The sequence below is a fragment of the Dermochelys coriacea genome, chromosome 15 (assembly GCF_009764565.3).
Source record: "Dermochelys coriacea isolate rDerCor1 chromosome 15, rDerCor1.pri.v4, whole genome shotgun sequence".
Lineage (NCBI taxonomy): Eukaryota > Metazoa > Chordata > Testudines > Dermochelyidae > Dermochelys > Dermochelys coriacea.
The window spans coordinates 9,720,349-9,947,994 of NC_050082.1; the positions used below are offsets into that span (position 1 = coordinate 9,720,349).

At 42.7% G+C, this 227,646-nt stretch overlaps 3 protein-coding genes and 1 long non-coding RNA gene across 24 annotated transcripts; 2 read left to right on the plus strand and 2 right to left on the minus strand.

The window, feature by feature from the left end:
- Window positions 1-34,986: 34,986 nt before the first annotated feature.
- TMEM233 (transmembrane protein 233) lies at window positions 34,987-63,386 on the plus strand. Its single transcript, XM_038373971.2, has 3 exons — window positions 34,987-35,364; window positions 49,904-50,038; window positions 61,270-63,386. Exons 1-3 carry the CDS (start codon window positions 35,191-35,193, stop codon window positions 61,279-61,281), a joined length of 321 nt encoding a protein of 106 aa, XP_038229899.1. The 5' UTR covers window positions 34,987-35,190; the 3' UTR covers window positions 61,282-63,386.
- Window positions 63,387-66,014: 2,628 nt separating this feature from the next.
- Window positions 66,015-76,647, minus strand: LOC122456790. Its single transcript, XR_006275860.1, has 2 exons — window positions 76,517-76,647; window positions 66,015-67,704 (listed from the first exon to the last, which is right to left on the minus strand). It is a non-coding gene; the product is annotated as an uncharacterized LOC122456790 (long non-coding RNA).
- Window positions 76,605-97,438, plus strand: PRKAB1 (protein kinase AMP-activated non-catalytic subunit beta 1). Of its 7 annotated transcripts, none has more exons than XR_006275859.1 (11): window positions 76,613-76,741; window positions 77,928-78,048; window positions 81,620-81,796; window positions 82,798-82,964; window positions 84,659-84,752; window positions 85,081-85,195; window positions 86,478-86,611; window positions 87,001-87,069; window positions 87,150-87,250; window positions 95,277-95,326; window positions 96,303-97,438. XR_006275859.1 is itself a non-coding variant. In XM_043497979.1 (10 exons), exons 2-9 carry the CDS (start codon window positions 77,998-78,000, stop codon window positions 87,225-87,227), a joined length of 885 nt encoding a protein of 294 aa, XP_043353914.1. In that variant the 5' UTR covers window positions 76,613-76,741; window positions 77,928-77,997; the 3' UTR covers window positions 87,228-87,250; window positions 89,142-95,542. The 7 variants fall into 7 exon arrangements, 4 of the variants coding, with proteins under 4 accessions (XP_043353916.1, XP_043353914.1, XP_043353915.1 ...); XR_005289105.2 differs by having other exon boundaries at window positions 97,271-97,438; XR_006275858.1 differs by lacking the exon at window positions 96,303-97,438 and adding an exon at window positions 89,142-89,220 and having other exon boundaries at window positions 95,277-95,542.
- CIT (citron rho-interacting serine/threonine kinase) lies at window positions 89,611-188,648 on the minus strand. Of its 15 annotated transcripts, none has more exons than XM_038374050.2 (48): window positions 188,506-188,648; window positions 185,550-185,674; window positions 184,249-184,390; window positions 182,773-182,948; window positions 181,144-181,245; window positions 180,344-180,486; window positions 179,233-179,326; window positions 174,324-174,527; window positions 173,712-173,865; window positions 164,446-164,626; window positions 156,606-156,711; window positions 155,579-155,722; window positions 153,947-154,066; window positions 150,278-150,448; window positions 149,951-150,004; window positions 149,369-149,422; window positions 147,736-147,876; window positions 147,226-147,351; window positions 142,761-142,856; window positions 138,786-138,902; window positions 138,190-138,299; window positions 134,161-134,335; window positions 132,061-132,258; window positions 129,687-129,740; window positions 118,843-119,040; window positions 118,183-118,376; window positions 117,527-117,662; window positions 116,985-117,089; window positions 115,940-116,080; window positions 115,616-115,723; window positions 114,657-114,774; window positions 114,249-114,413; window positions 112,285-112,422; window positions 111,488-111,668; window positions 111,178-111,269; window positions 110,746-110,850; window positions 109,521-109,690; window positions 108,338-108,418; window positions 107,983-108,118; window positions 106,016-106,155; window positions 104,877-104,969; window positions 103,784-103,892; window positions 103,511-103,639; window positions 101,230-101,310; window positions 100,510-100,588; window positions 100,203-100,382; window positions 97,948-98,251; window positions 89,611-97,328 (listed from the first exon to the last, which is right to left on the minus strand). In XM_038374050.2, the coding sequence occupies exons 2-48, from the start codon at window positions 185,643-185,645 to the stop codon at window positions 97,305-97,307; spliced, it is 6,165 nt and encodes a 2,054-aa protein (XP_038229978.1). In that variant the 5' UTR covers window positions 185,646-185,674; window positions 188,506-188,648; the 3' UTR covers window positions 89,611-97,304. The 15 variants fall into 15 exon arrangements, with proteins under 15 accessions (XP_038229978.1, XP_038229975.1, XP_038229974.1 ...); XM_038374047.2 differs by having other exon boundaries at window positions 97,948-98,281; XM_038374046.2 differs by having other exon boundaries at window positions 114,657-114,819.
- Between the last annotated feature and the right edge of the window lie 38,998 nt (window positions 188,649-227,646).

The following is a 227,646-nucleotide window of genomic DNA, read 5'->3' on the forward strand; positions in this document are numbered from 1 at the left end:
CACAGGGCAGGGGCCCAATGAAAAGGTCCGGAGGGCCTGGTGTTAAGGGTGGGCGGGGCACACCCTCCCTTAGGACCCGGTCGAGGTAAACCCGAGCAGCGGGCAGCAAAGTGGCCTTCACCTCCTGAAGTACGCACAGGGGAGTGCGAGGTCTGGAGAACCCCATGCACTGAGCGAGCGTCAGGGGATCCAGCCAGTCTCCCCGGTCGTAGTCCAGGAGGTCTCCGACTCTGGTGACTTCTGCCAGGACCAACCTCTGGCGCACCGCGGGGGACTCCGCCATCTGCAAACGGAGCTGGGGGGTTGTGTAGCAGGGGCTCCGCGTGGAGATCTTCCCCCACAGAGGCCGCCACAGACCTGGTCGCTGTGAATAGTTTCCAGGTCTGGAGGCGGTCCTGGTAGAAGACCGGTCCAGAGAGGTCTCGTGGAAGACCTCTTGGATGGAGATAAAGGAGCTGCCGATCATATCAGAGTCCCTGGAGGCGGTGCCGGAAGGCGTGCGCCAGTATGCTCCATTCTGGACTATCTGTACCATAAAGGAGCCTCTGCAGGGTCTGGAGGTGGAAGACACGGCGTGCGAAGACACTTCAGGCCCTGCCCTCCCTCCTCCAGGGGTAGATGGAGAACCCCTGCAGAGACCCAGTGCAGTCCTGACCAGAACTCCTCCAGAATCAACATCTGGCGGTTGGCCAGGAAATCTGGGGAAGGGACCAGGGTGTTGAGCCGGTACCAGAGCATGGACAGGACTAGTTGATTAAGCACCAGGGCTCTCCCTCGAAGGGAGAGACACCGGAGTAGTCCTGTCCATCTCCAGAGCCGCTCTACCACCCTGCCCTCTAAACTGTGCCAGTTCTCCGGCAGAGACGGCTGCGTGGCAGAAAGATAGACGCCGAGATAGAGCAGCAGACCCGCGCTCCACCAGATGGCCTGAAGCGCGGGTGGGAGGGAGCTCGTCTGCTGCCAGTCCCCTACTCACCAAGCCAGAGCTCTTGACCCAGTTGACCCGGGCGGAGGAGGCTGCCGAGTAGATGGCCTGGCAAGCCTCCACCCACGCCAAGTCACCCGGGTCCTGCATAGGACACAGAGGAAGGGCTCGAACGCCAGAGCATACAGCTGGCCTGAGAGGGAGTACCCCTGCCGTACTTCTCACCCGAAGCTGACCAGTTCAGTCAGGGTCCAGTTGAGCCTGACCAGACACTCTGTGGAGGCATACAGCACCTGGAGAAAACCCACAAACTGGGGTCCGAAGCCAAACGCTCACAGAGTGCTCAGGAGAGACCCGTGATCCACCCTGTCAAATGCCTTTTCCTGATCCAGGGACAGGAGGGCAAATGATAGACCATCCCTACACCCGAGTTCCAAGAGGTCCCGGACCAGATAAAGGTTGTTGAAGATGGTGCGGCCTTGGACAGTATAGGTCTGATCTGGGTGGATCACATCCACCAGCACGGACCCTAGCCACAGCGAGATGGCTTTTAGTCCGTGCTGAGGAGAGAGACGGGATGCCAATTCCGTAAATCGCGGAGGTCCCCCTTCTTCGGCAATAAGGCGAGCACGGCTTACCTGCACGAAAGAGGCAAGACCCTGCTCTGCAAAGACTCGGCCTAGACGGTGACTAGGTCTGGGCTGAGGACATCCCAGAACACACGGTAGAACTCCACAGTCAGCCCGGCCATGCCCAGAGATTTATTAGTGGGCATGCGGTGGAGGGCTTCCGAGAACTTGGTCAGAGCGAGAGGCAGCTCTTGCCGGTCTCGGTCGCCCACGCTGACAGTTGGGAGTTCGTCCCAGAGCACTCTGCAAGCGTTAGGATTGGTCAGATCTGGGGAGAAAAGGTGTACGTAGAAGGCTCTGGCCCTCCCGCACATCTCCGCCAGATCCATGAGGAGGGTGCCATCCTCCGCGAGGAGGCATGCTTCTTAGCCCCCCCTCTTTTTCTCCAGGGCATAGAAGAAGCGGGAGCCGCAATCCATCTCTTGAAGGAGGCGGATGCGAGATCGAACAAAGGCACCCCAGGCCCGATGGTCCTTGAGGGCTTGGAGCTCCTCCCGTTTCTCCAGGCATGCCCCACAGAGGGATGGATCCTCGGGGCTGGCGGCCAGACGCCTCTCCAGCTCTAAGCCTCCCGTTCCAACTGCCCTATCGCCGCATCCCTCTGTTGGCTGGTGCCCCGGGCGTAGTCACGGCAGAAGAGCCGAGCGCGCACCTTCCCCAGGACCCACCGCCGCCATGCCGAGCGAAAGGCACGCCGCTACCCTCGCCAGGCCAGCCAGAACTCCCGGAAGGACGCCACGAAGCCCACATCCTCCAACAAGCTGTTGTTAAAATGCCAATAGGCCGGCCCCGGTCTCTCTGCGCAGAGAGAGACTGTCACAGTGGCTAAATGGTGATCAGAGAACAGGGCCGGCTGGATGCTGGAGGAGTGGGCCCGTGAAAGGTGGAAACGTGATAAGTAGATGCGGTCCAACTGGGAGTGGCGCGACCGATGGGCCTCCACCCGGACAAAGGTGAACGTCAAGACATCCGGGTGGTGGTTGCGCCAGACGTCCACCAAGGAGTGATGGTCGACCATCTCCTGGAGGACATCCGTGGCAGCCAGGCACAGCTCGGTCCCCGAGCGGTCCCACTTCTCAAGGGTAGTATTAAAGTCCCCGCCCAGGACCAGGCACTCGCAAGGATCCAAGGTGCCGAGGAAGAGAAAGAAATGCAGCCGCTCCGGGCCCAATGAAAGAAATGCAGAGGCTCCGGGCCCGATGTCGGGGCATAGACATTGACAAGATTGATCACGAGCCCCTCCATACGGATCCGGAGGTGCAGCAGGCAGCCAGGCACACCCTCGGTGATCCCCAGCACCTCGAGCCGTAGGTCGGGGGAGTACAGGGTCGCCACTCCAGCCGTACAAACTGTGAGATGGCTAAAGTAGATTCTGTCCCCCCATTCCAGCCGCCAGCTCTCTTTGGCAGCCGGATCCGTATGGGTCTCCTGCAGGAAAACCAAAGAGTACCCCCGCTCCCGAAGGAAGGAGAGCACCTGGCACCTGCAGAGACCCATCCTACAGCACCGGGTGTTCAACGTTGTGATGGTGAGAGGTGCCATGAGGAGGGCTGCGGGGGGATCCTCGCGGCTCCCAATGGGCCACGCAATAATCCATGATCTACCCCATAGGCAAGCAAGGAGACACGGAAGAGGCGGACCCGCTGGTAGGCCGTGGCGGCCTGCTTCCCCGTCCTTTTAGCCTCCCCCATGAAGGCCCTCGCGGCCCGGAGGATTTGATGGAAGTCCCCACTTCGCTGGAGAGCGAGCTGCACCTTGTTACAGGAGCCACGGACGTCCTCAAGGAACTCCCGCAGCTCCTTTCGCAGCATACGGGGGGCCAGGGTCACTAGCCCCCGGCTTTCCTCTGGAGGGACCACTGACACAGCCCCATGACCCACTAAAACAGGCAGGCAAGGGGCAGACCCCCGACGTGGCGCCCAATGGGCTGGCACTACGTGGCCCCCCTCAAACCCTGGTTCAATTGGGGGCAGCGGAAGGAAGATCCCAGTCCCAACTCACCAGGGGCTGCTAAATACTCCCTCGGAGCTATCCTCTGGGAGCGAGGAGATGACGGTCCCAGGGGCGACAATGATATCACGGGAGGTGGAGGGGACAGGGACAGGGTTGACATCAAGGGCAGGGCAGGGATCCAGAGTAGGAGCAGGGCAGGGGTCAGAAGCAGAGTCAGGGAGAGGGGCAAAGGCAGTATCCTGGGCCCCAGTAGCCAGGCAGCTGGAAAACGGCCCCCCTCGATTGAGCTCAAGGGACTGGGGGGTGGGAAGGGGGCCCTCCATGATGCTGGGCTCTAGCACCACGGCCCGTGTAGTAGCCATGGCATCTTCCGTAGGGTCCCCGCCTGGGAAGGAGGTTGGTTGCCCCACGCCCACAACAGACAGCCCGTGGGGCTCGGGTCCCAGCCTTATGGCACCGGCCATCACATCAATGGGCTCAGCAGCTGACAGCAGGGTGCCACACACAGCCAGGCAGATGGAGGAGCCCAGGCAACCCTCAGAGGTGGGAGCAGAAGCAGCGGTTAGGGGGAGGGAGCATGAAGAAGGGGGGGGCCAGGGTGAGGTCGCTCAGATCGAGGCCCGCTGGCAGAGGGTCGTCCTCCCCCTGGGTGACCGGGGTCAGACCCAGGGCCTCGATCTCCTCTTAGATGGAGGGGAGCTCCCCTTCCACCACCCCGGAGGTCTCCCTGCCAATGCCCGAAGCGATGCTCGCCTCGGGGCTCACAGAGGCTCCGGATGGTAACGGGGCAGGAGAGGCTCCAGCGGGGGCCTTGGAGGGAAGGGGCTCCAATGGAGGGACAGTACTGCCCTCCCGTGCTGCTAGTCTTCCCCAGCCAGTACCAGGGGATGGAACGTGCCCACGGGCAAGGCAGAGGGCTCAGCATCGGTGCCCCCTTTTCTGGTCTTCCAGGGGGGGACTTCTGCATCGGTGGAAGGGAGCAGAGCTTGAGCCTCCTGCTTGCCCTGCTTCCCCTGGACTAGGGCCCAGCCCTCCATGGCATCATCAGGGGGCCGGCTAATAGGGGTCGGGTTGGGGGGCAGGGCCGATGGCTCAGGGACTGTGGGAGGCAGCGGTGGGGCAGCATGAGGGAGGGAAGATTCCCCCTGGGGGGGGCCCTCTCCCACGCTCGGTGGTATCCCTGCCACACCCTCCTCTAGGCGCCCTGTCGGATTGCAGGCAGCAAAGGTGGGGCTCTCCCGCTCGCCCGGGCGTGCTGGGGGGAGCGCCCCTTGGGCCCGGGCAGGAGCAGTGGTGGACTGAGGAGGAGTGGTGCTGATGGGGCCGGGGGTCCCAGATGCCCCTCCTTGCTGGACCATGGGGCAGTCCCTCCGGATGTGCCCCATCGCCCGGCAGAGGTAGCACTGGACCTCCCCTGAGAAATAGTGCACCCGATAATGGGCCCCCTGGTAGGGGACCAAAAAGGACCCCTCCAGCGCCTCTCCGTCACGCGCCGCCGGCAGTTGAAGCTGCACTTGCCGGTGGAACGAGAGGACGTGATGGGGGGGGTCCTTGCAGCCCAGTGAGAGAAGGCTCAGGACAGAAATGGGCTTCCCCAGGGTCGAAAGGGCAGGTAATAGGGCGGCGTTGGGAAGGAAGGGAAGGACTGAGGTCAGGACGAGGCGGATGCCCAGCGGCTCCAGGGGGACGAACACACCCCCCCCCGCCGGGCGACGGCCTCCGATGCTAAAAAGAAGACGACCTTCCCATACATTTTGGAGGCCGCCACAATGGCCGTGGGCCCCACCACCCTCGCCAATGCCCACACGTACATCTCCACGTGGGGCAAGGTAAGCACCAGGAGGCAATGGATGCCGTGCTTCCTGGTCATGGTGGGAAAGGGGCCCCGGCTGCTATGGCTGGTAGCGGAGGCGGTGAGCAGGAGAGATGATGTAGCAGTAAGCGGGGGGGGGGGGGGGGCTGGGGGAGGGACACCCGCAGAGCTGGCGGAGGGAACAGCGGGGAGGGACGCCATGGCTGGTAGCAGGGCCGCGGCAGTGGGGGCAGTCCCTGCCATGGAGGGCCTGGTCTTTTTGGTGGGACCCTTCCCCTTCTTCTTACCCTGGCCCTTCCTGCCAGCTGGGGGGCCTCCCCCAGAATCTGAGGGGGCGAGGGACGTGGCAGCAGCGGAGGTCACCCCGGTGCCCGCCGCTCCTGGTGCCCCAGCAGGGGTAGGCGGTTTGGCAGCAGTAGTTGAGGTAGAGGCTTGGGGGGGGTGACGGAGGGGAAGGCGGGGGAGGGGGTACCTGGGGTTGCTGGAGGGGCCCCACCCGTCGTGTCCCCCCCATAATAAGCGGGGAGGGAGGGGAAAGGGGAGGCAGGTCGACCGCTCCTCCCCGCTAGGCTCAGGCAGGGGAGGCGGGTGCCAAAAGGGGTGGGCTGGACAGGGGGGCTATCAAGGGCTCGTAGGGGACAGTCACTACTCAGGATAGGAATCCGGCTCCTCGAGCTGCACTGGGGGGGAGGTCACAACAACGTTAGGGGGGTGCAGGGAGATAGGGGCAAACTCAAACAGGGGAAGGGCACAAGCGCATAGGCGGGGGCATGGGTGCATTGAGTAAGGGGCCAATCAGGGAGGGGGTACCCCATGGGGAGGGGGGAGAACCAGGCCGGAGGCAGGACAGGGAACCGAGGTGCTAGCTTCAGAGGCCGGGGCTGGGCAAACAAACAAAAGCTGCAGAGGGAAAAGGGTGGGGCAGGCAAACAAACTGAAGCCAGCAAGGTGCTGGGGTAAAGGGGAGGGCAAAAAGGCTGCAAGGGGCAAATGGGGCAGGTAGCAAGGGACAAAGCTGGGGGCTCGCTAAAGGGGTCCAGTCTAAGGGGGGGCATGCGCGCTTGCAAAGAGTCAGATTGGGCTGGCTGCTGCTTCAGGCCCAAAAGGTGGGGAAAGGGCGCGGCCGGCCCAGCAAGCAGCCGAGTCCCGGAGGCAGATGGGAAGTGTCCGCTGGGGGTGGTGGAGGGGGCAGCGACGACGGTGGTGGGGTGGGGGGGGATACGCAGATGGACTGCGGGGCAGGCTCCCCACCACACCCCTGGTGTCCCCACAAACACAGTCAAAACCCCCACCACAAGAGCACAGTTCAAAAGTTACTCAGCCTTAAGGCCCCCTCCACAGTGGTCTGCAGAGTCCCCATGTGCTCCCCCAGCAGCAGATGGCCTCATCCCCCCTCCTTCGGGTCCAGCAGCTCCAGGCAGCAGCCCGGTGGCCAGGCAGGCAGAAAGGACCCTCACAGGTAGTGGTGATGGTGGTGTCCACAGCAGCAGTAGCGACAGCTGGAGTAGGGGTCCCTCACTCCCTCCTCCGGGGAGAGGGCCAGTAGCCCCCCCCTACCAAGGGACTGCAGTAGCAGCAGCAGCACCCCCCGAGAGTGAGGGGTCCAGCAGCTAGTCAGCAACCAGGTAGCAGAGAAAGGGGGTGGGTGGTGTCCAGCCCAGCCAGGGGAGCAGCAGCAGGAGCCGTCTCTCTCCAAGCCAGTTGGGCTCAGCAGAGGCAGCTCTCCGGGCCGCTGGCTGAACAGGTTTCTGTTCCCTGCCTGACCAGGGCAGGGTAGGGACTGCTCCAGGCTAGGGTAGACACATGACTCCAATTAGCCTGCAAAGAGTAAGTTGAAGCCCTTAGGCAAATGAGAACACCTGACTCTTTGCAGGCTAATTGGAGTCAGAGGAGACTGTTAAGCTAATATGAACACCTGACTCTAATTAAGGCCCCTCTGATAGTATAAAAGGGCTCACTCCAGTCAGGCTGAAGGGGAGCCAGGGAGAGGAAGGGTGGCTGAAGGGCTGGGTAATGAAGATACACTCAAGCCCCCGGAAAGGGAGCCCCAAGGTAAGGGTGAAGAAGGTGTTAAGAGAGAGAAACAGCCCAGGGAAATGTACCAACTCTGGTAGTGAAAGGTTGGCTGCCAACAGCTACTGCCATTAGGGTCCCTGGGCCAGAACTTGGAAGAGGCGGTGGGCCTGGGTTCCCCCCAACCTCCCACTACAGAAACACCCCCTGGAAGGGGAAGACAGGGCCCTGTCAAGACAGGAGGCTAAACTGTTCTGGAACAAGCCTGTAGGGCCACAGACTGTGGGAGTTCCCTCCCCAACCTCCTTGCTGGCTTATGACTGTAACCCAGGCCCTGGGGAGAGAAGGGCTACGTGGAGGGTTGCAGTGAGCCCCTGAGGCTACTATAAACCACCTGGAAGTGCCTGACATATGGAGACAGGGTTAGAGCTCTGCCACACTACCCACATGTCAGATGAGTTACTGCTACCTGGTGTGATTTGATGATGTCTCTACAGTGCTTTGAATGTATAATTTCAGCACTGAATATTATGGTTCTTAAATGCAATTTTTGTGGAGAAAATGGGCCTTTTTTTAAGCACGGTTCTGCTTGGCAATGGCTCCTCCATCTCTCTGTCACTTCTTCTGTCAAGGGCTGCCCCAGCGAGAACTGGAGCTCTCCTGTCTTCCTTCTGTCCGGGGGTCCACAAGTAGGATCTGCAACTTCTCTCCCTCTCATCCAGAGAACTTCTATGGGCAGGTACAGCAGCTTTTCTCTTCCTCACTGCTGTCAGCCAGGGCCGGTGCAACCACTAAGTGAACTAGGCAGTTGCCTAGGGTGCCAAGTGGTTGGGGGTGGCCAAAAGCGTGCTCTGGGGAGGTGGTGGAGCAGGGCTGAGGTGGGGCAGGGGGGTGCAGGGTGGGCTGCCTGCAGCAAGTAACGGGGGGGTGGCACACAGGAGAACTGCTCCCTGCCCCCAGTTCACCTCTGCTCTGCCTCCTCCCCTGAGCACTCTGCCGCTCTCCCTCCCAGGCTTGCCGCTGAACAGCTGATTGGCGCCGCAAGCCGAGGTGGGAGAAGGGGCAGCCTGCTCGGGGAGGAGGTGGAGCAGAGGTGAGCTGGGGCGGAGAGTTGCTGCACACAACTCCCAGGGCCGAGGGAGGGGGCGGTGGGGAGTTGCTGCATGTGGCTCCCTGGACCAAGGGGGGGGGGGCGGAGCTGCTGCAGGGGGGTGCCTCAGGGTGGGGGGGCAGGCCCAAGGTGGAAGTTTCACCGAGGGTGCAAAACATCCTTGCACTGGCCCTGCTGACAGCTTCCCTCTCTATTAATTGATGGAGATTCTCACCCCTTCCCCAGCCCTTTTATGTCGGGTAAAAGGGTAGGGATGATATGAAGGGAGACCCTAAAAGCTTTGGATCCAGTTGGAGGACAATTCTTCTGGTGCAGGAACTGAGGAAGACAGCCATAAGACTGCCTACTAAGGACCCCCTCACAACCACTGGCATAGGGAGCACAGGGGCAGGATGGGTGTGTTGGGGTGGGCAACAACATGCAGTACTGTGGAGATTCTGGACAGTGCTCCAGACCCCAGGGAACCCTGGGTAACAACATTGCGTGAATTACGCTGGGAACTACAGAGCAGTGTATGATCGGGAGGGTGGTAAAGATGGCTTTTTTTTTTCCCACCCTTCTTGTGGGCCATGAGTTCTGTGCTGCACAGCTGAGGCACGGCACAGAATCTCACCCAGCATCTCTGTGCATGACTGGTTTGTTAGTGCACATGCATGCACACACTGCTAGATTTAGGGATGAATTATGTCAAATATCTGCCTATCATAGATTTTTATTAAGTGCCTGTCACCAGGGTGCCTAACCATGCTCATGAAGATGAGCAGCTGAGAGCAGTCTCTCCCCCATGCAGACCTAGCTAGCAGGGTCAACACCTGCGGTGCACTCTTCACAGCTGTGGTGTGTTCTGACATTTTAATGTTGGGAAAACTCCATTTTATCATTGTAATCGAAGAGAGCCTCGCTTGATCAATAAACAGAGGCTTTTATCTTAATCATTGATCCCTGATTCATAAATATGCAGCCTTTTAGCCTGTCAGTAACATGGCTTATGCTTTTTCATGTATGGTTAAAGGGGGGTAGTCCAAAAAAAACAATACCCTGTCCATACTGGGACATGGAAACTGTTACAACCATGCCAGCAACAACCATGTTTGCAAACTGCCAGAACCATGTGATGACTGCTTTTAAATTCATTTGTTGCTAGCATAGTTCCAGCTGCTGTGTGGGCAGAATAAATCTGTGCTAGCTTGATCCATTTCAGTATTACCTAGTCATTGTGGCTGTGTCTATGCTACCAAAGTTTATAGCTGTAATTTACTGTGTCTGGTAGTAATAGTGGGAGTTAGGATATAGACAGAGCCTTTAAGTACAATTCAAATACCTGAACTTTGTCTGCATTAAGTAAATGTTATGTCTCATAAAATAGTCAGTGCTTTTTCATTTAATATAATTATACTCAGGAAACAGTTTGTTCCTTAGTGCTTTACAAAGATTATTGCCTTTCATGGGAAAAGCTTCTGTGTAATCCTGTTGTGTCAAAAAAGCCACAAGCTATACTAGCTCCTGTTTAAATAAGCCTCAAATACCTGTTGTAACCAAGAGTCTTGGGTGCTGTGATTTACCCCAGTTCTTGGTTCTTTACTTTGAAAAGATAAACAATATTTCCAGCAGGTTGCAGTGACTTTGGGGGATGGTTAAGCACACTTCATCCAGATCTGGATGATAAGAGATGAGGTTGGGATGACACTTGTGGGATAGGCATTGCTAAGTTGTGGTGAAGCTGACAAAATGTTTGGAGGAAAATGAACGAGTGACAATAATCCCCTCTGATATGCTTTATGAGAACAGTTTTTTAAAATAAACTTTTGCAGTTTGTGCAACACTTCCAAATGTTAGAACGTATCAGCCAGATGAGGACTTTGCTGCAAGAAGAAAAATGGGATCAGCTAGAAGTATCTATTTTTCAACATTCAGTTCTTAGTTGTATTGATGATCTATGGTATTTTTATGCCCCTCATTGCCATAGTGTCTGAACACCTCTCAGTCTTTAAGGCATTTATCCTCACAGCACCCCAGTGGGGTAGGATGGTATTACCCCCATTTTATAGCTGGGGAATCGAGGCACATTGAGGCTAAGTAACTTGTTCAAGGTCACACAGGAAGTCTGTGACAGAGCAGGGACCTTCCAGCTCTTCCAAATCCTAGGCTAGTGCTCTAAGCACTGAATGTCCTTACCCTCTGTTTGGGGATTATGTTTTGGGATTAATGAGCACTTTACAATCTCGGCTAGTGGGGCAGTTGCTTTTAAATTCAATTAATATCACTCTGTCAGCTAAAAGGAAGAACGCAGACTCTGTGACTGCCTGTTGCATATAGAGGAAAGATCATCTTGTAAGACATTGGACTAGCAAACAGGAAAATGGGGTTCTACTCCCAGTTGTGTTAGACTTCCAGTGTGACCTAAATCACTGTGCCTCAGTTTCCCCATCTGTAAAACTGAAACATTTTGCTGACTTGTAAATTGAGGCTAAATTAATTCATGCTTATGAGTTGTTCAAATATTAAGTTAGTGAGTAGCATAGAAAATCTAATAAACTGATCCCCCAGCCTCCCCTTCTGCTTGTTAGCAATTTTGAAACAATCTCCATTCTGTTCTTGTAGGAAGTACTTGACTATACCAGAAAGGATGCTAACCATTCTATTGTATCAATGACCATACTCCTCCTGTGTTTTATTTTAGACATAAAGAACAGCAGCTTATAAATACAGATTGTAAAATAAACACCTCTATCCTTCTTGAATATATGCTACTTTATGGTAAATAAATGCCACTATTATTCTTGGGTGCTCTGAAATAGGGACACATCTTTTTAATTGGAATTTCAGCCATATGTATCACCAGTGTATTCTGCTGTATTGTCAAATAATGGCACTGTTCTGGCATCTTAAAGAGATGTTGCTATATTTGGCTTTAGACATAAATAACAGCAATTCTTTTCTGCTAATACTTGTTAATAAATATCACAGATCTAGCATTCTAGAAGATAAAACCACAGGGCAACAAATTCCAGGGCATTTGGGACCTGATCCAATTCCTGTTAAAATTACTGAAAAGACTCCCCCCAGTAACTCTAGTGCATGTTGGATCAGGCCTCGGTCATTGCAAGATCAAAAGAGGTGTAAAAAGGCCAAGCTGGTCTTCTCTCCAGCAAATCAACTCTAATCTTAGATTCAGTGCAACAATGGAGGAATCGATAAAGCCATGCTCATAGCTAGGTAACAAGCCTACACAAAGCAAGCTGAAAATAAATTTGCCCGGCAGTTAATTTAGCCAACCGACAAAAGAAACTGAACAACAGAGAAAAGAAAAGGCAGAGAAGAGACTGAATTAACAAGGATTCAGCTTGTCAGAGTTCTCAGCTGCCAAGTCTTAGCTTCCTGTCTCTAATGAGGCATCTTCTCATGGCCCTAAAAGCAACCTACAAGGAAAAGCCAGCAGTTCAGAATGAAAGGCAAGAGCAATTAGGGTTGTAGTTACTGTGATTTTTTTGGGGGGGGGGTCGTCTAAGTCTAGTTACTGCAGTATTCTCTTTGAGATGTTTGATGGCAAAATATGATGTCATTTTAGCTGAGTTACTTATTTGGGGTGGGAGGAATGAAAATAGACTCCTTTTGCATTTTGTGCTTGTGAAAGCATGGAAGGTCCCTCAGTTAGTGATTTCTCTGTATTTGAGTTACTATGTCTCCCTTATTTGATTGAGTTTGCCAGAAGGTCTTCCCTCTCCTTCAAGTGACGGAACTGTCCCTAACTGCTTCATGTGGTTTAGCTCCACATATTCGACCATCTGACCCCCACTCACTGAGGCAAATGGCAAGACCGAGAGGCTCCACACTGGCAGAGGAAGGTTTTTGTAGCAGCTAGAACATTGAAACAATCTTCTGAGCAAAGGATTGAGGGCTGGGTTATGGTGGTTGGAGCTAGAGCTGGGTGAACAGAGGAGGCACGGTGCCTGTTTAATGTGGATGCCTCCAACTTTGTGCTCCTCTGCAGCAGGGTGGCTGTCTAGCAAGAGGAGGCTTAACCAGTGGTGCCAGTAGAAATCATTTCTTGCTGGTACGCTGCACTCATGAGAGGGACACAAGGGGGGGAGGGGATGTGACCTCTCCATGTGACTCCTCCCAGCCTGGGGCTCCTGTGCTCTCCCCATCCTCTTCCCATGATCCACATCCATCCCATGTTACCTGGTGGGGGGGGGGGAGGGGTTCTGTCCTCCTTCTGCTGTGCCAGAGACTTCAGCTGTACAGCCCCCAGGCAGGACTCGGGAGAGGCAGCTGTGTGGAAGGGCTGGGGATGGGCTCTTCCTGTAACTTTCCAGTATGATGTACTGGCTATAAATATCTCACTGATGCAGAAAATCATGCTGGGAAATCGGTAAGTAGGCTTGCCAACTACCAAGATGTGACCCCTCCTGGGGTACCCAGGGCTGAGAGGCACCTCACTAGCACCTGCCTTTAGCGTGAGGAAGCCATGGCTGTGCCAGCCATGGTTGCAGCTCCCCAACTCTACCAGCCACGGGCAACACAAGCATTGCCCTCTAGGCCTTGCAGGCCCCATTGTTACTCTACAGGTTACCCCTAGGCACGCTCCCAACCCAAGCATCTCCTTGAGTGCCCAGCCCCAGTTACTGGACAATCAGTGTTCACATATTCAGTGCTCCCAAAGAAATGGCACATCCTAGCTCAGAACACCCCTCCACTTAACCCACAGCACTTCAATTGGATCATAGTGACACCAAGTATAAGCTTATTAAAAAAAGCAAAGAGTCAAGTAATAGCCGTTAGAAGTATAGGAAACAAAATGGTCACATATCAAATAAAACCATAACACATTCTAATGCGGTCTTGGGATGCATCAGGCAAAGTATTTCCAGTAGAGATAAGGAGGTGTTAATAGCGTTATACAAGGCACTGGTGAAACCTCATCTGGAATATTGTGTGCAGTTCTGGTCTCCCATCTTAAGAAAGATGAATTCAAACTGGAGCAGGTACAGAGAAGGGCTACTAGGATGATCTGAGGAATGGAAGACCTGTCTTATGAAAGGAGACTCAAGGAGCTTGGCTTGTTTAGCCTAACTAAAAGAAGGTTGAGGGGAGATCTGATTGCTCCCTATAAATATATCAGAGGGATAAATACCATGGAGGGAGAAGAACTATTTAAGCTCAGTACCACTGTGGACACAAGAACAAATGGATATAAACTGGCCATCAGGAAGTTTAGACTTGAAATTAGACAAAGATTTCTAACCATCAGAGGAGTGAAGTTCTGGAACTGCCTTCCAAGGGAAGCAGTGGGGGCAAAAGACATATTTGGTTCAAGACTAAGCTTAATAAATTTATGAAAGGGATGATAGGATGGGATAGCCTAATTTTAGCAATTAATCTTTAACTATTAGCGGTAGATATGACCAATGGTCTGTGAGGGGATGTTAGATGGGGTAGGATCCGAGTTACTACAGAGAATCCTTTCCTGGGTGTCTGGCGGGTGAGTCTTGCCCACATGCTCAGGGTCTAGCTGATCGCCATATTTGGGGTCAAGAAGGAATTTTCTTCCAGGGTAGACTGGCAGAGGCTCTGGGGGGTTTTCACCTTCCTCTGCAGTGTGGGGCATGGGTCACTTGTTATAAGATTCTGTGCACCTCAGTCTCTTTAAACTATGATTTGAGGACTTCAATAGCTCAGACATAGGTGAGCGGTTTATTGCAGGAGTGGGTGGGTGGGTGAGATTCTGTGGCCTGTGTTGTGCAGGAGGTCAGACTAGATGATCATAATGGTCCCTTCTGACCTTAAAGTCTATGATTCTAGAGCCTAGACTTAATTAACAAGATTCTTATGTCTAATAAATGACTGCTCATCCAATACTCCTGTAGGGCTTCACAGCCAACCTGGCTGTGACCCTCCTTTCATGAGATGAGCATGCTGTCCGTTTGCCTCCTAGGTGAAGTATTTAGTGTCTCTCTTTGTACTCCAAGGTACACTTGACCAATCCTTTATGAATAAAATAAACAGGACATGCCCCTGCTGTTTGTCTCTTCCTTTGGATTTTCTCTCTCGTAAATTTCACAATCTCAAAATGTGCACCTGGCTCAGTATAGGAACAGGCATACAATATACAAATGGCCAGACAAGAAGCTAGGTGTCAGCTACCTCCCACCTGAAAGGAACATCTCCAAGGTATGTCACCTCCTGGTGGCCTGCCTTAATGCCAAGACCTAAAGAGCATAATTTTTAGATTAGGTACCTAACTCCTTAAATATATGATGACCAATGAGAACTGGCTTTTGGTAGAGACCTCACATGCCACCCTTGTGTGAAATATTTTTCAGGAACTGCCTAAAAACTGGAGAAAACTTAACTTTTCAATTGCTCAGTAAATTTTGAAATCTTTCAAATATTCCTACACCCAGATGAGAAAACATACCTAAATTTATTTATAGGTATCTAAACCTCCCCATCTACCCCACCGTGTAGCATGGTGAAACTTGGCTCTTCAGTCTGATTATTTCAGAAGGGGTGTGCAATTAGGATAATGCCCCACCCACTAGGTTATGGTTTCATTTGGAGTTTCACACATTATCACAACAGTGTCCTGACCCCCAACTTTTTGTGCAAGCCCAAAATCTTCCCCTACCCTGGAGACCCTAGTCTGAAAAGTCAGATGCTGTGCCAGAATAGGTGTTAGTGAATAAAGACGACCCACCTCTCAAGCAGGTGAACACGCTGGCTGAGTACGCACTGCAGGGAGTAGGCTGGCAGCGCGCACACACACAGAGTAGTCAAGAATCAACTAAAACAGAGGAAAAAGGGGGGGGGGGAATCTCCTCTGAGCTCTGGATTGCCTACTGTGAGGATGGGGACACCTTTGTCCAGGATTATGCACAGCTCACGCAAGTCTTAGCCTCAGGACTGACCAGAAAAGCCTCTGTAGAACCAGCTGAAGTTAGCCAGCAGGACTCGCTGGACTCGAACTTCCCCAGGCTGTGGCTCCCAGCATGGCTGGGAGCAGTACTGGGCCTAAATCCTGTACTGACAACTTGAGTTAACTGAGGGCTAAGTAGGTTTTATAAACAATCTTTTCTTCCTGTTCCTGCAGTGAAGTTGTTTGGTTTTGTTTTTTGTGATTTATACAGTGCTTTACTTTAGCACAGTCTATTGTAAATTACACCCAACTATAGACGATAGATTTCATTATGGTGCTATAAATTGTAGTGGATTTTTAAATTTTCTCTTAAAAGAATACAATGGCTGCCAGCTGGGGTATTTAATTTATTTCCCATGCCAGACCTTTATAACAGTAATCAAAACAACACCTGCATACATCATTTATTAGAGGCCTTCCTGGAATATTCTAACCTGGCTCTTTAAGAGATTTGTTTTCTGTCTGTACTTTCTCCAGACCCATCACTGCAGACTGGGGTGGGTCAGAATTGGTAGCAGGCAGAAAATGTAGTTTTTTAAAAAAAAAAAAAGTAGAGCGTTTGAGGGGAAGAATCTGATGCTTCTCTGTTCTTATTTACTTACTAGAGAAAAGGGACAGAACACAATCCTTATGACCCAAATAATCTAAGCAACTGAGATAAGCAATCCAGAAAGCAGCCCAGTGCTTCAGAATAGACTTTATTACAGCAGACTTGCTAGGATGCACTGTTGATGTGTCCTGATTAAAAGAATCCTAGTTCTAGGCAAGAAAACTTTTGATAGCTTTTCTTAAAAGTCCTCTCTAAGCTCCACGGGAGAATCTCCAAATGTTTTATACATGAACCTTAATAAGAAAATGTTTATTATCAAACAAAGCAGTCAGATAATTTAAAACTAGTGCACAGATGAGACTCAGGCTATGGCTACACTACAGTAAACAACTGGGGGCTGGGCTGGGTCAGCTGACTTGTGCTCAGGGGCCTCCAGTTGCAGGGCTCTAAAACTGCAGTGCAGACATTGAGACCCTTGTGTGTCATCCCATAGGAACTGCATCTCCCACATACGCTTTTTTGCCCATTAAAGGATCTCCCAATGTAGTCATTAGAATAGTCCTCCTATAAGGAGAATTCTGGGCCTGGCTCCCTAGTGTGTTACTCCAATTTTAGCCTAGTGTCATTCCATTGAAGTTAAACTGGTGTAATGCACCACGCTCCAAGCAAGACCAATCCCCAACTAAATCATCAATTTATGATGCCCACAAACAATTAGACACCGGTTAGACTGCTGGCGTGCGGAGACCACAGCCTACTATGGTTCCCAATATTGTCCCATTGTTTATTTGTATTCCCCCTGGCTGTCTATATCCAGCTCTTGTCTGGTACTTAGACTATAAGTTCCTTGGGCCAGGGACCAGTTTTTCGTTTTGTATTTGTACAGCACCTTGCATAATGAAATCCTGGTCAATGACCAGGGTTCCTAGATGTTACTGTCACACATAACAAACAACAAAAAGAACAGGAGTACTTGTGGCACCTTAGAGACTAACAAATTTATTTGAGCGTAAGCTTTCGTGGGCTACAGCCCACTTCATCGGATACATAGAATGGAATTAATTAGCCTCTTAGAGCTGGTATGGCAACTTCCAACTTATCTGTATGTGTATATCTCTCTTTCTCTCCTTACTATATGTTCCATTCTATGCATCCGATGAAGTGGGCTGTAACCCACGAAAGCTTATGCTTTAATAAATTGGTTAGTCTCTAAGGTGTCACAAGTACTCCTGTTCTTTTTGAGGATGCAGACTAACGCGGCTGCTACTCTACAACCTAGAAAGCATCTCTATTGTTTTGGAATACAAAGGAAGTCAGCATGCTTATTTGATTTTTATTTTCCACTAGGGAGTTAAATTGTCCTAGTATCTTTGAAAAGTTTGTTTGGAGCCATTTGTGTAGGTCTTTATGGGAAGGCTTGCTATTCTGGGTTTAGGATTCTTTAAATAGTATCTTTCTAGATATCAAAGTTTTCAAATAGACAATGGGTCATATTTTGCTCTCATTTACCCCAGTGCAAGTCTGGAAGATCTCCACTGGCTTCATTGGACCAACTCCAAATTTCTTTTGGTGCAACTGAGAGCAGAGTTTGTTCCAGTGAATCTAATTGTTGTATTTGGTTCTGTATCTATTTTCCATGGCTGGGCTTTGTATGTTTGGACCAGTTGTGTTAGTTATACATGGAGAAGGGCCTGAACCAAAAACCAGAATCCTAGCATTCCAGGCATTGGGGGGAAAATCTGATCTGGATTCTGATCAGAGTATTGTGGGTTAGGCCCAACCCTAATTTTGTAAATAATTAATAACCTTAACACTTTTCTATTGCGAATCATCCTGCAAGAACTACATCTCTCACACACCCACCACTTTGCTCATTAAAAGTTTTCCACCTGCAGTAATAAGAACAGTTGTCAAATTTGGGTTTGATGCACCACTGCATTACACCAAAAAGAAAAGGAGTACTTGTGGCACCTTAGAGACTAACAAATTTATTAGAGCATAAACTTTCGTGAGCTACAGCTCACTTCATCGGATGCATTTGGAGCATGGGGGTTGGATTAGATGACCGCCTGAGGTCCCTTCCAACCCTGATATTCTATGATGGCAAAGGAGAGGTTCGAGGAGGTATTTGAATTAGGCTAATGAGGTAGCTTAGCAGCTGTTTCTTGGGAGCTCCTCCAAAGCTTCTTACTATAGAAAATTCTTTCCTGGGTATCTGGCTGGTGAATCTTGCCCATATGCTCAGGGTTTAGCTGATTGCCATATTTGGGGTTGGGAAGGAATTTTCCTCCAGGGCAGATTGGAGAGGCCCTGGAGGTTTTTCGCCTTCCTCTGTAGCATGGGGCATGGTTGACTTGAGGGAGGCTTCTCTGCTCCTTGAAGTCTTTGAACCATGATTTAAGGACTTCAATAGCTCAGACATGGGTGAGGTTTTTCATAGGAGTGGGTGGGTGAGATTCTGTGGCCTGCGCTGTGCAGGAGGTCGGACTAGATGATCGGAATGGTCCCTTCTGACCTTAGTATCTATGAATCTAAAGCGCAAGAGGTGGCACTGGAGAAAGCAGAAAGGGGCTTGTTCGCAAATGTAACCAGCGGGCAGTGGAGGCTGGCTTCACGGACTAATCAAAGATTAACATCGACAGCTAGATGATGAATGGGAGATGAGAGGTGGAGTGGGGTTTGACTGTGAGGGGCCCTGAAAGTGAATACAGCCAGCTTGTGTCTGATGCAATTGAAAGGGAGAAGCAAGCAGAGGGATGCGAAAGAAGGTGATGTGGTCAAAACAGCAGGCTTGGAAAATCATCTTTGCAGCAGCATTCGGAATGGAGGTGAGATGTGAGCTAGGGCTGGGCAAGGTCCCACTGAAGTCAAAGGCATTATTTGTTAGAACTATTTGTGTAATAAGGAGGAGAGGATCAGGCCTTCGGTCAGCAGTTTGTTTACCTGTCTCTTTACTCCCCAGCCCCCCCTACAACCTGCATGTGGCCTTAGCCAGAATGGGAAATTCCAACTACTCAGAAACATTCCAAAATACTGGCTCCAAGGCATTGGTTCAGCCCATTGTAAAATAGGGGCCTTTTGCAAAACTGAAATCCAAATATTTGGATTTAGTGCAGCCATGAAGTTTGAGTATTTCTGTATCCAGGGGTCTGGCTAGAGTTCAGTATGATCCAAATCAGTCTCTGACCCAAGCTGAAGAAACATGGAGTGATTTTTTGACCCTAAAATGTCTAAAGCCTTGAGAAGGGACCGATCAAGCAGAAAGAAGAGAGAGAAACTTGAGTCCCCCAAAGGCAGGACTTCAAATCTGCCAGTGACCAAGAAGAACAAAGAGAGCCATATTCCTCCAACAGCTGATTGAGGGATACAGATTGTGTGATATCCAAAATAACAAGCTATCATCTGCCAACAGCACAATTTTAATACATATGTATGTTAAAGCTTGTCTAGCCCTATGATAATTGGGCTATATAAGTATCCTTAGTATCGGAGACTGGTATCTGCATTTAAGGTGTTACAAAAAAGTTTAATGGGGGGGGGATCCAAAATTTAATTTCTCGAGCAAACAAATAAAAAAATTGCCCAAAACTTCTCACATCAAATACAAGGCAAAAACCTCCAGGCACTAAACTCTTGGCAACACTGGTTATCTAATGCTACTGTTTGCTGATTTTCCTAAAACAAAGCCTGTGAATAATCCACAGTATACAGGAATTAAGTAGCATGCAAATATTTTAACTCTAATCTTGTTATCTAGGCTTACTAATGAAATTGGATTACATGATTTGCAGTCTTCGAGGTCTGTCTTTTTGGGGGTGTGGGTTTATTTTTCTCTCAAATGGTGGGAATGTCTCCAGTTGTTACAGAAAGAATCCCTAAGGGCAAACTCTAAGTGAACATTGGAAGTGGTCTGAGGGAGTATGTATCTTTCAGAGACTTATAGAAGACAACCCAACTCCATCAGGGCAGGAGTCTGACCAGACCGACTGATCATCTGTGAGAGACCTCCTCCACTCATGACTCTTCTTCTAGACTAGGTGGTTCCAGGGAAGGTCAGGGTATTCAGAAAGGCTCACTCCATGCATCTGAAGTGGGTTTTTTACCCACAAAAGCTTATACTCAAATAAATCTGTTAATCTTTAAGGTGCCACTGGACTCCTTGTTTTTGTGGATACAGACTAACACGGCTACCCCCTGATACTCAAAGGTTTGTGTCTTTGTCTTTGATCTGTCCACAAAATAAAAATCTTTGACACCAGAAAAATGTTATTCCTATATCTCATGTATTTGATCTTTTCCCTTCTTTCTATGTGGCAGGGCCAGCAGTGATCTAGAAAGGAAGCAGAAGGCAGGGAGTGGTAGCTGTCAGGAGATGAAGAAGAAATTAGTTACTCAGGGACCATTAAGATGTCTCCATTTGTGATACTGTCAATCTAATATTCCTTCTGCCATGTGCCCAGTCTCAAAAAAAACTTTTGGCCATTCTCCTTTTTTCTGGATCCAGGCCTACTTTCCCTATTGAGGGCATAGTAAGCAATCTTACCTGGACTATAGTCACCGGGTCAGCTTCTGCTGAGTAAGGTGTGGTATGGGGTCACACTGCCCCAGGGAGAGCTCTGACAGGAATTGTCTCGAGGCACCATCGGTCCTTCCCCAGTTCACCAGGCCAACTCCATGAGCCAAGGCAGGGTGGGGAAGCGTTGGCCCTGCCTCTTCCTTGGCCCCTTTGGGGTGATTTACATCCCTGAATGCACTAGAAGAGCACAGTCCCCATACTCCAGGATTGATTGATTTGCCATTGTATCTGGCCCCATGTGGGGTGAGAAAGGGAGGGGTGGGGAAAGTGCCTTGCATCTTTTCCCTGCTCTTCTCATGCATCCACACTAGCCCTAGACATCATTGAACCAAGAGCAGACATACCATCACACCCAAATGGGCCAAATTCTGCACACACACAGCTCCCCTTGAAATCACTAGGAGCCACACGTGGGTCACTGAAGGCAGAATTTGTACCAATATGGGTCATAACATAGTAAGTGGCATTAGAGAGACCTGAGTTTCACAGTTAATCCTGCCCTCAGGCTGTGATTGGAATGCCCATTGAAATCAATTGGCATATTGCACACGGATTGACCTGCCAGTTGCCCTAAGAAACACTGAAGGAGGGCATTTCTTAAAGGCTGAACCATGGCATTCACTGCCTGTTTCACCCAGGTACCGCTGTTCAAATGTAGCCTATGTTATCAGGAAAATTGCTGCTTCTTCCAGAAGTGGTCAGATATCAAACATCCTGTCTAAGTTCTTTTGCAGGAATTTAGTAATAATAGTGAGATTGGCTGTACTTAAACATATGGTTACTCTGACCTATGTTCTTGGATAGCCTAGCTGGGTTTAGGGATACAATTGCTGGTGAACTCTGCCATCCATGCAAGGAGTTTTTTGTCCAGACTTCCCATTCCAATAGGCGTCCAGACCAGGAGATTTCCCAGACTGTCAGGAGTAAACTGACTGCATCCCCTGAATCTAAGGGATTAATTGTGTTTCTCCCTCGCTCTTTCTCTCTGTTTGCCTTGGTAAGTGGAGACAATTTACTGGTATTTAAAAATTAATCAATTTCCTCCTAACAGGCTGCCCTGCTTGCTTTTTAAAGTGCCTTGTGGTGGGAGAGGGGGAACCATGCTAAATTTAGATACAGTTGCTGCTATTTGATAGAACTTTTGTTTCACAAAACTCTGAGTGATCTCACTCATGATTACAAGTGGAGACATTGCCCCAGATAATCTGAAATTTCTTCAATATCCCCATATAGTTGCCACATTGTCTGCCTTTCCAGCCCATTAATATCCTCTAACAAACTCCTGTGCTCCACAAGACTTTAATACTTTTTAGAAGCAAAAGAGAGGCATCCAAGCTCCTCTTTCAGGGCTATATTTCTGAAACCCCAGTCTCTAACTGTACCTGTTCACAACCCACCCCACTCCTTCGCCTGCCTCTGTGCATGTAAACTTGGTGCGTGCTTTTTTGTAGATTCACTTTTTCTGTGTATACACTGAGGTGTTGGGGTTCAAACTGTATTTGTGTGACCTAATTGGGTAGGTAGGTGGCTAGATACCTCACTTGCACGTGCAAAAATAAGGCCCAATCCTGTAAGGTGATCAGGCTCTGATTCAGCAACGTACGTAAGTATGTCTTCCTAGGGCTACCAGATAGCAACTGTGGGGGAAAAAATGGGACAGTGGGTAATAGGCGCCTATATAAGAAAGTCCCAAAAAACGGGACTGTCCCTTTAAAAACAGGACATCTGGTCACCCTATGTCTCACTCTAAAGTGTGTTTTACTCTTGTGCTTAAAGGCAGGTGAATGCCTAGATACCTTGTTGAACTGGGGTCTAAGTGTCTCCAGTGAACATTCCAACCCCCCAGTAGACATCCCATCCCATGCAAAACTTGTTTATTCTTTCCTCCTTCAGATGGGATTTTAAAAACCAAGGTACTTCCTGCTTTGCCTGGACATTAAAGATCCCATGAGGCTTGTGCAAGAAGGGCGTTTGCCCTCGTGTCCTCCTCAGCCAGAGTTTCCCCTGCTCCAGCTATGGTGGAATATAGTTGCTACTGTCCTCTCACATTAGAAATGTTTAAGAAGGGGAGGTGGAGTTACCTCAGGCCCGATCCTTCAAACCTAACTCAGCCAAAATTCCTAAAGATAGCTTTGCCTGAGTTAAGAGTGCAGGATCAGGCCCTTCATCACAGAAAGTCCCAGGAAGTGTGCTCAAGGATTAAAGGCCTAATGGATCTTGGAAGATGCTTCCAGAGATGCTGAGCGCCCTTAACTCCCATTGAAGTCAATGGTGAGCTGTGTTTTAAAAATCAATGGCGCAGTGTGACCCACTGTGTTTTCAGAGAGTGTTAGGCTATTGCAGTACTATGGCATCCAAGTGGTTGTGTTTAATTGAGGGCTTGGAGGGAAAACTATGTCAATATGATTGAGACCATCAGCATTAAGTACCTAACTACTGACAACTAGAATACAATTGTATTTTTATTTTAATTCACATTTAGCAGTTGCATGCTGACTGCATGGCACTGTATCTGAAAAAGGAAAGTCTGTCTAACCATTCCTGCAGTTCTACTTTTTGATTTTTTTTCTTCTTCTCCCCTTTGGAATGAACTAACCAGAATGCATTCAGTTCAGAAGGTAAATGGTGTACTAATAATATTATCCAAAAAGCTATTGTTCTTCATTAGCAATCCCTTGAGGCCAAATCAGTCGTTTTGCAGCTACAGAAAGTCGGTGCTTGAATACTAATGGGAAAATTGGCATGTAAATGAACTGGAGTAATTCTTACCATTTCCTAATGATCTGGAATCATTCGTTCTGACCATTTTGATAGATCAGCAGGTTTTCCTTCTACGTGTGTTTTATTCCAGGATCTTAGGATAGAGCTTGAAAGATGCTTATTCTCTATATAGGTAAATATTGCATGTATATTACTCTGATGTCCACACATATATCTTCCCATACATGGAAATGGTGAACTCCTGGCCCCGTTCAAGTCAAGCGCAAAAATCCTATTGACTTGAATGGGGCTAGGATGTCGGGCAAAGTATTTTGAACCTCATTTAAACATACAAGAATGACTCTTTTGGAAATGAGAAACCCGATGCTGCGTGGTTTTAGATTCTGTACTTCAAAATGGAACTGGGGGGAGTGGTGGTAACGGATTTCACCCAGTACTCCCAAAAATATGAAAGTGGCCATTCACTTTTTTTTTAATTTTCTGAAATTCTAGCTGTATATTTATTATCCCTTAGAAGAGGAAGGTCCTTAATCACAGATTCTGGAGGAGGCATGGAGAATTCTAGGACTTTCCTCCCTTTCTTCTGCAACTTGGAGGTCAGTATTACAGCACTTTCCCTTCCACTGAGTGGGCCTGAGATGTGCAGCTGTGTCTCGTCAAGACAGTACTGCTCCGCTAAGCATCCAGCAGGAGGTGCTCAAGAGCAGCATGCTCACCCATTCTCTTGGGAGATCAAGCATACTGGGGAAATTCCCCACAATGCACAAGGCCTTGTTAAGGGCTTCAGTGGGGTGCAGGAAGTCGCGCAGGCTCTCTGCCCTGGCATACATGTCACACCCTTCATGCATTAGATGAGCCAACAAGGGCAGCTGATATTTTCATCAAGTGCTGGTAGCAACCTGGGTCTTGCCAAGGGAGATGAAACTATTTTAAGGATAATTCTGCTGTCCAGTCAAATGCTGGGGTGAGTGACCCAGAAAGGGAGTATTAAGGGGTTAAAACAGCACCAGGGGCCAATCCTGTAATCTTTATTTACCTCAGTAACTCCTTACTTACCCAAGTAGACCTATTGAAGTCAATATGACCAGTCCCATAAATCAGAGTTGCATGGTCAGGCTTTTTTAGTTCCAATGCACTGTGAGTTAAGTGTCAAATATACCCCTTTCATCCTTGCTGCACCTGCACCAGCAGGTCGTCACTTGGAGTATGTTGTGCCAATATTGTAAAAGTCAGTGAGATGACCGAGGTAATCGTAGGCCTTTCCGGTTGACCTTGATCCTGGGCAAGATAATGGAGCTCCTGATATGGGACTTGATTAATGAAGAATTACAGGAGGGTAATATTACAAATTTAGTTGATAAAGGTTATAGTGTTGATGTAATATACTTTGCCTTTTGTAAGGCATTTGACTTGCTACCGCATGACATTTTGATTAAAAAAAAAAATAGAGATTTAAAATTAACATGGCACACCCTAAATGGATTAAAAACTGGCTAACTGACAGGTCTCAAAATGAATTGTAAATGGGGAATTATCAGACTGGGATGTTTCTAGTGGGGTCCTGCTATTTAACATTTTTATCCATGGCCTGGAAGAAAACATACAATCATCATTAATAGAGTTTGCAGATGACCCAAAAGCTGATGGAGTGGTAAATAATGAAGAGGACAGGTCACTGATGCAGAGTGATCTGAATCGCTTGGTAAGCTAGGTTCAAGCAAACAATATGTGGTTTAATACAGCTATATAGAAACATGTACATCTAGGAACAAAGAATGTAGGCTATACTTACTTGATGGGGAACTTGATCCGGGGAAGCAGTACCTCTGAAAAATATTTGAGGGGCATGGTGGATAGTTAGCTGAATGTGAGCTCCCAGTGCGACGCTGTGAACAAAAGGACTAATGAAATCTTTAGATGCATAAACAGAGAAATCTTAAGTAGGAGCAGAGAGGTTATTTTACCTCTGTATTTGGCACTGTGGAGACTGCTGCTGGAACACTGTATTCAGTTCTTGACTCCACAATTGAAGGATGAGGATGATGATAAAGTGGAGAGGATTCAGAGAAGAGCCACGAGAATGATTAAAGGATTGGAAAACCTGCCTTGTAGTGACAGACTCAAGGAGCTCCATCTATTTATCTTGTCAAAGAGAAGGTTAACTGGTGACTTGATTTCAGATTGTTCACCCTACTCAGAGAACAAATATTTAATAATGGGCTCTAGCAGAGAAAGGTACAACACAATGCAATGGCTGAGAGCTGAAGCTCAACAAATTCAGACTGGAAATAAGGTGTACATGTTTACCAGTCATTAATCACTGGAACAACTTACCAGGGTCATGGTGGATTCTCCATCACTGACAATTTTGAAATCATTTGATTGTGTTTTTCTAAGTTATTCTCTAGGAATTATTTTGGGGAAGTTCTATTGCTGGTGTTAGGCGGTCAGACTAGATCACAATGGTCCCTTCTGGCCTATGAATCTATGAATGCACTAACTGTAACAGGAATTTTAGATGCACAAACGAATGCCGGGGGAGGCCTTTTGTACAACCCTTTTTCTAAACAGGCTATTATAGCAGACCTGGCCTGTGGTAGTAAAATTTGCATGGCTTCTCATCTCCAAATCAACCCAAGTTTCTCAACTAGGAAAATTATTTCTCAGACTTTCTTTCCACAATTCACATGGGGGACACTGGAGGTTGAGCAGAGGGCTGAAAGTTAGGGTTGTTGGTTCTGTTCATGATGCTCTGACACTGGCTCACTGAAGGATCTTGTGACGGGGTATATGCTTCACACTAAAGGGTTAACAGGAGTCTGAGGGCCTAATTAGCCCACTGGGTTACCCCTGGTGGGGGGGTGTCAGGCCCAAATTACTGTAAGGCCCAACTGAGAAGGCAGGGGTGGGGGGGCAGGCCTGCCACAAAAACCGGCTTGAGGCAATGCAGGGGAAGACTCTGGAGTCAGGAGGCTGCCGGAGAGCCTTGAGGAAGTGCCTCAGTGGCAGACTGAAAAGAAGCCGCCCCAGGAGACGGAACGCCCAGGGTGGGAGTGGTAGAATCTGCAGCCCTATGAGAGACCCTGGCAAACAGGGGAAGGTAGGAACAGCCCCTGGATGCCATGGCAGATTGTGTAGCCCATAGGGCTAGCCTGCTTGCTTGTGTATTACACCCTTTCTTTTGGTTTGGTGGTTTTTTATTATAATTTATGGATTTGTACTAGAGTATTTTGGCAGTAACACAAGGAACCTACAGGCCACATCTGTAAGATGAGCTAAAGCAAGTTAGCCTACTTATATTTGTGACCTTTGGCACAGATAAATGGCCAACTGATTGCCCTCCATAAACTTAACAGGTACACCACAAAGAACATGGCAATAATCACCACCAAACCAGTTCAGGCTAGGAATAACAGATGTGAGGATGAGCTAATTGCCATTAATGCTTATGAACATGCCAGCCTATAAAATAAGTGTACCCTGATATTATGGGGGTGAGGACATTAAGTTTGGATATAGAGGGTGGGCATAGAGTGTTCAGGCTCTCTAAGAGGAGCAAACCCCCATGTTTAGTTTAGGGTTTTTTTAGTCAGGTTTTTAATTAGCTTCTCTTGGGTCTTTCTATAGCTTTCTAGCTCCCTCGCTGCTCCTAAATTCTTCATCTCCCACTCAAGCTTTGATGAACCTGGACCATCAGACTCTTTGCCATGCCAGAGGTGAGACTGGTCCTTTGTCTCTCCACCACCAGGTTACCAAGGAAGGAAGGGTGTGAGTATGTTAATCTTGGAAGCTTTATAGTAAACAATACCACATGTACCTCTAACAGTATTATTTCCTTTGCCATTCTGATTGGTTACTTTTTCCATTTGATTACTAGTCCATTTATCTCAATAACAGTCTTAAAGGCTGTATTTTGACTCTCTGCATGAGTGGCCTGGTCACACAATCCAAGGGTCCTTGCAAAACTCTGTGTAGCCTGATTCTGGGACAAGAAACTTATCTTCTGATCAGATTAATTGAGAGCCTATTGTATAAACAGTCATATTTATGCCCCTAAAATCGGGCAACAAGTGTAAGGGGCAATCCTTAATGCCTAACACAGGGTCCCCATCCCTTCCCCCAGCAAGAGGAGTAACAAAAGCCATAATATAAAAGAAGCAAAGACTGATGAAGGAGGATGAAGGCTGAGCATAAAGGCCATTAAACTTCAGGGGGTTCGTCTGTTTGGACTTTTGTTATTCCAAAAGGGGACTGAACTTGAAAGCTGACCTGGCTGGAGGGTAGGGCCACATAAGCTGTGGTCTGCTCTAGACCCAGAACAGTAGGGGGCATTACACTGAAAGAACCCTGCAACATTGTATCCTAGCAAGTGGGGGTGGTCTGCCAGTGAGTTGCCCCTGTTACAACCTGATTTTCAGAGGTGTTGAACCCAAATTCCAACTGAAGTAAATGGGAGCTGCAGATGCTCAAATCTAGCCCAAAGGACAGATTTTTTTAAAAAGTATTTAGGTGGCTAAAGATCCAGACAGACACCTAGTGAGTGCCTAGGCACTTCTGAAAATCCCACTGCGTGCCTATCTGTACCTTTAGGCCCTTAAATACTTTTAAAAATCTGGCCCGAGGTGTCTGAGGCTGTGTATGCAAAAACCAAGGCACCCGAAATCAAAGCCCCAGTTGAAAACTTTGGCTTTTTGTCTCTCTGTGCCTCAGTTTCCCAGTCATTTTAAATGGAGATTGTAACGAACTTTAAACTGCTTTGAGATCTACTAAAGAAAAGGTGAAAACCATTCTTACCATAAATGTTTTGAGAAGCTTCAGAAGGAAATCATATTTCCTTATCTTCCTGGACCAAGGGTAACTCTGGATGATGGCTACCCTCCCTTTCCTCATTCTCTGGTCCAAGGGTTGTAATTTCTGACAGGTGAGACCTGTTGGAACCCTGGATCCTACAAATTGTTCTACATGGACTCGGGGTCCAATCAGATGGAACAACTTGCAGGATCAGGACCTAAGATAACCCAGTGTTGTGTACTGTAGAAAATCTAAAGACAGATTGATAGAATCAGGTTTCATTTGGTACATTTCTTGTATGCTCTCTGAGAACTCTCCAGTTGTCTATAGAGCCGCCTATGTAGTTGAGGCCCTGATTATCCAGCACCAGCTGAGGTGGAGCGGGCACTGTGTGCCCATGCCTGACTATACGCTTACCAAAACAACTGCTACATGCCCAACTCACCAAAGGAGAAAGGAAATGGGGAAGCCAAAAGAAATGCTTTAAAGACACCCGCAAGATAAACATCAGGAGATGTGGAATTGACACCAGACACTGGGAGACAGCTGCCCAGGACAGGGATAACTGGCGAAGACTTTTGAGGAAAATCGCCTTGTCCTGGTCACAGAAAAACACCAGAAAAGAGAGGACAGACAACTGTCTCGCAGCAATCATGGCCCAACCCTGTCTTCCAACACCACCTGCAACATCTGCCAATGAGCTTGTGGCTCAAGAATTGGACTCCTTGGTGACCAAAGGACCCATGAAAAATAAAACCTGTGAAAGAGATAGTCCTCAACCTCGAGGGATCACTGATGAGAGGCTCCTAGGAAGAATCCGGTACATAAATGGATTTTTTTTTAAACCAAAAATAGGTAGATAAAATACCTGTCATGTCATCTTCATACCTCAGAGAGAAGCCAAAAGGAGTGTACTCCTCTTCTTTTTTGTTGGTTGGCAGGGTACAGTGCACTAGGGGCTTGCACTGAAGGCTCACAAGGACTGACCAAATACATGTGGTTTATAAAGCTCTAATCACACCTCTAGTAGTATTTCCTGTCATTTTTAATGAGGAAATTAAGCACTAACACTCAGGCCTTGTTTCTGCACCTAATTGGGGAGGCCTGTTGACTTTGGGGCTCCATGTGGGCACAGGGGCCTGAGAGAGGAAGGACTGTCTGGTGACTAGGGCAATAGCCTGAAACTTGGGAGCCGTGGGTTCAAGTCTCCGCTCTGCCACGGGCATCCTGTGAGAGTCTCAGTGCCTACATTCCCCATTTGTAATATGGGAATAACACTTTTCTGCCTCCCTGGGCTGTTGTGAGGCAAAGCACAGTACAAGACTGAGGTGCTCTGATACTGTATACTCCTGATTGCCCCAATAGCAGGCAGGATGTGGATTTTCTTTGGATAAGCAGGAGTTCAGATAATTGAGATAGCAGGAGTCATTCAGCAGCAGGATAGCCTGACCCACGGCTCCTCCTCACACTCCTGGCTGGGAGTCTCTGCTCCACTCACTCACTTCTGAGACAACGTGGCTGCAGCAGGCTCCCTCCCTGCTGGGGGAGGTGGTGTATCTATGACGGGTTTGGTCACAGATACCCCCTTGGGATTGTCATCAATGGGCTCAGAGGTAAATTCAGCACATTTTCCCTGCCAGCTTGGGACTCTAGAACCCTGCCTTGTTGAGCCAGACATGCTAGCCTGCTGCAAACACAGACCCCAGTCTGATCCATGCCCCTAAAGCTGCAGACTTTAATCAAAAATTGCTCAGCAGGTCACCTATCTCCAGCACCTAACCACCCAGCTCCCAATGGGATCCAAACCCCAAATAAATCTGTTTTACCCTATATAAGCGTTATATAGAGTAAACTCATAAATTGTTTGCCCTCTATAACACTGATAGAGATATGCACAGCTGTTTGCTCCCCCAGCTATTAATCACTTACTCTGGGTTAATTAATAAACAAAAGTGATTTTATTTAGTATAAAAAGTAGGATTTTAGTGGTTCCAAGTCGTAACAGACAGAAGAAAGTGAATTACCAAGCAAAATAAAATAGAAGAGGGAAGTCTGTCTAATACAGTAAGAAAACTGAATACAGATAATTCTATCCATCCTAGCCGGGGCCCAACCCTTTCCCTGGTACAGTCCTCCTTAGTTCCAGCAGGCATCTTCGGCGAAAAGCAGGGGCTTTCTCATTACTAGCAGCCCCCCTTGTACTGTTCTACCCCCTTTTATATCTTTGGCACAAGGAATGTGGGGAACTTTTGTCTCTCTGGGTTCCCACCCCTCCTTCTAAATGGAAAAGCACCAGGGTTAAGATGGATTCTAGTATCAGGTGATATGTCCTGTGAGAGCCCCTCCACTCTTCCAGGGCTGGCTCGCACATCCACAGGAAGGTTTGCAAGTAAACGGAGCTATTTACAACCCATAGTCCTAGTCAGTGGGAGCCATCAAGATTCTAAACCACCCTTAATGGCCTATGCTTTGCATAATTACAATAGGACCTCAGAGTTATACTTCATATTCCTAGCTTTAGATACAAGAATGATACATGCATACAAATAGGAGGAATATATTCAGTAGCTCACAAAAGCGTATTCTCAAATTTGTTAGGCTCTAAGGTGCCACAAGTACTCCTTTTCTTTTTGCGAATACAGACTAACACGGCTGCTACTCTGAAACCATTCAGTAGGTTATAACTTTTGTTATGATATCTTACAAGAGACCTTTTGCATAAAGCATATTACAGTTGCATCATATTCACACTTATAAACATTTTTCCATAAAACGTATGGAGTGCAACATCATAGTATCTGCTCTACTCTTTGAATCCCTTCCTTGTCCCCCAGTATGAGACACATGCGGGATGAGGGAAGGATTCGGAGAACGCAGGGGTTTGGAGCAATGGGCGTATCTGTGCTATCGCAATGCAGGCTCTATCAACACCACATTGTAGCGCTGGCACCTGGCTTTGGAAATGAAGCATGGATGAAATTTGTCATGTCTCTGCTCATCAGCCTGAAAATCATCATGGCTTTATGGGAGTGTTTGAAACAGACTTTTATTCATTAAAAATAAATGACCTTTCTGAAAGTAATAAAATATTCTGCCCCAAAAGCAAAATATTATGGATCCCACGTGCAGAGGTGGCTACAGCAATCAGCAGGAATAGTCAGTTTGCTGAGATCAACCCAAACATTGGGGGCCTGCAAAAAGAAAAGGAGTACTTGTGGCACCTTAGAGACTAACAAATTTATTTGTCTCTAAGGTGCCACAAGTACTTCTTTTCTTTTTGCGGATACAGGTGATGGCTTATCTTAAGTGATCGCTCTTCTTACAGTGTGTATGATAAACCCATTGTTTCATGCTCTCTGTGTGCGTATATCAATCTCCCCTCTGTATTTTCCACCAAATGCATCCGATGAAGTGAGCTGTAGCTCACAAAAGCTTATGCTCAAATAAATTTGTTAGTCTCTAAGGTGCCACAAGTCCTCCTTTTTTTTTTTTTGCGAATACAGACTAACACGACTGCTACTCTGAAAACTAACAGGACTACTACTCTGAAACCTGTAACTGGGGGCCTGGTAGGTTCAAGGGGTTTTATTGGCTCATCTGAACCGTTACTATTTTGGCTCTTCTGAACCATTCATTTCCATTCAAAGGGGATAAAAGGAAATACTTTTCCCACTCAAGACATTTGACTGTGGGATTCAGCCCCACCCGAAGGCAGAGAGGCAAAGATTCACAAAGGGGATAACGAGGATATGCAAAATTGTTACAATTATTGGGGATAAAGTGGTGGTAGGGAAATTAAACCTTCAGGGTTTAAGAAACCCACTTCTCAGGCTTAGAGCTCAGCCTAAGCCAGGGGTCTCAAACACGTGGCCCGGGGGGTTATTTTCTGCAGCCCGCCGGCTCCCCCGCATCCCCTCCAGCATTTACTAGAGTGGCTCCGGCCTGTGCGCACAGGGGGCGGGGCGGGCTCCCTCCCTGCCCCCCCTGCCCTGCCCCCGTGCCGCTCCGGGAAGCGGCCGGGACCAAGGGGGCACAGGGGTCTGTATGTTGCCCTGGCTGCTCCTCTAGGTACTTCCCCCGAAGCTCCCATGGGCCACGGTTCCCCATTCCCGGCCCATGGGAGCTTCGGGGAAGGTACCTGGAGGCACGGCCAGGGCAACACACAGACCCCTGTGCCCCACCCCTCTCCCCCAGGTCCCAGCCGCTTCCCGGAGCAGCAGGGCAGGCAGCCTGCCCCACCCCCGGTGCACGCTGGGCCGGACCCGCCCCCCGAACCTCTTCTGCAGCCAAACTCCCTGCCCTGAGCCCCCTGCTGCACCCCAACCCCCTACCACAACCTGCACCCTGCCCCTCTTCCCTGAGCCCCCTGCTGCACCCTGACCCCCTGCCCTGAGCCCCCTGCTGCACCCCAACCCCCTGCCACAACCTGCACCCTGCCCCTCTTCCCTGAGCCCCCTGCTGCACCCCACATCCCTCCTGCACCCTGACCCCCTGCCGCACCCCAACCCCCTGCCACACCCTGCACCCTGCCCCTCTTCCCTGAGCCCCCTGCTGCACCCCACATCCCTCCTGCACCCTGACCCCCTGCTGCACCCCAGCCCCCTGCCGCACTCTGCACCCTGCCCCTCTTCCCTGAGCCCCCTGCTGCACCCCACATCCCTCCTGCACCCTGACCCCCTGCCCTGAGCCCCCTGCTGCACCCCAACCCCCTGCCACACCCTGCACCCTGCCCCTCTTCCCTGAGCCCCCTGCTGCACCCCACATCCCTCCTGCACCCTGACCCCCTGCTGCACCCCAACCCCCTGCCACACCCTGCACCCTGCCCCTCTTCCCTGAGCCCCCTGCTGCACCCCACATCCCTCCTGAACCCTGACCCCCTGCCCTGAGCCCCCTGCTGCACCCCAACCCCCTGCCACACCCTGCCCCTCTTCCCTGAGCCCCCTGCTGCACCCCACATCCCTCCTGCACCCTGACCCCCTGCCGCACCCCAACCCCCTGCCACACCCTGCACCCTGCCCCTCTTCCCTGAGCCCCCTGCTGCACCCCACATCCCTCCTGCACCCTGACCCCCTGCCCTGAGCCCCCTGCTGCACCCCAACCCCTGCCACACCCTGCCCCTCTTCCCTGAGCCCCCTGCTGCACCCCACATCTCTCCTGCACCCTGACCCCCTGCCCTGAGCCCCGTGCTGCACCCCAACCCCCTGCCACAACCTGCACGCTGCCCCTCTTCCCTGAGCCCCCTGCTGCACCCCACATCCCTCCTGCACCCTGACCCCCTGCCGCACCCCAACCCCCTGCCACACCCTGCACCCTGCCCCTCTTCCCTGAGCCCCCTGCTGCACCCCACATCCCTCCTGCACCCTGACCCCCTGCCCTGAGCCCCCTGCTGCACCCCAACCCCCTGCCACACTCTGCCCCTCTTCCCTGAGCCCCCTGCTGCACCCCACATCCCTTCTGCACCCTGACCCCCTGCCCTGAGCCCCCTGCTGCACCCTGCCCCTCTTCCCTGAGCCCCCTGCTGCACCCCACATCCCTCCTGCACCCTGACCCCCTGCTGCACCCCAACCCCCTGCCACACCCTGCACCCTGCCCCTCTTCCCTGAGCCCCCTGCTGCACCCCACATCCCTCCTGCACCCTGACCCCCTGCTGCACCCCAACCCCCTGCCACACCCTGCACCCTGCCCCTCTTCCCTGAGCCCCCTGCTGCACCCCACATCCCTCCTGCACCCTGACCCCCTGCTGCACCCCAACCCCCTGCCACACCCTGCACCTCTTCCCTGAGCCCCCTGCTGCACCCCACATCCCTCCTGCACCCTGACCCCCTGCTGCACCCCAACCCCCTGCCACACCCTGCACCCTGCCCCTCTTCCCTGAGCCCCCTGCTGCACCCCACATCCCTCCTGCACCCTGACCCCCTGCTGCACCCCAACCCCCTGCCACACCCTGCACCCTGCCCCTCTTCCCTGAGCCCCTGCTGCACCCCACATCCCTCCTGCACCCTGACCCCCTGCCGCACCCCAACCCCCTGCCACACCCTGCACCCTGCCCCTCTTCCCTGAGCCCCCTGCTGCACCCCACATCCCTCCTGCACCCTGACCCCCTGCCCTGAGCCCCCTGCTGCACCCCAACCCCCTGCCACACTCTGCCCCTCTTCCCTGAGCCCCCTGCTGCACCCCACATCCCTTCTGCACCCTGACCCCCTGCCCTGAGCCCCCTGCTGCACCCCAACCCCCTGCCACACCCTGCACCCTGCCCCTCTTCCCTGAGCCCCCTGCTGCACCCCACATCTCTCCTGCACCCTGACCCCCTGCTGCACCCTGTGGGGCAGGGAGGGGATGGAGTTGGGGTGCAGATTTTCGGGGAAGGGGTTGGAATGGGGGCGGGGCGGGGCCTCATGGAAGGGGTGGTGTGGGGGCAGGGGCAGGGCCAGGGCAGCAGGTTGGGGGCGGGGGTCAGTGGTGCGGCCCTGGGGCCAATGTATTAGTCCTCATGCGGCCCTCGCGGTCATTTGAGTTTGAGGACCCCCCCCCACCCCGGCCTAAGCTTTAGTGTGGGGCAGATCCGCCCCCCCCCGGGCTCTGACACCTGTCTCCGGAGCGGCTGCTGCCGGCCAGGGCGCGAGACGGGGGCCCTGACTAGAGAGCCCCGCCCCCGCCCCCGCCCCCGGCTTCTCGCCGCCTGTACGCGCGGGAGCCGGGGCGGGGGCGCGGAGGTTCCCCCCCTTCGCCCGGCTGCTCCTGCCACGTGCCGCCTCCCCCCTGCAGGCGGCTGGGTCCGGCCGACGTCCCGGGCTCCCCGGGAGCGGCGGCTACCGGCCGGGAAGGCGCCGCCTCAGACCGGGCGGGGGGGGGGCTTGTACCGCTTCTCTGGCGAGCGCTCAGCGCCCCCCCCTTCCCCACAAGATTCCCCGCCCCCTCCTCCTTTGTGCCCTGTCCGGCCCCTGCGTTTACTCCCCGGTGGCCCCGGGCAGGGCCACCAGCGGGAGCCGCCCGCCGCCTGGGGCGGCGCCGCGCGTGTCTCGGGCGGGCTCTCTTGGCTCCCTTCGCCGGGGCCGGGGGAGGAGCGCGGCGGGGGAGGTCCCGGCTCCCCGGAGCCTTGCGCTGGGATTTCAGACCCTCCCGCCGAGCTGCCAGCCCAGAGAGCGGAGCCTTCCGCCGAGTCGCCCCCGCCCCGCCCCGCCGCCTCCAGCCCATGTCGGAGCCCGCCGCCAGCTCGGACCTCAAGCGGCCTTTGCGCGGCAGCCCCGAGACCAGCGCCCAGCATGAGCCCGAGCCCGAGCCCAGGAGCTACCTGGCCCTCAGCATCTTCTCCTGCTTCTGCCCCGCGTACCCCATCAACATCGTGGCCTTCGTCTTCTCCATCATGGTGAGTGGCCGGGGACAGCCCCTGCCCTGGCCGGAGGCAGCTTGCAAATGTCTCCGGGGGGGGGGATGAGGCCGCCGCCGCCGCCCCCCCCGGTGGGGTAACCCCGCCCGGAGAGAGCCGGCCCTGGGCAGCCCCGGGCTGAGATCCGCCCCTGCCGGGCTCGGTTTGCTCAGGTCCTCCCTTGTCCCTCTGCTCTGCGAAGCCTTGGCCTGGCTCGGCCCATCTGGGCATCAGGTGGGGGAACTGCTGGGCTGCGGCAGAGACTTGCCTCGGCCCGGCCTCTGGCCTTTCCCCCTTCAGTGCCTGGAGGGGTGACTATTTCTGTGTCCATTGCCACCACCCCCATCGCACAGGATCCACCCCTCTCCCGGATGCACAGTCCCCCCCCCCCCACCCCCAAAAGGGTGCAAACTCTGCCGCTGGCCCCATAGCTGTAAAACTCTGGGGAGCTCAGATTTGGCTCAACCTTTTGTTGCTCAAACCCCTCTCTCATACAGAGGCAATTCCAACCACAGCGGCATGCCGCCTCCTGGCAGTTCACCTGGACGCTCGGCAAAGGATTTGGGTTGGTTGGTTTTTGTTTCTTTTTAATTTATTCTGCCCTCCCCCGGCCCCACGCTGGAAAAACACAATAATGTTCTGGGACAAAGAACCTCCCCTCACGCTTTACCTCTTTACAACGGCTGAAAGAAAAGGAGGACTTGTGGCACCTTAGAGACGAACAAATTTATTAGAGCATAAGCTTTCGTGAGCTACAGCTCACTTCATCGGATGCATGAGCTGTAGCTCACGAAAGCTTATGCTCTAATAAACTTGTTAGTCTCTAAGGTGCCACAAGTACTCCTTTTCTTTTTGCGAATACAGACTAACACGGCTGCTACTCTGAAACCTTACAACTGCTGAGTAACTGAAGAGGGGTAAAGTAGGGGAGCACGCACCTGCAGGCCTCTCTTTGACCTAGTAGATAAGCGACCTTCTTGTAGTATAGAGTACCGTCTTTATGCTCCTGAACTGTAGAACCAAAGGATCGGAGCCAGTCTTTCCTTTCCATTAAAGTATTCTTAAATACCCAGTCTGTGATCTTGACTAGGGTGACCAGACAGCAAGTGTGAAAAATCGGGACAGAGGGTGGGGGTAATAGGAACCGATATAAGAAAAAGCCCCAAATATCGGGACTGTCCCTATAAAATTGGGACATCTGGTCACCTTAATCTTGACTGGCATCGCTATGAGGAGCATGCACGATAAAATACAAAAAAGGTTTCTTTCCCTGCCTCCCTCCATACTCCTCTCTAGCTTACTTTCTTCCTCTTGCCAATCTTTGTCTCTTGCACTGAGGAGCTTTCTCCTGTGGGTTGACGGTTCTGTTGTTTTGGAGGAATGGTACCTGCTGTGGAGGGCCTAGATGGGAAAGGAAAAAGCAATCTCTCTGGTGGCTAGGGCCAATCCCGTGGAGGACTCTGGATGTCAGGACAGAGACCCTGAATTGCACTCTAGATTCAGTGGGGAGCTAAGGAGACAGAGCACAAAGCAATGTGTTCGTGGGCACCTATGTTAATAAGCAGAAGGGCTCTTGTGTTTTGTGGTACTTGGAGCATTTGGGGGTATGTGGTTTCATTCCTAGATAGGAGTCACAGTGTACAAGCTTGGGGGTCAAAATGCATGAATCTCTGCAGTCTGAACTGCATCGGATGGGATGGAGTGCATCTTCGGGCCAGTCAGAGGGGGAAGTGGGTGATTTTTTTGCCACCATGTCTTTATGCAGTAAAGACGCCAAAAGGACTCCAGGGCTGCAGCCTGACTTGACAATTTGAGGGCAGGTGCCCTTGATGGTGGGGGGTTATGCTGGACAGACAGGTTCTTCCAAGTGCTCCCCTTGTCCACCAGCATCATTGCAGTCCTGCCTGGGGTCAGTTTTTACTCAGCTGGTTTGTTTCCAGACAATATTAACAAGGCCACGAGGAAGCTGGTTCATGGTGCTGCTCACATTTGGTATAAAGGAGATGGAGATTTGCCGTTCTGAGTTCTGAAGCTTTTTCTTCCTTCAGTTTTGTTGGCAATCCTACTAAGAATACAGGTCCAGATTCAGTAAGGTACTTGAGCATGTTTACCTTGGAGCACTAGTCCCATTGGAGTCAATGGCACTGTTTTCAATGTTAGGCATGTGTTTAAGTACCTTATTGAGCCAAAACCATTAAGGAGATAATAGTGTCAGTGGCATAAATCAGTATCACAACCTCATGTTCTCCTGTCAGATAAATGAAAGCTGAAACATTTATCAGACCTAAAACATGGAGGCAAAGATGATTCAAATAAAGTCTTCAATGTTCTGTTATCTTGGTCACAAAGTTTTATTCCAATTAACTTTGTCTGTTAAACCAACATTGCAGACGTTTATTCTAACACGTCTTTGTGTGTGACAATGGTCACAGCAAAGCAGCATTCTGATTGGCAAAGGAACTGCTGTGTTTTTCCTTCAGCCAGTCAACTTTTATAGGTGTGTGATTTTTAGCAGTAAATATGGGCTTTTCTGATTGCCTGACACTCATTTTATGTGCTACAGTAATAAGCAAAACAGTAATAGTTTGAATATTTTGGCAATAACTGATGAAAATTAATGCACTGAGTACACTGAGACACAAAGGGCCGATCTTGCAAACCCTTACTCACACAAGTAGTCGTCCCTTAGTAATGCAAGAAGCCCCATTAACTTGGGGCTGCGTGGATAAAAATTACTTGACTGATTAATATCTCTAAAAAGATATATGATCCATGTGATCAGTAATCTTCATTTATTTAATGGAACTGAGAGGACAAACATATTTGTATATTGCATCTATTTTCGTCAATGAGGCTGCAAAGCTCAGTAAAAATGTAAACCTTTTCATATATATGTACTCAAATGATTACATGTGTACAATGTGTATCAAAACACACTAATCTAAAACAAATCAGAAATCACATTTTGATTCTTAAATTTGATAATTAGTTAAAGTAGATTTTAAGTCTTGACTACCAAGCCTTTCAGAGATGAAAGGCATTGGCTATAGTCATATTTCACCAGGTAGATATTTTCTTTGTTTTTGACAATCTATACCACATAATTTCTTTCTTGATTTGAGAAGACTTATCTTTGATGGTATGTGACATCCTTTTTGTCTGTGGATGTTCTGGGTACTATATAAATATAAAAGAACAATAATTCACTGTCCTGGTTCGTGAACATCAGTTTGCTATAAACTCAAATTGTGCGTTCACTAAAGTCAATGTGTAACAGCTAAGAGCCAAATGTGGTCTAAGGTAGTCTTCATAGCACCCTACACCCTGTATGGAGATGCCTGTGCTCACATCCCAGTTTAAGATCAAGCAGGCTTTTGTAGGCAGACTCAAATAAATTTCTCCATGGGATGTGTAGAAACAGTTGTGGGAAGGGCACTTCCTGAATGCTGGACGGTCCCTGCAACTTTTAACCACCCACTCCCTTTGTCTTCATGTCACCACCAGCCAGAACCTCTCCTGTTTTACAAAGACAACCTGTCATGTCCAAGCTTCTTTTGACAGAGCCCCATAGAGCTTCAGCTCCCAGAACCACTCCACCCAACCAGACACCAAGTTCTGGATTGGAACCTGTTACGCTTGCACTGTCACCTCTCCTGGCATTGATATCCTTTATCTCACAAACGTTTTTCAGAATCTCTGAGCATTTACATTCATATCCATGTGGTGTGTTTTATTTTTCACAGAAGATGCCTAACTATACACACTGCAGAGATAACCAAATAGCCTGCTACCTCAGAAAAGACTTCAGAGCATATGTAAAATGTAGGAGATATATAAAATGTATGCTCACTTTCAGAACCCATAATGGGCCTGATCCTGATCCCATCAAAACCAATAGCAAAACTCCCACTAACTTCAAGAGGAGAAGGACTGCGCCCAGTATCTGTTTGTCATGTCCTTCCAACATGCTTGTGATATGCTGACAACCAAAATACTGTTCACACCAAAGGTATCATCTAACCCACCGGCAGGATTAAATGACAGGTTTATTTTCTATCTTCTGCTGTCTCACATGTTATCCTCTACACAATTCATGTACTGTAATGGGTTCCTGTTCCTACCTTCCCACCCTTCCCACCATTGGGGGCTCCAGTCTTATCCATTTTACATCTTATTTTCTTGAGTATTTCTGAATGGACCTTTCCACCCATCCTAATTATTTTTCTCTCCTCCTTATTCCTTGCCTCCTTTGTAGAACTCATGGCTACACGAGATCAGTGAATCCAAGAGGATGAGGTTGTGGCATTATAATGCTGGAGGTGCTGTCTTTTGGATAAGCTGTAAAACTGAGGTCCTGGTCGCTCGAGGTCATTAAAGATTGCTTGGCTTTTTTTTTTTTTTTTTTTTTTGCAAGAGAAGTGTTTACCCAATGTTCAGGCCAAACTTCATACTTGGGCGATTACATTCTGCCCAACTGTATTCACTGGCAATTCCGATTGGATATTGTATTCTTCTTTCCCTTGTGCTTTAAGCTACTGTGTCGTGTTGCTGTGCAGTGTTAAACCATTGATGTGTTCCACCCCACATTCAGCTGTTTTATAATGCTGGATGAAGTGATTTCTATGTATCCCTGACCAGCCTCATAGCGGTGTTGGATTTTAAATTAATTGGTGTGTGAGAGCTCCTTGGATGAAAGATTCCGCAGAAGTGGAAAGTACGATTATAATTATTTTCCAGTGTCTTCCTCAGCTTCCTACCTCGTTCTTCTCTTTACGCCATATTCTGAGCCCATTGATTTCATTGAGCTGGGATCAGATTCTGTGCCTCCTCCTTAGAGATCTATCCTGAAGAAGATCACCTGATCCAGGTGCCATTGCTAATTTTGTGTCTGGTTCTGCTTCCACTGCAGTCAATGGTGAGCCGCCTATTGGCTTCAGCTGGACCAAGATTGGGCCCTTTATGTTAACCCTCGTTGTCCATTGCTAGCAACTCGGCTTCAGCGCTTTTGTTTTAGTGGAGCAGCGAGGCAACGTGGCAACCTCCTGTGTGGTTTTATATTTGCTGTGGCATCTCAAGAGCTACTTCTCATCAACTTGTGGACTTTAAGGTCAGAAGGGACCATCATCTAGTCTGACTTCCTGTAGATGGCAGGCCTCAGACCCTCACCCACTCATTCCTATAATAGACCTGTGAAGGTTCTTTCCCCACTCTGAACTCTAGGGTACAAATGTGGGGACCTGCATGAAAACCTCCTAAGCTTACTTTTATCAACTTAGGTTAAAACTTCCCCAAGGTACAAACTATTTTACCTTTTGCCCTTGGACTTTATCGCTGCCATCACCAAACGTCTAACAGGTATATAACTGGGAAAGAGCCTGTTTGGAAAAGTCTTTCCCCCCCAGAATCCTCCCAAACCTTACACCCCCTTTCCTGGGGAAGGTTTGATTTAAAAAAAAAAATCCTCACCAATTTGCATAGGTGAACACAGACCCAAATCCTTTGATCTTAAGAACAATGAAAAAGCATTCAGATTCTTAAAAGAAGAATTTTAATAGAAGAAAAAGTAAAAAGAATCACCTCTGTAAAATCAGGATGGTAAATACCTTACCGGGTAATCGGATTCAAAACATGGAGAATCCCTCTAGGCTAAACCTTAAGTTACAAAAAGACCCAAAAACAGGAATATACATTCCATTCAGCACAGTTTATTTTCTCAGCCATTTAAAGGAATCGGAATCTAACGCATATCTAGCTAGATTACTTACTGAGTTCTAAGACTCCATTCCTCTTCTGTCCCCAGCAAAAGCATCACACAGACAGACAGAGCCTTTGTTTCTCCCCTCCTCCAGCTTTTGAAAGTATCTTGTCTCCTTGTTGGTCATTTTGGTCAGATGTCGGCAAGGTTATCCTAGCTTCTTAACCCTTTACAGGTGAAAGAGTTTTTCCTCTGGTCAGGAGGGATTTTAAAGGTGTTTGCCCTTCCCTTTATATTTATGACACGCCCCCCCAAATCACAGATAGGGTGAAACGCTGGCTGGGATTTCTTCCTGGAGCTCTAGGAAAAAACAGAGTTAATAAGACACATGCACCTCTAAATATACTACCAAGTATATAAAGACTAACAATATTTTCCACATCTCAAGGACGATTTTAACCAGTTGATTCTGGGAAACTTTCATGAGAGAGTGCATCAGCCACTTTGTTAAAAGCTCCTGAGATGTGTTGGATGTCAAAATCAAAATCTTGGAGAGCTAAACTCCACCGAATAAGTTTTTTGTTATTTCCCGTGGCGGTATGAAGCCACTGTAGCGCAGCATGGTCGGTTTGCAGGTGGAAATGCTGTCCCCAAACATATGGGCGTAGCTTTTCCAGAGCGTAGACAATGGCGTAATATTCTTTTTCACTGACTGACCAGTTGCTTTCTCTCTGACAGCTTCTTGCTGAGAAACACTACAGGATGGAATTCTTGATCTGATCCTTCCTGCATTAAAACTGCTCCTACACCACGATCGGACGCATCTGTGGTTACTAGGAACGGTTTGTCAAAGTCTGGGGCCCTTAGTACAGGGTCAGACATGAGTGTCGGTTTAAGCTGGTTAAAGGCCTTCTGACACTCTTCGGTTCACTGAATGGCTCGTGGCTGTTTCTTTTTGGTTAGGTCTGTCAGTGGGGCAGCGATTTGGCTGTATTGCAGTACAAATCGCCTGTAATAACCGGCCAAGCCTAAGAAGGATTGAACCTGTTTCTTTGGCTTTGGGACAGGCCACTATTGGATAGCATCCACTTTGGGCTGTAGGGGGTTGATAGTTCCTTGACCCACCTGGTGTCCAAGGTAAGTCACTCTATTTAGGCCTATTGGACACTTCTTAGCCTTAACAGTTAGTCCTGCCTCCCTTATGCTCTTGAAGACTTTTTGTAGATGTTCCAGGTGTTCTGCCCAGGAATCAAAAAATATGGCCACATCATCAAGATAGGCGACTGCATATTCTCCTAATCCCACTAGGAGACCATTTACAAGTCTTTGGAAGGTGGCGGGTGCATTCCACAGCCCGAAAGGGAGTACATTAAATTCATACAGTCCGACACGTGTGGTGAAGGCTGACCTTTCCTTGGTGGATTCATCTAGCGGTACCTGCCAGTACCCTAACTGCTAGCTGAGTTATTGGAGTCCTCAAGTCATGATTTAAAGACTTCAAGTTGCCATGGCTTTCTGTGGGGGGTGGGTATTATTGATGGGACAGGATGAATCCTTCACACAGGGTGGGCAGCTGATCTACAGACTCTAGAACTCAAGGTATGAGGCTCATAATGTCAACTTATTGGACTCCAAGTCCAGCATTGTTGCAGCTGGCTGGCTCTTGTCTGCTTGTACGTTACTTTTCTTGAGCAGAGGCATTGCACGGGGTCCGTAGCACGAGGTCCATAGAAGAGGTGGTGGGAGTGTGGAAGCAAAATGATGGAATTTGCTCTCTGAAGCAGGTCCTTCCCCACTCCGTGGTTTTAAAGCGCTGTTAGAAGCGTTTGTTCTGGTCAGCGGCGTGAGGCATGTTCACTAGCATTTCCTTGCATGTGACGTTATTCCTTTTAGAACGTTTATTTGGGAACATCAAAAAGACATGTTTAAAAAGTAGTTAATAGCTAATTATGTGCTAGGGCACCTAGAGCTTTGTATAGGCAGGCATGGGAGGGGTTATTACTTTAATTTAAATAAGTAACTAACAATGTTTGGCAGCTGTATTGAAGCACATCTGCCCGTGCTGTTAGCTTTACCCACCAGAGATGTTTTTCTTAAACAATGTAGTCAGTCCATCCTTGTAAACACCGAAGTGAAAGGGTGGTGGGGAGCTGTACCAGCTCCCTGGGGTGTAGAGTGGCTTACTCATCCCTATGTGCCCAGCCTGCTAATGTGGGACAGGATCGAAGGAAGATGAAGCCAGCTCTCCTCTCACTCCCTGGCCCTCTCTGCTCCCTCCCTGCCCATTTTTTGATGGTTTGGTAGCACTGGGCAAGTATGTCTTGCTCACCTCCCCTCAGCCAGAGTCAGTCTGAACAGGAGAGCACAGAGATCCTCACTCCCCTGCAAAGGCGGGGAAGAGCTCTGCCAATCTGGCCTACAGAGAGCACAGACTGCCTTCAAGTAAGTCAGCTAAGAGGCTGTTAAGATTTGTAAGTGTAGCAGGAAGGCTGACTTCTAGGGTATTTGCCATCTGTAAAACGCCGAGGGTTCTCTAGTCCGTTTTACTTTGCAATGAACAGTCAGGTTTCAGTTTAAGGAACTATGAGCAAGCACTGTACAGTGGAAATGCTTAACAGAAAAAGCAACTTAAAATGAATAAAAACCTTAGGGCCCAATCCTGTTACCTTCTGTCTCCATGAGTGCAGGACGGCCAGTTAGGGAACAGAGGAACTCTTGTATAAATAAATGAGTGAGTAGTCCTGACTCACATGAATAGAGCTGCTGACACCAGTGAGGCTGCTGAAATATACAAGAATTTGCAGGACCAGGCCTCTAATTCATTTATGACTTAAAAATGACCAAGAGAGGAGGAATTTGAGAGATTTCATAAGGAATTAGACTGAAAGTGGCTGTGATTTGCTATTGAAACTAGATAAAGACTAAGAGGTTAAACACAGATTGACATATTACCCTAGACCTTAGTGGTTAGCCCTAGCAATAAGATTGGGGTTGGGTTGGTTTAGTTCTATAACAGCTGAATGTGTCCTAGAGGTGGAGAACCAAGGGCCTGATCTAAAGCTCTTTGAAGTCAGTGGAAAGACTCGCATTGATTTCTGTGGGCTTTAAATTTGTCCCTGCCACATATCCATTTTATCCTTGAATAATATCTACTTAATGCTGTTTAATATAAGCCTCCTGACAAAGGAGCCTCTTTCCTACTGGTCTCTCTTAAATCTGGTGCTCGCCCCTTCATGCTAATTGCCTCCTCCTCACCCATGGATTTTTAATAAAATAACACTATTCCAATAGCATTACTTATTGAAGTATGCAGTATGAATTATTTATCCATCCAGTGCCCACGCAGGTTACTTTGAAAGCACTCCTTCATGCTTCCAAAATACATTAGAATAGTTCTACAGAGCCACAACTTATATCTCCCTGCCTTGCCAAAAGCTTCACTTCAGCCTGCATCATGTGTTCAACAGGGAATAATTATGCTAGAAGTAACAAACCGCTCTAAGAGTAGGATGAAGTTTTTATTTTTCCCTTAGGAATTGGGGCCTTTTTTGCAAGCAGCAGACAAAATCCAACCTGACAACTTTAAAAATAATAACGGTTATGTTTTGTACTTCTGTCACATCTTCCAGCTGAGGATCTCAAAGCACTTTTAAAACACTAAGATATTAAGCCTCACCCTTGTGAGGTAAGTAAGTAAACATTATTAGACTCATGTTGCAGGTGGATACAAGACATTAAGTGACTTACCCAAGGGCATTCTCAGTCATTGGCAGAGAAATAGAACCAAAATAGAACCCAGCACCCCTGACTCCCAGTCCTTTGTTCCAACCCTAGGATCTGCCCTTCCATATAAACTGCTTTTAATTTAGCCTCAAGAGTGTAATTTGAGAAAAACTGAGATTTCTTTTGATAACATAAAAAAGTGACAGTTAGTTCCTTGTTTTACTTTACCATGCCCTTGTCTCCCCTGCCGTCCATCTAAATAGCATAGCATAGCAAGCCAAACTCTGCTTGCTCTGCTCATGCAGATAGTCCTGGTAAAGTCATTGGAATGACTGCTTGAGTAGATAAGCAAGATTTTGACCAACATGACATAATAATAGAGGGACCTCTCAGTCAAGCACCAAACAGGATACACCACTGCTAATTTAAAGACAAATAGAGTGGCCATTTCCCCACTTCGGCACAATAGCCGAGTCTCATGACATATCGCTTCTTTTCTGCCAGAATGATCAGTTGGGCTGGTTTCTGTTAGTTGAAGGCAAGTAACCGGAGTAAAGTCACTACTACACCCCTCGAGAGGACTACGTGCGACTTTTCCCACTGCTGGGTAGTGCAAAGGACTTAGGGTCAGCACCCCATTTGGTCTTTATGGGCTTAGTTCTGCCACCCATGGGAATCAGAGGGACTACTCAGTGAGTAATGAAAGTACTATTTGATGTGAGTAAGGGTGACTGGCTCCGGCACAAAGGGAGCACAAGGAGCTGAATGGTGTCTGCCCCTTGCACCTAGATACAAGGAGGGAGGCTCCTTAGAAGAGCTGTTTGGAAATTTTACGATTGCATGTTTTTCTGCTTGAAAATGTCAATTAATCGAAGTGAAATGTTTCCTGGGAGCATGGTGATTTAGCTGAAGTTTCATTTTTAAAAAACCCAACACAAAATTCAGCTAATGTTGCCAGGATCCAGTTTGACATTTCTGGAGAGGAATGCTTTGACTTTTTGTCTAGAAATGACATTTTGTTTCAAAATACATTGTATGTTGTTGTGTTTGTTGGTTTTGTTTTTTTTAATGTCCAGTCAGGACGAAATATTTTGATTGACCCAACATGAGAAAAAAATTTATAATTTTGTTTTGCAGACAGTGTAATGAAAAAGAGAGAATGAGCTTGCAGAATAAACAGTCCACCCAGCTATTTTCCTTACACTCTCACTAATCCTGGCACACCTACACAAGGCCAAGCATAATCTGGTCCATAAAGTCAAATTCCTCCTCCCCTCTAGTTGAATTCCTCTGAGTTCAGAGACGTTACATCATCGATGAATTTGGCCCATAAAGCTTGGCCCGTTCATTAATAAACAGAGCATATATGGTGTCTGGCAGATGATAGCCCCTAATTATGTTGCTCTGTTTCTAATGCTGACTGCTGACTGCTGCTAAATCGATCCAAGATTAAACATCAGGTCCTTGGGGAACAAAGGCTATGCAGTAACATCTGGTATCCCCCCCAGTTCTAATTGCACTTGAGTAGCCTGAGAGCCTTTGTATGGAACAGTAGACAAGCTACCCAGTAAAGGTGTTCCGGTTTAGTCACAGAAATGTTTTCTGACAGTCACATTGACACCCAAGTTCAATCTGAATTAAGATTGAGAGTGCATCGAAAGTAAAAATTATTTAAAAATAAAAAGAATAGGAGGAACAAGAAATTAAAAGAAATGCAGACTTTTGAATGCCCAGTAAGTCACTCAACCTTAACTGGTGCCACCAGCACTGTTGTAAGAGGAAGAAAACAAACACTGCAATACCTGATCCTCAAACCATCATAGGTCCATCTCATCACTGACCACAAAGACTGATGTGTACTGTGGTTACCCCAGCTCTAGCCTTCTTTGCAGTTATGCGCAATCCATAGCAAAAGATATACTGTATAAATTCCCTGTAAGACAAATAGCATGCTGAAGGCCATCATTCTCCATGTTTCACTGAGGGCCTTATCCAAAGCCCATTGAAGACTCTTTCCATTGCCTGTATAGGGCTCTGGAAAAGATCCTCAGATGCCATGGGTCATAATTGTGACCCAAGTATCGTTAGGCACAAAATAGTGCTTCTTAGGCCCAGATCATGACATTACATTTTTTTTACATAAAACAACAAATGTCAGTACGGAGCTTAATTGTCAGATTTAGTATCAGAGATGAGTTTATGAAACTTTACTGTGGTGGGAATGTGTGTTGGTGGGTGATTTAAGGCACTGTAGCTGAGCCAGGCAAACACATCCTCCTGGATGTGACAATCTTTAGGAAAATGGCTGAATTCTGGAGTTCCTAATTCGCTCGTGAATGACTTCTTTTATATGCTGTCCAGTGTCTCAAATTTGATCCTGTGCACTACATCTCACTGAGTTCTCTCAAGTAAACCCCCATCAGAAGTCTCCCAGGCGAACCATTTTGAACTAGGACGGCAAAAAGCATTAGAAGAATTTTCAAACTGTGAAGGACACTTATTTTTCCCCTCAGTCCTACTGCTTTAAATCCACGTGTCGGCATGATCTCAAATTAGGTTAAAAACTACTGGCTGTTGGCCACAAAACACACATACAAGGAAAAGCATTTTTACTGGGAATTTTACAGTGTGTGTGTCGGGGAGTGGACACTGGGCTTTCCATGGAAAAATGGGCATAATTGGGATTTCCGCCTTATCTACAGAACAGCTGCTATAATTAAATAAGTGGCTACAAAATCATGGCGCTGTGTGTGTGTGTATATAAAAATACACGTGTGTGTATAAAATATAAACAGACTATTATTATGGCATAATTTTCAGAGTACTATGGATTTGTATTATGTTAATCATTAATAATATGCAGCGCTTTTCAAAAAGTTAAACGCGCAAAGTCCCTGTGCAATAAGCTTCCTCTCGAATTCCTATTATCGTGCTACATTAGCTCTCTTTGCTTTGCCTATCCCATTAACACCACAATTAATACTTCAGAATTTGGCTTTGAAAAATCAACACTGGAAAAAAAGTCAGAAATTGGCAAGGTTAATTTAAGGCATTTCAGACAGGTTCACCTCTTGTTCATGCTGCTGGCTATAAATAACAGTCCATTTCTCTCACTATTCATGCTCTCTTTGCATTTCAGTTATTGTCACAAACAAGATAAGTGTCACAATAACCTGTAACAGTCAATGTTGATGAGAAAAGGTGAAAATAGGAGACAGAAAGACCTACTGATATAACTCAAGCACTGCTAAAATCATGGCTGATAAACAAAAGATGTGTGGGACTGGAAATTAGTGAACCAAAATGGGTGTGTCGGAAATTAGGCCTTTGGTGGACACAGTAATGAGGGGATGGGCTATTTCACCAATCACTCCCTTTTGGGGTATGTAAAAATAAAATAAGAGACTTTGAGGGGAAAATATGGACGGACGGATGGAAAAACTAGCTGACTGAAAGAAGGGGAAGGAGCAAGTTTCACCACCATGGCTGCCACCCCCACCATCTCCCGGGGAACCTGGAGGACCTTTGTCATCCTGATCCTGAAAGATGGCCTGACGAGACAGAGCCAAGAGAGAGGCACCCAGATGGCATTTCCACCTCCACCAGCCCCGACTAAATCCTGACTAGCGCCCGGGATGTAAGACTTTGTCATATACCCCTCCACAAACCCCATGTGTCCTTTTCCTTCCCCCACCTTATTTCTCTCTTTCCTGTCCCTCTCCTTTTTCCTTCAGTCTAATAAGAGTCTGGCTTAGCCAGCCAAATCTGTGTATTTCGCAACCCTGCTGCAAGCCTGTGACCAATGAGGAAACTTAGAAAGCAGTGCCCTGAGCAGCCCGATGCTGGCCCAAGTTTGCGCAAGTTCAGAGTGGCTAATGAGACAATGTGCTGGGCTTGTGTTTTTCCAGCAGCGAGGTGGCAAGTGAGAATCAACACCAGAGAGAGAAGCTGCATTTTCTACTTGTGCTGTTCGTTTCTTTCCCCTGTTGTGTGCGATTGCCTTGTCGGTTAGGAAACGGGATTGAATTCTAACAGCAGCTCCAGTCCATTTCAGTTCACTTCTTCTCTTTTCCCCAAGAGGACTGTTATTGCCAGCTTTAGTACCATCTAAGAGTCTGTGAAATGGCAGGGGGGGTTCATTCTTAAACCTCTCTCTAGCTAAAGGAAAAGGGAACAAGGGATGTTGTTAAAATCAGAGCCTTCCTTAATACTTTACATTTCAAATGCTTGAATTGTTTCCCCTTCTTTTTTCTGTATCTTTAAAAAAGGGTGACAAAAATTTTTACTGGTGTGTTTGCCATGGTACTAAGCAGGCTGAGGTCTCTGTGTAACCAAACCTTGTTTAAAACTGTGCAAGTCTGGACAGTGACAGGGTCATGTTAACACCTTTGACTCTTTGGGCCCATTTGTTCCATCTAACGTAATAAAACCGGCATAAATTGCTTGATTTTTCTTTTAGCTTTTGGGGTTTTTTCACTGCTAATGAAACAGCCAATTTCTGCTCACATGTAAATCACAATTCAAATAAAGCTGAAAAAAAGGTTTTTCTAGGATTGTGCAAGTCAGTAACGCCTGGGAATGAGTGTGAGGAGAGTTGATTCAGCAATCCTTATGTTGATGACTTCAGTGGGGCTACTTTTTGAAGTAAAGGCTTGTCTGCCTGGGGAGTTATTCTGGACTAGATGTTCCTGCTTAACTATTCCTGATTAACTCCATGTGATGTTCTAGAATAAGAATGCCTTATTCAAAATTTAATTTAATCCATTTTGGCATCCACACATGGAGTTAATCAGGAATAATTAATCCACTTTGAATTCACATGCTAATTTATTCCAGATTATTTTTTATATGTAGACAAGACCTTAGAGTTGCATAATTGAAACCTAAAGTAGCCAAGAATAAGCCCTGAAATTTTGTGACAATAGAAACTAGAAACCAGAATCCCTTGTTACAATGAACCTCACATAGTACAGATATGTGTTCTAAAAATAATGCTCAGTATTCTCAAGTCTTGTATATTGTCCCAAAATGCAGGGCACTAAACTTTTAGTGAAGTCCATTGAACTGAGGGGTGGATTGAGTTGTTTAACAATAATCACAAACTCTGTTTCTGTTCTGCAGGCTTTAAATAGTTATAGTCGAGGAGACATAGAAGGATCAAGAAGACTGGGTCGCAATGCACTCTGGGTTGCTGTTGCATCAATCATGATTGGCCTTCTGATTATTGGGATCTATTGTGTAGTTCACTTCACAACGGTAAGCAAAGTTTGGTCATTTCCAATACAAGTAGTTCTTCCTTGAAGAGGAGCTTCATTATAAGAGATTGACAACTATGACAGACTGATACTATTCATAGTGTTGTGTTATAATTCAGGGGTTCACTCTCATTAACTAAAAGAGCAATTTTTGCATTATTTCTTATTTAGAAGTAAAGGGAGGTAGTGTTGTCTGATGCTTAGAGCAGAGGACTGACTGACTAGGCATATTGGGATCTCCTCCAACCTTTGCAACTCACTCACTGTGTACCTTGGGAAAGTCACTTATAGCTCTATGCCTCAGTTTCCCTACCTGTAAAATGAAGTGCATGGAGCTCCTCAGATGCAAAATTCTAGTGTGTATAATTACCAAATTTCAGGATCAGAAAAGAGACACTGATCTATTGTAATATTGCCAAACAGGAGAAGAGATGTGGTTACCGATTCATTTTTTTGGTATTAACTAGCAATTATCATGCCAAAAAGCAACCACCTGTTTCTCATTGCCTTGCTATTCATGAAAGTTGTCCACACACAGTGCTATGTACATATGATCAGCTTTTATCTTTTTTGTAGCCCTGGAGGAGAAACAAGTCCTTTTTTGTTTCTCTAAAATGATTTATCCAGGCAGAGGACACATTTATAATGAAAACAGGACAAAAATAATTAGGACAACAATATATTCTCTTCAGGCTGTGCAATATGTTCTTTTCTCTTTAGCAGTGTGCATTCCACACAGTTTAAATCCATTTATTAGCATTTAACCTCTACAGAACCCCTTCCTTCCCTATAGCATCCAAAATGCTTTACAACCTAATGTACAACCTGTAAAGAGAGAGCACCTCAGTCACCATTGAAATGCAGACATCTCTGGGGAGTGGAATGCCATGGCCGTTTAACAGTGCACAACCGCTTCAGACAGAACAATGACTTCAGGGACAAGTTAAGGAAATAGGCTGTAATTACATAGGAGGCTGGACACAACACACCTATGTTTATGAAAAGTGCCAGGAGGTCAGGGACTTAGCTGTCTAGCTCACTGGAAGTAGAGAACCTCCAGTAGCTCAGTGCCCTTTAGCAGCACACCAAGATATTGATTCCTGTACTGACTCAAAGCCAAGAGTTTCCTTAGAGGTCTCCTGTCCAAATAGTAGCCCAATCTTGCCTTGCTTTGCTTGAAACCTGATAGGATCACAGACTAAGGCGGTAGGATTCACTGGGCTCCCTCTCTCTCTAACTGCCCAGCCTCTCCATTTCTTTTCCTTCTCTCGTTCATCTCTGAGGAATCCTTTGACTGGGGCAGTAGCTCTCCCTCTTCTTGTGTAATGAGACTGTGCAAACAAGCACACCCAACTGACCTTTTCCGATATATGCGTGATATGCCACTTTTTCTTCATAGGCTTCATGGGATAAGAGGGAAGGTCCTCTCATGGATTGGTAACTGGTTAAAAGATAGGAAACAAAGGGTAGGTAAATAAATGGTCAGTTTTCTGAATGGAGAGAGGTAAATAGTGGTGTCACACAGGGGTCTGTACTGGGCCCGGTCCTATTCAACATATTCATAAGAGATCTGGAAAAAGGGGTGTCAAGGTTCCTTCCACACTCTGAACTCTAGGGCACAGATGTGGGGACCTGCATGAAAGACCCCATAAGCTTATTCTTACCAGCTTAGGTTAAAAACTTCCCCAAGGTACAAACTTTGCCTTGGCCTTGAACCGTATGCTGCCACCACCAAGTCTTTTAAACAAAGAACAGGGAAAGAGCCCACTTGGAGATGTCTTCCCCCAAAATATGCCCCCAAGCCCTACACCCCTTTCCTGGGGAAGGCTTGATAATAATCCTCACCAATTGGTACAGGTGAACACAGACCCAAACTCTTGGATCTTAAGAACAATGAAAAATCAATCAGGTTCTTAAAAGAAGAATTTTAATTAAAGAAAAGATAAAAGAACCACCTCTGTAAAATCAGGATGGTAAATACCTTACAGGGTAATCAGATTCAAAACATAGAGAATCCCTCTAGGCAAAACCTTAAGTTACAAAAAGACTCAAAAACAGGAATATACATTCTCTCCAGCACAGCTTATTTTACAAGCCATTAAACAAAAGACAATCTAACGCATTTTCTAGCTAGATTACTTATTCACTTTACAGGAGTTGTAAGGCTGCATTCCTGATCTGTTCCCAGCAAAAGCATCACACAGACAGAACAAACCCTTTGTCCCCTGTCCCCCCCCCCAGATTTGAAAGTATCTTGTCCCCTCATTGGTCATTTTGTGTCAGGTGCCAGCGAGGTTACCTTAGCTTCTTAACCCTTTACAGGTGAAAGGGTTTTGCCTCTGACCAGGAGGGATTTTATAGCACTGTATACAGAACGGTGGTTACCCTTCCCTTTATATTTATGACAAGGGGTAAACTGTGAGGTGGCAAAATTTGCAGATGATACAAAACTACTCAAGATAGTTAAGTCCCAGGTAGACTGCGTAGAGCTACAAAAGGATCTCTCAGAACTGGGTGATTGGGCAACAAAATGGCAGATGAAATTTAATGTTGATAAATGCAAAGTAATGCACATTGGAAAACATTATCGCAATTATACATATAAAATGATGGGGTCTAAATTAGCTGTTACCACTCAAGAAAGAGATTTTTGGAGTCATTGAGGATAGTTCTCTGAAGACATCCCCTTAATGTGCAGTGGCAGTTTTTTTATTTAAAAAAGAAAAAGCAAACAGAATGTTGGGAATCATTAAGAAAGGGATAGATATCATGTTGCTTCTATATAAATCCATGGTACACCCACATCTTGAATGCTGCATGCAGATGTGGTTGCCCCATCTCAAAAAAGATGTATTGGACTGGGAAAAGCGCAGAAAAGTCAACAAAAATGATGAGGGGTATGGAACAGCTGCCGTATGAGGAGAGACTTTTCAGCTTGGAAAAGAGACGACTAAGGGGAGATATGATAGAGGTCTATTAAGTCATGACTGGTATGGAGAAAGTAAATAAAGAAGTGTTATTTACTCCTTCTCAGAACACAAGAACTTGGGGCTGCCAAATGGAATTAATAGGCAGCAAGTTTAAAACAAACAAAAGTATTTTTTCACAATGCACAATCAACCTGTGGAACTCCTTGCCAGAAGATGTTGTGAAGGCCAAGACTATAACAGGGTTCAAAAAAGAATTAGATAAATTCACAGAGGATAGGTCCATCAATGGCTATTAGCCAGAATGGGCAGGGATGGTGTCCCTAGCCTCTTGTTTGTTTGCCAGCAGCTGGGAATGGGTGACAAGATGGATCACTTGATGATTACCTGTTCTTTTCATTCCCTCTGGGGCATCTGGCACTGGCTACTGTTGGAAGACGGGATACTGGGCTAAATGGACCTTTGGTCTGACCCAGTATGGCCTTTTCTTATGTTCTTCACTTCCCAGTCTTCATTTCCTAATGTGAAAACCTCTAATCTCTCTCCAGTAGAAGTCTTCCCGTGCGTCTACTAATTCTTGTTGCCTTTCTTTGGACCATTTCTATTTAATACTAAATGCTTTTCAAGATGAGGGTGCCCACAGTGTTTCAGTGGAGAGTGTAACATTGATATAAATAATGGCATTATAATATTCTCCATATTATCTGTCTCACTCTTAATCCATCCAAACACCTGGGGCCTGATTATCATTTACACCAGGGCCACTTTACATTGGTAGTGAAAAAGGACCTTTATTGGGAAAACTGCTTTTATACTGACTTTAAGGCCCCTTTACATTGGTGCAAAGTAGCCTGGTGTTTGCTTTATTTGATGACTGCTGCTGTGTGTGGAGTAGATGTATTCACTGTGCTGTGTACTATGATGTGTACTGTTTTTTTCTGATAGGATATAGTAAATAGAAAAACCTGGACCAGCAGCATGTACAAGCAGCATTAACTTGTGTTTATCAACACTGAATTCCACCTGCTGTCATATTATCCCATCATCAGTCATTGCTAGCTCCCTCTTAAGTTTCTCAGTCTTGTCAAGACTTGACTAGCCTAAATGATTTTGGTCACTGGTAAATTTTGCCCCCTTATGGTTCATCTCCTTTCCAGGTAACTAATAAAGATATTTAGTAACAAGTCTCATTATGGATCCTTTGGGCCATCCCACAATTAACCTCCTGGAAAATTCCTCCTTTTTGTTTATTGTTTGTAGCCAGTTTCCAACCCATGGCAGAATTTTACCTCTCCTCTTATGACTACTTGGTTTCCTGAAGAGCTTGCAGATGACTTCACTTGGGCATTCATAAAGCTTCAAATTATACCTGCCTCTTCTCCTTATCTACTGTTGTGCTGATTCCTTCAAAGAATTTGAACAGATTAAAGAGGCATGATTTTTCTTTACAAAAGCCATGCTGATTTGTATGTTCGGCTCAGTATTTTATAATTCTTTCATTATTGCTTCATCCAATTTACTTGTTATTGACGTAATGGCTTAACTGACCTGTAATGCCCAGGATCATCCCTAACATCTTTTTTAGGATACATACAATATTTGCTACTCTCTGATCTAGTCGCTGATTTAATGAGTCCCTATTTTTGGTAGCAGCTCAGCCCCGTCATACTTAAGTTCTTTCAGAATGCTTTGGATTAAGACCATTTGGTGACTTGCACTTTACAACTGAGATTTTCAAAGGACCCAAACTCCTTTTGAATTACACCTGTTTCCGTTAGGTCCCTTTCATAATCCCAGTCACTGTTATCAGTTTGTTCCAGCATCTCCTCTTTTGGCCCCTCCGTCCCTAAATATAAACATGTGCTCAGTCCTTCAGGAGAGGAAGCAAGCCCTCTGGCCAGTGGTTGGATCAGAGTTGTAGGAAGGCTCCAGCGGTACCCACACCAAGCCATCCTCAGCTGGCTGGAAACTCCTAGTAATGCAGGGCTTGGGGATAGTGATGGTAGCAGTGGCAGAGGGGGAAATGAGGGATGTTCCACCATGACACAAAACAATGACGAGAATTGTACTTTCTGTTAACTGCAGGGCCCGCCTTAACTTCAACAGGGAAACAGGATTTGGTAGGTGTTCTTGGGATTCCCCTTGAATTTTCTAGCCAAGTCTGGCATTTCTGAACTGTGGAGTGAACAGGAATGGATTCGGAGTGACCACTGCTAGGGTTTGTCATTCTCTGTGACAGATTGAGGGCCTGCTAAGGCAATGTGCCTGCAGAATCAGGCTGCCACTGGGCCCTAGAATTCTGTTCTCTCTGACAAGGGCTTTGTCTCTCCTGCAAATGAGCTCAAAGATCAGACACAGCTGGGAAGAACTAGAGCATGTGGCGAGGTCCGCTAGCAGCTTGCATATCACAGGAACTGCCAAAGATTGTTCTGCGACAGACTGAAAATAGATCAGGGGGACTGGTGGATTCAGAAGGGAGAAGAGCTCTTTATATTTCAGTGAGCTCCTACCCTTGGAGGAATCCTGTCCGTCTCTGCATAGCCGGAATAGTTTTATTCAACACTTCTGGCAAGTCCTGAGGAACCAATTGGAGAGTTAGAACAGTTGGGAGGCTGGCCCGTGTATGGTAGGAAATGTCTAGTCTGCTTTCATGGTAAAGATTTACCAGGAGGCAGATACTGAGCCATGTTCTGGGCTTGTGAAGGTGACACTCAGAGCAGAAGTTGTTCACCTGTCTGTAATGATAGCACTTTCTCTCTAGGGGGCTAAAATGGGGCTCACTACTCACTGCTGGGGTGCCTCCTTTTGTGGCTTGTCTGGGAACTAGCTCTCAACTGATCTGAGGTCTCCTCCTTCAGTTGCTGGCCCCACGGTATCTCTCTCTCTCTCTCTCTCTCTGGACTCAGGTTATTCCCTCTTCATCATTCGGTCCACCAGCCAGATCACATAGTCCTCCTATTCTGAGGTGTCAAAGGCCACTGGCCCAACTGGCCCAGGCAATAGGGGAACCTGGGCCCACCCACCACTCTGGACTGCAGCGCAGGGACCCTTCACCCAGTCACCACTATCTGCTCAAGGTCTAGTCTTGTTGCTGTTTCTCTGGTCTCTTCCCGACCTTTCTGCCCTATCATCTGGCCCACCTCTGGGTTACCACTGGAGCCTCCTCTGCTTCCCCCTCTCAGCTGCTTATCAGAGTCTGTAGTTCACAGGGCTCACTCTCCACCTAGACCACCTCCTTGTACTGAGCCAACTCCCCACGCCTCTAGGGAGTGACAGCACAGCTCCACCCTGCAGCCCTCCTCCAACCACCAACTTCCTCTCTTTATAAGCCTGTCCCAGCTCCTCCCCCAGCTGGGCTTCATCAGCCATTCGGCTTTACTAGTCACTAGCACCCCTCCAGGTGCAGCCTGTAGATTAATGGGCCTATTTTAGCTGTTCAGGCCATGTGCAGGGTGGACACCTCATCACAAGGACATGTGGGAAACATCCATTTTAAGCTGGGAAATGACATCTGACAGATAGGATGAGGCACAGCCTAGTTAAGGGAGTATGGCATCCCTAGACATAATGTTAGATAGGACACTGAGGGGCTAAAGCACCCCACAGTTTGTAGTTTCTAAACCACTGCTCCATTTGCCCAGTCATTAGCTTGTCCCTGGGGTCACTTTAGCTGTGTTAATAGATTTCACAGCTAGTACATGTCGAATGAGACGTGTTTAGATTCCCCTTTAAATTTTGCGTGGAAATGTTGTTTCAAAATAAAACAAATGCACAAAGTGTTTAGATGTCAAATCGTTAGCAGAATACAGACTTAGCAGCACCAGCCTCAGAGGAAACAGATTCATGTTTGGTTTAAATTGGATACTTTCAAAACAAGATGGATTTTCTTTCTCAATTCACTGGGGCAACTCTAGAGAAGATTGACAATCTCGTTTGGTATAAATCCAATCCTCATCTGGTATAAATAGCATAGCCCCATTGAAATCAGTGGATCTTACTCCACATTATACCAGCTGAGGATCAGGCCAAATGAGATATTGAGTTTTGTTTCTGTATTTGCACAATTGACATTTTCACCAGTCGAACTAATTGTGCAAGAGTCAGACTTGATTATCTCAATTGGTGCAAACTTTGGCATGTCCTTGTCTATACTTTGGAGCCAGTGCTAGTTGAACTACATTGACTACTGAAGCAGGGCTATTCCCAGTGCAGACAAGGCCTAACAGAAGTTGTAAGATAAAGGAGGCCCTTCCTTGCTATACCTTGTACCCTCTCCTGTTAGTTTCCTTCCCTGTGTACACAACCCCTTCCACTCCTTCGGTATGTAACTGACACTCGCACGGACTTGCTAAAATGTAACTTAAGCCACTGCTTACCTCACCACCAAGTTTAGCCCCAAGTGTGACGCTAAAGGCATTTTATCTAGGTGAAAAAAGCTGTGTTTGCCCTGCAGGAGCCAATACCCCCTAAGACCTAAACGGATCAGTTCCCTTCACTCCGCATTAGGCCATAACTATGCCATAATGTGGTTCGTCAGAGTGAACAGGATGTGTGCCAATGTCGGACCTGCTCATCGTGGGCTGAGCTAAAGTCCATTGCAATTGACGAGTCTTTCCACGAACCTTAGAGGGCTTTGGGTGAGGCCCCATGTTATTTGCTGGTGCGTGCAGCCTACCAAAGCTCTAATCTCTGCCCCAGCTATAGCAAATTGGGATTCTCCTTTGGTGCAGGGGACAGAGACCTGGATCTGTGGAGCAGAGGGTCTTACAATTCTGTTCCTGCTGACAACCGTGCAGTCAAGGCAGCTACAGATTTCATTCCAGTCTCACTAGCCACAGTGAGGACCCAGACTCCTGAGCTCAGGTCACAGCAGTGAAAAGAGGGAGGCCCCAGTTCACCAGTGTTTTGTTTTTAAAAGCATATTTATTTGTCATATTTATGCTATGCTCCAAGGGGAGCCCCCTCGCCCTCTGCAGCAGGACTGGATTTGCTCCTGATTCTGTGAGTAATCTGTGATTTTTATATAGCCTTTTACAGTCCTTATTTTTAAAACCACTTCAGTTTGACTCTAACGTGTTCAAGTGGTGATGAGGGCACTGTTGGGAGCAGAGTTAGAGATCAGATTTGTTTTGTTTTCCCATTAAGCACTGAAACATGCCCGCTAAAGACCAGTTCTTTGGTACGGGTGTCCGAAGGGATGTACTAGTCAATGTAAGTTGGAGAGAGCTGAGTAGAAATGTGGGGAACCACTAAGCACTGATATAGCAAAGTAAAAATACTCACTTGGATGTATAGACCTGACTGTGAAATACAGACAGCCTGAGGATGAAGAAGGGTGGCCAAAATTTTAGAGAAGGGATGCAAGGGGTTTCTGCCAATGGACAGGTACTCAGAGCTGTCTTCATTCACATCAACAGCTCATCCTCCCAATTTGTCGGGAACCGAGCTGCCAAAGGGCGGATCAAGTTTCCAGCTGGTGGATGCACACATGAGGAGGGCAGTCTGTATTCAGCTTCTTTAGAATTTCATCCCAACTGTTAGGATATTTTAATATTCACGCAGAGGAGCGAGACCTTTGACTCCCCCTTTAATCTCTGTTGAGACAGTGCTTCACCCCATGCAAGTCCCAGAAAGCTTTCAGGAAGTAACCACTACCCGTGGCTCATAGGGGAAATATGGGAACAGTCAGGCTTTCTAAAACCATTAAAAGTACTAGTCCTTTCCTTTTTAATGATCATAGGGCCTCCGCTAACCCACAGACATTATGATTTAGTGTTGGGCAATCCCTGCTGGAAGGAACAGGATTAAGCAATTATGCAATTGGCAGGCACAGTGTACACTGAGATCTTTTCTTACTAATTTATCAATTACTCTTTGGAAGGAAAAGATACATAACAATAATACTCTTCACTTCCGTAGCATTTTCCACCTGAGGACCTCAAAGTACTTGACAATCATGAGTGTATTAAGCTGCACAGGACATGACCATGCAGCCCATTGCAGTGAGCTCCCAACCCAGGTCGACAGACTTTGGGCTTGCAGAGCTCATGCTAGCGGTCCAAAAATAGCTGTGTAGACAGCACTTTGAAGTTGCTGCTGTGGCTGGAACTCCAAAATGTTTTCTATACAGATTTTTTTAGAGCGCTACCGTGAGTCCCATTAGTACAAGTCTCTTGACCCAGGCTGGGAGGTTCACTGCCCCAGGCTACGTAAACATACCCTTAATGACCCTGTGAGTCTTGAAATTATTATATTCTCCATGTTCCAGATAGGATAAATTAAGGAGCCGCAAGATGACGTAACTTGCCTATGGTTACACAGTGAGTCTCTGGTAGAGGTGGGCACAGAACCCAGATCTTTTCACTCACTGTTCTGGTCTCAGACTGCTTGACCATGCATCCTCCTCCAACATTAAAGTCACTGTGATGTTAACCACACATCCGTCCCTCCACAAATGCCTTCTCCCAGCCCACCGGCATCACATTAAAGGTATTTATAAACCAAATAGCATAGTTGCAAGGAGCATCCGGGCTGTTCAGTGTTATCAGCGTTCTGACAGGAGGATAAAGAACACACCTAGGGCAGGGTCTCCAAAGTTTGGCTAATTATTATTATTTGCATTCCTATAGCACCTAGGAGCCCTAGCCAGTGACAAAGGCACTGCAAGGTGCTGGACAAACGGAACAAAAAGGCGGCTCTTTCCCCAAAGAGCTTCCAGTCTTAGACAAGACACAATGGATGGAGACAGACATGGCTGCAGCTTCCCTCCTATTTATTAATGGAGTGGCCTATGTAGCCTGAATGCCCAGACCTGTGAACTCTGCAGCCTGCACTTCTATATAGAAGACAAGGCTGGCTGCAAATTGCTGTTTTCCATAAGCTAAGGGAAGCTCCAGCTCTTGGCAGATTGGTAGTGAAGCCCCTTTTGATTGGGCACAATATAGGCACCGCAGCAAAACTTAGGGCAAGCCTGGTAGTCCTTATTTATCTTTGGCCTGGTCCTGAGAATTGCAGAGAATCCTTTTAAGTCCTGACTTAGGTAGCCTTCTCTCCAGCCTTAGGAGGAGATTTCCCTGAGTAAGAACTGAATAAAAAATGATGGCCCAATTGTTTCCCTCAGACCTGTGCATGGAGGGGACCCTGTGCACCAGATGTTGCCCTTTCCATGGAGGACCAGACATAGTCCTGCTTGGTGCCCAGCTAAAGAGTAAACACAGTCTGAGGCTGCATTTACTGTTTCGTGGAGCCCCCTCTTCCATGCTTGGCATAGAATCATAGAATATCAGGGTTGGAAGGGACCCCAGAAGGTCATCTAGTCCAACCCCCTGCTCAAAGCAGGACCAAGTCCCAGTTAAATCATCCTAGCCAGGGCTTTGTCAAGCCTGACCTTAAAAACCTCTAAGGAAGGAGATTCTACCACCTCCCTAGGTAACGCATTCCAGTGTTTCACCACCCTCTTAGTGAAAAAGTTTTTCCTAATATCCAATCTAAACCTCCCCCATTGCAACTTGAGACCATTACTCCTCGTTCTGTCATCTGCTACCATTGAGAACAGTCTAGAGCCATCCTCTTTGAAACCCCCTTTCAGGTAGTCTCAGGCATCTCCTTTAAGGCGTTCCTGGGGCAGCTGCTTGCAGGGGACATTATGGAAATTGTCCAGAAAAGAGGGAGGGGGATCAACAGAGAGTCCAGCACCCTTGAGCATCCTGTGAGATCAGCATAACCCTTGGGGGAGCCATGAGTTCTGAGGGCCAGACCTGCTGCTTCTCTAGGGAGCAGGCAGGCCCTGCCCTCAACATAAGAATTGGGAGGAAACCCCATAAAGGAAACCTCTCAGAGTTTTCCTCCCATACCCAACAGGAGGGGCAATCAGGCCTTGAATAAGGACCTTGACAACCCATAATGTATTGCCACAATATCAGACATTGGTGTCACCTGCAAAACCATGTTCTTGCCTGGCTGATTTTTACAGTTTAAGGCGAAAGAGCTCTTTTTACTCATTTCCAAATGTTGACTCACCCCTTAGCAAACATTAGACTGTTTCCTGGCAATCAGGCGATCCTAGCCTACACTGATTTAGGTAACCCTGATTAAAAATTCAGGTCTGACTGAGAATAGCCTGATGCCAATGGAAACATAATGCTTTGCTTCAAAAGTACATTGAACCACTAATCCACTGGGATGTTTGTTTAATAGGAACAAGCGCCATTAAATAATGCATCCATTAGGCCTATAGAATGAATAATTTAAATGCAGATCTCTCTCTCTCTCTCTCAAAAAAAAATATGTTTTTGTGCCATTGCAGCATGCTCTCTGAAGACCAGGACTGACCATGAAGGATTATCATTATCTAAAGCTCTGGGAAGGAAATGTGTGAAGAAGAGGGGAAAAAATCCTTCATTCCAGACTGTTAGACTTGACCCTCCAAGTCCCTCTCCAGAGGCAAGTTGCTGGTGGATGAACTAATAGTCCAAAGTTAGCACATCAAAGCGGTGTGACCAGATGTGCAAAGTTATTTATTTGAAAAAAAAATTTGGTATAGAGCAATGCACACCCTCCTATTCTAATGTACGGTGGGGTCTTGGCCCTTAGTGACTGACTTTACTTTCTCTCATAGAGAGATAGTAGAGTAGTGGTAGAGGGTGCCCTGAATCCATGGGTGTTCACTGGTTGAACTTAGTGACACAAAACCAACTGTTTACAGCACATGATTCATGGCCTCATCCTAAGCCCGGTGAAGCTAGTAGTCTGACTCCCATTGACATAATGGGGCTTTGGATTGGGCTCTGAAAGATCTGTATAATATTTTAAAATTGCCTCAGCATATTATCATACTAAATAATGAATTTATGGTCATTTTTTATCTGCTATAGAATTACCCTGAACCTGCAGCTCTTTCCTTCTGAGTCATCCCGAGCTTTTCAGTCTTTTACCTTGTTTTTGTTTTTTTTCCAACATCTGAAGGCTGATTTCAATCACTTGATTATGAAGGGACTCTCTTGTCCCATGTTGTGAGTCTATGTGCATTTCCTCCAAACGATCTCTCATCACATCTGTTGTCTTGTATTGTTGAGCCACCTTGCATTGTCCCCCCCCCCTCCTGCTTTGAACGTACACTAAGCATGTTTTCCTCTTCCGCTCTGTGTCTATAAGCACATTTTCTCTCTTTTTTTTTTTTTTTTTTCCTGGCAATGTAGGTGCATTTTAGTTGATGTGCTTGTCAATCCATTTTTTACAGTGTCTCTAGCAAATCAGTTCATCAGATCGTGTCCCACTTCATTAGTGTTTGTGTTTGATTCACCAACTCATCTTGCCGCTATCGTTTGTATTTCAGCGCACTTGGCAAAAGACAGATCCTGCCACCCTGAGTGACGCTGAGTAGCATCGGACTAATAATACAACGGCCTGCTCGCAGAGTGAGATACTGCTCAGTAAGAATGGGGGTACATCTACACAGCCCAGGGTAGAGAACCTCTCATCCCAGGTCAACACACTCAGGCTACCACTAACACTGTAAAAATAGCTGTGTAGACAACGCTTTGAGGTGGCAGCTTGGGCTGGAGTTTGGAGTTGGAAGCCTAGGGAGGGGGTGGGCTTGCTGCCAGGGGCTGTGTAGATGCACCCTAAGGAAGGCAGATTCTGCCTCTAAACAAATACCAGAATGCAGGACAATACAACTGCACTTTCTTAGCTGAAAACTTAAGAGAACAAATTTGTTTTTTTAAGCAAAATAATTGGTGCTCCAGAAGGATGAAGTGCAGTAAAGATTAACATGGAGGGCCACATCCTCCACTGGGGTAAGTCATTGTAGCTCCGTTGACTTCAGTTATTACTACAACTTCAATTTACACTCATTCTCCTCTCATTCACAATGGTGTAACTCAGGAGTGACTCCACTGAAAGCAGTTGGATTTTACCGGTATAAAACAGGCATAAATGAGAAGAGAATAATGCCTGGAATGAATACAGCTATGCTGTTGCAAAGGAATAATCTTCAGAAACCTGTGCCTGTCAAAGCAGATATCCGGTAACAGAGTGTATTTTCTGTGCACTGAGATTAGGTTTTTAACAGAATTGTACTGTGGGGTTTTTTGTTTGTTTCTGCCTTCATGGTGGCCAATTTCTGTTTTTTCATTGAAATCAGTGATGTAAATTCTGTTCTTAATGACACTAGTATAAATCTTGAGTCATTCCACAAAGTTGATTGATTCAGTCAGGATTTACACTGGTAGAATTTGCCCAATTAGGAGTTTGTATGCCACTGTCTTCAGTAATCCAGGAACTGCCCATTCTGAGCACTTCTTAATTATTTTTGGATACTGTTTCACTGATTACAAATGTTTTGTAGCTTGCATTATAATCAGGTGTAAAAAAATTGTCATTGAGAGGCAGAATAAAATTGGTTTTAACTAATCATGTTCACACTGGTGTGTGGGAAGTGTCTTTCCTAAGGTTCCTTGTCACTCATTTTTTTTTATTGTTATTTTAATGATTAGTTTGTCTTTTTCAAACCACTTCGGAGAAATTAAGTCTCAAGAACAAAGGGTGGCCTGGCTTAATTGGTGCTGCTCACGCAGTCCAGGGTGAAGAGGATCTTCTGTTTTCACAGCAGATGTAAGTTTTAATTATTGCAGTATAAAATAGTCCAGTAAAAGATCAACACCACGACTGGCCGGTAAGGGTTGAACTCTGCTCTGTCATTCTCGTGTAAATTCAGAGTAAGTCTACTGAACTGAGAGAGTTATTCCTGGTTTACACTGGAGTAAGCAAGAGCAAAATTTAGAGCTAAATGCCTGTTTTTCCATGTGTAGCAACAGTCTCGAATGGTGGCACTTAGCAAGACTGACAGAAAAGAAAATACCTAGTTGAAAAATCTTGGGTCAGATTCTGCTCTCATTTTCAAGGGTGTAAACCTGGAATGGCAATGGAGTTGTACCTGATTTCTCCTGATACATTTTGGCCAATTAAAGTTAACATGTTCAGAGGTCATCAGTGATCAGCGAGCAGCAATGGTGAATGTGTTCAGGGAGAGTGGCTAATGAGAGAGCTGCAGAAAGTCCCTCAATAAACAATAAAGGTTAGATTCCAGTAAATCCAGAGTAAACTCCATTGACTTAGTGAAGTTAGCCCTGATTTACACCCATGCAATGGAAATCAGAATCTGGCCCTAACATTACAAAATATTAAAGTGCAGTGTTGTGAACAATCTGGGCCTTTGCTTCTCTGCTCCGGGGCCTTGAGGACAGATTTTCAGTCACCTAAATGCGCAACTAGGCGCCAAGTGATTCTCAAACTTGCCTAAGCAGGATTGCAATCAGTGGGATTTAGGCACCTAAGCTGCATGCGTGCTTTTGAAAAACCCAGTAGGTGCCCATCTGCAATTTTTGGCACCTAAATATATTTGAAAATCTGTCCCTTAATGTAACTGGGAGTTGGGCCCCCATTTCTGCAGTGATTATGAAGATAACAAAGGGTGCTGACCTACAGTATTATTGATTTGTATAAACACACAGACTTTTATATTAAACCACTTTAATCGTGTGAAAGAGAAAGGAAGAAACCCTGCAATTTAGTGTTTCTAAGTTTTGCTTTACTGATGTACTGATATCGCTGCTCTTCATTTATTCACGTATGTTCAATAAAGCTGTGCCTGTCCTAGGATTTTCCTCCATGTTTGACACCTGGTGTGAAACACAGCTCCCCCAGCAGCCCCACTCAGCTGATGTCAGCAAGGACTGTGCGGCTGCCGGGCTGGGCCACTCAGGTTCAGTGCCTCTTGTAAGAAAGTGGGACAGACTGACAGAACAAGTGGTCAAGCATGTGGGTCTTGACATAGTTTGAACCTATCCACACCAGTGAGGCAACAGCTTTCAGCAGTGGGTGAGGGGAGTGGGTGGAGTCACGTTAGACAGAAGAGGCTGAAAATATGAGGCGAGTGCCTGCTTCTCCCCTGCAAAAGCTTCTACGGGCATGCCCCTCTACCCACAGTGGACTCTAGCATCTGTTACAAGGACTGGGGACTTTCCAATTAAGGCCTCCCTTACAAGGGACAGCCCCCATTGGCCACCAGGGGCTGAACACTGCCCAATAGGTGGGTCCTTCATCCTCACCCCATAGACACACTTAGCCCTTGTGGCCTGAGCAGCTAGCCAAAATTTTGGGGTCTTACAAGTTGTTCCACTTAGGAGGAGAAATTGAGGTGGAGTCAGGTACCTTTGATACAATCTTGTTTATTTACAACAAATTCACAAAGTCCTGTTTCCCTGAACACAAGCAGACGAAAAACAGAAGAAGAGAGTTTTCTAGCCCACAGCCCAAACCACTTTTAGCCAGTACTGGATCCAAAAGCTTTCTCTCTCTCATCTGTGCTTGTTCTGGCTGTGTCTCTCGCTTTCTTCTCTGTTTCTGTGTGCTTCTTTCTGCATCTATTGCTGTGTGCTTCTTCCCGCAACATGCACACATTTACCCAAAACAATACCCAGCTAAGCCCTCCACTCACATAGTTCTGACTCCTGGCTCAACTTGCATATACCTTTTTGAAGTGGAGGCTGTTATAAAGGAGCTTAATTGTTTCTTACAGCTATCTTAAATGTGGGGCAGCGGTTACAACCACCAGCTTCAACCCCCAACAACGTGTACTGGCCATGAAGACAGACGCATCTAGGTCTTTTATTCTTTTTCTTTTTTGCATTTGTTTTCAGTTCAGGTGGGCAAAGTGTGTTGGGTTTTTTGCTGTGTTTTTAATGAATGACTTTTAATCTCAAATGTGGCCACATTATGTTAGCTGCTTGTGGATGAAGTTTAAGCAACATGCTCTTAACTTGCAGTTACAGAAACAAGACATGTGATGTGCTTTTTCTGCCCCAACAGATAAGATCAATAGCAGGAGTTTCCAAGTGATCTTCTTGACAAAAGATACAAGCCACTGCTTGCAGTTTTCCCCGAGCAGTGACAAATATTTTCATTTTCAGTAATTTACAAGGGTTTCTTGATTGTTGGAGGGGTGTTTTTGAGAATAAAAATTGACCACAAAAATGGAAAAAGCTGCTATTTGCAGTGTACATCAGCTTTATTGGTTCCACAAAACCCAGTGCCATCTATTAACTACTTACACTGATACAGACACAGAGCACCTAGGTAACGGAAAGAAAGGTGCTGGATCTACAGACACGCAAAACAACTTGAGGTTATACTGAGCTAAAGAGATATCAGTGACTTCAATGGAGATGGCACCAGTGGAGCTGCTCCGGGTTGACCCTGTTGTAACTGAGAGCAGAATTGAGCCCGGTGGCTCTAAGGGACATGTGAACTACTGCCCCCATGTTTCACAGTGCAGTGATAATGCTGAAGTCTAATTATGACAGTTTAGGTGTCAACATTGTTAACTAGTTCATGGCTGATCATGATCTTAGCAGAAAGATCTCTAGCTCTCCTGGGAGTGTTGGATGGAAGCTAATTACACTCAGGTCAACACATTGTATTTTTAATAAGTTACATTTATCAGAAATTCTTGTTTAATTTTTCACAGACAGTCAGTCTTATTTATTTTGGAAAAAAAAAGAAAATCCTGTAACAATGATGTACTTTTCTCTGGACTACTCCATAGCCCATCTTCATTGGGGAGGTAGTGTTGCCTAGTGCACTGGGCTGGGCTTCAGCAGGTCTGAGTTCTAATCCCAGAGCTGACATCAGCATGCTAGGTGACATAGCCATGTGATGACCTCTCTGAGCCTCAGTTGCGGGGATGATACTTACCGCCTTACTGCTTACATGCCTTGAGATCAACTGATGAAAAGTACTATATAAGCGTTAGATATTATATCATGGTATTGAGTTTTTTAACTAGAACTCCCTATTGATTCAACTGAGAATTTTGCTTGAAAGTGTATGTCACAATATCGCCCTGTGTAATTTTTAATATCTGTCTTTCTCAGAACAGAATCTCAGTGCTTTGCAGATGACGGGTGCAATATTAGAGTTCAGCATTCCTATCGTGTCTGGGTGGGATCTTGCCCTGCTTACTCAGTTCTTCATAAAACTCCCACTGAAATCAATGGAAGATTTACCCACACAAAGGCTGAATAAGAAAACCAGGTTTGGACCAATAAAAATAATGCTTAACTCTTATGTGGAGTTTTACATCCATTACTAAGTAATCTTCACAATCTCCCCGTGATGCAGAAAAGTACTATCCTCATTTTACAGACAGTAAATGGAGGTGAAGGGACTTGCTCAAGGCTGAAAAGTGAGTCAGTGGAACAGCTGGGATTTGGAATCAGTGACTCCTGGCTCCCAGTTCTGTTCTCAGATCATTAAGCCACCCCTCTTGTTTTACATGGGGCTTTTGTCTGAATCAGCACCTGCTGGATTGGGTCCATTGTGAAGATGCATTGCACCCTGCACAGTTGGAAGAGAAAAACAGGCTGTCAGGTTTGCATTGTAAAATGATGTTGGAGCCAGTGAAACATCCGAGCTGTAGGAAATCTAAGGAACACGAGATGCCAGTACAGAAACTCCAAGCAGGACAACAGAATCTTCCTCCTGCTGGCAAAACTGCCCCAGACCTGAGATTTTTCTCTGCACCCGTCTTGCATCCTCCAGGCACTTGCTGCTTCTTGAAAGCAAGCCCTCTTTTCCTCCCTGCATGTGTTACAGGCAGAGACAGATGGAAACTTTAAATCGCTGGCCTCAGCTCCTGGATCAGATTAAGACCTTTCACTTCTTACAGGACAGCTGCATTCTGCAAAACAGCAGCGTACAAGTATCCTGATATGTAACTCTAGAGCAAGGCTTCTAAATATAAGAAGCATTTCTGCTCTGCCATACAAAGTGTGTCAGACGAATGTTTAAACAACATACTGTATATATTTCATTAGATTGAGCAGCAAATTAATACCAGTAAAACAATATGAAGATTAAGTCCTGCAATGCCCATCTGCTGGGATATCAGCAAGCTTCACAATTCATGCACTGAAGATTAGCACTGGAGCACCCAGACAATTTCAAATAATCACTTTTAAGAATGATCAGTCAAACGCACACATCCGTGTTAATGGGGAATTAAAATCTGCAGCAGCATATATTCAGCCAATCCATATGTGATGATTCAGCCAATCCTGTCTGTGTGTGCCTCTGGAGTTCGCCTGTCCCAATGCGCTCACACCATGTCTGTGTGTGACCCTTGGAGGCAGCCTGTCTCCCCCACATGCTCTCACTAGATCTGCGTGTGCCTGAGTCTGCAACTTCATCAAGCCTGTGTGTTCTGGAGGCCTTGTGCACTCATGTTCTGTTCTGGATGAGAAAGGGAGGGTGTCCGCCTCTATCCCTGGAAACAGCCTGTAGTTGTATGCTGTCGCAGTGTCTGTCTGTCAGCAGCCTGTGTCTATGTGTTGTTATAGTGTGTGTATCTATATGGCTGTATGCAGCCTGTTCTAATCTGTTGATCTGGGGCCTGATTCTGCTTTTCTTTATAGCCCGTGACTTGAATGGACTTACTCCAGTTTTGCACTAGTAAGAGGAGAATCAGGCCTGTTGGCCGTGATCCCTAAAGGTGCTTAGGCACCCATTCACCTCTTTAGGCACCTGAGTCCACCCTTGAGGCTCTACGGCCATTTTCAAAACTGCTGCTCAGCTGCCACCTAACCCCATGGGTGCTGTGTTTCCACCTATCAGCATTTGTAAGGTCCCCCAAGCGCTGGTGCCAACACATAGCTGATGGGCTCCCAGCAAGTCTTGCTCAAGCCAAAGCCCCGGGCACCCCAAAGCAGGATTCTCAGACTGGGCAGGAACATGCCTGTCTCACAGCGGAGCCTGGGCCTATGGGCATACACAGAGCACACCTAACACCTATTACCTGCCCCTGCCCCCAATCAGGAGGGCCAGAGGCAGGTCACTGATGGCTGGAGGGGCAGCAGAGCACCAGCACAAAAGACAGCTAGGGCCACTGGGAAATGTCGAGCAAGTGTGAGAGAGGTATGGAGTGCGAACAGGGGATGGCTTTGGCTGCTAGGGTGTGGGCTGTTTAAGCAGCTGACGTGGCTTAAGTACCTGGTTCCAGGAGAAGGTCTGCAGCTGAGGCTCCCAAGTGAAGGGAGGTCCGTGTCTCTGGCCCACCAGTCAAAAGCTTAGATGCCTAAATCCCTTCTTTTCCCTGCCCTGCCCTCAGCATGTCCTTCCTGGCCAGCTCAGGTGGCTTCCCATTCAGCTGACCAGCTTCTGAAAATCCCTTTGTTAGGTGCCTAACTCTTCCCATGCCGTGTATGGGGAGCCTGGGTGCATAGCTCAGGGCTGAGGATTCCACTAACAGCAGGCCACTTAGGGTGCATTACACAGCTATGAAACACCCATGGCTGGTCCAGGTCAGCTGACTCCGGCTACTGGGCTATAAAATTGCTGTGTAGACATTCAGGAGCCTGAGCTCTGGGACCCAAGGAGGGTACATCTACACTGCAGCTGGGAGCGAGCCAGGGAGACAGACTCATGCTATCTTGGCTCGAGCTAGCATGCTAAAAATAGCAATGTATACATTGCAGCTTGGGCAGCTGCTTGGGCTCTCAAGCCCAGTTCATGGGAACCAACAAAGGATGTTTCCAAAACAAAATATGCTTCCAGAGACCCCAGCAGCTACTGACTGAAACTGATATTCTTGTCAGTTTCACTACTGCTGTTCTAGCTAGGAGCCTAGGGCCATGGATTCCAGGGCAGCCTGGCTTCTGGCTTTGTCGCATCAAGCTTGAAAGCTGTGAGAGCCTCCTAGGTTTCTAGACTCCTGCTCCATGGCAGGGAACTGGCAGCTCTAGAAACACTAACATGGAGCGGCTACCCCAAAGCTGCAGACTCATGAAGCCCAGGGTCTCTGGCAGTGGCCGTTCACAGGATGGGCTGCTCAGACCTGGCGGCCCTAGTTTTGCATTGCAATCCTTAAGGCTCACCAGAAGTTTGTCAAATCAGGGAGATTTCTGGACAACATCTCAGGGTGATAAATTGGCAATTTCTGACAAAACTGTCCAAAAATTCCAAGCCAGCTCTGATTATGACATCATTATTCTGGACAATAAACAAAATCCTTTTAAAAATTAATTTCTGAATATGACATTGCTTATCAGTTTTAATAGTAGGGCCATGTCCTGCTTGCTTTACTCACCTGAGAATTCCCCTTGGACTTCAAACAGGCTACAGATGGTAGTAAAGGGAGACAGATTTGCCCCTTTCTTTTTGTTAATGACATAATAAAAAACATGTACCATGTATAATGCTTTATCTTGCAAATTTTTTACAAACATTACCTAACTGAACCTCACGTACCACTTATGAGATGATAAAGAGCTGAGTGAATAATACTTAATATGTAACTTAGTCAGTTAATTTTGCTTTTTGCAGCTTGTGGAATGTCTTAAGTGGATTCGCAAAAAGAAAAGGAGTACTTGTGGCACCTTAAAGACTAACAAATTTATTAGAGCATAAGCTTTCGTGAGCTACAGCTCACTTCATCGGATGCGGATGCATTAAGTGAGCTGTAGCTCACGAAAGCTTATGCTCTAATAAATTTGTTAGTCTTTAAGGTGCCACAAGTACTCCTTTTCTTTTTGCGAATACAGACTAACACGGCTGCTACTCTGAAATCTTAAGTGGATTGTGGTTTTTCTCAAATGGATTTGTTCAAAATTATTCAATGAATTTTTTCAGCCATTTCTTTCACCTTGCCGTTTTCCATTTGAAATGCGAGCTATGTTGCTTAATTGTGATTGGTCACTTAGGTCACATGGTATTTTTTCTGTTCTCTGACTGGACAAGTATAACCATTACAATAGAGTTTCTGGTGGGATCACTCATGGAAAGTTATTTAAGATTAGTTTTCTGTAAGCATTTGAATGTCCAAGCCTAACATTTGCTTTCCATAAGCATTTGGGAAACTCTAGTTCATACATGTTAATGGACAGTGAACACAAAGGGACTTGAACACACCTGGAGCCCATTCATTTAAAAATCTGAATTTATATTTAAAAAAATATTTGTGCAATATTCACCTATCTTTACTAAGTATCATTATCTGAAAAGGACAGCCTAGGTATACTTAATACTGCCTCAGTGCAGGGGATGGACTACATAACCTCTCAGTCTCTTCCTGCCCTACATTTCTATGATTTATAACTATCCCTATTTTACAGATGGGAAAACTAAGGGGGAGAGAGATTAAAACGCTTCCTCAAAGCAATATAGAGAGTTGGTGTCAGAGCCAGGATTAGAACTCAGGATATTTTTATCTCGCTTTCTCTCTGCTAGATATTTGTGCAGCTCTCATTGCCATGGCCATTGCACCAGATCGTCCTATCAAATTATAGAGAGCATATGAATGGTCCATAACTAGACCTCTCTTTTCTCTGACTCTAAGGGCAGGTGCGTTCTCTGTTGCATCGCTCTTATTCTTCTGTACCTGATTCATAGATACTAAGGTCAGAAGGGACCATTCTGATCATCTAGTCCGACTTCCTGCACAGCGCAGGCCCCAGAATCTCACCCACCCACTCCTATGAAAAACCTCACCCATGTCTGAGCTATTGAAGTCCTTAAATCATGGTTCAAAGACTTCAAGGAGCAGAGAAGCCTCCCTCAAGTCAACCATGCCCCATGCTACAGAGGAAGGCGAAAAACCTCCAGGGCCTCTCCAATCTGCCCTGGAGGAAAATTCCTTCCCGACCCCAAATATGGCAATCAGCTAAACCCTGAGCATATGGGCAAGATTCACCAGCCAGATACCCAGGAAAAAGTTTTCTATAGTAACTCAGATCCCATCCATCTAATATCCCATCTCAGGGGATTTGGCCTATTTACCCTGAATATTTAAAGATCAATTATTTACCAAAATCCCATTATCCCATCATACCATCTCCTCCATAAACTTATCGAGTAGAATCTTAAAGCCAGATAGATCTTTTGCCCCCACTGCTTCCCTTGGAAGGCTATTCCAAAACTTCACTCCTCTGATGGTTAAAAATGCTGAAGACAAGAGTGGTGACATTTTCCCCCTGGTTCCAAATCCCAGGATTAAACCACCAAACCATGCTTCTGGTGTATAATTTTTTTTCATTTGTATATAAAACCCAACATACATCACCCTCATAATAGAAATTCAAAATAGGTAAATGCAGGAATAAACTCAGTTAGTAGTGAAGTGTCTGAAACCAGTTACATAAAGCCTGAAAACTTAACAAGGAGAGCAGTTTGTTGTGCTTCGAGATGCAATCCAGACCAGTGAGGGGTTGGCACTGCCTGCCCCGCAACCCTGGGGGCCTGAAATACCCTGCTGCTGTGGCTCACACCCCAGCAGACAAGCCTTCAGGTCATACTCTTTGGGCTGTATATCCCTGGATCAGCAACTCTGACTCTAGCAGCCTGCCAACAGAACAACAGCCACACCCTGGCTTCCACCAGCCATGGTTATTACTTGCAGGGCGACCCCAACACACTCCCAGTCTCAAATTTCCCCAAAAATGTGTATTCTGAAGTGTGCAGACCACTCAGAGAAACAATAGGGTTTGTTTGCTCCTATAAAGAGACAAACACATTACAGTTTATTAATGTAACTGGAGTAAATACACCCTTCCTGTCAAACACAGCACTGAGTTAATTTATAGTAAAAAATGAAACAAATGTATTTATTACCAATAGGACATAGGCTAAGTGATGCCAGGTAAAAGAAATAAAGTGAGAAAGGGTTAGTTAAATCATGCATCTAAAAGTCTAAAGCGTAATCTAACAAGATACAGACTTTATTCAAGATGGTTTCTCTCACCGATCTACCTTCTTTCCAGCCATGGCTGACTTTCCCTCAGTTAGGACTTTCCACAGAAGTACAAGCTGCTAACTTTCCTTGTCTTCCTATGTGAAATATTTTTGCCTAAGCAGGTTTCTCACCTATATTCAGTTCCCAGAAACTTCAACCCTCCTTGGCTGAAGGATCCATCTTTCTCAGCTTGCCAGAGCTCTGGCCCCTAGTGTCGTTCTGGTAATGGATAAATTAGGTGTTCTCTGCCCCTCCATTTATGGACCACTAAACCTTTGGAAAGCATCTCAAAGTTCATTGACCTTGCTTCAAGAGTCAGGATGACCTCATACTGTTCTTCCCTTCCTGTGGTCTTCCCAACCATGTGCTGATTTCTATGTAAATTTGGCTTCAAGTGTTTTTGGTCACACCTGGCTTAATTTCTTACCTTCCCTCCTGTCTGGGTAAAACCTGTTTCTCCCTTTGTTTGATAACAGATTGTAAAGTATAATATCAATGTGTATCCCTAGTTCTCTGTATAGTGTTAATACATATATGTCACGATGATGTTAATCACCAGCGTGTCAGAGATTTTCATCAAACAACTCACTCATTATACTTTTATAATACAGTAACGCTGTATGCAATCAGTTGATTCATTTGCTTATCACTTGAGGTTCCGTCCCCGTCTTTATAGTCCAGATAAAGTTTCTTTCTCTCTGCTGTAGAGTAGACACCATGCTGTCTTCTCCCCGGCTCGATAGCTTTGGTTACCTTTATGTGTAAATGGACCTTCATTGTCTCTGGTTGATGACCAGGCTGGTCAGTGAGGCAAACACACGTTCCTTTGTCTAGGGCAGATCTGTTTATCAACTCCCTGTGACATGCCTGGTTTAAATACGTTTTAGTCATATTTGCATCATATATCCATTACTTAATCACACAAGAATATTAATGATCAGAATGTTATTAGTTTTTCAATGATTTATTGCATGACACCTTTTAGATACAGATTATAACCATACTGCACTGGTACACTTCATTGGTCAGGCTAGCTGAAACTCATTACTTGGTACCACAGGCACTGATTTTTGTTTTTGCCGGTGGGTGCTTTCCACCTTCCAGTTTCACTGTGCACTGTGCGCGTGCTCCTGCCATTTACTGGTGGTTCGTGGGTGCTGAGCACCCCCTATTTTTTTCTTCAGTCGGTGCTTGAGCCCCGGAGCACGCAGAGTCAGCAGCTATGCCTGGTACCACCGGGCCCCTTTCTCTCTGACACGGGGCTGCTTTAGGGTCACACAGTCCAAGGCATGGAGGCTTTGAATATCTTTAAAGCAGGCATGTGGAATAGGTAGGAAGTCTCACTCAGACCCAGCCAGAACACATACAACATAGTGATATCACCCAAATGATGCTCTAGCAATCTGAAGTTTGGACAAGCACAGGATCAAATGTTTAATATGCTATGGATTCCAGAAAGAGGTGCTTTTATTCTTTTAACCTGACAGAGAACAGAGGAGTTAAGTTGGACTATGAAGGAGAAGAATCTAGAGTGGGGGAACCTGACTAGTTAAGGAACGTAAAAAGTCACAGGGGAGCATTAGCTAGGGTTAAGAAAAGCAAAGAAGAAAGTGTGATGTACTAAGTAGCCTACAATTTTTTTGTAATGTTTTTATGGGGTGTTACTGCTGCTGTAAGAAACCCTGGAGACACCTGTTCTCAGTTTATGCTCAGAACAGACAGCAACAATGCAGGTTTCTCCACCTGTCCTCACCAATGAGCCATAATCCTGACCTGGAGGAACTGGGTGAGAGGGGGATTTTAGTATCCAGGGCCTGTTCAGCCCTTGGTCTCTCTGCTGATACTGTCAATGAAGGGGAGCAATTAATGCCAGTTGTTGTGGTTGGGCCTGAGCTAGAAAATTCAGATCTGGGTCCAAACTCTGGGAGTGTTTGAGTCTGGGGTTTTGACTCAAGTATATCCCTACAAACAAAAAACTAACTGAGCATTGTTCCTGGCAAGCTTCCACCCAGCTCCTGTGTCAGTATGCCACAGCCCTGACCTGGGGGAACCTGACAGATCATGAACCCAAGAAAGTAAAATCAAATAAAGGTCTCTTTGATATCACATGTTAATGTCAGTACATCGAGTGACATCGGCTTCGAGTGACTCATGTTTGTGAGATGCGTGGGGAGCGCCTCTCAGCTGACTTTCTCTTTGCTATGGTGACACTTCTCTCCATGTGAACCACTTTGGAAATCTCTAAGGATGCCTTAGCTATGTCCCTGTTTCCCTGGCCACACCCCTGAAACCAACAGCCAAGGAAAGGCTATAAAAGCTGCTATGTAGCTCTGCACCACTCAGGGTTCCCGCAATGGTGGGGTTAAGCCTTCCACAGCCACAGAAACTCGTTTTAAAGCAGCTCTGCACGAGCAGAGCAGCATAAAGCTGCCGTTGTGCCCTGGAGAACTGGCTTCATAGCTTTTTGGGCCCTACAGAAACTACACCTGATCTTGCTCCCAATTAAGTGAGTGCAAGATATGCCATTTCCCTCAATGAGGGCAGGATTAAGCCCTACAGCCTTTGCAAAATTACCTGCTCCCATTTGACTCAGCCCAGACATCAGCCCATTTGGAAAGTGAGACACACTTCTCACCAGGAACATTTTTAATTACACTTGGCATTTTGGATCTTCTTGCTAATTAAATTTTTTAAAGAAACATGTGCAACCCTACGAATATAGGAACCTGTTAAGAAAGAATTTTAACTAATTTCCATCTACTTTAAGCCAGGTCTAGCACTGAGAAAATGAATGTTGAGGCGAGGGAGTGCCGGACAGGGTTGGAATACCCCCTGCTCCCTTTTGCACCAGCACAGGAGGCTGGCACTGGGGGAGGGGAGGCAGAGTTATATGCTGTGCCCAGTGCCAGGCAAGTTCTTTCCATCACTGCTGCAGAGAGTGGGGCAAAGAGGAAAAATCACAGAGAGGGCCCCAGAGACTGTATTTAAAAGAAAAGGGAGTAATTCTATTGCTGTAATAAGCAAGTCTGTGGAAAAGCTCAGCCCTATTTCAGACAATCTCCTGCTTCCCACGGCTCCAGCCTTAATGGCTGTAACAGACCTGGGCTCCAAACACGGGATGAATGGAACAAAATTATACTTTGGCACATGGGAGAATCCTGGATGCAGACATGCCGGTCAGGAAACGGGATGATGATTTATAATGCAGGGACAACACTGTTATGGCCCTGCATAAAACAGACCAGTCACTGGTGTAACGTCAGCCAGGCCTCATAACTCACGGCTTCCCCATAGCTCCGAGCACAACGTGAAGTGCTCCCACTCGTCTCTAGGGCTGCATTAACCCTGAAGCCTACTGCTGGCAATTTAAATGGCAACCTTGTTAGCGGTTGCACGGCTGATCAGAGCAGAGGCCCAAGAAGGAGACACCTGATTATGAAAAGCGGTGCCAGGGGCTGGGGGTGGGGGGCGGCGCAGAGTCTTGGAGAGCACCCCCCTCCCCCACGTATCCTCTTCCACCTGCCCCCCGGCTACCCCCACGGGATCCGTCGCATGGTCAGCGGCTGCTGAGGGGCGGGGGTGGCCCTTGAACTGCAGAGCCTGGGGACGGGTCGGTTGGCGCGCCCCGCCCGGACTGTGCACCGCCACGGGGCTGACGATGGTCCCCCCCCGCGAGGGGCGGGGAAGAAACGCCGGAGCCCCGCCCCTGAGTCCTGCTCGAGCGCGGCGCCGACAGCCGGAAGTGCCGGAACGAGGGCCGCAGACTGACCGGAAGTTCAGGGGAAGGCGGCGCCAGTGACCGGAAGTGCAGCTCCCGGGGGGCAGGTTCCAGTGTTACTCCGCGGGGAACGGTTGGAGCGGAAGCCCGCCGAAGGGGGCAGGGAGAGGGGTGCACAGGAGTCGCCGGAAGCGGAAGCGGAAGCAGCCCGGGCGGGAGGACGGACGGAGCAGGATTCGGAAGGGGTTTCTGAGGAAGACTCGGGGGCGGCAGCCGGTGAGATGCGGCTGGCGGGTCCCGTCGCTCCAGCCCCTGCCCGCTGGGTATCGCCGTGAAGCGGGGTGTCCGTGCCCGGGGGAGGTGCTAAGCGGACGGGCGGCGAGGCCCCGCCCCGCCCGGGGGCCCGTGGAAAGCGGCAGGGAGCAGGCTGTGGGGGTGGGGCGGAGGGGAAGGAGGAGCGGCCTGGCCTGGGCCCCCAGGCGGTGCCGTGACCCGCGTGCGGGGCGGGCTGCCCGCGCTGCCGGAGAGGGGCCGGCGTTCGGGGCTGAGTTCCGGGCGAACCCGGGCTCGGGGGCTCTTGGAGCCTGAGGACGCTGCCCCCTTGTCCGCGCTCAGTCGGGGAATATCCGCGCCCCACCTAGCGGGTTCGTGGGTCTCATTTCTGATAGGCACGTGACCACACCCACCGGCGCTGACACGAAATCACCGCGGTCGAGGGGGCCGTGGCTCGAGAGCGAGCTCCCCCCCCTTGGGAGCCGCCCCTGCGGGGCCCGGTGGCGGCGCACGGCAAGGGAGCCTTTTGCGGCCTCGGTTCTGGAGCGAGGTGGCGGGTGGAGGTTTCTGCTGCTCTCTGTAGGACAGCAAAGAAGGAGATTCCAGCCTCAGAAGGGATCGGCGGCTCTGGCAGGCTCTGTCGGTAGCGTAGAAAGTCACGAGTCAGTTTCACGCTGGCCCTTTAGTCTTCTAGGGTAAACTCATAGAAACGTAGGGTTGGACGGGACGCCTACAGGTCATCTGGTCAAGCCCCTTGTGTTGAAGCTGAGCCAGTATACCTGGGTCATTGCTGACGAGTGGTTTTCTAACCTGTTCTTAACCACTCCAGTGAGAGGGGTTCTGTAGCCTCCCTTGGTAATGTATAGTTTGAATGGTTTTCCTAGTATCTAAGCTAAGTCTCCTTGCTGTAGATTAAGGTGATGATTTCTTGATCTAATTTAAGTGGACATGGAGAACAATTAATCACATCCTCTCAATAACAGCCATAATATATTGCGTCTTCCTTCGTTCGTCTTTTCTCAAGACTGAATATACTCTGTAGTTGGTTTTGTTTGTGTGTTTGTGGTTGGTTTTTTTTTTTTTTTTAGAAAAACCTTTTAGCCTTTCTTCATGGGTTAGGTTTTCTAAGCAGTTTATCATTTTGTTGCTGTCTTCTGGATTCTCTCCAATTTGTCTACATCTATTTTAGACTATGGCACCCAAACTGGATACAGCACTCCAGCTGAGCCCACATCAGCACTGAGTAGAGCAGTACATTTATGACTTGTGTTATACATACAACACTCCTATTAATACATCCACTCAGCCTGGTAATAATTTCTGCCTATAATTTGTGTCTTTATTAAATGTTATCTGCTTAGATTAGGTCATGTTGTTTTTGTATTTTCACAGTAATAAATGGGTTTAGTAATTCTGGACTCCAGGTGTTAATGTTATACTAGTAAAGTGACATGTCTGTCTGAGCAAATGAGGGAACTCTTGATCTAGATCTCAAACTGGTCCGTGGACCCATGGGGGTCTGCAAGTCATGTCAGGGGCCATTGGTCTCACTGATCAATGCCTCCTCCTCCCTCTCAGTGCCTCCTGCATGCTGCAGAACATCTGTTCAGGAGGGGCGGGAATGAGGTGTATTCGGGGGGCAGGGGTGTAACCATGAGTGGGCCTGGGTGGCCCATGGCCCACCCACTTAGCATCCAGACCCACTCCCCAGTGCTTGCCCTGTTCCACTTGCCCAGCTGGTACTCCAGCCGGAGAATGGTGTTGGGGCACCAGGGCTTGCTCTGTTCTGCCCACCTTGCACTCCTGCCAGGGCAAGCCCCCACGCCCCAGCTAAAGTGCCGGTGGGGTGGATGGAGCGGGACAAGCCGCTGCGGCCTGACTGGAGCACTAGGCGGGTGGAGCAGGGCAAGCCCCTGCATCCTGACCCCAGTCTCAGGCTGGAGCTCCGTGCGGAGTGGGTAGGGCCTGGAAGCGCCCATTTTTCTGGAACCCTGGGTTGGCCCAGTGGCTAATTTGCCACTGGGAGGAGAGCGAGCAGGAGCTAGGCAGTGGTAGAAAACTTAAAAAAAAGGTAGACCCACCAGCCGGGGGAGCTGGCCCCGGCATGGGGCGGTGGGACCTGGAAGGGAGCTATGCATGTTTGAGAGCATCGTCTCCTCCCGGAGATGGGTGAGTGCCTGGGGAGCCCCTGGCCAGAGGGTCCATCCATCTGCAGAGGATGGGGGAAGGTGGACCCCCCGTAATTGCCTGCCCACCTGAAGTTGGGGCCCACCCAAATATCCCATGCTGGCTACACCACTGGCACAGGGGAGGGGTGGGAAGAGGTGGGGTGGGGCCTTGGGGGAATGGATGGAGTGGAGGCAGGGCCTGGGGCTGAGCAGGGGGCTTGGGGACTCAGGAAAAATTTTAAATCAAAATGGGGGTTGTCAGGTTGCTAAAGTTTGAGAACTTCTGAGACAATTAATGGACATCATCCAGGTGTGTTCTGCTGGGGTCTCATCAAAGTTTGTTCCTTGAACTTTAGAAAAAATAAAACTGTGAAAATTTAACATACAGAAATGATTGGCTATTGTGAAATAAAATAAAAGGTAATTGAAACTTGAAATAATGAGTTAATTATTTAGAAAGTTTGGCAACACTCATGTTTTAAATAGATTAATAGTAATTATCGTATTTAATTTTCTTATACAATTTCAGTGTTTGTTTCTGTATATTGATAGTTTGTGTATGGGATAGATGGGATGGGAAGGGTTCCTATCAATATTACAATTAGTAATTGGATTGGTGAGTTGGCAGATTTTGGAATTTTTATCTGAGATACTTGAGTCTGGATATTGTAACTTCACAGGATTGCTAAAAAGGGAGATTGGAAGAAGTTCTTAAAACATTGTAATAGTGAATTGTTGATGAGTATTACAAAGACTTTCAGTTATAAATTTTCAAAGAGAAAATGGATTCAATAAATAACTTTTAGTGACTCTTAAATTGGGGGTTAAATCTAGACTCTCATACTTGTTACCAGCGATAGAAAAGGCTGCACTTGTGCAGTATGCTATTAGACATTTAACTTTATCATTCTAATATATATCTGAATATTAATACAGATTTGGATGGCGAGCAGAAATAGGAGGCTCCCTGTAACCCAGACTTAGTTGGGGCTTTGGACACGCCCCTCTTACCAGTATCTCCCATTTACTAGCATAGGCGGCTCTCTCCCTTGCCTTTCTCTCTCCATTGATTGTAAAGGGAGCAAAGGTGCCTAATCCAGGTTTTGTGGATTTCAGTTATTTTCTTCGTGCCTCAAAGGTAGGCATTGCAATGCTTAAGACCCTTTGTGCATCTGGGCCTTAAGCACTTAAGGGCCTTAGGGCATGGCTACACTTGCAGATGTAGAGCCGAGACACAACAAGCGTTATGCTTCTCTTGGAGGTGGATTACCAGAGTCCAGGTGCTCTAAGTGCCTTGCCAGTGTGAACGGGTCGGGAGTTAGGGCACCTGGGGCTGCTTTAATGCACTCTAACTTGCAAGTGTAGCCAAGCCCTTAGTTCCATTGGCTTTCAGCAAGACTGAGAAATGGAAGTCCCAGAAGCCCTTATGAAAATTTTACCCCAGATCTGGGGCTGGCTTGGTATGTTGATGGGATCCATGAAACCCTGACCTGAAGTTTAATAGACTTGATACCTGTTGCACTTGGGATGAGACTTTTTTAAAAAACAATCCAAGTAATTCATAAAACTGAGGAAATTATCCTCTTCCCTCTTTTTCCCAGTTACTCTAGGTAAATTCATCAGCCTGGTTTTGTTAGTTTTAAAAATAAACCTTGATTAGACAAATGCACCAACTTCAAACATCTGTCTCCCTGAATCTCAAAAAGAGCTTATCGCCCCTATAAACTTTCTTATGGTAGGTAGATCTTTCTGAAAACTACTGCACTGGCTATATTTGAAGAACATTTTATTTAAGTAAAATTATTGATATTTTTGTGGGTAGTTTTGGGCCCAGACAAGTTCTTATTGACATCAATATTTGTGTGGGGTTGTTTTTTTTTGTTTGGTTTTTTGCCATTGACTGTAGTTGTTGCCATTATATATGTGTATGAATGTATGTGCCTATATTGGCTGGCTTCTGCATAGAAAGAACATAAGGCTTCGTTAATAGATAATGAAAGAAATCTTCCTTTAGCTCAAGTTGTAGAGATGTTGGTTTTGGGGCTCCAGGACTAAGCACCCTGATATTAGCTCCTGGTCATCTTTTGAGTGGTACAATAGAGGACCTTTATCTTATGATAAGTATCTTTGAAAGGCCGCAGGAGAGATTGTGCTTTTGTGACAACTACCTGAATGCTGAGACTTCAAGGTTGCCAGGATTATTTTGCAACACAAAATGAATAGGGCTATATGCAAGCTTTCCTTACAGTTATCCCTTTTGCCTTAGGAGCAAGCTTGTTGTTTTACGTACAATATAGTATATTTTAAAGATGTTTGTAGGATAGAGTAATTGAATGATTTTCTACAACTCTGTAAATCAGAAGACCAGGCTTTTATTCCTAATTCCTTGCTTAGTGTCCTATCCACTGGTCCATGCTAAGGGTGTGGAGTCGGGTCAGGGGGGTATCTGTATGTTCCATTCCTCCAGTGTCGCTGTTATGGTCTACTAATTACTGTGCTTTCTGTCAGTACTGTGTATGCATGAAAGGAATAGGAATATCTTTCTGCTATTTTTTATGGCTGCCTTTGTATTACTGTGCATGTCTAATTTATCACTGTCTGTTTTGCCATGGGTTTATTTCTGTAGTCTCTTCTAAAAGCAAAATGGCAGAGCTCAAATTTCACGCGTGTGTGTGTGTGTCTCAGTGGATAAGGCTATTTCTCTTCTTTTCAGGGCCTTAAAATGGGGAACACAAGCAGCGATCGAGCTGTTATGGAGCGTCATGGGGGCCATAAGACACCCCGAAGAGACAATTGTGGTGGAGCTATTAGTACAAAAGAAGGTGATAGACCAAAAATCTTGATGGATAGTCCTGAAGATGCAGACTTGTTCCATTCTGAGGAAATAAAGGTATCATAAGTTATGGCTCCTCTTCTGTCATAACCCCTGACACTGGCACCTTGTAGCTTAGACATTCTATGAAACTATTTTTGGAAGTCATAAAATTAGTGATATGTTAGCCAATTTTCTGTATAAACTCAGTTTTAGAAACTTGAAGTATTGCTGACTTTTTCTCTTTTTTGAAGGGAAGAAAACCTTATTTCTTTGTTCTTCTAACCTTTGAGCAGATTTCTGCGAATGAAATACTACATTTTCACAAAAATTGTAGAAAAACATATAAGAAAAATAAGATAATAGGCTCTAATCCCTTGCCCAGTTTTGTATATTAATGCACCACTTTCCTTAACTAAATCTTTTTAGTTCCTTTTATACTTTTTTAATCACCCTATTCAGTAACATTTAAAATGGAAAGAATCATCATCTGGAAAGTTCTGTCATAGTTCCCTAGTTATTTTCTAATAGTCCTAATTTTGGTCTGTCCCCCTTATTGGATGTAATAAGAGTGTTTAGCTCACTGTCTTCCAACTTAATTGATCATATGTTGTGTTAAGCTGTACCCTGTAGACAGCAATAACCTTCCTGTGGTCCAGTTGCAAGTTCTCTCTGGAAGGCATTTTGCAGGGTCTAACAAATACCTTATAAAAGAAATTCCTTTTTAATTATTTTTACCCCTCAGTTTAAATATATGCAGCTACTTTGTGTGCTTCTCCCACTCAATGATAGTTACTTCTCTGGTTTAATTGTTTTGCATTCTGTTTTAATATCTTCTGCCAATTTGGAAGGCTACTAATCTTTCAACTCATGGGTTATTTGCCAACTGTTGAGATACCAATTTCTGTCTCTAACAGTGACTATCTGCATTTGTTTCCAATTTATGGGAATGTTGAAGAACACACATAGGGTTGAGGATACCTTTAGTCAAATGTTACCTTTCTCTAAGCTTACCTCTCCTTTCACAGGGCAAAGGAGCCAACGTAGAACTTCTGTTGAGTAAAGTTTTGTGCTTCTAGGCTCCACAAGAGAGAGAGGAATTTCTAGCTTGGCAGCAAGATCTGGAAGTGAGTGAAAAAGCCCATGTTCAAGATCGGCCAACAGTCTTTCGCTGGACTGGGGGAGGGAAAGAGGTTTATCTATCAGGTTCCTTCAACAACTGGAGTAAACTTCCTCTTACAAGAAGGTAACAAACTGGTTAGGTTGCATCACTGGCATTCTATCTAAAGTTGGAAACAATTAGGATCATGTTATTGTTATGCTTAGATTACTGCATACCTCTCTTAGCTTTGAGAGCTCTTGAAGTGAGAATTTATAGAAATCTTAGTGTATCATGCTGAATGGTGGGACTCTGACTGCTGGAGGTGAAAATTGTGTCATGGAAATAGTTATTTGCTTGGCACTATGGAAAAGACACACACACACTCCCTGCCAGGCAGGGTTTACTGTCTAAAGGTAGATGTAGAAGATGGGACACACTGGGAAATCCACAAGATAATGGATAACGGAGATAATTTAGTGTGTTTTTAGCTACATTGCCCCAAAGTGTTTTAGGGACTTCAGTAAAGAGGGTGATTGATGGCTTGATGGTATTGAGAAGGGCATTCCATGCATGAGCAGCATGAGAGAAATTATGGAGACAGGAGTGGGGAAAAGGGGACCAATGGAGCATCAATACTAGGATAATTTTCAGACTGGACAGATTGAGCGGGGAATGTAGTGGGAAGCTAGGCCCAAGACATATGCCAGGATGGAATTATCAGGAGCTTTGGAGGGCCAACAAGAAGTTTAAACATGGTGCAGTGCTTCAAGGGGGAGGCAATGGAAGGATTCAAAGAACTGGATGCCATGATCAGATCAATAGGCGAGGGAGGTAGTTTTGGCATGGTGGTCTGTAGAGTTTCAGTGTAGTCTCAGATCACAATTTAGACCTCTCCTAGCAAAGGTACAAAGAAATAATAATGGCGAGTGGGGGAGAAAAGTAGGTTTGTCTCCTACAGATGTAATGTTTAGAAAAAAGGGACATCTGTCCCCCTTTAATTTGCAATTGGCAGTCACTATAGTGAATAAATAAACTGTGTTACAAAATCCCTTTTGAATAGACACTCATTCCAAACTCAAATAGCAAAAACAGCTTCTCTGGGAACTCTAATCTGCAGACTTTGCCCCCTTCCCTGGGAAGAAGTGGAATGGAAGACTCTTACTGTTGCATGACCCATTGGCACGTGTTCACATGGCATGACTTCTATCTATCTGAGCTACTGTGAAGACCTCAAAACAGGCAGGAAGCTTATAGCACAGGAATGACAGTCTGATCAAACTGCATCTACTCAAAGCAGTTTTTCTGGAGGTAGTTCAGTTACTGCTTTCATTTTCGCAGTTCTTGTTCATATGATGGGTGAGATTTGTGATTGAAGATACTGAAAGGCAAGGATCTATTGGAGTGAACTTGCCTTGTATGTGAAGCTCTGGCTGATGGGCTCAAACTAATGTGCTCTCACATTGTATTGAGTAATGAAGATGTGAGAAGAATGGCTTTTCAAAAACATAACATTAACCCTTTGACACCAGAAGCCTGGATTTTCAGGTGATCGATGTTAATGTAAAACATGTGCAGTTGTGCGTATGAAGAGATGAGACTCAGCTGTCACTGAGGGGATACTCATTGGCTTTAGCTTGTTTCTGTACTTTTAGACTATTGCATTGGATTGCCTCACATGCACTCTTAAAAGGGTCATTACCTTCAGGAACTTTCTGAAAGATTATTTGAGATCTTTGCATTCTTTATCTTTATTTGCATTCTTTATAATTGTAGCGAGTCTGTAGATGGACAGATTTTTCAGAAAAAAAGGATAATTGTGTATTTATCTGAAATCACAGCCACAATAACTTTGTAGCAATCCTGGATCTGCCAGAAGGAGAGCACCAGTACAAGTTCTACGTGGATGGTCAGTGGACGCATGATCCTTCGGAGGTAATATTTTTATGTGATCCTGCAGATTTACAAGATGATTCATGCACATGAATGGGAGAAATTAGTTGGCTTCCACGCTAACCTAAAAGAAAGGGCCTTTGCTAACAATAGCAATTGGTTGTTTGATCTGGTGAAATATTCCCAGCCCCAGCTGGCCTAGGTAACTGTACCACTCTGAGGCTAGTAATGCTGTCTGTCTGTCAAATAACCAGAGGCTAAACAAGAAGTAGGTGATGAGGACTGTGGGACATCAATTTTTCAAGTCTGTAGAATATTAATAACCTGCATACCTTCTGAATTGTGACTTTTTGCCTCTGTTTCTTCCCAGCCAATAGTAACCAGTCAGCTTGGTACGGTTAACAACATCATTCAGGTGAAGAAAACTGACTTTGAAGTATTTGATGCTTTAATGGTGGACTCCCAAAAATGCTCAGATATGTCTGGTATGAATCCATTTGTAATCTTATACCGTGTGCTTGAAGTTACATAAATACCCTCTGTTTAATTTCTGGTCTTGAGTTAAATCCCCAAAGTAGAAGAATCTCGCTTTTTATACCCAATCTGTTGGGGATATGTGCAGGGACCATGAAATGTAAAAGGAGAGAAGCTGGAATTAGTGATGAGATTGAGATTGAAGCAGAGTACAGGTCACTGATCAAACCCCATCTAGATCAGTAGTAAGTCCTTGCCATTTGAATGTTTGACATGAAATGGTGATTTCAGACCACTCCCCAGTGAATCAGTAGCTAACTCAAAACTGATACTGAGGTTGACCGCTTTGACAGCAGTTTGAAGGTCATGGAGACTCACCTGCCTCTGACCCCTTTTTTCAGGATTGTTGTGTACTTGTGGGGAATGCCATGGCAGCGTTCTGGGTACCTGGAGGATTTTGTTTCTATTTGCAAGCTTGGCCCCTTTCATATACACTAAATAATTTCAGTAATATTTTGTCATCAAGAAGGGGATTTTATTCCACTGTTTGCCAGGACTGCCAAAAACTAGCATAAAAGCAAATAATCTGTGGTAGTACTTAATAGTAAATGTGTGTTACAGAAATACTGGGTCAGGAAATTTCATCCCTCACTCCCCTCCCACTCCCTTAAAAAAAAAAAGGGGGGGGAGAGGGGGGAGAACAGGACCAACCCTTGAGGTTCTGACTGTTAACCCTACCCAGCTGGCCTCCAGTAGGCAGACTCTGGAGTCTTTAAAATCAATCTCTTGGGCTTCTTGCTAAAGATCCTTGTGCTTGAGCGTCACAAAACTTCCCAAATTCTGTAACCAGATTCTGAAATTTGGGTTCCCTTTGCATTCTGTCAGCTAATACTGTTCCCATGTTTGTGTGCTGTTGGAGTAGAATCTTGCTGATGAGCAGACCAGCGTCAAGATTAACCCAGTATTGTGAACAGGAACTAAATACTGAAATGATGTGACAAAACTTCCTACTGTGCTATGTAGCTGCAGCTTGCAAGAGCCCTGTCCTGAGTGATGGTTGTATTTTTTTAGTTTGTTTCTGGCCCAGCAGGAAATGTGTCCCAGGAAACCAAAGATTTCATCTAGAGTGTACAGGAAGTGTGGCATCTTTATAATTTCTGGAGGATTTACTCTATAGCGCAATTAGCTTCTGTCATACACAGGTTTCTGGATGTGAAATTACTACTGCAGCTTAAAGAAGATAAAGTCTTTACAGTTACATTAAGGTTAAATATTTTACCATCTCCCTAACAGAGCTATCAAGTTCACCCCCAGGACCCTACCACCAGGATCCCTATGTTTGTAAGTCAGAGGAACGTTTCAAGACTCCACCTATTCTTCCACCACACCTGCTGCAGGTGATCCTGAATAAGGACACTGGCATTTCTGTGAGTAGACAACCTTTTTCTTTGGGTCAGGGTCAAGTATTTAAGAGGTTAAACATGCACTGGAGCTGCATTTAACAATCCCAAACCTTGGAAATGTCCCCTAATGGGTGAGATCTTTATTACCGAAGTCCAAACTGATCCATCTTCTTAACTGATTCTTTTTCAAAACCAAAACAGTTTTCCCACCCATAAATCCTAATCTATACCCTGCAAAATTATCATAACTTCTGAGAACACAGCAAACCTGGTCCCACCTTAAGTGATCTTTGATTGTATTGGAATTTTGACGGGGAGCCAATATAAAGATTTGTTGAGTGGTTGCCTGTGAAAGACAATATGCCATAATTTAGTCTTCCACTCTCTGTCTCCTCCCTTTATATGCTTTTCAGTGTGATCCAGCTCTACTTCCTGAGCCCAATCACGTCATGCTGAACCACCTCTATGCGCTTTCTATCAAGGTAAGGGAGTGCTACCTTATCACAGCAGTTGCGTATAGTTAACCATTACATTGTCCTAATTTGTTTTCCATCTTCCCTAGGATGGAGTGATGGTGCTCAGTGCCACTCATCGTTACAAGAAAAAATATGTGACTACATTGCTGTACAAGCCGATATGATTAGTCCTGCGGTTAGTGAGCAGGTATCCTGGGGTGATGAAGTGCCAGAGGGAACAAATTCTTCGTTAAACCAAAACATATGCATGGTCTATGCTATTGTAAACAGACTCTGATTTCATATGGTTTTAAAGACTTCGCTTTTGTTTCATATTTGCCTTTTTCTCCCAGTGCCATCTGGAAGTTTTCAGACTCAGCCAGGACCAAATAGATGACTGGTGGTGCAGCTGCCATTTTTTCAGCTCAATAACAATCGCCTGGGATCTACCAGTGAAATCAGGCTGGGAAATGTGGGGATAGTGACCGCTCAAATATCATTCATGAGCGATACAGGCTGTAGAAAATAATATTCTAAGAAGTGCAGGATCCCTGCTGATTGAATGGCTGTTTTTATCATAAAGCTCAAACATTCAACTATATTACCACTGAGCTCCCCAAGAGCCCATTCCCTGGCTCGACTGACTACATGTGAAAAACGGCATTCTTTCTGTTTGCAGCTTTTTTGGGCAAAGCCAGAGATGCTGCTACCACAACACTCGCTATTTGTTTGTTTGTTTGTTTAATCAGTAGATGGGGGTTGAGTATGTTTTCCAATGTGAGTGATGCTCTAGCATTGTTTCTCTTGTGAGAGCTCCGAAATAACTTTTCCGCAGTGGAATTGCTGATAAAGAAAATTGTTCTTAATTGCAGGGTTTTGTGTAGACCATATAATGCACCCTGCGATAATCTGTTCCTGTAACAGACTTGTAGCTCTCTTGCCAATAAGGACTGATTTAAACTGAGCTGGGTTCCTATAAGGAAATTGACCAATTTAGCATAAGGACTTTAATTCTTCAGTATCATCTTTTATCAAGTTGATGGTAAGGTGATTCCAGGATATTTTAAAAACTGGATAGTAAATGAGATATTGAGGGGAAAAAACTCATCTGCTGCCATGCAGCTGCAGCCCCTGGGAAGTAGCACTGCACCCACTTATGTCAAGAGCTGGATTGGCCCTGAATCTATATTTGCATTTGACTCTGCCAACTTAGGCTCATGTGGTCTCTGCAGCAAGGACTCCCAACCATTTCTATCCCTTCCTGCTTTATTTATATTTTGTAAATGAATGTAGTTCTCACAAAAGGTGCCAGGGTGCCTTTCTTAGAGACTGATGATTTATTTGATTCCAAAACGAATGCAGTAGGAGCAACACAAAATTCCCTGCCACTGTGCCTCAGGCCTGACCTGCAGGGACCAACTTGGGGAATGTGTAGTGCCTGTCCATTCCTGGGCATCTCTGAGTGCCAGTAAGAGTGCTGAGAGTGACCTCAGTCCATGACCTACTATACAGGGGTGCATATTACAAAAACCACCAGGTAGCTAATCAGATGCTGATTTAGATCATTGGTGACCACAATTAGATGTGATACAGTCAATGATAAGACTCATTTCCAGTCTTCTGAACTATTCAATTGTCTTGTTACTATATTTTGAGTAGTTCAGGGCACATTGCTATTGGGTTTTCTTTGAAAACACTACAACTCAGTGTTTTGAAAACATGGAATTCCTGTCAATGTCTGACCTCTTCAGAAACAAGTTAAAATATAAAGCATTTTAAGGAAAAATGGAATGTGTTTTTGTTTCCTGTCAGCCCCACTGACCAAGACCTTATTGGATTGGCTGGCTGCATAATGCTTGGCTAATTATGCAGTGTCTCTCCCTGGTTAAATTGGTAGCTACTTTACTTTTATAAAACCCAGTTTGGACACACATCCTCTCATCACACACTGGTGGAGAATAATACATTTTAAGATTGGTGGAGGGGGAGTAAACCAAGCTGTTAATAAGCTTTGGCCATTGGCAAACCCAAGGATTTCATTTCTGGAAAACTGACTGCTCTCTACCCCCGTTTTTGTTTTGTTTTTGTTTTTGTTTAAGGCTGTCACATTCCAAGCAGCTTGAACAATCTCCATTTGTTGGCCTCCGTGATGCTGGGTATACTTGACTGCTCGGAAAGGTCGGGTTTAAGTTTGTTACGGTTAATAACTGTGAGAGTGTCTGAGAGATGATTATACCTGGCACAGCCTGCACCCTGTAATGTTTGTGAACATGGGCCAACAGGAAGTCTAGGCATGGGGAAGGCTCTGAACAGCAAGAAACCATTAAGTGCAGCAGAACTCAGTATTACCAGTTCCAGCAGTGCAGATTAGCTTAGCTGCAATCCCAGCCTCAGTGGTGCCTCAAAGTATATCAATTGCTTTCATATCACCTGCCGACATCAGGGCAATGAAAGGCTGTCTCAAAAGTAAGAAAATTCCCACACCAAAAACTTGATGCTCAAGGTCATATTGTAAAGAAAGCATTAACTTCCTTACATTACAACGCAGTCACGCTTTGTTTAAAAAAAAAAAAAAAAAAAAGTACTACCTTTGTCATTTGAAACACCTAAATCCCTTAGTGTGGAAATACTAAATTATTAGGGCTGCTGATTAATCGCGATTAACTAAAAAAAAAAAAAATTATTGATTTTTTTAGTTGCGCTGTTAAACAATAGAATACCAATTGAAATTTATTAAATACTTTGGATGTTTTTCTACATTTTCAGATATATTGATTTTCAGTTCCAACACAATTACAAAGTGTACACTGCTCACTTTATATTATTTTTATTACTCTTATTTTTACAGTGCAAATATTTGTATTTTTCAGTTCACCTTGTACAAGTACCATAGTGCAATCTCTTTATCGTGAAAGCGTAACTTACAAATGTAGATTTTTTTTTGCATTTTTTTTGTTACATAACTGCACTCAAAAACAAAACATTTACGGGAGATTATGATGCCTGCTTCTTATTTACAATTTCACCTGAAAGTGAGAACAGGCATTCGCATAGCACTTTTGTAGCCGGCATTGCAAGGTATTTATGTGCCAGATACGCTAAACATTCATATGCCCTTTCCTGCTTCAGTCACCATTCCAGAGGACATGCTTCCAGGCTGTTTTTAAAAAAAAAATAAATGTTAATTAAATTTGTGACACAATTCTCCTCCAGGGAGTTCAATGTCTCCTGCCCTGCATTCTGCCATATATTTCATGTTATAGCAGTCTCGGATGATGACCCAGCACATAATTGTTCATTTTAAGAACACTTTCACTGCAGATTTGTCAGAATGCAAAGAGTGCAAATGATAGATATCTAAAGATAGCTACAGCACTTGATAGAAGATTTAAGAATCCGAAGTGCCTTCCAAAATCTGAGAAGGATGACGTGTGGAGCACGCTTTCAGAAGTCTTAGAAGAGCAACACTCTGATGTGGAAACCGCAGAACCCAAACCAACAAAAAAGAAAATCAGCCTTCTGCTGGTGACATCTGACTCAGATGATGAAAACGAACATGCATTGGTCTGCTTGGTGAGCTTGACAGAGGGGTGGGTCTTGATAGAGTTGGTCTGCTTTGGATCATTATTGAGCAGAACCTCTCATCACCATGGATGCATGTCCTCTAGAATAGTGGTTGAAGCATGAAGTGGCATGTGAATCTTTAGCGCATCTGGCACATAAATATCTTGCGATGCTGGATACAACGCTGCCAGGTGAACACCTGTTCTCACTTTCAGGTGACATTGTAAACAAAAAGCAAGGACAGCTTTATCTTCCACAAATGTAAACAAACTTGTTTGTCTGAGCAATTGGCTGAACAAGAAGTAGGACTGAGTGGACTTGTAGGCTTTAAACTTTTACATTTTTTTTTGCAGGTTTTTTTTAACATACTTCTACAATTGTAAATTCAACTTTCATGATAAAGAGATTGTACTACAGTACTTGAAATGGGGGAACTGAAAAATACTGTTGTTTTTTACAGGGCAAATATTTGTAATAAAAAATAGTGAGGACTGTACACGTTGTAACAGAAATCAGTATATTTATATAAATGGTATTAATTATTAACACCATGACTAATGCAATTAATTTTTAATTGCACTGTTAATTGTGATTAATTTTTTAATTGCTTGACAACCCTAACACTTGGCCACCATTTCCCATGTTACTGTTGGCTATAAGCCACTGAGCCTCACTGTTACACAGAACCCTCTAGTTACTTATTTAAATGATCACCAGAGACATCAGCATGGCCTGGTAATACAATAGTTTGCCAAGGTGTACTGCAGAGTAAAAAAGCTATATAATAGTCATAAATATTAGCTAATAGAGTATCCTGACATTGAAGCTACTGACGGTCAGTTACATGCACTATTTAAAGTTTGGCAATAGATAACAAATGTAATTTGAGCATAATGATCTAGATTAGGACATATGTACTAAGTGCACTAGTCACCTAGCATACTGATTGACAGTAGGATGTGGAAGGGGATGGAATATTTAGTGGGAGATCCAATCAGAGTTGGTTTTAAAGCAAACCTGTAATAGCAGATTTCAAGAAGTGATTATTCTCAAATAGAGTTTGTGCAAGCAGTGAAATTGCAATGCATGTTTTGAATAAATGAGGGTTAATTCATACGAGAATAAAGGAATCCTTGAAGTGACCCAACAGCAAGAAAAATAAATTGTTCAAAGATTCAGGGAATGGAACAGGAAGGAAGAGCTGTGCTCAAATAAGTCATTAGCTTGAGCTAAGCTTCATGTATTTTCCAATTATGTCTACACGTGGATCACTTCTTTCAAAACTTTCCAGCAGCATTGCAGAGGAAGATGAGCACAAATATTTGTTGAAGACAGAGGCTGTTAGTCAACCATTTATAAATAACATGATGCTGCAACCTTCTTTATATTGCATCACAGGCTGGCCCACCATTGGGCTGCAAAGCTTTTTTTGCTGGGCTCCAGAATATCAGCACACCTGGAGAGCTGGTAAGACTTTTCCCCACAGGGATTGCCAAATAGAAAAAGCCTCGTGTTTTGAACTCACTCTGTTCAGAGAATTAAAGCTCATTGTTTGAGGCCCTACAGGGCAGCGCTCACACTGCTGTGGAAGACAGGGAAATGTTTGAGCCCATTGTGCCAGTGGCTGACCTGTTACATATTCTGCCTTTGGAGGACGACTGAACATGAAAGAATGGAATGGAAGAATGTGAGTGGCTCCCAGAGTCAGTCCTGCACCCCCAAAACTTCAGTGCATAAAGGTTAATCTGCCTTTGAATGGCCCCTGCAAATTTCTAGCACATGGCCAAGATTTAGTCATGGGTTCTTTTAATGAAGTCATGGATAAACAAAAATTCATGGCCTTTGACCTGGCCGTGACTTAAATACCCACAATGTCTAAATCGCTCTTCCTAAGGCCCCACTGCTCTGGCACTTCGCGGTGTTGCTGCTCCAGCCACACTGGCTACTTGGGTGCTGCCCGGGGCCGCCCAAGCAGTGGCCGGTGCAGCTAGCCACAGGGCACCCAAGAGGCTGTGGGAGTTACGGAGGTTGCAGAATGTCACAGAAACCACAACCTCTAACGGAATCGCAGCCTTAGTTACAGTGGCTAGCTGTGTTTTGAGGGAGCTCAGAAAGGAAGGAATCTAGACCACTGCTAAGGCCATACTGGGCACTAAACCACCATGCAGTACCTGGGTTACCATGTTTTTAGGTGCTTGCTTTTAAGGTGGGTGGCCATACATCCATTCTTAGTAAAATATCCATGTCAAAAACAAAGCCAGCCATGCTGAAGAGCTGGCTGAAATTTTTGCAGCACACCCATTTTATGATATGGCCTCACCTCAAAACCCATAAATCTGTTTAGTATAGGTGTTTGACAGTGGTTTGTCATTTATTTAGTGGTCACACACACCCTTTGGCTGGGTATGGGTGGGGAGGCATTACATAGCTAACTTTGGGATCTTGAAAAAAATTTGTCCTCTGTTGAAAGTTTCTTTTGCCACAAACAGCTGTGTGTGTGGTAAATCTGGTGGTTTTTAGTTCAAGCAGGCAAAGATTCAGTCTTAATACAGCTCAAATGAGTTTACAGGCAGCTGGCCTGTGTAATAGCTGTTGAACTAGTGTCACAAAGTGCCTTCTTGCACCTGCATTGAGCTGTATGCAGCAAACAGGGCCAGCCCTTTGTGTTTAATTGAATAGCAGCCTCAGCTTCCTTCCATGCCTAATAATTAAATAGACAATCAGCCCCCTTCTTTATATGTGGACCTAAGCGTAGTATAGCCCCAGCTTTACACATGCAGAAAGATCCTTTAATTACTTCTCACCTTTCGCCAACAAATGATGGAGAAAAGTTAATGGTCATCACTTTGACTCCACTTTCCTGGGCTGAAGCAGAATGAATCGCTGCTCCCACTCCTTTAGAAATAAGGTGGGGTATTCCTCTGGTGCTAAAGGCTAATCCCCAGTCAGTATCACACCACAGTACACAACTGCAATAGTGCCGTAGTCCACCTCCACCTCAGCCACTCCACAATCCACTTTCCTCAGCTGGAGCTGATAGCAGGTGTCAACCGTAATACTCGGGCCATATTCCAGTCCCACTCTTGGGACAGGAGATGTTTCTATAGAACACACATTCTCTGTACTGAAGCACTGACATTGTCAGTTTTGACCTTTCGTGAAATAGCAGCACTCTGAAATGGCTTTGGGCCATGTGCCACAGGGCAACATTTTGTTAAACCATAGGCAGCCCTATGGGTTGGATTCTTGTAAGAAGTGAACATGAGTCCGAATCATTGTATTGAGCTCATTTTCTATAACCCAATGAATTAAATCCCTCCACAAGGAAAATCTGGGTGCAAAGGGGGATAGCGTAGCTGCTACTTTATATGCCCACTTGGATTTGGTGCGTCTTGGCTGTTGCTAGGAGGCTAGAGTTGGAGATAGGTGCAGTGCAGTATTTCTCCTTCATGTGAGTAAACCTGAAGAATTTTGCAATAGACAATACTTTTTCTCCAGTAAATTTCAGCACTGACAATACGGTCAAGGTGACAGTGAGAATTTGTGCAGTGTTCATGGTAGTCAGAAGGCTTAATAAATATTTTACTTCACCAGTTTCTGAACTCTTTTAGTTTTGTTACAATTCTGATCATGCACCATAGGACTGAAACAATGAGTTTTAAATATGTATTCTTAAAATAGAAATAAAGGAACATTTAACAAGTTAGCATTTCATCAGATACATCAGAGAGCAGGCACAATAGATAAATCAAGCAGTTTGGCTTTATGCAGAACATTTCCATGGAAAATGTTGTGTAGACCAAAGTGTAATAGTAGCTATTAGTCATTCTCCCACACGCCCACCAAGAAAAACCTTCATAGGGAGGATGGGGGTATTTTGTGCACAAAACAATGACAGAAATAAAATAAGTCACCGCAGGCCGCAGAGTGAATATTAAAAACTCTTCCTGTGAAAGAATTCTTCAGAGACTGTAAAAATTGTTTTGTTAAAAATAGTTGTATTTACATTTAAGTCTGATTGAGAGAGTTTTCCCACCAGGTGTAAATTATTAAGATGTACAGTAACTTGGCAGATTGAGTACAATCTGAATTATATTTGTGTAGGCTTTTAAAAAATTGCAGCTCTCAGGCATTACAGCACCAGAATATTAAGATGGTGGGATGAATAACTCACTGTTCCCCTTCCTATTAAAACACCGCTGCAATAGAGCAGCAGCAGCATTAGACTATGCTGTTGGCAATTAAAGGGGTTTATTCCTAGCTGAAATTGTGTGTCTGGATTATTTGCCAAGGGCCAGATTCGTCTTCCAGATATTCATGTGTATCTCTACCACCATCAATAGATGTGTATCTAGGGGCTCACCACTACTAGCTAAAAATCCGGTCAAATCCGCCTCTGTTTCAGTCCAAGTCAATATGCTTTAATTTTCTGATAGCACATATGCTACTTGTTCAGGGGAAGATGTCTGCTAAAAGACAGAATATTCTGAAGGTGAGCTCTTTGGTAAGCTTACACTCCTATCAATTACGTAGCTCTGAATATTGGCTGATCTGTTAGAATGGCTTAGCGGTACCCTATATGGAAGGAAAAGGTCATTTCACCATGCTAGTTAATATAGTTAATTGTTTTATTTGGTTATTGTTCAACAACAAAGTTCAATATTTTCCAGGTGGAGCTTGATCTGTACCTCTGATTCCCTCCCTTGTCAATAATAAAAAGGTAATGAAGAAAAATCCTGTACTTTTAGATACCTAAAACCTCATTTATGCTAACAAGCTTTCGATTGCAATTTAATGTTACAATATTTCTTCATGGGATCTGGGAGGATTAAGCTGAGGCCCCTCCAATGTCTGAAGATGGCTGTCCACAACCACCATTAAAACAAAAAGCTAGTGTTGAAAAATGCACAGTTTACAATAAAAAAGTAGAAACTGATTCAATTCCCTTTTGTTACGAATATAAAGTTTCTTGTAAATATGTACAGTCCTTTGAGCTATTTCTATAGCAGGAAGCATTTCACAAACAAGACACAAGATATACACTTTCAGGACTTGACAAGCCCATTTCTCAGGTCATGAAGATCTTCCATGAGATGCAAAGATTTAAAGACTGATCTCTGTGACCTTTCAAAATACTGAGACCAAGAGACACATTTCAGCACGTTTCCTGCCAAATCATCTGGTCTAAAATAACCCAACAGACAAGAGAACAGAACACAATATCCATGAAACTCGCCAAAGGGCACTGACAAGGCATTCGGAGGTTTATGGGTGTCTTGGACAGGTTAGCACTGGCTGGCAAGGGACAAGCAGAAGATAAAAGGCTTGGCCACCGAGAAAACTGGATGCAGTTTTGCTCTTTTGCATTTATAGAGAACATGATTGTTTACTCAGCATGTCACTGAAGCAGACTGAATGGTCAAAACCTGCCTTGAAAATCATTTGCTCTCTGGCTCAGTTACAAGGGATAATGTTCATGGCATTGGAGAATATGAAGCAATAAATGGCTTGAGGTTAGAGGCAAAAGCAAAGGTGAGGTGTTCGGTAACCGCCAAAGCTGTTTATTGCAAGTATCCTCTAGTGCCGTGACTCTTAGGTCTTACTGTACAACAAGATACAATCAGAACAGGAAAGAAGAACTTTGTTTTGAGAGATGACAATTCTGTGCACTTACTTTCTCATGCTTTCCTCTGAAGTTCTTGGGAGACCGGGGGGCAACCTGTCAACCATTGAGAGGAGTGGCCTCTATGGAAAATGATGACTATAAGGATTTCTGAATGGATTGTGTTTAACACTGGGGCGTGTGAAGGTGAGGGCTAGTGATTGTAGTTCTCTTGTCATATAATAAGGATTGTAACTCTCTTCTGTGCCAAATTCTCCAGTAAATCATGGCGGTTATTTTGCAGCGTAATGTAAAGGCTTCAATTAATTTACAAGTGAGGTACAATACAATACTTAGCACAGCAACCTAAAAGGAGAGAGCAGCCAGAGTGATGGTGCAGCAGCATGCAGTGAATTGCCATGCAGAAAACCTGGGTCAAGAGTCTTGTACCCCAGTACGTCAGAGACAATGCACTTTGTTTTAGGGCATGGGGGATTGTGACCATCTAATTAGGTGATCTGCCCTCATCATCCAGCTGAACAAAGCTGCATTGGGGCAATTTTACTGAGAACAAAAGAGAATGAGCCTTGAAAGCAGCGGGGGAACAAACGGATTCAGATTAATTCTCTAGAGCTCGGTAGAGAATATCCAGTGATGCTGTCTATTGCAACCGAGTCACCATGGCCTTTCAGTTTACAAGGCCATGACAAATTCCAGCATCTTTTTCAAAACTATGATTTAATATCTGGTAAATGGTGCTAACCACATTAAGATTTGGGTTGGGATCTTCATCCCAATGTGATTTCCTTGATGAACTGTTAAGGACTAAAGCTAGAGTACAAAAAGTTTATGAACTGCTTGAAAGAGTAACAGTAGTACAAAGTGCAAAAAGTATGACTGCAGGAAGGTGCAGGGAAATAAACTGAGAGGCAGACAATCCTTGTTAGAGTCACGTGTCTCCTGACATGGAGCCAGTTCTGGCCCAAGAAGGTTGATTTGGTGACTGGGCAGCAGAAGCATGGAGTGCATATACTCAGTACATTTCCTTTGTTTTTCCTGCAGATCACGATGAGGAGTAAGTTTGTCTAGCTGAGACTTATACTGAAGATTGGTCCCAGACCTACCAAGGAAATAAAATGACAAGTTATACAAGATGGAGTAAAACATTCCTGTTCTCCTATATGTAGTCCCAGGTAATATAAGCAGCACTGCTTTCAGCAGGAGGTGGAAGCAGAGTTTTACTGAGTATCATTTGTCTCCTTGTCTAGGTGAAAATGCTATGTGGCATGAATCTTCCCCCCTACCAATGATGAAGGCCATCATCTTCACATGGCATATAGTGAGCTCCTCACAAGCACTTTCTTCCAGACAAATCCCCCTCCCAATTTGTGTGGCCCTGATTCCTCTCAGTGCAGATACCCTCATTCACAGATGCACAATGCCTTCAACACCTGGTCTGTGGTCATACACAGATCTAAACACAGTGTTGGACCAGCTGCCTTGGCAGTGGCATGACAGTAGTGCTGGGGGGGGGGAATATTCTCTTTGGAAGAGATTTTCACGCAGCCCATGCATATCATATGTTTTGATGTACTGTGACTGCACATGTATTTTAAAAGCGGGTTTAGGTTGAAGCCCCTCACCCACACAGACTTTTCACAGTACAAACAGCCACGCCCCACTGGGAGACTCAGATACTTTCCAGAGATGAGGAGACATGTGACAGAGCTCCAGCTTACCTTATTGACTTGTGAGAGTGGAGTTCTTGCACCTCCCACAGGCGTTCGCCCTCTGCTGGTCTCTTCAAACAATCTTCCAGGGGACCTTTCTCGGCGGGTACTCAGAAGCCTGCCTGGAGATTTTTCTCTCTCCAGTGGTCGCCCAGGAGACTTGTCCCTGCGCAGCTCTGTCCTTCCTTCTCGATACCGATGTGGTGTGCTTGGTTCTCGAGGGTGGCTTGGACCTTCTGGTGGTCCTGGGCTTGACGCTACCCGCTTGGTTATGTGCTCATTATATGTGGGGGGACCTCTCTTATTAGGGCTGCTGTCATTCAAAAACAATGGGCGCGGACAGCTGAGTGACAAAAACCTTAAAGTTACATTTTTATTAAAGAGGACACATCTTCCCCCCCAATCACTCCACAGTGTTCAAATGAAAGCGCATCCAGAGCTAATTCAGCCTTACTCAAAAATGCTAACCACTTCCACGTTCAGAAAAGCCACACTCCTAAGCTCCCAGCTGTGTGCTCTGTGGGTATAATAGCACCAACTCAAAGGTTTGTTACCACCCACCAAATAAGTCCTGGTTGGATGGAATGTTATTATTACAGAGATTACCAGCAGTTCTTCTTTACCGTGGTGTCCTAAAGAGGCCTAAATTACTATTCATGAAAGGAGATAGATAAGTGTTGCTTTAAATAGGCTATAGCCAGAAATCAAGTATGACAGAAGAGAGGTTTACCCTCCTACTGAAGATAAATATAAGTATTGCTGCAGAAATCTCTGCATCAGGAGACTACATAGCTTTAGGGGTGTCTCTACTAAATTAGACATTTCAGCTCCTTAAGGAATATTCAACACAAATCAAGTCTATATAACAGGTACAAGAACTACTTATTTTCCTAGGGAGAGAGCAGTAGACTTTTCCTATATGAAAGTACATTAAAAATTAATTTACACATCATAGGATTTGTTCAAGAAACACAAGTTACAAGACATCTAAGTAAACATTCTGATAAATAAGAGGACAGGAGGAGAGGTTACAAATTTGCCAAGCTTTAGATTTCTCTCTTATTTTATAGGTAACACTTTTCACTATACAACAGGGCACTATCAGTCACAATATTCACTTCCCAATTCATCCCCACTCGGCTTAACAGAATAAAATCATGTCACTTATCTGAGTCTCCTACACGGTCACATTCAGACATACAAGTGGCCTGAAATGGTCTTTAAAAGCCACAATTCCAACCCTTTAAATATTGTATTTTATTTTCATGGCAATAATGAATGTTAGCACTAGACTTTCAAGCTATGGCCACATCAGCAGGACATTAAAATATCATTTCTGATCCAAATTCTGTTCTGTCAGTCCCAGCTGTTGTAGTTAAGGAATAATTAATTCCATGACTAGGGACAAGTAATTTATTTCAAGAGTATTTTATTCAAAAAATCTGATTTAGCATATAGATGTTTAAACATCTAATTTTATTACTGTTCTAAAACAGAACATTGGTACAGGTTTTCTTAGTCATGTTAAGAGAACAAAGCATCCAGATTACTTGTGGCAAAAACTCATCTCTGATTCATCCAGTACTAATCTAGGGATCAACTGTGGATCTCTGAACAACTGACTATAACCCATTTCTATGCAAAACATTCTTCAATGAGGAAGGCAGTCACCCAAGACTTCAACGCAGAAGGCCTTCCCATGGTCTTGACGGAAATCATCACAGCCTAATTATCTACTGGTTCTAAAGTAAATTCTTTTAATTCCAAAACGTTCAGGACATTCCTGTTCTATGGGACTTTGGATATTTGAAAGTGGACTCAGCTGGGATACATCTCTGTCTAGAACCATTAGGAAATGTACCTCATTAGTAAAATTTGTTTTGGACTCACAAGTTAAAATAATTTCAGAAAGAATCTCAATAAAGATGCGTGCAGAGATTCTTCATCGCCTGGGGCCATCTCTTCTTTCACAACAGTATTATTAACATCACAAAACAGTCCTGCTTTGTTTTGTAAGTATTTGTGGAGGAAGTTACTCAGGTATGGCCACAGAGTTCAGGTTTCCAGAAGGGAGACACTGGAACTCTGGATTTTAAAAGATCTGTTAAACCAGCAGGATTTCCTGGTACTTCTGAGAGAAGCTGAGTTTCTCCCACTAGAACAAAACGAGGTTGTCATGCAATAATATTGGAGAAAGGGGTCTAGAACTAATGCTGCATGCATAGCATGAGGAATGGCACTGAATGTAGTACAGTAACTCATACCTGCGTGTAGCTGAGGATCCTCTGTGGTGTTCATTGTTGGACTCCTTCACTAGATTTCCCTTACAGCAGATCACTCTTAATTTGTCCTGATAGGAGGAGGCCAGGTAAATTGCTCCAGATGAAATTGCTGGCCCTAGATACCGAGGATTTGGGATATCCAAGTGGGCTCGTGCAGGAGTGCTGAGTGAAGGGGGGAGAAAAAAATTTTTTTTATAATCTGATTGTTGTACATTATTCTTGGAAAGCTTCCACCCCTGCAGCAAATCATAGTTCTTCTCTTCAAAGTGCTGAGCAGAGCATGACTTACCCTAGAGAAGCACGTGCCTGAATCTCAACCACTTCAAGGGAATTGAAATGAGTCACAAACAGGTAGGGTTCTCTGTAGGCTGCAGCAGAGAAAGAACACCATGCACAGATTCTACATTAGTAAAAATTAGTCAGGAAACTTGCGAGATGAAGATAACGTTTTCTTGCCCTCCTGCAGTCCGTAGGGAAGACTAAGGATGTGGGTTTTCTGTGCAGCGCTATATACTATATGGCTAAATGGGAAGAAACAAGCTTAGAGAAGCCTTGCCTTGTGCCAGTCTGCTCCGATACCATTATATCAATCATATCACACCACACAAAAGGGATTTAAAAATGGACTATTAACCAGACAAAATCTGTTAGGAACTGCAAAAGCCCCTGTGGCTTCATTTTGATAAGCCAGACTCTTGACTATTTAGAGACATCCAAGCATCCATCATTAAAAATTCCAGTGGCCAATTTAGTCACTGTTAGGCTGGGAATATTAATCAAATACATCACTTTGATTTCATTTTCCTCTTATTCTTCATACTTCAGAAAGGCTGCTACATCCATTTAGGTTTATAATTATTTGTAACCACTAGAAACCACTGAGTCTGAAGGGGATCCTTCCCGCTGGGGCTGTTTCCGGGATGCGACAACCCCCAGAATGCTGAATATTTTGGAACACTGGAACTGGGTGGAACCAGTACAAAACTGGTAAACGTCGTTCAATACCTACCAAAAGCCAAAGGCAAGCGACTCCATTTCAGGTCCTCTGTCCTACTGCGCCTTCCATAGGAATCCACAAAGACACCAAACTCTGCAGAGAACAAATCACCAGTGTCATTTGCTTGTGGCTGGATTTTTTTTTTTAAGGGAGGAAGGCAAGCAAAGGTGGGTTTTTACAACAGAAATAAGAGGGCCATCTTTTGCAGCTGGTGAATTCTACAGTAGCCAGAATTAAATTACTCTCATTGACATAATGCTTGCAAACACTGCTGGTTTAAGAATAATTTCAATAGTTCAGTTGTTGGAGTCCAAGTCCTCTTTATACCAAGTAAGGTAAAGTTGTTATTCCTTACCCTTCTAGGAACTCAGCATCTCCAAATAGGAGAAACACAGAAATATTAATCATAAAAGTGCGTCTCCTGCCCAACAGACAGTTATAGTAAATACCTGAAGGATTTCTACTGTTGAAGTTAAAGGTGCTTTGTGAACTTCTAGGACATTGGATTAAAGGAACAATAAAAACAATTACATTAAAAAGTAGCTTGTAACCCTTTGTTTCTTCACAGAGATGAAAGAAGCAATCTTTCTATGGTTTCAGAGTAGCAGCCGTGTTAGTCTGTATTCGCAAAAAGAAAAGGAGTACTTGTGGCACCTTAGAGACTAACAAATTTATTAGAGCATAAGCTTTCGTGAGCATCCGATGAAGTGAGCTGTAGCTCACGAAAGCTTATGCTCTAATAAATTTGTTAATCTTTCTATGGAAGTCATTGCATCACATAAGGAATCCTCTAGTTTAAGTTAGAAAGCCAGGAATGTTTAATCAGAGTGATTAAACATCTATTTGCATTGAACATTCATTTAAAAGATCACATTGTATTCTCTTCATCACTGGGATAGAAATGAAAGTTACTTCCTATAACGAGTTCTTCAAAATGGATTCTAAGTTCGCACTCCTGGGATGCTCTGACAGATGCAGCTTGAACAGGTAGAATTCTAGCAAGTTGGAGCCTTCATGCACTACCCTCCCTCTCCCCTCAGTGAACAAACGGTTCCAAGGCGAGGGTATAAAAGGGGGCATGGCACTCATTTAGATCCAATATCACAGAGTCTGAAGAAGAATGTTTTTCCCCAAGGTAGGTTCCCTGAATACCCTCTGGTCAAATGGGTCTCTCTGGGGATTTGCTCTTTGCAAAGAGGCTGACAGACATGGCTGGGATGCTCATGCTCGCCAGAACAGCTGTAGCCTTTTGCTGTGGATTGACTCTGGAAACAGGGACTGGCACCACAATAGTTTCCTCTTCGGATGTGTCCCACTTCCAGATCCTTTAGTACTACATACTGAGGTGGATGGTTTGTCCTTCTTCCCTCCAGATTCACTCAGAGCCAACACTGGCCTCATACTTGTTCAAACCTTTTACTTGCCCAATTCCAGATGGTTTTGCTGACAGTGCTTCTTGTAATAAAATCGTCTGAAGCCTGTTCTGTCTGTTCTTTTTTGCTCATGTTGTATAAGTCAAGCAAACCAGCATTTTGAAGGTGAGTGTCCCTCAACCAGAGATGCCAAGTATCTAGCATGAGTGTCAGATGCCACAAATATTGCCGGATGTGACACACATCTTTTAAAATAGGCCTTTTTATTTTTCAGTTCTGCCATTTCTGAACTGCAGACTTACAACTAACTTCACCTAATACTCAACTAGTTAGCGATCTAACGAACTGCTAATGAAATCTAACTATAAAATTGTTAACTAGCTAATAAGCTATGGATCCAGGAGCACCCCAGAACAATTCCTCATGCATTCAGCTGCTTGCAGCTGGATGTAATTTAGGTGGCTGGAGTGCCACACCCCCTTTTATACTTTTGCCCTGGAATGTTCAATGTTCACTGAGAGGATAGGCCAGGGAGGTGCATGAGTGCTCCAATGACCATTGCTAGAGTCCTACCGGTTCACGCTGCACTGGTTGGACCATCACACGAGCGGGAATATGCAGAGGACACTCAAAGAAAAACCGACTGACAGGCACAGAGATTTTAACATAACCCAGAAGGAATCTGACCAATGTATTTTAACAGATGGGATCAGTGTCTTGCCCTTTTAGGCTCTACATCCTTTATATTTTACAATGCACAATATGACCTACAATTTAACATGTCATTTCCAGCAATAATGTTACCCTATATGATCATGCACACCCAATGGCTAGCCTCCCATCAGTACAGTTCCCAGGTATCTTGTGACAAATGCTGTGCAGATGATTAAGCTAGTCCAGCAGCCACATGATACACTTACCATGAAAACAAAGCAGGTACTCCTCCCTCTGTCCTGTAGGGTTCACCTGTATGATACTGATTGGGAAGCTATTGGTGGAAGAAGCAAACACAGCAGAGGCTAAGGAGTGGTCATTCTTATCAAGAAACTCTGTAAAGGGGTAGAAAGGAACAGCAACGTCAGCACCAGCTTTTCTGTAAATTCATACCCCTTGTTCCCATTTAGATAGACAAGTATCTACCCCAAAGGAACATTCACAGAGCTGTTTAATGTACGACAGGAAAGGCCTCCTACCCTCCAGGGTATACTGCTTCATCTCAATTTCATAGAACTTGTTGGTTCCGATGATGATGCTGTAATTGGTCAAATGGATACAGCTACAGGGCTCTGAAGTTTCAATCTCCTGGAAGAGAAGGACAAGGCACATTGGCATGAGCCTAGATGATCCTTATTCAACTTTTCTGTTCCATTAGCTCCCCTGTATTTGTTTAAACATTTCTCTTATTACATAGGATTCTGAGTGGCAATATTTCCCTCTATAAAAGGTGTTTAACAACAGCAGACTGCAAGCCTGCAGTCTCCAGCAGATAGAACAGTTCTCTTGCTGGCAGAACTAGTATTAATTTTCCATGAGTTTCCTTCTGGAGGGGATTTTACTGGCTATTTAGAAGGCACGTGCGCACACTATGAGTCTGGTTGAACTCCAGCTACCATTAGAAGTGGAGGCAGCAATAGTTACAGCCAGATCCACTTTTGCATCTGTAAAAAGCCAAAAGATTGCATTGGTTTCTTTCAGACAGACCAGGCAACTGTCATCTACACCTTTATCAGCTACAAATTAGACTAATACTCTAAATAGCATGCTGTGGTGTTCACTGTACGGCCCCATTATAGGGGGGGAGAGGATGTAGGAGAGATTTGAGAAGCAGAGTCAGAGTAAAGCAATGATCCTTAGTTATACACAGTGTTACATATTAACAGTCAACTAGGTTGAGGCACTATAAAACCGATCAAATTTTTTTTTGGATCATACTTTAAATGAGAGAATGAAGAATTTTTATTTTTAACCAAGTTGGTTAAAAAAGAACCGGTTAGGTTCTCTCAAGACTCAAGTGGATTGGACACTTGCAATTAAACAGCCTCTTAGCCCGAGCCCGATTCAGCTGGCATAGGCTAGCCACGGGTTTTTAATTGCAATGTAGACATACCCAAAATTGCCAGCAGCTCTGATTTTAATTGGAGCAGGTTACAATTTACTGTCACTTTAGCTAGCAAGCAAAATCTGTATGAGCAACATAGGTTTTAGGCACTTGCTCTTCAGCAGAGTGGAGTCTCACACTGGATTGTTATGAACATGTGAACTACTGAGAGAAATCAATAAACTTGCCTTCCTGATGCAGAACTTGCTGAGGCTCTCATTATAGCGCAAAACCACCACTTTGTTGGGCATCGCTGCACAGATGCAGAGTCCATTCTCAACCTACAGGGAGAGTTAAAAATATGGTTAGAGATAGCAATATGGACGTTCACACTAAAGCCGTGGAAAACATTCTGAACACCTGAAACAGTTCTCTTTGGTGAAAAGTACCCAGATGTTGGCAGAGATGAGTGGGTAATATTTGTAATAGGACAGTGTGGCGTAACTGCAGATTAGTGAAACAATGAAAAGCCTTTTTACACTCCTAAAGGACAGCACACATCCAGGCTGCTTCTGCGATTTCTTTTGTAGTTGAAGCTAGTTAATTGAAAGAACAGGAAGCTTTTAATAGAACGATGTTTCTATTAAGAGCGATAATGAACCCAAATTAACCCAGGCAGGCTAGATCTTTAACCTCTTGAACTTGTATCTGAAACAATGCTTTGAAATGAATGATGTTCAGCTTGTCAAAGATCTGAGTAATCTGCATAAGCAGTTCCTGCTGAAAACTTCTGCAGTGGCCAAGTGCTTCACATTGAAATTGGCAAACACACTGAACATTGTTGAATGATGATACAACTGTATGAGCAAATTTACTACCTTGGTAAGAATCACTCTATGTTCAAGAGCAAAGACAGAGGAATAAGAAATTTATTAATCGTAAGAGTCTAAAAATGGAGAGCAAAAGTCTACAGTCAGAGAGACACAGTGGAGGAAGTAATATTTTTTATCAGACCAACTTCTGTTGGTGAAAGACAACAGCTTTCAACTCATACAAAGCTCTTCTTCAGTCAGTTATGTTAGGTTTATCTCACAATCTGTATCATATAACAGGTTAGCATATTCCATTGATTGGTTGTCTGTGCTTGTTTATATTTGCAATAGACCCTTCAAACTCCTTCCCCTCCTCACTTCTCCCCCTTTACTCATTTTATTTGGAGACAAATACAGAAAACCAAGTATGTAGCTCCTGGATGTGCTGATCATGACAAGAAATAAAGATGCTGATTTGATGAAGATTAAACCTAGTAATCCCACTGTCTCATTATGCGTGGGATCAAATAGATAAACTAAAGTACAGCCCAGGACACAAAGGAGCTATATCTTACCTTGCCAGCAGCAAAAAGGTGACATCCCTTGACAGCCTCAAAGATGTTTGGTGAGATATCAGGCTGGGCTGGGAGGTGAGATTGAGCTAGAGACTGCTTCACTTTCTTTACATCAGCAAGACACAGAGCCCTCTCTTCTCCTAAGGACAGAAACAGTTACATTTTTTCAGTGTAAGATAGTCAAGCAAGGGGAGAATTTCACTCTTCACCGCAAGAGCCTATTCTGTTACATAAGCAGCAGCTTCTCATTATGGGTTGTTACTGTGGTAACAGCTACAGAACACTGTACATGTAAAAAATAATTCCATGTGAAAGAGGACTTTAAAAAAGGATTAATAAATACACCCAGGAGAACAAGTACTGTCTTCTCGGATTGTTATAGTTGCTAGTTCTAGCTGAACAATACTAGTACATGGCCCCATGAAGGCACTGTCTAGATTACCAGGAAGACCCCTCCTTTCCAAGGGAAAGATGCTTTATCATTTCTGCCCATACAAATTTGTAGTAGAGCCTCATGAGGCTACAGTTAAGGATCACTTTGACCCATGTTTGAACCCTGAGGTTTCAGAAATATCACCTTTTCAAAATCACATTGGGTGTAACGTTTGTCTACAATTATTTTCTTTCCTACAAACTTGAAATACTGTTTAAAAAGCTAGGGCATCTTAATATTATACAGCAAATTTGTGAAGCTTTTTTGTTAATTCCCTCCAAACATTATACAGGAGGTTTCGATATTAAATTGTGCTATCTATCTAGTCTGTCTAGTCAAAAAGCAGGATGGAGAGCTAAGCACCATTGGAAAAGTATATTGCTCCAGTTAGCATGCAGATCTAGGGACATAAAAAACAGAAGATGAAAGCAGCCCTAGTTATATTATATGGGCTAGTGTTGTGGAACCCTTTGTTAGAGCATTAAAGGTCATGGTGCTGCAGTTCCTAGGACAGTGGTGCCCAATCTGTGGCCCTTCAGGGAGACTGTTAAAAACAAAGAAAAGGGAGTGCAGTTGATTAGAAATTGAAAATGTATTCCGAGTTAGGCCGTGAAACTTTTAAACGGTGTTTCCATCAGCCCCACTACTTCAGGGAGGCAAAAAGGGACCCCCCCCCACCTCCCAATCATCACCTATCACTTCCCTGGCAGCCTCAAGAGCAACTCCATTGTGTGTGTGTGTGTGTGTGTGTGTGTGTGTGTGTGTGTGTGTGTGTGAGAGAGAGAGAGAGAGAGAGAGAGAGAGCAAATCTCTGCTATTGCATGGGAGGGGAAGGAAAAGAGAGCTGCTCTCACTGTTGTGTGTGTGTGTGTGTGTGTGTGTGTGTGTGTGTGTGTGTGTGTGAGAGAGAGAGAGCGCAAATCTCTGCTATTGCATGGGAGGGGAAGGAAAAGAGAGCTGCTCTCACTGTTGCATTGCCTGCTTCCCTTCTAACCCGTGGGAATGATACAGAAACAGCAGGACAAGATCTTGACTGGCTCTGCCTGAGAGAGCTCCTAGCAAAGAACGACTCGTCTCCCCTATACAGACAGCCAGAGTAGTCCAGGAGAAGTGTAGGAATCAACAAACATTTATAGCTGACTTCAATGACAGACCTGAGTGTTCAGCACCTCTGATAACCAGAACACTTTTATTTAGGTGCTAAATATAGATTAAGAAGCCTAACTTGTGAAACTCAGGTTTGAACATTTTGGCCTCTGTTATTCAATCCCCCATCTGTAAAAAACAGAGACCTCACTCCCTTTGTGCAGAGATATTGTGAGCATTACTTCATTTGTTAGTGTACATGAGAATCTGAGATGATTCTGTGATAAGCACCACACAAAAGCTATACATAAAAAGTAGAGAGGAACCCAGGGAAAGCAAGTTCCACTAACATTGTACTGTGGGGAGTTTCCCCTTAACCTTCACAATCTAGAACATTTATCAGAACACTTCTCAAAAGCAAAAATTTGCCATTTTCCTACCATCATACCTGCTATCATGAGCAGTTTATCCAGATCCTTTATGAGGTGAATTTGGAAAACAGCACCAAGTCCTGGAATGTGTGTTAAGGAATTTTTCAACACATTCAGGGCATAGAGACCTTCCTCTGTACCAACGAGTACTACCTATAAAGACAAAAATTGAATAGTCAGCACTATATAAGAAGATCACAGCAATGCTCCAAGACTAAATTTCACTCATGCGTAACATCAGCCAATGGAAAATGGAATCCAAACCCAAGGTGCAAAAGGAAACATGTTCCTATTTACAAGTCTAGATACACATACTCCATTCATGCAAGGTATACAGTGACCAGTTTGAGTGTTGTGCATGGATGTCATCACCTGGTCACTGAAGGGCATTGTGCAATTTATATCCAGACGGTCTTCCCCCTCAAGCTTCAACAGAGAGTTTCCAAGCAGCTTCTGTAAGTGACAAAAAGAAAATACAGTATGATTAAGTAGGCAAACACAAATCAAAACTCTTAAACACTTAGCACTGACTCACAGCAATTTTTTTTATCCCCTCACCCAGAACAGCTAGCATGTACGATCATGTACATTATTGCCTCCAGACTCATGCTACACTGGTTGTAACTACCACTAAACAATGTATCGCTATCTGAACTGCAACCGTCTGCTCATGCACAGCATTCAGCAGTGGAAAAGCAGAGTTCCTCTGCAACACGAAATGTGTCTCAAAGCTGTAGGGACCCTATCTGCAAAGGGTTCATAAGCCGCCACTTAACAAAGCACAACTATTAGGAAAGCGAGGAAACAAGCATGCATGTCTCTCCCTTTGAGCCCAAGCAGAAAGGAGGCTCTAAAACAGTCACATTAGTCTATTAATAACACAGAAGTTAGCAGAAGGCTCATATACTAGTTTATTACAGAGTGGGACCTCATTTCAAGACACATACACATCCCAACACTTACCTGAACAGGGAATGTTTGAGAAGTGATACAACTCAAGAAATCCTGATATGTCTCAACACCCACAAATTGATTAGAAAAACTAAACAAACTTTCAAAAGAGAGACTGCCAAACAGTGTAATATTTGGGAAGAAAATCAAGAGAGTTCTAATTAACATCCTGGACTACTCCTGCTAGTCAGATTTCCATTGTCTCAGTCGCCAAAATTTGAATATGTGATGCCAAAACGCACAATCTCCCTGTATCAGGAAAGTTATAGTGATGAAAAGGGCTGTTCTAAATGAAACAGCAGTATGACCTCTTAACTTGCCATTTTTGTCAGGAATAAACAGCTAACAAATCACAAAAGATGGGAAAAAATAAGCCTTTTTCTGAGATTTGCTATTTTTCAGATCTGAAAGAAGGTGTGATACTGTGAGGCATCAAAGTCGTAAACCATGGCTCACAGTATTCCTATTAAATGATATTAATGACAGAAATAATATTAACTAGTTTAACTTCCTTTCAAACTCAACAGTCAGATACTAAGAAAGAAAATTTCAAAATGGTTCCCTCCAAGAATATTTTATTATTAGATAATCTATTTGTACTTACAGCATCAGCCTCAGCTTTTTCCCTGGAAACTCTCCCTCCTGCCACTATTGACTCCAAAGCAGTGACCCAGCGCTGCTTATCAGGGAAAGTAGATGGTAGTAAGTAGAGTGTCCTACCAGGCCAGCATGTGGTGTGTGGATGAGACTCCACCTTTAGTATATATGGCACATCTAAGGTGTTGCACAGAGAGAACAAAATCGGGATTAGCACTTGGAACAACTTCACTTGGCTTAAATTAGCATCCTTCATCTTTGTCAGAGAGGATGTCACCATAACAGGATGTTTACTGCTACAATTTATACCATCAGTAAAGATGGGCTTTTCCATTCCAGGTGCTGCAAACTAGCTATTAAAGCTAAAATAAATAGATAGCTTTGTGTGTATGGTTTCCATCTTTCTATGTGCTAAGTAAAGATTAACTATCAGCTTTTATTCAGAGAGGAAGAGAAGTGTCAGCTATAAGAGAAGTTCCTTTTTCTATAAGTCCTATGACTGAAGTGATGCCTGATAGTTTTCTCTGCACTGCTACACAGTGTACACTTTCTAAAAACAAGTCACTAAGTAATCTCTTCCATGTCTGTAACATTGGCTTATGCAACACAAGACGACATTTTCCTTTTTTTAATTGTAGTTCAGTAACCTGTTTTAAGAAAAATAACGTTCCTACTTTTGATAGCTGAACTCTACCCTACAATATTAAAATCAAAAGGTTTATTATCTTTAAATCAGTTCAATTCCATATATACACACGATCAGTACAGTACAAGTATTACTACTTCTTAGAAAATAACTGATTCCATATGCCTCATATTATTTCTAGTTAATGGTTTACTGCTAGAACATGCACTTTGAAAATTCAGATTGGCAGAGGGCACTGAAGGAGGGAGTTTATATGAACTATGTTTAAACGTGGTTTATAATAACTTTATAAAGCCACTCTAAGGTTTACCTCTATTTGAATGAAAGAGTACCTCATTCACAGTTCAACCATCAGGAGAGAAGCAATCAACTTTGTGGGTCCAATGCTAGATGTCTTAACTATTCACAAGGCATACCTAATTGAAATAGAGGTAACCTCAGAAAGATTTATGATGTTACAGAACAGCAGTTTAAAAGGTTAACTGCAGAATGAGATCTGTTCTACCACAGTTAACTGCCGGTGGATGCCAAGCCCTATTCATGGATCAGTTGAAATCCATTCTATCTCAGATGCACTGATTCTCACCTGTCTTTGCTGTATTGGCAAGTTCAGTAGCTCCTACAGCCCCATGAACAGTTACATCTCCATCAGGAAGGCACAGCTCAAACTCCTCCACAGGCCGCTGTCCAGCTTTCGGGAGTAGGGAAAGGGACAAGAAGAATGAATGAGAACAAGACACAAAGAAACAAGAAAGTAGTGAGAAAATAATGAACTGGAGGAAGGAAGTGGGTAGCACATTGGATTTTTCATAGCTGGAGCACAAGGTTACTTCCAATATTTAAAGCATGTAAGGTTAATAAAATCCTAAAGGGGGGGAAAAAACAATTCTGCCTTATTAGACACACCAGTTCAAATTAGCAATAGTTAATGTTAACGTATTCATTAGACCCTTCAATACAATGAATAATGTCAGAAAACAGAAAAGACAAGTCTTGTTTATTGAACGTGTAAAGTTACCTTCTCTTGCTTCGGCATCATAAATTAGCACTTTAGTTCCTTCCAGGACAATGAATTTCCTATCCCAGCCCTGCTGTCCACGCTTATTATTCCTGAAAACACAGCAAGCAAAACAGAACATCAGAATTTCCACCAAGATTCTGAATTGGAGTGGCAAGCAAATCCCTGGGGGATAAATTTCATTGGTAACAAAAGATTGGAAGGGCAAATATGGAGAGAATTCAGAGAAATTGCCTCACAATCTGGGATAATTTCAGCAGAGCTCCATATGTACCACCACCTGCTCTGGCACAAAGACTCATGTTTATACCTTGGCACCTTCATCCATCCTTCCAGACGTAAACTGCTGCTTGGCTCCTTCAGCTGCAGTCCTGGAGAGTTCAATTTGTCCCGACAGAAAGCTTCAGAAAAGTGTGTAGCATATTCTGCAGGCAGTCCACACGTAGCTGGCAAGCATGTTGAGCACTTTGGGTGACACATCACTTGGCATTCTGAGAGAGTAAAACTTTATAAGGACATACTCCAGAAAACATGGCCCAGTCCATTCAGCTTCCAACCAGTCACCCAGAGACCCCCCTCTCCCATTCAATCTAGCCACCTGATGTTTTCAAATATGGAGTATACCCTCCAGTTACTCTTCAGGTCTTCATAATTGGACGCTGTCAATCTTTGTTTGCAGGGAGAAAGAACTGGATGGTGAAGTCTCTGACGGTGCAGAATATGTTATCAAATACTCTCATGGAACAAGAAAAAAGTTGGAGTTCTCCAGTTCTCACAGGCAGTGCTGGTCCAGAAAACAACATACTTTCCCTGATGAGGAGTTCCTGGTAGTCACACTCTATCCCAATTCCCAGCTGCTTTTAGCAAGGCAATATGGGCAAAATAACCATGTGGTAGCTAAAAGAGGGAATCAGTCACCTGCCTTCCCGAATAAAGAGAACAGTTTCTTTCCACTGATACCTAGAAAATGTAATCAAGGCGGCTAGTGGAGAAGCTCACCGTCTTCACTGAACAAGGACATGAGAATCTATTCTGAATGACTTGAAGTGTTAACCCTCCATTCTAGCATTCAATTGCCCTCCATTCACTCACATGCCCTGCTCTTACCAAGACATTTAGATGCTTGACGTCCAAAGTGCACAGTATCCAGACACACTGCACATTTTGTTGCCCTCATATTTAGCCCCACATTGAAACGATGAGGGATATTGTGATGCATTCGCTCTTTCAGACGCCGACTGAACTCTGGAAGGGGGAAAAATGTCATAGGGATAGACAAAAGGTGTAACATGATTCAGTGGCTGGACGTTGATGCTAAACAATTTTGGAAATTGGTGGAAATAGAGTGGACATTTTGAACAGTGAGGGTAATGAACCATTGGAACAACTTACCACAGTCATGGGGATTCTGCATCACTGGCGGTTTTTAAATCAAGACTGGATTTTTTTCTGAGAGATATAGGAATTATTTTGGGAAAGTTCTATGGCCTATATTATAGAGGAGGTCAGACTAGATGGTCATAAAGGACTGTGCTGCCAACAAACAAGCCTTTCACCAAAGCTTCTCTCACTTTACCTATGCTAGATACTGAGCAGGCTTTCCCCATACCGACTTCATACAACCGAAAACAGATTTCCCCAACTTTCAGTGCTGACCAACGAGCACATCTCAGCACCTGCCAATACATTTGATTGGCAATGAACAAATCTTGCGTCAAATCCTTTCCCTGCTGCATATGTCTTCCCACGCTACCCATGCCCATCCCTTACCCGTGATTGAGGACATCTCTCCTTATGTCCATGTATTCCATGCTTACAAAGCATGGCTCTCTTTCCACCACCATTGGCCTTTGAGTTTCGGAGTGTATGACAACCATGGTTTTATGTTTTTAGATTAGAGGGTTCAATCCCCATTGTTATGACCCACCCAGGGACCATCCAGACTCCTAATACCAATTCTCTCATATACAAGTGAGCATAACCCCTTAAATTTTTAATTGCATCCTTCTTGCTGATGAGTCTCGCCCCATACTTTCGACAGCATGCATCTCTTCCTTCATTCCTTACTAATAAGGATCCAGCTTCTCCTCTCACCCAGTACCTACCCTTTCCATGCACACTTCATCTGTCTCCTAATGCCTATTGCCATTCTTTTCCTTTATAGAGATTTCTCAGCTCAGCTGAATGATGTTGCAGCTTAGACAAGTAAAGATATGCCAATCATGGAGGAAACATCCATACATCCTTTTGATCAATGCAGAATTGTAGTTGAAAAAATAAAGTGTAGTCTGAAGAGCAAAAGCCTACAACAGCACTGTTTTGTGCTGATGTAGGGCAGCATATCCTCTGTATGATTCCCTATTTTACAAAGATCATTGCAACTTTGAAGCGGCACATAACGGAACAACAATAAGACTGGAATGGATTTTGTTTGCACTTTTCAGTGTTAGTCTTTACTGAGACTTAAGACACACAGCGGTTAGCAAAAAAAATGTTTTTTTCCCCAGTATGTTTACTTTGTGCATTTCACAGCTCTTTGAGTCTAGCCAGCTTCATTATTTCCCAGAGAATTTATTCTTTGCTGAGAAACACCTACTAAACATCAACAAGGGAGGAGAAAACCCATTTTAAAAAAGTGTAATTCCAGACACACTATTTAAAGGATTCTCTATCAAAAACTAGATATCTTTTAATCAATCAATAAAAAAAACCTCAAGTGGACAGAAAGCCTTTAATTGAAGCTTTATAAAATAAGTGGTGTTGAAATGTCATTCAAGCAGATTTAGACTGTAGAACAAGAGCAAGAAGGGATGATCCAAGACTACTATGATGACAGGAGTTTTTACAGAAATTCATCCCTCACAAAGAGGTAACAGAACTCCTTTCCCTCATACAAACTAGGCTCCAATTCCCCTCACGTTACTATCCAAGTCTGCTACCTAGAGCTCATCAATACTTGTGCACATATCATTATACACACCTGCATAAAAAGAGAAAAGATGGTTTTGAAAAGAGGGGGGATGAGTATTCTGAATAGGAACAGGCAACTTCATATTCCCCTTGAGACTTACCCTCTGGTGTGGAGGACTCCTTTCTGCGACTTGAGGGTGGAGCAAGCAGGCTGATGGGAGTTGGCTGATGCTCTGGGGAGCGGACTATGGCAGACATGATGATCTGCTGCCTGGCTGTGGCCGGAGTGGATGGATGACCGTGGTCTGTTATTTTCCGATGGGCAGCTACAGAGACAAATACAACTTGTTAACTCATCCAGTAGGAGGCTAATTTCCAGCCATGGTTCTATGTAACCATTCAAGGGTTACAATGTGCAGAAAACATGTAGCCCTAATGCATCTTCAAAGCAGCAGACAAAGTAGGAATTAGACAGTAATTTTACTGTTACAGAGACGCACAATTTAAGGCAAGTTTTGGGGCCAAAATGTCTCTCTTCTCCAGATTCAACTTTTCTGTTACCCCCCTACCTTCTTCTCGAGCAGATCTGAGTTCAATGCGTGTTTTCTGTAGAGCCTCCTCCAGCTCAGCAGAACGAGCCTTCTCCTTCTCCAATGCCACTTTCAGCTCATTGTATTGCAGGGGAACCTGTGTGGGTAAAGAAGGGTCCTCTTTCCGCCGACTAAACAGGCCCTAGCAACAGAAACACACAGACAACTCCTAACTCCTAGTAAGAGATGATTTAAACTAGGCAAAGGGAAAACTAACTAACTGCAGGCCAGAGGGCCTAGTGGTAATTATGACGTACAAAAGGATGGGCTTTTAATTGGAGTTGAAGAGAAAAAAATGTTGAGAACTTCGCTTATTTGAATTTAAAAAAGCAATGTACATTGCTTGTATACCACCACCAATACCTTGTATTTCCTATAGCACCTAACAAAGGATCTCGATGTGTACTAACAATAGTGAATCGAGCTTCAACACCCTTGACACAGATCAACATTATATCCATTTCACACACTGGTATAGATTAAATTGCTTAATTCAGGGTCACACAGAGGTCTGTGGCAAAGCTGGGAATAGGACTCCTGACTACCTATCCTGTCCTTTAACTAAAAGATCAACCCTTTCTGATTCTAATACAGTCACATCTACTTACCATTTCTAAAACTTGCTCGTACATTTCCATTAAAAAACAGGGAAAGTTCATATTTCCCCAGCTGCTGCAGAGGCGTTTTTACAGGGCTGCAACTTGACTCATTGTGGAAAGAGACACACTGACAGGCCACAGGGAGGACATGCTGCCTGATCAAGCTTTTTTCAGTCATTTATAATGTTCCTTAAACTGGAACGTGTTTGTGTTATGCAGTAAGGATGAAAATAAAAAAATATTTCAAATACACAGTAAATAACTAAATCATGAAGACTTCAGTCATTTAACTTCATGGCTAGTTTCCTGAATTCTGCCTCCCAAACCTTTATAACCCACCTTTTTCTTTTTGGCTGGCTGGTCCATCTTTGCTTGCAGGAAGTCAATGAGTTTGGTTTGCTGAGAAATAGTGCCCTCCATTTTCACCTTTTCATGGGAATAGAGAACCTGTGAACCACACACACAAAAAAGAAAATTAAACCTCAGAAATAGAGAAACAGCAGCATAACAATCAGAGATGCAATAGTATGGAAGACCAAGCAGGAAGTCAAACACTCAAGCAGAGCTGACTTCATCCAGTAGTAGGAAATGGCACATAATAATGACAGGCCATGTACTGAAAACCTCTCATTTGATATTTGCTTTCCCTTTATTGACCCTCACCTGAATGTTTTCCAGTTGGTACTCAAGGTCACTCCTTTCAGTCTTCAAAAGATCTGCTCGATCCAGAGCTTCTTGAAGGCCTTGAGTCAGGCGGAAGATGTGATTTTTTTGCAGATCCATTTGCTGCTGCAGCTTTGCCTGCTATTAGTGGGAAAACAAAAGCCAAAGATTTTTTAAACAAGCTTTTAAATGTGAATGTTTCTTGCAGCACAAGCATCTTCCTAGAACTTAAAATTAAACATCCATTTATTTTATACTCAAATATTAATTTCCCCTATTTATAAAATCCCAGAATCTTTCCTTCTTCCCAAAATATCTTCAATACCAGTGATTTGCATGAGTTCATAGCAATGCTGCCTTTTTAAATATATTTTTACACACACACACCCACAAATAAATAAGGCAATAATTTGCTTTGTTTGGGTTTTGGAAATCCTATATCTGATAGCTAAACTAGTGACAGCAACATCAAGAATTTCTGCTTGCCAGTTTTCCAAGCCTTTCACACAGACACCAAAAGCTACCTCAACATTTCTCTATAAGAAAGACCTTTCTTAGAAACAAGGGCAAGCATCTGCATATTTGGTTGATCTGTGAGATTAAATTTATTACAAAGTGCTCAGGTCTCTGCCCCCAACCTGTGGCAGAAGGAGCTAGGTGTGAATCATCTGTGCTTCCCTTCTTCTGGCACCTTAAAAACCTCAAGCCATCTTTTCGCACAACCAACCAAAGCATACAGAGCCACCAAAACTCCAAGGCTATTAGGTGGCAAAATCAAAATCACCTTAACTGCGATAGGTTATGAGTCATCATCTCTGGGATAGCCACCCTTCTGCGAAGTGAAAACAAACACACCATTTTGATTTACTTTCTATTCTCCACAGCAACATTAAGGAAGGATAGAGTAGCAACCTAGATCTTTGGCACTAACTCTGAATTTTCTAGCTTCATTTAAACCTAGTAGAACTATTTTTGTGGGTTCGCATTGTGGATCCTTCCATTGAAATTTTTATAACATGAAATCCCTTCACAGGGTAGCCCTTACCTCTTCCAGAAGCCTCTGTTTGAGCTCACGTTCTGTCTCAAGCTTCTGTTGTAAACTGCGTGCATTCATCTCCAGCATTGCATGCTTCTTCTCCAAGTCATTGAGCTAGGCAGTTGAGACAGACATATATATAAATAGTCATAGATGCTAACAAATATTATAAGACCCAAAGATCTTAAAATCCAAATTCACCAGTCAAACATAAAAGGCTAGAATGAAAAATATTACCTATTGCTTTTTTTAAAAACCCAGAAAACCGGGTTTTGGCTGTTGCTGCTCAAATGTGGATGTCACATCAGTTAGAGATTTCATTAACACCCATGATGTCAGGATGTTTGTGTTAGATTTAACTGATGGGAAAGCTAGGCTCTTGGCCTTCAGAATTGTATCCTGAACAAGAGAGGCCTCTGTCTTTTTGTAAAATTTATCCCTCCAACTGAAAAAGACTCTTCATCTCAAAACAACATTTCTATCATGAACACCTGAGTTGACACATTTTTCTTTAGTGTATGTATAGAAGATTAAGGTAAAAAGATACTGACCTTGTCAGAAAGGCTCTCAGCTTTGAGTTTTTGCTCTTTCAGTGCTTGCTGAAGAGCAAGAATCTCCGCTTTGTGTTCTTTAACGGCTAGTTCTACCACCTGGCGGGATTCAGTAATACGCTGATCTGCTCGCACTCTGTATTAAAAATGGAAAAAATGTTACCTGATGATTTCCTCTCTGGGACTGACCTCTTCCTAGGATGCTAGGACATCAATAGACACTTTCAGAGTCTTGCCTCAAATTCACAGTGTTGGTTTATATAGCCAGTCATCTTATTATGATGCTTCCACATTACACAATCCTGTTCTCAGCCCCTGCTGGAACTACTGCTTGGGAATTCAAAGTCACCAGAACAAGGAATGAGAATCAAAAATGAGTTTACCATATCATGGTACAGTCCAGATTTAGTCTGAAAGATAGCCTGCAAGTTACAGCTAGAAATACTATTTTCTGAATTCAGTGTCCTTGCACAGGAATAAAAGAGAACAAATATCACTGGAGAGTCACGTGTATCAGTTTAAATAGCCATCTTCCAGATTTAGCTCATATAAATAAATATTGGGTGAAAATTCATCTCTCACATTCTATATGCATATATTGAACTATATTCCACAGAGCACTTTTACACAAAGATTAATGAAGAGAAAAGCCATACCGGCTCTGTTTTTCTGTGTCCAACATTCTCTGTAACTCTCGCACCCGACATTCAAACTGGGATTTCTCATCCCCTAGAATGCTTCTCCATGCTTCCCACTGACGTTCCTTCTCTAGCAGTTCATCATTCAGGGCCTCCAAGTCCATCACCTGCTCTTCTAGCATTGTGCATGTTGTCTTCAAGGCCTCCATTGTCTAAAAATAAATCCTCCCATTAATTCTCACTTCCCACATCAAACATGCACTTTTTAAGATACGGCTTCACCATTTCAATTAGAGTACATGCAAATACTTACCATCAACTGGTAAGTCACATCTCATTTATTTCTAGGCCTATATCTTTATGCATTTAACCCTAGTTGCCTTTAATGTCAGCAATGCCTCATCATGGCTTTAGCCACAAGCAAAAATGAACAACTAGGAAGCACCATTCTTTGCCAGTGTTGGCAAATGGAAAAAATTTGCCACAAAGGGACATACTAAAGATCTCAATGCATTCTTACACTCCCTCCCAGAGCGATCATTGTAGGGTCAAGTTGCTATAAAAGTTATAAATGCCCTCCATTATTTCTCCAAATCAGAAAGAATTTCTAGCTAATCAGAGTTTTGCAAGTGGGTAAGTGTCCCAAAGAGATTTTAAACAGAATTTCTAAACTCTCACTTGTTTCTGACTGGTGAGCTGCATCTCCCTCTCAGTGATCTCTCGACGGAGGTGGTCAACCTCACTTCGCAGCTGTACTATCTCATCACCGGCCCCAGAGGCCTCATCAAGTTGCTTTGACAGGAAGAAATTCTGATTGTTCAGTTCTGCATTGTCCTCACTCAGCTGGTTCAGCTGTTCTTCCAAGTCTGTAATCACCTAAAAAGAGCAAAAGAAGTTTGGGTTACATGTCAGTGAGTAGAATTCTGTGAAAGAATGCTCTCCACTCCTACAGCCACACCTTGCCGAGCAAATAGACAGATCGTAGCATTTTTGTCCCATTCAAACATGATTTTAATTGCAGATCTTATGAATGGGCATGAGTTTAGCATGGGCAGTCTTTCTTGCTTCTTATAGAAAGCCTCTTGAGATACGTTAATTCTGATTTAGCCTAAAAAGGTATAAATATGTTGCAATACAATTTACGATTAATTTGGTGGCACACCCTAGGGGTTAGAACATCAGCTTGAGAGCCAGGAGATGAGTTCTGTTTCTCTTCCCAGGTCTTCCACTGACTTGCTGTGTGCCTTATGCAAGGCACTTTACCTTGATACCTCAGTTTCCCCATCTCTGAAATGAGGATAATACTTCTCAGAGGTTTTGTAAAACGTAATCTTTAAGATCATTAAATGAGAGGTGCTATAGGTGATACTATTTGGAAAGCTGCTGCCTAGAAATTGCTTAATTTACTGTAACTAAAATCATAAGTAGCCAAGTTATAACTTATGAAGAAACAGGTAGTATCAAGACAATAGAGTTATGGATGGCAACATGACAAATATGACAACAGAAAAAGCTTGGCAGCACCACAGATTATAGTAGAAAATTCAGTATTACCATCAATGAAAAGCAAGGATTCAACCAGGTTGACAAAGCCTTGCCTTTATGAACCAGGACTGCTCATTTATTAAACTAGATTGACATCTCATTATGCAAAGTTTGGTTTTTAAAACTATCCCTCAGTTTTTAAAAAATATTAATAAACATTGAGTATTTTCATACAACCCTCCAGTTTCTGTGAGTGGAAACCCGTATGAAAAACTCAAGGGGAGATCAGTAGAAAAAAATTCTGCAACTACAAGACCAGTGCAATTGGGGGGAAGGGGGAAGAGAAATACCTCATACATCTAATCTGAAAACAGCTTAACAAAAAGAACCACAGATCATCATTTAGCACAGTTTGTGTTAAAATGCCCCAAATAGGTTCAAGAGGCATTTCAGCCCATATGTAAAAATGCTAGTGTATGTCAAGGTAATAAAACACCTTATTAAAAGCAAAAATTAAGATTCCAGAATATCATCTGGTTACATGTTTAGACTTAAATGTTCTGGTTTCCCATGCAAGTCAAGGACCTCAATATCTGTAGTAGAGAGTACAGCACCTTTTGGCTTTTCTGAGGGGAATGCAACCATTTCTTTTTGACTACAGGCTCTAAAGCATACCCATGGCAGCCTTTCACCATGATCTTAGATCAAAACCAACAGAACTTGCCTTTTAAACTGTTGGCAAAAAAGACAGACTTAAATTACTCCCTATAGGGCCAAGGGGGATTCTGTCAACCATTTGTTTAGGGCCAACTCATAAGGTGATTCATACCCTAAAATGCAACATCATTGTTTTCAGTAGTGTGGCCGTTACTGGAATACTTCTACTGCTCTACTGAAATTAAACATTCTGTCCTGGTATCACTGATACATCATACAAGTTATTTAGGTACCATGATTGCACCACGAGGATATGTCAGTCTCTATATTGTTCAAATGGACACCAACTTAGAAATAAAAAAATAAAAATTAAAACACTTCTGTCTGAAAATGTAACAACTGAGATTTCTGTTACGTTTTCAGACCAGAGAATTTTTTCTTCTATTTCCAGTTTGTTTTCTTTATACATTTGACAGAACCACCAGTCTTGTCAGTTTCATCACCTCCCTTATACAATCAGTCTCACTTATAGTTTGTAAAATACAGGAAAGAGCGAGTGTAAAACTGCAAAACTTGGCAGGACGACTCAGTGGTTGGCGTAGCACTTGAAACAACTTAATTCATTTTCATTCAAAATGACTAAATTTCAAGATATAGCGTCATCCCTTCAGGGCGAAATCTAACCTTCCATTATAAGCGTGATTTTTGACTCACTTCCCTCAACCTCACCAAAACTAAACCAATCTGCCTGAACTTGGTGATCTTACTCCAAAGCAGAACATTTCTAGAAAGTGTGAGGCAAATCAGACAAAGTACTTGAGAGATGAAGGGTTCAAAAATGGAAGAAATGGTGTGATCTCATTTCTTGAACGTTATTTTGGCTCTTCCTAACTCCAAAATGGCTTGGCCTACAAATTTCAAATTTATTTTAATCGGTTAGCTTTGGCAAGGAATGCTCTCTCAGACTAGGGTTTTTCTTTCCGCAGATGATATGGAGGAAGCGGAGTTTTGCTGATAGATTTAATTATTAAAATCAGCTTCCATGTACATTATGGGCCCAATATGGAGTTTATAAATTCTACATAGCTGAGAGTGTCACAATGGGAGCAGCAGCCTGAGGGCAACCACATGGGGCAGAGCCCAGATTTGGAACAGTGGATGAGAGACAGCGACACAGGAAGATGGGAGCCAGTTGTGAGGGAGCTGTCCAGCCTGAAAACCAGGAAGAAGGAAAACATGCAGCAAGGGCAGTTTAGGTTGGACATTAGGAAAAACTTCCTGTCAAGGTGGTTAAGCACTGGAATACATTGTTCAGGGAGGCTGTGGAATCTACATCATTGGAGATTTTTAAGAGCGGATTAGACAAACACCTGTCAGGAATGGTCTAAATAATACTTAGTCCTGCTGTAAGTGCAGGGGACTTGACTAGATGATCCCTCAAGGTCCCTTCCAGTCATACAATTCTATAATTCTATGTGTGGAGACACCGGAGGCACAGTCTGATAAAAAGGGAGGTCCAAGTCCATGAAAGTTGCAACTTCCACTGAAGCCTTGTAACTGAGAAAATTCTTGAAGTGATTGTAAAATTAAGGAAATTCCCAGGCAAAAAACTATGTTACACTGGAATTAAATTTGCAAACAGCAATTAAGGAAGCACTCTTAAGAGTACATAGTAGTGTCCTTTAAAAACCCAAATGCAATAGAAAACTTCAAAATTCAAAGTTAATATTTATCTATTTCATTAAGTAACACTAAAAAGCATGAAAATGCACTTTCAGGTCACCAAGGAAACTTAGCTGTGCCACTCTATCACCATCCACAGAACACCTGGAAGCAAAGAAACAATTCTATCCTCAAACAATGCACATCATCATCACATCTGTAATTCTGAAAAATTAAGACATGATTTAACTGAACCATGTTAATCTTGTTGAGACTGGCTGTACACTACTGCAGTATTTAAACTGAATGCCTCATTGTCTTTACATTGCTACAATGAACTACACCTACCTTTATAATACCATACAAAGTAACCAGAAAATGACATCTCTTCTATGTAAGTGACCACATTCAGGACAATTCTCACCAAAACATACAATTTCAAATGCAAAGTGCTGCCATGCTGTGATATTTCACATAGACTCATAACTGCCATAAATTTCTCCAGGGATAGATCAAAAATTAGGTAGCTCAGCTGTCAGGGGCTCAGGATAGTAGTGTTTAGATTTACATATTTGACAGCCACACAAAACTCAAGCCACATTTCTCCACAGTTCAACACTACAGGCAAAGTATGCCAAGAAAGCAGATTTAGGATGTTCTTCACTGCAGACTGCAAACTTCTTCAAACCTCCATCAAGATGTCTAAGACATTCACAGACGCTCCAAACAGGTGTGCAGGGAAGAGGTTCGATGCAGAAAGAATTAAGATTTTTCAGATGATCTCAGCAGCACATCAGTACAGTTACTTTTTGGGGGTGGAAAAGGTTTTAATGCAATATTAACTTGGAATTTCCAGACTAATTGTGTGTGGTTTTTTCCCATAAAGTTCTGCTCTACTCATCTTTCTCCTTACAATCAGCTCGTAGCTAGCAAGAAAGGGTGCATGGAAGGAGAACAAAGCATCCCCCCAAATCCTAGATTAATGGGGAGGCAAGAAAGCACCAGGATCACTCCCCAGTACACACAAATAGACACAGCCTTGGACCCGAGAGCCACCCCTCTCCCCCACCTCATAAGGCCGCCCCAGTATGGAAGACAGAAGTGCCGGGGTCCTACAGCACATAGTAGCAGAATGTGACAGATCTCAGCCCAGGCAAGTGGTTTCAGTGGCTGAGAAAAAGATGCTGCTGCCCACCTCCCTCCCCTTTCTCCAGTCGCCTTCACCATTACTGAGGCACACTTTAGGAGCAGAGGTTGTTTGCCCCACATCCTGGAAACTCACCTGCTTATCTTGGGGTTGGGATAATTCCATGGGTCTGAGGCAGCGTGACATGTCGGTGCCTGTGTTTCTCTCCGGCGCATATTAAGCACATTTTTTCCCCCTTCTCTCTTTTTTTTTTTTTTTTTTGGAGCGGGGGGCCAGGGGGATCATGCTTGATAATTCCCCTCTTTGCATTATTTGTATAGAGTGTTCCTTGTGCTTATCCAATCCCCTGCAATTGGGCTGCCTCCCACAACGATGAGCCTCATCCTCTACAGATGATGTCCAAGAAGGAGCCTTCTCCTTCAAGGCAGCAGCTCCCGGAGACTCTAAAAAGTCCTCCAAACATGTTTTTACAAAACTGTAAAGGTCCAACTTGGGCTACAATTGACCTTTATCCATAATTTTCTACAAAATGAGGATTGGGTTACAACATAGCCAAGCAACTGACAGATTTTTTTATGCATTTAACTCAGTCATACCAAAGTTTTTACCTGGGCATTAGCCTCATGTTACAGTCTATCATCTTTTGACAGGCAAGATTTCCTTGCTACGGAATGAAAGTTACTGTATATACACCAAAGAGGTAACTTCACTCAAGTGCATAGTCTCACTGAAGTCAGTTCAGAAACAGGACATCTGGTTGAAGTCAACAAGACTACACACGTGAGTAAAGTTACGTATGTGCCTAAACGGTCTCAGAGTCCAATCCATTCACATGTGTTTACACGATCAAGCCCTGATAAGGCTAAAGATAACAATAGGAGGTGATGACAAAAAAGTGTAGGTACCATTTTGAAGGTGCATCTGGTTTTATTGGATTATTCTCTGGATAAATGGAGACGCTGCACCCAGTTAATATATCAAGATCTTCCATTCTCCTTGCCAAAGTAATAAATAAGAATAGCTTGTAATTGAAAGAGCCAGAAGATTCAGATGTTGATTTATATGAAGAATGTACAGGATTTTATGAACTTCACAGTAATTTAGATAAGGGTCTAATTTTTCTCTAAGTTTTCACAGATATTTTTACTGTCTCTTTACTGAAATTTATATTTATGAAATGCTTACATTATTGCTGAGGCCAACAGAACTGCTTTTGTTGTTCATCAGTAAGCCATAATTAAGAGCAAGGTGGCAAAAATATAAACTTCCCTATTTAGTTAAATGCATTTTATTAGTAGAATCCTTCGTATGGTCTCGAAAATATTTGTTATAGAATATGATTTCAAAAAAGTCAAGTTATGCATTTTTGATGTATTGAATCTTTGGAAGCACAGAGTTAAACTTTCCCTCTCAGCAGACTTGCTGGGTAAGCTACGGATATGATAAGATATGAGAGAAATAAAGCAATTTTTGCTGTAATTATGTTATTTCTTATAAGACTGAGAGCAAAGGCTAAGGGAATAGATGGGAGTAGAAAGAGATATACTGAAGTAAATTGATTAACTCAAGCCTGAATCTATCAGAGAGCAATTGACTATGTAGTCCATGCACAAAGCAGGGACACTTCCAGCAAGAACAAAAGGCTTGCAATACAGTCACACAACAACAACATTCTCTATGCATGAATCCCAAATCATAGTAATTTTAAAGTACACAATCAGAAGAGTCTGACAGTAACCTGACTTGGTTGGAGGCACATAAGTGGACTGAGAGCATAAATAAACCAGAACATACATTAGAAGTGTAAGCTTGCTCTGTGTCCAGAAGCTCGGACCTCCAAAGAGTTAAACAACTAGGAGATATCAAAGAAAGTAGATTGTAAGTATCTTTACCTATCATTCTGTACAGCAACTTTTCATTCTACATTATCAAAATCATTCAGTCTTCAGTAATGCATTTTCTGTACAATTCATTTTATTTTCATATTATATTGCTTTGAACTTGTAAATAATGTAAAACAAATGCAATGGCCATTATAAAGTTTGACAGCACAGTGCTTCAAGGAAATTCACTCTTGATGTTTATTTTGAAGGAACATCCCTTACGAGTAGAGCCACTAATCCTTACTAGGCTGACTAAAAAGGAATGTGTTTGAATTACAACCCTGATGGATCTTTTTGTTTTTAGTTCAGCACAAATTCTGAACCACTGCATAAGTGCTGGAATTAGGGGTGCTGCCTCACCCCCAGGTTTAAAGTGGTTTCCATCATATACAGGGTTTACAGTTTGGTTCAATGGCTCTCAGCACCCCCATCATAAAAATTGTTCCAGAACCCCTGAACCACTGTGACATAGCCTTGGATGTCCACTAAAAATTTACAGCTGCATCATAACTGTCATTACTGAAGAACATGGGGTTGAAGCATCAAAAAAAGAAGAATGACAAGAATGCACTGATCTCTCCTTGGTCAATACAAGATTGTGCTGTCATTTCCTCAATTCTTATGAAGAGACGAGGGTAGGCTGTTAGACATTTTATGACATGAAATGAGAGTTTATGTCTATGGACTATTGAGAGAAGTCTTGAGAACTATACTTTTCATTCTCTTGGGTTGAGAACTGAATGTGGTGTTGGAATTTCTCATTCATTCAGTTGCTGTTTGACTAATTTCTCATTGATGGGGATTGGCTGCTGCACGAACCATCCTTCTAAAGGACCCAAGATGAACATTACACTTGCAAATCTTTTAATGTGGCAGCTCCAAAGTTCACACTGTTCTTGAAACCACCTGGCACGTTTGGCATCTCCTTGTGCCAGTCCTCACTGTTGGAGATTATTGCCCATTCTTACAAAGTCATAGATCAGCCAAATAATGAATTTTGACTTCTTTAAATTAGCTTGCTCTGCAGAAGAGAGAATTTATGAGAATATCCACAGATTATATGATCTTTGAAGCTGGCCAAATCCAATCATCTGTATCAGTCACTTGCACAGAAAGCTGCTATTCTGTGCTGACAGCAAGACAGAGAACAAGTGAATGAGAAAAGGAGTATCTAACACTGAAGTAGAAAAAGCAACTGTGGGAATAAGCACCGATAGATAAAAGTGCACATGTGGATCCTCTAGCTCCTTGATGGAGAGGACAGAAGGTATAGATAGTCTGAATTTCTTTTGGAAGAGGTTAAGCCACAGCAAATGAAGACTAGGCCTTACTTACTTACTCATTTCTTCAAAGCAGTGTACACTTGAAACAGAGTAAAAAAATTTCCTGGCCCTGAGGAACAAGGACTACAGATTTGGGAGGTTAAAAATAAAGAAATTCTGAAAGATGTTCTTGAAAAAAGGCATTCTCTTTCTATCTTGGGTTTTCCTACAGCACCTATGACTATGCAATCAAGGCATGGTAGAAAATTAACTTTGTGGAGAGGCCACTTAGTATGGGAGAAAAGGAGTACTTGTGGCACCTTAGAGACTAACAAATTTATTAGAGCATAAGCTTTCGTGAGTTACAGCTCACTTCATCGGATGCATTTGGTGGAAAATACAGAGGGGAGATTGATATACACACACAGAGAACATGAAACAATGGGTTTTATCATACACACTGTAAGGAGAGTGATCACTTAAGATAAGCCATCACCAGCAGCAGGGGGGGGAAAGGAGGAAAACCTATCATGGTGACAAGCAAGGTAGGCTGTTTTCAGCAGTTAACAAGAATATCTGAGGAACAGTGGGGGGCGGGGTGGGGGGGAGAAATAACATGGGGAAATAATTTTACTTTGTGTAATCACTCATCCATTCCCAGTCTCTATTCAAGCCTAAGTTAATTGTATCCAGTTTGCAAATTCATTCCAATTCAGCAGTCTCTTGTTGGAGTCTGTTTTTGAAGCTTTTTTGTTGAAGGATAGCCACTCTTAGGTCTGTAATCGAGTGACCAGAGAGATTGAAGTGTTCTCCAACTGGTTTTTGAATGTTATAATTCTTGATGTCTGATTTGTATCCATTCATTCTTTTACGTAGAGACTGTCCAGTTTGACCAATGTACATGACAGAGGGGCATTACTGGCACATGATAGCATATATCACATTGGTAGATGCGCAGGTGAACGAGCCACTGATAGTGTGGGTGATGTGATTAGGCCCTATGATGGTGTCCCCTGAATAGATATGTGGACAGAGTTGGCAACGGGCTTTGTTGCAAGGATAAATTCCTGAGTTAGTGGTTCTGTTGTGTGGTTGCTGGTGAGTATTTGCTTCAGATTGGGGGGCTGTCTGTAAGCAAGGACTGGCCTGTCTCCCAAGATCTGTGAGAGTGATGGGTCGTCCTTCAGGATAGGTTGTAGATCCTTGATGATGCGTTGGAGAGGTTTTAGTTGTGGGCTGAAGGTGATGGCTAGTGGCGTTCTGCTATTTTCTTTGTTGGGCCTGTCCTGTAGTAGGTGACTTCTGGGTACTCTTCTGGCTCTGTCAATCTGTTTCTTCACTTCAGCAGGTGGGTATTGTAGTTGTAAGAATGCATGATAGAGATCTTGTAGGTGTTTGTCTCTGTCTGAGGGGTTGGAGCAAATGCGGTTATATCATAGAGCTTGGCTGTAGACAATGGATCGTGTGGTATGATCTGGATGAAAGCTAGAGGCATGTAGGTAGGAATAGCGGTCAGTAGGTTTCCGATATAGGGTGGTGTTTAAATGACCATCGCTTATTAGCACCGTAGTGTCCAGGAAGTGGATCTCTTGTGTGGACTGGTCCAGGCTGAGGTTGATGGTGGGATGGAAATTGTTGAAATCATGGTGGAATTCCTCAAGGGCTTCTTTTCCATGGGTCCAGATGATGAAGATGTCATCAATGTAGCGCAAGTAGAGTAGGGGCATTAGGAGACGAGAGCTGAGGAAGCATTGTTCTAAGTCAGCCATAAAAATGTTGGCATACTGTGGGGCCATGCGGGTACCCATCGCAGTGCCGCTGATTTGAAGGTATACATTGTCCCCAAATGTGAAATAGTTATGGGTGAGGACAAAGTCACAAAGTTCAGCCACCAGGTTAGCCGTGACATTATCAGGGATACTGTTCCTGATGGCTTGTAGTCCATCTGTGTGTGGAATGTTGGTGTAGAGGGCTTCTACATCCATAGGGGCTAGGATGGTGTTTTTAGGAAGATCACCAATGGATTGTAGTTTCCTCAGGAAGTCAGTGGTGTCTCGAAGATAGCTGGGAGTGCTGGTAACGTAAGGCCTGAGGAGGGAGTCTACATAGCCAGACAATCCTGCTGTCAGGGTGCCAATGCCTGAGATGATGGGGCGTCCAGGATAACTTAGGCTTGAATAGAGACTGGGAATGGATGAGTCATTACACAAAGTAAAACTATTTCCCCATGTTATTTCTCCCCCCCACCCCACCCCCCACTGTTCCTCAGATATTCTTGTTAACTGCTGGAAATAGCCTACCTTGCTTGTCACCATGATAGGTTTTCCTCCTTTCCCCCCCCCACCGCTGCTGGTGATGGCTTATCTTAAGTGATCACTCTCCTCACAGTGTGTATGATAAAACCCATTGTTTCATGTTCTCTGTGTGTGTATATCAATCTCCCCCCTGTATTTTCCACCAAATGCATCCGATGAAGTGAGCTGTAACTCACGGAAGCTTATGCTCTAATAAATTTGTTAGTCTCTAAGGCGCCACAAGTACTTCTTTTCTTTTTGCAAATACAGACTAACACGGCTGCTACTCTGAAATCTGTTAGTATGGGAGAGGAACACACATGACAGAGGTAAGGAGCAATTAGGCCCAGATAATGGAGGAGGGATTAGAAAGACTGAAGAGACCTGCCTCCAATTATTACACCAAACTGATGGTCAGTGTTGACACTTCTAGAATGTGTGTGGCATTGAAAGACGGATGTCATCATGGTCCACACAGCACCATAAAGAAATAAGCAAAAAGAGTGGAGATCTGGGAAAACATTTAACAATAAGGAACACAATCTAGGACATCTGTCCCGTATGAATGAAATGAATGAAAAAACATATCAAAAGATCTCTCAGGTAACAGAATGCGCAAGTTAAGAACCTAAATGAGTTCTCTTTTAACAAGAGACTATGTAACAATGTATTGTTCAGAAGCACAGGACTTCTTTTCCCTTCAGACAGAGTTAAAGCCCTCCTTAAAACCAAGATTGGCAAAATAGCGCCTTCACTCTGGCCTAGATCTACAATACAGCTCAGGATTTGGACAGGGAGACTTTTCCCTTCCCTTATAAAAGGAAAAAATCTATATCCCACAATTTTTGCAGCTGCTACACCATTCTTACTAGCTGCACTGCAATGAGATATTTGAATCGACTTCCTTCTCCAAAAAGATGAAGGACAGTGTCAATTTTAAATCAGAATAAAACCTCTAAATTGAGGTTTATTTGAGGCCTAAAAGAAATCAGATCCAATCAGACTAACTCCTGCTAACTCCTTGAAGCCAGAAGCCAATGTCAGGAACAATTGTCATCAAGGAGTAAATGAGTTTGTTTCCTTCCTTATCCTTAATTTCAAAATAATTCAATGATCTGTATTTAATACTCACTGTGCAGCTATTACGAAGGGCTTCAAATTTACGCTGGATTTCATCTCTATGTGCCTAAAGGAGGTAAGAAGTTAATCATCAATTTTTCATACATTAGAATTAGAATCCAACAGCTGTTGCTAAATAAACTGCAGAACAATCTATCAGCAAGCAAAGTTTGGAAGACAGATGTTGCAGGCTATGAAAGCACTCTGTAGTGGCAAAGAATTGATTAAGTCACATCCTACTTAATCAAAGCACACACATGCTCCCAATTCTGAGCTACTTTAGCAAAATGTACAGCAAACTGGATGATGCAAAACATTCCATCTTAAGTGGTCTCCAAGGTAAGTGACCATTTAATGTTAAGTGTGTACCGTCTTCACTTAATATCTTAAGTATTTGAGTAGTTTGTTTTTACTTCCACATTTGGATTAATACTGCATGTAACATGTTTTTAATACTAAATATATTTTAATGATCACAAAGAAAAGTCTACAGTGAAGCACTACGTACGCTTCTGCAAACTGCTCTGCCAAATCTACCTCAACCCTACCCTGAGAAACTTCTGTTTAGTCCTAAGACTCTCCCAAACTATGACTAAACTAAATAATTATTTCTTTGGAAGATGGAATCCAAAGTATAAGAAGCTGCAAAGCATTTTTAAAGAATGAAATAATGCATGCATTGTTTTACTTCCTTATTAACAAGCAAAGCATGATAAAGCAAAGTTCATGTTTCAGCCTCATGGTCTCTCTCAAGATTCACTCAGACTGTCAAACTGATTTAAGTTGTGACTAATATCATACGCAAATTCAGGCCTTAACAGATGAAAGGCTAGTGCACTAGCACATCCGATCACCTTTCAAGACATTTTCCTTATAGCCAGGAGACTCAATAGGAAAAGTTGTTCAGCAGAAGTCCAATGTGATAACTAAAAAGTTATCTTACCAGAACAGGCAATGCAAAAAAGACCCTCAAAACAAAATATATCCCAACCCATTAAACTGGAGTAAAGTGACATGGAGGTGCCAGATTGCAATCTTATGACAGCTGATACAAAAGCACTACCATTTCACCAGAACAGTTGTGGTAATATCTGCCTGAGCAAGCACAGATCACACACATTCATCTGTTTCGTTGGTGTGGTAGGAAGAAATATCAAACCATTCTGTTCGCATGGCAGCTAATAACTCTGCCAAATGTTTAAATTTCAGTGTGACCATCACTGCTTTGTATTTGAGATGAATAACTGCCATGCCCTATTCAGTTACTGTAAGTCATTCATGTTGCTGTTGCATTTTCCTAGCATCTATTACCCAGCATATACCAGTTTAGAACAATTCTGAGTGAATGACCTCCCTTCTCACTCCTGGGATATCCAACAGCACTGGCATGCATATACACACACACACACACACACACACACACACACACAGCAGTCTTCAGCTGAACCCCAATCCCATCTGAATAGTGATAATGGCAGGAATAAGGACTCAATGAGATTCCCTTTTATCAGATTCCATTGGGGCAACAGACTATTTCCAGTACTCTGAAATAACTGGATTTGAAGGTCATTGAAGACTGATACTTCAATGAGTGATAGCCGGCAGCTCAAGTAGGAGGTCAGTTATTTCTTTGCCTCCCACAGCATTAGCAAGCCTTTGCAAAGCAAACATTATTTAAAATCCAACAGTTTAAAAGCATCTTTTTGTACTCAAAGCAGCAACCAGCAGCATATAATTTAGTGTTCCATTCACTGGGCAGGGAAAATCTTTCCCCTACACCAACCCCTGCTGAAGTTTGTGTCATTCACACACCTCACAAGAGACTGCAAGATCTAAAAGTAGCAATTCTTTATGGAACAGCCTTTGGAGTAAAATTAGAGAAGCAACAACAGTATTTGTCTGATTTCTTTAAAAGGATAGCAGAGTTGGCTAACTTATTATAGAGAAAATACCAGAACATTTGCAATCACATTCCTTTTGAAACAGCACTACTTTCAAAGGTCATACATGAATTTAGGGGGGAAAAAAAAAAAAGCACAAAGTCAAAGTCCTACAGTAGGAATAATTTAGTGTGGAGCTTTTAGCTTATCAAGTAAACTGATGATGTTTTCACTAATAGCCAATCAGTTTTCACACAAGTGGACAACAAACAACAAGCATATGTATGTTTTGAGAGACAAAGAACTCTGACATTTTAGTCCTCCCTGTGCCTTCCTCAATCCAAGGCACATTTCATATGTTGCATTGCAAAATTAAAAACATACAAAATTTAAGTTAGGACAACCTCAAAGCTAGTAACTTTGGACGTATATTATGAAGCATGCATCAATGTTCTGTCAGATCTGCAGGTATAGTTTGCAATACTAATCCAGAAGTATAGGACTCACCGTGAGAGCTTGAATCTCCTCCTCTGCCTCAGCTGTAGTCTCCTCTAGTTCAGTTTTAGCCTCACGGAGCTGATTCTCTAGGGCCGATCGTGCAGCTTGAAGCCCTGAAATCTGAGATTCTCTTTCCTGGAGAGTCAGCTGCAATTCTGTTAATTGTCGTTTCAATTCCAGCTTTTGTTCTTCATGCTCTAAGCTAACCTAGAGAGAAACAACAGCAGCTGCATATGAGTTACTAATAGGGAAATAGAGAGAACAAATACAGCAGCTGTACATTTCAAACTAGAGACCTGCCCTAGAATTGCACTCTGGGATTGAATGGCAACACTCCAGTCTAATGTCAGATTTGGATAGATTGGTTAAAAATCAGACCTGAAGGTAACTATCCCCAGGATGCTGCTTCATCCATCACTTGAAAAACCACTCATTTGGTTTGAAATGGTTCAAAAATAAAACTATATTGTGTTCTGAAATGAAAACAAGGACATAAGTGTAATGCCAGCTATGTTGTAAATAAGTATCAAATGTTGATATAAATAATTGTGACAATATGAAAGTTAAAGTATAATTTGTGTGATTATCTTCCATAGTTGCAAGTTAATATACTGCATTTGAGGCTCTGTAAGAAGAAACTATCAATATTACTTTGAATCTATAAGAAATGTCTTTATATACTGTTCAATTACTTTCATAGTTAAACTTCCCTTCAGATTCTTGTTTCAGACAGATCTGTCTCCTACACTGATGCAACATCTTGGCAGATCCCATTTACCATGGCAGAGTGAAGAAAATAGTTTAAAGAAAAAGTTCCAATTTAGCTTCCTGATGCCTGACTCTTTATGTTATTGCAAGTGAATCTGCCCATAATATTGCAGATGTGTGAAAAATAGGTCTGCCAGAAGACCTTGCACTGATGTCTAGCAATTTCTGGCTAATTAAAGTAATGACATTGGACATCCCAAATGTCTTAGCTGAGTAGAGATTTCAGTTTTTATTGAGAATTAGAGGAGGGACAGTTAGGAAGGAAAAAGGATATTATCCAGGGAATCATAGAACCTGAAGGGACCTCAAGAGGTCATCTAGTCCAGTCCCCTGCACTCATGGCAGGACTAAGTATTATCTAGACCATCCCTGACAGGTGTTTGTCCAACATGCTCTTAAAAATCCACAATGATGGAGATTCCACAACCTCCCTAGGCAATTTATTCCAGTGCTTAACCACCCTGACAGGAAGTTTTTCTTAATGTCCAACCTAAACCTCCCTTGCTTCAATTTAAGCCAATTGCTTCTTGTCCTAGCTCAGAGGTTAAGAAGAAAATTTTTTCTCCCTCCTCCTTATAACAACCTTTTGTGTACTTGAAAACTGTTATCATGTCTCCTCTCAGTCTTCTCTTCTCCAGACTAAACAAACCCCATTTTTTTCAGTCTTCCCTCATAGGTCATGTTTTCTAGACCTTTAATCATTTTTGAAAAAGAAAAGGAGTACTTGTGGCACCTTAGAGACTAACAAATTTATCTGAGCTCATGAAAGCTTATGCTCAAATAAATTTGTTAAGTCTCTAAGGTGCCACAAGTACTCCTTTTCTTTTTGCGAATACAGACTAACACGGCTGCTACTCTGAAATTAATCATTTTTGTTACTCTTCTCTGGAACTAGGTGGAACTCTGGAAATAGATGGTTCCAACCTATTTCTGCCTGTCTCCCCTTTTTATTTGAAAATAATATAAAAACCTGATTCTTCAAGTCTGCAACTGAAAATAAATGAATTATCCAGCTAAGCATATATACTGTGCCCATCACCATTAGATCTGGGCACTATTAAAATATGTTGTACAAAAGGATGAAAATAAATATAGTTCTAAGAAAGCAAGCTAATCTAGAAACTTGGACTCTACCACTATAACAAAAACACAAAATAGTCATGCTCAACTCCTTCCAGCAAGCAATACATTTCCACCGTTACAGAAATGGAGCAAAAATTGGGTCATTCAGCTCAAGTCATTATCCTGCAGTGTTTAAAACTACTTAATTTTAATTCTCACTGTACTCTTTGAAATGGGATACACCCAAGTACATCAGTCTGCAAAGGATTAAATTTTCACCTCTCGCAGTCTAGTCTCTAACTCCAACAGACGGTTCTTGTCAGTATGGTCCTGAAGACTGATCTTCTCCAATTGCTCTTCTAGTTTTTGGTTCTGGGCCTCTAACTTCCCCGCCTGTGTTTCCAGGTAGAACTTCTGCTGTCTGAGCTCTGAGATCATCTCCTCCTGGGCTTTCCTGATAGGAAAATACACAACAAGAAAAGACATAATCAAGCTATATTTTGATCATGTAGTTTCATTGGTATAAAAGTTTCCTGGTAAGCAAAATGTGATCACATCAAAATTAGCTCTTCCTATTTTAAATTTCACAGTCCCTTTATGGAAAAAATACGGTCTCTTATGTTGGCTTCTGCACAGATTCCCGTATCGGTGATTAAACCAAGTACATGCTTCGAGTAGCTCAGATATCATGGTTTTGTAGGCTGTGCATCTGTTTGTACATGGAGAAAGATGAACACCAAACCTTGGAAACCTACAAGAATGTCTGAGCTACAACTCATTCCAAGCTGTCACCCTTTTCCTTGTCATTTGTTTTTTCCACTTGGAAAAAAAATGGTTCAATGAATGCTGGGAGCAGGAACTTCCATACATTAGACTTCCATATGAAAGATCAGAGGAATTGCAACTGGCTTCATTGCATACAGATTAGTTCTGGATTTTGGAAACTTGCTAGGAGCCCAATCTGGCCAACACTTTAGCAAACTTTTGCCCTGACTGAAACCCTGATGTATGCATTGAACACACAATTACTTGTGCTCCCAAGAAATTCAGAACCTGGTAACTTTTGTTACAGGCAATGATCTATTTTTACCATGAAGGCTTGATAATTAGATACCCTAATTGAAAAAGAGCAGAAAAGCTCCTTCTGAATTAGTGGTAGCTTCCTACAATCATATTAGGATACATTTGAAAACTTTGCACTTGTACAGTGTCTTCCATTCAGGTTCTTCACAGAGCTTACAAATATTAATAAACTTGTATGCAGAAAAATACTTGAGATAGGTATTATTATCTCTCTCCCAGAGAAATTACATGGGTTGCCCAGGATCACATAGCAGAGCTAGAAATAGAACCCAGGTCTTCTGAGTCACAGTCCTGTGCTTTGATAGGAACAAAATCATCCTGTCCCTTTTTTAACCTCCCTCAACTGATTATTGGCAGCCAGGACTATCCAAATAGCCTGGGTAACAGTAGAACAACAAATGACTCCACCTTCTTCAGAACCAATCATTCATTTTTTTTAATAACTGATAGAACAAAGGCTAGTTGGATTCCACAGTTCCTTGAAGGCTCTAATTGCTAACTGTCCACATCAATAATGCTCGGTTTAGTAATAGCTTTTGTGGATTCAAATATGGTTCAATTCTAGATTTACATGCCTTTTCACAGATCAGAGTAACGCAGTAGGGTTTGCTAGTTATATCTATAAGATCTACAGGCACTGCTCAGAAAGAACTCACTTCTCTTAATGACTAAGATCACTCACTCCAAACGAGCTGCACGATTACTGACTTGCCAAAGCAATTTGTTTGCCACTCCCTCCCGACATATGAATATTTAACATGAGTCGCAATGGGTAGAATTATTTTTTTAGGCATCATTTTATTTCCTCCTCTGCCTTTTGACTTTAGTCTGGTGTCCTCCTTCCAGAGGATGCATCTAGTCCAGCTAAATGGTGCTTTCAGTAGTATACTTTCAAAGCTATTTATGCAACCTCTTTTCAGAATTGCATTATTTGTGATTTTATTAAATTATTACAATGCCCATCCTTATAGCATCCAGCCACCAGTATATCTTATGATTTAATATCCATAAGAGTTCCAAAGTGTCTTGATTAAGTTTCTCCAACTCTTATATGTTGGCAAATGTCTCTATTTTTCATAGCCATAGAGCAAGGAAGAAATCATTACAGCATGGCGAACATTGAACTTTGGTCTCATATATGACAACTATGCTGGTTCCAAAGTTAATATTTCAGTTGGTAGAATACCCTTTTTGAGTCTGGTAAACATTTCTTTAGTCAGCAAGAACAGCTTTCACTTCTCTTGAAATGCTATTACCACACTGAGTTCAAGACCACTGACTGATGCTAGGTCTTACATACGCTTTCCCATGTATGACCTGGTAGATTACTTCTGTATTCTTCAGACTAACGATGTTATGGTTTTAGCAGCCTCTACAAACTTTTTGGATGATTAACTAGAGTGCATATAACAAGAGTATAATCATCTGCATAAAGCAACTCATATAACTTTAACAATTACTTTTCTGGAAGATTTCAGTCTGCTCAGGTTGAAGAGCTTGACAGAAGTTTGAAATGTAATAAAAATTCCTGGCTTTACATCTCTGTTGGTACAATCAATCATCACTAAGAGTTCAGAGATTCTATGCCCAAACTCATCCTTGCCTGACTTCACAAATGGATCTAACCAACTGCTGTCCACTGAGATGCTACCCAGCATTCCACTATGCAGCTGATGGTCTGCACATATTTCTCCAGACAGCCAAACTTTGATATGTTTAATATCTAATGATAGACACCAGGATCAGAAATAAGCAATCAGGATTAAAGAATCACTTCGATCCTAAGGATAGGGCCCTCCACCTTTTTTTTTTTTAAACTGAAACAAGCAAAGATAACACCAGTACCTCATAGATACTAAGGTGAGAAGGGACCATTCTGATCATCTAGTCCGACCTCCTGCACAGTGCAGGCCACAGAATTTCACCCACCCACTCCTATGAAAAACCTCACCCATGTCTGAGCTATTGAAGTCCTTAAATCATGGTTTAAAGACTTCAAGGAGCAGAGAAGCCTCCCTCAAGTCAACCATGCCCCATGCTACAGAGGAAGGAGAAAAACCTCCAGGGCCTCTCCAATCTGCCCTGGAGAAAAATTCCTTCCCAACCCCAAATATGGCAATCAGCTAAACCCTGAGCATATGGGCAAGATTCACCAGCCAGATACTACAGAAAATTCTTTCCTGGGTAACTCAGATCCCATCCATCTAATATCCCATCTCAGGGGATTTGGCCTATTTACCCTGAATATTTAAAGATCAATTACTTACCAAAATCCCATTATCCCATCATACCATCTCCTCCATAAACTTATCAAGTAGAATCTTAAAACCAGATAGATCTTTTGCCCCCACTGCTTCCCTTGGAAGGCTATTCCAAAACTTCACTCCTCTGATGGTTAAAAACCTTCGTCTGATTTCAAGTCTAAACTTCCTGGTGGCCAGTTTATACCCATTTGTTCTTGTGTCCACATTGGTGCTGAGCTGAAATAATTCCTCTCCCTCTCCTGTATTTATCCCTCTGATATATTTATAGAGAGCAATCATATCTCCCCTCAACCTTCTTTTAGTTAGGCTAAACAAGCCAAGCTCCTTGAGTCTCCTTTCATAAGACAAGTTTTCCATTCCTCGGATCATCCTAGTAGCCCTTCTCTCATATTTATAATCAACATTTAAAAACATGAAGGAAAATTCCTAAAACAATGTTCACTTTTCTTAGATGTCTTGACAGCTGTTGGGAACAGGATGGAAGCTTTTGTGAAGAAAGGACATTTAACATTTTCTTCTCATCTTTGAGTGTCAAAGAATTATAATAAGGCTTTGAATTTCAATGAGTAATGGCCACCAGAAGCAGATGTGATCAAGTCCTAAACACCAGAAGCAAAAGGAATACTAATTTTTATACATCTTTTTATACATGGAACAGCATTGGAATTACTGCTTCTCTGGAAGTGTTTCAGACATTTTAAAATGTTAGAATTTTTCTACAAAACATATAATTTGAAAAATTGCATGCAGCAAAAAAAGAGACAGCAACAGCCTCATGAAATGATCCAAAACAAATGCAACAATAGAGACCAATAAAACTTAACAACTATGATAGGGGAAACAAAATATTGAGCAAACTATAGTTTCTTGTTAGAGAAATAATATGTTTGGAGAATAGGTCTTACTGAGCTCACACAGGGGCTTGTAAATGCAAGAATGCTGTAGCAGTTCCTTTACTTACATGTTTCTCTGTGTAAAAAGGCTGCTATTTGCTGCCAGTTTATTAGCCTCAGACAATTCCACTATTCTCTGCTCCAGTGACCTTATCTTCGAATCCATGGCATTGATCATCTGAAACAGAGCAGTCTGCTTTGAGATCATGGGATGAAAGTTAGTGACTACAGCAAGGGAGCATTTAAAAATCACTTCTAGAAACTTAATTCAGAAACAAGATATCTGACTGAGTGGACAAGAAAACAAAGAAGCAACCACATATTCAGATGTTACATCCGTTACATCAATCTATAACTGCTTTCCAGTCTCTTCCAGATCAAGAGCAAGCAGCTCCCACGTGAACCATGTACTGGACTGCTAGATAGTAACATACTAGGCATGGATGACTTTCTTGAAAGGGAATGTTCTTGGAGACATCATGAATTAAAAGGACAGCTATCAAAACAAAACACCAACCCCCACAAACCAACCTCCCCCACCTCCAAAAAGCCTCCAGCAACAAGACCCAACAGCAACAGATCTTTATTTTAGGAACATCCCTGGGTAAGAGACTTAAAATGGCTACTCTTAAAATGTTTCAGTTTCTGATTCAGTTACACCTACCGCCTTCTGCTCAGCCAGAATTTTGCATTTCTCATGTGCTTCTTCTTCATGTCTTCGCAGCATATTCTCAAGTGCTTCCTTATCGGCAAGATCTTTCTTCATCTGAGCATCCAGCACCTGAAGTAAACAAATTTCCTCACTTTGAACCTATTTCATTAGTCAAAGGGCAGTCAGAAAGAAAGCCACCAGGAAAGGGTTACATTCGATGAAGAGGCTTGACCACTTCCTAAGGAAAACTAGATGAGATGGCAGGAAATGCCTGGGACAGCAAGCTTTGAGGGGACTACTCAGCTGTAAGAAATGGTTGAGTTTAATGAGTAAAAGGAGTTATGGAAAGGCTATGGGCTGTTATTGTTTTTTAAACAGTTTTTCATTATTAGTGCTTATGAAATATGCCAATTTGACATACATGGAAAATTAATTCCTCTATTCCCAGAGGAAGTATGGCACAGAAAAGTTGCAATGTAAGCTCCTTTTCATTACCTCACTGATGTGCCTCAACATAGATCTGTAAGAACCACACGTAGGTATGAGAGAGTAATTCAGCCTCCATGACTACTTTAATCCTTTGCCTCTCTGCCGAGACTTATAACAAGGGTACCAATTAAGGTGGTAACCTGAGAGATACCAACTCTTGTTCACTAGGAAGTGTACTGAAACAACTCCTTTTGGCTGTTGTAGATTTTTTTTTTAATTAATACACACTGCAGATATGTCCACAGCTTTGGATTTTAAATAAACTGAAATAAAAAATAAATTAGAGCTGTCGATTAATCGCAGTTAACTCATGTGATTAACTCGAAAAAATTAATTGTGATTAATCGCACTGTTAAACAATTGAAATTGAAATTTTTAAAATATATTTGGATGTTTTTCAACATTTTCAAATATATTGATTTCTATTACAACATAGAATACAAAGTGTACAGTGCTCACTTTATATTATTTTTGATTACAAATATTTGCAATATTTAAATGATAGCAAAAGAAATAGTGTTTTTCAATTCATCTCATGCAAGTACTATAGTGCAATCTCTTTATCATGAAAATGTAACTTACAAATGTGGATTTTTTTGATATATAACTGCACTCAAAAACAAAACAATGTAAAACTTTAGAGCCCACAAGTCTACTCAATCCTACTTCTTGTTCAGCCAAGTTTGTTTACATTTACGGGATATAATGATGCCTGCTGCTTATTTACAATGTTACCTGAAAGTGAGAACAGGCGTTCGCATAGCACTTTTGCAGCCAGTGTTGCAAGGTATTTATGTGCCAGATATGATAAATATTCGTATGCCCCTTCATGTTTCTGCCACCATTCCAGAGGACATGCTTGTTAAAAAAAAAATGCGTTAATTAAATTTGTGACTGATTCCTTGGGGAAGAATTGTATGTCTCCTGTTCTGTTTTAACCGCATTCTTCCATATATTTCATGTTACATAGATGATGACCCGGCACATGTTCATTTTAAGAACACTTCCACAGCAGATTTGACAAAATGCAAAGAGGGTACCAATGTGAAATTTCTAAAAATTGCTACAGCACTCCAACCAAGGTTTAAGAATCTGAAGTGCCATCCAAAATTTGAGAGGGACGAGGTGTGGAGCATACTTTCAGAAGTCTTAAAAGACCAACACTCAGATGCGGAAACTACAGAACCCGAACCACCAAAAAAGAAAATCAACCTTCTGCTGGTGGAATCTGACTCAGACGATGAAAATGAACATGCATCTGTCTGCTCTGTTTTGGATCGTTATCGAGCAGAACCCGTCATCAGCATGGATGCATGTTCTCTGGAATGGTGGTTGAAGCATAAAGGGACATATGAATCTTTAGCGCATCTGGCACATAAATATCTTGCAACACCGGCTACAACAATGCCATGCAAATGCCTTTTCTCACTTTCACGTGACACTGTAAACAAGAAGTGGGCAGCATTATCTCCTGCAAACTGTAACCAAATTTGTTTGTCTGAGCAATTTGCTGAAGTAGGACTGAGTGGACTTGTCGGCTCTAAAGTTTTACATTGTTTTATTTTTGAATGAAGGGGTTTTTTTGTACATAATTCTACATTTGTAAGTTCAACTTTCATGATCAAGAGATTGCACTACAGTACTTCCAATAGGGGAATTGAAAAATACTATTTATTTTGTTATTTACAGAGCAAATATTTGTCATAAAAAATAAACAAAGTATTTGTATTCTGTGTTGTAATTGCAATAAATATTTTTGAAAATGTAGAAAACATCCAAAAATATTTAAATAAATGGTATTCTATTAGTTTAACAGTACAATTAATTTTTTTAAATTGCTTGACAGCCCTAAAATAAATATGTAAGAGGTATGTAAGAACTTTCATAGTACTATGAGTTTCAGTGACTACAAATCTGAATTCAAATCAGTAACATAGCCATGAAAGGACTAGGAGGACTGGACTTGATGGACTACTGTTGCAGCGATGGTTGGACTCAAAGAACCAACTGACATTTTGATCCCGTTATAATTCTTCTGTCCTGTCACAACTCCAGTGTTTCTCAGATATCTCCTCTTGGAAGAACCACCATTTCAAACTCACTCTCCCCCTCTCCAAAACTGAATTTGTCCCTCTGTCTAGTCCTTTCCCTACATCTTCCTTCCTAATCTTACTCCATTCACTAGCTCCACTGTTAACTCCACTACCTTTAGTGCCTCCCATGCTCATAATCTTCAACCTTTCTCTCTCTTCCTCTCTCAAGTCCAGGTTCTCATTACAGCTTTTCCTCCGATTACTATTATTTCTGCTCCAAATACATGCTTCCCACACCTCCTAAATCCCAGGTTTCAGAGTAGCAACTGTGTTAATCTGTATTCGCAAACAGAAAAGGAGTACTTGTAGCACCTTAGAGACTAAATCCTAAATCCCTTCACTGGCATCCCGTCTCATTTACCAAAGCCCACATAATCTTGCCCCATTTATACCTTGGCTCTCATTTACCTCTACTGCTCCCTCTTATTCTTTGCACTCTTTCCAATCCTTTCGCCTTACCACTTCTTTGGTTTCCTTTCTAACATCCAACTCTTGGTTTCATGCCTTGAAAAGTATGCTTGTTCCAATTTGCCATGCATCCTCCACTACTCAGTGTTTTCTTTCAACAAATTCCTCCTCTCTTTTTATCATCATCATAGCCTCTCTCTCCTGGACAGTTGTTTGAAGTCTAATCTTGTTCAGACTAAGCTCTTTGGGCCAGTGAACATGTCTTTACATTTGTAAATGCTGTGTAAATTTATAGTGCTATATAAATGTAATAAATCATAATGATAAAGAGTGGGAAAAGATCACACTTGGAAGGCACAGAGATCCTTAAAGAATACTTTTCCTGAATGACAAACTAAGTTTTTTTAGATAAATTCTGAAGTCTATTACATAATCCTGTCTCTCTCTCTCTATGGTTTTCCTAATTTTAGATGGTGTCTATAATCATGTTTTCAATTGTTTGTTATAAATCTTAAAATATCCTAGAAAAGAGAAAAAATTCAGAGTGGGTGGATCCCTGAACGCACTGGCGGATGTTACAGCTCCAAGGAGATGGAATTTCAAAAGTGCTTTTGGGGTGTTTACTAAATGTAAAGCTTCTTGGGCTGCTCATGTTAATGCTCTTCAAATCAAAGCAAGATCATCAGAAATAATTAAAAACCTTTTTGAAAGACTGATTTCCCACAAGCACCTGTTCTAAAGTAATAGTCTGTTAACAGTTAGATTCGTCTAGCTCTCACAAAGCCTACATGGATAATGCAACCTCACACAAAAGGTGAGAGCGTGATGGGCACAGGTTAGAAAGGCAGAATTATTCAGTTTTCATTCAACTCTCAGAAGTAATGAAGAAGGAAGCAGAGGACAAGGGATCAGAGTCCCAAACCAGCTGTTTGGGCACTATTCAGAGCCCAATGCACCCCTAAAAGAGAGTATGAAGGTAATGAAAAGGGATATTTACTTTGATTTTTTCGTCATAGAACTGCTCTTTCTGTTTCAGCTGCAATTCCAGATGCTGTGCTGACAGCTGAGCCTCACGATGCTTCTCCTCCAGCTCCTGAACAAAGCAAAGATTTATGTCAGACGGATACAGAAATACATAGAATTTATAAATACATATACAGGATATGTACAAAACACTCATTCCCTCTGGTTTTAAGTCTTTCTAAAATATATCTCTGAGGCCTGGGATCTCAGCTGCATGAGATACCATTATGAAAGTACATATCACCAGCATTAAACCTTATAAGTAGACAGATAGACACATCAGTTGTCCTATTTTAGGGTTAGGTAATATAATAAAAAGGGTAAAGAGATGTTTAAAAAAGAAGTAGATTCCACCTCCACCAAGAGCCGCCTCCTGAGCCAGTACTGCCCCCTTCCAACCTACTTCCAAAAAAAATTAAGGTATTCCCCAAAATGGAGCCAGAATGGTTTGTGATAATGAGCAGTTATGAACAGCTCATAGATGTTGATGGGATTCTGAAACCCTAGACCAAAAAAACCCAATCATTTTGCAGTTAACTTTAAATTCCTTTGCATCAGATTGGCTGGTGAAGGTTTCAAATATGTGCCTGGATATCTGATAAGGGAAAGACATGTGGTAGAGTGATTTGAATACAGGACAGGGAATTCCTGAGTGTTTAGTCTCATTTCTGATAATGTCCCTCCCTCTCTTTCTAGCCTTGGGCAAATCATTTAGAACATAAGAGCAGTCATACTGGGTCAGACCAAAGGTCCATCTAACCCAGTATCCTGTCTTCTGACAGTGGCCAATGCCAAGTGCCCCAGAGGGAATGAACAGAACAGGTAATCAAGTGATCCATCCACTTAGACCTTGATTCTGCACTGAGGATCATGCAAGTAAACCTCTGCATCAGTGTAGTTCTCAGTGCAGTGGTGCCTTAGTTTCTATGCTTCAGATTCTCCATTTGTAGAGAGGGGATAATCCTTTCTGTCCTCCCTACATGGTTGTTGCCAAGATGGATATTTATAAATTGCTTTGAAGAATGAAAAGTGCTTTGTAAGTTATACATTAGGTGCAAAAAAATATTTTTATCCTCAGTGGCTCACAAGGGTGAAGGAACGCAAGTCACACAAAATACAGCCTTAAATAAGTTAAATAGCCCCGTCTCTCACAGGTAAACCAGTTTGGCAGAGGGGGGCATTTTTGTTCTTTGAAGTTGGTCTTTAAGGTAGAGCTAGAGAGTCTCCTTTTTTGAGGCTTGCTCTCAATAGTTGAGACTTCAGAGAACGTTATTCTCCTTCATAGCCAGGTTTTCCATTCCAACAGTTTCTGCAGCACTGGAGGCAGATCCAGACCCGTCAAGCCCTGGAAAGTGGGCTGATTGCCACTTAGCCAAGCTCCAGTTTTGTGATCCCTCCAGATCTCCTGCCTGCCTTCCTATCTACACAGCACAGGAAAATTCCCTGACATTTCTCTAGTTGACACACATGCATTTTCTATCCCCTGATCTTCCCTTTCTCTTATCTCAGGAAACCACCTTGGGAGCACCCAAAGGTTCCTTTGATCCAGTCATAGCATCAACCCTCCACCACACGGGCTACAAAAATGGAATGAAAGCCTGCCAAAAAGTAGTCATCTAGAAGGAGCCTGCAGCATTTAGTACCCTGGAAGGGGCATTATTGTTTTCTTCAGTTGGAAAATGGCTTCTTGTACCAAGAAGCCAATTCAGCTTTCACATGGTCCCACACAGTATAGGTCCAAATAATGAATCACACAACCAGGTCAGCAGCAGCTTCAGAGTTACCACCAAGTGGCTGCTCATACTAGAGTAGAAGCTCTGCCAACTCCTGAAGTGGCCCTCTGCAGTGCGGACATCGAAATGTAGTCTCTTATTTCAGATAATCTTCTCCAGCTATTCATATTCAGCTCCCCCCACCCAACCCCTGCCTTTTATTCACTGAGAACAGCCATCTAGACTCCCAAGCAGCAAAGAATAAAATGCCCTTTATTTTTTATTATTCAGAACTTGGCATTTCCTTCCTCTGGCACTCTTCATCTATAGACAGGCCAGCAGGGCTCATCAAGTACAACTGGAAGAGTTTATTCCTTCACAGAAAGACATCATCCATTTCTTCTGAAGGCTCACCACCTGACTCCCTTCCTCTCTTCCCTCAAAACTAGAAGAAACAGAGGGCATACTTGTTCCTACATCTCCACCTATCCTCTTCTCCCCATCACTACCAAGAACAGTTCATCAGAGTCCCTGTAAAAAATGTCCAACACCAGCTGCTTCATGGGATTAAGGAGTCTTCAGTCAGAGGTATGTATATCTGACTCAGCCCACCACCCCATATACTCTGCCACTGTAGCAGAAATCACAAAAAAGGTCCTCTCTGCTACAGGGACATGCCAACAGAACAAAAGTCCAAATCTGACCTATCTTCAGACTTTTGCCAGTTGTCTGGTCACCAGGAGAAAAATAAGACATTTATGGTTAAAGAAAAAAATCCTCTTCCTCAGAAAAGTACAGATCCCACCAAACTGTAGAGCAAAAACTCTAGACACCATAAAAAGAAACCTTCTAACTGCAATCAGAAAAAAACAACTTCATTTTCTCTTTTGCCCTCCAAAGAGGGCTAATTCTCCATGTCAGAACTGGCGGGACCTACGGAAGAGACCCCGGAAGCCCCAGATCTGCTTGTCTTAGTGTTATATATGGGCATTATAGTCCCCAACGTTCTATGTAAACATGGAGAAAACTGCAGCTCCAAAACAAGACCCCTGGAACAGTGAAATGATATTTCTGCATTCCCTTCCATTTTTTATGAAGAATAATAAAACTCAAACAAAAATGCCCAAATACACGCAAGAGGCTTATGCAACAAGTCACAATATATTACATGGTCTCTGAATACAAAGCTGGCTTTGTACATGCAAGCAGTGGTCTTTCACTTATCACGCCCTGACACTGAAAGACAGAACAATGCCAAGGGACCTCTTCTACCTTCTTTATGGTGCCTCAAGGCTTCTGATCTTGATATCTATTTATGCAGCTATTTCTCAGAACAATTATGGATCACCTATCAACTTCAGGTAAGGCTATTTATACATTCCCATTGGGCCTTCACACAGGGTATGTCTCTGGTTCTCCTACAGTCAGGACTACGACCACCTGTCCAAGGGTGTTTAACATGTTAATTTTCCTGGTAGTAACCCCAAGAGAAAGAGAGTAAGGGAGGGGCAGAGAATCCATATCCATCCCTTTCCTAGATTACAGGCTCATCGGACCTCCATTCAAGCTGAAAGCAACAAACGATACCAAATATGTGACCTTTTTCCTTCAACACCACATTTTTAATTAGCCCTCCTTCAGAGTAGCACTGCTGTTATAAACTTACCGCTAGAATGATAAACCTAGCTATTAAGGGGAGGCTAAATATGTGCTATCCTGATCTCTCTTCTTCAAAATGAGTCAGGTTTGCTATTCCACCCCTCCTTTGGTAGGGGATCATTTTTAATTTTCAATACATCTTTTGGGTCCCCTTCAGGCACTGTAGAAAGGTAATTTAATGAAAGATAGGTAGTTGATACACATATCTTTCCTGGTAGTAGAGTTTAACATATATTTTGTCTCTGGAAGCAGTCTCACTGGGAGGTGGGAAGTGTTCCCAAGGGCACAGTAAACCAGTTCCCTATGACTGACAGGTCTGGGTCCTACATCCTATGCTTCAGAAGGAAACCCACTGTTTGAATGGGTATTTGTAGAAGAGAACTCATCAGAGAAGCACAGATTTATTTATCTGCCTCATCACAGGACAATGGCTTCTTCCCCCAGGGAGGTATAAGTACCAGCAGTACCCTTGTTTGGTTCACTTTAGACTAAATTAACCAAAAAGACTTAACAGATCTAACAATGAGAAAAACAAGAAATTGCCAACCATAATGGGGAAGGTATGTGGGTGAGAATGGATCTCTGACAAAAATTTAAGAGAAAAACAGTTTTGATGATTAATTTTGTTCTTCTGCAAAATGTATGCATTTGGGATAGAGTAGAAGTCAGACTAAATTGCAAGGGATTTCAAAGTTAAATACTAAAGATGTCATTGTTACACAACCCAGCACTGACCATTAAGAAGGTTATGCTTTTGAAACAGACATTAGGAAATAAATTGCATACTAGTGAGTTAATACAACTGAGTTGGAAAATTTTCTATTGGGGCAACTGGGATTTTTAAAAAATCATTTGGTAAGAGATCATAGATGCTTAGGACTTAGTTTATAACTAACACTGCAGGCAGCAGAATTTGTGCACTGAAGTTATTTCCAACATAAAATTTATATAACATCCAATTCCCTTATTCAACAACCCCCACCCGATTTTATGTAGTTCTATGTCCTCTCTTCCGACTCCACTGGGGCATACTCTTTCCCTTTATCTTTCATTTTCATCCCTGCTCACCAAAATTTTGTCTGCCATCTGTTGAATCTGCTGAGATTTAGTCTGAATATCTTCCTTTAGTCGGTTTTCTCTGCGTTCCACAGTCTCTAATCTCTTCACTTGATTCTCCAGAGAATGGCGCCGTTCCTGCAGAGCAATTATGAACTGCCATTTAAACTAAAGTTTTGATGATCAAACAGCAGTGAGCAGGCACTAGGAAAAGTCAGCTGAAGCTATCAGTATGTGATCCTCTTCTACATCCAAAATCATCCCCACTCCCAAAGACTTACCCTAGTCACATGTTCATGTTGAATCCAGATGAAAAACCAATACCAAAAAGCCTCCCAGTAAGTATTTTTCAGAGAAATACATTTATAAAAGAATGAATAAATCAACTGCTATTTTCTAGTCTCTGTCCTCTGACAAGCTGTTACAGGGATCCTGGCCATTCAGTGTTCTACAAAGTAGTAGTTTCTAAGCCCAGTTACATCCTATTGACTAGTCCAGCGTAGCCAGAAATTCTCTGCTCACCTCTGCTTCAAGCAGTTTCTTTTTCATGCCTTCATTAGAGTCTTCCCGATTCTGCAATTTCTCCAACTCTTTCTCTGCTCTCTCCTTTGCCTGACGGATATTCTGAAGAAGTTCAGTTGCCTCAGAACTGGCTTTCACAGCCTAAACCAAGAGCGGGAAAAAAAATATCAGTAAATGTTAGTATAAAGTCACACACATACAAAGTCTTCATAGTAACAGATGCAAGTACAGTATGATGGCAACCTCAGATGTTCAGCATTCTGAATAAAACATTTATAAAAGCCTGGCCTGGCAGCCTAGAATTAGCACAACATCCAACCGGGTGAAGGAATATTTCATTTAGTCTCCTGAGGGCTGTAATACTTTGGTCTAATTCTGGTTGACGTCTGGTGTTAGGCTGGCTGGTTGGTGTTTAGTGGCCTGTGATGGTGGTCAGACTAGATGATATGGTAGTCCCTTCTGGCCTTAAACTTTACGAATCTAAGTTCAAACCTCTACCCCAAACTTCACTTCTGCTATTGCAAATGTTGAAAAAAGCACAAGGGAAGGAGAACTACAGGTCTGTCTTGTTGTACCAGTAGCTTCTACTGCTCTACTTGCACTGGAGTTCAAGCCTAGTCCACAAACTCAGCCTAATCCCTTGAGACAAGATTCAAGGATATATTTCTGTACAAGTGCTGAGAGAACATTGTGTTGAGCCACATCAATTCTTGGAAAGAATGAAATAGTAATGGTGAAAACTTGTGGCCTGCTTGAAGGACTGAGATGAAAGTGACACCCTCATACTGTTTTGACCTCAGTGTTCACGCTACAGAGTCATTATCCTTAAGGAAGCCCCATTTCTGGAAAACTAAAACAGCCGCAGACTGGTTGCGTGGAGGGGTTTGAGATGCTCGCAGATGGATATGAAGCAGCTAGCTCTCTCCTCTCCCCAAAAAGAACCACCATTAGCAATGTATTAGCTGGTATAGTGTTTTCTCACATATAGCCCTTTAGGGTGCACTGGAATTTCAGTGCCCATTAAAGTGAGACTGATAGCACTGATTACAGCAAGGTAGGTACTGTGTATACTTCCTCCAGATGCTAATGTATCCTAATCCTGTCATGAACTCTTATCATAGAATCGTAGGGCTGGAAGGGACCTCGATGGGTCAATCTAGTCCAGTCCCCTGCATTCTACTGTTTGACCTATCGACAGAGTAGAGATTGCTAAGTGAGAAGTGATTTTATGATTAATACCAAAGTATGCTGGGAGAGTAAGCCAAGACCAAAATGCATTTCACTAGAACTAGCAAGACATGAACCCAGGTCTCCAGAAATAAAAGGTTAGGGTAGCGTGTTAGATGCTGTACGCCCATGCTGGCCTTTTAAATTAGGATTGCTATGCACTATTCCTGTTGTGACTCAGCTTCATTTGTAAAAATAAACACTGTTGACACATTTCAAGAGCAGAAAGCATATTGAGAATTCTGATTTCAGATACCAGCTCCCACCCCCACTTTCTCCCTCTGACATCCCCTCTTGCTGTGACTAATTCTATTTTTGACTATGAAACACAGTGCACATCTCCCCTGCATTAGGGTTTTACTGGAAAGCCTTGTGAAAAATTCACCGACCCCACCCCTGACTTTACCTTTGCCAGCTTGTCCTGCAGCTCCTGGATTTTGGTTTGCTGCTCTGTATTGATCTACAGTTAAACGCAAGGGAGAAAAAATGAATGTCCGCCGTACTTGTGATTTATTTATTTTAGTCTTGTTTCCAGAATCTTTGTTTCTCCCTATAATTCCAACCTGCCAAATGATCCAATGCATTCCTGCTCCTGATTTCCTCTTGACCATTTGCCATATTTCTGTCACTAAATAAATCACTTTGACTCAGTATGCAGAACTAAAATTTATTCTTCAGAATAATCTTATTTTCTACGTGCCATTCTTCATTCATAATGATACATACAGGGTTTTTCTTTTAACTCACCTCCAGCACAGATTGCAAATAGCAGCTTTGTCTTGGCATAGCTACTCTGTAAGTTCAATTGACAACAGACTGACCAAGCCCAGCTTTAAATCAAATCACACAGAACAGTCAGTCCCACAAAGAAAGAGGATGGAAGTCTGTTCATGCCACTGACTATCCATGGATGTTCTGGGTTTCTGACAGTGATAATATACTTGGACAGAATCAGGCAGTAAACTCCTCTGACACTAAGGAAGCATACCTTCTCCAGTTTGGAATACAGCTCTCCTACTTCAGTTTTCCCATGGTCTTTAGCCTGTAATTTAAAAATATAAAATGTATAACTCTGAAGAAAAGTTTTAGGATCTTGGACTTCACCCAGAATCATAACCTCAGGCAGTTTAAATGTAAACAGCTTTACAGGGAATAAATGAAATCGTTCCAACTATACTGGTAATACAAAATGGCTTCCAACTGTACAACCTGTACCAAGTTTCCAAGGACTTGAATGCAACTCATTTATAAATCCCACCAACACACACTAGAAACTAGGAGTGTAACAACACCTTTCCCAGGGAGCCTTCACTACCTTCTGTAGTTTGTTGTGACATTCAGTAGCTTTACGTTTGAATTCTTCAGCTGCCAATCGTGACTCTCTCAACTCCGATTCATAGAGATCACTACGTCTACGAGCTGAAATAAGATCCTCTTCTAACTGATTCATCATCAACCTCATCTCTTCCACCTGGGCTTGATACTCCTGTGCAAGGAAAAGGGATGTTACATTTTGGAAAGCAAAGAGGAAAGACAGAGAGTGGCAAACAGTATGATAGTACCTATACGGAATAGGCAGAAAGCAGACAAAGTATGTAACGAGAGGACAAAAACATAAAATAAGAGGGTGAGAGCCAGGCAGAATACAATATCCATTCCTTTCTGGCTTGTGTCTTTCATGACAAAGAGCCAATAAGTCATTTCCAAGCCATTACCTCAGAGAAGATATGAAATGTAACCAAAAAAAAAAAAAACTATTTTGAGGGGATTCCACTGCAGAAACACATCCATAGTTTTTGAAACAAATGGTAAAGTACTTACATGTTATTTCTCTCCCTGAAGGTTAGGGGGTCTATATAGACATATGCTTCTGAGTTTTGTGCCTCTGTCAAACACCCAGATATATTCTCTCCGAGTTATTCAGCCTGACAACATGAGAATTACTACAAATCTGGGCGGTCGGGGTGGGTGAAAAGGAGAAAAAAAAATGTGTTGTGGCCTCCAACCATCAGTTTACTGGTTGCTTTTGATAGCTCAGGAAAGAAACATATTAACACTAAAGTAAAGTCCTCTATCATTCTTGATGGGAGTAGCAGTAATCTAGTATCAAATGCTATCTTTGGAGGATAACTCTCGAGGAGTCACATTTTCCCCGAAAGACCAATATTCTATGTAGTTCACACCTCCATTAAACCACAATAAAGGATTTGGAATAAAAATTCTGGAAAAGTGCAACGCCTAAAAATCAAAGAACAAAAAGAACTTTTGGACTGATTGTTCCAATTAGGGCAAGCATCCAAGATGAGAAGTGGTGTAGATAGATCCTGAGGTGACCAACGAAGTCTTCAGTAGAAGCATTGATTGTTATTACATAGTAAGCATTTGTATAGTCCTTTAAATATACAAGTGCTTATAAGAAAACAAATATTGTCTCTTTCCTAAAGAGCTTGTTTTTATATCTATCTATCTGGTGGGTGGGGAGCATGCACATCCAGGAGTATGCTAGGAAAATACACAACACAGACAAAGGACATAACGGATCTTGCTTTCCATGTTATTTTCTTAGAGTCCATATACACAAATTATTATTCATTTCTCCCTATCAAACCTTGCCCATTCACCCACTGCTTTTACTTTCTCCTATGTTCAAATTCATATTTATCAGTTAATTCTCTGCTCTCTCCACTTCCTGCCACATATGGCTAGAGGTTGCCACTAGCAGCCATCTGCCTTAGAGTGACTCTCTGGTTCATAATACCAACAGTGGACTTAGCTGGCCCATCCTCCCATCAAGTCCAATGGTTGCAGTACAACTATTTTCTCCCTGGACGGGGCTGGAGCTTTTATACCATAGATGATGCAAACATGCATTAGTGCAAAATATCCTTTCACGTCAATGGACTCGTGCAAAGAAAGATGCAGAATGCTTGGAAGAAGTGTGTTCTGCTCAGAGATCACAATTTGGACCAGCACTTCCAAGAATGCTCAATTTCTAGAGCAACAATCACTTGACAAAGGAATTATAAGCAAGGCCTCAGGTGGCATTGAGAAAGTTGATGAATTTGGGGGTAGTTAAATAAAATTTCAGTTTTTCTTGCTTCTTGATACTATCCAGGCTGTATCTCTAAGCACATCATATACTAAGGTCAGAAGAACATGTCACACAACTCACACACACACACACACACACACACACACACACACACACACACATCTTAACCTAAGGCATCCAACATTAGGCACCGAACACAGAAAAGCTGAAGCGAAAACTAAGCAGAGATTAAAAACTGCTATATAAAAATATACTATATAGTCAAATAAGGTCTAGAATCCAAGTCAGAAATAATAATGCTCTCTTTATACATTGTACCCAAATTGAGGTTGAATTATGACATTACCCTGAAATATCAATACTTGAACTTTATTCTCCTTGTGGGATTTGCCATTGTTGGTAACTTAAATATCACCACCTCAACAGGATTCTCCCCAAGAATGGCTTTTCTTAGGGTTTTCCCCGCAGGATCTCCATCCTCTCTCTCAGACCCTAATTTCATTTTCCTGAAAGAAATGCCCCAAGCCCTCTGATTTGCCAAGACTGACCAGCTTGTATGAGTGAGCAGAAACTACACTGCATATTTATGCAGCATTCTAGCACCTGAGCTTAAGATAACTCAGAGGAACCCTGTAGTAGGTTTTTTTTAAGACAATTTCCTCTAGTGCCCTAAACAGCACCTTAACATTCTCATGAATCTCAGCCATAATCTATGTTAAAAGATATGGAGTTCAAATTGTGTTGGGATGCAAGTTTTATTAAAATTCTTATTTTTCCTCTCTGACAAATAAGTTTGTACATTTTCAAAACCTAATCATCATCCCAAAACATTCTATATATAACAAATATTTAAAACAACTCTACTAAAGCAGCAACAGCACTCAAAGTAGCTAGCCTTAGAACACTGTCATTTTCCAAAACAACCAGCAAAACGAATACTTAAGCTGTATATATGGTTCTGCCACATCTTGAGGGTTTTATCTGCACTTCATTAAATTTTGCATAAGGTAAGTCTCCAGACAAGAGCTATTACCAAGGGTTCTGTGCATACAGATCTCACACACAAAAACATTAGTCAGTTAATATTTGTAAAGTGTTTTAGAGATGAAAAGCAGTAGATGATTGTCAACTATTGTTTGAACTCCACAGAAATTTCAATTTCTTTTTCTCAATATAATGTGTTTCCATTACACCATAGAATATAATGGGTTCTGTGTGGTAGACTATTTTTAATCTTAAAATTACCCAACATTATTTGTTGTATTTTTCATTTAAGCTCTCTCTCTCCACCCCCAGTAAAACAAAGTGCTTTCCTTTCCTCACACTTTCCTGAAGGAAAAAAATTATCTGAACAAACATCTTCTCTTCAAAAAAATCTAAGTTAGAAAAAGAAAAGTTCAGCGACATAGGCAGTATTTTGAAAAACAGTCACATTCAAAGCTGAGTAGACATTGAAAATGGTTAAAGTAAAACAAGATATGGGTTAATGTGGTTTCCCCCCAATTCAGAATTCCCATGTGAGGATTCATGAGCTCTAGTTGAGAGCAATATTAACCCTTGCTAACTTGTGTAACGCGATTGCTTAAAATGGATTTTTCCAACATGTCAGTTTCACAAAATATTGCAACTTTCTCCTAATTTGTTTTTTTAGGCAAAGATTTCATTTGATCAACTTGATGGACTGCAAAAAAAATATAGGCAGGCTCGAGACCATGCATGTTTGCAAACAGACACATGTCCAAGTTTGTTCTTAGTTACTTTGTTTAAGGAATTCTTCCCTCCTGTCCCGTTTCCCCACCCCCGACACACACAAACACATACACGGAGCCTTGGCATCCCACCAATATAAAAACACATTCCTGGCATCAGAACCAGGTAATACAAGCAGTGAGTTCTACTGTCAGCTATTCTGCTCCCAAGAAGCAGTTGTACCTGTTCTTTGATCTCCTGCAGTTTTCGGCTCTGCTCTCTGATATCATGAAGAAGCTGTAGCGCCTTGTCATCCTCCTGAGACACCTCCAACCGCGCCTGTTCCAGGCTTCGCTTTAAGCTCTGCAGAAAGCAAAAATGTTCAATGCATAGACCTTTTGCATGCTCCTCTATAAGAAACATCCTTAGTCAAAGGAACACAAAGCTTCTCAAATACTGTGAGAATTAAGACACCAATTACGGAAACTTGCAAATTCACTGCTACTGAACTTCAATTTTTCCAGCTGGAGAAAAGCAATACACTTACAAATACAATCTACTGCACAGAGATCTTAGTTCAAACCCTACTCTTGTAGGCCAGGTGTGGAGTCAAAGAACACGCACAGTGAGTGAGACTTCTTAGCAACATTAATTATCTATCCTTTAGCACTATTTATTCACATCTCTAGCACTAGCACTCATCTGATGCTATATTACTACCATGATTCGCTATCTTTCTCCCCATTATTGAACTCAGTTATGTCCTTTACTCTTTTTTAAACTTTAAAGAGAAAAGGGAAGAAAACTATTGTTTCAAGATTTGGGCAAAACCTTTGCTTACAAACTTCAAATTAGACAAATGCTCCTGTCACCTACTTAGTGTATGTCATTTTTCATCCAGGAGGATCCAAAACTTTTTAATGTTGTTTATACAATAGAAAATAGTATATCCAGCTAGTTCAACCCAGCTTCAGATGCACCTCCTGCTGTGCATTATTGCATTGAAAGCCCCCCATTTATCCAAATAAATTCATGTTCCCCATTCTATTTAGATAAATAAAAGTTACACTCTATAGGAAATGCTTCACACTCCACTGAAAAGCAGCCACTGATAGAGTGTTGTCTTGGCATGCTACATAGACAGAGTTTGGGGTATTGGTGAGAGAGGGGAAGGAGGTCAGAAAAATACCAAATCCAATGGAAAATATAAACACTATTTAAGTGGGCAGAGTGTAAACACCCTCATTGGAATTTTGCCAAGACAACAGGGCAGACATCCCTACTCCTGTAAAATGACAAAGGATCTTAAATACATATCTTTAAGAGCCTTATTTTTATATCCCATCTGAAAAGCAGCAATTGCGACAGATACATTGCTATCACTACACTGCGGAATAGGAGCAGTACAAACTCAGAATGTCACATTATTGAGTCAACACCACCATATCCTGAAACACCTTTGTTGTCCTTTGAGGTTTTCCATTAAGTATTGAATAGGCCCCACCTTGCTTTCATTCTGAAGTCTATCAAGATCAGAACCCAAAAGCGGTATAGTATTGCTACTAGGACAAGAAGAGAACCAGAGTGTAGTTCCCTGTGAACAAAACAACAGTTGTAGTTCCTTTACCATTACTACTGAATGATGTTGTAAGCACAAAGGCCAAGTAATAAAGTTTGAACAAACTCATATCTAACAGGCCTTCAATACTCTGAAAACAATTTACTGCTCCGATTTCAATAGACAACCATTCCTCTTCCACATTATCTTCTTTCTTTACTGGATATGCACCACTGAAACCATCATGGAACAGAAAGCTAAAGACCTAAAACAGAAATTGCACCTTCAGAGGGAAAAGGACTAGGGTAAAGGCTCACACTGCATTCTGTGATGTAGGTTGCCAGGTCCTGCTCCAGGAGGGATCGCTGGGTCTCAGAGGCTTTCAGTTCCACCTCCTTTTGGCTTAGTACAGCCTCCACCTCTGACACCCTCCGGTGCAATCGCGTCATTTCCTGCTCCATCTGCAACAAACATTGAAAGGTTTAAAAGCATTTCCAAGCTCTGTCAGTTGCTAATTTCAACACACTACATGTGATGAATTTCAGTCTCTAAGAGACTCCTAGTTATAATTCTCCAGATGCTATTTAAATTCCAATACCATTGTCTCTGCTCCTGGGAATGCACAGTTCTTCACAAGGACAGGTAGTAAGTCTAAGTCACCCCATTCATTCAAGCGGCTTGCTCATATTCAGTCATTCTTCGAACCCCAGTTAGCAAAGAAGCCACAATCATTTTTCACTTGACTTTGCAGAGATGGGTCACTTTAGCTTTATCCCAAATCCATGTTGGACCAGAGGATGGGTCTCCCCCATCTCTTTGCAGGAAAAAATGGTCAAATCCAGCACAATGCAGGGAGACAAATAATTGCACTCTCATAAAAGTCTCGAGTAACACTTGAGTTTTTATAGACTCCAATGAGTTCTCTTTACTCAAACAGCAACTGTTAAAAAGATGTTCATCATAATCAATGAAATGGCAACAGTTACACAAGTAGAAGCAGAAGGACTAGGAAGAGAGACTTTGTATCACTCAGAACAGAAATGCAGCAACTCTGCAACCGACGAAGAGTAAATGGCACATGCTGGAAGAAGCAGTCATCTGTGTCATGGTGAGTAAAGGGCTATTTAAAATCCAGAGCCTCCTCTTGTTAAGTTTAACATATCTACAACAAAGGCATGGCCTAAATTCATCTTCTTCTGTACTGATCAGGAAGCCACTTCGCTGAAGGAAAAGAATTTTGCCCACCACAGATCTGGACGATCATCAGCATCTGAGAGATCCCTTGGCATACACTGGTTGTAGATTCCTGGAGCAATGAGGGAGGCCACTCATATAAATAAATACCTTGTGACACTTGTCCTGGGTGTCCTGCAGCTCTTTGCTCTTTAGAAGGAGTTTCTTTTCCATGGAGCTGATCTTAGCTGGAGAGTCCAACACCGAGACAACAGACCTAAAAGAACAAAGCCAATAATACATAAATATAGACAAAACGGTACAGGACTCTCCACTTAAACAACTTTGGTCAGATCATTGGGTGGTTATCCTGGGCTAAACTAGGAGGAAAGATAAGGCAAACTTTATGGTGTAACAGCTACTAGATTAGGTCAATCAACATAGTGTGTCATTAGTAACCACCATGTCAGCTCCTCTACTGGTTACAAGATTAGTACTTTCATTTACACAGTAAGTTTTAAATTCATAATATCAAACAATGTGACACAGAAAGCATTTCCAGATTTTTTTTTTTTTTTTAACACACATCTGCAGGCATTACAAAGCCAAATGTCAAATTGGTTTTAACCACTCAAGAAGTTAAATAATTCACTAAAAATTCATTGCCTGTTACATTTTGTTACTGTTAAACAGGTTTCAAAAACAAAAGCAGACAGTACTAGAAAAGCAACTGAAAACCCAAATGTGCCAAACTCTGAACCACAGTGAGCTGAAGCACTTGCTCATTAACTTGTTCTATGCTATCCCAGGATTTTACTGAAACATTCCCAGTCCAGCTCTCTACACCCCTTCTCTATTTCATCCATACTGTCATGATTAGCCACATGTCTAGATCTCAAAGTTCCACCAACAAGCTGTGTCTCCTGAGAAAAATCTACTTAACTGTAGCATTCATTGAAATTTGACTCCAGGAAATTGAGGAACGCATTTACATTTTTTATCACTCTCTCTGATGTGGCTCTTTACCCCCTTAAAGTTAACCATTCGTGTTGGTTTAAAGCAGTGCTTCTCAAACTGGGGGCCTCGACCCCAAAGGGGACTGCAAGCCTCTTGTGGGGGGGGGGGGCATGGTATCACCACCTTTACTTCTGCGCTACTTTCACAGCTGGGCAGCTGGAAAGTGGCGGCTATTTGCTGCACGCCCAGCTCTGAAGGCATTGGTACCGCCAGCAGCAGAGAAGAAATAAAGGGGGCAATACAATACCATGCCACCCTTACTTCTGTGCTGCTGCTGGCGACAGCGCTGCCTTCAGACTCAGGCACCCAGCTCTGAAGGCAGTGCTGCTGCCAACAGCAGCACAGAAATAATGGTGGCATGAAAAGGGGGGAGTGTCATCACTTTTTTGGGGGGCGGTCATCAAAGCCTGAAATATTTACAAAGGAAGTCCCAGCAAAAAAAAAAAAAAAAAAAAAAAAAAAGTTTGAGAACCCTTGGCTTAAACTGATTCTAGAAAACCATTAGAAGTGATTATTTGTGATTTGGAGCATATGTTCGTGTTTTGTACTCTTAAACCAGATGTTTTAACTATTACCTGCTGAAATATGCATCTCAAATTATACAAAAAAAAATTAAAAAACAAAATCACATTCTACAGAAACAATTTCCTGTAGCAAAATGATTCCAACTAGGTAGTTAAGCAGTTAATAAGGGAACCAATTTTAACAGAAGAAGCCTAGAGCTCATTGTTAATTGAAATTTTAAAAGTACAATGAAGGTGCTAATAAAAGAACATGCAGTCTGCCCACACATTGCTTGCCGGCTTCTCCTGGCCACAGCTTTGGTATGCAGCCAGTTATCCCCATGGAGAGAAATGAGCTTTGAGCAGCCCTTTGCACATAGCTACACACCCACACACAACAGCACTGTCTCTTCTTACACCACGGAAAGTTTGATTTTACCACCACCATTTTCTGAGAAAATGTACTCCCAAGTCCAAACAAACAGACACAGAGGGTATTAGTCACATACATGAAAAGAAATGGACTTTATAAAACTGTTCTGCAGCAGCATATATGGAATAACAGATTTTAATGAGTGCCACTTTCTAAACCATTTGGAATGCAATCCTGATATTAACCTAAGTATAGCAGAGCCCACCACTCCCAACCAGCGTAAAAATGTCTAATATAACTAAATCATTTTAAAAAAACCTAACAAAGAAACAAGACTATTAGAAGAATGAAACCCACATATCAAATGACAAGATACAATGAGGATTTATTAGAAGAATAAATCTTAAAAATGAATGCACTGGTTAAACACTCAAATTGGTTAACTGGTCTAATCAACCCTGTCCCCCAGATTATTACCTTTAAAAGTCAATTTATCAAAACATCACTATATTCCTCCAGAGAAGAAACAGACATCAGAGAAAAATACTTATTAAATCCCATCACAAGCAGGCATACAAACAAGGCTAAAAATGGATAGGTGAGAAAAAACAGTCCTAGAAATAAAAATTAAAAGATCACACTAGCTAAAAAAGATGCAAAGGAATCTGCTTCAAAATGTAATTCTTAAAAATATAAAAATAACTGCAAATGTGTCATGATAATTTTGACAAGTTTTTTATATTAAAATGTTAACTTTTGAAATCTCTAAATTATCTCAGCAAAAGCCATTTTTTAAACATAATCATAGTTCCACAACATTAATCATCGCCCTTTAGTTTTCTGCTCATACTACAGGCACTGCTCAGCAGATTCTAGCTAGTTCTGATAGAAAAGAGGACACTTGCACCACTGGTTCATTATAAATGTTCCTGTTTCATCCTGGTGTGTGTTTTTTGTTTTTTAAGGAACATGCTCATAATACTGTACACACCATTTTGCAATTCAAACATTTTGCCTGGAGAGTCAACTAAACCATCTAGCTGCACTGCAACACAGGGAACAACAGTATGGGATCCAGGGAGAAAGCACATCACACAGCAATGGAGTGGTGGGATGGAAAGGGGTGTATTGCTACTCTTAAATGGTCCCGCAACCAAAGTTTGGAATGTCATTAACTGGCTCTGGAAATCGCTGCTCCTCAGGTGTGATGTGTGGGATTTAGGAAGAAATAGACTGCAATCTTTCTCTCCCACTCAAAATAAAAAAAGATCCCTTAAAAAAATATATGTGCTGACTGTGGCAATTGTTTTCTTACTACGAAAATCAGTACATCTCGACCCCAAAGCAAGCTGGTCACCATATACTGGATTTGCATTAGGCACACAAGAGTTTAGCAGTGTCCATTTCAGCTAATTCCTCCTTTCATGCAAACGCTACTAAGACTGCTTCATAAGTACCCCTACCACCTTTTTAAGTATCAAGAAAGAGTAATCAAGAGAAATGGGATGCTTAAAATCTAACAGAAGCCTTATCACGGAGATCCAAACTCCCAAAGGATTTTATGACAAGATGCGAGATGTGTGCTATAGTGTCATTGTTACATACCCCCTCATTCAGAGTTATCTCAGAAGTTAAACACATTCAATCTGACAGCAAAAGCTACCATGCAAACATATCACTCAACTGGTACCATTTCAGAATATTTAATTAAATTAACCATTAAATCAAGGGTCACTTTTCTCAGCACAACAGCGTCTGCAATTTCCTCTAAGGTGTGAAGAAATGAACAACAAAAGGGAATCAACTGTTGTAAATAAAAAAACAGGAATGAAGGGGAATATAAAAAAAACTCAAGTCTTGGTCAAATCTACAATAGAAAACGCCAACCACATTAGCTGTGCTCATCTATTTTCAAGAGGAAAATTACCCCCTTGAGTTATCATTTAAATGAATAGGCTTAATGCTGATTACCTAATAGTTCATAGATGATAGAGTCACAGCCTCTCCCAGAAGGACTGTAGAGAATGGTGCAGAAGCGCTGGATATCAGACGGCTCCTCCTATCCTAATCTTTCCAAGTAAGAATTGCTACAGAAAAAGCAAGAGGTTAACCAAAAGAGAATGGCAAGTTCACAGCTCATCCTCTATCATGCACTGTATCGTTCCTACCTTTTTATCCCAATCTCATAAGCCTCCAACTCACCTGTGCCTCTTCCTTCTCATAGCTGCTGGTACCATCTGTCCTAATCCTGGCCCCTGCACATATCCATACTCCCCCTTCCCATCCCTCATGCTTAAGGCTAAGATTGCGTCACAGGCATTTTTAGTAAAAAATAATGGACAGGACGCAGGCAATAAACAATACATCACGGAAGCCCAAGTCCTGCCATGCACAGGCTGAAGCTAAAGTTGAAGAAGTCATAGAGATCAATTAAAATCATGGAATCTGTGACCAAATCATATCCTTGCTCATGCTCTATTCTCTAACTTTATTTCCATCTCTACCCTTCCACTCCTCCAGCCTTTCCATTTTCTGCTCCCTCTCAAATGCCTCCTCCATCCTAAAATGCAACAAAAACCAAACAATGATACCATCAAGATGTGAATGCAGTGAACTGAAACAGCAGAATATTATTGAAACCTTGTTCTCCCTTTCCTCTTTTCTCCCTTCACAAGGGCTGGAACAGAAACCTACCAGCTGTTAGATTAAACCTACCAGCCAGAGAGGTCAATACAAAAAATAACAGGGGAAGAAATCCTCACCAGCAAATATCAGATAAAATACTGGTGACGAGGTCAGCCCCTCTCCCAACATCAGCTGCTGGGGAGGAGGAAGGTGCTTAGATATCTTCCTGCACCAAACATGAGAATTCCACATTTTGTATCAGGCTTACCTCTAGCTAGTAAGAGTCTGATAAATGTGAAGAACCATCCTCTTCACACTTCTCCAGAGTCTCTTATTGGCTTAAGGAGGGTAAGAGTTAGGGCAAAAGAGAATGAAGAAAGGTCTGCTCTACCCCCTCTTCCATCCTTTTTCGGGAGTCCTCCTTAGCCATGAATCATGCAAGAGCCTATCTACGCTGTTGCTTCTCAAGGCTTTGCCAACCAGTGGCAGCAATGTGAAAGTAACATGATTCTTGATAGTTTGGCTATGGCCCACTAGATTCTGACTGAACATAGGACTGGAAGGGACCTCCTGGGTCATCGAGCCCAGTCCCTGCTACTGCATATAATCCCATTCATAAATTTATCACGCTCCATATTAAAACTAGCTATACTGTTTGCCCCCATTACTCCTATGGGAAAGGTGTGCCAGAATCTCTCCTCTGATGTTTAGAAACTTTCTTCTAAATTGCCAGCCTAAATTTATCCATGGCAAGTTTATACACATTTGTTCTTGTGTCCTTTTGCTTAAATAGCTCTACTCCCTGCCTGGCATTTACCTCCCAATGTATTTACAGAGAGCAAACATATCCCCTCTCGGCCTCCATTTTGCTAATCTAAAACCAGCTCTCCATTCTCCTAACCATTCTAGCAGTCCTTCTATGTACCCATTCCAATTTGAATTTATCTGTTTTGAATGTGAGTGACCAGATCGGTATACAATATTGCAGATGAGGTCTTACCAGTGCCTTGTACAATGGAATTAATACTTCCCCATGTCTACTGGAAATACCTAACCTGATACATCCCAGATGTAGTGAAAGTAACAGGACCTTGTTAAATACAATCTACTGGTGCTGCTGCACAAAACTGTGAGCAGCAATAAAGGCACTGGCACTATCAGTCTGTAAACACAGGAAACCAGACCAGCATCACTTAGCAACCATAAGAATTATAATTCATTTTTAAATGAAAGTTTAAGTTCTGCATTGATGACTTAGTACCTCACATTTGTTAGAGAAAGCGCCCCACTTACTACTAGCAAGCACACAAATGATTCTTTAAGCCTTACCCTCTGTTTGCTGTTCTCATTCACTGCCTCCTGTCTAAAATTAGATTGTTAAGATTCCTATGGCAGGTAATGTGTCTTATTTGTTCAGTAAAGTACCTAGCACATAGTGGACACTTTATAAATTATAAAGAAGAAATCTTCCTCATTCCCCAACCTAGCAGTGGGATTGAGATCATTACTTACTGCACTAGTTCAACATGTGTTTAAATACTGATGTATCTTAATCTTCCTACATTTCTTGCAATATTTAGCAGCTGCTCCTCAAAACAAAATGCAGTTCTTTACTCCCAAAGGTAAATCCAGGAATGAGTTTATGAAAATCTAGTTCTAAAATAAAGTTCAGCCTATAAAATAAGCATAATCTTCTTATAATTCCTTTCTTCCAAAAGGAATCTAATATATGACCAATTTTGTGCATCAGCATATAGGAGACCTGGCTGCATCAGGCAGTTCTAGACAATTTTACCCATAATTCCTCCAATGCATATTAATCTTGACCCTCTCTTGCAGTATCCTCGCTATTCTACTACTAGAACCCAAACAAAACTTCAACCGTTATCCTTAATGGTTATATGCACCACCTCCCACTAATCAGTTCCAACATAGCTTTGACAATGCAGACCTATATCAACCTGCAACACCTCCATTATGATCAGCCTCTAACCAATATCACACAGATATGCCAGTGCACCTGAGACTTAACCATAAACCCTCTCCACACTTCCAGTACCAGGACCCCAATACACACAGAGTTGTACAGAGTTCTAACAATACACCTAGATCAAGTTCTGGGTCTCTGCTGACAGTTACACAAATGGCATTCTGGTTTTGTTATGTGGAGAACAGTCCACTAGGGAGTAGGATGACACCGTAAGTCATTTCACTTATAATTCAAGGTAGATTTTAACCCCAAGTATCCACAGTTGAAATTTACCAACTCCAAAACTACTTCCACTGACATATCACTAAAAGCCAACATCTCATCTTTCAACCATTATTATAGCCACCTCCTTCTCCCTCCCAACCATGAAGGCAACACCTGTGAGGAGAGACAGTCACTAAAGACAGTCGGAGTCTCCCCTTGTGATCACCGACCTATACATCATATAACCTTGACTCAGAATATGGGCAACAGCCAAGAATGCCACCAAATTTGGTTCCACACTTCTCTCTCAAGCAACTTACTCAGCACCAAAAGCAACTATCACAGCCAATATGACAAAGACATGAAACCTGGTTCAAGTCCCTGATGGGGACTAACTATCAGCAATGAAAGCAAACAGTTGAAACTAAAAGATAGTACCTTAGCAGGTTGAGTCACCAAGCCAGCTAAAGGGATTGCATTTCTGAGTGGCCTTCTGGTACTGGAATAAGGATTCCCCAATTTGATGTGCTGCACTAATCCTTTTCTCATTTGCTCTAACACCAGGAACCAAGGACTCACCAGGTCAAAGAGGTTGACACCATGCCATTTATACTCTTCCTTTTCCTGTCTCAGTTCTCTCTCTGAAATCCTAATTCCTTCCCAAATGAAGACCAATTTTTATGTTCCTCACCCCCTGCACTGTCTGTGGCTCTCTGACCCCATAACACATCCACAATACAGCAATGCCCAATCTCAGTGTTTAACTTGACCAAGCAGTACACACTGCCAGCTCAGTGAAGTTCTGTCGCTGGTTCACTGACCCATCAACACACACTTCTGGATTAGTGGAACTCCATCTCGGTGGATCACTGATTCAGCCTCATATCCACCCCTAGTTTTGTGACAACCAGTCTGTGCATCTCTGACCTAGCAGAACATACCCCCAGCTTCAGCCTCTGAACTCCATAGGATTTTCCTTCTTCCAGAGACCTGAAAAAACAGAAATCAAACTGCCCACTCCTCTCCAGGGAACAGCAAACACAACTAATCCAAAGTAACCAAACCACAATTTTAGCAATGTCAGTTTCAGAACCAACCTTATTTTCCACACAAAACCAGAGAACAATATTAAATATACAAAACCACAGCAGCAACAGATCGAGCCTAAAGCAATCTGCTTCCCTAAAGCAGAGAGCAGGCCAGTTAAAAGCATCTTTCCCCCTCCCCCACGCCCTCCCCAGTACAAGCCTTGATTTTCTTGTACTGATGCTGTTCACTTCGACAGTAATTCCCACTTACTCTGATCTGAGGATCCCCAGAGCCTTGATGAAGGAAAACCCTACAAACGGCAAATCTTCACCCGAGAAGACGGCTGGGTTCAACTGCCGTGGAGAGGATAAAACCCGCGAATTCTTCTCTGGTTCATCAAAATTTGAGGTGTCATCATCAGACCTGAGGGTAGGAACGAAGGGGGGAGGAGCTGGTGGAACAGACAAGGAGAAAAGACAAATTTCAGCTACAGTTTGCTCTGCAACAGTTCCATTCATTCAATGCTTGCAATGGCACTGCAGCTCCTGGTTTTAATCTTGCTAACACAAGCAGACTGAGCTGCTGCTCTCAAATCGTATTACAGCAACAAGAGATTAACCCTTCAGCTACCAACATGGCTACCATTCTGCAGGCACAATGTCTCCCATGCTGGTTAAACTGGTATTTTGAGTCAAAGGCACCAGGCTAAGAAAAGCTTTGGTCTAATATTTACAGGTTCTTAGTTCCTGATTTTTCTAGAAAAACAAAGATGTCTCTAAACCACCCAATTAGCGGAGTAAACTACTTCATGAGAATAGAGTCAGCTACCTTGCTAGCCAGCTAAGGACTAATTTCTGCCTATCACCTCTACCAGCAGCCTCCCCAGTCCAGATTTCTGGTTCTTGTTACTATCAGTAAACATATCTTGTTCCTGGAAGATTTCAACAAGCTGCAGCTACTAAATCCTAATAGCTCTTGGAGGAGGGAGAAAAGGAAATAAAGATTTGCTTCCCCAAGACAGCTTCCTTAGGATTTGGAACTCTTGGTGGGACACCACTGCAGTCTGGCTCCGATGAAATCAGCTTTGAATAGAGGTATCAATGGCAGGAATCATAATCTATTTCTTACTCAAATTTTTAAATCAAAATCTCTTAACTTGTTAACCAGTTGTTTAATTTCAGCCCATCTTTTAACATTTGCTGCAGTTTAATTAACACAATGAAACAAAAGGATGTTATTTTAAATGATGTGCAGCAACCCAGGTCCCTGCTGGTTTGGCTGCATGTGAGAAAAGAAAATGTAAAAGCTTACTGTGCAATTCCTACTTCATAAAAGCATGTTTCCTCCCAAGATTTTTTTTTTTTTTAATTTTATCATTCAGGTCCTCACTCCCTGCAAATCTACTAAACTCTTTTTTGATCTATGTAGCAGACAGCTCTTCAGTCTGCAACTAGAACACAGCCCATTGTTACAAACTGATGGAAGCGTTGTATGCTAAAACCGTTACCATGGATCCAGTATAGATCTCCTGTAGCTGAAGGGCTGATGAGAATTGAAGAACCAGGAACAAACATTACAGCCCCTGCAGTGCAGGCTCCCTGCTCCTCACTCTGTGCATGCTCTGAGTTTAACCCTACCTGCCTGCATTCGTGACAGATGCTGATGCTTATCTGACTGACACAAACAGAATGAGTCACTGCTGGAGCTTGCTAGCTCCCTCTAGGTTGCCAAATCCTTTCACAGCTCAATTTTTAACTCTTAATTTTCTACACTAAATTTGTGTATAACCTAACAGTAGACCAACACCAAGCTACCACAACACCAGCATTCATTGGCAAAAATCTGCCTGTTTAAATCAGTAAATTGGAACAATAGATACATGCATGCTCTATTAGCGGCTCTCCAGGGAGCCATGCTGACACAGCTTCCAAATAGGGGGAAAGGAAGGAAACTCCACCAGGCTGGCAAGATACTGCTCACATACCATAGTTTCAAGTACATTGGAGTAGGATGAATGAAAAACTCAAAGATAAAAATATGCATTAATAAGGAAATTATATTACCTCTCAAACAGTCTCTGGAGCATTCAAATCTTCTTTATCAATATCAAACAAATAGATTTATTGGTTTAAAAAAATTGCAAAGGTTTAATAGGATAGGAACTGTATTACAGAGTAAATTCTCTTAATATGACATCCAGTTATAGCTCTTCTGTCCAGTGCTCTCACTCACACAAACAGAGGAGCAATAGATAATAATACAACTTCATTAGCTATAACATTTTTCATACAAATGGCATCCCAAAATGCTTTGCAAAGTTAAGAGTTAAAGAGTGGCAGAGCGAAAGAAATATGGGTAATAAAATACATTTCATTTTCAGCATCCAGAACTAAAAGGCCTTTGGGCACCCTTTAAAAGGTTTATTCTCCACACCCCCATCTAAGATTTAAAAAGAGATTGGATTGATAAGACAGAGTAATATAGGAAGGAGAAGACTATCTAGTTGATATGGTAAAGTCTAAAACTCCTCTTGTAAGAGTAGCCAAAAACATACCTTTACAGAAAAGGAAGGGGTATATTATAACTCTGTATATGACCAAATCATTTAATATTTAAAAGATTTGTTAAAGTTAGAAATACAGAGAGAGCTAGAATGTCACCTTTCATCAGAAAGTAGTGGGAACCTAAACAGGAACCATCCTCAGGCAACTACAATTAAAGGCAAGAAACTTTCCTCTCAAAAAAGTCCCCACTCAGACTTCTGCTGCTAATGGAAGCAAGGAGGAACAAGATACACCACAATACCCAATAGCAACACCTTCATATGGTTGAAGAGGGCTAAAGATGGAAAGTAAATAGGACTTTTAGAAAGAGAAAGCTAATTTTAATATCACATCATTTTCTACTGCAATTTCTTCTGATGTTTAATAAAAGCTCTGCACAAAAGAGAGAGACAGAGAAAGCTAGCTGAAAGGGAAGAAATCTGAATTTGCCCTTTGCTCTGCATCTCTTGAAGAGGCATTAGTGTGAGAAGAGCTATTACCAACCTAACAGTTGAGAAGCTCTTCTTTCTAACCTTGTTACAATATTACTATCAAGGAAAAAAAGACAGTCATTCAACAAACACACCTCTGGCTGCAAGTGGATCAGAACTGCTGACAGTGACTGAAAGAGGAAAAATGAATTTCTTCAGAGGTAGGTTTCAGACCACTTTGAATGAGAGCAAACTCACAGGAGTAAGAAAGGACACAACTGGAAAGAGATATGCTAGATTCGCTTTGCTTGATTGGTTTTGCTAATTACTTGGTAATGTCTTTAGATTCCTTTATTCCTGAGATTAAGGCATTCCCCTGCTTGTCTCTTGAAACTGCCTGTAAAATAATTGTTGCGGCTTATATAACAGGCTGAGAAAAGGGAGCAATTTGGTTGGTTAACAAGGTTTAAATGCATGTCTATGAAAGGGTTTTTGGGTAACCAGAACTGGCCAATTATTTCTTGTTTAAAACCAGAGAATTCTCATTCCTCTACAATTATGGTATCCTAAAAATAACAAGATGAAGACTAGCAAATACAAAGGTGTAAGCATGCTCATATCAAGACTATTCTCAAGTGTTTCTTTAAAAAGAAGAACCACCGCTTAAAAGAGGTCATAGAAAGACTCTGGAAACTGAAGAGCAAATACATGCCATTGTATCTGGCAAGACTAAAGATTTGTTCAGGAGATTCACACTTTCTCCCTCTCCAGTTTATTCAAAAGGAGACAAAACTATGATACAAACAGGATATTCTAATCCTGATACTTCAATCTTATAAAAACTGATTGACACATGGATCATTTTCTGCCTGTGATATGCCACAAGTGACCACATGTGCTGTTTATTATTTAAATGCCTTCTAGAGAACTGCACATTACATAAGAATCAATTGCTTACTCAGATACCCCTCTTATGGAGGAAGGATATAACCCTCTTCCATCTGTTCTAAAGAATGACTTCTGGAGGTAAGGGGGGTCATATGTTGATAAATTTAAAAAAAAAAAGCACTGCAGTAATTACCCAGTTTATCATCATCTTTATGATCACACTAAATGAAAAACAGTTTTTGAACTGTGTTAGTATGTGTATTTATGTCTAGTTCAAGGAATAATACAATCAACTCCATCATTTCAAATTATTTCCATGTAACTTTAGAGATTAGATACTGCATTTCCCTGGGATTCCACTCTTCTAGGTCAATGAAAGACCTTACTGGACTAGGGAATTTGAAGGAACTACAGAATTGAAATGTATCTTGTCTTGTTCTGTGATACAATCTATTCTTCCTGGTGTCAAAAATGTATACTGCCTTTCCAATGGCAAGTAGATTAAGCATTAGTATCTTGTGCTTTCAGTAATATTTATGGAAAACCCAACAAAGGACAGCATCAGCTCTGAATTATATCTTTAAGAATATTTGATCTAGAACAGCCCAACTGCAAAAGGTTATAATACACAATAGGCCTATCCCAGCTACAAACAATATTCGCTAACTGTACAAGAAGCTACTTTAGAATCTTTTCCATCGTTTGAAGGCAATTATCTTCCCAAGATATATTCTTATTATTTCAGTTAACAGCAGTGCCCCTCCAAATTTGTGCAGGCTTCAGTTACTGCCTACCAAACCGGTGATTAATAAAAACTAAAAAAACAAAAACAAAACAAAAGTTTTGTTTTGTTTTTACTGAAGACCAACAATATCTTAATGAAAAAATAGAAAATGTAATAGTGATCACCATACAATATAAAAACAATGCAAATAAGTAATTGAGAACTATGTGCCATGTGACAAAAAAGTGAGTACATTTCTAAGATATGAGACACTACAGTAGATGGCAAAAAAGACCTAATTTTTCCTTAAGCTCGTTCTAAAATATTCACACACAAGTTTTTTCTCCCTCATCAATTCAGCAGATGACAAATAGAAGGGTTCATGTCATACAACTTATGCAATACTAGAAACATTTCAGCAGGGTCTTTCTGCTTTTCGACGTGAAAAAGCCATCTTTTATCTGGGAGACCATGCAGAAAAGGGATGCAGTCAGCAAGCAGGCATTCCATGAGCTAAATTCTTATAAACCCTTGTGAAATTGTCTCTAAGAGACACCATTTTTCTGGAGGACACTTCTGTATACACAACTGCAGTTGCAAACCATTTGGGGTTGTATGCCTGGCAGCTGAAGAGCCCATATATATGGGAAGAACTCAGATCTCAATCATCACCATTCATTTTTGCCCAGGTATTCAATTTAAAAACCTCTCTTTTCTCAACCAACTGTTTAAATAGACAGGATAGTCTCTCCCTGATGAAAGCAGAAACTAGCCCTTTTTTGACCCCCTTGTAACTTCACCCAACCTAAAAATATAAAAATATTTTAGAACAATGATCAATTTTTTTCTGGAAAGTTGTCAATAAGGCATTTGGGAGATATGAGGGCTCAAAAATGAGATGATCTCAATTCCGGAGTATTTGAAGTGAGCTTTAAAAGCCTTACAAATTTGACAAGTTCCTGACATTCAGCTATCCAGATTTAATTTGTGGGAAACATTCCCACAATGTATGTCTTGCAGAATAGACTATCATATTGTAAGGATTCATGATCTGGAGTCACTTATGCTGGTAAATTGTTCCTGAGACCCCACATTTCTCAAAAAAATTACATTACATAAATACCTCAATATCATGCAAACTCCACACAAAGAGAAACAGGAAGATACTGGTCTTTTCAAGTAGTTTTCACATTTCCTCTCTCTGCCATATTCTCCCTGGTTCTGTTTCCTCCTGTCCACTAACCTTTTCTACAACTCACTTTCTTCTTGCTATTCTTAAACATTTTATCCTGCTTATTAAACCATCATCTTTCATCAGAAGGGTACTTCTGAAACTCCCAGGTAATTGCTTCAGTTTCCTCTGCTTTTCAATTTCCCATATTCAAAAGCTACTCCAACCCTTATGGAATCTTCTGATATGAGCATTCTTTCCCTTTCTCTGTAAAAAGGGTACATAGCCAAAACATTTGGCTTGCTGTATGAAAGAGCAATAATGGGGGGAAAAATATCTCTTTGAGTATTTGGCTACATTGTCCACTGCCATTAAGAACAAGAGTGTTCTTCCCAAAGCCATGAGATCATTCCTTGGGCCAGGTCAGAGAAAAACAAATGCTTCAGCACCAATGGCTCACTTGGATCTCTCCTCTGTTATGACACTACCTCAGGCAACACAGATTAGGAAGAATGAATATAGTTGATTTTTTTTTTTATGAAGACATTTCTCCAGAGGTAGTCTCCAGCTCTTTATTACACACCTTCCTTTGCACCAAGATGTAAAGTTCCTTCCTTTCTTCTCAGATACCTTTGAATTAATTTCATACAGGTGAATATTCTGCCTTGGCCTTCAAGACCTTCTATTAGTTACTACTGTGACTGCTGCCATTTTCCTTTGGATTTTGCCAAAGAGCAACTACAGGACAATCCTCAAAGGAAATACTGTCCGTGCCCTATGTGTTTTGTATTTAGATTAGGGTAAAAAGCCTCCTGACCACTTCTCAACTGTATTTCATGAGATTAAGTTTGTAATTTTAGATTCAAATTAAATGGCTAATGTAATTTACTGACTTTTAAAAAACAATGAAACATGAAACTACAGTTAGGAAAAGCTTATTGGATAGCTTGCAATCTTCTGGCCAGTAAGCAAGCAGCACATCATACCCAGTTTCCTCCGTCTCTCTTAGTCTGGGTTCTTTTAACATACTTTAAAGAGTAATGTTCTGAATTTTCCAGTCTAAACCCTGATTATTATTTAACTGACAGATAAGTATAATTTTTCTGGCTACCAATATAATTTTTACTCTACGTAAAATACTAAATACACAATCCAAACCTTTTGCAGTATATTATGTCAAGTAAATCAACATGCAGTCTTTAGGAAAGTGAATGTTCTGTAGCAATAAACTTCAGTAAACAGCAAAAGTAAATAAATACAGGGCAGAGAGCCTACATTAGGTTTTGCTAGTATGCTCCTAGTAAGGTGCAAACTAACAACGAAAAACTGTTTCAAACACCTACTGGAGCAGATTCAGGTGGCTGACCTGGGGGCTTACTTAGAGCTGCATTCTAATTCTACATTTAGGAGCCAATTTCAGTTTCCTGCTGCCTGAGCCCATGGAGGTTGGAAGCTTTATTCTAAGCTGAAAGGGGTAGAGTTAGGCTGATTATCTAGGCGCTTACATAGCCCCAGTTACAATAATGATGGATTTCAGAGTAGCAGCCGTGTTAGTCTGTATTCACAAAAAGAAAAGGACTACTTGTAGACCCTTAGAGACTAACAAATTTGTTTGAGCATAACCTTTCGTGAGCTACAACTCACTTCGTCGGATGCATCTGAACTGTAACTCACGAAAGCTTATGCTCAAATAAATTTATTAGTCCCAAAGTGCCACAAGTACTCCTTTTCTTAATAGTGATGGAGTACTTCCCAAATACTTAACAAGTAACACACTATCTTTTTCTTCCCTCTCATCCTGAAAGCGAAATAACTTGATTGCTTTATAGATGCGTATCTGTGTGCATGTGCATATAGAACTTATTTAGTGAAAGACACATCAAAGGAACAAGTTTTACATTTTATTCTGAAAGCAGTTAGGTCCATGATCATCAACTCATGGGAGCAAGCTCCATCAGCTATGTCTAGCTCCTTTGAAAGTTCCACTTCCTGCTCTCACAAGTATCACATTTCTGGTTGACAGTTTCATTGCTCCAACTGAACACAGCAGTCATGAGAAGTCAAGCTGATGGAGAGAGCAGCAATCTTTCTAGAACCCAACTCCTGACGGCTCTGAATAGTAAGACAGACATTGACCTGGACAAACTTAGTTAATGGGAACAAGTACAGAGAGCAAAGCACCAGGGTGATGTATTCATTCTGTTGCTAAAAGCAGAAGTACTGCTGTGTTTTGTACCAATTACAGCTTTTTCATGGGGTATGGCTTCATTCCTACATATGAGTCATTATAATTTAGCCTATAGATCACAACTGTATTGATCTCACCATGGCTAGGTCTGTATCTAACAGACTAGGGCACAATCTTCTGGCCAGTTACGGATGGAAATAGGCTGGGAAGTTTTGGGGTTTTTTTGTTTTGGTTTTTCTTTTTGCTCGCGTGGCTATTTGGACATTCAAAAGAACCCCAAGAATGCCTACCAATTGAATAGTCAGTCAGCATCATTGTTCTCCTGTGAAATGGCAAAGCAATACCAACTAACTTATTTTCCAGAATGCCAAACAAGCAGATTGCCAAGGTGGCACTGAAATGGATTCCAACTCACCATTTTCCACAACATCCAAGATACCTTTGAAAAGATTAAGGTCTAAACTCAACCAATATAGGAACTTCGACAACAAAAACTGGTGAAGTAGTAGAGATGGCTCAAGAGAAAGATGAAGAGTGAGCTGAAATCTATACCAGACATGCTGAAATAATAAACTTCCCAATCAAAACTCAATGATATTATAAAGGTAACAACCAACAGTTTTGATAGAATAGATATTCTAAAAGTTTAGGATTCTTGAAGCTGAAAAGAGGGAGAGTGTCAATATTCAACCCGAGAATCCCCAAAGAGGACAACAGTCATCTGAGGTTGGGGATCTAAGCCTAATAGTAATCTTAGAATCTAGATTACTCTCATGATGCTTAATAATCAGAGTAGCCAATCTGGTGGGCTCTGTACCAAATGTAAGGAAGATATGGTCCTTGCCCCAAGGATCTCACAGTTTAAATAACTGAATAGTATTCTAAAAATCAGAGGTTCAAGGACCACTGGTGAATGAAGTACTTAACTTCATATGTGGTGCTGGTGCCTCAGTATTTCCAGCAGCTAAATTGCATTACTTTCCTAATATTACAGTCATTGTTTACAAGGAAATGTATTTGCCACACAGGTGGTTATTCTGTCACCAGGGGAGAGGTGATTGTGAACAGGAATATCCACAATAAAATCTCTAATTAGATGTGGTCCACACTATGAAAAAGTTTGGCAATCCCTGTTCTACTTTTAGTTTCTAGTAGCATAAACTCCAGTCCTGTAGCATCCCTGACATAGGTCACTACAAACAGAAGATAAAAGGAGCACGATTCACATATAACAAATTGAATTATGAAGTGGTAAGAGGAGAGAAGATTAAGAAACTACAAAACAAAAACAAAACAAAGGTGTAGGCAGAGTAGAGTGGGGAAGAGTTGCAGGAATACACTTGTATTTTATATAATTTTTTAACTTACATTTTTACCTGTGAGATTATAACATACAGTATATTAACACATCCTAGCCATAAAACAGAATAAATAAATCATTCCTCAAAACATTTCTGCTGCTATAATGCAGTATCCCTTCTTTTTTTTTAAAAAAAATGATCAATCAGTTCAAACACTCAGCAAATACTCATTTTACTCATACCCACATGTTATCAAGGACCTATTTTTAATATAATATTGTTCTGCTTACTATTATGGATGTTATTCCAGTCAATTTTAGAGAAGAATGGATGGCAGCAGAGACCCTCATAATCTAGTCTCTCCTTCGGCCCACATAGCAGACTCTGGACCAGATCAAGAAATTCATTACTGACTTTCACATCTTCTGGGAACTTCAGGAACCTCTGCATTTGAAATAAAAATATTTCTTTGCTCAGTAGGAAAACAGAATCTGAAGCTGTTAGGTTCAAATCTTCATTAACCTGAGATATGCCAAAAACTTTAAGGTTCAAGATGGGAATGAAAGTTTTTTGCTAATAGATACTGTGTGCCAATTTCATGGTGCATCAAAGAAGATCTTACCAATACTACGGCATGACACAGAGAAATCTTCCTTAACTGATGAATTGCACAGACTTATTTTTAGACAATTCTTATAATAATTAGTGAAGTAACTTGAGATAGTCAAATGACTGACATACATTCAAGGAGAATATGGGAAACATTTTCAATAAATGTTTCATAGAACACTTGGAATGTGACAAAACGACAGACATCTAGAACCTCCTTTTTCCAGCTGTAGAAAAAAGTAGTTTTTAGTTTTAGCCTTCTTTATCCTGAAATATAGGAAAGGCCTCTCTACCTGGAAGTTCATGATGTTATTAAAGGTTTTTGTTGAGGTCCCTTCAGTGAATGGAGATTTTCCATATATCATATCATAAGCAATGATTCCCAAAGACCACCAATCACACTCTGGGCCATGTGAAGCTTTACCATCCCCGTTCAAAACAGTTAGCATCTCTGGTGCCATGTAGTCTGGGGTGCCAACAGGCAGCCTGGCATTCACCTGGAAATAAAGACATTATATATGAAGTTACAGTCTTGCCCTTGATTATTTTCCTGGCACTGAAATTAATTTTTCATCATGCTTATAAAGAACAGAGGCATCTGGTTTTCCACGACTGTTTACAAGTAAATTTATAAGAAAAGAATCAGAGAGCAAGATAATTAATATAGAGTTAGTTACAGTGTTAGGGAAACTGAAAATTAATAACTTCCAATAAAACTATTCACCACATGGAATGAGTTAACATAGATTAAAAGAGCTAATTGTTTCTACAAACCACATACAACTGAAGTAACCAAGACTTAGAATGTTGCATTCTAAAGAGCATGAGGTACCACATGCACTAACCTCTGATGTTTTAACTGGTACACACAGCGCCAGTGATGCAACTTTCACTGACATTAATGGGAGTGTATAGCTAAATTCTCATACACAAGTGAAATTTAGGGATCAACATTTCTCAGCATGACTTCCGGGCCCTACACTTCATCCATCATTCTCCCCTACCATTCCATTCTGCATATGCCACCAGCAAACTAAAATTGACCGGAATCCTGGTCTCTGAAGTGCTCTGAAGAGGTTCTTCAGGAATCAGAATTCGTCATTTTCACACTGCTACTGGCAAAAGGATGAAACAAAACAGCAGGGGAGAGCAACGCAATAGCCAGAAGGTTGAAGAAATAGAAGACATGAAAAAAAAGGAGAAAAAGAGTGAACGTAAAAGGTAATAAAGTACAGGGGCTCTGAGAAAAAGAAAGATTTAGAAGATACAAAAGTACAGTATACAAGATATATAGCATAATACAGTATACTGTCTACACGATAAAGAAAGGCTCTTTATATAAATTCAAAATATACACAACAAAAGCAGGCTGTAGTCTAGAAATATATATTCTATTTATAAATACAGCTTCTAAATATTTTAATTTCAAATTCTCACTTCTTAAAATGTATGCAGTATTTTAAATTTAGAAACAGCCTGTAAAGACAGCTAAACCTTTCACTTAGAAAGCAATGTGTTCAGAATCTAACCCCAGAATACTGCAATATGACTACTTTTAAAACTGGAGTATCAATAGAGTTCAAGATATGCCACCTTTATGCACACTTTGAATACATTTAGCCCTGATTCAGCAGGTCTTATAAGTACATAACAGCAGCCATACTGGGTCAGACCAAAGATCCATTTAGCCCAGTATCCTGTCTTCTGACAGGTTTCAGAGTAGCAGCCATGTTAGTCTGGTGAAATGAACAGAACAGGTAACCCTCAAGTTATCCATCCCGTCGCACATTCCCAACTTCTGGCAAACATAGGCTAGGGACACCATCCCTGCCCATCTTGGCTACTAGCCATTGATGGACCTATACTCCATGAACTTATCTAGTTCTTTTTTGAACACTGTTATAGTCTTGGCCTTCACAACATCCTCTGGCAAGGACTTCCACAGGTTGACTGTGCGTTGTGTGAAAAAAATACTTCCTTTTGTGTTTTAAATCTGCTGCCTATTAAATTTCATTTGGCGACCCCTAGTTACTGTGTTATGAGGAGTAAATAACACTTCCTTATTCACTTTCTCCACACCAGTCACAATTTTATAAACCTCTATCATATTCCCCCTTAGTCGTCTCTTTTCCAAGCTGAAAAGTCCCAGTTTTATTAATCTCTCCTCATACCGCAGCCGTTCCATACCCCTAATCATTTTTGTCGTCTTTTCTGAACATTTTCCAATATATCTTTTTTGAGATGGGGCAACCACATCTGCACGCAGTATTCAAGATGTGGGCGTACCATGGATTTATATAGAGGCGTCTTATTGATATTGTGTCTTATTATCTATCCCTTTCCTAATGATTCCGAACATTCTATTCGTTTTTTTGACTGACGCTGCACATTGAGTAGATGTTTTCAGAGAACTATCTACAATGACTCCAAGATCTCCTTCTTGAGTGATAACAGCTAATTTAGACCTCATAATTTTATATGTATAGTTGGGATTATGTTTTCCAATGTGCATTACTTTGCATTTATCAACACTGAATTTCATCTGCCATTTTGTTGCCCAGTCATCCAGTTTTGAGAGATTCTTTTGTAGCTCTTTGCAGTCTGCCTGGGACTTAACTATCTTGAATAGTATTGTATCATCTGCAAATTTTGCCACCTTACTGTTTACCCTTTTTTCCAGATCTTTTACGAGTATGTTGAATAGGACTGAGCCCAGTACCGACTCCTTGTGGACACCACTATTTACCTCTCTCCATTCTGAAAACTGAACATTTATTCCTACCCTTTGTTTGCTATGTTTTAGCCAGTTACCAATCCATAAGAGAACCTTCTCTGTTAGCCATGACAGCTTACCTTGCTTAAGAGAGCTGGTGAGGGACCTTGTCAAAGGTCTTTTGAAAAATATAAGTGCACTATATCCACTGGATCCCCCTTGTCCACATGCTTGTTGACCCCCTCAAAGAATTCTAGTACATTGGTGAGGCATGATTTCCCATTACAAAAACCGTGTTGACTCTTCTCCAACAAATTTTGTTCATCTATATGTCTGATCATTTTGTTCTTTACTATGGTTACAATCAGTTTGCCCGGTACTGAAGTCAGGCTCACCGACCTGTAATTGCTGGGGTCACCTCTGGAGCCCTTTTTAAAAATTGGCATCACATTAGCTATCTTCAAGTCATTTGGTACAGAAGCTGATTTAAATGAGAGGTTACAGACTATAGTTAGTAGTTCTGCAATTTCACATGAGTTCCTTCAGAACTCTTGGGTGAATACCATCTGGTCCTGGTTACTTATTACTGTTTAGTTTATCAATTGTATCCAAAACCTCTTCTAATGACACCTCAATCTGGGACAGTTCCTCAGATGTATCACCTAAAAAGAATGGCTCAGGTTTGGGACTCTCCCTCCCATCCTCAGCCGTGAAAACCGATGCAAAGAATTTATTTAGTTTCTCTGCGATGGCCTTATCGTCCTTGAGTGCTCCTTTAGCATCTCAATTGTCCAGTGGCCCCACTGGTTGTTTAGCAGGCTTCCTGCTTCTGATGTACTTAAAAAAAAATTTTGCTATTACTTTTTGAGTCTTTGGCTAGCTGTTCTTCAAATTCTTTTTTGATCTTCCTAATTATATTTTTACAGTTCATTTGCCAGAGTTTATGCTCCTTTCTATTTTCCTCAATAGTATTTAACTTCCACTTTTTAAAAGGTGCCCTTTTGCCTCTTACTGCTTCTTTTACTTTGTTGTTTAGCCACTGTGGCACTTTTTTGGTTCTCTCTGTTTTTTAATTTGCGGTATACATTTAAGTTGAGCCCCTATTATGTGTCTTTAAAAAGTTTCCATGCAGCTTGCAGGGATTTCACTTTTTGCACTGTACCTTTTAATTTCTGTTTACCTAACTTCATTTTTGTGTTGTCGCCCTTTTTGAAATTAAATGCTACAGTGGTGGGCTGCTGTGGTGTTTTTCCCACCACAGGAATGTTAAATGTAATTATATTATGGTCACTATTACCAAGCAGTCCAGCTATATTCACTTCTTGGACCAGATCCTGTGCTCCACTTAGGACTAAAGAATTGCCTCTCCTCTTGTGGGTTCCCGGACTAGCTGCTCCAAGAAGCAGTTATTTAAGGTGTCAAGCAACTTTCCCTCTGCATCCTGTCCTGAGGTGACATGTACCCAGTGAATACGGGGATAGTTGAAATCCCCCATTATTATTGTGTTTTTTATTTTAATAGCCTCTCTAATCTCCCTGAGGATTTCACAGTCACTATCACCATCTCGGTCGGGTGGTCGGTAATATATCCCTACTGCTATATTCTTGTTGTTAGAGCACTGAATTACTATCTATAGAAATTCTATGATACAGTTTGGTTGATTTAAGATTTTTACTTCATTTGACTTAATTTTTACTAGATAAATAGTTCCAATGAAATCCATTGGACTACACAAGTGCTTAAATTCTCCACATGTTTAAGTACGTTGATGAGTCAGGGCATTCCTGAGAAAAAGCCCTTAGACCCTTTCATGTGATTTTTTCTCCTAGCTTTCTGAAAAGTATGTGTACAAGTAGTACAGTCCACTCAAATGTTTTAGAGGGAACTTTTGTGATAACAATGCAAAATACCTTTTAGAGAAAAATAAAGAACATAAGAATGGCCATACTGGGTCAGACCAAAGGTCCATCCAGCCCAGTATCCTGTCTACTGACAGTGGCCAATGCCTGGTGCCCCAGAGGGAGTGAACCTATAGGTAATGATCAAGTGATCTCTCTCCTGCCATCCATCTCCACCCTCTGACAAACAGAAGCTAGGGACACCATTCCTTACCCATCCTGGCTAATAGCCATTAATGGACTTAACCTCCATGAATTTATCCAGGAAAATCAATAGTTAAACATCTTTTAAAGTATGAATTCACATTGTAACACAGACTTAGTACCATGAGAAGGGAAGCACTGTAAAAGATTTGACCTTTCCTTACCCACAACTAAAAATCTGTATAAGCTAATCTGTTTACAGATCTACCTACAGCTATGGTAGATACTTCAAAGATGAAAATGCTAAGTATTATCATTAATACTCCATATTAGATGGGAAAGACAAAAGAATAAAGTATCAACAGTCAGGAACAGACATGAAATTGGTTTTCATTTTTGATTGAATGATCCAAACAAGACAGACAAAGTTTATATACACTTTATTACCGTTTTGTTCCCTGTCATTTTGGCAGCTGATCCAAAGTCCACAAGTTTAATGTGTCCTAGTCGGTCAATGAGAACATTCTCTGGTTTGATATCTCTGCAAGTAAGCACAACACAATCAATAATCTCTCTATGCCAGTCAATAGCTGTTCCTTGCTGTCACTTCTACATAACATCTCCTTACTACTCAATCTGTGTCTCCTCAACTGCATGCTGCTTCATAACCCTACATAGGGATTCTGTGGGGTCCAGACTTCAGTTGTTGCTCCACTCACAACTTTGGTTTTAGGCAGTCAGCTACTGAGTTTTCCCCACTGGAGGGTGGAGGAACCAACAATTAACAACAAATTTATTTCTTCCACCAAAAAGGAAAGAGAAGAGAAGAGAGGAGCTGGTGTTGCATTGCTATTTCATGACATATCAATGTGCTGAACTTAAATGGCAATGCAACATCATATGGTTCTCAACCCAAATCCTTAGAATCAACTTATTTTGTCGTTCTTTCAAACTCCATTCAAAGCCAAGTAGTCTTCTAGCTGTTAAAAGTCTGCGTGCTGCTGCCCTACATGCAGCAGCTGCTGTTGGTTGGGATGTGTTGTCTGTCCATACGACTGAATACCTGGGGTAAGTATCAGATTGTAATGACATCCATGGATCCATGGTGACGGGTTGCTTAGAAATTCTTGTAATACATACATGCACCCAAGTACTCTAACATACTATATTGGCTTTGTTTTTCCACAGCACTCATCTCACCTCACCTCAATAATCTTTAACAGTTCAAATAGTTTATTTTATTAGTTGGTGCCAAAAATATCCAAACTCAATTGCTGTAAAATGTCTTCATATTTCTATAGTACAAAACAATGTAACTGAGTTTTCAAACATCTGTAGCCATCCTTTCATATTAGTTTCAGGGTTTACATCAAACGTTATGCCTTCAGCAACAGCTGCAGCTGGAGTATAATTCGTTTTCTAATTTTTGTCCTAACATGTACGAAAGACAGACGTTGAAATAGATGTCACATGAGATTTGGAGTTCACCACTCCAATACTCATGCCAGAATTATACTGATAAAAATCGTAAGTGTATTTCAAAGAGATGCCCACCTACCGGTGTACATAGCCCATCTGATGGACACTGTGAATGGCCAAAACCAGCTCTGCTAAATAAAACTGCACCATACTTTCATCTAGTTGGTCTTCATATCGGTTTAAGAGTGACAATAAGTCTCCTCCAGGTTGATACTCCATAACCTGAATGAAATTTAAGAGACATGGTTGTAGTTCAGGCACACAAAAAGACATCTGATTAAGCCCTTAAATACTACATAGACCAGATAAAATACAAGCCTAACTATAAGATTATCAGTAAATGTAGATAAACATCAATTTCACCATACATGCACAAATCAATTGAAAAATATATCCATTGATAACAGAAATTTACAGATAGGCCAAGAAAGAAAAACGTTGCTTATTAGAGTTTAAGGCTAAAATTTTGACATACAATGTTGACAGCTTCTTGTTTTAATATGTATAAATCTTTAACTTTTTGAATCTTAGTGTCTGTCATTAAATAATTATTGTCTAACTCTGCATAATTTCCCACAACTGCAAAAATATAAATCAATAAAAATCTTAAAAAGAAAAAAGCTTAGGACCCATAATTTTGCACAACTCTGAAAAGTTAAAATGATAAAAAGAGAAAAAATGCTTAAAATTAAAAAAAAACCAATATTATCCATTGAAATTATTAAAAAAAAAAATCAAAAATTCTGCCAAGCCTACTTATGGTGTAGGAAAATTTACAGAAGAAAAGGTAAAACTTCCAGCCACCAAATGCTGTTTAATATTAACATAGAAAAATTCAACCTTAAACACCACAGAAGAGAAAAAAAAATCTACACTTACCAAGTAGAGATTTTTTTTGTCCTGAAATGCATAGTGTAACTGTGGGATCCAGGTACCGCTACTCCGAGATAATATACTCCGTTCTTCCTCGAAAAATGACACCTACAAAAAGAAAATGGATTAGTTTTAATCCTAATAAAAAGTAGCAGAATGGATTAGAATTCCCTAGCTCCAGAGGAACATCCATCGTTGCCATAAGCTTATAAAGTGCCATTTATTCAAAAGTTACTTACAAACCATCATCTGCCACTAATCGGCTGTGTGATCTGGGAAAGTCATTTCACCTCTCTGTACCTCTACTTCCCTTCCCACACTTCATTGCCTTATTTATTTAGATAGGAAACTCTACAGGGTAATACCATCTCTCATTACGCATTTGCACAATATTTAATATAATGGAGCCCCAATCTCATTTGGCACTTGTCACGGAGTCACAGGGCAATGCTCTGGAACTACTCCATACGAAGCCAGTCAGGACTCTGGGGGAGCTTCTTCTCTGTGAACAGACTGTCTCCAGGGCAAAAAGCTTACACAGCTTTGACCTTCCTGGGTCTGACCTTGGAACATTCAGCATCCCCTTCTCACACCGTGCACTTCCCACAGCAAGTTCGCACAGGCGGTGCTCCTGGGGAAGCCAGAGGGCCCTGTACCCCCAATTCCGCAGTCAGACGTGACTCTCAGCCAGCCAGTAAAAAAAAAGGTTTATTAGATGACAGGAACACGGTCTAAAACAGAGCCTGTGGGTACAGAGACCAGGTCCCCTCTGGCCCTCCCTGCATTTCCCCAGCCAAATCCAAACTGAAACTCTCCAGCCCTTCCTCTCGCCTTTGTCTCTTTCCTGGGCCAGGAGGCCACCTGATCTCTTTGTTCTCCAACACCTTCAGTTGGCCATTCTCTGTGAAGACACCATCACACTGGCCCTCTAGGGCTCTGCAACAATCAGACACCCTTATCCCACCAGCTAGATACTTAAGAACTGCATAGGGGAAACTGAGGCACCCACACAGCATTCAGAGAAAACATTAAGAACATTCCCACTTCGTCACAGCACTTTTACGCACGTCCATAATAAAAATAGTAAATAATACCACCACAACCAGTTGAGGAAAAACAAAATCAGACAACAAAATCAGATAACAATAACTTCAATAGCTCAGACATGGGTGAGGTTTTTCATAGGAGTGGGTGGGTGAGATTCTGTGGCCTGCGCTGTGCAGGAGGTCGGACTAGATGATCAGAATGGTCCCTTCTGACCTTAGTATCTATGAATCTATAAACAAGAACCCATGCTAGCACAATTAGGAATGAGCATCCTATGACCAATTCTGCAATAAATACATAATGAAACATTAAATTACAATGCTACCTTAAATGCAATTCATTCAATAAGATTTCCATCAATCTAGCTAATCCCAAATCACCCCAAACACCATGAGGTGGAATTTATTGTTGAAATATTAGTGTAATCTTTTATTATATCATTTAACTCCAAGTTAGAACCGTCTTTCCCATCAGAGTTTTTAATCAAAGTTTAATAATAGAGGAAAGAAAATGCTCAAGGCCACTAGGTCACCTTTTGCAGGTCTACTGACATAATTAAAAGAATATACCACAAATTAATACACATACATGTTCTCGTGCCAACAAGGACTCCTTGCTCATCACCTTCATAGCATAGACATCACCCGTCACCTTCTCTCTCACCACCTGTACTTCTGCAAAATGACCACTTCCCACCAGACTTTTTACTTCAAAATCCTTCACACTAGGCAGCAGTTCCCGTAATTCAGCTACGGTCTCTGAATCTGCACAAAATGAAAGTTATTTTACATTAGACAAGTAACATTTTGTGATGATTACAGTTTTAGCAAAGGAAGAAATATTCTTTTAGTTCCAAGCCCTCGATACGTATTAAATCACTTTATAATTTGCTTGTTTACCTACATCAAGCATAATTAATTATTAAAAAATACTAATGCAAAGTTATGACTGAGATTTTAGAGTCAGGAAATTCAAAGATAGCTTGCACAGCAACCATAACTCAGCCCCTTTCATAGCATCAGAGAAATCAGAAATAAAGGAGACCTATTAGACCATCTCAACCATTCTCTGCCAATACAAGATTAGTCTCTATACTGTGTTAGAGTACTTTGTCCAGTCTAGTTTTAGAAGTCAAATGGCAGGGTTTTCACCACTTCCTCACAACTTCCCTTGAGAGAGACTATTCTATAATCTAACAGAAATTATTAGCAATTTTTTCTTGATATTCAGCCTAAATTTTCCTTTGCTTAGTTTATCCCATTATTCCTTGTTATACTTCCTTGGATCATGATAATCAATTCCCCTCTTTCCATTATTTTAGTCTTCAAACACTAGTACTTTCATTCTATATGTAATAATTGGAAGTCAGATGAAACTATTATAGATAGTCTTATAAACTCTGTTTAACTGACCATTGTGCAATTAGATCTTAGCAAAAATGCTAGTTGATTGTAATGCAGTTCTCTTTAGAATCTCAGCATATCACTAGTAAAATGGGTTTACTCTGACTGAAAAAAATTCTTAGGTGCTGACCTACTGCTTACAGGATATAACCGCGAACCTGCTCACACACACAAAACACTATGCATAATACATGGTATCTAAAATATTACACCAGGCTAAAATAATTAAATATTTATTTTCCTTCTTAAATCAGCCCTTCCAAGCCTTTAATTATTCTCATATTCTCCAAATTCCTTCCAATTTATTCACATTTGTCAATGGTTTATAGCCAGAACAATTCTGTATGCAGTACTCTGAAGGACTTAGAATAGAAGTGCCTCCTGAACCATAACTATATCATAACTACATAATCACATTAGAAAGGATGCACTTTAAATCCTTCAGCTGAGTGTGCAGGTGGACCTTTGCATATGTACAGAGCTCCAATAAGTTCAGGGGAGTTCCACATAAATGCAGGAGTTGCCCATACAAAGTCAGTTACAGGATCAAATCAAAGACAGCAATATTAATGCTTTATGCATTTAAGTTTGTTATTTAAATTCCCATACTTTTAACTACTATCCATCAAATTAGTTCTAGAATTACTCTCAGAAAACTTACACTTTTTTACAAAGTTGCCTACATGTTTAATTTTCATTAAAGAAGGATTGCTGCATTCTTCAAAAAGAACGAATAGGGAATCAAGGATGCCTTCCCGGGAGAGAGGAGACATCTGCTGTTGAGTCACAAAGGGTGGCTTCCCCTGAAAAAAAGCAACAGCAGATGGAGTCTCAGACAATAATGAAAAACCTCAAATCAATAACATATGTATAGGAACAGATTATATATTATCCATAACCAAAAAAAATCACTGCTTCAGAAATTAAACAAATAATATTTTAGAGGTTTGTTTTAAATACGTCTGATAGTTGTGTGCATCACTAATCACTATTACAAATGTTTTACTTTTTTCCTTGAAGAAAACTCAAAAAAGGCAGCTAAAAGGCCAAATCACATCATCTGTGTTCTTTTTCTAGGTCCTCTGAATGCTTCTGATTTAAGTTGTCCTATTTTTATACTAGCCCATGGATTTTGCCATGTGCTTCAGGAATATCTAGGCCAGCAGTTCTCAAACTGTGGGTTGAGACCCCAAAGTGGGTCGCAACCTCATTTTAATGGGGTCACCAGTGCTGGCATTAAACTTGCTAGGGCCCAGGACCAAAGCCCAAGCCCCACCATCCAGGGCTGAAGCCAACGCCCAAGGGCTTCAACCCTGGGTGGCAGGGGCTCAGGTTACCGGCCCCCTGCCTGGGCTGAAGCCCTTGGGCTTTGGCCCCCACCACCTTGGGAGGTGGTGCTCAGACAGGCTCAGGCTTCAGTCCCCACTCCTGGGGTCATGAAGTAATTTTTGTTGTCAGAAGTGAGTCACAGTGCAATGAAGTTTGGGAACCCCTGATCTAGGCAATCACCATATCAACTCTTACTTGAAGGAAATGCTGTTTGAATCCTGGACACTAATTGAAAAAAAGATGCTCAAAGTGCAGCTAATTAGTGAAATGATGCTTATGATCACCCTCATCTTCAAGTGAAAGTGAGAAGGCTGCAAAGACTACAGGTCCCAGCATGCAGCGTTCCATTTTCATCTCAGGAGAGTCCACTCAGCATCAGATGCTCTATCTTAATCTGAAATCTGTAGGATGTGAGTAACAGCTCCATATTAAAAGATGGTCAGCTGCAATCATCTATACTTTATGCAAATTAGGTGCAAACTTTGAACTTCTAGCAAGATGCCTCTCTATCACTCTCCAAAAAAATCAGTTGGGCAAAGCTTGGTTGCCCACACAACACAAGACATTTTTATATAGTGAACACAGATGCAAACAAGATGCAGTTCATCAGGTCTGATGCCAGCTTCCCTATACCTGAAAGAGCAGGTTCAGCCGAGAAGCACGGCTAGCTATGGACTCCATAGAGGCTGGCTCCGTCGGACTCCGCATGGCATATTTAAACTTCAACATCTTCACAATTTACCCCAGAAATATACATCCTAAAAAGAAAGTTGGAAGGGCTGTCAAGTGGAGATATTTTGAATAAGAGGAAATTTTAAAAGAAATCTTGGATAGTTTAAACCAAAAACATTTTTTAGAGAAACAAATATTAAAAACTAATTAGGGAGACGGACTTCCTGGAGTCCACCAGGAACCTCATTATTACTAATATATTTCACATGGAAGGCTCTGAGCTACTATAGCTATGGGTAACAGTACAGAGCCCTACGTAGCGCAGGGCGAATAATAGTTTTTTCAGTTCAGTGGGGTGACCTGAACCAATAATATTTTCTTTTTTCTTGTCTATATAAAAAACTGAAAGTTTCATTTCGGGTTGGACCCAAAATTAAACATTTTTTGTGGGAAGAGGAGCTAGTTAAATCTAGCTAAATGTATAAACGAAGTGTCATTTAAAAAAAAATCAAAATGTCTCATTTCCAAAGTGTCAAAAAAGAAACATTTCAACTTTTTTTTGGAAATTATTCCCTCATTTTTGACTGAAACTATTTGCTAAATTTGACCTGAATTTGTGAACAGGTTCACTCAATCCAGAACTGCATTTTTTGGCGAATAAACTATTTGCCAAAACAAATTCACCCAGCACTAACTCCAAGATGCATAAGGTCAATAGAAATGTTTGTGATTTTGTCAAGTTTCAGTTAAAAGAATGTTGTTAATCCATCTCTCCATGGAGGTTAAGGGCATGGCTACACTTGCAGATGTAGAGTGCTTTGATTTAATCCAGCCTTCATAGAGCGCAGTAGGGAAAGCGCTGCAGTCTGTCCACAATGACAGCTTCAAGCACACTGGCGTGGCCATATTTGCAGCACTTGCAGCAGCATTGGGCGCAGTGCATTATGGGCAGCTATCCCAGCATGCAAGTGACTGCAACGTGCTTTTCAATGGGAGAGGAGGGAGTGTGACAGGGAGTGTGGTGTGTGTATGTGGGGGGAGAGAGAGAGTGGGTTTTTGGGGGGGTGAGAGCATGTCAGCACACTGTCTTGTAAGTTCAGAGAGCAGCAGACCCCCCCCTCCCCTCTCTCTCACACACAGCATTCCATATTAATGGTTGCTTTGTCTTGGGGCAAATAAGCATGCCGGCTGTCGGAAAAGGAGCTTTCAAAGGGCATATCCGCATTCCTACAGTGATTCAAAAACAACGACAAGAGTAGCCACTTGACTTAAGGGGATTATGGGATGTTTCTGGAAGCTGATCAGAGCGCAGTAATGCAACACCTCGTCCACACTGGCGCCGCAGCACTCCAGCAGGGGTGCAACAAACGTTATTCCACTCAGCGAGGTGGAGTACCAGCAGCGCTGTAGCTGCGGAGTCAGAGCGCTCTACGTGCCTTGCCAGTGTGGACGGGTAGTGAGCTAGTGAGCCTGGGACTCCTTTATTGTGCTGTAACATGCAAGTGTAGCCAAGTTCTAGGTTGACCTAACTTCATCACACAGGGCGCAAAATTTTTCACAACCTTGAGTGATGTAACTAGGTCGATCTAATTTTTAGGCATGAACTATGCCTTATATGCTTTAGAGGAGAAATAGCAAGAGATCATACAAAGTGCTGCCAGTGTCTTTATCTTGCCAAACAGGCAAGATAAAGACATTGAGAAAAGGGAATCCCTTCCATCCACAGTTAATCTAAAGGTTATTTGTAACTATAGGAAGAATTATGGCTTCATACACAAACAGAATCTGTAAACTCACACCGTGCCTTTAATCACATGAGGGGAAATTTTCAAAGCTGTTTAGGAAAGTTAGATGCACAACTCCCACTAAACTTATGGGAACTGTGGATCTAAATCCTTGAGACAACTTAGAAAGTCTCACCTCACAGCAGTGACAGAAGCAAGGAAACTTGTTGGTTAACAGTGCAGTGGAACCTCAGTTACAAACACCTGGGGAATGGAGATTGTTCATAACTCTGAAATGCTCATAACTCTGAACAAAAAGTGATGGCTGTTCTTTCAAAAGTTTACAGTTGCCAACATGGACTTAATACAGCTTTGAAACTTTACTAATCAAAAGAAAAATTCTACTTTTTTTTTTTGGTAGTTTACATTTAACACAGTACACTACTGTATTTGCTTTTTTCTTTTGTCTCTGCTGCTGCCTGATTTGGAGCTGGAAATACACAATGAGGTGTGTGGTTGACTAGTCAGTTGCAACTCTGGTGTTCATAACATTGAGGTTCTACTGTACGTGCTTTATAACCAAGCCGTACACCTGGCAGCTAGCCTAGTGCACTCAAATCATAGGGAAAAGAGACTTCACTGCAACATTTCATAACCAAATGGTTTAAGGGTCATCCGTCCCACCTAGATAGGGGAGCCCTAGTATAGCTGTCACCACCAAGCGGCCTTCTCCCAAAGAACAGGCTGAAGGCTTCCCCCACCCAAGCGATGCCTCAACATGTGTGTGTGTGGGGGAAGCTGGCAATCCCCTCCCTGAAGGGAGGGGCAAGACCCCAATGAGAGGGGAATACGGGGGGGGCTTGACCCCCTCACTTCAAGAGAGGGGACTTAAGAGGCTTGACCTTCCCTACAAGGGAAAGCCAGCTGCCAGGAAGACCCCAACGCAACGCCTAATGAGATCGGAATGGGGGGGAGACACCCCCATCTCTCCAAGGAAAGCGGGGGGGGGGGTAGGCTGACCTCTCCCTGCAGGTCAATCGAAGGAAAAGGAAGAGCCCAGGAAAGTCGGCGGGAAGAAAAAGTCCCCTCCCTCCACGGAGGAGCCGGGCTCCCCTATAAACAGACACACAAACCAGCCCTCCAAGACCTCTTACGTTCCCAGCAGCCCCCACGCCCAGGACCTTTCTACCCACCGCCGCTCTTGCTTTGCCGCCATCCAGGTTTGAACGGAGGAGGGGGTAGTGTCCCCATCCCCATCATTTCCGGTGACGCAGCGCAGACGTTAGCCTTAGCCAATCCCCAATGTGCCTCCTGGTGACGTTGACGCTCCGCCCGGATCACGTTCGTGCGTCAACCCAGCCCCTGCCCGGCGGAAAGACGTTGTGGGCGGAGGCAGTCAGCTCTTAGGCGCGTGCTCGCGCGCAGGAAAGGGGGCGGGGATTGTTTAACGGTTCTAACCGTCGCGCTTCTCTCCCCCCCCCCCGAGGGCAAGCGGGACTGGGCTGTCGTGGAGGCTGGTCCCGGTCCCGGTCCCGTGCTCGCCAGAAGAGGCAGCCCGCGTTCAGCGCCTAGCTCTGCCCCTCACCCCACCATCTAAGGCCTGCCTGGGTCCACAATGTTGCAAGAGGGGGTGGCACTGAGAAAAGGCCCCCAATGGCGGGTGGCGCACAGAAGAAATGCCCGGGGGGAGGGCACGTGGTAGCACATCACAGCAACGTGGCGTGAGCCTCATGCAAAAATGCCACCGGCGAGGTGGTGTGGAAATGCTGCAGGGCGGCGTGGGCCCTGCCCCGCGCGCCAGCCTCGTGTGAAGATGTTGCTGCACGGCCACGTGAGCTGGGGGAGTGGGTGTGAGGCTGCCCTGCCAAAGTGACAGGTTACTTTGAAAACGTCAGCGCATTTATTACGCGATGGGAGGGTGTTGCTGGTCCAGTAGCATCGGGGCAGGATGCAGTGTGGTGATGTGCAAAGATCCTGCAATTTGGGGACATACCTTAAAAATAATCTCAGCTTGGTAACTGGGTGAGTTGACTGGTGAAATTATGTCAGTTGCTGACCTATTATTTGGCCATGGTCAGATATTCTTGCAAGAATGCTTTGATGTAGGCAGCAGCCTGCCTTTTTGATTGAATCATGGTACCGTTCCATCGTTTTTCGAACTTGATTGCGTTTCACGATTTTTGATTTAAAATAAGTCAGTCAAGTAAGGTTTAGAGTAGCAGCTGTGTTAGTCTGTATCTGCAAAAAGAACAGGAGTCAAGTAACTTGTTTATTGTAAAAAGAAAAGGAGTACCCGTGGCACCTTAGAGACTAACAAATTTATTAGAGCATAAGCTTTCGTGAGCTACAGCTCACTTCAAAATGCATCCGATGAAGTGAGCTGTAGCTCACGAAAGCTTATGCTCTAATAAATTTGTTAGTCTCTAAGGTGCCACGGGTACTCCTTTTCTTTTTGCGAATACAGACTAACACACCTGCTACTCTGAAACCTTGTTTATTGTAATTAGGCATAAGTATCTGTCTATATCTAAGACTAAGCCTGTTGGAGACCATAAAGTCTTTCTCTTCTATTACTATTGTAATAAATTAATGCTCTAAAAGTGGATTATTTTGACATTATTTGACTGGTCAATTGACCTGTTATCAGATCGTTCAACTGCCCAACCCTAAAATAATGACACTGCAGTGTAGAGTCTCACAAAGCAATTTGTTACTGTCTTACCATCCATCAATCATTTCAATGATGGTAATGTTGTCTTGATATCAAGCCAGCAAAATATGGGAGGAATACTGTTTTGTTCAATGGCTACATGCAAGTCACTTTAATCTTTCTTTTTGTAAAATAGGGATGACACCTATCTACCTCATGAGGATGGTGGGGGACTAAATTTTTGTAAATCTCTTTGACCTCCCTAGATTAAGGGGTCTATATAAATACTAAGTACTAAAACAGAAAAATTGCTCTTTCATTTTTATTATGAATTTTATATAGTTCCTCTAGTGATTTACTCCCCTCCTCCCCCCCCAGGGAGACTTGAAAGGACACTGGTAAGATAATCATACCACACCTATTTTAATTCCATATCTAGGTTCACTTCAAGCTACTAAAACTGGAAGTTTTAAAATCTAATTTACTTTCCACCATTTTCACTTCTGATTTATTTCTATTTCACTGAACTTGAACAATGAACCTAAACTGGTCAGGTCTATGTTCAAGATCTCATGCATTACCATACTGGTGTGGTTGTTGTATGCATAACCCTACAAGGGAATATTTAAATCTCAAAAATCTGTTTATTGAAATTGTTGTAGACCGCTCTTGCACACTCTTACGTTTTGTTGAAGCACACTGTGTTTTGTCAAATCTGCAGTGAAAGTATTCTTAAAATGAACCTGTGCTGGATCATCATCCAAGGCTGCTGTAACATGAAATATATGGCAGAATGCAGGTAAAACAGAGCAGGGGACATACAATTATCCCCCAAGGAGTTCAGTCACAAATTTAATTCACGCATTATTTTTTTAATGGGCGTCATCAGCATGGAAGCAGGTCCTCTGGAATGGTGGCTGAAGCATGAAGGGGTATACAAATTTTTAGCATATTTGGCATATAAATACCTTGCAACGCCGGCTACAAAAATGCCAGGCAAGTGCTTGCTCTCACTTTCCCGTGACATTGTAAATAAAAAGAGGGCAGCATTATCTCCTATAAATGGAAACAAACTTGTTGGTCTTAAGGATTGGCTTAACAAGAAGTAGGACTGAGTGGACTTGCAGGCCCTAAAGTTTAACATTGTTTTTGTTTTGAGTGCAGTTATGTAACAAAAATCTAAATTTGTAAGTTGCACTTTCACAACAAAGATTGCACTACGTACTTGTATGAGGTGAATTGAAAAATACTCTATCATTGTAATAAAAAATAATATACATTTTGTATTGTGTTGTAATTGAAATCTATGTATATGAAAATGTAGAAAAACATCCAAAATATTTAATACATTTCCATTGGTATTCTATTATTTAACAGTGAGATTGAAACTTCAATTAATTTTTTTAATCACGATTAATTTGAGTTAATCGCGTGAGTTAACTGCGATTAATCGACAGTCCTAATATTATATATTCTGTTGCTGTGTTTTCCAAGTTTATAATTGTATTCCCTTTCCCTAATAAAGATTTCCATTGTTTGTACATGGTCTTGCAATGGTTGCACATGGGGAAGTTCTTCCTGTCAAGGGCATGCAGCGCAGGAGTATTTAGTTTTCCCCGGTTCTGTACTGGTTTCATTATTTGTCATGAGGGACCCTAGATGTATTGAACCTGGCCCTTTTTGCTGCCATTCGCCACCTGGAAGTAGTGTTACATTTGTAGTTTTTTCCCCTGCTGCTGTGCTCTGTGAAAGACCCAAACAAACAAAAGAGGCTGTGCACAAGTACAGGAGAAAATGACAAATGAAACTGATAATAGACACAGTGCACCAAGAAACTGAAAAATTGAGAAAAAAAATTTGTTCTCTTTATTATAGTAACCTTAGCAGTTTCTTGTGACAATAGTAGGTAAGAAGCTTCAGACTAAAGTGTACTTTATTTTTGTTTTTTAAGTTGGTATCACTGTAAGTTCTCAGAGCTAAAGGGTTGATTCCTTCATACTTCTACAATGTTTTAAATTACATGTTTCAAGGGCAGTCATAGGCTACTGATTCCTTCCCTTCTTAAGGGCAAGCTTGGTGAATGCTTACTAATGTGACTAGGCTCATTCAATTTAAAGACTCACCAGCAGAACCTCTGCAAGTATACAGAATAAAATACTCATTCCCTACTATTAAATTAATTAAGAGGTCAATCAAAGACTTAACAGAATAAATAGCTCTTAGTTTTTCTTCTGCACCAGATCCTGATATGCAGCTTCACTTGTCTGACATCTCACCATGCACTGGATTGATTACCATCTGTTAAGCACTTCTTGTTATAAGAGATGGGGTTTTCCTTGGCCAAAATTTTCCTTCCTCAGACTGTTAGGTAATGTGCTGAGATGGCTGCTTTCCAAATGTTCTATGTGCCTATAATTGGTGCACTTTTAGAATGTAGAGTACTAAGTCAATATACATGAATGATATTTTTTACTGCTGAACTTTAGTGAAACTAACTGCCTGTGTGCAAAATGTAAATTACCATACATTCTGAGAATACTGAATGGATTTCTAAGCGTCTTTTTTTAAAAAAAATTTTTACTCTTAGTTTGTACTCTATGAAGATCCCTTACAACTCTGCTCAATATGAATTGTAATCAATGGATTGGTGTGTACATGTATCTTTGCATTCTAGATGGAATCTGAATTGTGATGTAAGCCCTATACAACTATAAACTAAAACTATAGGATATTTTCCTTTGTGGATCAGGTACTGGGTGCTAGTGCTTTTAATAATAATAAATAATTAGCTCTTACAAAGTTTTAGAACAGGTGCTCCAACTGCACTGTTATCATTTTTTGAATGGCCATAATGTACCATATAGTCACAAGTCTGAAATCCTAGGTAACTACAGATCTATTACAATGTAAAGTCTGACTTATATGTAAGGTGATATCATCGATAGGTAACAGTGCACCTATCCAATGCATTCTAAGAAGCTGATGACATGTCAACAGCTTGGAAGACTGGTAAAGTCTGGATGGAAGATGAATTTAATATAAACATTTGCAAGATTGCCCACTGGTAATATCTATTTGGCCCTCTGGCTGTTTATAGTAAGGTTGTGCAGATTTTTCTTTAAAACTTTTTTCACCTTTAAAAAGGATGCAACTATTCAGTAGTTTTGCCTGAGTAAAGACCCCTGACTGCATAAATGAGCCATTATAATTGTGGTTATACTGTAAGCTTCATCCTTTGGATAAAAGAGATATTACTTTTAAAGTAAAGCATACTATAGGGCATGCTCAAATTCCCAACTTCTGCATTGCTTCCCCATGCAACAATCTATATGTCTAAATGCTGTGTGTGAAATCCTGGTCTTGTTGGAGTCAATGGCAAAACTCCAATGGACTTCAGTGGAATCAAGTTTTCCTCCTGTATTTATTTACACCCTAGGCCATTGAAGTCTATTAGGTAAATAATGCATGTTTTAAAGTTTGCTTGGATCCTCATACTTCCATAAGCATTTTCCCTTTTAAAAAAGAATCTAAAATAAATACACTTTACTTTAACACACAGTATTAAAGTAATATATCAAATATACAAACTCAAGAAATACAGGGACAACTAAAACTCCATCTATATTAGCTATTTATAGATCATTGGTGTACAAGAGGTTTTTCATACAAGATAGGTGCAGTCCCTGCCCTGAGGAACTTACAGTCCTAGTAGGATAAGACACAGGATGACAAGAGGCAAGGATGTGAAAAAGAAGTAGGATTTACACTGTAGGAGATTGTGAAGCTGTAAAACAAAACACACACACTCTGTATGTCATCTTAGTTCTTGTAAGAGTGTGATGGCCTTTTTAAGGGCATGTGCTGCTGCACAGGGTCATTACTAGCTCTCAGCTCTTTAAGGAAAGGAAAATTGTGGGAGGTATACTCCCTGGGGGACAAGGATCATAACAACCAAAGCAACTATAAGAGCGGCATCTGGTCTTTGACAAAGATATTTGGACAGAGGACTAAGGCTAAAAGGCACTAGGCAAGAAGAATAGCCAGGAGAAAGAAGCATTCAGAGAGTAGGAGGAACTGGAGTCTCTCCATCTTTGGATCCCTGGCTTCATTTTGTAAGGCTGTGCAAGAAATGGCCCAGATAAGAGTTAAGCAAGGTTTGAGTGAGGGGGACATGCTTGTTCACAATTCAGGATATCCAAGCTGTAATCTAGAGTTGAGGAAGAGGCCTGTTCTATTACTCCTCAGCAGCAGGGGCAAGATGGTACTCTCTAGTAGAAGGGGAAAAGGGACAACAAACAGACTACTGACTGAGCCTGACAAGAGACAGAGAAATATAGAGCCCACACAGGGCTGGTGAGAGACTACTTTGTCTTTGTTTTGTATGGACTTGTTTTATGGACCTGAGAATGAAAAGGATATACATAGATTTAGTTAAAAGAAAAGGAGTACTTGTGGCACCTTAGAAACTAACAAATTTATTAGAGCATAAGCTTTCGTGAGCTACAGCTCACTTTCTTTTTGCGAATACAGACTAACACGGCTGCTACTCTGAAACCTGTCATAGATTTAGTTGGAAGGTTACACAAAGCCCAAAGTCATCCCTCCACCAAAGGGAGATGGTGGGCCAACAAGAGATACAGCCACAGTTATAAACTAAGGCAACATCACAAGAGAAGTAAGAACCCCATTACAGGATTTTTTGGGGGTGGAGAGGTATTTATATTTTTTTCTCAAGTTGGCTCGTGGTAATCAGTGTTGGGGGAAAAACAAAAGTGATTTCAAAGGAGAGATTTGAAGAAGAAAAAAAAATCCTTAAAAGAGATTAGAACTAACTTTCAGGGAGAACACCTCCTATGGTATTTTTCAATGCATGCTTACCTAGACTTTATGGATAACCCCCTTCAGTTTCTTTCCAGAGCTAAGGGGGTTCAGAAGTTTTCAAAAGGTGCAAATAGCTGTTCAGGCACCCCATTTATATAATCTTTCATTGTGAGTTTGGCACTTACCAGCCTTTGAAAATTTCCCCCAAGTTTCTTTTAATAAAAAAACATGGACCTTGCTTTTCACATAAACAGTGCACTCCCCTAGTATTATGAAAAATTGTTTTATGTTCACTCACCTTTTATTATAATCCTTACCCTTTATATTTATTTGCACAAGTAAAATTTAAGGAAAACATTTGAAAAGAAAACATTACAACTTCCCTATTAGATTCTGAAACTCCATCCATATTTTTGCTTATAGTGCCCATAAGTGCACATAGTATTCCTCAGACAAATCAGACACTACCCCGTCCTGAGACTGGCATTTGAGCACACTTCTTATGATGAATATTTATCTTTTGTTATCAGGCTCCCCCAAAGTTACAGTCCCTTGGTTGCTGAATTTTTTGTTTATGCTGAGATCTTGTACGCTGAACTCCTGACATCACCAAAGCAAGAGTCTGTCCACATGGCAAAAGGTAAATTGAGTGAATCATTAACAATTTTTTTTGTGTGTGAACTTAAGAAGTGCTAGGTCAGAATCCCAGGAGAAGGATTATTTATATTTGTTTATGTTGGCCCTGAGAATGTAGTAGGCTCTTTTCAGACACACACAAAAGGATGCTCCTTTCTCCACAGTGCTCTGTGTCTAAGATCTTAGACAGAGATGAAGGTTTTAAGGGAAGAGGAACAATTCATGGGAAACTTGTATGTAGATCAAAGATTGATGTCCAGTTTTTCCAAAGAACAGATGCAACGTGAACAGTGGTAATGAAAGCTACCTAGATACTTATGCCCTTATCACCATAATATGAATGCCTCAATTAATTAAAAATAAATGTCTTCATCACACAGGGTAGTTGAATTTTGTTAAATGACAGTGACTTTGATTAAGTGCGTTAAGAACTATTGAGGGAGAAACAGAGTTGAAGAAATGGGTTTTCCATTCGATTTTGAATGCTGTTTAAGTCTGTGGTCTTTCTTATCTCTTCTAGGAGTGAGTTCTATTGGTACAGTTCCCATGAAAGTTCTCTTCCCCGTATTCACAAACTTCTCCCTATTGGCCAAGTTTCACTTGTTTCAGGGCTTGTCTATATGGGAATACTCAGGAAAGTTAAGACAAATTAACTAAGGTGTTAAGTTCACACATATTAGTTACAGTACATTAAATCACCATATGGACACTCTCATTTGAAATAAAGTGGCCATAGTTGAATTTAGCATAGCTATCCTAGGCTGTCAGAGGGAAGGGGGAAAAAGGTGATGTTTTGGGTAAGTTGGGTCAATCCAATTGTGGGCTTTGAATATTAGAACAGATATTGAATATTAGAACAGAAACTTTGATTTGGACTTTGCATTCAACACAGCCAGGGCATAAGAGTGGAGTGCACCACTGAGGAATACAAAGAGATGAGTGTAGGCAGATATCAGAGAAGCAGCCATGTTAGCCTGTATCCGCAAAAAGAAAAGGAGTACTTGTGGCACCTTAGAAACTAACAAATTTATTTGAGCATAAGCTTTCGTGAGCTACAGCTCACTTCATCGGATGCATGCAGTGGAAAATACAGTGGGGAGATTTTATATACTCAGAGAACATGAAACAATGGGTGTTACCATACAGACTGTAACAAGGGTGATCAGGTAAGGTGAGCTATTACCAGCAGGAGAGTGTGGGAGTGGGGAACCTTTTGTTTTTCCCACCATCAACCTCAGCCTGGACCAGTCCACACAAGAGATCCACTTCCTGGACACTACGGTGCTAATAAGCAATGGTCACATAAACATCACCCTGTACCGGAAACCTACTGACCGCTATACTTACCTACATGCCTCCAGCTTTCATCCAGACCACATCACACGATCCATTTTCTACGGCCGAGCTCTACGATACAACCACATTTGCTCCAACCCCTCAGACAGAGACAAACACCTACAAGATCTCTATCAAGCGTTCTTACAACTACAATACCCACCTGCTGACGTGAAGAAACAGATTGACAGAGCCAGAAGAGTACCCAGAAGTTACCTACTACAGGACAGGCCCAACAAAGAAAATAACAGAACGCCACTAGCCATCACCTTCAGCCCCCAACTAAAACCTCTCCAACACATCATCAAGGATCTACAACCTATTCTGAAGGATGACCCATCATTCTCACAGATCTTGGGAGACAGGCCAGTCCTTTCTTACAGACAGCCCCCCAACCTGAAGCAAATACTCACCAGCAACCATACACCACACAACAAAAACACAAATCCAGGAACCTATCCTTGCAACAAAGCCCGTTGCCAACTGTGTCCATATATCTATTCAGGGGACACCATCATAGGGCCTAATTACATCAGCTACACTATCAGAGGCCCGTTCACCTGCGCATCTACCAATGTGATATATGCCATCATGTGCCAGCAATGCCCCTCTGCCATGTACATTAGCCAAACTGGACAGTCTCTACGTAAAAGAATAAATGGACACAAATCAGACATCAAGAATTATAACATTCAAAAACCGGTCAGAGAACACTTCAATCTCTTTGGTCACTCGATTACAGACCTAAAAGTGGCAATTCTTCAACAAAAAATCTTCAAAACCAGACTCCAACGATGGACTGCTGAATTGGAATGAATTTGCAAAGTGGATACAATTAACTTAGGTTTGAATAAAGACTGGGAGTGAAGGTGTCATTACACAAAGTAAAACTATTTCCCCTGGTTTATTTCCCCCCCTACTGTTCCTCAGACGTTCTTGTCAACTGCTGGAAATGGCCCACCTTGATTATCACTACAAAGGGTTCTCCCCCCCACACTCTCCTGTTGGTAATAGCTCACCTTACCTGATCACTCTTGTTACAGTGTGTATGGTAACACCCATTGTTTCATGTTCTCTGTGTATATAAAATCTCCCCACTGTATTTTCCACTGCATGCATCCAATGAAGTGAGCTGTAGCTCACGAAAGCTTATGCTCAAATAAATGTGTTAGTCTCTAAGGTGCCACAAGTACTCCTTTTCTTTTTGTAGGCAGATAGATTGCCTTTTGAGTTTTGCCATAAGTACCATTCTTTCTGCATAGGTGCTTTCATTTCTAGATATGAGTTGCAGTAATGAAGCCAGAAGGTTGCAAGTATATGTATTACTATTGCTGGAAGCATATGTGATAGGAGGGGACACAGTCTTCTGGCCAGTAGTGGATGATCTTGAAATATCATACAAGCTGTATACTGAGATACATCAGAGATGGATTTACATCCTTAAATTTACTGACATAAGAATTAATGTTGGTCACTTAATATTTTAACCTATTTGTGTATAAATGTAAATGGTTGTACTCACTGCTGTAGTACCCCAAATGTCACAACTTCTGGTTTCAAGGATTCTTACTTAGCACCCCTTGCAAGTTAACTGCCATCATAGGGCTGAAGCACCCACGGAGAAAAATTAGCAGGTGCTCAGCATCAATGGCTGCCAAGCTCCCCACTCCCACCCACCCCCCCAGCACCTCTCCCCCCGCCGGCGGCCCCACTGATCACTCCTCCCCTCCCTCCCAGTGCCTCTCGCCCACCACAAACAGCTGTTTCACGGCATGCAGTGCAGGTTGGCTCCAGGAGGGAGGGGGAGGAGCAGGGATGGGGGGCCCTTGAGGGAGGGGGAAGAACGAGGTGGGGAAAAAGCAGGGCAGGGGTGGAGCAGGGAGTGGGCTTGGGGGAAGGGGTAATATGGGGCAGAGCAGGGTCAGGAAGAGGCGGGGCTTAGGGGAAGGGGTGGAGTGGGGGCAGGGTCGGGGGGGTTGAGCACCCCCCAGGTAGAGTGGAAGTCGGCGCCTATGGCTGCTATCCAGCTGAAAAATCCCCTAATTCCAATCCCTTCTAGGGTAACAAAATATCAAAGTGTATTCTGAAGTCCCAAAGAATCAATCCAGCTTCTGGGCCCTGTTCTGAAGCCCTTCCTGGGGTTTCAGTGGAGTCGTTTTCTGCACTCTGGTATTGAGTACTGTCCCCATTCAACCTAAGTCTTTGGGAGGCCTCTAGCTTCTAACCGTCTTTGGGCCTTTCACACAAATCTGCTCTCTATGGCTTCTTTCCCCAGACTGAACTCTTAGCTCATTTATGAGGCCTTAGTATCTGGGTGATAACCAGATCCTTCTTAGTCCCACCTTCTCTGGTTGAAAAGTAACTAATTACCACACAGGTGAACTGAATGTGACTGACTTGCCCTTTAATCATTTCTAGCCTATGATGGAGTGTCACTCCATCACAATAAATGTCATTCACCTCCTGACAAATATGGGGGTGCTCTTTGATTTTAATACTGTAACTGCATTTGTCATTAGCATGGTGTGTTTGTTCCGTAACTGGGAGTGGATATTTCAGCCTAGAAGTTTTTCTGGATAGCAGAGCCTACCCGTCTAGAGAAACAAAGAAGAGAGGCCCTTTCTAATAGTGATCTAACACATTGCACATAAGGGTTGTTAAACAACAATTGCAAATGGCTCTAGCCTGTTCTTGTGGGGAGCGCCCAACCCAGTTTGAACATGATGAGTCAGACAGAGACCTACAGACCAGCAAGATTTGAGCTGGCTCTGAGAATGTAAATTGGTTCAGTTCCATTCCTGTGACATAAGAGGAAAGCCTACCTAAGATAGCTTGTTGTGAAGCAAACAAATTAGATTAAAAGTGTGTAGGCTACTTGGTTTTTTAAATCCTTTTTCCTTTGATGCTTTGTTCTAACTACTAAATAAAAATACTTTTTTTTAAAAAGGTAGTTGGTCAATATCACTGGTCACAGCTTTCTAAAGAGAGAGCCTGCAGGTTAAGTGATTGGTATACAGAGGAAGATTCCACCCTGACACAGGTAACAACAAGAAGCCAAACATCTGAATTGGGTGCACTCAGGGACCAGAAAGGCATAGAGGTCCAGATAGCCCTATAACTACGGAAATGTAAGAATAATGATTTATTTTCCTAAGAAGAAAGAATATGTAAGAATAATGATTTATTTACAAAAAAACGAGTAGTTCACTGTTATTGGATGAATATCTTATTTATGTCTGGAATGAAAACCAGATTAAAAAAAACCCTACATTTTACACAACTCATCCTCTAGCTTGTTTTATGCTCTGACAGGAATAGCACTGACTTTGCAGAAGTGATTTATTAAACTTCACGATCTATCAAGAGACGTGAATATTGATGTGTTCACATTAACATCCTGTGTAACAGCTGAATACTAGATCTGTCATGACACAATGAAAATCATATGTTGCAAAGCAACAAATGACAGAAGGCTTAATTAAAGCAAAATTGACAAGGTATCAGAGGCTTTTAAGACAAAACAGCTTTATTTTACAAAAGGGAAGCGTGAAGAAAGAACTGCTTGGCAGAGAAAACATGCATAGAAAGGAGGGGAATATTAAAAACAACTTATTGAAAGGTAAAACTAGTATGTAGAAGTGTGAACTTGCACTACTTGATAAAAATTATTGTAGTTTACTTTTATCTAGAAATATACAAAGCCTTCAAAAGTACAGTTATTCCAGTATTTAGCTTTATTAATTGTTAAAAGATGGCTAAATCCAGTTATTTTAGGTGCAAATTTTAAGTGAAGATACCAATTGTAAAGTTCTTTTTAGAGTATTTAAACAGAAGGCTTTTACCAGGCAGTACATTGTGGACTGAAATAGCCAGATGTTAAATCCCATCACAATTAAAACTGATTGGTAGAGTTTTAATTCTAACTGGCACTTTTGTTTTCCTAGAACAAATGCAGTCTGCAAGCTAATGGGTATTTTGTTAGCTATTCAGATCCTTTCCTTGCTTCAAACCAAAATACTACAGAGAAAACACTTTGTTAGAGCTCAGTTTAACAATAATTGGTCTCCTTGGCCAGTAGCTTGAGGGAGGCTCTTCTGGACTTTGCATACATGCCAATTTTGATCCATAGGGGAACTTGTAAACTTTCCATACTTTTTGCTGGCTATATCCTGCTTCTAATACAGGAATTTGACTTTGTCCCATCCACTTAATTGACATCAAGGGGGATGCTCAGAAAATTCCTCAAATGTCTTAATGCAGGTGATGTACTCTTCCCTGATTAATCTGTCTCAGACATCAGCCAGAGACAGAGAGATGTGCCAAACAACGCATATCTTCTTCTAATATCAATGAGTTGTAGAGAGACATGCGCGCATCCCTCTTTGGCTGACCTCCAGAAAGGTGCAGTGATGTGAATTAATTTGGGAGTTAGCTAGATGGCGTTACAGCTTACATATATGTTGCTACATTGATGTGACTCTTTGGAGTCCAAGTCTGTTTGTTGGTTAGATGTTTCTAGAATTAGATGTAAAGTGTGTGGTGCTAATTTTAAAAAATAGGTCAGTTTTAAAGAGTAGCTGAGGAATACAACCACAATTACATAATGTAATTTATTCTTTGTCTTTTAAAATTAATCACACATCTACAGATGGGTATTTAAGATCTGAAGATAAGGAATTCAAAGTTGTGGATCAAAAGATAAGAACTCATTTATGTCAAATCTCCACTTCCCAGGCATTTCTCTGGCTTTCTACCATGTAAGAGTTATTGGAATTTGTAAATAGTTATTATGGATAAAATGTAATGAATAGGCCTGAGTTCTGTCATATGAAACAAAAATAAAGATGCTGGATTACGTTTACAAGTTAGCAACAAAAATACTGCAAGCCAGAAGGAGCATGATTCTTATGGAAAATAAGTACTAAAGGAGATAAACCTATTTGTTTTTAATTATTTAGCCTGGCACTGGCAAATCATTTTTCTAAGAACTTATATATAATAGTCTGTTTTATTTGCCAGTGTTTATGACAAAGAGTACAAAAGCAAAGGCATAGCTTCTTAACATGACTGATTACTTTAAAAGAAAGAAGCTGGAACCTCTTTAGAGAATTTATCCAAAAATTCCAATAAGCATAATGATCTGTACACTGTAACCTGATGTATGTGATGCCAAGCGTGAAAAGAACAAATGAACAATATTGGTGCTTTGCTCACAATGTAGGTAAAATCATCATGATAAGCAGTGACAGACTCTGTACAAGGAATCTTGCAAAAGACTGTACAAGTTTTTAGATATTATTACCTGCCTTTTTAATTCAGAATCACGATTTTGGTACTGTATATATTTAAGATGTTCTTTTTCTGAGTGGGTGTGGTTATTCCTGTCTTGGAGAACTCAGCAGTGACATCCTACATGTTACTTTATTTAATTCTTTCTGAATTAGCAGTTGTGTCCTGTTTGCTTTGTCAGATTAGGCCAAGAAATATTCACTATTTTGCAAGGGCTGTAGTTTGAGTCTAAAATCAGTTATTCATGCTAATTTGTGTTTGAATATTTTTAAAGCATGCTTTATATGATCAAGACAACAATGGCAAATGAAGTGAATTAACTTCAGCAGTTAAGATGGGTTGAATTTGACCAAAATTGTTTGCTGGCTTTTAGGCCATTGCAAGACCAAACTGTAATTTTTGAACTTTTGGGGGTACTACTGCCCTTTCTTAACACTCCTGACATTGTAAGAAAGAACTAAATATAAAATAATTTAACATCCCCTTCCCCCACCAAAACACCAACCTCTTCCCTTGCTACTTGGACTAGAAGGCCTCCAGAACCAGCATACTCCTTTCTGGGGTGGAGAAAGCACCTTGTGTCACTGCAACAACCCCCGCTCTATGGTCATAGAGCACCACTGATGGTCTACAGAGGAATCATGGGTTTCAGAGTAGCAGCCGTGTTAGTCTGTATTCGCAAAAAGAAAAGGAGTACTTGTGGCACCTTAGAGACTAACAAATTTATTAGAGCATAAGCTTTCGTGAGCTACAGCTCACTTCATCGGATGCATCCGATGAAGTGAGCTGTAGCTCACGAAAGCTTATGCTCTGATAAATTTGTTAGTCTCTAAGGTGCCACAAGTACTCCTTTTCTTTTTTAGAGGAATCATGTTTAGCCCCTTTCAGCCGAAGGAAGATAACTAAAATATCAGGCCTTGAAAGAGGGAATGCACTAGGCAGGGGAGTTCCTCTGTAGAAAATGTTCCCTTTAAAAAAGACTAATGGAGCTATTTTCATTAGTGTTGGTTCTTAAAGTGATGGATCTGGGCTTCCTCATCCTGAGTTTTAAACTTATTTTACAGGTATTTTATTTGTGTATACATGATTTTATGCTGTTATCGATGGTTTGAGCTTGCTGTTTTGTTATATCAAAAGAGATAATATATAGAATTCAGAGCTCCAGTTGGAAAACCACATCCCAAAGACATTTGTCTTCAAATCTTCTCTGTTTTTAGGGACAGTTGTCAAATTATGAGTGGAGGGGAAGGGACGGTGGAAATTTGCTCGTCTTTTAACTTACAAAGGCTGCAGTTTCTTTCATGTGTCCCCAGGCCCCACTTTCAGAATTGCAATGAGATCTTCATTTGGAGCTTTTGAAAATATAATACATATATTTTCTTTGACTTTTTTTGTGTTTTGAGAACATTAAGGAATATGGGGAGACAAACTAAGATTCTTGACAGTACTCTTAATTATTTGCTTATCGGTTATAATATAATAAACCAGCATATTTCATTTCTTCTTTAGGCCAAGCTCTTCGTACACACTGGGCCTCCTTGCAGCCCGCCATTCTCCCTGTGTACTACTCTCCCATCCCCTTATAGTTCCGGGACTCTCTGCAACCTACTCCTCTCCCTCTTGTCAGGGGCTCCTACTTCCCCTATCCTTATTACTTTGATTCCCCGAATTTCCCTCTTCTGATTTTCCCTAAAATCAGTACGGTTCTCTCCATTGAGGCCCAGAACAGTCTCTGAAATTTGGAATTGATCAGATCTAGCATTCAAGAGTTATTGGCTGGAAATATAGCTTGGTCTATATATGCAATGAAACCTGTGACCCTCTATTTTAGAAGCTCATGGACACATGTCTAAAATGATCTCTTGCTTGATTTTACCAAGAGTGGCATACCAGCTGAAGGTAGCTATTTTCTTGGGCTTCACAAGCTTGGCCAGTAATACAATACACCTACATTTTCTAAACATTAAACAAATTAGCTAACTATTTGCATTTTTATTCACATCAGGTTGTAATGGTCAAACTTAAATGCCAACAGTTGGAAAGCTATACTAACTATGTAAACTTCACTATTAACTCGCAACTTTTTCTGAAAGAGAACACTAGCTGTCATTTAAAAACAAACATCAGTACAGAGAACTGGGTTCTCTGTCAACTTGGGCCATCATAGAGAGATGAAGGCAGGGATCAGTAGGAGCAGAGTTTTTATACTCTTTGATTTAGAATACTGGATTTGAGGGATAGGTGCATGCACCCTTTCATAATTACAGAGCTAGCTGTACCTCTGTCCCTTTTCTGATCTCAGAAGGTATGTCTACAGAGGGATAAAAGACCCACAGCACAGCCATGTCTGGCCTGGGTCACCTGACTCAGGATGTGGGGCTAAAAATTGCTGTGTAGATGTTCAGGCTGGAGCCTGAGCTCTGGGACCCTCACCCTTGCAAGGTCCCAGAGCTCGGGCTCCAGCCTGAGCCAGAATATCTACACATCATTTGTTCAGCCCTGGAGCCTGAGCTCCTCAACCCCAAGTCAGTGGACTCAGGCTAGCCACAGGTTTTTTAATCCCTGTGTAGCTGTACCCTGAGTATACTCACCTCAGGTCTTAGTCCCTTTAGCTATCTGTGTGGAATTTCACAATTCTCCCACTCTTAGATAGGGCCCTAGGCTATAAAATCCTGTATATCCACTGTGCATACCCTGCAGCTCCAACCAAGTTCAGCCACCTGTGATTCTTCCTACTATGACTAGTAGTTTATAGTGACCAGACAGCCTTCTTAAAACAAAAGTATCACTTATTTTAACAGTTGGAAAAAAGGGATTTTAAAACCATCTACACAAACAGGTGTTTTACCTAAAGGTTGGTAACATAGGCAGGCCTAATTTAGAGAACCCCATTGAGGGTGCCTGAACAACAACTGCCGAGAGAAAACAAACCTTGCTATAGTTCTTCTCCCCGCCCCCAGGCTTTGATCCTTCTGGTGAAAACCAGTCCTGTAAGAGATCAAGACAGGAACAACTCTCAAGTGTTTGCTGAGGGCTAGCTTATTTTAAGCCATTCTTTTTCCTTCTTGAATGTTTCCAAACAGACTCCTGTGGAGTCAAACCACTGTAGTCATACAGAAAACACACCAACACTCAGTATTTCTTAATTTATTCCTGCTCAATGCCAAATCAGTCATACCCCTCTAATGGATAATTGTCTTACAATGGCTCTTGTGGTCACATGGCAGGTCACACAACACCAAGTGTGGATCAGCAAAAGCAATACTTTAAGAGAACACAATAACTGGTAACTTAATCTTTTTCCTTAACCTCTCTGTCTCTCCTAAGGGACCACATCTGCATGAGTTCTATGCAGAGGATGCAATGTTTGCAGAATGGGAATGTTTCACTTTTTTATTTGCACATCTTTTCTACACCAAAATAAAGAGGAGACTGCAGTACCTCAAATGTACAAAAGTCGCTATGCCAAGGCAAGTTATAGTATTTAGTGCCAAATGTTCATTGAGATTATGGAAATTTTTGGATTTAAATTAAAAAACTTACATTACACTTGCATGTGTAAAGCTATGTCTTCTGTTTTTTATCCAATGTGCAATTCAAGAATTCCTATAATTGATTCCCCTTGACAGCTTAACTACCCTCACTCGCCCACACCGCACATATTGTACTTCCTGACATAGTCTATGTTGGGAGTTACATATTGAGCTGTGATATTTCAACAGAGGAAACTAGTTAAGTCAGGTCAAATAAAATAAGAAGCAAAATCCGCTGGGGTTCTTTCAAGTGTCTGTCAAGTGGCTCAAGCATCAGTAACAGTGTAATATTTTTTAAACGTTGAGGGGCTGTCAGAAGAAAAATACATTAGAAAAACAAAATGAAAGTATGGATGCAGGATTGTTATTGTTTTGACAGACAGCAAGTCTTCTATATTGTTTATGTAATTTAATTTGGTCTGGAAGTCTGCTGTGAAGTGTTCCTTTAGGGTCTGCTGAATGACAATCATGCTGAACAGGATCCCTATGGTGAGCTCAGATGCTACAGTGATGACAATATAAGTATTTGGATAAAAAAAGGAGATTTTTCCTTCATGCTGACAAGCCATCAGTGTTTTGTTGGATAAACGTGTTTATCCACTACAATGACAGGTTTCAGAGTAGCAGCTGTAGCTCACGAAAGCTTATACTCTAATAAATTTGTTAGTCTCTAAGGTGCCACAAGTACTCCTTTTCTTTATCCACTACAATGTATCCCCAACCTTTTGGCACAACTCTAGTTCTCCAGAAAGTTGGGAGTTGTACAACCAGTTTACCAGACTAAGACCTCAGCTGTACAAGACAGTGTCTATTCTACCTATTTGCTTGTACATGTTTTGATTTGAGATGCAGCTTGGGCTGCTCCTGTGTCTTACATGTCATTGAGCTTGGATGACATGTAAGAGAATCCACCTTCATAACTGTGTGGCAAATTGCCGGCACTGCTATGATGGGTCCCACACTTTCTTTTCTTGGGGGGGGTGGGGGAGGGGTTCAGGGCACCATTTCTCACCCCTGATCTGGGGTATTAACTGTCCCACTGAACGGAGAAGGGGAGTGGAGAGGGAGGGACCCGGGTCCGCCCTCTATTCCGGGTCCCAGACCAGGGGCCCTAGGGATAGCAGCAAACTACTTGAACCAGTGATTCCTTCCCCTGGGTTACTTCCCTCTCCGGTCCTTCAGCTTGTGGGGCTTCCTGCCCTCTCTCTGCTTGGGCCAGGTTTCTCCCAACCCCTTGTGTCTGTGAAATCCCTCTGTTCTGCACAAGCCAGGTTTCCCTTTACCTAGGATCTTGGTCTTCTGGCCCACCACAGCACTTCTTCAAACTCTCCTCTGCTTCCCTCCAAACTGCTCTCCTTCAAGCTGCTCTCTGCTCCAACACCAAACCACTCTGTTTCAACTCCTCCCACTGTCTGATTGAAGCGGGGGGGCGGGTTATGAGGTGTTCTAATTGGCTTCAGATGCTCTAATTAATCTATAGCAACCTCTCTTCCCTCTACAGGGAATAAGGCGCTCATCATTCTGGGGCTTACATATGTCCCGTCTATCACCCTCCTACCAGAGTGAGGAGGTTGGCCGATGGAGTCTCCTGTGACTGTGGGGCCTATTTCCTATCCTCCGTCCGTTCACATGTCTGGGCAGAGTTCCTCTGGGCGGCATCGACTGACTCCCTTGACGCCTTCGAGGAGCAGTGGGCACTGTCCAGGGTTCTCTGCTCGGTTTCCCCATCCGGTTCCCTTCGTTTGACCCTTTGACCACACTCCTGTCCCTGTTATTTCATTAGTTGTCCCCTTGAATTATTTGGTATCTAGGTCCTGTGGACCCCCCTCTTAGGCTGGGGGGGAATCCTTTAGCAGTGGGCGGGCTTTGCCTGCCCACTTCCTGGATCCCAATAGGATCACCCTCCCGCTGCCCTCTGGCCATGTTGTATCACAACTGATAGGATAGAAACAGGCATTGGTAGGGCACTTGGGTTCTCCACACCAGCTGATCATTAAAGGCCCAATTCTGCAACCATTAGTCAAGTTAAACTGCACTTATTCAGTTAATTCTCCAGCAACTCTGTGCATAAATGAGTGCTAGTCAATATAACTAAATTTGCAAAATCAGTCCTTAAGGTAGGGACAGCTCAGAGTACTAGCTACAAAAGCTTGAACCATCATTTCTGGTACATGTACCATTACTTGAGATCTAATCTATACATGAATATTAAGTGGTTTAATTTTTAAGAGAACTATTTGAAATAGAGATGGAGATATTTACTTTTCTGGCAGTGTCATAGCATTTCCCTATTATACATTCTCCTTCCAATTTTATGAACCAGTTCTAAAAGACAAGCAAGCAAGTTGTGCCAGTGACCATTACTGACCTTTATAACAAAACAAAAAACAAAAAAAGAGAGAGAGATCTTGGATGTGGCCAGGACCAACAGAAGTTTTCAACAAAACCCATAAGATGATTTTTCCTTCTTCTGGGTTCTATGACCATAGATAAGATTATATTATTCTGTTCTCCGTGGAGGATTTTCCCTTGAACCAGGCCAAACTATAGTAGTGTCTTGCAGGCAAGTAAAGAATCCGGGTCTCCTTCATACTGCCCTTTTGTACACAAGTTTTCTAGTACAAGGTGCCATTGGAGTTGTACAATGCACTCCATCCGCTCTTCCATCTAGAACTGAGCAAGCCATATCCACAATACTTCAACCACTTCTGAGCTGAGAAGCAAAGAACTTATATCAAAATTCACTATAATACACTTTGATAAGCTTTCATTGTTCACATATGACCTGAAAATAATGCCCTTTCCAATTTTTGGAGTCAGAAATTGTGGGGTCTTTTTCCCCCATCCAAACTTGAGACATTTCATATGCATAATTCCCATTGACAGCCATTAATAGCTTCCATAAATCCTCACATATTGATAGAGTAGTCCTCTAACACAATATGAAGAAAATACTCGATTGATTTCTGGAGATGGAAAAATAAGTAGACTGATGTAGAATGCCCACAATAAAAGGGAAGGAAACCACTGAGGTTACCCTCAATAGATATGAACGATCTCACCCAAAGATCAGCACAAAATGAGCATAAATTTAGGCTGATTTAATTAATATGCCTATGAAAGTCTCATCACTTCCTTTTTTTAGAGTACTGTAGTTTGTTTCGACTGTACCTTTTCATTGAGGCAGTAAGTCACCAGGAGAGAGCAGTGCAGCTCTGGGTAAACAACATATACAGAAGCATGTGCCAAGGTAATGAAAATCACAAAGGTCCAATCCTACTTTTCATATGCACACAACACTCGCATGAGGACATCCAGGGGTACTGTTCAGTGCATGAGAAATGCAGGAATCGGCTTCAAAGTGGTACAACAGCATTGCCAGTGCAGATTGCAGACTCTCACTATTTAGGTTAGACACTGTCTTTTTTGCTGCAAAGGCACTTCTGAAATCCTAAATAAACAATACTGTAGTGCAAACACATAGCTGTTTCCATTATTTATGTGAAGGTTAATCGGCTAGGTATAAACAAAAAGATGATGCAATGAATACTACCTGCTGGCTATACTGTACATAGTATAAAAGACTGCAACAATTTTCTCATAACCCTCTTTTTGTATGAGAGAAAGCCTGCCACTTTTTATACACAATAATTAAAGTGAATTTAAAGAGGGCAAAAAGGGCAGAATCTACTCTACTGAGGAAAGTCTTGAATCTGAAATTCACCCACGCAAGAGCTGTGTGCAAGTAGATAATTGATACAGAATATATTAATGACAAATATGGTCTGCTCATTTCCTAAAATATCTAGAAGTGTACAATGCAGTATTAAGGATTAGTAAAAAAACAAAGCGAGCTTTTTATCTTAAGATTTATTTTTTGTCATTTATTGAAAGAAAATATGAACTTTATACAGAACTCCCCTAACAAACCTGACCTAGAAAAAAGATTTAATTATCCCAGAATATCATACTTTTCCGCTGATTTTGTTTTTATGTAACATGGCCAGTAAATTTGATCTGTTATGATCCGTCACTGAATTAGTAGTACAGGAGGAGTTGATATTCTGAGAGTGTCTTGCAACAATCAGATATGTATTTTCTTTGCTATGCTGCCATGTTTATAGCTAATTTTTCTGGACTGCATCCACCTAACCTGAGCAAAGAAAAAAGAAAAGGAGTACTTGTGGCACCTTAGAAACTAACAAATTTATTTGAGCATAAGCTTTCATGAGCTACAGCTGTAGCTCATGAAAGCTTATGCTCTAATAAATTTGTTAGTCTCTAAGGTGCCACAAGTACTCCTTTTCTTTTTGCAAATACAGACTCACACGGCTGCTACTCTGAAACCTGAGCAAAGAAAGACTTTGGACTTTTAAAAAAAGTTGGTATGTCCCCATTTACAATGGAGAGCAGATTTGGCTCTTAAATTTTAAAATCTCACCAGGTAAGATTACTGTAACCTCTGTCCTTCCTCTTCCTGTCTCCTTCTTGCTATTTATCACCCTTTCTTTTCATGATTTGTCTTACATTTTGATTGCAAGCTCTTTGGAGTAGTGTCAGTGTCCTTCTGCTCTCTTCAGGCTTTTATAGGATAACCAGTACACATCTGTGTCTTCTATGAAATACTACCAAATAATTATGCTTTAACCTTTAATATGCAGTAAGTCTAATGTTTCTAATAGGAGGAAGCAAACAATATGCATTTTGTCCCTTATAGCTGCTTGACTCTTGGAGAAAGTGTGGTCTGATAGAGCAGAAGATTGGGTTGGGGGAAATGAAATCAGGCAGGAATAATCAGTTTGGGGCTTGGTATGAAAGTTTCCCTGTTCTAGCAAAAGCCTAGATGTCTCAAATTTTCCTGTCTGAAAAGCACCCATTGTAGTCATAGAGAAAACAATCCCCCTCATTTCTGTATCATTTGAAGCAGAGGCAGTCTTGAAATACTTTATTTCTACTTCTGAGGTGGTCTCATAAAATGTAGGATATGCCTCATTTTTTCAGTATCTAGTTGCACTCCAATTTCCAACATTCATTTTCAATAGACTTCCATCTGAAGGGGAGTGATCATTTAAAGTACCCATTGTGGGGAGGTTACTACCTGAGGGAAAGAGTGCTTAGTGCAGATGCTCTACCTAAAGTCCTGATTAGCATATAACACTTTGAAAATCTAGGCTGTGTGATAGAAAATTCATTTTAAAATTGACATCTGAAGATAATTAAATACCTCCCACCTTGAATGCTTCAGTGTTGTGTTTATTTGGTGTCATTAATTTTAAAATGGTACAAGATAATATATGACTACTGTATGTATGGCACCATGCCAAGTGCCCTCAAATCTCACTGGACCTGATCAGATGAGGTGCTGAGTGCCATCAAATCAGCACTTCATAGGTTCAGGCCTTAAGAGAACACATAGCGTATATTATAAAAAATATTTGTTTTATTACTTTGCTATACAGCAATATACTGAATTTGCCTGAGACAATTGAATAGGGTTGCTCACAAAACACCAATTTTGTGATTAAAAAATCTTTAACTGAAATCTTACAGTTGTATCTCTTCATGAAAAGTTCTGGTCTAACCAAAAATGTTTATAAAACAATAGTCACTGGGTAGATTCTACACAAATTAATAGTTTTCCCTTGTTCTCCTTTAGCTAGTTCTGCAGCAATATCAGAAATAAATCTTTCCAAGTTGTGTTGATGTTATTAGTGATGCTGGTATCTAAATAAAGAGTAAAGGTGGCAAGGAAAACGCAGTTTTATTTCAATCATTATATATCCCGGTTTTTGCCCTGTCCCCAAAAAAGCAACCTTTGCCGAATGGAAGAGCCAGAATCATAGTGTAAAAATCTTGTGTGTTCACATCTCTAAGAGAATATTATAAACAATGGATAGTAAACACAAGCAAACCCAATGAAATTAAGTTGGCAATGTTCCGGTAATGCGTTATTTAGCAATATTTGATTTTCTCCCTACAAACTTTTATATCTTGTGACGGGGCAAGGCCAGATGGCTATAGAAAACTAGTGGAAGATAGATATATTAACTCCAGGCTAAACAAATCCCTGGGACCAGGATAAGTGAAATGGCAGCTGCTCCAGGTCAATTAAGACACCTGGGGCCAATTAAGAACTTTCCAGAAGGCAGGGCGAACACGAGGTTGATTGGGACACCTGAAGCCAATCAGGGGCTGGCTGAAACTAGTTAAAAGCCTCCCAGTTAGTCAGATGGGTGTGCATGTCAGGAGCTGTGAGAGGAAGTTGTGCTGTTGGAGAGGCTGAGTAGTACACACCATATCAGGCACAAGGAAGGAGGCCCTGAGGTAAGGGTGAAGTGGAGCTTGAGGAAGTGAGGGCTGCTGTGGGGGAAGTAGCCCAGGGAATTGTACATGTCATGTTTCTAAAATGTCAGGTACCATAGCTGATACTATTAGGGTCCCTGGGCAGGAGCTTGGAGTAGAGGGTGGGCCTGGGCTCCCCCCCCCACACCCCTTTGCCCCCTGATTAATTATTGAGACTGGCAGACAACTGAGACTGTGCAAGGAAGGATAACTTCTTCTCACCTCCTTCGCTGGCTTATGATGAAAATGGCTCAGTAGACTGTGACCCTTCTCCCTAGAGAGAGAAGGGTTAGGTGGAGGGTCATAGTGAGCCTCTGAGGCTAGTGAAATCTGCCAGGAAACATGGGACCCACGGAGGCAAGGACAGAGCTTTGTCACAATATGTAAATATTGGCTTAAACTGAAGACCATTATAAATCTCATTTTATGGTGAAACCTCCTCCTGTGGGAACACAGTGTATTGTTTTTTAATAAACAGAAGCAGATTGCTCCCCTAAAGCTGGGTATTTTGACTCTGATAAAGCCACATTGACTGTGATTCAGGCATCAGGCCCTAGGGATATGATCCAACAGCCTGGCAAGTTGCCAGGGGGCAACTATTCATTTGATATCAGAAAGGTATTGATAAATTGGAGAAATTAAGGGAACAGCAACAAGAATGACATGGGGGGTTGGAGGGTTTTTGCTTCAGAGGAAAGATTAAAAGAACTAAATATGTATGGCTTGCCTAAGTGAAAGCCAGGGAAAAGAGGAGCATGATTACTTCCTTCAAGTTCCTATAGATGGTTACCACAGTAGAGAGGAGAATAGTTTAGAATTGTACAAAATGGTATAATTGGGGCAATAGGAAGGATCTGAACAAAGGAAAAAAGTAGGCTGAATATCAGGACTACATTCTTAACAGTGATGTCTGTTATCCCCAAGGGACAATAGTTCATCCCCCAGTGTTCAATACCTTGGGGACTAAACAGCATTCAGTGTTAAGGGGTGATCCCTGTTGGCATTTTGTGGAGTGTATAGAGGGTTTCTGATCCCTGGAACATGTGACAGTTTGGAACTATTGGGACTCTAACTTGGCAGATTTCTGCTGCTGTTTATAGGGGAGTCACCTGATCCTTGCTCAGGTGTGCCTACTTAGTAACTAAAGTTGGCTGGTCCCAGCCCCTAGAACTTTAAAGGGCCATGTTCTACCCCATTAAAAATAACAGGAGATTTTGCTATTGATGTCAGTAAGAGCAGGACTGAGCCATTACAGACCTATCTAACTGTATTTATATATAAATAAATCAGGCCAACTACCTTTAGCATTCATGATTGCTTAAAACCATCAGGTTTATTAAATTTATTCAATCGTATTACACTTTTGCATAAAGCGACTATTCTTTCTATTTTAAAAGCTAGCATACTAAGCAATATAGTGTTTAAATTCCATAGTTTGCACAAGATACTCAGGTTAAATGTATTATTTAAAAAGTAGTTTTAATACATGAAAAATGCTGAGAGCTTTCTGATCTTAAAGCCAACAGTAGTTGGCTGTATACTGACCCTTTAAGCCCAAGACTGTCTGATTTGACTTTTTGAAGTTGACACTGCTCAGACAAAAGACTATTTTAAACCCCTTTTCTCTAGTCTATTCAGAGACTAGGTTGAGTTCTCAGCTTTGAATAATATTTAAAAACTTTTGAAAACGGATTTTAGCCCAAAGCATGTTATTTCCTATGAGCTGGTTAATAAGCAGAGCACTCAGGGTTAAAGGGCTTGTATATGTTTTATATCCTTTCCTAGCTGAGTTTATTTGGGAGAGGCAGTGAATAAATGAACTTCTAACCCACAGAGATAGTATTGAAAGATGTACTGGTGGTGGAAAGTCTTCTCCGGGCAGCAGGTGAAGGTGCTTTTGTGCTGTGGACAAAAATCAAGGCTATCAATTCATTTCATGAAGGCCACCAAGATTTTAACTAGCTGTGTAGAAGAGAGAGGTTCTGTACCCTATAACCAATCCCTTGAGCTCTCCAATCCCCCTATCTCAACATTAAAGGGGCACATCCTTCCTGCTTCAAGGAAGGTAAAGGTAGGAGCCAGTGGATCTTGAAGTATGTAGATGTACTGATCATATACTGCTTAGATCAAACGCTGATGAAGCTAACATAATGGCCAATGTGCCTCAGCTGCCACTCAAGGAGAATTCCTTTTCCCTTCTGTTGGGCCTCCAGTGTCAAGCCTGTGTACTTGTGATCAGCACCAAAGAGGATTTGCCCCAAAGAGCAGTTACTGTGCAAGTGAACATGGCTGCAACAGTTGGATTACATTATTGTTAATTAGTGGCTGCATTTGTGAATACAAATGAAATTTTAAAAAAGGAAAACAGTATTTTCCACTTTCTGCACCCAACACTTGTGAATCAGGCTGGTTTTCAGGTAATTTATAGAACCCTAGTTGCCATAACAACATGATTGTTCAATGAATCATAAATACCTGGCAGAGTTGCCATTATCATGAAATAATTGACCTCAACAATGGTCCTTCCTGAAGAAGCTAAACTAAAAATCAAAATTGCTTCATGTCAGCATGGTCACTTATAACACAATAATGATAGATGATTCACTTACAAATTGCAGCATACGTATAAGCAAGCAGACACACACTAAAAAAAAAACTTTTCTCCTCCTTCTCCCTTCGCGCCCCGCCCCCCAACACAGAAAGTCATATCTCTGCATTGAATGACTGCAGGACAATTCTAACCTGGTTAATACAGCAGCCCAGAAAGTTAGGGCATAACTGTTTCATATAAATAAACCACAAGACAGAAGAAAATGCTACTTGCTTTGTCTTCTACTTGAACACACAACAAAAAGTTCTGAGAGAGAATGGGCTACGTTTTTAGAACGCTTATTCCACTGAGTCTCATTATGCATTCTCATGCTGTAAAATTTAGGAAAGGGTCATTCTAACCCTCTGCAAAAGGCATGTGTTTCATTTAAAATGAAGCCACTTTGAGTTTTTCCTTTAGTACTAACTGAGCACCTGTTGAAGTAAATACAAGCTGAATTTACTGCCAGTATATGGAGGTATGAATCGATTGGCTTCAGTGGTGGCATGCTTGTTTGTGCTAGTGTTGAAATAAGTCCCATGAGATTGTGAAGCTTTGAGGGGGTCTCACACATGGAAACAAATGACTAAGAACTGTAGTAAAAAATTTCCCTCACTAATTCATAAATCAGAGAGTTACAATATGATACTCCAACATGCTATGAAATGTGTCTTATTTGTTATCATTAACATAATATCTCTTCCACTTTCATCACTTGTTTTTCAGGGCTGCATTTAGTCAATGGGCTAAGTGCATTCTAATATCAGGTCAGAAATTCGGGATACCTGATAGCCACTTATGAAAAACATTGCTGAGTTACCCAGTTCAAACAGTCTGTAAACCCACTGTCTAGACATTTTTACCTTTTCTTGGATTTCTATTTCATCAGCTTTATGGATTGGTCCTTATATTTAATACAGGATTTAAAAAGATAGGAAACAAAGGGTAGGAATAAATTATCAGTTTTCACAATGGAAAGAGGTAAATAGTGGGGTCCCCCAAGGATCTATACTGCAATCTGTGTTGTTCAGCATATTCATACATGAGTTGGAAAGGGTTTAAACAGTGAGGTGACAAAGTTTGCAGACTATACTAAATTACTCAAGACAGTTAAATCCAAAACTGACTGGGAAGAATTACAAAGGGATTTCACAAAACTGGGTGATTAAGCAACAAAATGGCAGATGAAATTTAGTGTTGATAAGTACAAAGTAATGCACATTGGAAATAATAACCCCAATTGTACTTAGAGAAGGGTTCTAAATTAGCAGTTACCACTCAAGAGAGATAATGGAATCATTGTGGATAGTTCTCTGAAAACATCTGCTTAGTGTCAAAAAAGCGAACAGAATGTTAGCAAATCTTAGGAAAGGGATTGTCATAAATATAAAGGGAAGGGTAAACACCTTTAAAATCCCTCCTGGCCAAGGAAAAACCCTTTCACCTGTAAAGGATTAAGAAGCTAGGATAACCTTGCTGGCACCTGACCAGAATGACCAATGAGGAGACAAGATACTTTCAAAGCTGGAGGCGGGGAGAAACAAAGGTTTTCTCTCTGTGTGAGGCTTTTGCCAGGATCAGAAAAGGAATGGATTACAAATTACAGTTCATTGCACCAAGATCACACCAGAGGTCCTCAGGCCCAGATACCTCCCAGATACCCTCAAAGCGGAGGGAAACTGTGAGTGTGGGCGGGAAGAAGGTCACCGCATGGAGGGACACCAAAGCACAAGTGTCAGCTATCTATGCTTCCTTAGTGGACCCCAATTTAATTGACCCAGAGATCCAAGTGACAATTCAACCCTTCAAGTCCAATTCTTTCAATTTGCCTATAGCCAAGTTGCCTGTCCAGTACAAGGGCTGGTCAAGAACGTGGACTTTTGCAGTCTATGATGATTATCCCATCCCCATGCTGTTGGGGGAAGACTTGGCCAATCATGTGAAGCTAGCCAAGAGGGTGGGAATAGTCAACCGCAGCCAGACTAAGCAAGCCGTCTCGCCTAGCTCTGTTCTGGAAACTTCTAGCAGGACCCGGTCAGAGGTGATGGACCTGGACCCCATGCCAACGTCTGCAATGGCAGTAGTGGATCCAGTCCCAGAGACCCAGACAGAGCCAGTCCCAGAACCGGAACCGGCAGCAGCCGATAACCCTACACCAGAGGCTCAGCCAGAGCCTGAATCCCAACACAGTGCACCAGCAGAGAGCGGTTTGCAGTCAACGGAAACAGCCCCATCCCCTACATCGCTTCCAGAGGAACCAAGCCTAGGTCCACAATCCAATGAGGTACTGATGTCTCCAGCATCAGACCAAACAGGAAGCAGATGAAAGCCTCCAGAGAGCTTGGATGGCGGCCCAGAGCAACCTACAGCCTCTCAGCTCTTCTAATCAATCCAGAGAATTAAAGATTTGTCAGTTTACAGCCCCGGGAGGAGATGACGCTGAGTGGCCTGTAGGTGTCTACTATGAAGGGAAAAGTGCTGGTGGCGTGGAAGAGGTGAACCTCTCCATGATCCTTGGGCATATGCAGCAACAGCAGATCAAGGAGCTGTGCACTAGCTATGCGCTGACGTTCTCAGACATCCCTGGACTGACTGAACAGGTATACCACTCCATTGACACAGGTAATGCTCACCCAAGGTGTCTCCTCAAGCTAAAACTGCTATAGAATGGGAGATCCAGGATATGCTACAGATGGGTGTAATCCGCCCCTCTGGCAGTACATAGGCATCTCCAGTGGTTCTAGTTCCCAAACCAGATGGGGAGATACGTTTTTGCGTGGACTCCCGTAAGCTAAATGCTGTAACTCACCCAGACAACTATCCAATGCCATGTACAGATGAACTATTAGAGAAACTGGGATGGGCCCAGTTCATCTCTATCTTGTACTTAACCAAGGGGTACTGGCAGGTACCGCTAGATGAATCTGCCAAGGAAAGGTCAGCCTTCACCACGCATGTCGGGCTGTATGAATTTAATGTACTCCCTTTCAGGCTGCGGAATGCACCCGCCACCTTCCAAAGACTTGTAGATGGTCTCCTAGCGGGATTAAGACAATATGCAGTCACCTACCTTGACAATGTGGCCATATTTTCGGATTCCTGGGCAAAACACCTGGAACATCTGAACATCTACAAAAAGTCTTCGAGCGCATAAGGGAGGCAGGACTAACTGTTAAAGCTAAGAAGTGTTAAATAGGCCTAAACAGAGTGACTTACCTTGGACACCAGGTGGGTCAAGGAACTATCAACCCCCTACAGGCCAAAGTGGATGCTATCCAAAAGTGTCCTGTCCCAAAGTCAAAGAAACAAGTTCAATCCTTCTTAGGTTTGTCTGGATATTACAGGTGATTTGTACCGCAATACAGCCAAATCGCCACCCCACTGACAGACCTAACCAAAAAGAAACAGCCAAATGCCATTCAGTGGACCGAAGAGTGTCAGAAGGCTTTTAACCAGCTTAAAGTGACCCTCATGTCTTACCCTGTGCTAAGGGCCCCAGACTTTGACAAACTGTTCCTAGTAACCACAGATGCGTCTGAGCGTGGTGTGGGAGCAGTTTTAGTGCAGGAAGGACCGGATCAAGAATTCCACCCTGTAGTGTTTCTCAGCAAGAAGCTGTCTGCGAGGGAAAGCAACTGGTCAGTCAGTGAAAAAGAATGTTACGCTATTGTCTATGCTCTGGAAAAGCTACGCCCATACATTTGGGGACGGCGTTTCCACCTGCAAACCGACCATGCTACGCTACAGTGGCTTCATACCACCACGGGAAATAACAAAAAACTTATTCGGTGGAGTTTAGCTCTCCAAGATTTTGATTTTGACATCCATCCCATCTCAGGAGCTTCTAACAAAGTGGCTGATGCACGCTCCCGTGAAAGTTTCCCAGAATCAACTGGTTAAAATCGTCCTTGAGATGTGGAAAATATTGTTAGTCTTTATATATTTGGTAGTGTATTTAGAGGTGCATGTGTCTTATTAACTCTGTTTTCTCCTAGAGCTCCAGGAAGAAATCCCAGCCAGTGTTTCACCCTATCTGAGATTTGGGGGGCGTATCATAAATATAAAGGGAAGGGTAAACACCTGGAAAGGGTTAAGAAGCTAGGATAACCTCGCTGACATCTGACCAAAATGACCAACAAGGAGACAAGATACTTTCAAAAGCTGGAGGAGGGGAGAAACAAAGGCTCTGTCTGTCTGTGTGATGCTTTTGCCGGGGACAGAAGAGGAATGGAGTCTTAGAACTCAGTAAGTAATCTAGCTAGATATGCGTTAGATTCTGATTCCTTTAAATGGCTGAGAAAATAAACTGTGCTGAATGGAATGTATATTCCTGTTTTTGTGTCTTTTTGTAACTTAAGGTTTAGCCTAGAGGGATTCTCCATGTTTTGAATCCGATTACCCGGTAAGGTATTTACCATCCTGATTTTACAGAGGTGATTCTTTTTACTTTTTCTTCTATTAAAATTCTTCTTTTAAGAACCTGATTGTTTTTTCATTGTTCTTAAGATCCAAGGGTTTGCAAATTGGTGATGATTTTTATCAAGCCGTCCCCAGGAAAGGGGGTGTAGGGTTTGAGAGGATTTCGGGGGAAAAGATGTTTCCAAGCGGGCTCTTTCCCTGTTATATATTTGTTAGACGCTTGGTGGTGGCAGCAATAAAGTCCAAGGGCAAAAGGTAAAATAGTTTGTACCTTGGGGAAGTTTTAACCTAAGCTGGTAAAAATAAGCTTAGGCGGTTTTCATGCAGGTCCCCACATCTGTACCCTAGAGTTCAGAGTGGGGAAGGAACCTTGACGCATAGATAGTAAGACAGAAAATATCATAATGGCACTATATAAATCCATGGTATGCTCACACCTTGAATACTGCTTGCAGTTCTGGTCACCCCATCTTATATAGAGATATATTAGAACTGGAAAAGGTACAGAGAAGGGCAACAAAAATGATCAGGGGTGTGGAACAGCTTCCATGTGAGGAGAGGTTAAAAAGACTGGGACTGTTCAGATTAGAAAAGAGACAGCTAGCAGAAAGTGAATAGGGAAACTGTTATTTACCCCTTCACATAACACAAGAACCCAGGGTCACCCAACGAAATGAATAGGCAGCAGGTCTAAAACTAATATAAGGAAGTACTTCTTCACACAATGCACAGGCAATGCTATATCTTGATTCAAGCATGCTGGGACCCATAACTTGTGTATTAAATGAGGGTAGCAGTGGGCCACCAAAGCTGCTTCAGACAATGCTGCAAACAAGCAGCTGCAAAGTGCCCACCATTGTTGACATTGTTTGTTTTATGCTTCAGGGCTGTGCAGTGTGGACTACAAGCTTCTCCTTGCTTGCAAAGATCACTGTGGTGATCATTTGAGCCTTGTGGAGAACCTGAATCATCTGCCTTTTTATTTTAGCTTTGGCAGGGGCATATAGCAGATTCCTCCTGTTTAATAGGAATTCTCCATCCTCTAGTCCCCTGCGTGCCTTCATAAATATACATACTGTGATACAGCATGGCCAGAAGGTAACAGGAGAGAGATATAGGAGAGATATGCAAGTCCCAGGATGAGGAGAAGCCTTATTGCCTGTAGAGAGAAGAAAAGTTTCTATAGTTTAATTAAAAGCATCTGAAGCCAGTCACCTGATAAAAACTCCCTGCTTCAATCAGCTAGGGAAAGGAGTTGGAGCAGAGAGTAGTTTAAAGGAGCTGAAGTAGAGGAGAGTTTGGAGAAGTGAGGTGGCTGGTTAGAAGACCAAGACCCTAGGTAAAAAGACACCTGGCTTGTGCAGAGAGAGGGCAGGAAGCCCCACAAGCTGAAGAGCAGGAGAGGAATGTAGCCCAGGGGAAGAAAGCACTAGTTCAAGTAGTTTGCCACTATCCCTAGAGCCCCTAGGCTGGGACCCGGAGTAGAGGGAGGGCCCGGGTCCCTTCCTCTCCACTACCCTTCTCTGAGTTACTAGTGGGACAGTTAATCCCCCAGATCAGGGGCAAGAAATGGTGCCCTGAACACCCCCACACACACAAGAAGAGGAAGCGTGGGTCCCATCATAATCGTGCCAGCAATTTGCCACAATACCTATTGTGTATACTACCTACTTCTCCCATCCAATAGCAATGCACACACAGCTGCAACTTGCAGAGCATAGGAATTTGTAACAGTTGTGGGGGGGAACACATTGAACCTTGGTCCTCACAGCTAAGGCCCAGTATGTAAAGGAGACTCATATGCTTGAACTGGCCTTTTGAGCAGCCCTGTTGAACTCTAGGGCCTGCACTTGACCACCTCTACCTTTGTCTCTCCCCCTTTCAGTAGAAAAGTGGCATATTATAGCAGTTCAGCTTTGCTCTGAGGCATATTAGAAGCAGAAATTATTCTAAAATGTGATAAGTGGAGGAAAAATAAAGCAATTCACATTTTTAGAAGACTAGAGGCAGAGCTGCAACAGAAGTCTGCTAGTGTGTGCATAGTCGCTGCTACCCCCACAGCAGGGCTTTTTCACCATATTAAAAGGAGGCTGAGGGTTACTAAGAAAATTTTCCTCTCTCATCCCAATGACGTTAAAGGTCAAATTATGGAACAAAAGTGAATTTTCACTGATCTGGCTAAGGCTTTCTAGATTCTAGGCTCCCATGCATCCTCCTCTGGAGGAGAGGAGGTGTTCACTTATAGTTTTAATTTCTGAGTGTTGCCCTCTTATGTCTGAGGAGGAAGTATTGACTGAAGCAAAAGTGCTTATTGAATTTTCAGTTTTTCTTGATGTTTAAAAAATATTTCAACCTGAAGTGACTGGGTAACACACGAGTGCTTGCTTCAATAGCAAAGATAAATGTCATGGTTAAAAACTTAGAACATATAGAGTGTTGTTTTCAGTAGGTCTCTCTTGACCCCTTCTGAATCATACAATCCTGTATACAGAAAGCTGTAATCTAACTGCTAGGAAGCGGAGAGGCAAAGAAGTGTGTCAAATACTAGGTAAACCATAACCCTTTCTGCTTGCTTCACTATTTAATAAATTGGATGCAGGATCATTCTACCACTTCATTTCTTCTGCGAATATGGCAGGACAATGTTAATTTCAAAACGTGCCTTAATGGAAGGGTTGACATTAGACTTTGAGAGCCTCTGTGGCTTGAAGTTCATTTCTCCTTGACCCCTCTAGCGAACATGATGTGTTTATATACCAGTGTCCTAAGCTAGGTTGCTCACTTCCAGATTTGCTTCTTTTAGAGGTGACTGTGTCTGATTAAGTGAGTTTCAGCGCCCGCCCAGTCAGAAAGCCTCCCAGCCCTAAGTCCCCCCACTCTCCCTAAACATCCTATTTAATTACAGAATTGTATTAATGTAGGATGGAGTGTCACAGTTTCAGGGTAACTGTACATATTTATTTTACTCGAGGGGTTTCCTCAGGTCTTCAGCCACCACTTGTCTCTGGCTATGGACCCTCATTCCACTCCTTCTGAAGAGTGTCAGTCCCTGGGTCAGATTCAATTTGTCTCCTAATACAGGCAAGCCCAACTATCATCTGCTTCAGACAGCTCAACTTTTACTCCCCCTTTCCATCCACTGCTCTACTTCCTGTTTATATGGCTCAGCCCCTAGGGCAGGGCACTGTCCCTCCTCCTTGACTATCCCCAGGCTGCAGGCTCCAGCCTATCCCTTAAATGGGTAGTACACTTTTATACACTCTAATACTCATTCTTTTATATCAAAATCTCTTTGTTCCCTAGTCTCTGGTAAATCCAGCCTGAACCACTATATGCAAACCACCACAGGGAATAGTGCTTCTCTGGGATTATAAAGAACTCCAGGGGTGATTATCCCTCCCCACCCCATCCCCACTATTTTCAGTTCCTGGAGGAACTGTAGTAACCCTCCCCCATGGAATAGAACATAATCATACACAAAACATTAATAAATTTAATGCAGTGGTCCCAGAAAGACACTGCATGGGGTTGCAATATCTGTCCCAGGGAGAAAAAGATGAAATCCCTCATTGCTAACCATGTTTGTGGTTCTCTTCTACCCCCCACCCCATCCAGGTTAGCCTATCTGGTTGCTTGTTCCAATATTACAATAGTGGAAGTTTCTGACTGAGGAGGAAGTGAATATCCTGTTGCTTAAAGTTACACACCATCTCTGACTGATGACATATTTTCATCCTTGTTTACTTATGCCATAGGTTGAGACTTGCTACTCTTTGGACAAAAAAATTGTATAGCTGTATTATGAGGAAGATGTCATTAGAGCAGACAAAATTAACTGGCAAATTTCCCCTTTCTCACTTGGGCACCGTTTGCATAGTTAAATGGGTCAATCCATTCTGTGTCTTCAGGGAATGTGGCTCCCTGCTACTATCATTCGTGTAATAATGTCCATGTTTAAAAATATTTGCATTTGTATATGCAGGCACATTTCATGCTTCTTCTGGACACTGAAGAAATCCTGAAATGCTTGGCTCAAAATCTCCAGTTTACCATGAGAACTGTGCAATTTTCTTGAATTCTCAGTACATGGGCATTGATGGCTCCCAAAATGTTTTTTGACTTGTTTCCATTAAATGCTTCTTATTTTTCTAGGCTAGGATTTTTCAGAGGAACGAAGAATGTTAGTCACCCAACTCCCATTGATTTTCAAAGGGAGTTGGTCCCTAACTCCCATAGACTATTGAAAATCCCAGCTCTAGATTGTTAAGCACGTTTGTATCCTTCTGGATGAAAGCTACTATAACAATGTAAGATAATAATTGATCTTTAACTGCTTTTATGTACATATTATTTTTAATCCATTAAAACAATGTACACAATACAATAAAGGAGTTAAGAGCAATCCAGTAATCTACTTCTAATAATGGCAATCAATAATTAAATTCCAAGGACAGTGATGGATTTTTCTGATGTGGAGATTAATAGATGGCCATGCAGTTAACAAAGTGTTAATATAAACCAAGTCAAATGTATGACATAGAACATTGTGCAGTCAGCTGGGCACAAATGAAAGCAGAGCATGTTGAACTAGAATGTATGAGTATGGAGTTAAGATATCTGTAATAAATGTTTGTTTAGGTGTATCTATTTCTCCTCCCAGCCAGACACCTCTCCCACACATCCAACAGCTAGAGCTAAGAGTTTTGTTTGAGGCTTTTGGGGGGGATTAAAATTTTCTCAGTATAAGCTCTTTATTTTATACACTGAAGGAGGCATTAGAGATGAAAATGAATGCCACAATGGATTTCCTTAACCACACCAGAAGGCTTGCTTTGTTATAATAGACTATTCCAGCAGAAGACACACATAATCAGTTTGGATTTTAAACTACCTCCCCTAGTTAAGAAGAAGAAACCTTAGGAGCTGGATGACTGAAAGAATTGATAATGGGATACAGAGCCTTCCACCTCTAAGTTACTGGTTTGAATATAGTTCTGGGTAATAATGAGTTAATTTAATTTAACATTTAATACCATCTGATGGCTCTTGGTGGTCTCGTTCTTAGTGAACAGGTATCATATCATATCACAGTTTGCATTAACTGACATTGTTAGGAAAAAGCCCAAGGACTGAGTAAGCATGCTGGGTAAGTTACCTTCCAAGTTATTCTCCTAATGCAGGGTTAAGGTCCACTGGCAGAAAGCTAGAGGGAAGTTTGCATTTCCACAACTCGTGCTATAATGTATCTGTATAAACAGAAGATTTTTAGGGCTCCCAGTCTGACAACTTCATGAGCACTAGGAAGGGATACAGCTCAGTTGTGAGACAGAATTCGCCCCACCCTCCAACAAATTATATGTCCTAGCTATTGATATATATGGAGTAATGTATGGAGATAGACTGAATTCAAGTGAGTCCCCTGAAGGGGGTGGGAATTTAGAGGCAACCTTTAACGGGATAAAGCTGTGTAAAATTCCTGTTCTTTCCACAAAAGTGTAGTCTTCCTTAAAGGGGTCTCAATTCAACCACAGCTAAAATGACACCATTTTTATTTTTAAATGGTGATAATTTGAAATCTCAGCACCACTTTCCCTCTTCTTCTGCCACCACAAAAAAAGGGGGGCCCTTAGCAAAATACCCTAATAAAGATCTCAAGGGAGTCTGGCTATTTGGTGGTTCCCCACTCCTCTGTGGTGTCTCTTTCCAAAGGGGGACCTTAACCTAGAGTTGACTACAACTCCAACAGTCACTGAGGCTGCCTTTAAAATGAACTTTATCCAAGTACAAAAGTAATCATCTTCAATGGATAGCAAGCCCCAGTGGCTGTTGGGAGTTGTAGTCAGCTATCGAAACTAACCTGCTGACCATAAAGATGCTATGGGGTACCTTATTAGCCTAGCAAGCCTAACCAAGGCCTCCAAAAGGGTAAGTAGGGCTTAGGATAACATAATGGCACTCTAAGGGGTACAAGGCTCTCTCCTTAGAGATATTTGGGTAGGATTGTATTTTCTTTGGCTGGGGGGCTTGCAAGGATCAGATCTCATTGTTTTATGCCAAATTTGGAAGAGGATTTGTGGGTGTGGGTGTATTTTAAAAAAACAAACAAACCAACAACACTTCCTCTCAGCATTTTTTAAAAAAAAAAAAAAAGTCTGTCAGCCCCATTTTTGGTGAATTTGTACATGTGTGCCCCAGAGGTTTAGCCAATAGTGTTAATTTTTCACACATTCTTATTAAGAGGATGAAATGGGATTCTCAAAGCTTTTCAAAACAAAAAATATCATTTAACTGAAAACTAGAATTTCTTTAATGAACTGTTATATTTTACAATTATAAGCTTTTTTGAAATGCCTTCCTCCCAAATTCATTAAAAGCAATTGTGGCAGGACTTCACTCACTATGCTGGTGCCTCCTACTAGCCACATTGGGGATTAGGTCTGCCGGTCAGTACACTCTCACCCAGTGGTGCCTCGCTCACCATCAAATCTGCTCTTTGACCCATGTCACTCCTAGGACTGCAGTGTCATCTTTATGACACAGCCCTCCAGCCACATCACAATCTGTGCTCCCCCCCCCCCTTCCAGGGGCCCTGCAGACAACTGTCTAGCCACTTCCCCAGCAGCAACTGCAGTCAATTGTCCTGCCATTTCCCCAGCAGTGAGTGGCAGGTCCCAGGCCCACCTAGAGACCCTGTAGATAGCAGCCACATGCTGCATCCCCTCCAACTCTTCAGTACATTTCCCTGGGCTACTTCCCTACAGCCCCAGCATCTTCTTCACCTTTTCTCCAGGGGCACAGCATACCACTCCTAGCAGGCAGGCAGGAACTCCCTCTCACTTCCCTGTTCCTGCCTAGCACAGCTCTGTAATGCTTGCTTGCTTGCTTGCTTGCTTGCTTGCTTGCTTGCTCTAACAAGGTCCTCAGTCCTTGAGCTCTAGCAACAGACAGAGGAACTGACTAACTAACTCTACTCTGCCCTGCCCTGTGTTTATATGGGCCTGCTGGGCCCTGATTGGCTGCTCCTCACAGCCTCTTGCCTATTGGCTGCTTCCTGTCCAGCCTCCTTAAGGGTCTATTAACCCCTTCCATGCCAGTGTGGGGCAGATGCCTCATTACAGCAACTCTATTAACAGGTTAGTGTTTTGATTGTGTCATTAGTATCCTAAATCAGAGACGCTCTTACAGTAATTCTCACAACATGCCTACAAAGTAGATATTGTTATGTCATTCGTTAATAAATGAGAGAATACAATGATAAATGAGAGAATAAGGCCCACATTTTCAAAAGTAGACTCTAATTTTAAGTGCCTCACTTTTTGTTGCTCAACTTTCGACGCATAAATTGTGGTTGTTGTTTTTTTTCAGAAGGCTGAGTAGGTACAATTCCAGTTGAGCCCTATCTGTCCAAAGTTGGGAATCCAAAGCTAGAAGCAACTTTTGAAAATGTGGCCCTCTGTCGTTTGCTTCAGCATAACAAGCCCCTGGTAAATTGGAAATAGAACCCAGGAGTCCTGCTGAATCCCAGTCCCCTGCTTTGACCAGTAAACCATACTGCCTGTGCTTTGAAAACCATGTCTATGAAAAATACTCTAGATTATGATTCATCCAAATATGAGTTCTGAATGATCTGAGAACCATAAAGAGCCTGATTTTCAGGAACCAATCTTAGGCAGGATGAAATTCAACATTGGGGCTGTTATTGGAGTCTGGCAGGTTTTAAGAGGATCATGGTTTATAACAATAGAAGTAGCGGTGTTTAGTGGACTGAGCAAGCTTGGGAGTGAAGAACTCCTGAGAGGGAATTTTGACTCTGCTTCAGACTTGCTGTGTAGTATTGGGCAAGTAAATTAAATTCTTTCTGCCTGTTTCATCGTCTGTAAAATGGGGATAACATTTATGCCAGGGGGCCTGTGAGGTTTAATTTACCAATGGTAATAAAGTGCTTTTAGTCCTCAGATGGAAGCTGCAATGTAAGTGCAGAGTATTAGTATTCGGTTCCATTGATAAAGTGCTTTGAAGATATTATTCTGTTAAAGTAAGTAGCATTATTATAAAGAAATGTCTGATGGGCATTTTCAAGACTAATCTGAGGTAATTTCAAGGGCACCCGCCATCATGGCATCTTAGATGGCAAATCCTGCCAGTAAGCTTTGCCTGGGGCTGGCTTGACCTCTTTGCCTTTGTCTAGTTTTGCTCGCTAATAGTTTCCTATTTAGTATGAATGGGCAGGTTTAGGCTCAGCCTCATCTCCTCTTCTCCTAGGCTTTCCCTAGCTGAAGGCCCTGCATTGGGCCAGCGCTGCAGCCAGCCCTCCACAGCGCAGCCCCGGGCACTGCGAGGGGCGCTAGGGGACTCCATCAGCGGGCCGTGCTGTCAGTTAGGGGCTGTCTGGAGAAGGCCTAACGCACTCTATGCAGGGCAAGGGCCCCGCACTCCGGCCCCACCCCGAGAGCAGCCTGTGCCTGGGTGTTAGGACCAGGTGGGTTGTCTGGACGGGGCCCCGGCGCCCGCGTGTGTCTGGGGGCGGGGATGTTGTTCTGGGCACGGAGGGGTTAATCAGGGCAGCACCTGGGTGCCGGCCTGTGGAGCTACCCGGCTCGGCGAATCAGAGCCCCTCGGAAAACAGGTGTTTGCTGTCGTCAGGGCTCGGGGCTGGCCGCCGCCGAGGCTCCCGCAGCCGCTGCTGCAGCGCGATGTTTTGCAGGCGCCGCGGCGGAGA

Coding starts and splice junctions, on each gene's coding strand:
- CIT (XM_038374043.2), bottom strand. CDS start 185,645: ATGTTGAAGTTTAAATATGCCATGCGGAGTCCGACGGAGCCAGCCTCT. Junction 150,005..150,277: donor GTCACAACAAACTACAGAAG/GTAGTGAAGGCT, acceptor TTTAAATTACAG/GCTAAAGACCATGGGAAAAC. Junction 134,336..138,189: donor CTTTTTACACAGAGAAACAT/GTAAGTAAAGGA, acceptor TTTTCCTATCAG/GAAAGCCCAGGAGGAGATGA.
- PRKAB1 (XM_038374056.2), top strand. CDS start 77,998: ATGACTTGTGTTATACATACAACACTCCTATTAATACATCCACTCAGC. Junction 81,797..82,797: donor TCCATTCTGAGGAAATAAAG/GTATCATAAGTT, acceptor TTGTGCTTCTAG/GCTCCACAAGAGAGAGAGGA. Junction 82,965..84,658: donor AAACTTCCTCTTACAAGAAG/GTAACAAACTGG, acceptor CTGAAATCACAG/CCACAATAACTTTGTAGCAA.
- TMEM233 (XM_038373971.2), top strand. CDS start 35,191: ATGTCGGAGCCCGCCGCCAGCTCGGACCTCAAGCGGCCTTTGCGCGGC. Junction 35,365..49,903: donor CCTTCGTCTTCTCCATCATG/GTGAGTGGCCGG, acceptor TCTGTTCTGCAG/GCTTTAAATAGTTATAGTCG.